At 47.3% G+C, this 288,358-nt stretch overlaps 1 long non-coding RNA gene across 2 annotated transcripts; it reads right to left on the bottom strand.

The window, feature by feature from the left end:
* Nucleotides 1-94,875: 94,875 nt before the first annotated feature.
* On the bottom strand, nt 94,876-237,623 carry LOC144826265 (uncharacterized). 2 transcript variants are annotated; one of them, XR_013609742.1, is made up of 5 exons: nt 237,493-237,623; nt 222,658-222,787; nt 198,426-198,509; nt 198,115-198,187; nt 94,876-95,565 (listed from the first exon to the last, which is right to left on the bottom strand). It is a non-coding gene; the product is annotated as an uncharacterized LOC144826265 (long non-coding RNA). The 2 variants fall into 2 exon arrangements; XR_013609743.1 differs by having other exon boundaries at nt 237,393-237,572.
* Nucleotides 237,624-288,358: the final 50,735 nt, after the last annotated feature.

Here is a 288,358-nt window from a genome sequence, read left to right as displayed (position 1 = left end):
TTGTTGCATTAATCCAGATTTTATAGCACTATTATTCACAGCCGGGTTAATACCAATTCTTATCCTAAGCACTTCCATTCTTAGCCAACGATTCACTAATGTGTCAAGGTAAGGGAAACGTATCTCTTTCTCCCAGCTACTACACATCCATTTTACAGAATCTTTTTTATTTACTTAAATATTCCTGGTTTGATGCTCTAGACAGCTCTTGTCCCTGCCTTTTAAGAACGCTCTTTGTTATTTTTAATTACAATGTCTTCGAGTCTATTTTCACATTTAGGTGGTCGCAAATGGTCTGAATTTTACTCCTTGTGGCTTTCGCCCATTTTAACTCACTAATTCGAATTTCTTTCATACACCATTGCGACACCTTTGTGACCTCCTCAAGGCCCAAACGATTCCAAAATCTGAGTAGACTTAATTGCACCTGAACATTCCAACCAGTCAGTCCTGGTTCCAATCTAATTGCCTGGACCATTGCCGAGCTAGGGAGTTTTTACCATAAATGCAAAAAATCTCTGAACCGTATAGGAGTTGCGGGGGGATCATTGCTTTATAGGCCATCAATAATGGTTTATGGGACATATCAACATAACTTTGGTTAAATCTTTTCAGCCCACATACCGCCATATGAGCTTTTATGTGCCTCCAAATGCAACCCCCACTTCAAAGAGTGTGTGAACCATATTCCAACGTATTTATATTCATTTACTATATCAAGTTTGGTTTGGCCCAAGTACCAGTTAAACTTTGTATTTCTTTTCCCGAAGTACAAGATTTTTGTTTTGTCCATGTTTACTGTTAGTCGTTTTGCTGAACAGTATGCATTAAATGTGTTCAGCTTTCTTTGAAGACCCACCTCAGTTTGATCCAGGATTACTAGGTAGTCGGCATACAGTAAACAGGACAGATGCCTTCCATTTAATTTTGGGCTTGCTCCTCTAGCGGACCCCAAAGTAAGGGGCAGATCAGCAAGGAATATTGCAAAAAGAAGCAGGGCCAGAACACACCCTTGCCTAAGTCAGTTGTTTATTGCTATTTCTGGTGTTAGGCCGCCTGATGTATCTTTGATTACCTGCACCTAATTTTGCCTGTGCAACTCCTGAATTATCATGGCACATGATTATGTGTTTTGAAATGCTAAAGTATCTACCCAACTAATTTTAATTTCTGAACAAATCTTAGCTAGCTTATTCTTTAGTGTGCTGTTCACTCTTTCCACTTTTCCTGCTGATTCAGAGTGAAATCCACAATTGAAATGCCACTGATTCCTAATAAATTACACAGTGCTTCTAATACCTATGATACAAAATGAGTGATTTTGTTTTTGGAATTCCAATACAAAATTCCAAATCGGGGAGCAAATTCTCTCACTTGTTTCTGAATTACTGTGGTTGCATCTTCCTAGGTACAAGCCAGTCATTTCGTTTATGATTAAAATCCCCCATTATCACCATTGTGTCTTTTCCGTACACTTCATTTACATTTATTATATCCTTCTTAAAGAGCCCCATTTCTATATCATATTCTTTTTGAGAATCCCATTGAATATATGCATTTATGAGAATCAGGGAATCATCATTCACCTTACTACCTGAATCGGATACCTTACAGACCAACAACCATTTACATAGTGTGCTAATTGACTTTGCCTCTTTCACCAGCCTGGTTGAGATGAGTGTCATGATCCCGCCTGACGGGCGTCACAACTTTTTCAATTTCCTAGCTGGCTTGCGGATCTCTACAAACCCTTCAACTGCTGGGGTGTTGCCGCATAGCCACGTTTCCTGTAAACAAATAATGTCAACATACTTTGCAACATGATTTAGGCTATCCACCTTTGTCTGTCCTCCCAACCCATTTATATTCCATGACATTATTCTCAGGCTATGCGGCAACTCGGTGTCCTAATAGATTGCGCTAAGGCACCTTGACTCATTCAAACCCCATGAAGAACTGCTTAAGGTACTGTTATCCGAGCTCCAATTGCCCCAGTTTTTAGTAGGCTCCAGGTTCTCCACTGCAATATTAATATTTGCCTCCCCGCGTCCACCTTCTACCAACTTCACCTGCCTTTCCCCCAGTCCTGCATGGAATCTCAGGAATTCGCCTTTCAGGAATCATTGGTCTCTACTATTTCCACGCTAGCGTTACAGTCTGCAAATTTTAGTATACTGGGGGATATGAATATCCATCTGGAGTGCTGTGATTCCCCCGTTGTACGTGATCTTTTGGGCGACCTTGAAGCTTGCCAACTTATCCAGCTAGTTAAAGGCCCATCCCACTTGGCAGGCCATCTGCTTGACCCGGTATTTTCGAACATTTCCGAAATTTCGGTCTCTATTCTCAGCCCCCTCAGCTGGTCGGACCATTTCCTGGTTCAAATTTCCATTAAGATCTCAGTTGGTCCCAGGAAACAGCTCCCCCCACCTCGTTGGAGGCGCCCATGGCACAAACTAGATAGTGCTTTGATCAAGACCAGTCTGAATGACTCCCGGCCACATTGGCCACAGGATTTGGAGGATGCGGATACAGCATATAGAGAGTGGGTCAATACGTCACTTGACTACCTCATTCCTAACAAACTGTCTAGGCCCAACCGCGAGCATTCCCACCATTGGTACTCTGTGGCACTGGCCGAACAGAAAAAGCAATGCAAGTTATTGGAGCGCATCTGGAGACGAGCGTATGATCCCCAGGCGAAAGCCAACTTCAGATCCACTACCAAAGCGTACCATAAACTTATAAAGAAAGTCAAAGCCACCTATTATACGGACCTGATTAGTGCGAGCGCAAATAGATCAAAAACCATCTTTTTTCTGGTAGAGGACATGACTAAGTCACCAGAGGATCCTAACTGCCGGATAACATCTGACTTGCAATGCAAAGAGATTGCTAGCTTTTTCGTTAATAAAGTCCAAGGGATCTATAACTCTCTTGAATCTGATGGGTCTGCTCAGACCTCCCACCTATCCCTAGACTCTATGGAACCTCCCTTTTCTCTGCATTCCCTCCCTCCTATCTCACAGGCTACTATGGTACTTCTGGCTGAGAAAGTCAAGTCCGGGTCACCGGAAGACCCCATTAAACCTGAAATGTTTAAACTATTTCAGGATTCCATTTTAGCGGAGGGTCGGGAGCTGATCAATAAATCTTTTCAGTCCTCCACCATCCCTAAATCATGGAAACACGCAAAGGTGGTTCCTTTATTAAAAAAGCCCACCTTGGACTCTTCTAGGCCTGAAAATTTTAGACCTATTTCCTTGTTGCCTTATTTGGCCAAGGTGGCAGAAACACACGTTAATGACACCCTGACCAACTACCTGGAGAGCAATGGGATTCTAGACGACTCACAAAACGGGTTCCGGCCTAACCACAGCACGGAGTCAGCCCTGTTGGCCGTTACTGAACAATTAAGGGCAACACAAGATCTGGGTGGTATTTCGGCTCTAGTCCTACTGGACTTGAGTGCGGCGTTCGACACGGTCTCCCATGGTATTCTACTCAGAAGCGTATGGGAGATCGGAGTTTGAGGTGGTGCCCTGGATTGGTTTGCGTCTTTTCTATCTTGTGGTAAATAAATAATTAATTACCGGTACTATTTTTTAATTACAGTTAATGAAACAGGTAGCTCAATAAATAAGAGTCAGGATTCGAGGTATCTTGAGTCTACAGGCTTTAATCAGGCATAAAGGACAGGAACAGGACAGCCTGCAGTAGTACGGGATGGCAGCTGCCAGGGAATGGACTTGGCATGTAACGGGGGGGGGAATAACTTTTTGTAACAGTGCACAGTATATATATTAAAACAATTGCATTACATTCAATACAGTAGGCGTAGCAGTAGGCGTAACTTGTAGCAGTCGCGAAAGATAAGGGCAAAATGATGTAACAAGAAGGCGTGTACAGGGCGTATACATAGACATGTGATGTAAACGTAACAGAAGTGTCATAAATGGGGCGGAAACATGGAGGGGGCTACCTGAGCAGCTGGGACCTCTAACCTAGTGGTGCGCGCAAACGGGCAATGACGTGTTACCAGGGAACTGGGGGCTATGACTTCTGCGCTAGAAGAGGAGACTAAAGTCTGGAGTGTCAGAGCGACTTGTACCTATATCATATCTGGTATCTGGTGTTTGGAGTACATATTGCTAGAATCCAAAAGTTATCAGGGCAAAGGCTACTAGACATTAGGACTGATGCATGCATAATTCTACATGTATTGCGTGTGCTAGGAATATTCTATGAATATTAATACAGTATTTCTCTTACATGGAGACAGTAAGGCTAGACCATGACGGAAACTATTGATGCGATTCAGTAGCTCAGGAATGCAGAGAAGGAGGGCTGGACTGATAACTAGAATCATAACATACTCTTGGCAGACTGGGAGGCAGAGCCAGGCCGGGTCGGGCACTGCGAGGCATGAAGTAAGCGAAGGGTCAGGGATGCAGGTGGGGGCTGTATCGCTCCTCGGAGAGGGTTCAGGAGACAGGAGCTGAATCTGGTGTCCGGGCCCTTTTGAGGCCTAGAAACGGGGACAATTCAATGAGTTAACGTGCACACCGTAAAATGTGGCAACGTAGGTTTACATAGGCTTAATATTCGTTGCTTTCACGAGGACTGGAAACTGGCATACTAGAGATGGACACAACTGTAATTGCGTCTTTAATCGATCAGAGGGGAATACATGCATATCGATCATGCACATATAGCATAATATGGGGAACACGTAGGCACATACAACATGGCAAAATTTACTTTTCCACATTCCCTCCTTGTGCCCTACGTTTCCATCAGGAAACATCAATATTCATGATACCATCTATCATTTCATATAGCATCATCTGCTCGTCTCGAATTGTCTTGGAACGGGATTTAGGACTAAGAATACAAGAGGTAGCGCACATGCCGCAAATCGCAGGGCCACATTGTATACAGAGGCAGCAACTGAAAATAATCATTACTGCAATACCCAGGAATGACAATACTTTCCATCTCCAGGCAGATATAATACTCCAGAGCCAACCGGACATGTCCAGGTGCCTGGATTCTGGTGTAACTGATGGGCAATTTTATGAAGTCTGGTTATAGCTGAATAAACAGACGGCGCGTTATTAGGAATGAAAATGCAGCAACTAGATCCGATGACTCTACATGCTCCTCCTCTATCGGCCAGGATGACGTCAAGAACGAGACGATTTTGGAGCACGACAAATCTCATAGCAGATTGCTCTTCAGTTAAGTTACCTAGAGCAGAAGTAGTCTCATTCACTACTGCTTCAAGGGTTCTGGTTAACCTACGTATTAACTTACTATTCTGGATAGGTCCTATAAAGAAAAAGAAACCTTTGTTGAAGTCTTGATACTGTTCTAGAGTAGTTTCAGTTTGATCGACAATTGGGGACTCGATCTCCCTTCTAGGTCTGACGTGTACTAGATGTGTGTTTCTGTGATAATCGGATGGGGCTAGAAAAACTGGTGGCAGTAGGAAGGCAATATAACATGTTCCATCCCAATCAAGGGGCAGACGAACATATGCGGTCTGACCACAAACAAAATAAGAATGACGTGAGGCTTTGAAAATACATTTCCCACTGTCACTATACTCGACAGTAGTAGTACAATCACTATGTCCTACATGTGCGGAAGCATTCTTTCTGACACATAATTCGCCTTTGACTGGTAGTACTGAAATAGCAGGCAAATCTGGAGTAGTATCAGACTGAACATTCAGGACCATGAAATTCGAAGAATAATTACCTAAATCATATACTTCATTTTCTAGATCTAACCCTATTCTATGGGAGAGACCTTGCTTGTCTGGAAAACATGTTCTATTCAGAAGTGGCATATCATTGGAAGATGACGTTAACGTGGACCATGCTCCACATGAACCATTATGTGAAAACGGATAAGGAAAGAGTGGCAGAACTCCCTTCGGTGTCTGGAAAGGAGGGAGTCGACCACACACCCAACAATTGGTGGCATTGCTGGTCTGGTGTGAATAATGCAACATTCGAATGAATGTGTTATTTCGCATAGCAAGACGATAGGATAGCTCGTGAGGAGGCAGATCACTAAATGTGTGCTCTACTGTAGCATTAGAAAACATATGTACATGTGGATTTGGAAAACATAAATATAAAGCATAACTTGTGCAGGTAACCATAAGACTCAAAAATAATAGAAAACATAGAACGATGATACATCTTTTAGAGTTTTGACTAACTCTCTCACTGTGGGGGTCTATCTCATACATGTCAGGAACCTGTCTAACCGTTTCACCCGAGAGGGACTTAGACAATTAAACTGGCTGACTTATTTTACTAGACCGGAGTTTCTCTTTATACTCCTGCTGCGGGGTTTTCTCTAACAGGGGAATTTTGAGTTCAGAGTCTGTTTTTAGGCAGTCTTTAGGAATAAGGTAGTCCTTAGCAAAAGTCTTTTCTCGTAATCCATGGACTTTTTTGATGTGGCTCAGGTGGACCCACCCCTTTCTGCCTTCAAGTTTGACGGCGGTCCTTGTTGTTAGCAACACCATGCGAGGCTCCCTCCAACGGGGCTCCAGCGGACTTGAACGATCAAAATTTCGGACAAATACGTGATCACCGGGAACGACTTCATGCAGTTTCACCTCGGTGTTGTCTGGAAATGCGGCGGCAACCTGTGAACGACAAGAGTGTAGGGCAGACATCAAGGAAGCTAGGTAATCTGTCAGCATATTACTGGAAACATCTGTAATACTGCGGGGTCTAGGTGTACCCCACATGTTTGGGGGGCGGCCGAATACGACCTCATACGGGGACAGACCTGATCTGGAATGTGCAACCATCCTCATATAGAACAGAGCAACTGGCAGAGCTACTAGCCAGTCTACACCTTTTTCTCTACATACTTTTGCAATGCGGATTTTCAACGTCTGATTATGTCTCTGCTTCAGGATGGCGCACACAATGGAACTTCCACTGGTACCCTAACAGAAGGGAAACATGTTTCATGAGCTCAGATGAGAATGGCTGGCCGTTAACTGAATACACGACCCTAGGGAGTCCATAGCGGGGAAAGAACTCACGAACCAACTGCCTGGCAGTGGTCGCGGCTGTGTAATCTGGAACTGGATATGCTTCTGTCCACCTGGACAAAGCGCATACAACTACGAGGACATACTTGAAACCTCGACATCGCTCCATCTGAATATAATCCATCTGGAGGACTTCAAAAGGGTGGTCAGGAGGTTGGAATCCGCCTTGTTCCACCGGGACACTTTTACCTGGATTGAACTGACAACATATCATACAGGTACGGACTTTCTGCTTGGCTGCAGCTCGTAAGTGCTTGTTGAAACAAAGGTTCTGAATACTGTCTAACATAGCTTTTTCTCCTAGATGTGCTGGACTATGTGCGGTATTAATAATGACTTGAACCATTGAGTCGGGGAGAAACCATGTGGCTTTTCCCTTCGTCAACCATCCTTGATCTGTCTGGACCCCTCCTTGTTCGGACCATTTCTTGATTTCTTCAGGAGTAGCATGTAACTGTATGTCTATGACATCTTGTGTAGGGTCCTTGACTATCATACAAGTAGTCTGATCTGGAGTGAGTGTCTGTGTTGTGTTAACTGGAATGTCTGGGGTCTGAGCTGTAAGCTTGGCTGTACGATCCGCTAGATCGTTACCTTGGGAAATGATGTCAGTGACTTTTGTATGTGCCTTGCACTTCATGATAGCGATAGCTGTTGGTAAATGTATTGCATCTAACAGAGCTTGAATGAGGAGACCATGCTGAATCTTGGTTCCATGAGAAGTCATGAAACCTCTCTCCTGCCAGAGCACTCCAAAGTCGTGTACAACTCCGAATGCGTAACGTGAATCTGTATATATGTTTACTTTCAGGTTCTTGGCACGTATGCAGGCCTGGGTCAGAGCTACCAGCTCTGCTGCTTGAGCAGACAGGGTGTCAATACGATGTGTCTCTATAACTTCAGTGTCAGTAGTCACTGCATACGCGGCTACTAGTTCTCCTGTACTCGTTCTCATACATGAACCATCCACATAAAGTGTCAGGTCGGGATTAGGTAATGCAATGTCTGTCAGGTCTTGTCTTGGCTTTGTCATAGTGTTAACAACTTCCACACAGTCATGTGTGGCAGGATTTGAAGTAACTGACGGTAACAGTGTAGCTGGATTTAGAATGTTGCAGCGTCTGATTTCTATGTGTGGCTGGAACAGTGTCAGTTCATAACCTGTTAAACGGGCAATTGTCAAGTGCTGAGTCTGTGTTCGGTTTAAAAGAACTTCCACGGAGTGTGGAACTTGTACTGTCAGGGAGTGTCCTAACACTATGGAATCACTTTGTCTGATAGCTAGAGCTGTGGCTGCAACTGACTTGAGGCACGCAGGCAGAGCCTGGGCTACTGGATCTAATGTGCTAGAAAAATAAGCACAGGGCTTGTATTGTCCTGCTTGATCTTGTGTGAGAACAGATAATGCAGTACCATGACGTTCTGTAACAAAAAGTGTAAAAGGCTTACTGTAGTTTGGTGTCGCTAGAACAGGTGCTTGACATAAGGCTTTCTTTAATTCATTGAATACAAGTGTATGTTCCTGGGTCCAAGGGAGGACAGTCGATACGGCTGCCTCCTGTGTCGTTAACTGTATCAGTGGCTTGGCTAGAAATGCATACTGAGGAATCCATTGTCTGCAGTAAGAAGTGAGGCCAATAAAAGCTCGTACCTCCTTCTGTGTCTTGGGCTGTGGAAGACTCGCTATTAACTGGATACGGTCTGGTGTCAACTGCCTACCCCACTTGGACAGTAAGTGTCCCAAGTAGACCACTTGCTGGACACAGAATTGTAATTTGGAAGGGGACACCTTGTGCCCCTGCTCGGCCAGGAAATACAGAACTGTGAGTGACGCTCGCTCGCAGTCACGTTCAGAACGGGCTGTGATCAGTAGATCATCGACATACTGGAGCAGGGCAGTGTCAGTTGGCATGTGAATATTGTCTAGTTGTCTCTTAAGTGCTTGACTGTAAATACTAAGACTTTCTGTGAAACCTTGAGGAGCTCGTGTGAATTTATAGCTTCTTCCATTTAAACAAAAACCAAACAGGTACTGGCTGTCTGGATGAATGGGGACACTGAAAAATGCATTCTTGAGATCGATAACTGTGAAAAACGTAGCTTCAGAATCAATGGCTGTCAAAAGGGATGAAATATCTGGGACTACTGGATACTGGGGTATGATACATTTATTAAGCTCCCGAAGGTCAATCACTAATCGATATACTGGAGGTGCATTTGGATCAGTACGTTTCAGGACTGGAATGATAGGAGAATTACATACATTGGAGTCAGTTTCTACAACCACTCCTTGAGCAATAAGTTCGTCAATAATTTTGGATAAGGCTGCTACAGCCTCAGGTGGCAATCTGTACTGTCTGATTCGTGGCAAAACTATACCTTGCTTGAGAGTCACACGATGGGGTGTGATATGCATACAACCTACATCAGTTGGACCTTGCGCCCATAAATGCTGTGGTACATTCAATAATCTTGGATCAAAATCACGTAATACATAATGACCTTTAAAGTCTCTCAGGAACAATCGGACCCCTTCTGGGGAGCAGCAAATTACTGCACCTAATTCTTTTAATGTCTTAATGCCTAACAAATTTTCTGGACATGATTTCGTGAGTAACAAATCAGTAGTTCGGGACAATGGACCAACTTCTAGAGTAACTGGTTTCGAAATTTCATTAACAATCGGCTTTCCTGAAAATCCAAGGGAAACATTTTTAGAGCCTGAGAGCGGAGCCCCTGGAACCTCGTCATGACTGATAGTAGTCCTACTTGCCCCTGTATCAATCAAAAACTTTCTGTCTTTCCCTAATACTTGACTGTGTACATAGGGACCCTCTTGATCTACAGGTATCTCGATGAGAGGCAAGCCTACCTCCCTCTCTAGGCTGTTTCATGAATACTGTTGATACTCTGGATACTCTGTCTGGGCATACTGGTACATCTGCTGTGTAACATGCTGTGCTCCAGCGATAGGCTGCGGCGCTGGAACTGTCTGTTGTGCATTCTGTGGTGGTTGAGAAGTCTGTGAAACTTGTTCTTGTCTAGGCGGACGTGGTCTCTCTTTAGTCTTACCAGTAGCTATGTTGTGTTTCAGAACTGCTCATTCGTTTATAAAATGACCTGGCTGTTTACAGTAATTGCAAGTCCCTTTAACGGGAGCTGCAGGATGACTGGCTTGATTCGGACCCCTCTTCTGACTGTCTTGTGGAACAGATTGTGCAACTAATACTTTCATTTTTGTGTCTTTCATACGTCTCCTTTCGTGTTCTTGCTCTTCCCTGATTCTATTCTGGTGATACTGGAGCATTTGTAACATTTGTGACGGAGTATTAGCTTGCCAACTACTTTCGACTTTCAATACTCGATTTTTAACTTGTGGACTTGAATTCTCGACCAGTTTGGTAACAAAAAGATGAGGGTACGATTCACTACTTGTTTTCAGACCACTGTTAATAATAAAACATTTTTCGAATCTAGAATAAAAATCACTAGTGTCTTCATCCTGTTTCTGTTTACAGGCTGAGATTGCATCCCAATCTTCCTTTTTCGTGGCTAGTAATCTGGGCAAAACCTGTATCAATAACTCGGGCAATTCTTTAACTTTACCCCCAAGACCGGTACCTGGTACTCGTGAATTATCTTCAGCTTCTAGAGCTGCCCAATCTATCTTTTTCGCTCCCACCTCCCATTCTTTTTCCTTGAGTTTTTCATATACCCCTACGGGCAACAGGACCTTTAACATTTTAATGATATCAGGATACGTGTATTCTCCCATACGGAGCATGTCTTTTAATTCTCGATGGAACCCTGCTGGATCTTTGTCGTGACAGGGAATTAACTTTTTCATCTCTAAGAGTTCCATCTTTGTAATGGGGGTGTAAACAAATACTCGTTCTAGATCACCACCCACTGTCCTAACTGGGTGTACTTCTCGTAACGGATGCTGTCTATCTATGTAAAATGATTTACTTTCTGGAGGTGAGACATGAACAAAATGCGGATTCAGAAACGTTCGATATTTGTGGCGCTGTTCTAGAATGATACTAATTAAATCAGTACCTAGACCTCTCCATCTATACTGGAGTAACTTGTTCAGAACATCATGTAACGGACCTGGATCAGAATGCTGTTCCTCATACAGTATAATGAGGTGCTGGATCATATACATACCCACCAGTCGCTGCTCGGCTGGGGGCAGTTTCAGAAACATTTGTGCCACTATTTCGTCTGGAAAAGTGGTAGAATCAGTAGTCCATCGGACTGCTGATCGGGCTAGTTCTTGTTCATGCATTGTACTAAGTTCACTATAACCGATTCGTGATTTCAGAATGTGATCGGTAACTTGAAATACTTGCTCAAGAGAACCTTGTTCTGGTGCCGGAGGAGGGAAAACTTTCTTGTGTTCTAGGCGTGAATGTCGGTCGGGAAGTCTAGTTCTACTTACATACGCTATTCTGGAGGGATTCTCGTCGTCTAGTTCTTCATTATCAGAGTCGTCTTCTTTCTCGGTTACTTGTGCTGCTTCTCGTTTCTCGTGTAACTTTATTATTTCCCTACGGATTTTCTTGTACATACTCTCTATACAGTTCTGTGTCTTGTGTCTTCCCTCGGCTATATGGTCACTCCACCTGGTCAGGACTTTCATTTCTTCTGGATCTTTATCCGGATAATCTTGTTCTCTTATTAAACAATTTATTAGAAACTTTAAAAGCATGAGCTGAGTCTCGACTTTTCTTTGAACCATGGCGTCGCCAATACTTTCTGGATCTACTCCTGTACGGATGAAACTATATATTCTGTCTAGATAACCTTTCATATTCGGTAGGGTGTCCAAATATTCGGTCACCCGTCTTACATGCAATGAATACAGGACCATATCATCATCGCCTGGGACTGGATCATAACGGCATTCGGTAAGGGCTCGCTTGATATCTGCAACTGACTGAATTTTCGGCGAACGCTGTAACGCTCGTGCATGTAGCTCGAGTAACGTTATACGTCTGGGTTGAGGCGGGGTTCCAGGAGGACTTCCCCCCGTGGCCCCTAGACTAGAATCGTCTACGGGTATCGTACGTGCTGGGAGAGTGACTGATGTAACAGGTACATGTACTGTAGGCTGGACCGGGGGTGCCGTAACAGGTGCTGTAACGGGTGCCCCGGTGGCAGGAGGAACAGGAATTACATTATTTACAGGAGCAGGCGGGACAGGATTTGCATATTCTGGGACTGTGTCGTCCAAATAGGACGAGAGAAAAATATCAGCTGCGGTCGGTTTGTGACGTAGCTTAATCGGAACTAATGGCGGCGGAAAATTACATGGTGCTTCCGGGGTTGCTTTTGGCAAGCCCTCGGCAAGAAGAGGATACAAACCCTTAATAAGGGCATTTCTCTGTCTGTCTGACTGTTCGGTTTTAACTCGTTCACCTACTTCGATCAATTCCCTTTCTTGGGCTCTTTCTGAGGATTCCTTTCTTAATTCTGTTTTTCTGATTTCTTTTTCCGTTCTTCTATGAGATTCTTTGCGCCATAACTCGATGGCATCTTTCTGGGACTGTCTGGCTTTCTTTTTCCATAATGCTTCTTCTACTCGCATGATGCACTCGGCATCCCACGTACCTGATACGGGCCATCTATATTTCTCTTCTAATTCCTTGGTGTAATCCACCCATAAGTCTAGATACAATATGGCACTTAAGCCATGCTTATGATACATAAAATAACCTGGACTGTCCCTAGGCGGGACAGGAACTGCTTCCTCTAATAACCCTTTTCTGGTTTTTAACTGACGTAGTTTCGAGAATAGAGGCATTGTCTAGGCTGGAATCTGGACACAATACAATACACGATAAACACAATAATAACTGAAAAAACAAATCACTCATACCACGACATTGAAAAACACATGGAATAACATTTAGATTAACAGTTTGGACAGAACACATGAATTTCTTGAGAACAGAACTTACTAGAATGACTAGATGCACTGCTAAAACAGCGCGAAACTTACCGGTCCCATAAAGAGACACGTCAGGACCCGCGTCCACCTAGGTGAACACTTCGTGTTGGATCTGCGTACCCAAACCCACGGACCAGAGACAAATTAATTGACCCTGTCTAGATACTACCCCAGCAACGGTACTCACCGGGCAGCAAGAACGGAAGGCCTCGGACTGGACTGGACTGTTACGACGACGGACTACGAACTTCGGACTTCAGTTACAGGTGGGCCTCCGGATACCTCGGACCTTGGACTCTCGGCTTGGGCTCTGGTCGGGACTCGCCGCGTTCCTCACCGCCTCGTCTGGATGCTGGACCGCAACCTCCGTCTCCTCCGTGGACCTGAGGGATACTTGAAGCAGAAATATCTGCACGTGCACGGTATGGTTCCGTCACGGCTGCAGAGGATCAGGGGGCCTGCATGGCTTCGCCGGCGCGTGGGGAAAGGGCAAGTCCCTATTCGGGCGCCATTATGTGGTAAATAAATAATTAATTACCAGTACTATTTTTTAATTACAGTTAATGAAACAGGTAGCTCAATAAATAAGAGTCAGGATTCGAGGTATCTTGAGTCTACAGGCTTTAATCAGGCATAAAGGACAGGAACAGGACAGCCTGCAGTAGTACGGGATGGCAGCTGCCAGGGAATGGACTTGGCATGTAACGGGGGGGGGAATAACTTTTTGTAACAGTGCACAGTATATATATTAAAACAATTGCATTACATTCAATACAGTAGGCGTAGCAGTAGGCGTAACTTGTAGCAGTCGCGAAAGATAAGGGCAAAATGATGTAACAAGAAGGCGTGTACAGGGCGTATACATAGACATGTGATGTAAACGTAACAGAAGTGTCATAAATGGGGCGGAAACATGGAGGGGGCTACCTGAGCAGCTGGGACCTCTAACCTAGTGGTACGCGCAAACGGGCAATGACGTGTTACCAGGGAACTGGGGGCTATGACTTCTGCGCTAGAAGAGGAGACTAAAGTCTGGAGTGTCAGAGCGACTTGTACCTATATCATATCTGGTATCTGGTGTTTGGAGTACATATTGCTAGAATCCAAAAGTTATCAGGGCAAAGGCTACTAGACATTAGGACTGATGCATGCATAATTCTACATGTATTGCGTGTGCTAGGAATATTCTATGAATATTAATACAGTATTTCTCTTACATGGAGACAGTAAGGCTAGACCATGACGGAAACTATTGATGCGATTCAGTAGCTCAGGAATGCAGAGAAGGAGGGCTGGACTGATAACTAGAATCATAACATACTCTTGGCAGACTGGGAGGCAGAGCCAGGCCGGGTCGGGCACTGCGAGGCATGAAGTAAGCGAAGGGTCAGGGATGCAGGTGGGGGCTGTATCGCTCCTCGGAGAGGGTTCAGGAGACAGGAGCTGAATCTGGTGTCCGGGCCCTTTTGAGGCCTAGAAACGGGGACAATTCAATGAGTTAACGTGCACACCGTAAAATGTGGCAACGTAGGTTTACATAGGCTTAATATTCGTTGCTTTCACGAGGACTGGAAACTGGCATACTAGAGATGGACACAACTGTAATTGCGTCTTTAATCGATCAGAGGGGAATACATGCATATCGATCATGCACATATAGCATAATATGGGGAACACGTAGGCACATACAACATGGCAAAATTTACTTTTCCACAATCTGACCGTTCCTTCCAGGTCCGTGCCCCTCCGTACTCCTCCAGCAGGCTCCCGCTGAGTTGCGGTGTTCCGCAAGGGTCGGCGCTCAGCCCTACGTTGTTTAATGTGTACGTCCGCCCTCTGGCAGTGTTGGCCAGAGAACGTAAGATCAAATTAATTTCATACGCGGATGACACGCAGCTTATCTTCTCCTTCTCGAAGGTTAGGGATTCGGATCTAGCCAAATTTCAAGATGATATTCTGGCCATCTCTAGATGGATGTCCACGAATTGCCTGCAGTTAAATTCATCAAAAACTGAGGTACTCTTGATTGGCAAGGAAACAAACAGGTGGAACGATCATTGGTGGCCCTCCACATTAGGTCCCCCTCCCATTCCTAAGAAGGAAGTAAAAAACTTGGGTGTGCTCATGGACGACTCGCTCTCCCTAGAGTCCCATGCAAAAAGAGTGGCTGGCGTGTGCTATGGTCGTCTACGTTCGCTCAAACCAATTTTGGGCTTTTTTGATCCACCGGTACGCCAGACAATTGTCCAAGCCCTGGTGTTATCGCATATAGACTACTGCAATGTCTTAATTCTGGGCTCTAATCGAACAGCCATCAACCGACTCCAAAGGGCACAAAATGCAGCCGCTCGTGTTTTGTCCGCCCTACCCAAGCACTGTCACACGTCCCATATTCTGCGGCGCTTACACTGGCTTCCGGTAACACAACGTATTCAATTAAGTCCCTTTGCCTAACTCAGAAAATCCTTCACTGCTCTGGTCCCCAAGTGTTGCGAGGTCTGTGTTCTCCCTATGTTCCTACACGCGCCCTCCGCTCGGCAGATCGCCATCTTGCTTGCACCATCAAAATTCAAAGGAGCAGAGCTGGTGGCCGCTCCTTCAGGTATTTGGCTCCGAAACTGTGGAATTCGATTCCCTTGGAAGTGCGTGCTACAAATAATTACCTGTCATTTAGAAAACTCATCAAAACCTGGTTGTTTCCTTCTACCTAGGGTTCCTAAATGACTCTACTCGTTCCCCCCTGGATTAGTGCGCCTTCTCTCAAACAGCCTGCAAGCGCTGGGACGCCCCGTTACTGGAGTAGCCATGTGCTCTATAAGCTTTTTAAACATAACATAACCTTCAAGTCATTTCCCTTTTTCAATTTCAACCTCCGAAATGATCCTTATACCTTCTTCCGATATCTCTTCATCCGCTTTCTGAATAGCTGCCTTGACAAGGCCTGAGTATACTTGGACCTTTGTGTATTCTGTTCATTTGTTGTTGCTACAAAACCCAACCCGTCTCAAATCCTTTGTTCCAATTTCTTTTAAGCCTGAACATTTTGCAAACGCAAATAGAAGTTGGGAGCGATTTAAAGGGACAATCTTCCTTTGTCGTTTCCTCCCCATCTCATGGTCATTTGGTTTAAAATATATCCACATGTTGTTTTTATTACTCTTTCCTGAGACCATTTTTGTTGCCAAATCTCCTCTCTCAGCCCTTCCCTCTTACTCGGTGGAGTATTCATTCTACTTTCAACAGCTGCAGATCTTCTGATGGGTTCTTTCCCTTCTAACTTATTTCTGTTAGACTTTAACCTCTTATCCGCCCCACTAAATTTGCAGCTACATTTTTGCGATATCATTTTCCCTTCTACTTCTACATCTACTCTACCAACCCTTTTATTATCATGCTGCATTCGGCTTTCATTTTGTACTCTGGGCTGCAATTAATTTCCCTTCCCTTTATTTGGCCCCTTCTTTCTTCCATGCATTTGAGATGTTCTTTTATAAGAATAACCAAGGTTCTGTCGTTTTGGCCGCGACACTTCCCCTCGCCTCCTTGCCAACATCGGCCATCTGGATATGTACACATCATGCTGAACACTACCCTCCCGGTAGCCCTTGTCACCCCTGTATTCCTTTCACTACAACCTTCAGGTATGGGGTCTAGTACTGGTCTAACCATCGTTGGCATCTGCCCCCTTATCCCCTGTAGTTCATCTAGCATTTTTTTAAATTGTATTTCATGGTTATTTCACAGGGTGTTATTCAACACAGATACTTCTAACAACTCTTGTAACATTTTCTGCAGCATCAACATAATGTCCAACATTGAAGCAGAGGACGATGACGTGATATCCAAGCCCAACGTACCATTCTGTAGCATTTAATTTTCAGAGTCCATGGGTTTAGGGCTTTGATTACATGCGTGCTCCGTACTTTATCCCAATATAAAACCTATAGCAGAGTTTGTTAAATCAATGCGAGTCCCCACCTCTTTAGACCCATTCCCTACCATTTCCTACCATTCCTCATCCTCCACCCTCAACGACGGAAAAATCCGAGGTGAAGACGAGAGTCTGGGTTCCAGACGGCCGTCAATATGACTTATATCACTTTGTGTGATGGAGGAGTCAACAGTCTCCATCACCTCCTCTGCACTAAATGGCTCATTATTACTTTCTTGGACTTGAACTTGGCCTCTTCCCGGTGTAAGTGTCCTCTTAAAGTGCTTCCCCATGAAGTCTTTTATTGACTTGGACACTAAACCTTGTGTTTTATTGACTGAGGTGGGTTTCTTTGTAACTTTCCTCACACCCCTTTTGTAAATTTTCACAGATGTTTCGTGGTCGCCCCTTCATGCCCTACATCAACCGACGCCATTTCCAACTCATCGCAATCTTTCGATCCATCTTTGCATAGTTTCCTTGACTTTGCCTTTCTTAGCACCATTCCAAAGGTCTACCTTGTATGAGCTGTACTGTTTATATATTACATCTGCTTCGTAGCACAGTGTCAGCACCAGACAAATTATTCTATCTCCTTGCACCCTACCATTCACTACCCAAACTTAGTGTAGCCTTTTACGCGCGCTTGCTTCTTGCTCTTCCTGGGCTTTCTATGCTCCCGCCCCAGTCTAAAATATCATTAAAAGCGCATTAAAACTTGTACTTATTGAGTAATTTAACAGCCACTTACCTCCCCTGTGTGCTGACTGACTGACCATGGATTTATTTCCTTCTTGGCACTGGTTATGTCACCAACTAAAATTTCTATATGCAGTAGAAGATCTTTGCTGAGAAAAAAGTATTTTAGCTCAAGAGCTTTCCCAGCCGGAACCAACCACACTGGCTCCCCTTTACACTGCTACAGTTCCTGTTCACCGGGGCCCTAATCACCCCCATCCAGGACCGCCCTGCAGCATTGACCCACACAAAGTACCGGAAGGGTGAGGGCTTACAGCTGGGTGGGAACGCTCACTTTATAGCTTGCGGGTGACTCTTCTCTCTCCTCACAGCGCCGAGCATGCCAGACGCTCCTTTCACGACCCCCAACCAGTCCCATATTACTTCACACTAAAAGTCTGTGTTTTCCGCGTTTTCCAAGGTCGTAAGCTGTCGCGGAATTCTCGGCCTCCGAGCCTTCCGCCTTCCGTCCGATTGCACACTTGCTTGCGTCCACGTCGTCACGTTGCCGCCTCACGTCGTCAGTCAATCACAGCCACAGGGGAGCTTACAGGTTTCAATTCCAATGGTGCTCTGATCAGCCAAAGTTCAGTATTAGAGCTATTAACTTTGTCTTTTGTGAAAGATGGTGCCGATGTGAATGGGCAGAGGATAAAGTCCGACGGGTAAGCAAACTTTCTTGCATTTCCTTGCTCCGAATCGACTGCACAGTTCAGAGGGGCGGCTATATAAAGTATTGCAGGCGCTTTTTGGTGATATGAGGATATAAAAAAATAAATATATATATATATATATATAACAGAAGATTAGTATTCTAACACTTATCATTACAGAGAACAAGGAACCAAAACTCATGTTCTTGCATCCCTCCTATGTGTGACGAATGGGAAAGGTTGGGATCTCTGCTTGTGAATGACGGACGGCTGCTCTCTCGCAAGGATGGAGACTCCAACACCCAAAACCATGATGCTGAAAGCTTCACTGGCCTATAACGGATAATGCCATAGACTACAATGGCAATGAAGGGCTTTCGAACAGTGTTGGGGCTCTGTATAATAAGCTAGTTGGGATAATTCTGTGGGTGGAACTTTGCTGGGAACGTTATCTGGAATGTGGTGTATAAGAATGTAATGTTTCAACAGTGGGCAGTTAGTCGGTTGTTGGCTGCCCTGCTGGTTGTACGGGACTTGCTTCAATTACATTACGCATTTGCACAATCGGTGATTCACACACCTTGTTCTTCAGTCCACTATTAAGATCAATTGATACACTCCATTGCATCGGTGATTCACACATCCGGCATGTGAATCTCCTTCTACAACTTTTTATCAACCTTTGGCGCAATCGATAATTCACACAACTTAATTGAAGGTCATTTGGTACTCTCCTGTGCAAATAGTTGCAAGAGTGTTTCATCCAGCGTATTAGTGTGAACATGCAGCAGTCAGTTATGTCACCTCTACCATTCTTGGCTTCACCAGGTGCACCCGCAGTGGAATGGGAGCAATGAAGAGAAGGTTTTGAAGCAAACATTAAAGCCATTGAAGGTGAGGTAGTCACCCAAAGTAAGGAATTTGCGTTATTACGTTATTCATTAGGTATAGAGGGTAGAAAAAAATTAAGGCATTTATCCCCATTGCCAGTTCTGGGGGAAGACGATGATGTGGATGTGGATGTGGATGTTTCAGCTATGAAAGCATTAGACGTATGTTTCAAGAAAAGGAACGTCATAATGGAACGGCATCAGTTTTACAGGAGGCAGCAATTACCTGGTGAATCGGTGGAGCTTTTAAGGCATTTGAAGAAGAAGTGATTTGCGACCAGGTTGTAGAAAAATACAGCAAGTGGAAAATCTTACTTTAGACAAAACTGTGGAAATTGCAAGTAGTATTGAGACGACTGTTAAATAATGGAACAAATGACTAAGTTTGCAGATACATACTGTGCATTGGCAAAGTAAGGCAAAAGAAAAAGAAAGAAAGCATCCGCATTTGAAGACAGGAGAAGACAACTGGAATGTTATCGTTGTGGAACTAGGAATCATTTAGGAAAGTTTCCTAAGTGTCCAGCCAGTAATAAAGTGTGTGGTATTCTTGAAAGTATGTAGAGCCAGATGGGACAATGATGCCAAGAAGGAAAAGAGTGTTAATATTGTAGAAGATACACAGGGGCAAAATGGTTCATTAGATTCAGATGAAGAGAGTGTAATGTGTGTGGTGGATGGGCAAGGTGTTGACAGCTGTAAAGTGTCATTAAAACTGGGAGTGCTGTTAGGAAACCTCACTGTGTAGTTGTGATCAATGGAATCAACTTCAACACAATGGCAGATTCAGGGTCATTATTCACATTAATAGGAGTGGACAAATGGAAAAGATTTCCCAATGTAACCGTACGGAATTCTAAGGTGCGACTGTTGGCATATGGTAGTAAGCCCATTCACGTTCTAGTAGAAATTATGCTGAATTGAGTTTTAAAGGAAAGAGTGTGGAGGGCACTGTATACGTAGCAGTAGGTTTGAACATGTTAGGATGGTTGGACCAAAGGAATCTAGGCATCATGTTAGATCCTAACAGCCATGATCAAGTGGTCCTACACAAGGATGTTGTAAGGTTGGTATCTGACACTAAATGTGCCTGGACAAAAGCTTTCCCAGAAGTCTTTGCTGCGGGATTGGGTAAAATTAAGGGATTCACTCATCAAATTCAACTAAAATAAGGGGTGAGACCTGTGGTGCACAAAGCTAGACAAGTTCCTCTAGCTATGAGGCAGGAGCTGTGTGAAGGGCTGGAGAAGTTGTGTAAGCAAAACCTATTTGACCACATTGAGAGTTCAGAGTGGCTTTCTCCAAGAGTTTTGGCAAGAAATCCTAATGGCAAATTGAGAATGTGCATTGATTTGGGAGATTTCAATGATAGGATTTGGGTTGACAGACATCCCTTGCCTAATATCACGGAAATGGTGACCATGCTCAAAGGAGGAAAAAACTTTTCAACCCTGGATATGTCATCTGCATATCATAAAATTGTATTACACAAAGACTCACTCAATTTAATATATTTTGTAACACCTATGGGGGCATTTAGATTCAATCGCATGCCCTATGGCTTGGCGTCGGTATCATCTGTATTCCAACGAGTTGTCGAGGCCATGTTCAAGGGTGATGACAAAGTGTTTCCCTCCCCCCAGAATTCCCCCCAGGAATCACCCCCAGAATTCCCCCCTGGAATTCCCCTGCTCCCGCTTCCCAGCCTCTCCTCCCTCCTACCTCCCCTACTTAATGGCGGCCACTGCGTGGTCATGCACAATGGGCGCACCGCCAGCACGCTGAAGGCTTGCCAAAGGCAAGCCCGTCTGCGGCCGTCCACAACCCGGCTGCAGCCAGCGCCAAGAACTGTGGACCTCCCACTACCCATCGCTACGACACCACCACCCTCCTCGCACTCAATCCTGGAAGACTTAGAGAATGCCACAGGCCTCGCCGAACACAACCCATGGCCAGTTCTCCTGCCTCCACTGCCACCAGACACTCACCGCCACCCCAGCCTCCAACACCGCCGACGCCAGCACCGGCGACACCCTAAAATGCATCCTTCTCAATATACACTCCGTACACAAACAAGCCATGGAAATCTGGAACTTACTCGACTCTCTCTTACCGGACATCGCCTTCTTCACAGAGACCTGGACCAACGCATCATCCGACCCCGACATCAGCACCGCCATCCCAGATGGATACAAGATCCAGAGGAAAGACTGCCCCAACCACCCAGGAGGCGGCCTTACCATCGCCCACAAGAGCACCCTCCGCATCACCATCTCTAGCAAAACCTTCCCCTCCACCGAACACCTGCACTTCCAGATCCAGACCACCACCATAGCCACACTCCGAGGAACCCTCGTCTACAGACCCCCGGCCCCAGAACACCCTTCGCCGCCACAGACTTTATCGCACCCCACGCCATTGTCTCAACAAACTACATACTAATTGGATACCTGAACTTCCACCTCGACAACCCCAGCGACCCCGACTCCACTATCCTTCATGACAACCTCACCAGCATCAGACTGACCCACAGAGCAGGACACAACCTCAACCCCAACTTCGCAGCAGGAAACAGCGTCCAATTCAGCCACACAACCCAGCCCCATGGACCGACCGCCACTGCGTACACTTTGCCATCAACAAACCCAAGGCACCCAAACCACCCCACACCCCCACGAAGGAACTGGAGCAAGGTTACTGACAAGATACTTAACTCCACCCTCACCCGAGACAACCCCACCTGGACACCCAATGCAAACAACGCAGCAGGAAAACTCCACACTTGGATCTCCAACTGCGCAGACGAGCTCGCACCGCTGCGTAACCCCGACAGACAACGCCCCAGGAAAGCCACCTGGTTTACCACCGCTCTCCAAGAAGCCAGACGCACCTGAAGACGCCTGGAGAAGAACTTGAGAAACATTAAGACAACATATATATATATTCCAGGTGTGAAAAACATTTTTGCTGATTGTTTATCTCATTTACCTATGACACTAGGAGAAGAAGACGACAAGAATGATGGTTTTAGTTTGGTGGCATATACCATGTTAGACGAGAAGGCGTGTGTGAAGGAGGAGGAGTGGACAAATGCTGTGGGGCACGATAAGGTGCTTCAGGAATTAATTTCCTGGTTGGGCAGGGGATGGCTGAAGGAGAAGGTTGATGACACTCTCAAAGTGTACAAGGATGTATTTGAGGAATTGAGTGTAGCTGATTGCATCCTGAGGTGGCCAATTTATTAGTGGTGCCTCAAGATATGAGGGAGGAAGTATTACGGTTGGCCCACGAGAGGCATGGGGATAAGACCTATGAAAAGGAAAGTAAGGGAGACTTTTTGGTGGCCTGGATTGGAGAGGGACATAGAACACTGGGTCGGAGGTTGTGTAGCGGGTGCTCTGAGTGACAAGTCACATGTGACGGTACCTAGTCCTGTGGAAGCAGTACTAGTGCCAGAAAGGCCGTGGGTCAAATTAGGTATGGACATTATAGGACCTATGAATGTGTTGAGAGAATCGTCTAAATATGGGATAGTCTTAGTGCACTATTATTCTCGTAAGCCAGAAGTGAAGTTTGTTAAGTCTGCCAATACTAGGGATATGGTGACTTTTTTGAGTGAATTGTTCATGCATGAGGGTGCTCCCTCGGAAGTGGTCATGGATAATGACGTGCAATTCACATCAGAAGAGTTTGGTAGATTTATGAGTAACTGGGGTGTGAAGCATGTGACAACTTCTTTGTATCATCCTAGGAACAATGACATGGTTGAGAGGTGCAACGGTGTAATCAAAGATAATATTCAGTTATTCATGGTGAATTGATTGGAGTGGAGAAAGGAGCTGGAAGAATTGATTTGACTTTGCGTACAACACCCTGTGTAAGCACTGGAATGACACATTTTGCTCTGCTGAATGGCAGAGAGGGTGCCAATGGACGCGGCCATGGATTGGTAGTTTGGAGGTGTCTGTTGAGAAGACGAAAGGTGTGGGGTTAAAATGGGCTGATGTCCAAAGTAAATATTTGTCCAAGGAAAGTGTGCGGAAAGTGAAGGTGAAAGAGGGGGGTTGGGTTAGAGTTAGATTGGCAGGTACAATTGCCAAGGGAAATTCGAAGTTTTCTGTTCCAAGAAAGTTGAGTGTCAAGAAAGTTGAGTGTGTAAGCAGCGTCTTGTAAAGTTAGAGGATGGTAAGTGGTGGAACAAAGAGAAGTTGGCTGTACAAAGGGATGTGGTGTGCACACACACACTTTGCATGATGTAAGGGTTGGAGAGAAACAGGCCAGAGATAATCGGTTTTGTACCAGAACTCCTTAGAAAAGGAAATCATCTGTGCTCTTATAAGATTATGTTTGATAACTGTGTCATTTCTTCTCTCTACTATTATGGTAGAATGTTATAATGATACTGTATATTCATTAATATTTCATTTATTTTTTGTTTTTTTTTTGTTTTCCCGTTATATTTATTTATTCAACGTTACCATAAGTTGTAACAGTGTTTGGTTTTGTGTCTATAGGGGAAGGATGTGGTGGGGCTTTGTCTAATAAGCTTGCGGGGATAATTCTGTGGGTGGAACTTTGCTGGGAAGGTTGTCTGGAACGTGGTGTATTAGAGTGTGATGTTTCAACGGTGGGCAGTTAGTCTGTTGCTGGCCGCCCTGCTGATTGTACGGGACATGCTTCAATTAAACCCTGCAATCATACCTCAGCTAATTTTAACCTTGATTCAGCACATCATTGCAAACAGTAAGCACTGCGTCTTGCATTACAGTTCAGAAAGTTGATTTATTACCTGGCTTCTATCTCCTGCTTTAAAGAGATGAGGGGCAGGCAGCCTGGGACACACAGCCCAGACTTAAAGACACTGATTGGTTTAGAGATATGATCGTATCTCTAAATAAATTGATCTATTTAATATTTGTACAGGAATGTGTAGGAATTTCAGGGGGGGCAGTCCCAGAGCCCTAATGGAGAAACCGCCCCTGGTATAAGCATAAGCTTCTACCAATCTAGAAAACACACCATTAGTGAGATATACATAAGCTTTTTGCACTTACAAATGGCACAAGGAGAGCACTACTGCTGGACCTCTGAAAGGAAAAATGGGGCAAACAGTGCTTATTAGTTGCACAAACCAAACTGCCTTTGCCAATATGCAAAGGTCATAGCTTCACAATGGGAAGGATCAGCAGGATGAGACCAATTGCCTAGCATTCATCAAGACTGGAAAGAGACATTTCAAACAGCTTTAATGTAGTAAGTGGTAGGGCTCAGCCTATTTGCATCTTCTAATGCTGATAAAGGAGATTGCAGGTCATATCTATGCAATACGAATGGTCAGCAGGATGTTGCCAAGTGCTCAGGAATCAATGAGGCTACACAAAGACATAGTGGCCAGCCGTAAAGTGCTAAGGGGTTGTCTAATCTCCCTGCACTGTACCTGTATGGCCCAATACCAGAACTCTTGAGTGAACAAGGCAGGCATAAGCTCTGCTTTTCCAAAGCAGACCACATCAGCAGTATACAGTAGACTAATGCATTACACTGCTAGCTGGTGCCAGCATTGAAAGTGGTTGGATTAGGAGCCGTGCAGGCGAGGAAATTACACCTAGTGACTATTACTTTTTTTATTAGAAAGCCCTCAGGCTAGAGGGGAGAGCAGAGTTAATGGGTGGGAGAAGGATGAGTGGGAATGGATCAGACAAAGGAACTGAGAAGTTAACTTTTGGAGGCATATATAAAGTGTTTGTCACAGGGAGCACCGAGCAGAGACTACTGGGCTAAGATTGAACAAATTGAGAACTACCAGATCGGTGCCATGCTGCTGTCCTTGCCAAAATATTGAAAGTAGGATAAATCTCCTTTCAATACATTGTCACTTGCTTACCCTGAAAAGTCATTCACTACTAAGAATGAAAGTGGAAGTTGTTCTGGGAGGAAATGCTAGAAGATCATGAGGATACATCATTATGTAAACGTGATAGAAGAAGGGTCTCTTGGTTCCAATCAATCAATCAATCAGGAGTTTGTGGAGCGCAGCTACTCACCTGAAAGGGTCTCAAGGAGCTGAGGGAGGGAATGGTGGCGCGCAGCTCCTGGTGATTTGACGAAGAGCCAGTCCTTGAGGTCCTTCAAGAACTTGGATAGTGTTGGTGTCTGTCGGAGGTGGAGAGGAAGAAAGGTCCATGCCTTGGCCACGAGGAGGGAGAAGGAGCGTCCTCTTGTTCTGGTCTCCTTGATGCCTGGTACAGTTCCAAGGGAGAGCTGGGCTGTGCCAAGGGAACTTTGGGGTGCATGGAAGAAGAGGCGTTGGTTCATGTAGGTGGGTCCGGTGCTGTGAAGGGCCTTGTGGGCGTGGGTGATTAGCTTGAAGGTGATTCTCTTCTCTACGGGGAGCCAGTGTAGTGTCCGTAGGTGTTGGCTGATGTGGCAGTGGGGCGGTAGGTTGAGGACTAGTCTGGCGGCGGCGTTCTGGACATTCTGGAGTTTGCAGGTGAGGTTCTTGTTGATCCCAGCATAGAGTGTGTTGCCTTAGCCAAGTCTGCTGCTGATGAGGGCGTGAGTGACAGATTTCCTGTGTTCGAGGGGGATCCAGTTGAGTGTCGTTCAGAGTAGGCAGAAGGTGTGGTAGCAGGAAGAGGAGACTGTGCTGACCTGGCTATCCATTTTGAGTTCAGAGTCCAGGATGATTCCGAGGTTTGTGGTCCTTGGGGGAGGGAGGGTTCCCGAGGGCGGGCGGCCATCAGGTGTTGTTCCAGGCGTCGGGGTGTGGGCCCATGATGAGTACTTAATTTGTCCATGCTGAGTTGAAGGCAGCTGTTCTTCCTCCACCTGGAGACTGCTTAACATTTTTTCTTGAAAGTTGTGGTTGGAGATGTTGGGTACGTTGGGTACGTTGGATAGGGAGAGGATGAGTTGGGTGTCGATACGATACGATGTTGAGTCGATATGATACGATGTTGAGTCGATATGATCTGACGATGGATTCGAGCAGGGCCATGTAGAAGTTGAACAGGGTGGGGCTGATGGAGGATCATTTTGCGACTCCGCAGGTGGTCAGTGTGGGTTCCAAAAGGAAAGGGATAGTCTGACCTGATGCATTCTGCCGGAGAGGAATGAGCGGATCCAGTCGAGGGCCTTGTTCCGGATTCCTGCATTGTGCAATCTGCGGGCTATGGCACGATCTGAGACTGTATCGAAGGCAGCGGAGAGGTCCAGGAGGATGACGGCCGCAGTTTCTCCTCTGAAGAGTAGGAAGCCGATGTCGTCTGTCACAGCGAGGAGGGTAGTTTTGGTGCTGTGGTTCTTACTGAAGCCTGATTGGGAGGAGTAAAGGATGTTGTTTTCTTCTATGAAGGAGGCGAGTTGACTGTTGACAGCTTTTTCCATGACTTTCACTGGATACGGGAGTAAGGAGATTGGGCTGAATGTTTTTGAGGTCGGTGGGGTGCGACGAGGTCCTTTTCAGGGTTGATTTTGGCATGTTTATTGTAGTCGGGGAAGGAGGCGGTCTCGAAGGAGCTGTTGATGATTTGTTGAAGCTCGGTGTGATGATGTCTGCGGCTCTGTGGTAGATGTGGTGGGGGCAGGGATCCGTGGGGCCCCTGGAGTGGGTGGACTTTATAGTCTTTAGGGTGTCTTCAATGCTGAGGGTGGTCAGTGTCGGCTGCGTGGTGCAGGGAACGGTGGGTGTGGGTTCCTCGTGAAGGTTGTTGTCGTCGAAGTAATCATAGATGGTCTTGATTTTGTGATGGAAGAAGGCGCTGAGTCTGTCGCAGAGATTCTGGGAGGGTGGGATGCAGGTAGTCTCACTGTTGGGTTGGGCGAACTCGTTGATGATACTGAAGAGTTCCTTGCTGTTGTGTGCATGGGTGGAGATTCTGTTGTAGAGTGCTTTCTTCCTTGAGTATCTGATGAGTGTGTGGTGGGTGGTGAAGGCTGCTTTGAAGTTTTCAAGTTCTGCTGGGGATTTGGAGTTCCTTCATAACGTTTCTAGGCGTCTGCAGGTTCATCTGGATTCCCGGAGTTCGTGGAGAACCAGCTGGCTTTCTTGGCATGTGGGTTGGGAGTTTTCTTGAGGGGGGTGATGGTATTGGCACAGTCGGTGATCCATTTGTGTAGGGTACGGGGATGCGGTGGTAGGGTCGTCGTCTGAGGCGGTGGGGCGGTGCTGCTGAGGGAGGCGGTGAGCTGGTCATCAGAGATCTTGTTCTAACTGCTGCGATGGAGCTTGTATGGACGTCTGCGGGAGATGTTTGCTTTGAAGGTGTAGTGAATGCAGCGGTGGTCCGTCCATGAGAGTTCAGAGGTGTGGCTGAAGGTGATTGAGTTTCCTGCTGTGAAGATGGGGTTGTGGATATGTCCTGCTGAGTACGTTGGTTTTAGAACGATCTGTTTGAGTCCGATGTTGTGGAGACTGTCCAGGAGGGAGGTGGAGTTGCTGTCTTGGTGGTTGTCGAGGTGGATGTTGAGGTCTCCCAGCAATGTGTAGTCGGTGGAGGTGATGGCATGCTGGCTGATGATGTAAGTGATGGAGTCGCAGAAAGGTACGCAGGGTCCGGGGTGTCTGTAGATGAGGGAGCCTCGGAGGGTGGTGGACGGGTTGGTCTGTATCTTGAAGTGGAGGTGTTACATCAGTTCTGTGGGCCCATCGGTGTAGGTGTAGGAGGTTGGCTTTGTAGGCGATGGCGATGCCTCCCCCGAGGCGGTCCTTCAGTGATTTTGTATCCTAAAAATGTATTGGGCATGCATGAAGGTGTGAGGACAGTAGGTTAACACAAGGCAAGCTGATTCTTCTTGTGTTTTTAGGGCAGCACCTAGCAAGCATTTTGCCTCTCATCCTGGCTTGTGCAGGGTTCCCATATAGCTGGGTTCTGAGCTTCATGCTGACTAGGGCTTGTCCTTAAAGGTTCTTGGAGATGAACCACTGCTCAATATGTTGGCTTTGTTCAGGATTGGAGTAGGCAGACTTTGGGCTTTTGTAGTTTCTGTAGTTTCTGCTCAGTTTGCCAGCCTTGATTGTTCTTCCACATCCTTCTTCCTTTGTGGAATGTATTTGTTCAGCTGCACACAGTGTTCCTGCCCTTTATAAATAGATAAATATATATAATGCACTGGTGGATGGCTACTGCTTGTGTCACCAATTTCTATTGGTCCCCTTTTGCTATCCATTTACTCATTCAATAGCATCTCTGCCTGATACATGTAACTTAATGGATAACCGGGTCTTCTCTAATTATCCCCCGTCCATTTGGTGTATTGGCACACAGCATGACGCTGCCCCTATGGCTAAGCTAGTTCGTCCTTATTATAATTAAAATGTGTGTGTCTCACCAATGTTCTGCATTCTGTCCATCAACTGTTGTTTTGCATCTCTCAAACATCACACCACCAGGCGATGCGTCAACACCTCAATAAATGCCCCACACTGATCATGCACAACATGAGAATATCCCCTATATGAGCCCAAGACAAACACAATCAGGATTACTACTCTGCCAGTGCTATCCCTCCACACCTCATTGGGATCCTAGTTACAGTTTTGTTTCATCCATGCCTGTTTCTAAACCTCTGGGACACAATTTTGCCAAATCATTGATGGTTGGTAAAGATGATAGATCAGTTTGAAAAAGATATATTGTCACACTTTCTAGCAGAAAAATCTCCAAATTCATTCCTTTAGCTACTTCATCCTGCTAAAACGGGTGTGCAATACATTTCACTATAGTAATTTTCCAGTTTTCAAAGGCAGCATAGGTGCATCAAGCAAATTCTTTATATATATATTTTTAATAAGAGTTTCTCCAGAGGTTAGTAAACCGCGCAGCATTCAAAGCAACTCCAAGAGCACATTTTGAGCCACTTAATATTGTTACAATCTTTCGCAAGGCTAGTATACAAACTCAAGTTAATGTGATCAAATCTGAAAACTGTGCTGAATGCACTTGTAGCAAATATTTGCTTCAACACCTCATACAAATTACATTTATCTTTCCAGCCACTAAAGTGCATTGATCGCTTCAAAGACATGATCTATCAAAACAGTAAGGGGGATATTTACAACAAAATATCAGAGTGCGGTGTTACATTTTTAAAACGCAAGGATGTTCCAAAAATACGGCGCACTCCTGGGTTTCCCCTAGCGCTCCCACTAATAAAGCTGCCTAGTGCCAACGCAGGCCCCCTCGTGACATGTTGCAAGAGTGCCTGCGCTACAGGGGCGATTATTTATGTGCAGGACTGGACACCTTCCTGCACATAAACAATCTTGAAAGGCAATTTGCTCTTTCTTTTTGTGTGGCAGAATGCAGCATACAATGAAATAGCAAAAAATTTGGAGAAATTAATAATTTCTCCTCGTATTGTTAGTCTAAGACCAGGTACTACCTGGTCTTAGTTTAAGGCACTGCCCCAGTCTTGTAACTATGCGGCATCATCAAAAAGTAATAGGTGTTGCGGCGTAACGCCTACCACAGCACCCACTGAATGCCCCTTTGCCACTAAGTGAAGCATAAAAAGGGGCCTTACTTACAAGGCGGGTCTTAAGCCGCGCTAAATGGCTTAATGCCGCTTTGTAAATAAGGAGAAGAGAATATTGACAACAGAACGCCGCTAAAAGTGACGTTCTGGCAGCGAGATCCCCTTGCAAATATGCTCCTTAGTTGGGTATCAGTGCATCAGAGGGACCAACAAGGGACTTAGGTTAGATGGGCTGTGATTGTGAGACCATGCTGGGGTTTCTCCGTCTTGTTCAATTGGCAAGTGAGTAGTAAGAATGCTTGTGCAGGATGTAACTTCATAATGCCGCACTCTTTAATCATGTGCAATTTGTGCATCATTGAATATTAATTAATAAAGACCTTCTAAGTAGGCCTTGGGTGAAGGATCTAAATGTTTTCCCCTTAAAATATTCCAATGCTGCCTTCGCCTTAATAATATTCCAGCCATGTCCTTCCTAGTTTGTTTCTAGTTCTGTTGAGCTTGCCAATGCTTGCTGGGAATAGTTGAAATGAACCCGCTCGAGCTCTTGCAGCAATATGACCAAGCCATGAGGCCTTTGCTTGGCTTTATTGGTCTGCTGTGTGGTGCTTCACACTCCATTCTTGGCCTTCATCTGAACCATTCCTAAAGAAGCAAGTATGCAATTCTGAAATACTTCCCTGCAACAAAGATACTGTATGCGCTACGCCTCTTGATAGGAGATTCTGAACCACATCCTTGATCCAATAACCCAAATGGAAATTCTATAAAGAAAGAAGATGAAATTAGAAAACGTTTAGTGCTTATGACCTCCACAAGAAAAAATAAGAATAAGTTAGTGTATTAACCAAACATACATGCATGTTTATTTAAGACTAACTCAGGCTGTTTTTTGGTTTAGACGATTTCCAAAGGAGCTGGCTTTTGTGTTTTAAGTCATGAAGGAAACAGTTTGATGCACCAGTAAATCCTCAAAGGCTATAAAAGACGTTTCCTTGAATATGTACAATTTCTAAAGACAGAATCTAAGAAAAGAGATTGAACACTCTGAGATACATGTATATGGTGCATAATCTTATTGTCAATAGGTGAGTCATGTTCACTAGAGAAAAATGTGATAACGTGATGGTCGATTGATATGGAGATGATACTAACGTCATTGTGAAATCTATGCAGCAACTGAGGGAACAACTGAAGCCAGGAAAAGGCAAAGGAGTCGATAATCTGAGGCAATAGCCTTCTGGTAGTTTAAAGGAAGACGTGTGGAGGTCTGAGGAGCTGAGGTGGAATCACGAATCGCCAAGAAGTTTCATCTCTCTCTTGTCCCAACCCAGTGTATCTTCTGGGTCATTTGCCAACACTTGATAATAGCTATTTGTGTTGGAAGTTGTTACGCGGAGGTTGGGGTGGGATCTCATCGCCCCGGAGGAGACCTGAGGTTCAGATGAGCGGCAAAGGCGATAGTCACAAGTTGGTGTCAGGACACCATACTAGAGTGATGGATGAAGCAGACAATAAAAGTATTTCATAACAGAGCACCTTACTGAAGTTAAGTGCTGTGTTTACGTTGTGAGTAATAATGAATGGAGGAATTCTACTATAAGTACTGCTGCAAGGACTGTATTCTCCGATTCTTTTGCTAGGTGGGTTGCTGGTGCTACAGAACATATGGATGACGCAAGACGAGTTGCAACTGAATCTAGTACTGCTGAGTAGTAAGCTACTGGTTTCTTTTTATGTCCATGATACTGCACCAATTCACCAGGTGAAAACCCATTTTTATCATGATAATAAAACCTAAAAGGGCTATTGATGGTCTGGCAGCCCCAAAGACAACAACACTCGCTGGAGCACAATGAATGCTAGCTCTGCCTTCCTAGTCCAGTCAAGAGTTCTAGAGTATCTTTGTTAGTATACTCTTGAGAACATTTTAATAGCATTTACTAGCATTCACTGACATTATACTAGCTAGTATAATCTGTAATCCACTGTCTCCAGTAACCAGTTACCCCCAACAATGACTGCACCTGGGGTGCCGCTCGTAGGCTTGGATTGTGTGCTTTCTTGACATTCCTTATCTCACGGACCTGTGGAACAAGTGAAAGAATCTTTCTTGTCATTCCTTATCTCACGGACCTGTGGAACACGTGAAAGAATCTTCGAGCACCAGAGGGGCAGTGTAATCTCTTGTGATCAGCCGGGTCGGGACTGCGAGGTCCAGCAGGCCTTGCGGTGACATCATTGGCCGCAGCTGGGGCCTCTTCCCGCACCCTCCCCCTACTGCATATTACGCCTCGCGGCCCCCGCTTCGCGGGAGCCGCTCGTAGGCTTGGATTGTGTGCTTTCTTGACATTCCTTATCTCACGGACCTGTGGAACAAGTGAAAGAATCTTTCTTGTCATTCCTTATCTCACGGACCTGTGGAACAAGTGAAAGAATCTTCGAGCGCCAGAGGGGCAGAGTAATCTCTTGTGATCAGCCGGGTCGGGACTGCGAGGTCCAGCTGGCCTTGCGGTGACAACATTGGCCACAGCTGGGGCCTCTTCCCGCACCCTCCCCCTACTGCATATTACACCTCGCGGCCCCCTCTTCGCGGGGGCCGCTCGTAGGCTTGGATTGTGTGCTTTCTTGACATTCCTTATATCACGGACCTGTGGAACAAGTGAAAGAATCTTTCTTGTCATTTCTTATCTCACGGGCCTGTGGAACACGTGAAAGAATCTTCGAGCGTCATAGGGGCAGAGTAATCTCTTGTGATCAGCCGGGTCAGGACTGCAAGGTCCAGCGGGCCTTGCGGTGACATCATTGGCCACAGCTGGGGCCTATTCCCGCATCCCTCCCACAAACTATTTTAGCCACGCCCATCGACGCGCTAGCGGGACGAAGACCGGGGCGAAGCCCGGGCAAAGGGTGGGCCGTCTAAGGCCGTCCAAGGTCGTATAAGGCCGGACTGGGCCCCCTCTCTTTCACTGGTAACTCCTCCAAGCTACGCAATTATTTGCACATTTAGCGAACTCGAGTGCAGAACTGGTACGATTGTGTTATTTGATGTATAGCATTCAGGTAGATTGTGGTTGAAATCACCATTCTTTGCGGTCCGGAAAGAATCGACATATCACACTTTCTACCTCTGGTGGGGTGGCCACAGGTACTCTGGATCACTTCTTTAAGAGAGCGACCACAATACTAGAAAGGAGATCGCTTTTGCAGAGAAGCGATTGTCTCTGGATCTGATAACGGGGAAGCGATTGTCCCTAGGTCAAATAGGGTCGGCGGTTTCCCCACTACCCACACATTAGGGGATGAAATTAGGTTGGTGGATATAGGTGAAGATCTAGACAGTTCTAGTATAATCGTGTCTCCCTCGACCCAGACTTCCAGTGGTAATACTGGTTTATACAATTCTCCGAGGATATCTACCCTATCCCCTCCTACTCAGACCCAGGGGTCATTAGCCAAGAACAAACCCAATAGTAAGAAAAGAGGGGGTAGCCCGTTGAAGGGCAGTCAAGCCAAGTTACAAAAGAAGTCCTTTAATCTGGTCCCCATAGTTACTACCCAGCCTCCCATTCCGCCTAGGGTTCCCATAGTAGTTACTCACACCCCTAATTCTCCTATTGATGAGGGTGGTTTTCTGGGAAAAATTGAAATCTTGGTGAAATCTTTGATGCTGCCTCTCTTAGAGAGAACCAGGATAATCAATTCTAAACTAGACCAGATTGAGAAACAGGTCGGAGGCAACTCATTTTTATTGGCCGACCAGGGAAAAAGTACGGCCAGCCCTAAAACTACGGATACTACCATAAAAGGTCCGGGTCCTAGTACTTATCGTTAGGGCAATCACTGAGGTATCAGGCAAAAAATCAAATGGTCTAACGACACAATCATGCCCGTAGATCCAACCAGGAGGTTCTTCTGGATATGGTGGGAGGGTGACGGAGTCGGTGCCTATACCGAAACCCGCAACTAGTGGTTTATCTGCTGGTAGAAGGCCTATTAGGCAACTACATCAGGATAAGGAAGCTTGTAAAGATCACCTCCCTAGACTAGACCTCCCTCCTGAGTCAGCTCCCTATTTGATTGTACTGGTGGGTGTACGAGCCCTAGGGGCAGGAAAAGCGGAATCTTATAGGGAGTTGAAAAAAAAGTTGATTTTTTGGTTATATAGGAATAGGACCCTTCCCCCCTCTTCGAACACTGAGATTCTGGGAGTTAGAAGGGTGTACTGGGTGGGAAAAAATCCTAAAGACCTAGAGGGGGACTGTATTGTAGTGAATTTTAGGGACCCCTGGGTGGTAGATCATATCCGGAGAGAAGCTAGGTTTTGTCGGGAAGGGGACATTCAATCTTTGGGCCTTGACTATTTTTATCCAGGTACAAATGTTGGGCAATATATTCCCCATCCTACCTCTCGTCAGAGAGGTTTAATGGGCCAAAATCTGCACCATAGGATTGTGTATCCCCTCCCAATGTTCAATAGGTTTGACCCCCTCACAGATCTGGAGGGTGAAGATTGACTCCCTAACGCAGCTGGCACTAATAAAGATGACAATGATTTGTTAGAACGTCCGGGTAGTAAACATCCAGAGATTGAAAGTCAGGGAGTGTCACTTATAGCAGGCGGTAGTAATAGAGTGTGGTCTGCTAGTGGTATGCCGAACGAGGTAGTTAGTAACAAAGATTACATTGAAGCCCCCTCCCAGTTGACCAATCAGGTCGCCCCTCTTAAAATAGTTTCATGGAATATCGCTGGGTTGAATAGTAGGTTAGATATTGCTGAGTGGGCTGACTTCGTGTATTTACACGATATTGTTTTATTTTAGGAGACCTGGGCAACAAAACCCCTATATCGCACAGGCTATCTGAACATTCATAAACCCGCTATCAGGATGAGTAAAGGAAGGGCCTCTGGAGGTCTTACTATTTGGGTAAAGCAGACAATTAGTTAAAAACCCACTGAAGTGACTACGTACAGCCCTGATAATATTGGGTTAAAACTTATTAAATCAAACCATAGAGATATTTTTATTTTTAATGTTTATGCCCGTGGGCTACCAGGGGGGCGGTGCCCGACGATTATCTTAAAGGAGCTTGATTCCTTAGTGCAATAGGGAGGGAAAAGTTCGTTATTGTGGTGGGGGGTCTTAATTGCACCTTTGAGCCATATGTGAGTGGCGGGGTTGTTTTAACTTCAGACGAAGATAAGCTCTGGAATATTCCTCCCCTAGAATTGCCACCAATCAAAAAAGGGACTGAAGCTGCCCTACATTGGTTGGGATTTTGCCTAGAATGGGGGCTGAGAGCTGTAAATGTCCGATCGCTCTCAGATAAAACCTGTAGAGTTACCTTCGACAATAATATTAGATCAAGTCGAATTGATTATATTCTACTAAAGGTTGAGTGTTGGTCATCCTTGGTGGATATGTCTGTTCATACCCGCCCGGAGAGTGACCACAACCCCCTGGTGCTTACATTGGAGCTTGAAAGCAGTCCAGTTCACACATATGACTCTGAGTGTGCTACAACGGAGACCCTTCTCACTAATGACATGAGACGGGTGAGATGGAGTAGGATACTGGAAGACCAGGCAGTTCTGGCCAAGATATCCCAGTCAGTCCTAAATACCCTGCACGTCATGCACACTTTGGTTGATTCTGGGAATAATTTAGAGCAATTAAGTACACTGCATGATCAACTTTTTAGCTCCCTGAAAGCTCTATTTACAAGAAAAGTCAAACCCATAAATACCGCAATAGTAAAATCAGGTCACAAATGGTATACGAAACAGTGCCTTCAGGCACATAGAGTCCTGATCTCAGCCTTAAAAAAACGTGTTAGCCTAGATATTAGGAAGGCAAGGACAGACTATAAAAAGTCACTGCTTGAGGCAAAGAGGGATTGGGACGATCGCCATTGGCAGGACCTATACGAGGCTAGCTTGTCTACTGACCAGATCAAGTTTTGGCAGATTGTCAAATGGGGGAGTGGTCTAGAAATTCAAACCCCTACTAACCACGTTGCTGCAGATGTATGGGTAGACCATTTTCAGTTGCAGTTCAGGGGTCCTGATATCGCTGTCACTGAAGGCCCGGATAATTTTGCCTTATTGTCTAGGGTTCAGGGCCATTCTGTTGTTGTTTTTGAGCACAAGGATATTGAGATTGCTCTGGGGCTAACTAAAGGTGGTAAAGCCCCAGGTATGGACTGTATCCCGGCTGATTTATTTAAGCACGCTCCCGGGATATGGGTGCCTTACATAACCATTCTTGCGAATGCAATAGCAGAGGGGGCCCGGATCCCGGATTCTTGGCAGGGGGCGGAAATTCTTCTTATATTTAAAAAGGGGGACCGATCAAACCCGGGGAACGATCGTCCAATTAGCTTGATAGACGCCACCTAAAAAATCATATCTAGGATGGTGTTGGCTAAAATCCAGGCCTGGATGGACAGTGAGAACATTCTATCCCCTATGCAGGCCGGTTTTAGATCCTTTGTCAGTACTATTGACCAGGTGCTAAGATTTATCCTTATCTATTGGAAGGTGGTCACCCTGGGTGGGGGAACTATTTATGCGGCGTTTGTAGACTTAAAGTCTGCATTCGACCTTGTCCCCCGCGCCAAGCTATGGGAGGCTTTGGGCAACATGGGTATGCCAAGTGATCTTTTAAATCTGGTCATAAGGTTGCATGGAGCGAACTTCGCACAAATCAGATGGGGCAGACAGGGTCAGGTTACCCAGAGATTCCCAGTGACCCGCGGTGTTCGAAAAGGGTGTGTCCTGGCACCCACTCTCTTTCTATTATTCATTAATAGAGTGGTGCAGTTTTTTGAGGACTCTCCGACGGATGCCCCGGTGCTGGGATGTACAAAGTTTCCGCTTCTGATTTTTGCCGACGACACCCTCATTTTGTCCAAAACCCAAAAGGGCTTACAACTAGCATTGAATACATTTGAGTTATTTTGCAAGAATAATGATCTTCAGATTAATGTAAGCAAAACCAAATTTATGGTGCTAACCAAAAATAGACCTAAGGGGGGTTGTGTTAGCCTGAATGGGACAGGGATCGAGCAGGTGGAATCAATGACTTATCTGGGGGTTGTTCTTGAAAACAGAGCTAGCTGGAAAGCCCAGATTGAGGTACTTTCCCTGAGGTTTGCCCACCTGACTGGCTGTCTTATCAAGGAACAGAGAGCCTCTTTAACAAAACGAATGGGTCCAGCACTTAAAATGTATAATGCGAAAATATTGTATGGTGCGGACCTTTGGGGTCACTCTGATTTGTTCGATCTAGTCAGAGTGCAAAACAAATTTCTACGTTGTTTGGTTGGTTTGCCCCAATCTACCCCTTTGAGACCTCTGTTACTAGATCTTGGTTGCAAATCAATTGAGGATGTGGCACGCTTTAGGATTGTTGCACTTTGGAGGAGGACTTGGACAACTCCAGAACTCGCTTCCTTTGCAAAGGAAATCCAGGATGTGATATCAATAGTGGGTTCTGGAAACATACCGTGGTTCAAATGTCTTAAATCTACATTGGAGTCCATGGGCCATAGTGAGCTGTGGATGGACCCCGGAACAAATGTTTTTCCTCCTAAAAAGGAATTCAAGGATCTCTACTGGGCGGCTAAAAAAAATAGCTTGTTGTTCAGTCAGATATAGTTTCACTGACTGGTCGGTTTTTATTACACAAGCTCGATCCCTGGTTTGAAAAGTATTGGGATATTATTACCAAGAGTTTAGGTAGGAAATTGTATCACCAATTTAGAGTTGGGGCATTACCTCTAAGATCATTTACATGCAAATGGGCGTTGAGTCTTGGGCCACATGTACGTGGTGTTGTGACCAGATAGAATCTACGGTCCATGTCTTTTTTGTTTGTCCAGCATATCTGGCCCCTAGGAGAAAATGGTTAAAACCGATTTGTAAGAACTTGAAAACACGGGTGGGCCAGGAAGCGTTGTGGAAGCTGAGGTCTATAATATCTACTCCGGTGGCTGTAGTGGTTGCCAAATTTTTTGGGTTGGACCTGGGTTATTAGAGCTAGGCACCACATTTTTACTTGAGAGCTAACATGCAATGTGATGTTATTAATTGCACTGTATTTTTTAGAATATCTAAATATACAAATTTAATACTGTTTTATGTATTTAAATTAATGTGTGTTTTAATCCTGTATTATTCGGATGACTATCTATTTTATGTTGTAAAGAAGGAGGTTGCATGGAGTCTTTTATGATGAATTTTATCGAAATAAAGACGTATGAAATGGAAAAATGACTGCACCTGTGAAGCAGTGGCAAGTCTTGGTAACGTACAAATAGCTCTGATTCTTTCCGCTAACTGGCAGATGCATCAACGAAAATACCTCCCGGTAAAACACCGATTCGGTAAAACAGGCCGATACCGAACGCAAAACCAGAAAATGCTATGCATCAAACAATAAATCGGAAAAAAATAAAGAATCGCTAAAATCCCCCGTGGTAAATTACCGAATCACTAAACAGACAATCGGAATTACCGAACACCAAAGCTGACTTCGGAAATACCGAATCGCTATTAAAGAACCGCAATGGTATGCATGAAAAGTCGCTAATACCGAAAATCCCTAAAATCGCTATTTAGCATGAGCAAAATAAGGGGAATCACAATCAGGAGGTAAAGTTAACTGAAGGACAGAAAAAAAAATTCTAACCCCATCAGCAGGTGCTGACAATCAGTAACCCTTCATAAATGCCCTGGGAAACCCCACATGTCAACCAAAATGGCTGCCCTCTAGGTGCTTGCTAGGAGGAGGAGGATCAACGCCCAGGCCCAGTGCAGGAGGATGATACAGGACAGGATCTTCAGGGTGCGCATCACTTTGCTGGGGCAGACCGAGGAACAGGTGTACGACAAGTATAGACTCAACCGTGCCATGATAATGCGCCTAATAGCAGACCTGGAACCATTACTGCAGCACGAGACCCGTAGGACCAACGCCATACCAGCCCATGTGCAGGTCCTATGCTGCCTGCACGTGCTTGCGTCTGGAAGCTTCCAGGGGGTATGAGACTGGAAGCGTGTCGCAAAGTGCTTTATCACGATTCTTCCACCGGTTCCTAGAGGCCATGCTGACATTAATAAATCGCCACATTACCTTCCCCACAACCCCCCAGCAGCTGACCCGCACCAAACGGGAATTCTACCAGGTGGCACAATTCCCCCATGTCATCGGGTGTGTTTACTGCACGCATGTCCCCATCTGTCCTCCATCAGCCACCGAATACATATTCCGCAACCGGAAGTCATATCATTCTATCAATGTGCAGGTGGTGTGCAATGCCAAGTACATAATTACGGACCTTGTAGCCCAATTCCCCGGGAGCACACACAACGCCTACATATTCCGTCACTGTGGCCTCCACAGGCGCCTGATCAACGGTGAATTCGGAGAGGGACACCTACTAGGTACATGTAGATGCATCATCGTACTCTCCAACCACTCCATCCCCACATGTATACTTTCATTCATGCTGATTACCATTCTCTCCCCATCCTGCAGGTGACAGCGCATATGCATTGCGTGAATATCTCCTCACTCCCTATCTCAACCCAGCTACACCGCAAGAGCAGCGCTACAACAGAGCACACATCAGCACCAGGAATGTGGTTGAGCGAACATTTGGCATCCTCAAGAGCCGCTTCCGAATACTGCACAAGACTGGAGGTGCCTTGCAGTACGACCCAGTGACCTGCTGCCAGATCATTGCTGTGTGTGCCATCCTGCACAACATCGCCACACACAGGGGGATACCCATAGAGGTGGACGGAGAGGATGAACTACGTGCACAGCAACCCCCCCCCCCAACACCGACAGGCGCATGTGCCCAACACAGCTGAAGGGCAAAGGAGGCAGACATACATCACACGGAATCATTTCTGAGACAGGTAAGAGAGTGACTTGACAACAGGATCAGTTTTGCAGGGTTTAATGGGCATGGACACCTGACTGGTGCAGAAATACGTAACACAAACATGCTGCTGCTGCAGTTAAAGTCAAACTAAAATTGTCCCTTCTCTGAATGGGTGATGCGTGCGGCACCTTAGTCTGGCCATGGTTACGTCACCAAGGACAGTGTGACTTTGCCACATGTTCACTTCCGTTTGCCGCGTACCCCCAGTCTCTTGTCCTGTGACTCCTCGGCTTCTACACGATGAGAGTCAGTGGCAGTTGCATTGCGGCCACTGCGCCTCCTCCCGCTGGACTCCGACAGGGAGACGCTGCTGACACTGGAGGCTGCCTCACTCCCCTCTTCCGCTCCCAGACTGCTGACACTGGCTGACCCAGGCTGCAGTTGCTCCACTGCAGTGGTCACCCTCTCAAGGGCCTTTGCCACATCCCCACAATAATGACCTAGGTCCACTTGCAGGGACACGGACCTGCGGGACAGCACAGCCGTGCTGTTGCACAGCTTATTAATGGCCTTGTTAGTTGTATTCACTGCCAGCATGATCTGCCTGTGACACTGGCGCTCACTCTGTTGGCCTGCGACCACGGCACGTGTCAGTTCTTGCAGGCAAAGCTTGATTTCATTGTTGCCGGCAGCTATGGCAGTGGTGTGCTCACGCACAGCGTCAGTCATGTAGCCTAGTTTGTTGCAAGGTTTGGTCATGGAGAGGTTCATGGCACCCATGTGTCTCCCCTGCAGGCGCTGGACACGCAGCATCCGGGTCTCCACAACTCCGTACCCTTCGGACAGATCGACTGGTCTTGCAGCAGCCCGACCCGGGGGCACAGCCCTCTGCCTGATGCGCTGTCGTGCTGCAGTTTGCTGGTTGGAGTGACGACAGCCTGGCGTGGAACATTTGGGTGTGCTGCACTGTGATCCGACTCCATCACGGGCAGGGAGGGAACATCTGCTATGCGGCTCTGCGGAGTGGCCCGCACTGGTGGTGGTGGTGGTGGTGGTGGTGTCTTGAACCGCGAGGATGGTGGTGGTGGTGGTGGTGTCTTGGACCGCGAGGATGATGGTGGTGGTGGTGGTGTCTTGGACCGCAGGGATGGTGGAGGTGTTGTCTGCCGTGGTGGTGAAGGGGAGGACATGGCTTCAGCTCCCTGTGAGCACTCCGCATCTGACAACACTGGCGTCTCTGAGATGACGAGGCGGGCACTGTCGTCAGAATCGATGGGGGATGCATCTGTGTGTGAAACAGTGCATAGTTATTATCATGGTATAGTATGTGACAATAGCTGTGGCATCACACAATAAATTACTTTTTCTGACTGACATTTGGCCCTTTGCTGCTGTATTCATCTCTGGGCTCTGGCATGCACCCATTCATGTATTGATTACAACTCCCATGGTGCAACACAGTGGTGAGGGTATGTGTTTAGGGCAACGCTACATGTGCACTGGGTCTGGCATGGGGGATTGGGCAGGGACTGCATTGTTACGCTGCCATGCTTCTTACCTTGTCCTCCTTCCGCAGCACCAGAGGTGTCCAGACGTGTGACCCCCACAACAGCTTCCGGTTCTATGGTGGACTGCACTAGATCCTCCAGGGCTGTGTTAGGCGTCACATTGGATGTGCCCCCTCCTGTGCCAGCAGCATCCCTGACCCTCTGCGCTATCTTCTCCTTGGCCCTGTTACGCAGGTCGTACCAGCGTTTTTTTAGGTCGTCGATGCTGCGGTGGGTGACTCCGCAGGCATTTACCTTGTCCTTGATGCGCAGCCACATCTTTCGTTTTTCTGCCTCTGGCACCTTCAGCGACAACTTCCTAAACAGTCGGTCATTGTTGCTGGTCACACACTCTATTAGGATTTCCAGCTCCTTATCAGAAAACCTGCGTTTTCGCTTTCGGGGTGTGTCCTTTCCCTGCTGGGGGGCTTCCTTCTCCATCTTGTCCTGCTTGCCTTGTCCTGGTTGCTACTGGTTCCGTTAGGGTCCTCAACTCCTGTGCTCTGCCTCCTCCTCTGTGCTACTCCGAACACTGAATGCAGCGTGGCTGTCCTATTTCCTGGTTGTGATGTCATCGGCTTGCTTCCGAGGCGTCGCGTAAATTTACCGTTTTCGCTATTACCGAATTCGCTAATACCGGATTCACTAATACCGATTCGGTATTAGCTAACTCGGTATTTGCTACTCTCGCTGTCGTACTTTCGGTATTTAATAGCGATTTTTACCGATTCGGTAATTTTTACCGAATAGTTTGATGCATCGCGGTTTGCATGTCCTTAATAGCGAATTGTTATTTTTCGCTATTACCGACATGTATTACGATTGTTGATGCATATGCCTGTAAGTGTCTTCCCCCAGCAGAAATGTTGCAACGCAGATAATGAAAAAGAGGGAGGTAAGATTTTAAATTTTCTCTGAAAGTTGTATGTCTTTTCTTAGCCAACTCAGTAAGCAAGTAAAATTAATCAATCTTGCACAGTTCCAGGGATGTGGAAGCCACCACTAACTCATCAAAAATTGAACCAGTCTAGATTCTCTAGGAAGGGTCACTCTCCTCTATTATGACCTGCATTTGTGCCCACCTTACCTTCTCCTTGCCCACCTCTTACATTATTCTCGTAAGTTCTTCCCCCTGCTCCTCTTTTACCATTTGTTAAAATGACTGCATTAGCAGAGTCATCATTTGAGATCCGTTTCACTTTGCAGTTTGTCACGGAATTGGGTAGGATTTTCTCTAATGTGGAGGAGCTATTTCTTGATGCTCATTAAATCGAAGGAATTCAGGGGACATGAGTAGTGACTATTCCTAGGAGCATGGTATCTTAAAGAAAGGGCTACCTCGAGGGTTGGTAAAGAGGACTGTTACAATCAAGGATATAGTCTTGTAGCTTACAAATTTTGTTTATTAGGTTTAGCTCAGGTTACAGGTAAATCACGTAAAATCCCACCTGGCGCAGCTCCTGCTGCTCAGCCCTTCTCAGTCCAAGCACAAACACTCTAAACATTCCAACCATCCAATCGCTTCTCTCACTGAATGAGCAGCAGGGAACATCAAGGTTGTGCCGAGAATGATTAAGATAGCATATGGCCACAACACATCTCCCTCCCATGAAACAACTGGAAATTCAGCAGGACGAAGGACGGTGAAACACCCTCCCACAAAACGTCCAACAGAACTATAAATACCACCCCTCCAAAACAAACAGAAAAGGTCAAGCAACACTCTCTGCAATAACTTTAATGCTCCAGTGGGATATAAGATGGAAAAATACACAGGCAATCAATACATCTTGCAAATTCACAATGCAAGTGTGCAGATAACCCAAAACTTAACACTACCCGTTCCACTCACAACACTTAGACTCTAACCAGACCAGCCTGTTACCCTCCATAACACAATACTGAAATGGAACCAGGACTTCTTCCACATTCTACTGCATTGGGGTGTAACCATGTACCCCCATCACCATACACTTAAACAGGACCAGGGTTTCACCTAAACTCTACTGCTTGTGGGTGTAATCGTGTAGCGCCTTAACACTGGGCTAAAAACGACCTCATCACCCTAACCCCATAGGAAGGATGGTAACTACCCACCGGGCTTTACACATTTCCCCTACATCCTAAACCCATTAGTAAGCATGGTCAAAATCACACGACACAAAAATGTCACACAACACAATCTCCTCCTCCTGCATAATAAACAGGACAAAGAAATCATACACCCGTACAACCTTAGGATAAACACATGCCCCAACACACTTATCCCCTTAGGAGGGGTGAAACCTTGGGCTTAACACATGCCTCTGCACCCTTAACCCCTTAAGAATAGTGGAATCCTGGGCTAAACACATGCCCCTATACCCTTTACCAATTAGGAATGGTGGAACTGTTATGTTTCATGTAGGTACCGCAATATAGGTCCAGGGAACATCATACCCTTTCACCTACATCACTTCCCCTACATTACACAGTAACAAGCCTTTTAAGGATTGAACGCCTTTCATGGACTGAACCTTTTACCTCGTTCTAGGCCTAGGTGCAGAACGAGGATTTTCCCCGAACAATAGTGTTCTATGACTTCATCTTTAGACCGATACTGCATGAATGAATATTCATAAGGCTACTTGGAAACCAGGCAGGGGCTATACTGCATGCAGACGCTCCAGCTGACAGCGGTCTAAACATCCCTTGTGGGGTGTCCAACTCGAGACCAGGACGGGGTCCCACACTCTCTTGCTTCGGGTAATGAAGTTAGACTAAACCTAGAGGGATTCTTGGCTTTACACCTAATCACATGCTAGGCACACTTAGGTACATCTAGATAGGCATGCTTTCTTTTATCATGCATTTTAAATCCATGTATTTGTTCATGACTATTGCAAAATAGTACAAAAGTGGGTGGTGATGGACGGAGCATCTGAACCAATCAAACACTCACACCCAGTCAAGAGATCTGGGTTTAATCCATCACCGTTCTTTAGCCCACTCTGCCACCCCAGTTCAGACATGGCCATATGCAAATCAGTCTGACCCTGTGCCTCATGGGAACAGTCCAGCCTGAACTGCCAAGCAATGCCTTCCCTGAACCGGAATCAAGCTTCCTAGGACCGGTTTCTGTAATTCCAACCGTCTTCAGCCAGGCTTGCTTGAATCCAGTGGCAAAGTGAGCAAGGGCCTCACGTCTGAGCATACCCTGCCAACTTATGGCGAACAAAGCGGTACAAAAGGGGGTGGTGATGGACGGAGCATCTGAACCAATAAAACACTCACACCTAGTCAAGAGATCTGGGTTTAATCCAACCCCGTTCTTTAGCCCACTCTGCCACCCCAGTTCAGACATGGCCATATGCAAATCAGTCTGACCCTATGCCTCATGGGAACAGTCCAGCCCGAACTGCCAAGCCATGCCTTCCCTGGACCGAAATCAAGCTTCCTAGGACCGGTTTCTGGCATTCCAACCGTCTTCAGCCAGGCTTGCTTGAATCCAGTGGCAAAGTGAGCAAGGGACTCACGTCTGAGCATACCCTGCCAACTTATGGCGAACAAAGAGGTAAAAAAGGGGGTGGTGATGGACGGAGCATCTGAACCAATCAAACACTCACACCCAGTCAAGAGATCTGGGTTTAATCCATCACCGTTATTTAGCCCACTCTGCCACCCCAGTTCAGACATGGCCATATGCAAATCAGTCTGACCCTGTGCCTCATGGGAACAGTCCAGCACGAACTGCCAAACCATGCCTTCCCTGGACCGGAATCAAGCTTCCTAGGACCGGTTTCTGGCATTCCAGCCGTCTTCAGCCAGGCTTGCTTGAATCCAGTGGCAAAGTGAGCAAGGGACTCACGTCTGAGCATACCCTGCCAACTTATGGCGAACAAAGAGGTAAAAAAGGGGGTGGTGATGGACGGAGCATCTGAACCAATCAAACACTCACACCCAGTCAAGAGATCTGGGTTTAATCCATCACCGTCCTTTAGCCCACTCTGCCACCCCAGTTCAGACATGGCCATATGCAAATCAGTCTGACCCTGTGCCTCATGGGAACAGTCCAGCACGAACTGCCAAGCCATGCCTTCCCTGGACCGGAATCAAGCTTCCTAGGACCGGTTTCTGGCATTCCAGCCGTCTTCAGCCAGGCTTGCTTGAATCCAGTGGCAAAGTGAGCAAGGGACTCACGTCTGAGCATACCCTGCCAACTTATGGCGAACAAAGCGGTACAAAAGGGGATGGTGATGGACGGAGCATCTGAACCAATCAAACACTCACAACCAGTCAAGAGATCTGGGTTTAATCCATCACCATTCTTTAGCCCACTCGGCCACCCCAGTTCAGACATGGCCATCTGCTAATCAGTCTGACCCTGTGCCTCATGGGAACAGTCCAGCCCGAACTGCCAAGCCATGCCTTCCCTGGACCAGAATCAAGCTTCCTAGGACCGGTTTCTGGCATTCCAGCCGTCTTCAGCCAGGCTTTCAAAATGGTAGCACTGTACTATCCTTTTATATTCAATGTACTGCTGATCATATATCTATGCTACTGTCTAACGTTTGTCGCAGAACATATATTTTACACTACAAGAACAACTGTACAATACTTATTGTAAACACGCCCTACTGTTTCTTCTGTGTAACTCTCTGAGACAGAAACTAAGTGAGCACGAGTGACTGAGCGAAAAGTAGTATATTGTTTCCACAATTCTGAGGGATCAGGGTTGTCATGATCTAAGGTTGCCAGAAACTTTCCTCTCCCCAATAAGAGGAGACTCTAGTGGCACTTGAGCTAGATAATGCAAAAACAGGCTAACATATTCAGTGTGGGTGCTCAGAGTTAGTCTGCTACCAATCCTACAGTTTATGTTATTTAAACGCGCAGGTCCTGTTGAGGCACAATAGGAACTCCACAACATGGCGCCCAACTTTGAGTAGTTCAGTCGTGCTTATTCTCAGAGACCCCTACTCACAAAACACCAGAGACGTCTGGAGTAGGTGGGCACAAACTCCGCCACAGCTGAGTAGGCGAAATATCCTACTTATTGGCTGCTGGTTATTCAAGCTTGACAGGACAAAGTGTTCCTAAACAAGTGTGCATAAAACCTTATCTTAGTTCCCTTGAACAAATGTTTTCTCTGTTTTAAAATGACTGAGGGAGATCCCACAGTGGTGGCTCATCGTATCTCAGTAGGAGAAGAAGATGAAATTGACAAAATTCAAATTGCACCTAAATTCAGACATACTCTCACTCTAAAAATATTGGAAAATGTTTTTTCATCAAGGGGTGGCTTAGTAGCTTTTGTGATCGAGCCACACAAATCAAACAAAATAGAGGTATTCTATATGTGGGTTACATTCCCAGAAGCAGATACAAGGACACATACATTTCACTCTTACACAGAGGGAGATGCACCTGCGGAATATTGCCCATTCGAGGAAATAGAGATTTCACTCACTTACCAGGAACACCATTACTGGTTTAAAGGCGCCCTACCCCACTTAAGAGGAGGAGTAAGGCTTTGTCCGTTAGGAAGACCAGGTGCAACATGGCCTATATTAGCGGCATACACACCTCATCCTGACATTGAAACAATACCACACACAGACTTACTCACTCAACACAAAGATTTAACAAAAATGTACAGAAACATGACACAATTCGTCTTTCATAGTCCAACCAGCAATAATTGCAACAAATGGAACTCAATCACAAGGTACAGCAACTAAAATTACTCCACAAACATTACACACAGTAATGGGCAAGACGCCCACTAAACGCGAACAAATGCCAATCTGGGTAGCTCAGAAAATAACTCGGCTTGAGGCAGTATTCCCAAATACTCCCCATTTGAAAAACACAGAATGCTAACAATCTGCTTGCCCATGGGGATAACACCACAATTAGAGAATTGTGCCACTTGGGATATAGTCTTCGCTGCCATATATACCAGAATTCATGATATTCCTCCATTAGCGGTGATACCAGACGTATTAAGACAAATACAGAACGAGTACGGAGCAGAGTCTGCTCTGAACTCAGTGATGAAGTTACTAAACACCTTTGACCAGGTATCAGCCATAATACTAGCTAATATTAAATGGGAAGCAGCATCAGTGGCTATCCGCCTACGCCTAAGGGAGTTCAGTCCTTTAGAACAGGAACACGAACTACCTAAAATAATTGAAACTGCGTGTGCAGAATTAGGCAGAGACAGTTTGGGTGAAAAAGCTTTAAAACCACACTATCACGGCTGACTCCAGATTTAATACATGGATCTCCCAATCTCTGGATGACATCCTCCCGAAATCCAGCACCCTCAAACGCACCAAGAGAGTCAACCCTTCCCCTTGGTACACCCCCGAATTAAATATATTACGAAAGGAATGCAAGAGGAACGAACGCTTATGGAGGAAAGACAAAACGGCAGACAAGAAAGACATATTCCGGGCCTCTCTAAAATCCTATAAAACGGAACTCCTCAATACCAAAAGCTCTTTCTACGAAGATAGAATCAAAAATGCCTCCTGCTCGGCACATGAAACCTTTGCCGTTCTTAAATAACTCCTCCAGGCCCCTGACCCCCCAGCAATACCTTTGGATCCCAAAGCAGCGGAAAGCAAATGTATTAAACTTGCCACCTTCTTCGACGAGAAAATTCAAAAAATTCTCGCGGCCCTTCCCCCAGACGCGGCTGACAACCTGTGCGGGGAGCCTTCTAAATCTCCCCTTCACTGCTTTCACTCCCCTAATGGCACCCCACCCTTTCTTGACACCTTCGGCCCAGTGTCTACGGAAGAGGTAGTCGCGACATTGGCCACAATTAAAAGTGGCTCTCCTCGCGATCCTGCCCCTCTCCGTTTTCTGAAAAAGGTGTCCAGCACCATCATCCCCCCCCTCACATCCCTCATCAATTCCTCCCTTTCGCAGGGTCTAGTCCCTCCTAGCTGGAAAGCAGCAGTGGTCAAAGGCCTTTTAAAGAAACCCTCCCTAGACCCCCTGGACCTAGCCAACTACAGACCCATCTCCCTCCTCCCAGGAAATAGTAAGATCACGGAGAAGCTAGTGAATAAAAAACTATCACTATTCCTTGAGAGCAACAACTTACTCGGGACCTCCCAGACAGGGTTTCGTCCAGGTCAGGGCACTGACACCGCCCTCCTGGCAGCAGTGGAGAAGGCCAGAAGCATTCTGGACACGGGAGGATCAGTGGCAGTGATCCTCCTGGACCTCAGTGCGGCCTTCGACACTGTGAGTCACCACACCCTAATCCAACGACTGGGAGACATCGGAGTTAGGGGCATGGCCTTGAAGTGGCTAAAATCCTTCCTAGATGGACGCTCCTTTCAAGTCTGGGAGAATGACAGCCACTACCCCGCAATCCCCCTCCGTTGTGGAGTACCGCAGGGCTCATCACTCAGCCCAACGTTATTCAACGTGTATATGTCTCCGCTGGAGAAACTGGTCAACCCGTTCGGCGTCTCGATTATCAACTACGCCGACGATACCCAGCTGGTGGTAACCCTCTCACACCCGCACCAATCTCCCTCTGACCTTCGTAGCTGTCTCACGGAAATCCACAACTGGATGAACTCCTCAGCACTGAAACTGAATGGGTCCAAGACCGAGATTCTGCTGCTCAGACATAAAGGGCCCTCCCTGCCACCTGACATCTGGCCCGTCTGTCTAGGTGACCCCCCTACACCAAAGGAGGAGGTCAAGAGCCTGGGCATATGGCTCGAAAAAGACCTGAGCTCAGGTCACAGGCCAAAAAAACGGCAGGAATCTGCTTCGGACTCCTCAGGGCCTGCAGAAAGGTCTTCCCTCTGCTTCCCTCCACATCCAAGAAACTCCTGATTCAGGGCCTCATTCTGGCGAGGCTTGACTACTGCAACGCAATCTACCTGGGTGCCCCCGAAGCCACACTCAATACCCTGCAGAAAATTCAAAACGCCGCAGCCCGCCTACTTACCGATACCCCCGCCAGATCCTCGGCAAAGCCAGCCTTGAAGCTCCTGCACTGGCTCCCAGTCAGGGAAAGGGTTGTGTTCAAGGCCCTTTGTCTGGCCCATAAGACTCTGCATGACAAAGGCCCACCCCTCCTCAAGGATCTCATCATCCCTTATAATGCGAATAGGGCCCTCCGTTCTAGCGGAGAGAATTTCATTACTGTTCCCAGAGTCAAAAAAGCCCGGTCCGGAGGACGTCGCTTCTCGGTCCACACGGCCAAACACTGGAACAACCTTCCCCGAAGACTGAGAACTGAACCTAACCTTCTCCAATTCAGGAAGGCACTGAACACCTTTCTCTACCCCTAAACCCATAACCCCTTCCGACTCTGCCCACTCCTGAGTTCTGGTTCTAGCGCTGGGATGCCCTAGGGTTACTACGCGCTCTACAAAACCTTAAAAAAAAAAAAAAATGATGGGCAGTCCTGAAAAGGACATCATTAAGCAGACACCTACTTCTTCTAAAAAGAAGTGAAATAATAAAAAACAACAAAAGTATACAAAAAAAATATATCAATCTCAATCTTACTGAAACGCAGGAAAAGTTGGAAATCACCACAGAAAAAGTTCCCTCAACAATACACTCTCAAAATATTCGCCTTGCAGCAACCCATACCAGCATTAAACAACACAACATGCTATGAATTTTCTGTAAACATCATACACCGACATCTTGCAGCATGGCATAGATTGGCATGGCATCAACTGAAAGAAGACAGTCAGAATGTTCATTAGAGAGCTTCAGCTCCTCGTCACATCCTGCTACTTCTCGATGCACTCGTCAGAAATTAATAGTTTCTATCTGTGTGGTTCAGCAACTCCTCATAAAAGTGGTTGTGCGCCCCTTAACCACTTTGACAGGATGTGCTGCCTACATTTTTCTTTCTTTATTCTTCCATACATCTTCACTTGGTGGCTGGCTCTTATATGTGGATGATGACACCTTTATAGATGTTGTAAGTATTGTAATTTTTGTATGTTTGCTAGAGTAGTGACTGCTAGATAAGATGCATTTTGTTTGCACAGAAATTACTTTATTGGAGGTGGCTCTCCTGAGGAAGGCACTATCGTGCCGAAACGCGCGTTGAGACATCTTGGAAACCACCCTTCAATTATTGAAATCTATGAGATTATACTGTTCTAATCAGTTATTGTATGTGCATTTTCGGCCAGACATCCAATCATTTTAGGATGCTGACAATGTATTACACATATATAAAGAATCCCTTAGTATGAAGTATGAATGCATGGATGAAAGAATGCAGTTTAGCTCCCGTTCTGTGATCTTACAAAATTTCTTTTATGACTATGAATATATATTGCAATAAATAATTTTGTATTTTTTCTATCCCTATTGTCACTACTCTTATTTTATTTAAATAATTTTGTTCAAATTGTTTGTGAAGTGGCCTTAGGAACTTTAGAGCATGTGCTGCCTACAGTATACAGCTCCCAGTCAGCGCCTGAACGATGTTGCTAACATCACCTAGCAACAAGATCCTGTGTCAGATGTCAACAATGTAGCTGTGACCAATAGGTGCCTCCATCACCACACTTGACGCATTAACGTAGCTAGCCAATCCTCACCCGCGGATGCCTTACTGAGGGGATGACACCTATGGCTATTCATCTCAAACAAATATGGCGGCTGTCCCAACTATGCGCATGACATCATCACTTTGACCTCTAGCTGCCCTCATGTTTCCTGCGCATGCTCCTGCACACTTGCTTCAATAAAGTAGCGTTCCACCTTAACCACTGCCTGGAAATCAGCTCAGCACACACCTCCGCTTATACATGGCAACATGGGCTCATAGTGTAATATATGTTTATTTATTCTATGAATTCTCAGAGCGGAATTATATAGTGTTGCCTTTCCCAATGAGCTCTAGGAATGCTACATTCATTAATTACTTCACTTAATCAATAGTATTTCTAACAAAAGCATCTAATAAACATTTCATGCTGCAGTTTTGAAACATTGCTCGCTCTTTGAAGAGCAAAAGGAAGCAAACTGGAGACAGATGGCCTTCAAAATGTTACAGGAACAAAAAGATTACAATAGTGAAACTGCAGTTTTGGATTCACACTTATTACTGCCGAAATAGGAATAAGGCTTTGCACGACCTTACAGATGATACAGAGTTGTACAATGTATGTCTAGTTAAAATGGCATCTGCAATCACAATAATATTTTATATAAGTACCACCTTTGACCAAAAATGCAGTACAACAGTGGAGCAAAATGCTGCAAGCCATTAAAAGCAGGAATTATTTAATATTCTGTAATTTATTATTTTAGATTTTCCATCTGTATTTTATCCATGTTTATGTTTTGGCCATCTTATTGGTATTTATCTATGTTTATTTTTGGTTTTGAGAATAAATGGAGTCATAAACTGGTATATTTCCACATTTATTTAACTGATAAACATTCACTCATACTGTAGCGTTTTAGTAAATTAGGAAGCCACATATAGCAAAACACTACACCAACAGGTAAATATCAGCATTTTAATACAAATATATGTTAACAAATGCCAGTTTTTAGGGAAACCTCAACCTGTTTTTTTCTTACTTCCCATGCAGTCTATCTGATCAGATGTGGTCCTGCATGGAGAGTCACCCACAAGAAGCACGATTTTACGTATAGCTCCACTTTTAAAAATAAATACAGATGGGGTATGGCCTGGCATCAGCCAAGAAGGCCGCATAGTTTGAGAGTTCTATGGCTGCCCTTTCCTATCCTCCCTTAGTCCGATGATAATCCACCCGACCCTGGTGAAAAGGACATATCGAGTTTTAGTTAGAGTCAGCCACTGAGGCCCGGCATCGGACCCGGAACAGAGATCCCGAGCAGCTGGCAGCATCAGGGTCTCCGCCCTCCAGAGACGGCCTGTGCTTTGCGGTCCTGGGCGCGGAGCCTCTAGAGCTATAAGGGCAGGCAGCGGACGTGGGTTGGGGTTTGGATTGGGTAGGGCTCGGCGGCGTTCGCTCCTTCCTGTGTTGGCCCGAACCTGAGGGCCTTCTCCTTACCCCCCACTGAGAACAATGAGAGGGGAAACGGCCCAGAGCCATCACTGGAGTTGGGGCCTCGACCTGCACCCCTAGTGGTGTGGTGCAACGGCGAGGGAGGACAGTGTTAACCTGGAGAGAGCCCCGGGGGCCCAACAGTGAAAGTGACCTGTGCATCCGCCTCCAATCACGGCGCGGGGGCTCCGGCTAGTCAAGACTGCCATAGAGGGATGTCTTGGGGCCCTTCCTCATGGTGAAGGTGAGAGGTTGGTGGAACGAAGGTCCGTAACCAAGCAAAGAGCCGAGGGAGAAACGGCCACGGGGACCGCCGTGGAGTGAGAGCCAGCGGTGCTACATAAGCCTACAGTGCAGTAAGCTAGCCTGGCAGTGGTAGGGCCTATTGCCTTGAAATTTAGTGGCAGCTCTTGTGGCAGTCGTCCGGATCCTGAAACCCTAGCCTCAGCTTTGGGGCCCGGAGGAGACGGCTGGTGGCGGACCAGTAACCATATCATCTGCAAGTCTGCCCCTCTTCCCCCTTGAACTGCTGTGTTAGTGTATACCCCGATCATCTGTGCTGGGAAGTGTGGGGAGTGAGTCAGTGAGGGAGTTGGAGCCTGGTGGAGACTGGTGGACTGTGGGGCCTTCTCCCCTTCTCTTATTGCTGTGCCTGTTAGGGCGCTCTATTGGGATCAAATATCTGAGCCTGGCATATGACTAGAGGAGGAAATTAGGGGCAAGGGAGCACTCCCCCCAGGAAAGACACATTGAGGCCTAAAGTGCACCCCTACCCCAGGCCAACAAACTGGATAAATACGCAGTGCCCAGGCAGATGAAAGAAGAGCGTGCAGAGGCATCCAGGGGTCAGGAGACGGCGGAGCCCTTGTTGGGAGCCATAATGGCAGCCATCCACCATCTGGGAATGACTCTTCAGTCCAAAATGAACAATGTGACAATAAAGGTGAACCTCCTCCTGCGGGACATTAATAAGACCTCGGAGAAGGTCGCCGTAGCGGAGACAAACATTAGTAAACTTCTATCCGCCACTCAAAACTGGAAGATCGGGTGAAGCATCTGTCTCACCGACACAAGATTATGGCCGTAAAGTTGGAGGATCAGGAATAATATCAGGGTGGTAGGCTTTCCCGAAGGGACAGAGGGACCCTGTATGGACTTTTTTCTGGAGGATCTCATCGTCTATCACCTGAAGCACAAACGCCACGCAAACTTTTTCTTCACTGAAAGGGCACACAGAGCACCAATACCACTACCAAACCCTGGGCCCCCCAGAACCATTATTGTCAGGATCCAAAATTACTGCAACAAGACACCATTTTGCAGGCATCTCGCACTTGGGAGTCCTGACATATGAAAATGCAACTAACCAGTTATTTCCAAACTTCACCCTCCTGGTGCATTGCCAACAGGGCACCTTCGATGATGTTCAGAGAGCACTGTCTGCTGAAAATCTCGAGTACATGATGTTTTCTGCGACTAAACTTCGGGAGTTGGACTACCGAAAGTTGTGGTATTTTAGAGCATCGGCGAAGGTATGGGATTGGCTTGAAGGTGGACAAGCAACCAACCAACAGAGACAACAGGAGAGTGACCGGCGGCAATGCAAGGATCAGAGTGATGACTCTTCTCATGAGTTGCACAATCACTTTTCAGGTGAAAAGCCCTCCCCGGAGGTTTGCGTACGAGCCCGCCTAAGTGAACATGCTTTGGGTGGGGGGGGCAATGAACTCCGCTCAAGGATGGTGGACGACGGAGCGGGACCAAGTTAGACACTGGGCCTTGGATGTGCATGGTGCGCAGTGGATTGGGGATTGAACTCTGGTCATCTCTCCATTTGAAGGTCATGTAAGTGATGGGACTTCTTTATGACACACGAATTGACATACATTAAACACTGGACTTGTAGGGAGGGTGGGGGGTGTCATCTGTTTAAAGGTGGCCGTACTAGCCGACCCTAGTGCACTGTGATGGTGATAGTTGGTCGACAGGCACTCTGCAAATTGGGTATGTGGGTAGTTTTAGAACTATGTTGCAGGGAGGGGGGTGTTTCTAATGGGGATTTGTTTATGTATTCCTAAACTATGCATGTTCTATGCTCTTTTTGATTCAACTTAAGGGACACCAATACATGAGGTACGTGACATTCAGACACAGAGGGGCTGCATTTTACCCCCGTTAAGATATAGAATTATAATCTGCAACTGCACAGAAGGTCCTGTTGTGGAATGTCAATGGTATAGGTCAACAAAATCAAGTGTACCATGGTCTTGCAGTACTTACGGACGAGCCTTCCGACTTGGTACTTCTGTAGGAGACGCATATGTGGAATAACCATTATCTAGCACTCTATAGGTTCGGATACACTCTCCAGTGCCCATGCAGGATTTACGTCATGCTCCAGAGGTGTGGGAGTTCTAACTTAAATATGGTACACTTTCTGCTGGGTCACATTTGACAGGATTCCTCGGGCAGATACATAGCGCCGGCTGGGACGTGTGATCTTAACCTGTGTCCTACATATATACCACTGAAGTTGCATATTGAAACCTTTCCGGAAATTAGTAAAATATTTCTTGATATGCTCTCAGGCGTTCTAATACTGGGCGGGGACATGAACACCAGAATGTCCCCAGACCTAGATAGAGCTATGGTATTTCTTCGGGCCACTTGTCCGGAGCCACTGCGTGCTTTTGCGTAAGCGATGAGGCTAACTGACCTGTGGAGAGTACATGATCCGACTGTTAGGCAGTATCCGCACATCTCGGCGGCACACAATAGTGGGTCATGACTAGACTACATTTTCAAACACTACATACATGCAGGACAGTTCTGTGAATTACGATATAGATTGAGGGGTATATCGGATCATTCCCCAGTTGAGGTATTACTCCGGGGCCCTGCCTGGAACCACACTCTCTCACCATGCATAGATCCTAGAGAGTTTAGAGATAAGTTCAGGGAACAAACAGAACAGTATTTTTACAAAAAGTCTGGTTCGGTAAGTGTGCACAGTACCCTATGGGAGGCATATAAAGTGGTGGCCAAGGACTACATCAAAGTGGGGCCACGAGGAAGAAGTGGTACTCAGTGCGATGAGCTACAACAAGAAATCACAAGCACTGAGGCGCGACAGGAGACAATTGACTCTACCCTGGGGCACAGGCTGTGCCTCAGACAGAGGGAACTCAGAGATCTGGAGGAAAATGCGGCCCTATTACATGCGATAGCCACGCAGAGACGTGTTTATGATCTGGCCGATAAGGCCAACAAACTAAGAGTGTGGCTGGAAAAAAGGGATAGAGACCAGAGTTGGGTCTTGTAGCTGCGGGTGCCCGACGGTCCTCTGTGCAGGTCCAGTGCTGCCAAAGACGAGGCCTTGGCAGCCTACTATGAAGCACTATACTAGTCGGTCTTTAGTAGAATGGGAGATGACAGTGCTGAAATGCTCCAGGATATCCCCCTGCCAGAACTTTCGGTGGAGGACAGGAAGGAAAGTGATCGAGACCTGACAACGGAGGAGATAGTGGGGGCTTTTCATGATTTACAGTCCAGAAAGGCGGCAGCCCCAAACGGGTTGCCCACGGAACTATATAAATGTGTGGCAGATAAGGTGGCACAGCCAATGCCAAATATGTTCCAAACTGCGCAGAATGTGGATGAAATACAAGAGGACTTGAGATTAGCCACCATAATTATTATTCCAATGAAGGGTAGACCCCCCTAGAGCTATGCATCTCACACATGCCCATCTCCCTACTCCATTTCAAAGCCAAGGTATTGGCTAAATGGCTACGTCCAATTATCTCCACGGTAGGGAATCTACCCAACCAGTCATGGATTATGCCACACAGGAACACCAATGCAAAATTGATGAAAAAAATGTCGCACAATGTCAAATATTCACCCCAGTACAGTGATCTGGACCTAAATCTATCAGTTTGTTTGCTCCACCTGCCATTCAAGTTCAGAACCAGCCATAAGCAAATCAGTCTTGACCCTGGTCCCCATGAGAACAGTCCAGTCCGAACTGCCAGGCCAGTTTCGAGGCATCACCCCTCATTAGCCAGACTAGCTTAACACCAGTGGCATGAAGAGCACGGGACCCAGGTCTGGGCATACCCGTTCCGGCGCGACAAATGGAAAAAGAACAATTGATGGACAGAATGCTGCACAATGTGAAACATTGGCCAAAATCCATCGTTTTTTTGCTCCTTGTGCCATTCCATTTCAGACCCAGCCATATGTAAATCAGTCTTTGGAGCTGTCCAGCCCAAACCATAAGGCCAGGTCCTCCCTGGACTGGAAACAAGCATCCTGGGACCGGTTTCGGGGCATCACCCCTCATTAGCCAGGCTAGATTGACTCCAGTGGCATGGAGAGCACGGGACCCATGTCTGGGCATACCCGTCCCGGCGTGACAAATGCAAAAAGACCGATTAATGGACAGAATGCTGCACAGTGTCAAACATTCACCCTAGTACAGAGATCTGGGCCTAAATCCATCGTTTTTTTTATCCCCATGAATTTCCAATTCAGACCCAACCATATGCTAATCAGTCTTAACCCTGTTCCCCACGGGAATAGTGCAGTCAAACCGCCAGGCCACGTCCTCCCTGGACTGGAAACAAGCATCCAGGGACTGGTTTCGGGGCATCACCCCTCATCAGCCAGGCTAGCTTGACTCCAGTAGCATGGAAAGCATGGGACCCACGTTTGGGCATACCCGTCCCACTCGGGGTGACAAATGCAAATAGAACAACTGATGGATAGAGTGCTGCACAATGTCAAACATTCACCCCGGTACAGAGATCTCGGGCTAAATCCATCGTTTTTTGCCCTCTATGAAATTCCAGCTCAGACCCAGCCATATGGAAATCAGTCTTTACCATGTTCCCCACGGGAATAGTCCAGTCTGTACTGCCAGGCCAGGTCCCCCTGGGCTGGAAACAAGCATCCTGGGACTGGTTTCAGGGCATCACCCCTTATCAGTCAGGCTACCTTGACCCCAGTGACAAGGAGAGCACGGGACCCACGTTTGGATCTCCAACGGTTATATGGAGTCATGCACGTGACAGTAACTCATAGGAGTCTATGAGGGCAGATTAGCAGTACTTGACATCCAGAGTTATTATATGGCGGGCCAGCTAATTAATATAAATGATTGGTTCTTTGCATCCCACAATGAACCAGCATATCGAGTGGAATGCCACACCATGGGAAACAGGGGATATCAGGCCGCACTATATCGCATAGGCTCCAAGAAACTTCTCGCTGTACGCGACTATGGTATAGGCATTGCGAGTGCCCACAAAATTACTGGGATGGGAGACCAAATTGACGGAACAAACCCCTCTCTGGTAATGTGACCTGTTGGGCGAGGTGGGGTGCCTGCAGGACTTCCGTATGTGGAGTCTCATCGGGATAGACTTCCTTGGGGATGTCTGGTGAAATCGGGCCATGATTAAATGTGAGGACCTGCAGAAAGAATATCGAATGGCCGATGGGGTTCAGTTCCACAAACTGCAGTTGAGACATGGTATGCAGTGTCATGTACCGGAGGGAGAATTGCTACCTGACTACTCCCTACTAGAGGACTGACTACTACTCAACCCGATGGTGGATAAGGCTGTTTCTCTCACCTATCAAAGGCTCATGAATTATTCCCCAGACCCTATGTTCCCCTTGAGGGAGGCATGGGAATTTGACTTGGGGCTACTGGAGGATGATGACTGGGTGGAGGAGATGCAGAGCCCTAGGGAGATTGCTATATGAGCACATTTGAGATTGATCCAACTCCGGATCCTACGCAGGTCGCATGCCCCCCAGGACACTCCTCATCTACTGGGTCGATGAGACTCCGATCGATGCGCCATGTTCTGCAGGGAGGTGGGTCCCATTTTCACAGTATCTGTGCCTGCCCCGAAATTCAGCGCTACTGGGCTGGGGTGGCCCGCGTTATTATGAATGTCGTGGGTCTTAAGGACCCAGTGGAGGCACAGTAGCACCTGCTGGGTATTATGGGGGAGGAAATTGTCCTTAGCACACCATAACTTGGCTCATGATGGCCTCGGGGTGGCAAAAAGGAACATTGCGAGGGCACGGGGGCGCCGATCCCCTGAGGATTGGGGACTGGAAATACGACCTAGATTGGTGCCAGCAGGTGGAGAAAGTAGTTTATCAGAGCAGGGGGTGCCCCAAAAAATGAGAAAATATCTGGACCCAATGGGAGAAATACAGAATCTAATTATGTAGTGCAGAGTATGCGTTAGAATAGCTGGGGATTGGAACCCAATGACCCAGGGGTAATCAATCAATCAATCAGGTCATTTGTAGAGCGCACTACTCACCCGTAGGGTCTCAAGGCGCTGGGAGGGGGGGGGGGTGCCGCTACTGCTCGAACAGCCAGGTCTTGAGCTTCCTCCTGAAGGAGAGGTGGTCTTGGGTCAGGCGCAGATTGGTCGGAAGTGAGTTCCAGGTCTTGGCGGCCAGGTAGGAAAAGGATCTTCCTCCTGTCGTCGCTCTTCGGATGCGGGGGACGGCGGCGAGGGCGTGGTTGGTTGATCTGAGGAGGCGCTTGGGAGTGTAGAAGTTGATCCGGTTGTTGAGGTAGCTCGGGCCTTGGTCGTGTAGGGCTTTGTGCGCGTGGGTGAGGAGCCGGAAGGTGATTCTCTTGTTGACCGGGAGCCAGTGCAGATCTCTCAGGTGTCCGGAGATGTGGCTGCGTCGGGGGATGTCGAGGATGAGTCTCGCCGAGGCGTTCTGGATCCGCTGGAGTCTCTTCTGGAGTTTGGCCGTGGTTCCGGCGTAGAGGGCGTTGCCGTAGTCCAGTCGGCTGGTGACGAGGGCTTGGGTGACCGTCTTCCTCGTCTCGGTGGGGATCCACCGGAAGATCTTACGTAGCATGCGCAGGATGTTGAAGCATGACGAGGAGACGGCGTTGACTTGTCTGGTCATGGAGAGGGAGGAGTCCAGGATGAAGCCCAGGTTGCGTGCGTGGTCCGTCGGTTTGGGTGCGGTGCCCAGGGCGGGGGGCCACCAGGAGTCGTCCCAGGCGGAGGGCGTGGAGCCCAGGATGAGGACCTCCGTCTTGTCTGAGTTCAGTTTCAGGCGGCTGGTCGTCATCCATTCGGCTACGTCTCTCATCCCTTCGTGCAGGTTGGCTCTGGCGGTGGCGGGGTCGTTGGTCAGGGAGAGGATCAGCTGGGTGTCGTCGGCGTAGGAGATGATGTTCAGGTTGTGTTGGCGTGCGATGGCCGCGAGGGGGCTCATGTAGACGTTGAAGAGGGTTGGGCTCAGCGAGGATCCTTGGGGTACGCCGCAGATGACTTTGGTGGCCTCTGACTTGTACGGTGGTAGGCGGACTCTTTGTGTTCTTCCGTCGAGGAAGGAGGTGATCCATTCCAGTGCCTTCTCCTGGATTCCGATGTTGCTGAGGCGCTGTACTAGGGTGCGGTGGCAGACAGTGTCGAAAGCCGCGGAGAGGTCCAGGAGGATGAGGGCCGCTGTTTCTCCGTTGTCCATCAGAGTTCGAAGGTCGTCGGTGGCGGCGATGAGGGCGGTCTCGGTGCTGTGGTTCGCTCGGAAGCCGGACTGTGAGGGGTCGAGGGATCCATTCGTCTCGAGGAAGGCGGCCAGCTGTTTGTTGACGGTCTTCTCGATGACTTTGGCCGGGAACGGGAGGAGCGAGATGGGACGGTAGTTCTTGAGGTCGGTGGGGTCTGCTGTGGGTTTCTTGAGGAGAGCGCTGAGTTCGGCGTGCTTCCAGCTCTCAGGGAAGGTGGCGGAGTCGAAGGAGGTGTTGATGATGTCCCGCAGGTGGGGTGCGAGGACAGCGTCGGCCTTGTTGAAGACGTGGTGAGGGCAGGGGTCAGTCGGAGATCCTGAATGGATGGAGTTCATGGTGCGGATGGTGTCTTCGGTGCTGATCGGAGTCCAGGTGCGGAGGGTGGTGGTGGGTGGCGTCGTTGCGGTTGTGGCTTGCGTTGGTTGGTTGTTGAAGCTGTTGTGTATGTCCGTGATCTTGTTGTGGAAGTAGGACGCGAGGGAGTTGCAGAGGTCTTGCGACGGTGTGATGTCGTTGTTTCCGGCGTTGGGGTTGGAGAGCTCTTTCACGATGTTGAAGAGTTCCTTGCAGTTGTGTGCGTTGTTGTCCAGCCGGTCCTTGTATTCATTTTTCTTGGTGGCGCGGATCAGTTGGTGGTGTTTCCGGGTGGCGAGCTTGAGGGTGGTCATGTTGTCCGTCGTTGGTTCCCTTCTCCAGGCTTTCTCGAGGGCTCGACAGTTCTTCTTGGAGCTCTTGAGTTCGTCGGTGAACCATGGTGTTTTTCTGCTGCAGGATCTGCTGGGCGGGGTCCTTAGAGGGGCGAGTTCGTCCGCGCAGTTGCTGATCCACTTCGTGAGGTTGTCGGCGGCCTGGCTGGGGTTCGCTGAGTTGGCGGGAGGGTGCTGGCTCAGGGAGGCGGTGAGCTGGTCGGCTGTGATCTTGTTCCAGCTTCTTCGAGCCACCTGTTGCTGGCGGTGGTGGATCGTCGTTCTTCTGAAGGTGAAGTGGACGCAGCTGTGGTCCGTCCAGTGGAGTCCTGTTGCGTGGCTGAAGGTGACGTCTTTGCTGGATGAGAAGACGGCGTCGAGTGTGTGTCCGGCGAGGTGGGTGGGGGTGGTCACCAGTTGCTTGAGTCCGAGGTTGTCGAGGTTGTCGAGCAGGGTGATGGTGTTGCGGTCGTTGTTGTTCTCCAGGTGGAAGTTGAGGTCCCCCAGGAGGATGTAGTCGGCGGAGGGGAGAGCGTGCGGGCTGACGAAGTCGGCGATGTCCTCGCTGAATCGTGTGCGCGGTCCCGGGGGTCGGTAGATCAGGGTGCCTCTGAGGGTGGTCTTCGGGTTGGTGTGGATCTGGAAGTGCAGGTGTTCAGCGGTGGTGAGGGTGTCGTCGGTGTTGGTCGTGATGCGGATGGTGTCTCTGTGGATGATGGCGATGCCTCCTCCGGTCTGGTTGTCGCGGTCCCTCCGGGTGATCTTGTATCCCTCTGGGATGGCGATGGCGATGTCTGGGGCTGAGGAGGCGTTCATCCAGGTCTCGGTGATGAAGGCAACGTCGGGGGCGGTGGTGTCGAGCAGGTTCCAGAGTTCTACGGCATGTCTGTGGACGGAGCGGGTGTTGAGTAGGATGCACTTGAGGTGGGTGCTGCTGGAGTTCGGCTTGTCGGGTGCAGGGAAGGTCCGGATGCAGGTGAACTTGCAGGCGAGGCAGCTGAAGGGTCCGTGGGTGTGCTTCGGGGCGGCTCGGTGACATCCTGGGATGTGGCCGGTGTTGAGTGCGGTGAGGTCGGCGGCGCTGTAGGTTCGTCGGGTCGGCTTCCGTCGGTGGGGGCCAGGGGTCCTGGCGCTGGTCGCGTTCCGGTCGCGGACGGGCGCAGACGGGCTTACCTTTGGCGCGCCTTCGGCGCACAATCGGCGCGCCCGCTGCGCGTCAACGCTGCGCGTTCGCACGGTCGCCATTTAAGGCGAAGTGCGCGGGTGGGCGGAGCAGCTGGGAGGCGGGAGCGGGGAGGGTTACAGAAGGCAAAAAGGGGCGTGGCTAAGCGGCGGTGGCGGGAAGGGAGGGCGGGGGGCGTCGAGGAAGGCGGTAGGCGGACAACAAGGAAGGAGGGCAACACGGAGGAGAAAACAAGTAGAAAACAGGCACAAATGCACGAAAAAGCGGGGAAAAACAAGGGAAAACAAGTTACAAGACAAGCACAAATTACTGTCAAAAATAGTACAAAAAACCACTCGCAGCGGCGGGAGCCGGCAACGAGGCGGCAGCGAGGCAGAGGCGGCTGGGGGCACACGCAGCAGCTGGTGGCCGTGCGGCGCGGGGGTGTCCCACAAGTGGGAGTCTTTCTTTTTCAGGACTGTACTACTCCTTTATGCTCACTGCCGCTAGACTGCACCCTGTCTCTGCATTATTTGTAATGGTGTACTAAGCATCTGTTTAATAAAAAGAATGTTAAAAACAACAACAAAAATTCCAGAAAGGAAACATTGTTTTCTGTATTTATCTGTAAAAATCTGTAAAAAAGGAAAACTGGGATCCTTAATTTTAGGTTGTAGCTCCAATAACCTACATGGTTCCACAGCTATGGAACAAATTGCCGGAGCCTATTCGCAGAGAAGGAAATCTTTTGTACTTCAGGAAGTCTCTAAAAACTCTTCTGTTTAGGGAAGCTTTCTGCAACATTTAAATATTGCTGCTAAACATGTTTTCTTTTTTGGCATCTACTCAGTTGTTGTTGTTTCCATCTGTCTTGAGCGCCTAAAGACCTGACGGTGATTTGGCGCTATATAAGTCCCAGTTAACAATAACAATAACAAATAACAGTCTATCAACCCCTCATAATAATAAATCTAGAGATCCTAATGGAATTTCCAGCAATATTTGAAAGCGAATGTCAACTGTTGGTGGGAGTTTCTTTCCTGAGTCTTTAATATTTGCACAACATCTTGGGAATCCCGAGAGCATGGCTTGGTACCACTTTTATGCTGATTTATAATGACGACAATATGGATGTTCCTAAATCCTTTCATTTACTTTTCTTTTAAGTACAAACGATGAGGTTTTTGCATTCCATACTAGTTTGTAGTTTTGGTTGAAGCTGAGAGAATTAAATTATTTCTGCCACCCAGTTGGCAGTAGATTCATAACCTGCTCTTGTGTCTTTGTGCATGAGGTGGAGAAATACTGTGTTAAAAGCAGCCTCTTCTGAATGCTGTAGGAGTTCCATATCAAAAGCTAGTGTGGAGCCACTACATCAGCAATGAAAGCTCTTAATACATTTGATTATTTGCTTGGCAGCCTAGCACGATTGTTCATATTAGGTTCTTACTAAAAAGGGGGTCCCTTTGCCATATTTAGAGTAGTGATATGGGGAGACTTTCTGTTGAGATGGAAAGTTCCCCTGCATGACGTGTGAGTATTCTACTCTGGTCTGCGTTACCCCTCGATGAATATCTGGTGTATTATTTTTTTTTTACGTTTATAAGCATCATCAAACATGATAATCATGAGTGCATGCTGTAAACCCCGTTTATAACTAGCAACATTGAGACCCTCGGATGGCCTCTGTGATCTGGTGGGGCGCACCAAGTGTGCCCTCCTGAGAGAGTGAGACTACCATCAGCTTGTCAGATTACTTGAGACTAGCAGTACCAAATCGGTAGTAGAGGAACAGGTTTGTTTACTTGAGCTTGTTGATGGGTAAGCAGGGTGCTATCGTTGCCATGCTAAAGTTCTGCCAGTATCATGTAATCAGATCCTTCTTTACATTCAGAATATATGCGCATTGTTATGTAGTACTGGTGTACGGTCCCATGAGCCAGGAATTTATGGGTCCTCTTTGACAGTGGGCCCAGGGGGACCCATCTTGGCCTGAAAGTAGATGGCACCTAGCAGTGCCGCCTTTTTCCTGCCATCACTCAAAGAGAAATGGAGTGTATGTCTTGGTTAAGAATAGATATACGAAATGGCTAATGTAGCTTAATCCTGTTCCAAAGTGCAGATGAGCTACACACAATCCCCATCTGGAGTACAAGTATGAGAGAACCACTGAAGTGTGCCATCATGATTCCAGGCCTTCCTTTTGACAAATGCAGGCTATGCCCCGCAGTGTGGTAAAGGAAACCCTGAAGACCAGGGTTAGAGCCCCTGACAACCGGCCCCCCTCTCAGGTGGGGGAACATCACCTTAGAAGTCTGCAACCTGCTGCTGGATAAACTGAGATCCTGAGTTAGATGAAGAATTCCCTGCTGGCAGTGTGCCCAGAGAAAATTCCTGCTGTAGTTCTGGAGGAGGGGCTGCCCAGAAGAAAGAGGACTGAACACGCCTACCAGCAACAATCACGGGGAGGATGGAGCTGCCGGCGGGGAATATATGATGTTACCACGAATACAAGTTCCACGCATGGCAATACCACGCGAATTTTAGTTCGCAAGTGGCTTTACCACGCTGGAATTTGCAACGAAGGATTATACCACGCATTTTAACCTTCGTTTAAACACAAATAATAAAGAATATTTTCTTACCTGACACCTTCCCGTCTTTCACGAGCAGCCCGTACTTCCATCCACCATCGAAACAAGCGTCAAAACACGTCTGCCAAAATTAAAAAAGGACTACTATTTTGACGTAACGGCACGTCTTTGGGGGAGGCACTTTCCTTTTACCTCGGTGGTACTGAAGTGCGTTTTTTTTAAATTTAATTAACCCGCTCTTTTGTTTATTTTTGGGGGGGAGACCCCCCCAGGCCCCCCCAGCCCCTCCCCCAGCCGACCCCCGCCAACCCCCCAATCCCACGCTGAACGACTGGAAGGAATTCCACGCCTCCCCCTAGCCAGAACGTATATGCGTGGTAAAGACTGTCGTTGAAGGCATACGCGTGGAAAAGACGTTTGCGAGGTAAGTGCCTCGTAGTAAACGTCACGCGTAGAAAAGCCTTCGTTGAAAATGATGTTTCCCGCCGGCGGGCCCTGTAGTGATTGTTGCTCCCCTAAATGTCCTGAACGGGATTAACAGGACTGCAGAATTAAACTGTGAGAGGCCACAAGTGTGCAACCCTCCTTTTATCCTTTGCAGGTCCAGTTTGAGCCCCGAGGTGTGCTGTGCCAAAGTGAGCGTGAATCATCTCCCACAGCTGTATTTCGAGACTGAACTAAGCCTGGCTCTGGCTAGTATGCCCATGACCTCTGACCCCTCGCCCACACTGGTGTGTGTGCTATTGATCCTACAACATAGGCTCTAGAACTAGTAATCATCAACTGAACTCCTATTACCTACTTCAAGAACCTGTTGACAGGACTCTTTTATTGGACATGAAAGCTTCTGGGCCTGTGAAGCTAAGATTGTGTACAGTCCCCAGTTTGACCGGGCAACTACAAGAGAAGGTTAGGTAAGCAGCAATACCCAACGGCTGCTCTGGATAGTGACACAAGGCGGAAGCAACTGCAAAAGTTGAAAGTAACACCACACCCTTGTAAGCAGGGATTGGGATAGAACATTGCCAGAGATCACGTTTAAAGGGTCAGCACCACACTGGAGTGAGACTGACCTCCAGGTCATTGAAACATAGAGGAGCTGTTTAGCATACCACAAGTGAACCCGCATGTGCCTAGAAATCTCCAAGTAGTGTTGCTCTCGTACAATTCAGCAGACGTGTTTGATGTTACTGTTGCTCTCGTACAATTCAGCAGACGTGTTTGATGTTACAGTGATTATGGTGTTATTCTGTATAGGAATAAGTGGTAGTTCCATAAAATAAATTCTCTATAAATAAAATAATAGATTGACAATCCTTTATTGAGTGTAATTATGCACACTGTGTAGTTCTCAGTAATCCTTAAATTGCACGCCTCACTATCCTGAGAGCCAAGTGCTGAAATTAAAAGCAGTAGACACCAGTTAGTCATTACTCAAGACATAGAGGCTTCATCACCTATAGTGAGGCAGGTATCGCATGAGTAACCTGTGTTCCATGACTGCCTGTTGGACATGGCCCATGGATTTCACTAAAACCTTTAGCTTTTTCTCCTCCTGTTTTTTTCTGATTCTCTTTTTCTGGCCTCAGGACACTGAGTGCTTTCCAACTGTGATGCAATGTGAAAGTGTGCTCACCCTTCTTACACATGTTAGGAAGTGGTGCTCACTTGACTGATTTAGGTGTTGTACATGTGAGTGCCCTGTAAAACAGTACACTACATACCCATTTCAGGTACTGCACTGGCTAATAGTGGGACGCAGCACTGACTGGGCAACTCGCCAGAATAGCCTTTCAAATAGGTATAAAGCCTGCCATTGCAGGTCTGTGGGTGCGCAGTTAAACCTATGTTCAAGTTGCATTTCTAACTCATTAGCCAACCCTGAGTGGGCCTTCCACTACCACTAGAGCACCCGAGGGTAAGTCCTGAGGGGTAGAGCAAGTGGTAGACGAAAAGTAGAGCAGGTGCACATGCGTGTTCCCCGACCTAGGTAGTGAAGAACCCCCATGTGGGTTTTACCCTACCTAGTAGGTTGGCTACTCCCATGGGACAACACCAGGGTTTTGCTGATTCTCTTTTAGTGGCCTTAGGGCTCTGGACACTTTCCTACTGTAAATGCAGTGTGAAAGTGTGTGCACCCTTCCTTCACACTTTAGGAAGTGGTGCCTACCTGATGTTTTTAAACATGCCTCAAGCCTGCCATTGCTGGCCTGTGGGTGCACACTTGCACCTATGAGGTCTTTAAACATGTGTCAAACTTGTCATTGCAGGCCTGTGTGTGCACAACTGCACTTATGCTCAGGTTGGTCTTTCAAAACCACTGTCCATTCCTGAGGGGACCTTTCACTACCTCTATGGCACCACTGGGGTAAGTCCTAAAGGGTGAAGCAAATGGTAGGTGAAAGGCAGGGCAGGTACACCAGGTAGTGAAGAATTCCCATGTGTGCTTTCACAACCTATCAGGTTTGCTCTTCCCATAGGTTAACATGGGAGAATGGTGTAAATTACTTCAAGCTACAATAGTGACTTACAGTGGAGTAGCCTAATAATGTTTTCTATCATTGGATTAATAATGACAAACTCTGTGGTAAAGAGGATTTTTTTATTTTGACAATGTATAAAGCACACTGGGCCAGATGTAGGAGCCTAAATACCGGTCGGTAACGGTATTTAAGAATTGGCATGTAGGTGCATTTAGTTTACAGAATCGGTAAATTTACCGAATCGGTAAATTTACCGATTCTGTAAAATACCGAATCGGTAATTTTACCGATTCGGTAAATCCAAATGTAGGTGGGACTCTTCTGAGTCCCAAAGGCCTTACCGATTCGGTATTTTACCACCCATTTCAATTGGGTGGTAAAATACCGAATCCAGGTGTGCATGCACACCTATGCCATGTGACAGACAGACATGCCCTTAGGGCATGTCTGTGTGCCACATGGCACACATGCCTGTATTCGGTGTGCTAGAGGGTGTCAAAGTGACACCCCCTGCACCCTTGCAAAAATCGGTATTTACCGAATCGGTAAATACCGATTTGGTAATGCCCATTGATTCCTATGGGCTTCAAGGCCCATAGGAATCAATGTGAAATACCGAATCGGTATTTACAGATTCTGTAAATACCGACTCTTACAGATTCGGTAATTTTTTACCTACATCTGCCTCCTTCCTATTTACCGACTCTTAAATACCGATTCGGTATGAGTCGGTATTTAGGAGTCGGTAAATAGGAATTACCTACATCTGGCCCACTGTCATTTAAAATGTATCCTGGTGCTAGAGCATCCAACCTGGAGTCAGTCAGCAGATATGAAGAGGAAAATGGCAGTAGGAGTTAGTGGGGGAAAAGCCAGGTTTTCAGTGGATTTGTCATTAGTAGCTTAGAAATTCCACTTCTAGGAAGTGGGCATTTCTCTGCTCTAAAACTCATTGTGTGCCTTTTAGTTTGACTACAGTCCAAAATAGGGGCTGGGGGAGCACATCTGTGCATTCCCCAGAGACAGATATAAACATTAGACATGCAACTGGAACAACAGACTGTTGCCATTTAAGGGCCTGGCCGGATAGATTGGAGGGAGAGGTTTTGACACTTGGCCTCTTGGGAGCCAGACCATGACCCCACTAAAGATTAAGAACTGCATTCCACGGCCCCATGGCAGACAGGACTGACTTTTAGGGGAGACATAATTGGTTCAAAGGGAAACCCTATGAACAACCCCCAACTTTAAAGGCACACCAGTATAACTACTTGTGCCATACTATATGAGGGCATAGATACGATTGGGGTGACGCTGGACCGGAGTTCCTGGAACTGCGTTGTGCACACTGCCACAGGAAATGTGTACCCTTCCTGAATAATGGCTAGCTAGGGCTGACTACCTGGTGCTGTGTGGCACCCTGAAGGGTGTCCTCCAAGGGCTTGTTGGTGTGCCCCCTTTTCTCTTGTGAAGGTCTCAGGAACATCAAAGACCTCCTGCGAGGGACCCACAACATTTACTAGTGACACCTAGAGATTGGTGCCATCTTAAGTGCTAACATCGTCTGCTGGATCCCAACTGGTCATGCGGAGTGAGAGTGGAACGACGTATTGTGCCTGGAGACTGGATTGCCTTGTGCAGAGCCCCAAACGTACTGTTCGCATCTAAGGAGTGTGGCCCCTGCATCGTGGGTCCTCAACTCGCATAAGCATCTTGCTGCTTTGAATGGCAACGCGTGCACGTTTGGTGATTCCTTTCAAACCATCTGTTAATTACTAACAGATGGATCCTGCTTCCTCCAGCAAGGGAATCATGCGCAGGCCCCCTCTTCTATTCCCACCCCTGCTTTTTTTTGCTTTCAGCACGAGGCACGCACTGATTAAATGCATTTGTAATGCTGCAGAGACCCGTCTCCCACAACCCTGACGGAGCCCCTTGGTTCAGGTCTAGCACACCACTCCTCTCCCTCCCTCCCCGGGGTCGTACAACACGGGGTAACCCCTCACTCATAACCATGTTGAGATCTCCACAGGATCAGCACACGTTTCCTCACTCTCAGTCCTGCTGCTGCACAAGCGAGTTTTCGCTCGAAAGTGACCACAAAGCCTGCAAAAGCTCGTGCATATCAAATATTCTACTGTTACATATTCATAAGTACGGAAACCATTGTGCGCATGCTTCAAAGCTGAGTCCCATGACCAGCCATGTTAGGGTTAGGTAAAATGTCAGCTCCGCCTACCTAAACCGGACAAGCACAGTACATTTAATTTTATGCATACTGTCAAAGTAGGTGATACTCAAAGTAGATACTGTTATGTCTGAAAATCAAAAGCCTGCACTTGGTCATGATCTATAAATGGGCACGATTCGAGAAGATTACAAAACTAAAATCCTACGGCCATGTCACTGACACAAAGGGTGGACTAAAACCGGTTCAGTGGAGTGCCGAGCTGCAGAGGCCTGTGAAGGTTGTACAATAGATCGCCGAGCTGTTTTGCTGCTGTTGAGCGCCAAGCTATCGAGCACCTGCTGAGCTCTGGCTGATGGTGTTGGTTTTTCCTGCTGCGGCCGCTGTGTATGGAGGGCGAAGACTGGCTGTGAGAGGGGCGCCCTGAGAGGCTCATGTACTGGATCGTAGCTGGGAGCAGGGTCGCAACTCACGCGTAAACAAGGCAGCAGCCTTACAGCTCCCTGTACTGAGGTCTGTGTACTGTCTGCACTGTTGTCTATGGCGGCATTTACATGGGTCCTTTACAAGAACCGTCACGTTGGGTTACGAGTTGGGACTGAGCAGGTCGGACCCAACGCTGCTACTTAGTCTAGCCTGCCCATCGATCAGCTCACTTTTTCGATCCTCCCAGTCAGTGGAGGATAATGGACCTCAATGCTAAACACTTATAAGGTCCCAAAGGCGAGACCTATTGGCTATGCCAATGCTTGTTATGGAAGGAGGTGGCCTGGTCTCCCGCTCACAGCTCTTACTCCGGGCCACCCCCCTGGCACTTGTCTAAACAATGCAGGTGATGTCACAGGGACGTTTTAAGCTAGAGTAATATAGTGTAAATCAGAATTGTTTGGCTGTATTACATGTAATATTTATTTTTTGTCTGATTTTTGTGTAACATTGGCAAGCAGCACACACACTCAAGGATACAGATTCATGCATAATTGATATCCTCAATGTGTGCCACAGCACTTATTGGAAATACATTAACCAGGCCGTGACATTTGTAAATAAGGGACCAACCCTCGGCAGGTCAGCAGAGATAAACAAGCATTTTCTTATTTATAAATGTTTTTATTTTTCATCAACATCAGAATTACAAATTCAAAGAACATTGCCAGAGAAACATAAAAAAAATAAAAAAAATTAATCTTACAATTCAAAAAGCATTATCATCAGGTTCAAAACAAATAAAGCAATTTTCAAAAACGCAAAGCGCTTTAGACTGAGAAGAGTGAGTTATAAAAGGGGAAAAATTCATCTCAGAAACAATAGAAAACCATCGTTATAAAATATCATATATTCTTAATTTCATTAGACTTTCCCCCCATTTCATCTTAAATCTCTCCCAGCCTCCTTTTACATTCAATTATTGGGGCCCATATCCTCCGTCCATCCTCTTTTTTTCCCTCCCTCTTTTTTCATATAGGGCCATTTCTAAGATATATATGGCCAGTACCCGAGAGATCCATTGCTGTAATGTTGGGGGGTTAGGATCCTTCCACAGTGTGGCTATGCATAGTCTACTGAGGGTCATGGCAAAATACAGAAACTCATGGTGAAGAACATCTACACCCTCCCTCACTACACCCAAAATCATAACTTCATCAGTCAAACATAGATGAATCCCCAGAGAATCGGCGAAAAATTGTTCCAAAGATTTTTTTATATATATCTAGAGAGGGGCATGATGCAAACATATGAATTGTATCTGCTTGCGTGGATTGGCACCTCGGACAGATGCCCCCGCTATTTCCCCCCCACTGCGCTATTTTGTGGGGAGTGTAATAAAGTTCAAATATAGTCTTATATTGTTGAGATTGTAAATTTGCCACTCTTAGGACCGAATTTGACAGTTTTAATGACTTCTCTGCCTCATTACCTGTTAGACCTAGTTTTACACTCCACTTCTCATACATTCTACCACAGTCATCCTTTTTATATTTACATATTTCTTCATATAATTGCGAGATAGGGGATCTCTCTTCATCCCTTACACATTCCAACAATTCGATTCTTCGGAAGTTCATGTCTCCCCCCTGTTTCTTTAACAGAACTGACCTCACTTGTAGGTACTTAAAGAAGTCTCTGCGCCCTAGATTATATAAGCGTTGTGCCTGCTCAAAAGAGATCAGACCGGTTGCCCCTATAAGGTCCCCGATAGTTTTAACCCCTAATGCATCCCAACTTCTCATAACTGGGTTGTGAAATACCCCCGGCAGCGATGGGTTCCCATACAGAGGGGTATAATAGTTCATTCTCCATAGTTTTAATTTTCTCCTTATCCCAGACCAGACTAGCCTTGCGGCCACCAAGGTCTTGAACCTTACTTTTTTATGATAACTACTCTCCTCATATGTAAGTAACCATTGATTAGAATTTTTCACTACGAGTTCATATATGTCTGGAGCACCATCTCTACCTCTCTATCTGTCTATCTGTCTATTTTCAATGCAATAAGTGTCGCTTTACTAAAAGTTTGAGCTATCGGCGTTCCAAATAATAATGCCAAGTAATTAGCTCAAACTTTAAGTAATGTGAGACCTATTGCATTGCAAATGCTTGTTAATAAATGGGAATGACTTGGGATCACAGCTAAAAATGAAACTACCATCAATGTATGAGTTAGGACTGAGGCATATTGCTAAAAATTAGACATACCTTTTCTGGACCAAGCTATTATAAGAACGCTTTTTGAAGTAAAATATTTAGTATCACATTATGCCATCATTGCATTCCCTTATGGCACTCCTTGGCCTTAACCTCAATCTTGCAGGATAAACACACTAGAATCTGGTGAAATGCTGGAATTAACTGGATCGGAAATATATGTGAAGAAAAGATGATACACCCTTTCTCTCATTTACAAAACAAGTTTACTAAACAATCATTTTTAAAATTACTGCAATTCAGAAATGTTATACAAAACATCAAACAGTCGGTTTAATATGCCCCCCGTCCTTTGTTGACATATGACCACTTCTAGAGGTATCAAGGGTAAAACTTTTAAAATAATTATACAATGTGAAACTGATTATTTAGATAATAATGCACAGAAACAGACGAATGTATTAGGTAAAAATACCTACCAAACTGATTTAAGCAATACTTTAAAGTTAGGAATTGTTTTGTTATTATCTGCCAATCTAAGACATTATTCAATTAATACTAGAAACCAGAAAAACTTTATAAATTTGGACATCAGTGCAACAATCAATGTCCACAGGGCCTAAGTTCTGGTACAGACATTGTACATACAGTTTCAGGCTGCTCAAGATTGCAGTGTTACTGGGCTCAAATCTTTGGGTTTTTGAGCCTCTTAGTTGAGAGACAGATCACTGGATCTCCAAAACTGATCATGCTTACTTGAACTTACTAAAAACATTTAGGCTCCCATATTACAAAAACAAATCCATTTTTGAACTAAGAGGCAAGTCAGTTGTCATGTGTATCTTATATTTATATGACCTATTTATTAACACTGTAGTCTAATAAGTAAAAATCAGATTTTTTTTTTTAGTGCACATCCTGAACTTACATATTTGAAGGTGCTTTCATATGTGATAATGAAAAAACATGAGGGTCAGTAAAATAAAATATATTTGACTAGCATCACACAATTTTGGTTACACACATAACCCAAGATTTACTCCCGGTTTTCTGGTTTCATCTTTTGCAAAACATTCACTATAGGACGATCTTTCACTTTTACCAACCAGATGTAGTTCAGAAACAACTGTGTGCAGGTAAAATAATGAAAAACCTTCCTTGTTGTACTATACAATTTGCAGACTACAGGTACTGTTGAACATATGTAATGCAGTAAGATGTAGGGCAGTCTTTAATGTTTTTAATTATTTCAAGACTCATTGTTCAGAACTGCTTTATAAACCTTTCTGCTTGCACACAAAATTCTTTATTAAAATGTACTTTAAAATGTTTCATTTGCCCTTCGTCTTCTCACAGTTTTCTCAGTCTGGGCCTGTCAGTCTGGGCGCTCGCAACATATAACTCAGCCCCTACTTTTACATCGACCCACTTCAAAAGGTCAACTGCACCTATTGGTAACATGACCTCTATATAACTTATTATCGTCTTGTATCCCTTAGTCATTCATATAAATACAATGTTTCTCCGTCGTCGAGCTTTGGAACCTCCTCGACACAACATCACCAGACGTCGCCTTCCTCACGGAAACCTGGATGAACGCCTCCTCAGCGCCCGACATCGCCATCGCCATCCCAGACGGTTACAAGATCCTCCGGAGGGACCGCGGCAACCAGAACGGAGGAGGCATCGCCATCATCCATAGGAACACCATCCGCATCACGAGCAACTCCGACGACACCCTCACAACCGCCGAACACCTGCACTTCCAGATCCACACCGACCCCAAGACCACCCTCAGAGGCACCCTCATCTACAGACCCCCGGGACCACGCACCCAATTCAGCGAAGACATCGCCAACTTCATCAGCCCGCACGCTCTCCCCTCCGCTGACTACATCCTCCTCGGGGACCTCAACTTCCACCTGGAGAACAACAACGACCGCAACACCACCACCCTGCTGGACAACCTCGACACCCTCAGCCTCAAGCAGCTGGTGACCACCCCCACCCACTACGCCGGACACACACTCGACCCCGTCTTCTCCTCCAGCAAGGACATCTCCTTCAGCCACGCCACCGGACTCCACTGGACGGACCACAGCTGCGTCCACTTCAGCTACAAAAAGAACATGATACACCACCACCAGCAACAGGCTGCATGCAGAAAATGGAACAAGATCACAGCCGACCAGCTCGCCGCCTCCCTGAGCCAGGACCCCCCCGCAAGCTCAGCGAACCCCAGCCAGGCCGCCAACAACCTCACAAAGTGGATCAGCAACAGCGCAGACGACCTCGCCCCACTGAGGACCCCGCCCAGCAGACCCGGCAGCTAGAAAGCACCATGGTTCACTGACGAACTCAAGAGCTCCAAGAGGAACTGCCGAGCCCTCGAGAGAGAGCCTGGCGCAGAGACCCAACACCAGACAACATGACCACCCTCAAGCTTGCCACTCGAAAACACCACCAACTGATCCACACCACCAGGAAAACCGCATTCAAGGAACGACTGGACAACAACACCCACAACAGCAAAGAACTCTTCAACATCATCAAAGAGCTCTCCAACCCAAGCGCCGGAAACAACAACATCACCCCATCACAAGACCTCTGCAACTCCCTCGCCTCCTACTTCCACAACAAGATCGCGGACATACACAACAGCTTCAGCACAGAGCCGACACACCCCACGACAGCACCTGCACCCCCCACCACCACCCTCCGCGCCTGGACCCCGATCAACACCGAGGAAACCATACGCACGATGAACTCCATCCACTCCGGATCTCCAACTGACCCCTGCCCTCACCACGTCTTCAACAAGGCCGACTCCGTCATCGCACCCCACCTGCGGGACATCATCAACACCTCCTTCGACACAGCGACCTTCCCGGAGAGCTGGAAGCATGCCGAACTCAGCGCTCTACTGAAGAAACCATCAGCGGACCCCACCGAACTCAAAAACTACCGCCCCATCTCGCTCCTCCCGTTTCCGGCCAAAGTCATCGAGAAGACCGTCAACAAGCAGCTGGCCGCCTTCCTCGAGACGAATGGATCCCTCGACCACTCGCAGCCCGGCTTCCGGGCCAACCACAGCACCGAGACCGCCCTCATCGCTGCCACTGATGACATCCGAGCCCTGCTCGACAACGGGGAAACAGCGGCCCTCATCCTCCTAGACCTTTCCGCGGCCTTCGACACTGTCTGCCACCGCACCCTAGAGCAGCGCCTCAGCTACGTCGGAATCCAAGAGAAGGCACTAGACTGGATCATCTCCTTCCTCGCCGGAAGGACTCAGAGAGTCCGCCTCCCCCGTTCAGATCCGAGGCCACCGAAGTCATCTGCGGCGTTCCACAAGGATCATGTAAATGTAAATGTAGGTGTACTTATATAGCGCAAACCTGTCACCCAAAGGGCATCCTGGCGCTTGCTTAGGGAACCCGTCCTGGTATTCCCCTGTGAGAAACCCCGGCAGGGTGTCCACAAGGTGAAAGCCAGGCATCCCGCCGCGAGGGGCCGTAGTGGAGATTAAGCAAGCTATTGCCCAGAGTTGCAGAGTGTGACCCCGTGATTCGAGTAGGCACCGGAGCGAGAATTGGCGAGTCCGTGGAATTTTTGAGCCCGAGACCCGCCGAGGCGGGGAATCGAACCCTGGTCCACGGTCGATCTCAGCTTCCGGGTCTGCCGCCTCTAACCACTGAGCCACGCTTCTCCACTCAGCCCCACGCTGTTCAACATCTACATGAGCCCCCTCGCAGCCATCGCACGCCAACACAACCTCAACATCATCTCCTACGCCGACGACACCCAGCTGATCCTCTCCCTCACCAACGACCCGACACCGCCAGAGCCAACCTATACGAAGGGATGACAGACGTAGCCGAGTGGATGAAGAACAGCCGCCTGAAACTGAACTCAGATAAGACGGAAGTCCTCATCCTGGGATCTTCGCCCTCTGCCTGGGACAACTCCTGGTGGCCCCCCGCCCTGGGCAGCGCACCCAAACCAACAGACCACGCACGCAACCTGGGCTTCATCCTGGACTCCTCCCTCTCAATGACCAGACAAGTTAACGCCGTCTCCTCGTCATGCTTCAACACCCTGCGCATGCTACGTAAGATCTTCCGGTGGGTCCCCACCGAGACCAGGAAGACGGTCACCCAGGCCCTCGTGACCAGCCGACTGGACTACGGCAACTCCCTCTACGCCGGAACCACTGCCAGACTCCAGAAGAGACTCCAGCGAATCCAGAACGCCTCAGCAAGACTCCTCCTGGACATCCCCGACACAGCCACATCTCCGGACACCTGAGAGACCTGCACTGGCTCCAGGTCAACAAGAGAATCACGTTCCGACTCCTCACCCACGCACACAAAGCCCTACACAACCAAGGCCCAAGAGACCTCAACAGCCGCCTCAACTTCTACACTCCCACACGCCAGCTTCGATCAACCAACCACGCCCTCGCCGCCGTCCCCCGCATCCGAAGAGCCACCACAGGAGGAAGATCCTTCTCCTACCTCGCCGCCAAGACGTGGAACTCCCTCCCGACCCACCTCCGCCTGACCCAAGACCACCTCGCCTTCAGGAAGCAGCTCAAGACCTGGCTGTTCGAGCAGTAGCTGACCCCCCCCCCCCAAGCGCCTTGAGACCCTCCGGGTGAGTAGCGCGCTATATAAATGCTATGATTGATTGATGGTTTCTTATCCAGCAGGACATTGTTTATCCATATTAGGAGCCTGACAAGTTATTATGAATCCCAAGAATGATGGCACTTCTATAAACATAACAGTTACAGAGCTAACACACGACAAAAGTAATATGTAATGTCTTACCTGTCACAAGAGAAAGTCACACTTAAGGTATTAAACTCAATAGTGAATTAAAGATTTTTTTCTAGGTGTCCCCGAATAGTATACTTATTGTAGGGACGTACTTAGGAAAATCTCTTACTACAAAAAAGTGAGGCTACGCCTCTGAATCTGCATACAACCGTAAGAAATGAGTGTGATAAGTATCATAGTAAGTGCGCACACACTGCCAAGTGCACTTATGCATGGGGTGTCTTAAGCATTACCGCAAGCAAGCATGAGGTATTTGGTTGGTCTACCTATTTGTCTTTTGCCTCTTCAGTCTTTATTAAACTATTTCTTCTTGTGTTCTGACATAAAATCCCCCCACACACTTTAAATAGGATTGAGAGCACATAACGGTTTGGCACATCTGATTTTTGGGAGAGGAAGCTCTCTTTTTTTTATATATCAACACCTTTCCCCTAATTTGAGTCACGGTATTACACGTGAACCCATTTGTAATATGAAGGGTGTTTTCTCTCCAGCATTATGGAGGTTACTGGTTGGTTCTGACTCCATGTATTATTTGTTTCCATTAGATTTCTTCCTCCATACCTACCTCTGGATGTGACTATAACACTGTTATGTGGTCTTGAAGAAGGTGATAGGGGGTATTACATGCCCACACCGAAATGTGTGTCAACCTATTGTTGGAAAGCGGATCCCAGCCCACAACACCACACAGGGCCGGACTGGCATTTGCGGGCACCGGGCACTTCCCCGGTGGGCTGGAGGGGTGGGGGCCAGTTTTGTGGCCGCAGAGGGCCGCTTTTCATACAGAGTGCCGGTTTTGTAGCAGCGCTGCAAAATCGGCCCTCTGTAAGAAAAGCGGTAGCAGTGCTTTGCGGGTAACAACTCCCTCCCCTCCCATTACCAGGGCTGGTGGAGAAGCAACCTGCCAGGGCTGGTTGCTGGTCTCAGTCCGGCCCTGACACCATAGCAGACAATAATTCATTCTGTATTTCTGATGAGGCCTGTTCTTATGTATGTGTAGTATGCTGGGACCTTAGTATTAATGTTCAGTATGTTAGTGTTGTAGTTTGAATGCATGTTACAGTAAGAGGATTGGCTAGGAGAGAGATGGTTTATTTTTGTGATGGTGATACTTTGCATTTATCGAAACAAAAGAAACATGTATGATTAATTCTGATATAACAGCTATGACACAATACATAGAAAGAATTGTTGAAGTTTGTCCGGCTGGACTATTTTTTTACCTCTACATCTATTCAGTCTGGAATAAATATACAGACATTTCCTAGAATATCATCGGATCATTCCCTTATTCTAATTGAATGCCCAATTGAAGCTGAGATAGCTTGTCCAAGGAGCTTTTCATTTGATAGGAAACTGTGTTTTGATGAGTCATATACAATATATATGAATAAATGGATAACAGAATTTTTTAATGTTAACTTGGGCACCACCAGTATTGTAACAGTTTGGGATACATTTAAGGCCTGTTTTAGGGGGGAAGCAGTTAGCTATGGGATATTTCATCAAAACAAAATTCGGTCACACATGAGAGACCTGTATAACCATTTAAGGGTCGCAGAAGAGGAACTGACTGTAAAAATTGGGCAAATAGACACTTCACAGACGATAGCAGAGGCAGAGGGCAGTGTAGCACGCTGTCGGGCCAGCATCACTAGTGTTTGGTCGGAAGAGATAGCAAGTAAATACCTAGTCAACAAAAGACATATTCATGAATATGGAGAGTCAATAGGCCGCTCACTTGCGCTAAGATTAAAAATGAAAGCAACGTCTTGTTTGATCCCTAGACTTCAGGATCAATCCGGGGTGATGGATGAAGAGCCGGGAGCCATCTTAAATATATTCCAACAGTTCTATATGGAACTATACACTAGGCAAGCTAACGAAGAGGTAGGACAGAATTGGAATGAGGGTTTATTTAACAAGTTGGGTGAAAGCGAAGCGGATTTTCTGGATAGTCCCTTATCGATGGAGGAATTAGAGATAGCAGTAAAAAACTTACCAAATGGAAAGGCAGCGGGCCCCGATTTTATTCAGGGGGAAGTATATAAATGTTTTTTTGAACCATTAAAACAGGTTATGTTGGATACTTTCAGAATGGCACAGAAGGGGATAGCCCGCAACATTTGGGATGACGCCGCAATTGTCGTCTTTGGTAAAAAAGGGAAACCTCCTGAGTTACCTGGCTCATATCGGCCCATATCACTGCTTAACTGTGATAGTAAGCTATATTCAAAAATGATTGCGAATCGATTGTCCAAAGTTATTACACCATTGGTATCAACTGTTCAACATGGGTTTATCCCCAAAAGGGGCACAGTTTGACATATAAATAGAGTCATCACATTACTTGATATAGCGGAAGTAGAAAAGAGGGATCTAGCATTGATATTACTTGATGCCGAGAAAGCTTTTGATCGGGTGGAGTGGGTATATTTATGGGAGGTGATGAGGAGCATGCGATTTGGTCAAGCTTTTATGACTGCCATTCAGGTACTATATAAGGCACCTAACGCAAGAATAGTTGCTATGGGTTTAAAATCTGAAAAGTTTAATATCACTTGAGGGACTCGGCAAGGGTTCCCATGCTCTCCGCTGCTTTTTGCTTTATTTATAAACCCTTTTATTATTAGTTTGCGTAATTCACCCAATATTAAACCTTTTGTAGTCAAAGAGATTTCATACTCAATATTTGCATACGCAGACGATATTGCGATCATAACTACCAAACCTGGGCAGGCATTAAGAGAGATAGAGCAACTAGCAGAAGAGTTTGGCGCCAGGTCTGGTTATAAATTAAATTCAGCAAAAACCCAAATCTTATGTACAGCGACTATACAATTTAACGATTCAAGAGTTACTTCTGAGGTCACATACTTGGGTATAAAAATTAGAGCTCAAATGCAAGGAATAGTAGATAGCAACTGGGAAGAAACAATAAACCAAACCAAGCAATCTTTGGTAAGATGGGGGCGTCTGCAAATTTCTATTATAGGAAGAGGGAATATTATCAAAATGAACATTCTACCAAAAGTACTATACTTATTTCGAAGCATTCCACTGGAATTCCCAGTAAAATACTTACATCAGCTTCAGACTGTGTGTCTGAAATTTTTCTGGTCCCCGGGTAAAACTCGACGAGCCATGCAATGGCTAACGCTTCCGGAAGAAAGGGGCGGGCGTGGCTTACCCGACTTTCTGTTTTACTATTATGCTTGCTTTTTGCAAAGGATGCGTTTATGTTGACAGGAGAACCTATAGAGGATGAAGCAGACTCACCCTCTATATTTTATCTGCTATTAGGAGAACAAGCGAAAGGGAGTTTATTAAAAGAACTGGAGGGTAACTACTACAAGCGTACTCGTTTCAAGGTTTTAGTTTCAGCCTTTAAAGTTTGGAGAAGTGTTCGGAAACTAGTTAATTTAGGAAGAATCTCCTATTATAGCCCCTTCACTGCGGACAAAATATTACCCTCTATTTTTTGGGATAATGTCACAAAGGGATGGTCAAATAAAGGGTTAAGAAAAATTGGAGATCTATATGATGAGAACTCTACATTTGCTACTTTTGGAATATTGGTAAAAAAATATGATTTGTCTCAGGCATCTTTTTTTAAATATCTACAAATCCGCGATTTTTGTTTAAAAAAACAAATTAAACCAGTACCGAACATACTAGTTGAAGGGATCCGTATCAGGAAAAAGATTGGATCATTATATTCGCTGTTGATGGAGGGCAGAGATGATGATATGCATAAATTTAATCATTATTGGCAAAATCAGTTAGCTGTCCCAGAAGTCGATATTCAGGATACTCTATGCATGGCCAAGGAGATTTGTTTGGCAGCTAACTTAAAAGCTCAAATATATAAAACGGTATTTAGGCTATATTATACCCCTAAGCGATTGGCCACCTGGGGCAGTAGATATGATGGGAAGTGTTTTCGATGTGGGGATCTCGATGCTGATATGTCACATATATTCTATTATTGCATTAAGTTGTCCCCATTTATGAATAGCTTGGAGAAATTTATTTCTACTGTATTGCACAGCCCGATTAAGATATCTTCAATGCTTATGTTATTGGGAACTGATCCAAATGTGGATGACGATTCAGCATTAGGCAAACACAAACTCTTTTTATTCTTAGCCATGACAATCGCCAGGCTATGTATCGCCACGGAATGGCTACAGCCAGAGCCTCCCACGTTCGAATTCTGGAGGGCTAAACTTTATAATATTTATGAACTAGAATGGAGTTTATATGCAGTGAAAGGGGTAAGGAAAAAGCGTATTGGTTCATCAATTTGGGGAGCTTTAACAGATTTTCTAGAGACTGGTTGAATCCTACAGCAAATATTATGAGTTAACTTAGATTATTGTGTTTTCTTTTAGCCGCTTTATATTTTTCTCTTTCCTCTTAATATTTTCTTTAGGATCTTGCTCTGTGTTGGAAGCAAATGTTTTAAAGGGGGAAGAAAAGAAAGAACGAAAGGGGAAAAATAAGAAGGCAGCAATATTGTTATTTATGTACTGATTAAGACAATTGTACAAATCTGATTTGCCGTGTCATCTGTATACAACTCTGGAAATAAAAAATTTAAATAAAAAAAAGAAAGAATTGTTGAAATGTATTTGTAGACTGCTCTAACAAGTATGAAGTTTTCCAATTAACTTATATGGATCAAGAGACAGCTTGGTAAAAAAAATGAGGAAAGAAGACATAATAAACTTGATCTTATAAAAAATCATTCATTAGTAAATACTTTGTTGTAAATGGAACAGAACCAACAGCACATATTAGCTTAGGGGAAGAATACAGGTCTAGTGGGTGCTTCTTTTTCTTCTTCATTAGTGTTTTTCCCCCTTACCTTCTTACACCTAATAATCCTATGATTGAACAACTATCGCCCTCAGCCCACTTCTGCTCTGCATACCGTGGCTGAACTTCCCGAGTTGTGATGTGTGACCAACCCCCATTTGTTAACTGCCACCTAATTGCCCCTGCTACCTACCCTCAGCTTCTTCCCTAGGACCCTGACTAAGTGAAACTCTGGATGTGATCGGCCTGGATTCAGGGTGGAAGATTTCTTTTATCTCCAACCATTGGGTGTAGGGTAGACAGGGTTAACTGGGTGGTGTGGGAGGGTCTGGGCCATGGGGGTCTGCATGTGCATTAGTGACTAACCTGTTGTATATCAGTTGCACCGCATTACGATGCTGTGTGTGTGTGCGAGCGAGTGCACTTCACTCCTGCCTGATATCCATGACACCACGTATCGGTGCTGAGTGAGGGTGTGGGAGGGACTGCCTGTTGTTAATTATCCCGTGCGTGCGGCGGTGTTGGTTTACAGGTTGATTACCTGCCTAAAGAATACTGCCTTTGACATTGGTTTTTACCCCTGCCACCATGGCCCACTGTGATCTTTAAAAGTATTATAATTATCTGTATGTACAAATTGCTGGTATGACATGGGGTACACCCTATAACTGTGTGGTATTGAATTATACTTATTGCCAGGGTGAGCCTCTTTCTGACAATATTTTGCACCGCATAAGGGTGCTGAGGGGGGTGGGGCTAAGATAGGACCTTTCGCAAGTGTGCATATTACTGATGTCATTTTAACAGGGATAGGCCTAGTGCTATTAATTGATAATTCAGAATGGCATTTATGCATATTGTGTTAGGTAATGTGTGTGTTGAATGCAAACTTTATTTACATACACCACGTGTAAAGTCTCTTTTGTGACACCCAGTATATCATTGAGCGCTGTGCCCATGCTTTACACCTTGCCTCTGTGATAAGTCTGACTGCTCAGTGTCAAGCTACTCGATAGTGAGCGCAGGTTAAACAGTGAGTGAAATCACCCACCCCTGATGGAAGAAGTAGAGCCCACAAATGTGTCAATACACTGTTGTTTACTAATTATAAACTGGCCCATGTCCTGTGTGAGATTCTGTAAACATATACTCTCACCAATGAAATAAAATTCTTGTTTTTACTCCTGCTCAATGCATTATGGCATGTAAAGTGCCCTGGTAGTCGCACCCGGTTGAGGTCATATAGAACGTACATCTACAGAGCCCCCTCACCCCACGCCCCCCTCCCCCCCACCTCCCCTCACCGCATCTGTCTGCACACTGACATTGGATAAACCCTCTTCTTCAAAGATGTTAAAAATTCAAAGTTGATCCCCAAGGACACTGAGCAATCGTTAGATTATTTGATAAATATGACTTTAATTTGTACTTGGATTTCCCTCTTGATCCTGCCAGCTGCTCTGCTTGAGTCAGAGCAGAATGTGATTTAGGAGCAGAGAACGCTTGAGTGTTGTACAACATGAAACGGTGTAGCATTCTCGGCCTCATACATCACCCTGTCAGTGCAATGTAAACAGATCAGCCAGCAGGAACATTAGCTAATTTAAACAAGCATGGCCAAGCCAAGAGGTTACACCTAGCACAGCATGCTTGATTTACATACAACTTTCAACGAGTCATTACTATGCTGTTGTCAGGGTCCCCCTGCCACAGTTCCCATCAGTGTCCGTGCTGTCACTGTGAGTGCCACGGACATTAGGCCTAATAGTGCCAGTGTCCCCAGTGCTATCAGTGGTAGTGCCTCAGTGCTTACCCGTCTCCATCAATGCCAGTAGCCACAGTCCCCTTCAGTACCAGTGCTCCAGCTACTATCAATTGCAATGTCCCTGTGCTGTCAGTGCCATTACCTCGGTGCTTACCAGTGTACTTCAATGCCAGTGACCATGGGCCACATTATCGCCAGAGCCACTAGTTGCCACAGTGCCAGTGTCCTAGTTCCCCAATGCTTACCAGTGTGTCAATACACTGCTCCTTTTCACCATCAGTGCCAGTGCTAGCGTCTCAGTACTTACCAGTCTCCATCAGTGCCATTATCCCAGTCACTAGTAGTGACGCACTGCCAGTGCCTCAGTGCTATCCAGTCACCGTTAGTGCCAGCGTCCCTATTGCTACAAGTGATCGCATCTCCGTGCTCTCACTGCCAGTGCCTCGGTGTTATCCAATCACCATCAGTGCCAGTGTCCCTAGTGCTAGCAGTAACTGCACCTCAGTCCTCTCACTGTCAGTGCCATCAGTGCCAGTGTCCCAATCGCTGGCAGTGAGCACACTTCAGTGCTCTCACTGACAGTACTCAGATATATCGAGTCACCATCAGTGCCAGTTTCCCTGGTGCTAGCAGTGACAGCACCTCAGTGCTTTCACTGGCAGTGCCTCAGCATTATGCAGTCACCATCAGTGCCAGTGCCCCTAGTACCAGCAGTAACAGCACCTCAGTGCTCTCACTGTCAGTGTCATCAGTGCCAGTGTCCCTAGTGCTAGCAGTGGCAGCACCTCAGTGCTCTCACTGCCAGTGCCTCATTGTTATCCATTCACCATCAGTGCCAGTGTCCCTAGTGCTAGCTGTGACAGCACCTCAGTGATCTCACTGGCAGCGCCACAGCATTATGCAGTCACCATCAGTGCCAGTGTCTCTAGTGCTAGCAGTGACCGCACTTCAGTGCCACTCTGGCACCGCAGAGTGCCATCGGTGCCAGAGTGGCACTGATGGCACTCTGTCAGTGCCATCGGTGCCGGTGCTCTCATTGCCAGGGCTATCAGTGCCAGTGCCGCTAGTGCTAGCAGTGACCGCACCTCAGTTCTTTGACTGACTGAGACATCACTGCCAGTGCCTCAATCACTGGCAGTGAGCACACCTCAGTGCTCTCATTGCCAGTACTCAGACTTATCAAGTCACCATCTGTGCCAGTATCCCTAATGCTAGCAGTGACTGCGCCTCAGTGCTCTCACTGTCAGTGTCATCAATACCAGTGTCCCCAGAGCTAGCAATGACCACACCTCAGTGCTCTCACTGTCAGTGCCAACAGTGCCAGTGTCCCTGGTGATAGCAATGACCGCACCTCAGTGCTCTCACTGTCAGTACCAACAGTGCCAGTATCCCTAGTTCAACAGTGGCCGCACCTCAGTGCTCTCACTGTCAAGGCCATCAGTGCCAGTGTTCCTGGTGATAGCAATGGCCACACCTTAGTGCTCTCACTGTCAGTGCCAGTGTCCCTGGTGATAGAAATGACCACAACTCAGTGCTCTCACTGTCAGTGCCATCAGTGCCAGTGTCTCTAGTTCTAGCAATGACCGCACCTCAGTGCACTCACTGTCAGTGCCATCAGTGCCAGTGTCCCTGGTGAAAGCAATGACCAAACCTCAGTGCTGTCACTGTCAATGCTATCAGTGCCTCTGTCCCTAGTGCTATCAGTGACCCCACTCCAGTGCTCTCACTGTCAGTGCCATCAGTGTCAGCGTCCCTAGTTCTAGCAGTGACCGCACCTCAGTGCTCTCACTGCCAATGCCAACAGTGCCAATGTCCCTGGTGATAGCAATGACCACACCTCAGTGCTCTCACTGTCAGTGCAATCAGTGTCAGTGTCCATGGTGACAGAAATTACCACACCTCAGTGCTCTCACTGTCAGTGCCATTGGTGCCAGTGTCCCTAGTTCTAGCAGTGACCGCACCTCAGGGCTCTCACTGTCAGTGCCAACAGTGCCAGTGTCCCTGGTGATAGAAATGGCCGCACCTCAGTGATCTCACTGTCAGTGCCAGTGTCCTTGGTGATAGCAATGACCATACCTCAGTGCTCTCACTGTCATTGCCATCAGTGCCAGTGTACCTAGTTCTAGCAGTGACCGCACCTCAGTGCTGTCACTGTCAGTGCCAGTGTCCCTACTGCTATCAGTGACCCCACTCCAGTGCTCTCACTGCCAGTGCCATCAGTGCCACTGTCCCTAGTGCTATCAGTCACCCCACTCCAGTGCTCTCACTGTCAGTGCCATCAGTGCCAGCGTCCCTAGTTCTAGCAGTGACCGCACCTCAGTGCGCTCACTGCCAATGCCAACAGTGCCAATGTCCCTGGTGATAGCAATGACCACACCTCAGTGCTCTGTCAGTGCCATCAGTGCCAGTGTCCCTGGTGACAGAAATGACCACACCTTAGTGCTCTCACTGTCAGTGCCATTGGGGCCAGTGTCCCTAGTTCTAGCAGTGACCGCACCTCAGTGCTCTCACTGTCAGTGCCAACTGTGCCAGTGTCACTGGTGATAGCAATGACCGCACCTCAGTGCTCTCACTGTCAGTACCAACAGTGTCAGTGTCCCTAGTTCTAGCAGTGACCGCAACTCAGTGCTCTCACTGTCAGTGCCAACAGTGCCAGTGTCCCTGGTGATAGAAATGGCCGCACCTCAGTGCTCTCACTGTCAGTGCCAGTGTCCTTGGAGATAGCAATGACCATACCTCAGTGCTCTCACTGTCATTGCCATCAGTGCCAGTGTACCTAGTTCTAGCAGTGACCGCACCTCAGTGCTGTCACTGTCAGTGCCATCAGTGCCAGTGTCCCTACTGCTATCAGTGACCCCACTCCAGTGCTCTCACTGCCAGTGCCAGTGTCCCTAGTGCTATCAGTGACCCCTATTCAGTGCTCTCACTGTCAGTCCCAACAGTGCCAATGCCCCTAGTGCTATCAGTGACCCAACTCCAGTGCTCTCACTGTCAGTGCCATCAGTGCCAGTGTCCCTAATTTTAGCAGTGACCGCACCTCAGTGCTCTCACTGTCAGTGCCGTCAGTGCCAGTGTCCCTAGTGCTATCAGTGAGCCCACTCCAGTGCTCTCACTGCTAGTGCCATCAGTGCCAGTGACCCTAGTGCTATCAGTGACCCAATTCAGTGCTCTCACTGTGAGTCCCAACAGTGCCCGTGCCCCTAGTGCTATCAGTGACCCCACTCCAGTGCTCTCACTGTCAGTGCCATCAGTGCCAGTGTCGCTAGTTCTAGCAGTGACCGCACTTCAGTGCTCTCACTGCCAATGCCAACAGTGCCAATGTTCCTGGTGATAGCAATGGCCACACCTCAGTGCTGTCACTGTCAGTGACATCAGTACCAGTGTCCCTAGTGCTGTTAGTGACCCCACTTCAGTGCTCTCACTGTCAGTGCCATCAGTGCCAGTGTCCCTAGTTCTAGCAGTGTCCGCACCTCAGTGCCATCAGTGCCAGTGTCCCCAGTGCTATCAGTGACCGCACCTCAGTTTTTTCACTGTCTGTGCCAACAGTGCCAATGTCCCTGGTTCTAGCAGTGACCGCACCTCTGTGCTCTCACTGTCAGTGCCATCAGTGCCATCAGTGCCAGTGTCCCTGGTTATGGCAATGACCACACCTCAGTGCTGTCACTGTCAGTGCCATCAGTGCCAGTGTCCGTACTGCTATCAGTGACCCCACTCCAGTGCTCTCACTGTCAGTGCCATCAGTGTCAGTGTCCCTGGTGCTATCAGTGACCCCACTCCAGTGCTCTCACTGCCAGTGCCATCAGTGCCAGTGTCCCAAGTGCTATCAGTGACCCCACTGAAGTGCTCCCACTGTCAGTGCCAACAGTGACAATCCCTGGTGATAGCAATGACTACACCTCAGTGCTCTCCCTGTCAGTCCCAACAGTGCCAGTGTCCCTGGTGATAGCAATGACCACACCTCAGTGCTCTCACTATCAGTGCCAAAGGTGCCAGTGTCCCTAGTTATATTATTATTATTATTATATAAAATTTATAATGCGCTCAGTTACCCAGGGGCATCCCGGCGCAGTACAGAGACAAGAAAGAAGCACCGAAACAATCACTACACTGGAAACAGATGGGTCTTCAGAAGTTTCCTAAAGAGTAGGATCTTAGGCTCTGAACGGATCTTAAAGGGAAGGGAGTTCCACAGTGCAGCCACTTGCACTGAGAAGCGCCTACCCCCAGAGCGAGCTCTCTTTACTCTAGTTGACTGCAGGAGATGTCTTTGGTCCGAACGCAGTAGGCGTGTGGGCTTATAGGGGCGTGCCATGGGGGCAAGGATCGGTGGGCCCTTACCATGCAAGATTTTGTGGGCCGTGCACAACGCTTTAAATTTCACCCGTTCCCTAACGGGGAGCCAGTGAAGCGTTTTCAGGGCTGGGGCCGCTGAATGTCTTCTGGGAACGTCCATCAATACTCTAGCGGCTGCATTTTGTACCTGTTGTTGTAGTTCTAGCAGTGACCACACTTCAATGCTCTCACTGTCAGTACCAACAATGTCAGTGTCCCTAGTTCTAGCAGTGACCGCAACTCAGTGCTCTCACTGTCAGTGCCATCAGTGCCAGTGTCCCTACTGCTATCAGTGACCCCACTCCAGTGCTCTCACTGCCAGTGCCATCAGTGCCAGTGTCCCTAGTGCTATCAGTGACCCCTATTCAGTGCTCTCACTGTCAGTCCCAACAGTGCCAGTGCCCCTAGTGCTATCAGTGACCCAACTCCAGTGCTCTCACTGTCAGTGCCATCAGTGCCAGTGTCCCTAATTTTAGCAGTGACCGCACCTCAGTGCTCTCACTGTCAGAGCCGTCAGTGCCAGTGTCCCTAGTGCTATCAGTGAGCCCACTCCAGTGCTCTCACTGCTAGTGCCATCAGTGCCAGTGACCCTAGTGCTATCAGTGACCCAATTCAGTGCTCTCACTGTGAGTCCCAACAGTGCCAGTGCCCCTAGTGCTATCAGTGACCCCACTCCAGTCCTCTCACTGTCAGTGCCATCAGTGCCAGTGTCGCTAGTTCTAGCAGTGACCGCACTTCAGTGCTCTCACTGCCAATGCCAACAGTGCCAATGTTCCTGGTGATAGCAATGGCCACACCTCAGTGCTGTCACTGTCAGTGACATCAGTACCAGTGTCCCTAGTGCTGTTAGTGACCCCACTTCAGTGCTCTCACTGTCAGTGCCATCAGTGCCAGTGTCCCTAGTTCTAGCAGTGTCCGCACCTGAGTGCCATCAGTGCCAGTGTCCCCAGTGCTATCTGTGACCGCACCTCAGTTTTTTCACTGTCTGTGCCAACAGTGCCAGTGTCCCTAGTTCTAGCAGTGACCGCACCTCTGTGCTCTCACTGTCAGTGCCATCAGTGCCATCAGTGCCAGTGTCCCTGGTTATGGCAATGACCACACCTCAGTGCTGTTACTGTCAGTGCCATCAGTGCCAGTGTCCCTACTGCTATCAGTACACCCGCTCCGTCCATAGACACGCCATCGAACTCTGGAACCTCCTAGACGCCACAGCCCCTGACGTTGCCTTCCTCACGGAGACCTGGATGAACGCCTCTTCAGCTCCCGACATCGCCATCGCTATCCCAGAGGGCTACAAGATCGTCCGGAGGGACCGCAACGCCAACCAGATGGGAGGAGGCATCGCCATCATCCACAGGAACACCATCCGTCTCACGACCAGCACCGACAACACCCTGACCAGCGCCGAACACCTGCATTTCCAGATCCACACCAACCCGAACACCACCCTCAGAGGCACCCTGATCTACCGACCCCCTGGACCACGCACACAATTCAGCGAGGACATCGCCGACTTCGTCAGCCCGCATGCCCTCCCCTCCGCTGACTACATCCTCCTGGGAGACCTCAACTTCCATCTGGAAAACAACAACGACCGCAACACCAGCACCCTGCTCGACAACCTCGCCAACCTGGGACTCAAGCAACTGGTGTCCACCCCCACCCACCGCGCCGGACACACACTCGACGCAGTCTTCTCTTCCAGCACAGACATCGGCTTCAGCCACGCCACAGAGCTTCAATGGACGGACCACAGCTGCGTCCACTTCACCTTCAAGAGAACGACGACCCACCAACACCAGCAACAGGCCGCCCGCAGAAGCTGGAACAAGATCACAGCAGACCAGCTCGCCACCTCCATGAGCCAGCACCCTCCTGCCAGCTCAGCGGACCCCAGCCAGGCCGCCGACAACCTCACGAAGTGGATCAGCATCTGCGCGGACGAGCTCGCCCCACTGAGGACCCCGCCTAGCAGACCCGGCAGCAAGAAGGCCCCATGGTTCACCGACGAACTCAAGAGCTCCAAGAGGAACTGCCGAGCCCTCGAGAAAGTCTGGAAAAGGGAACCGACACCGGACAACAGGACCTCCTTCAAACTCGCCACCCGGAAACACCACCAGCTGATCCGCGCCGCCAAGAAAACAGCATTCAAGGACCGGTTGGACAACAACGCACACAACTGCAAGGAACTCTTCAACATCGTGAAAGAGCTTTCCAACCCCAGCGCAGGAAACAACGACATCACCCCATCGCAAGACCTCTGCAACTCCCTCGCTTCATACTTCCACAACAAGATCGCGGACATACACAACAGCTTCAACAACCAACCAACGCACACCATGACCGAACAACCACCCCCCACCACCACCCTCCACGCCTGGACCCCGATCAGCACCGAAGACACCATCCGCACGATGAACTCCATCCACTCCGGATCACCGACCGACCCCTGCCCTCACCACGTCTTCAACAAGGCCGACGCTGTCATCGCACCCCACCTGCGAGACATCATCAACACATCCTTCGACACCACCATCTTCCCGGAGAGCTGGAAGCACGCCGAACTCAGCGCTCTACTCAAGAAACCAACAGCGGACCCCACCGACCTCAAGAATTACCGCCCCATCTCGCTCCTCCCGTTTCCAGCCAAAGTCATCGAGAAGACCGTCAACAAGCAGATGGCCGCCTTCCTCGAGACGAACGGATCCCTCGACCCCTCACAGTCCGGCTTCCGAGCCAATCACAGCACCGAGACCACCCTCATCGCCGCCACCGATGACATCCGAGCCCTGATGGACAATGGAGAAACAGCGGCCCTCATCCTCCTAGACCTCTCCGCGGCTTTCGACACGGTCTGCCACCGCACCCTAGTGCAGCGCCTCAACAACGCCGGAATCCAGGGGAAGGCACTGGAATGGATCATCTCCTTCCTCGACGGAAGAACACAGAGAGTCCGCCTACCACCGTACAAGTCAGAGGCCACCGAAGTCATCTGCGGCGTCCCCCAAGGATCCTCTCTGAGCCCCACCCTCTTCAACGTCTACATGAGCCCCCTCGCGGCCATCGTACGCAAACACAACCTCAGCATAATCTCCTACGCCGACGACACCCAGCTGATCCTCTCCCTGACCAACGACCCCGCCGCCGCCAGAGCCAACCTGCACGAAGGGATGAAAGAGGTAGCCGAGTGGATGACGACCAGCCGCCTGAAACTGAACTCGGACAAGACGGAGGTCCTCATCCTGGGCTCCTCACCCTCCGCCTGGGATGACTCCTGGTGGCCTCCCGCCCTGGGCACCGCACCCAAACCGACAGACCATGCACGCAACCTGGGCGTCATCCTGGACTCCTCCCTCTCCATGACCAGGCAAGTCAACAACGTCTCCTCGGCGTGCTTCAACATCCTACGCATGCTACGGAAGATCTTCTGGTGGATCCCCACCGAGACCAGGAAGACCGTCACCCAGGCCCTCGTCACCAGCCGACTGGACTACGGCAACGCCCTCTACGCCGGTACCACCGCCAAGCTCCAGAAGAGACTCCAGCGGATCCAGAACGCCTCAGCCAGACTCATCCTCGACATCCCACGAACCAGCCACATCTCCGGACATCTGAGAGACCTTCACTGGCTCCCCGTCAACAAAAGAATCACCTTCCGCCTCCTCACCCACGCACACAAAGCCCTACATGACCAAGGCCCGAGCTACCTCAACAGCCGAGTCAACTTCTACGCTCCCAAACGCCACCTCCGATCAGCCAACCACGCCCTCGCCGCCGTCCCCCGCATCCGAAGAACGACTACAGGAGGAAGGTCCTTCTCCTACCTGGCCGCCAAGACCTGGAACTCCCTCCTGACCGACCTGCGCCTGACCCAAGACCACCTCTCCTTCAGGAAGAAGCTGAAGACCTGGCTGTTCGAGCAGTAGCGGCACCCCCCCCCCACCCCCCCAGCGCCTTGAGACCCTACGAGTATGTAGCACGCTTTATAAGTGTCACTGATTGATTGACTGAGTGACCCCACTCCAGTGCTCTCACTGTCAGTGCCATCAGTGTCAGTGTCCCTGGTGCTATCAGTGACCCCACTCCAGTGCTCTCACTGCCAGTGCCATCAGTGCCAGCATCCCAAGTGCTATCAGTGACCCCACTGAAGTGCTCCCACTGTCAGTGCCAACAGTGACAATCCCTGGTGATAGCAATGACTACACCTCAGTGCTCTCCCTGTCAGTCCCAACAGTGCCAGTGTCCCTGGTGATAGCAATGACCACACCTCAGTGCTCTCACTGTCAGTGCCAAAGGTGCCAGTGTCCCTAGTTCTAGCAGTGACCACACTTCAATGCTCTCACTGTCAGTGCCAACAGTGCTAGTGTCCCTAGTTCTAGCAGTGACCGCACCTCAGTGCTCTCACTGTCAGTACCATCAGTGCCAGTGTCCCTATGTTATCAGTCACCGCAACCCAGTTCTCTCACTGTAGGTGCCATCAGTACCAGTTTCCCTGGTGATGGCAATGACCACACGTTAGTGCTCTCACTGTCAGTGCCATCAGTGCCAGTGTTCCTAGTTCTAGCAGTGTACTCACCTCAGTGCTCTCATTGTCAGTGCCACCAGTGCCACCAGTGTCCCTAGTGCTATCAGTGTCCGCACTTCAGTGCTCTCACTGTCAGTGCCATCAGTGTCAGTGTCCCTAGTGATAGCAATGACCACACCTCAGTGCTGTCACTGTCAGTGCCATCAGTGCCAGTATCCCTAGTGCTATCAGTGACCCTTCCCAGTGCTATCACTGTCAGTGCCATCAGTGCCAGTGTCCCTAGTTCTAGCAGTGTCCACACCTCAATGCCATCAGTGCCAGTGTCCCTAGTGCTATCAGTGACCGCACCTCAGTTTTCTCACTGTCAGTGCCAACAGAGCCAGTGTCCCTAGTGCTATCAGTGACAGCACCCCAGTGCTCTCACTGTAAGTGCCATCAGTGCCAGTATTCCTGGTGATAGCAATGACCACACCTCAGTGCTGTCACTGTCAGTGCCAATGGTGCCAGTGTCCCTAGTTCTAGCAGTGACCGCACCTCAGTGCTCTCACTGTCAGTGCCATCAGTGCCAGTATTCCTGGTGATAGCAATGACCACACCTCAGTGCTGTCACTGTCAGTGCCAATGGTGCCAGTGTCCCTAGTTCTAGCAATGACCACACCTCAGTGCTGTCAGTGTAAATGTAAATGTAAATGTCATGGTACTTATAGAGCGCACTGTCACCAGACGGTCACCTTGCGGTGTCGCCTATGCGGTTTCCTGGCGCTGATACTCATACCGCTGTGGAACCCCTCCTGGCTTTCCCTGTGAAGTGTCCACTCCTGGGCACCCCCAGGGTGAAGCCAGGCATCCTTAGCGCTGTTGGGGCCGGTGTGGAGGCTAAGCAAGCTATTGCCCAGAGTTGCAGCGTGGGGCCCGTGATTAGAATAGGCACCTAGGCGAGAATTAACAGGTCCGAGGAAATTGAGCCCGAGACCTCGCCGAGGCGGGAATCGAACCCTGGTCCCTGGCCAGAACTCTGCATCAGGGTCTGCCGCTCTAACCATTGAGCCACACTCCTCCACAGTCAGTGCCATCAGTGCCAGTGTCCCTAGTGCTGTTAGTGAACCCACTCCAGTGCTCTGACTGTCAGTGCCATCAGTGCCAGTGTCCCTAGTTCTAGCAGTGTCCGCACCTCAGTGCCATCAGTGCCAGTGTCCCTAGTGCTATCAGTGACCGCAGCTCTGTTTTCTCACTGTCAGTGCCAACAGTGCCAGTGTCCCTAGTTCTAGCAGTGACCGCACCTCTGTGCTCTCACTGTCAGTGCCATCAGTGCCAGTGTCCCTGGTTATGGCAATGACCACACCTCAGTGCTGTCACTGTCAGTGCCATCGGTGCCAGTGTCCCTACTGCTATCAATGACACCACTCCAGTGCTCTCACTGTCAGTGCCATCAGTGCTAGTGTCCCTAGTTTTAGCAGTGACCTCACTTCAGTGACCTCACTGTCAGTGCCATCAGGGCCAGTGTCCCTAGTGCTATCAGTGACCACACCTCAGTGCCCTCACTGTCAGTGCCAACAGGGCCAGTGTCCCTAGTGCTATCAGTGACCCCACTCCAATGCTTTCACTGCCTGTGCTATTAGTGCCAGTGTCCCTAGTGCTATCTGTGACCCAACTCCAGTGCTCTCTCTGTCAGTGCCAACAGTGCCAGTATCCCTGGTGATAACAATGACCACACCTCAGTGCTCTCACTGTCAGTGCCAATAGTGCCAGTGTCCCTAGTTCTAGCAGTGACCACTCTCCAGTGCTCTCACTTTCAGTGCCAACAGTGCCAGTGCCCCTGGTGATAGCAATGGCCACACCTCAGTGCTTTCACTGTCAGTGCCATCAGTCCCTGGTGATAGCAAGGACCACCCCTCAGTGCTCTCACTGTCAGTTCAAGATTCCCTTTCATGCACAAACATGTACAGCATGTGCAGCATGCACAGAATGTGCAGAATTTGGCAGCAGTGTAAGTTTCCCTCACACACATCACAGGAACAAGATTGCCAACAGCCGGGTCTGGTGGCTTAGTGGACTAATGCGTCCACTGTAGGGGCCTGTGTTTGACCTCAGGGTCACAGGTTCAAATCCCAACAGGTCTACTCAGCATTTCATCTTTCTGAGGACGATAAAATCAGTAACATTGAGTTGGGTAACATTAAGCATCTGTTATTCAGCACCAAGATGGCCACAGGGTTAAATACACGTTATGTTATCAACAGTGGAAGCAACGCCATCCTTATATACCAAACACACAGCAGCATCTCAGGTTCTTTCAAGCACAGAATACCTAGAGTATAGTAAGAGGAGAGTAGGGGAGAGGATGTGGCCTAATGGGCTACAGCGGTCGATCTCAATCTGGCGAACCAGGTTCGAGTCTCAGCAATGAAGCTCAACATCCTGTGTTTCTGGCCAAATCCCTTAATCTCCTCGTGCCTATCAAATAAAAAATAAAAATAAAATGTGTCCTTGTGTAACGTAACTGGTTCTCATGTAAAGTCCTCTGATACCTTCGGGTCAATATCATGCTATATAAAACTCCGGGGAAAAAAATAAGTATAGAGATGGATGAGCCACCTAAGGCTTGAGACAGATACTAGGATCTGATTCAGGTCCTCTTGAGCCCAAAATAAGCTTTCTTTCCTTGTGACTTCTGCTTGCTACCCATGCTCGCACTTCATGCAACCTGAATGAATGACAAAGCATTAAACTTTGATGTCAAACAGGAGCAAGAAAGGAATACAAATCTAGTGGCTGAATTGCACAATAAGAGACCATAAAACCTGGGATCAATCCCGACTGACCAAATTGTGTGATCCTAGGCAATTCATTAATTGTATCATGCCAACCTATTTTTCCATTACTGCGTCTGAGAATACCTTGCGATCCATGCGGATGTGTGCTGTACAAAAATCTCTCTTCTGTTTGACTTAATGGACTAGAATGTTGCTCCTTGTAAAATTAGAATACAGTCCACTTATAGGGTGCACATAACTGATTTGCCCCTTAGTTTACTACTGGTATTGTCATAGAAGTGGGAGCATGAAGTTCATGTTTAAAATCACTTTTAATAAAGTCCTCTCAATGCAGTGTTATAATTTAATGTACTAAGGTGAAACAATATCAAAGAAATTTACTTTTTTTAACTTTGACATTGTTACATAATATTTATGCACAATTTCCATGCTAAATGTTCGCCGGGCTCAGTTCATGTTTGGGCTCTTAGAGTCAAGACAGACCCTTAACTTGGCTCTCCCTGTTAATCTGTTGACTCTCCAATCTCTACTGCAGGACTGTGTATAATGGCTTAGCTGAGTTCCACCTCTTTAAATATCTCACTTTGGGGAGAAACATCTTGTTTTCCAAGAGTCTGGCCTGTTTCCCTGGGTCTCAGAAGAGTAACTATTTCTACTTCTGGTTTCAATAAGCAAAAATGTGCATTAGCTCCCCCAAAATGTTTTTTTAAATTTACCTGTGCATTTTATTTTAGCACTCAATGAAAAAAATAAAATGGGCACTGCTTGGCCATTTATTGTGTGCACGACAAGGTATTCGCAGTCACCCCACAGGTGTTTCAGTAGATTCTTCTGCTCAGAGTCTGACTTCTGCAGCTGATGAACTAACAGCAAGCTCCCAGTGCTGTAAGAGCTCCAGTGGCTCTAATAGGCAGTGGTGCTGGAACAATTTTCAGACTGGTGGTTCTGCCATCAATGTTACATCACTGAACTCATAGGGATTCTGAAAAATACAAGAATCACATATAAAACAAGCATCACAAATAAGGCATGCCCATTCAGCAGGAGAGCAGGTAAGAGTGGTAAGAGCATAGTTAGTGAGCAGCTGGTATTACATTTAAGACATACACTGTTGCAAATATATCACTAAGGCATGCAGTGGTAGGCACAAACCTAAATAGGACCCAGTGATTTGTTGTTTGACTATTGTGGTTTTTGGAATCCTAACATATGGGGACGCTCCGAATTGAGTAACCATGTGCTTTACAAGCCTTTTAACATCACAGCATAACATAACATAAAAGTCATTTGCATACAGCACATTTTCCAATGCAATGACTACTAAATTTGCACAGACATACAATTTTACTGATAAAACTATATAGCGCAAATAATAATATGTGGAAATTGGGTTTCAGCGAATATTTGTGATTTGCGCATCAAGAAAACTGTCTTGATTTGTTTTGACCTTATTAAAATCATCGTTTACATCACTCTTTAGAATTAGGGATAAAAAGCTTTATTTCTACTTTTCTGATTACTTATTGTGAAATATTCGTACAGCCCACTCATAGGTATTTACATTGTCTATGTGTAGAAGAAAACGAAGTCTACAGCCTATCTTTTCACACTAGCAGAGCTGTCACATAGTTTGCTTTACACAATCCTCACACTTTGAAAAAGAAGAGTAAACACTAGTGCCCAATTTCAAAAGAATAAGCAGCAATTTGTCAGAAGACTACACTGACATTTGACTTCTTTCTTTGAACACACAGCAAATATCACACGAAAAAATAAAAATGTAAAGTCCTCATTAATGTTCGTTCACATTAACCCCTTCGCTGCTAGGCCTTTTCCCCTCCTGTGCTGAGGCTTTTTTTGGCGTTTTGGAGTAGTGCGCGCTTAGGCCCTTGTAACTTTTTGACCACATAAGGTATCCACGCCAAATTTGCGTCCTTTTCTTCCAACATCATGTGGATTCTAAAGGCGCCCTGGGTTTGTGGATTCCCTTGGAGGGGGCCCAGAAATTTAGCAAAATATAGTGATTTTTTTGTTTTTTTCAGAAAAATGGGAAAAACGGGCTGCAAATGAAAGCCTCTGGGTGTTTCCCTGAAAATGGTATCACAAAAAGGTTTGTGGGGCTGAAATCTCCATTTTCTCAGCTTTCAGGGAATGACAGACTTTTGTCAGAGAACCGAAATTTTTCACTCAGTTTTGGCATTTTTCTGGGACATAGCCTATTTTTGCTATTTTTAGAGCTTTCCACCTCCTTCCAGTTAATGGTAGAAATGAGTTTGAAAGCAATAATGGATCCTGGAAAGCTTTACATTTTCGAAAAGTAGACAAAATTCTGAATTCATAAAGGGGTCATTTGTCTAAATCCATGAAGGTTTCGTTATAGAAACTAACAGTTAGATATTGGAATATTTGAAATTTTGTTGAAAAAAACAGCCTTTTGTCTCAACGTTTTCACCTATAACTTTTTCTAATTTTGACAGCTCTTGGAAAGCAATATACCGTTACATCCGTTAGACCTTCCTGGTTGTGGGGATATATAGGACTTGTAGTTTCACCAAGAACCCGACGAACCCAGATCCAAAAACTGAGCAGCAACTTGCAATGGTATTTTTTCATTTACTGGGTATAGTGCACTTTGTCTTGGAAAATGTATACATGGAATAATCTGTATGAAAGACACCTATGTATTTCTGAATTGGGTACAAATTATAGACTTCAGAAACAGTATATAATTGCACATTTTCAAAGTTGGGAATACTCATACTAGCATGAGAATTATTGGTCATTTTTCATAAAGATTTTTTTTTTACTCAATGTCTTTCATTCAAAGGGAGAAATGCATGAAAGCTCAATTGGTAATAACAGTTGATTTACAAATCTGAATTACCCCAAGTGTCCCGATAAAAACGGTACCTCACTTGTGTGGGTCGGCCTTGTGCCTGCGACAGGAAACGGCGGAAAATGCAACGTGGTCACACCTAAATTTAGCAGTTACAAATTGACCCTTTTTTGGCAAAGTGCCTACCTGTAGTTTTTGCACCCTAGCTCTGCCGGCACCTAGGGAAACCTTGCAAACCTATACATTTTTGAAAAGTAGACACCCAGGGGAATTCAGGATGGGGTGACTCGACTGCCTACCACCAGGTTTTGTTACCCAGAATCCCTTGCAAAGCTAAGTTTTTCACAAAATAAACACATTTTCCTCACATTTCTGTGGTGGAAAGTTCTGGAATCTGCGTGGATCAACAAATTTCCACCCACCCAACGTGCCCCCAGGTCTCCCGAAAAAAACGGTACCTCACTTGCGTGGGTAGGCATAGTGGCTGCGACATGAAACAGCGCAAAACGCAGCATGGTCGCACCTCAATTTCCCAGTGAAATTTAGCACGATTCGGACAAAAAGACTACCTTTTGTTTTTGCACCGTAGCTCTGCCAGCACCTAGGGAAACCTAGCAAACCTATACATTTTTGAAAACTAGACACCCAGGGAAATTCAGGATGGGGTGACTCGCCTGCCTATCCCCAGGTTTTGTTACCCAGAATCCCTTGCAAACATAAAAATTTGACCAAAAAAACACATTTTCCTCACATTTCTGTGGTGGTAAGTTCTGGAATCTGCGTGGATCAACAAATTTCCACCCACCCAGCGTGCCCCCAGGTCTCCCGAAAAAAACGGTACCTCACTTGCGTGGGTAGGCATAGTGGCTGCGACATGAAACAGCGCAAAACGCAGCATGGTCGCACCTCAATTTCCCAGTGAAATTTAGCACGATTCGGACAAAAAGACTACCTTTTGTTTTTGCGCCGTAGCTCTGCCAGCACCTAGGGAAACCTAGCAAACCTATACATTTTTGAAAACTAGACACCCAGGGAAATTCAGGATGGGGTGACTCGCCTGCCTACCCCCAGGTTTTGTTACCCAGAATCCCTTGCAAACATAAAAATGTGACCAAAAAAACACATTTTCCTCACATTTCTGTGGTGGAAAGTTCTGGAATCTGCGTGGATCAACAAATTTCCACCCACCCAGCGTGCCCCCAGGTCTCCCGAAAAAAACGGTACCTCACTTGCGTGGGTAGGCATAGTGGCTGCGACATGAAACAGCGCAAAACGCAGCATGGTCGCACCTCAATTTCCCAGTGAAATTTAGCACGATTCGGACAAAAAGACTACCTTTTGTTTTTGCGCCGTAGCTCTGCCAGCATCTAGGGAAACCTAGCAAACCTATACATTTTTGAAAACTAGACACCCAGGGGAATTCAGGATGGGGTGACTCGCCTGCCTACCCCCAGGTTTTGTTACCCAGAATCCCTTGCAAACATAAAAATTTGACCAAAAAAACACATTTTCCTCACATTTCTGTGGTGGAAAGTTCTGGAATCTGCGTGGATCAACAAATTTCCACTCACCCAGCGTGCCCCCAGGTCTCCCGAAAAAAACGGTACCTCACTTGCGTGGGTAGGCATAGTGGCTGCGACATGAAACAGCGCAAAACGCAGCATGGTTGCACCTCAATTTCCCAGTGAAATTTAGCACGATTCGGACAAAAAGACTACCTTTTGTTTTTGCGCCGTAGCTCTGCCAGCACCTAGGGAAACCTAGCAAACCTATACATTTTTGAAAACTAGACACCCAGGGAAATTCAGGATGGGGTGACTCGCCTGCCTACCCCCAGGTTTTGTTACCCAGAATCCCTTGCAAACATAAAAATTTGACCAAAAAAACACATTTTCCTCACATTTCTGTGGTGGAAAGTTCTGGAATCTGCGTGGATCAACAAATTTCCACCCACCCAGCGTGCCCCCAGGTCTCCCAAAAAAAACGGTACCTCACTTGCGTGGGTAGGCATAGTGGCTGCGACATGAAACAGCGCAAAACGCAGCATGGTCGCACCTCAATTTCCCAGTGAAATTTAGCACGATTCGGACAAAAAGACTACCTTTTGTTTTTGCGCCGTAGCTCTGCCAGCACCTAGGGAAACCTAGCAAACCTATACATTTTTGAAAACTAGACACCCAGGGAAATTCAGGATGGGGTGACTCGCCTGCCTACCCCCAGGTTTTGTTACCCAGAATCCCTTGCAAACATAAAAATGTGACCAAAAAAACACATTTTCCTCACATTTCTGTGGTGGAAAGTTCTGGAATCTGCGTGGATCAACAAATTTCCACCCACCCAGCGTGCCCCCAGGTCTCCCGAAAAAAACGGTACCTCACTTGCGTGGGTAGGCATAGTGGCTGCGACATGAAACAGCGCAAAACGCAGCATGGTCGCACCTCAATTTCCCAGTGAAATTTAGCACGATTCGGACAAAAAGACTACCTTTTGTTTTTGCGCCGTAGCTCTGCCAGCATCTAGGGAAACCTAGCAAACCTATACATTTTTGAAAACTAGACACCCAGGGGAATTCAGGATGGGGTGACTCGCCTGCCTACCCCCAGGTTTTGTTACCCAGAATCCCTTGCAAACATAAAAATTTGACCAAAAAAACACATTTTCCTCACATTTCTGTGGTGGAAAGTTCTGGAATCTGCGTGGATCAACAAATTTCCACTCACCCAGCGTGCCCCCAGGTCTCCCGAAAAAAACGGTACCTCACTTGCGTGGGTAGGCATAGTGGCTGCGACATGAAACAGCGCAAAACGCAGCATGGTTGCACCTCAATTTCCCAGTGAAATTTAGCACGATTCGGACAAAAAGACTACCTTTTGTTTTTGCGCCGTAGCTCTGCCAGCACCTAGGGAAACCTAGCAAACCTATACATTTTTGAAAACTAGACACCCAGGGAAATTCAGGATGGGGTGACTCGCCTGCCTACCCCCAGGTTTTGTTACCCAGAATCCCTTGCAAACATAAAAATTTGACCAAAAAAACACATTTTCCTCACATTTCTGTGGTGGAAAGTTCTGGAATCTGCGTGGATCAACAAATTTCCACCCACCCAGCGTGCCCCCAGGTCTCCCGAAAAAAACGGTACCTCACTTGCGTGGGTAGGCATAGTGGCTGCGACATGAAACAGCGCAAAACGCAGCATGGTCGCACCTCAATTTCCCAGTGAAATTTAGCACGATTCGGACAAAAAGACTACCTTTTGTTTTTGCGCCGTAGCTCTGCCAGCACCTAGGGAAACCTAGCAAACCTATACATTTTTGAAAACTAGACACCCAGGGGAATTCAGGATGGGGTGACTCGCCTGCCTACCCCCAGGTTTTGTTACCCAGAATCCCTTGCAAACATAAAAATTTGACCAAAAAAACACATTTTCCTCACATTTCTGTGGTGGAAAGTTCTGGAATCTGCGTGGATCAACAAATTTCCACCCACCCAGCGTGCCCCCAGGTCTCCCGAAAAAAACGGTACCTCACTTGCGTGGGTAGGCATAGTGGCTGCGACATGAAACAGCGCAAAACGCAGCATGGTCGCACCTCAATTTCCCAGTGAAATTTAGCACGATTCGGACAAAAAGACTACCTTTTGTTTTTGCGCCGTAGCTCTGCCAGCACCTAGGGAAACCTAGCAAACCTATACATTTTTGAAAACTAGACACCCAGGGGAATTCAGGATGGGGTGACTCGCCTGCCTACCCCCAGGTTTTGTTACCCAGAATCCCTTGCAAACATAAAAATTTGACCAAAAAAACACATTTTCCTCACATTTCTGTGGTGGAAAGTTCTGGAATCTGCGTGGATCAACAAATTTCCACCCACCCAGCGTGCCCCCAGGTCTCCCGAAAAAAACGGTACCTCACTTGCGTGGGTAGGCATAGTGGCTGCGACATGAAACAGCGCAAAACGCAGCATGGTCGCACCTCAATTTCCCAGTGAAATTTAGCACGATTCGGACAAAAAGACTACCTTTTGTTTTTGCGCCGTAGCTCTGCCAGCACCTAGGGAAACCTACCAAACCTATACATTTTTGAAAACTAGACACCCAGGGGAATTCAGGATGGGGTGACTCGCCTGCCTACCCCCAGGTTTTGTTACCCAGAATCCCTTGCAAACATAAAAATTTGACCAAAAAAACACATTTTCCTCACATTTCTGTGGTGGAAAGTTCTGGAATCTGCGTGGATCAACAAATTTCCACCCACCCAGCGTGCCCCCAGGTCTCCCGAAAAAAACGGTACCTCACTTGCGTGGGTAGGCATAGTGGCTGCGACATGAAACAGCGCAAAACGCAGCATGGTCGCACCTCAATTTCCCAGTGAAATTTAGCACGATTCGGACAAAAAGACTACCTTTTGTTTTTGCGCCGTAGCTCTGCCAGCACCTAGGGAAACCTAGCAAACCTATACATTTTTGAAAACTAGACACCCAGGGGAATTCAGGATGTGGTGACTCGCCTGCCTACCCCCAGGTTTTGTTACCCAGAATCCCTTGCAAACATAAAAATTTGACCAAAAAAACACATTTTCCTCACATTTCTGTGGTGGAAAGTTCTGGAATCTGCGTGGATCAACAAATTTCCACCCACCCAGCGTGCCCCCAGGTCTCCCGAAAAAAACGGTACCTCACTTGCGTGGGTAGGCATAGTGGCTGCGACATGAAACAGCGCAAAACGCAGCATAGTCGCACCTCAATTTCCCAGTGAAATTTAGCACGATTCGGACAAAAAGACTACCTTTTGTTTTTGCGCCGTAGCTCTGCCAGCACCTAGGGAAACCTAGCAAACCTATACATTTTTGAAAACTAGACACCCAGGGGAATTCAGGATGGGGTGACTCGCCTGCCTACCCCCAGGTTTTGTTACCCAGAATCCCTTGCAAACATAAAAATTTGACCAAAAAAACACATTTTCCTCACATTTCTGTGGTGGAAAGTTCTGGAATCTGCGTGGATCAACAAATTTCCACCCACCCAGCGTGCCTCCAGGTCTCCCGAAAAAAACGGTACCTCACTTGCGTGGGTAGGCATAGTGGCTGCGACATGAAACAGCGCAAAACGCAGCATGGTCGCACCTCAATTTCCCAGTGAAATTTAGCACGATTCGGACAAAAAGACTACCTTTTGTTTTTGCGCCGTAGCTCTGCCAGCACCTAGGGAAACCTAGCAAACCTATACATTTTTGAAAACTAGACACCCAGGGGAATTCAGGATGGGGTGACTCGCCTGCCTACCCCCAGGTTTTGTTACCCAGAATCCCTTGCAAACATAAAAATTTGACCAAAAAAACACATTTTCCTCACATTTCTGTGGTGGAAAGTTCTGGAATCTGCGTGGATCAACAAATTTCCACCCACCCAGCGTGCCCCCAGGTCTCCCGAAAAAAACGGTACCTCACTTGCGTGGGTAGGCATAGTGGCTGCGACATGAAACAGCGCAAAACGCAGCATGGTCGCACCTCAATTTCCCAGTGAAATTTAGCACGATTCGGACAAAAAGACTACCTTTTGTTTTTGCGCCGTAGCTCTGCCAGCACCTAGGGAAACCTAGCAAACCTATACATTTTTGAAAACTAGACACCCAGGGGAATTCAGGATGGGGTGACTCGCCTGCCTACCCCCAGGTTTTGTTACCCAGAATCCCTTGCAAACATAAAAATTTGACCAAAAAAACACATTTTCCTCACATTTCTGTGGTGGAAAGTTCTGGAATCTGCGTGGATCAACAAATTTCCACCCACCCAGCGTGCCCCCAGGTCTCCCGAAAAAAACGGTACCTCACTTGCGTGGGTAAACATAGTGGCTGCAACAGGAAACGGTTCAAATTGTACGGTGGTGAATTTACATTACCTTATTGCAAAACTACCTTGATTTGGGGGGGGGGGCATCTGAGTTTGTGGCCCGGGGCTCGGTGGTATTCTTTGCAAAGTAGCAAACCCAAACAGTTCTGAAAACTAGACACCCGGGGGACTCCAGGGAGGTATGGCATGCATGGGTCCCCCAATGTTTTCCTACCCAGAACTCTCTGCAAACCTTAAAATTAGGTAAAAATTGCACTTTTCCAAACTTTTTGGCGTGGGATCGCCGGGTCGGCAAAAAAGTCATACCACCCTGCATTCCCCTTGTTCTCCCGAGTAAAAGGATACCTCACTTGTGTGGGTGCCCCAAAGCAGAATACGCCAAAAATGAATTTTGAAAAAAGTAGTTTTTACTCATATTTACGTTTTACAAATTAAGCACCCCAGCCTAAGTCACATGCCTTTGGCCCACCCACACAAGTGAGGTATCATTTTACTCGGGAGAACAAGGGAAACACTGGGTGGTAGGACATTTGTTCCGGCAGCGAGATCCCACCCAAAAAAGTATGGAAAAGTGGGTTTTTTGAGCAAAATTTCAGGTTTGCAGGGGTTTCTGGGTAGGAAAACATTGGGGGACCCACGCATGCCATACCACCCTGGACTCCCCTGGGTGTCTAGTTCTCAGAACTGTTTGGGTTTGGTAGTTTCCAAAGATGCCTGCCAAGCCCCGGGCCAAAAGCTCAGGTGACCCCCTCAAAAAATAAGATTATTTGGCTAAAGGTAAAGTTTTTGTCTCCACAGTATGAATTGGGCCTTTTCCTAAAGCAGCCGCTATGCCTACCCACGCAAGTGAGGTACCATTTTTATCGGGAGACCTTGGGGAACGCTGGGTGGGAGGTAATTTGTGTGTGCCCAGTGATGCCACGCTTTCCCACACTAAAACGTGTGAAAAAACTGATTTTTTACCATGCAAAAAATGAGGTTTGCAAGGGATTCTGGGTAAAGGAACGTTGGAGGATCCACGCAAGCCATACCTCCTTGGAAGCCCCCGGTTGTCTACTTTTCAGAAATGTGTGGGATTGGTAGGTTTCCCTAGATGGCTGTCTCGCACGGGGCCAAAAACCCAGGTAACCCCTCTTGCAAAAGCTGGTGGACTTAGGGGTTACCTGGGTTTCTGGCCCCGTGCGAGACAGCCATCTATGGAAACCTACGAAACCCACACATTTCTGAAAAGTAGACACCCGGGCGCTTCCAAGGAGGTATGGCTTGCGTGGATCCGCCAACGTTCCTTTACCCAGAATCCCTTGCAAACCTCAATTTTAGCAGAAAAAAATCAATTTTTTCACACGTTGTAGTCTGGGAAAGCGTGGCATCACTGGGCTCACACAAATTACCTCCCACCCAGCATTCCCCCAGGTCTCCCGATAAAAACGGTACCTCACTTGCGTGGGTAGCCATAGTGGCTGCAACAGGAAAAGGTCCAAATCTAACAGTGGTGAATATAAAATACCCTGAAGCAATATAACTTTGATTTTTTGGGGGGGAGGCACCTGAGTTTTTGGCCCGGGATGGGTGGTATTCTTTGGAAAGTAGCAAACCCAAACAGTTCTGAAAACTAGACACCCGGGAGAGTCCAGGGAGGTATGGCATGTGTGGGTCCACCAATGTTTTCCTACCCAGAACTCCTTGCAAACCTTAAAAATAGGTAAAAATAGCACTTTTCCAAACATTTTGGCGTGGGATCGCCGTGCCGGCAAAAAAGTCCTACCACCCTGCGCTCCCCTTGTTCTCCCAAGTAAAAGGATACCACACCTTAACAGAGTTACTCAAAAGTCAAACATTCAAGCACGGCTATCTATTCCTCAAAGACACACACATACAGGTTGGATTTGGCACGAGGGCGAGTGATGGTTCAGTACATAAAATTTTATTAACAAGATATTTCAAAAAAATGAAATGCTCTGTCAATAAATAAATGCATAAAAACTGAACCAGTGACTCGCAACTCGTGAGCTGTAAAGCCACGACAAGGCACCAACCGTTTTACAGGCCATTCACGCACCTTTCATACCTGATACAAACCAGACCATTGACACCATCCGAATGGAAAAGCAACACATAACAACAATCACAATAAGGGGCAAGGTACACCCTACTGCAGAAATTAGAAAAAAAACAATTATTACTGCACACCCATCTAATCCGCAAGCACACACACATACTGGTTGGATTTGGCACGAGGGTGAGTGATGATTCAGTACATACAATTGGATACGCAAGTAATTTCATCAAAAATGAAATACACTGCGTATAATTGAAAGTATGATAAACTGAACCACTGACTCGCAGCTCGTGAGCTGTAAAGCCACGTCAAGGCACCAACCTCTTTACAGGCCATTCATACACCTTTCGTACGCGTGACACATACAAAACATTCACACCGCCAGCCGCGGACCCATCACATTTCAACACTCACACCAGCAAACAGCGCCATTCAAGGGCCCATCACTTTCACACGCCCACATTTCTGACACTGCAACTACACAAAATGATGGACTGTGTGGAGTGTCACTCAACTAGCAGTGTGTGTAGTGACCAACAGAAAGTAACTACTCACACACCGCCTGCCGAGCGCCAGTCCACCCACACCACCATCCAAGCACCAGACCATGCACACTGCCAGCCAAACACCACTCAGCGCACACCGACAGCCAACTACCACTCCACACACACCACCAGCCAAGCATCACTCCACGCACACCACCAGCCAAGCGCCACTCCACAAACACAACACCATCCAAGCACCACTCCACACACGCCGCCAGCCAAGCACCACTCCACACACACCGCCAGCCAAGCACCACTCCACTCACACCGCCAGCCAAGCACCTAACCATACACTCCGCCAGCCAAGCAAAAATCCACTAACCCCCCCAGCACAACTCCAATCCATGCACTATTCCAGCCAAGCACCAGACCACGCACACCACCAGCCAAGCGCCTGTCCACGCACACCAACAATCCAAGCACAATCCTGCACACACCACCATCAAAATTAGAATTTTTTAAAGAAATACCACAAATCAAATGTAGAAACCTACAAATCTGCTAACACAAATTCAAAACCTAAATGCTTTGCACTAATGCAAACCTAAAAGCAAACAAAAAAATATTACAGAAAACAAACCAGACAGTACACTTACAAGCTCAATGAAACTCCCAAAACTTCTTTTGTGTGTGGTACGATTTAAAACAAGCTGGCACACACAATCCAGGATTTGAAGGACAGTCAGGACAGTGCATACGAGACTCCCTCCGCACTTCTCTTCGCCAACAGACTCTACATCTTTTAGTGGGTTTGTCTTTTGCAGTTGTGGGAGGAATGTATTCTGGAAAGTGGCGATCTTTCAGTCTAGCCACTTCCTCCACCACTCCAAATCTTGGCACACTTGCCTGTTCCACTAGTACAAGGCTGCCTATTATAGTCTCCTGAAACTTAACAAAAGGCATCTTTGACTCAGGACAAGATTTCTGGAAAACAACAAAAGCATTAAAGGATGCCAAGTGGAAAAGATGGATAGCCAACTTCTTGTACCAAACGTAAGCCTTTCGAAGAGCAGCATAAGGTTCCAACCTCTGATCTACTCTGTCAACACCACCCATGTGCCTATTATAGTCTAAAATGCACACAGGTTTACGCACTTCAGCAGTCTCACCCCGAACTGGCAGAGCTTCAGTGCTTTCGTCATGGATAGTAGTCAGCATGTAAACATCTCTCCTGTCTGAAAACTTCACAGCTAGAAGCTTCCCACATCGCAATGCAGTAGACTGTCCCCGCACAAGCCTTTTGCAAACAAGTTCTATTGGAAAACCTTTCCGGTTACTGCGCATCGTGCCACATGCAACAGTGCCCACTTTGGCCAACTCCTTGAACAAACGCACACTAGTATAGAAGTTATCTACATATAAATGGTGGCCTTTGTTAAATAATCGTCTACCTAGTTCCCACACAATTTTCTCAGTCACTCCAAAAGTGGACGGACAAGCAGAAGTGTTAATGCTGGAATCCTTACCGGTGTACACCCTGAAATTATAAACATATCCAGTCTCACTGTCACACAGCATATACAGTTTGATGCCATAGCGTGCCCTCTTACTAGGAATGTATTGCCTAAAAACCAAGCGGCCCTTGAACAACACCAAAGACTCGTCCACAGCTATTTCTCTTCCAGGTGCAAACATCTCAGGAAAACGATCAACAAAGTGATCAAGGACAGGCCGAATCTTAAAAAGACGGTCACAATCAGGGTGATCGCGTGGCAACGCTAAATCATTATCAACAAAATGCATCATGCGAAGAAGAAGCATATATCGATCACGAGTCATAAGTGCTGGAAATATAGATGTTGCCATCAAGGGACTAGTGGACCAATAAGAAGACATTGATGGCTTCCTTAGCAAGCCCATCAAAAAAGTTAATCCCAAAAACTTCTTCATCTCTTCAACATATGTGGGAGACCAATGGGTAGCTCTGGAATGGGGCTTAAGGCTGGCACTGTGGTCCCTCAAATACTGCTCTGCATACAAATTAGTTTGCTCCACAATCTCCTGCAAAAACTCATCGTCAAAAAACAATTGAAAATATTGAATTGGCAAAAAATTGTCAGTATCCACTCTACACCCTGGAACACCAGTGAAGTCTGGCAATTCCGGCTGCACCATGCCAGGGGCAACCCAGACGTCATCACTAACATGAGGAGAAGAAGCCACCCTAGCCTGCAGGCCAGATGCCTCTTGCTGCACTACATCAACGGGAACACTAGCATCCCCAGATGCCTCTTGCCTCACTACACCAACAGGAATACTAGCATCCCCAGATACATTTTGCATCTCTTCACCAACAGACGAACTCACATCCCCAGCTGCCTCTTGCATCTCAACATCAACAGAAGAACTCGCATCCCCAGATGCCACTTGCTGCTCAACAACAACAGAAAGACTAGCAGCACCAGATGCCTCATGCTGCTCAACAACAGGAAGACTAGCAGCACCAGATAACCTTTGGCGCACCACAGCAATGTGAAACCTTTTGGGCGCAGCCTTTACCACACTTGCCTGTTCCTGACGAGAAAAAAAGGGAAACCTTGAGGACCTAGGCTGCCGCTCACATGGCTCTTCCCTCTCTACCGGCACATCAATGTCCCTCTCTACCACAGGCACTTCATCAGCACTAGAAGAAGAATCATCATCCGATGATACCATGCGAAGAGAAAACTCACTGCCTGAATCTTCTGCACCTAACTCAAGCTCCGAATCGGAGTCAGTGTCTGGACCATGGTCAGAGGAAGACTCAAAAAGCAAACTAACAACCTGCTTAGCAGTAATCCTGCGAGCAGCCATTATCCTTACAAATCAAGAAGACTACACACACAAGTGAACAACAACCTACACTGTGCAAAGGAAGAAGTAAACAAGGTAGAGTCTTCACACAAAAATCAATACACTCAAAAACAATTCAAATCTAACCAAATATAAGAAGACTCACCAGCACCTACTCTGCTGAAACACAGCAAAAAGAAAGGAAATCCCACTGGAAAGAAAAAAAAACAAGTATAGATTAGACAAAGTACACATCAAGCAGCAATACAAAAAAAAAGTTAACAATCAAGAAACACAAAGCCACACAAACAGCAATAACTTCACTTTTCATAACAACACATTTATCTAGGAAAAATAGTACAAAAAACATTTACTTACCAAGCACATGCAACTACACAAGCTGCAAAACCAGCATTAACCGAACCACAACCTACACCAATACAAACAGCAAAAGCCTGGATCAAAAACAAAGAAGAAAAAAAATAATTTAATACTACATTTCACAAACAACATAACAAATGAATAAACAATACACAAATGTACCCCCAAAATCACATCCACACAGATGGGCCATCAAAAAGGGCAAAACGGACAAAAGTACGGGTTGATTTGCCCACCGGGGGGGGGGGGCCAGAACATCTAAATTTAAAATCCGACCCACCTGAAAGCGACCCTTGCACAATGGGTCACTTCCTACAATCTAAAATAAAATCCCTGGTGCTAGTGAGGGCATTTCCACCGCACAATCGCAATGCTGTGCGCGACCGTGAGCCAGAAATGCCCTGCAAAGAGACATCAGAAGAGAGGAAAATCACTTACCTCTCCCCTGAAGCCTCTTTGCAAACCCCCCCAAATATCTCAAAACCAACCTAACACCTCCAGGCGCAGGAAGCAAATGGCTTCCCGACCGCCTGGGAATCCCTGAAGATGTTGGCGCGTGCTGTGCGCGCTGACATCATCAGGGATTCTCATGGGGAGGGGGACAACAGAATTACTGTGGTTAACTGCGATGCTGGACAGAGGCACTTGCATCCTTGATTTTCACAAGCGCAATCCTAAAACAGTTCCTATGACCAGGAGCTTCTTTCTCCCCATCTGCTGCTCTCAACAGTCTCTGACCATTTATACACATAAGAGGCATGTGAACTCACACAGAAGATCCCCTATTGGCAACGCCCACCAACTAGCGGAGTGCACCATCTTTCCTAAATTTACCCACTATGATGGACAGCTCACTCAAGGGACCTGTGCACACATTGGTGCGATGGCATAGTAACACACACGGACACTGGAGACAAAGCAAGCGCTCGAGTTGCAGCACAAATTCAGAAAAACATTCATCAGCCCAAAAACATTTGTGACCTTCCCACTATGATTCACAGCTCACACAAGGGACCCCTGCGCACATCTGTGCAATTGCATAGTAACGCACACATGGACACTGGAGACAAAGATGGGGCTCGAGTTGCAGCACAAACTCAGGAAAGCAATCATCAGCCCAAAAACATTTGTGAACTTCCCACTATGATGAACAAATGGTCTCTGCTTCCAGATACCTAAGAGCGTTGCTAGTTTATTCAGATAACAACCAACACACACTGGGGTCGATTGTGAAAATATGGTATTGTGTACAAAAAAGGGGAGAAATGCTCCTCTTTTAGGTGTCCCCTCACTCACCAGGGTTGCCCCACGGTGACATGCTTCATCATTGGGGCCATCCCAGTCCTCTACGGGCTGGGGCGTGCTGCGACTTGCGAAAGTTACGTAGGAGCACTTTATTAGACTATGTGTGGTGCATGTGTATTTGAGGAGTGGACTATGTGATGTGTGAAATACCTGCCCAGTAGGTTTACAATAAACTTTATTCTTGCCTCTAGGTGGTAATAAACGGGGTGGAAAGATAGGCTGCCCTAAACGTAATGTGTCCAGATGTACCTATCAACTCCTATCGTCGACATGTTTCGTGCATACCCCAAACACTATGATGGACAGCTCACACAAGGGACCCCTGCGCACATCTGTGCAATTGCATAGTAACGCACACATGGACACTGGAGACAAAGATGGCGCTCGAGTTGCGGCACAAACTCAGGAAAACAATCATCAACACAAAAAAATTTGTGAGCTTCCCACTATGATGGACAGCCCACTCAAGGGACCCCTGCGCACATTTGTGCAGTTGCATAGTAACGCACCCATGGTCAATGGAGACAAAGATGGCGCTAGAGTTGCAGCACAAATTCAGGTAACAATCAACAGCCCAAAAACATTTGTGAGCTTCCCACTATGATGGACAGCTCACTCAAGGGACCCCTTCGCACATGGCATAGTAACACACACATGGTCACTGGAGACAAAGCATGTGTTTGAAAAGCAGCACACAAAAAAAAAAACATTCATCAGGCCAAAAACACTAGTGAGCTTTGCCTAGGCAGCACAGGTGTGTTTTTTAGCCACTTCAGAAACACACATCAGTATAAGTAATGAAGGACAGAGGCACTTGCATCCTTCATTACAATGAGCACTATTATTTTACTTTATAAATGACCCCCATCGGCATTTTTGTAGAAAAAACGGCCTTTCAACAACATTGCAGCAAAGAGAAGACTTCATAGATAATGTTCCCCCAACAAGGGGAGCGACCCTTCCCCAAGGGGCCGCTCCCCGAACTACGAAATTGATCATCCATGAAAAAAAAAAAAAATCCCTAACATTCCTGCTGCACGATCGCACGATCGTGCAGCAAGAAACCTCTAAAGTGCCCTCGAGGGAAAGGAAAAGCCTTTCCTTTCCCTCGTTAGAAGTGAAAATGCAATCTCCCCCGCCCCAGCCGCAAAACAAACCTCTTTCCCATCCGACGCGCAGGAAGCAAATGGCTTCCCTGCGCGTCGGTAAACAAAAGGAGCCTCCGGTGACGTCAGCGCGCCTCGCGCGCTGACGTCATTGATGACGCGGGCGGGGAGGGCGGGGGGAGGCAGGGGAAGGTCTTCCCCTGCCATCCCCGCAGAAACTAAAAAAATCGGGCTGACTCGGGGGGAGCGCTGGCGCTTCCCCCGAGGGTGGGGCTCATGACGAGCTGGGCTCGTCATGAGCGTGCGAGGAGGCTACGCCATGACGAGCCCAGCTCGTCATCAGCCCCGAAGGGGTTAAGGACTTCAGTAAGGTTATTTAGGGTTCCCTCAGAGGGCTCGAGGGCCTGTTGCTGTTGGGCCCCTTCCCGCCTCAGGACCATTGTGCATTGCACTAGCTGCACCACTGGTGCATACGTCACTGCCCCTTGTCGGCACTGTGGAGACCCCATTGACATTGCTCTTCCCCTCCTCCTGCCCATGAACCTAGTGTTGTGAGTTAATTTCATGCCCTTCTTCTTCCTTTGCTCTTTCCTCTTGTTCAGCCTATGATGCCTATAGAATGTGATGACTGCATGGAATGTGGTGTGCAGGGAGTTAGGCAGTTGATGTCAGCAGGCTGAGCAGGAAGGTTATCCTGCTCCTGGTGGGGCATACTTTACAGCTTAATTACCATCTTGGCTCATCTATACTACCTGTAACTGAATAACAATAAAGACTTACTTGGAACCTACATCTTGACTTCATGAAGATTCATACTTTATTACATTGGCAACGATCCTGGTCTTGAACCCCTGGATACCATGATGCTATCTTCAAATCTACCTGAGCTTCAAGCAACTAATCTGAATGAATATATTCAGCAAACAAGGATTCAACCTGTGTTTCAAGGTATTTTCTGAATTATCTTATTCGGCAACTTAGGGGTCGATTACGATGGCGGACGGAAGGACGACCGGCGGCCTGGAGTATGCGGAAAATGGCTTTTTACAGTCCGCCAGCTGCGGTCAGTCTGTCCGCCATATTAGGATGGGAAACACTGTCAAATGCCCGTACGCCGCGGAAGAGCACGCACCGCCGCGGAACTACACCCGACCCCGCGGCGGACGTAACCAATCCAGAGACACCGCTGTACGGAATGACGTCTCCGACCGTCCTCTAAATCACGATGGCGGAAAACACACATCAAATCGCTGCGGAAAAACAACCTGCCTGAACACGGCGGATTCACCACAGCGGAGATACAACACATTGCAGAGATACCCACCACAAGCAGATCGCCGTCATGGACCCAGCGCTACACCCATTTCCGATACTCTTCGTGCTCCACCACCAGCAAGTCATGGACGGTCGCCGACGACGACGCAGGTACGCCAACACACCAAATGCTGTCGGAAGGGGAGTACCCTCCGGGGCCGTGACGTGGGGAGGGGGAGGGTCATGTTGTGGAAACAGCATTTACAAGATCACCAATATATCAACAATGCAAGGAGACAACCAGGAATGACAACGACAAACCACTACACATGATTGACTTGCTTTATTGCACATAATAGGGGCATATACCTAGAGTAAGCAAGAGCATGGGCACTGGGTAGAACAGAGCAGGTACATCTGAGGCAGCACGTGAGAGGGCACAATGCAGTATCATAACAGCAACAGGACAGTGTTCATAACAGAGCAGGTACATCAGAGGCAGCACATGAGAGGGCACAATGCAGTATCAGAACAGCAACAGGGCAGTGTTCATAACAAAGCGGGTACATCAAAGGCAGCACATGAGAGGGGCTAAGTGCATCAACAGTCCATGGCAAGGCACAGGCACATCTGAGGCAGCACATGAGAGGGGCAACGAGCATCAACAGTCCATGGCAAGGCACAGGTACATCAGAGGCAGCACATGAGAGGGGCTAAGTGCATCAACAGTCCATGGCACAGAGCAGGTACATCTGAGGCAGCACATGAGAGGGGCTAAGTGCATCAACAGTCCATGGCAAGGCACAGGTACATCATAGGCAGCACATGAGAGGGGCTAAGTGCATCAACAGTCCATGGCAAGGCACAGGCACATCTGAGGCAGCACATGAGAGGGGCAACGAGCATCAACAGTCCATGGCAAGGCACAGAGCAGGTACATCAGAGGCAGCACATGAGAGGGCACAATGCAGTATCATAACAGCAACAGGGCAGTGTTCATAACAGAGCAGATACATCAGAGGCAGCACATGAGAGGGGCTAAGTGCATCAACAGTCCATGGCACAGAGCAGGTACATCTGAGGCAGCACATGAGAGGGGCTAAGTGCATCAACAGTCTATGGCAAGGCACAGGTACATCAGAGGCAGCACATGAGAGGGCACAATGCAGTATCAGAACAGCAACAGGGCAGTGTTCATAACAGAGCAGGTACATCTGAGGCAACACAAGTACGTGGGTCAAGCGCACCGTCCCAAGGACATTAATAATGCAAGGGTGGTTACAATGGACAATCTAGACACCAAGTCAAATGACATGTGAGTGATGGGAGCTACACCTCACAGCACAGAATCTGGTGGACTGCTTGACCTAGTAGTCGCCTCGGACACACTGCCAGCACCAGAAACAGGAGTGTGAGACACAGCCACAGCTCTAGTGACTAACACATGAGCCATAGACCCAGACACACTGCCAGCACCAGAAACAGGAGTGTGAGACACAGCCACAGCTCTAGTGACTGACACATGAGCCATAGACCCAGACACACTGCCAGCACCAGAAACAGGAGTGTGAGACACAGCCACAGCTCTAGTGACTGACACATGAGCCATAGACCCAGACACACTGCCAGCACCAGAAACAGGAGTGTGAGACACAGCTACAGATGTAGTGACTGACACATGAGCCATAGACCCAGACACACTGCCAGCACCAGAAACAGGAGTGTGAGACACAGCCACAGCTCTAGTGACTGACACATGAGCCATAGACCCAGACACACTGCCAGCACCAGAAACAGGAGTGTGAGACACAACCACAGCTCTAGTGACTGACACATGAGCCATAGACCCAGACATACTGCCAGCACCAGAAACACAAGTGTGAGACACAGCCACACCTCTAGTGACTGACACATGAGCCATAGACCTAGACACACTGTCAGGACATGTCCCTGTACAGTGACCAACAAATACCATGCCAGCATCTGAGACATGAGAGTGGCGGACACACACAGTGCCAGTACCTGAAACAGGAGAGGGCACAACTGACACAGTGCTACTACATGAGGCATGACAGCGAACAACAGACACAGTGCCACTATCTGACACATGAGAGTGAACTGCAGCTGACCCACTAGGACCACTGAAATGATGGAGCCACAGGGCTGTATGGGCCAGGAGGCAGGGTGGCTCTGGGAGCTGGTGACAGCTGTACTGGAGCGACATTGGGGTGGTCAGGTATCACTGGTGTGTGTCTCCGTTTCTTTGGGATATGTAGGACATGACTGGACTGGTAAGTGGATTGGCCTCATCAGAAACATCACCCATCAAAGGTGGATCATGTGCTGGTGGGGGTCTGCTCTCTGGGGACGTGCTGGACCCTGCTTGACATTTGTGTGGCCCTGCCTTCTGCCCTCTGCATCATGTGTAATGGGGGATGCAACAACAGTGTACTCCTTCCTCTGCCTCGGCGGGGTGTGGATGGGAGTAGAGGTATGGGGGGACTCCACCGCTGACACATGTGTTTTACGTTCCTTCAACAACATCAGCCTCAGGGCAGCCAGGGGTGTTGTATGCCTGTCCTTGATGGAGCTCGTGTCCATGGGAGAACCCTTAGCCATGGGAGGTGCCTTGGCGGTAGGAGGTGTCCTGTCTCTGGAATGTACCTGATCCCTGGGCGGTGCCCTGTCCCTGAGAGTAGGCTTGTCCTTTGTAGTGTCCCTGTCCATTGTAGTGTACCTGCCCTTTCAAGCAACCTTGTCCCTGGGAGTGTCCCTGGCCTTGGGAACTGCCCTTTCCTTTGTAGTGTCCTTGTCCTTGTCAGTGTCCCTGGCCTTGGGAGGTGCCCGTTCCGTTTGTAGTGTCCTTGTCCTTGGGAGTGTCCCTGGCCTTGGGAGGTGCCCTTTCCTTTGTAGTGTTCTTGTCCTTGGGAGTGTCCCTGGCCTTGGGAGTGCCTTTTGAGGGGGATGCTTGTGTTACATGTGAATCCCTGTCCCCCAACACCCCTTGAGGATCCTGTGTGTCAACTCCAGGGTAGCTGATGTCGTGTTTGGTTATAGATTTCCTTGTCCTAGGGGATGGGGTCTGTGCCCTCCGTGCCCTGCCTTGCTCCCTGTGGCTGCTTCTAGTGCAATAACCCGAAAATGAGGCCTGGTCTGAAATGTCACTCTCCCCTGAGACATCAAGTGGTGTGGATGGGGGAACTGAAGTAGAACCTTGTCCATGCGACTGTAGAATGGCTGCAGACACTGTGTTTGCTAATAACTGAACTGTTCTGTGGAGACCAGCAACATCGCCATGCATCCCCTCTATGAATGCTACCACCTGCCCCAACTTTACGGCAGCCAACTCTCCTGTCTATTAAAGCGCCGGGACGCCCCTTAGCTGGGGTAGCCACGCGCTATACAAGATTTCATAACATAACATAACATGACTTCCTATCGTGGTCTTGGAATGCATTGATCATGTTGGTCTGCCCTACACACAGCTGTCGCAGCAGATCAACAGCCTCAGCACAAAGTGCACTTTGTGTCACAGGGGCAGGGGCAGCGGTGCCTGCACCAAAGGCAACTCTGCTCCCCCTACTCTGGCGAGCACGAGCAGTATTTGTTGCAGTTGGTGGCAGTGTGGGCCCTGTGTGCTGTGTACCGACTGAAGGTGTTGATTTCCCACTCCCTGTGTCTACCAACAGTGCTGACTCACCAACACTGTCTGAAGATGAGGATGATGGTGTATCCACATGTGACTCCTCAGGGAGAGTTCTGTCCCCCTCTTCGGGGATGCTCTCTTCAGTCTCAGTCTGCGTGTGTGTGATCTCGGATCCGGAAGCATTGGCACCACTCATCTCAGTCGTCTGTGGTTCAGTGCCCCCTGCCAATTCTGAAAGAGAGAGAAAAGAGGTTACCTAAGTGCCACACTCACGTACTGAAGGTTACAAAATCACAAATTTCCTCACAGTCGACTAACATGTAATACCCATCCTGCACACGAACCACCCCTAACAGACATCCTCATGTCAAAGAACCGTGGGTGCCTGTGAAACATGTACATCAAACAAACAGGGCAAGTGCATGCAGACCACCACACATGTGATGCCATGGGACTACAGACCTCAACGGCATGTCCTGGGACCCTGCACTACAATGCAACTGGTATGTCCACCTGGCGGACATGGATGCTAACGCTCACTCCGCTAATGGCACCAACATGCAATTGCAGCACAACATATACACCACAGATGTCACTACTGTGTCTGAGCAGCAATACATGCATGCACTCACAAGTCACAAACCCATTCAGTGTGCTTACCGCTAGTATGCTGTTGATCCCCTCTCAGCCGTGCGGACAGGTCAGGATACGTCACAGCCATGATACGGTGCATTAGAGGGGTCATGGTACGTCGTGCAAGCCGGGTTGATCTTGGAATCAGCCCCAGTGTCATCTCTGCCACATTCTTGCTGAGCCTGGAGATGTCGTCCCAGCGCTTGTGGCAGTGTGTGTGTCGTCTATTGCACACCCCCACTGCCCGTACATCAGGTGCTATGGTCCTCCACACGGCCTTGCGAAGGTGCAGCTTGACCTACCATGATGGGAGACAAGAGGGGAACGTCAGTGGACAGTTGGACATTAACAAACATAATAGCAACACGTATCTTTCAGCAGCCATGCACAGTACAACACATGTGAAGGTCCCACAGCACACCGCCAAGCTTGCAGAAGCCAGGAGTCAGTGACCACCTCATGCACACCAACATGCCCACACTGCACTTACCACCTGTCCGGGGGCACCGTAGAGCCGTTCATAGTGGCGGAGCACACCATCCACAAGGTCATCCAGCTTCGCTGCGGTGAAGGGACGAGACCGGATCTCTCGCAATCTCGACATGGCAAGGTCCTGGACTGTGGCACTACAGCAGCAGTTGTTGGATAGCTCAGCAGCAGCAGGTCGAGGTGATGGGTACAGGCAGCAGTTGTTGGATAGCTCAGCAGCAGCAGGTCGAGGTGATGGGTGCAGGCAGCAGTTGTTGGATAGCTCAGCAGCAGCAGGTCGAGGTGATGGGTGCAGGCAGCAGTTGTTGGATAGCTCAGCATCAGCAGGTCAAGGTGATGGGTGCAGGCAGCAGTGGCTGGAAGCAATGAATATGTGCTGTGAAATTCACACATTTATAGGGCCCTGAGCTCATATCAGTGGCACACGTCTGCAGCAATTGGTTTTCCCAGGATGCCTCATTCAAAATGAACCAATGACTAGCCCTGGTGTGGCGGTGCACGGCTTCCGCTATTTTTGAATGTGCTTACACGGCCCGCGTTACCTGCTCCCATTGGCTACATGTGCACGGACCGTCACGGTCACACACCGGCAACCGCGTGTGCGCGCTACCGCGATGGTGCATCATTTGAAATTAATCACTCACTGGCGTCGCTATGGCAGAGCACGCATTCCGCGGGGGCAGGGCAGGCTATCACATACATTTGAATATGCAATTGGAAATGGCAGTTGGTACCCCCCTTACAGTCACATTGCAGCACCCACCGCAGACCACCGGGCCTGGACGGTCACCCACCGCCGGGCCTGGCTGGTCACCCACCGTCGGGCCTGGCCGGTCACCCACCGCCGGCCCTGGCCGGTCACCCACCGCCGGGCCTGGCCGGTCACCCACCGCCGGCCCTGGCCGGTCACCCACCGCCGACCCTGGCCGGTCACCCACCGCCGGGCCTGGCCGGTCACCCACCGCCGGCCCTGGCCGGTTACCCACCGCCGGGCCTGGCCGGTCACCCACCGCCGGGCCTGGCTGGTCACCCACCGCCGGGCCTGGCCGGTCATCCACCGCCGGACCTGGCCGGTCACCCACCGCCGGCCCTGGCCGGTCACCCACCTCCGGGCCTGGCCGATCACCCCCCGCCAGCCCTGGCCGGTCACCCACTGCCGGGCCTGGCCAGTCACCCACTGCCGGCCCTGGCCGGTCACCCACCGCCGGGCCTGGCCGGTCACCCACCGCCGGCCCTGGCCGGTCACCACCGCCGGCCCTGGCCGGTCACCCACCGCCTGCGGTGGGTGACCGGCCAGGGCCGGCGGTGGGTGACCGGCCAGGGCCGGCGGTGGGTGACCGGCCAGGCCCGGCAGTGGGTGACCGGCCAGGCCCGGCGGTGGGTGACCGGCCAGGGCCAGCGGTGGGTGACCGGCCAGGGCCATCCATGCCAGGGTGACCTCATTGCACAGGGCGCTCACCCACCGCCAGCACCCGGCGGTGGGTGACCGGCCAGTGCCGGCAGTGGGTGACCGGCCAGGCCCAGCGGTCTGCGGTGGGTGCTGCAATGTGACTGTAAGGGGGGGAACCAACTGCCATTTCCACTAGCATTTTCAAATTTATGTATTAGCCTGCCCTGCCCCCACGGAATGCATGCTCTGCCATTGCGATGCCAGTGAGAGATGATTTTCAAAAGATGCACCGTCGCGGTAACGCGCACATGCGTTTTGCGGGGTGTTACTGTGATGGTCGTTGACCATGCAGCATATGTTAGGCACAATTGCAGTATCAAGGTTCATCTTCTGTGTTGTGGGTATGCGTATCCGGATGGTGTGTGTACACACACTGCATGTCTCCGCACACATGTAATGTTCATAGTTGTACATGTGTGTCAGGACATGTCCCGGATGTATCATGAATCATTATGTCAAGTTAATGGCCCGTGTCCACGTGTGTCATACATGTCCATTTGTTGCATGTGTGGTCATACTATTGACCTTGCCAGTGGTTAACAAAGGCCAATGATGTGCACCCAAGTTGCGTAAGATGTGCCGGGCGATGTGTTGCGTCTTGGTTTTGCGGACACACGTTTCTATTAGTACACATCTACACAGTACATCACGGCTGTGTACCCACATTCAGGAGCTGTTGTGAGTGTGTTGTTTGTGTGTGCAAGTAGCAATGATGGGGGTATACATGCATTCTGTGTATTCGTATGTGTGTCGCCTGTAGTGTGCCCATGCATGTCATGTGAGGATGCCCAGCATTTTAGGTGGGGTCATGGGTGCATGAAGACAAGGAGGGTGTGTTCCATGTTTGTGTTGTGTGTGCACGTCCATTAGTGTCTGTGGGGACGCTTGTCCACACTTGTGCCCTCAGTCATGTGATGTTGGCTGTTCTATCAACATGTGTGCACGTTACATGGGACATGTTTGCACACAGGATGTTGTTTGTGGGTGAACATTGTGTGTGGAGTTAGCTGAAGTGCCGTATATTTCGGTCACGTCACACATACAATCAGTGTCTTCAACATGTATCATTTGTATTTTGTTGGTCAGGATGTGATAGTGTGGCACAGATATGCGATGTTGGTCAATTGACATCTGCTCCCATCTACTCCCACACAGGAGGGCTCCAAATGTGCATCGACCCTACACTGTGCTGGAGGACATTGTTAATGAGGAGGTGATCCGCAAATTCCGGCTTGACCGACGTAGATTGCAGGAGCTTGTAGCCCAATTGGCACCTCATCTGCAGCCACGCAGAACATATCCAGTAGCTATTACACGCACAGCAAAGGTGATGGCGCCACTTCACTTCTTCACAACAGGCACTTTCCAGTACACAGTTGGTCATGCCGGGGGATGTCACAATCCATGTTCAGCATGGTACTGCGGGATGTGCTGGATGCCATGATGCATTACAAGGATGATTACATCCATTTCCCACGACCGGCAGAGTTGGCAGCAGTCAAAGGGGACTTCTATGCCCTGGCCCAAATTCCACACGTAGTGGGTGCCATTGATGGCACACATATTGGTCTCATTCCACCCCAGGCACGTGAACCCGTATATCGCAATCGGAAGCACTACCATTCGATGAACGTGCAAGTGGTGTGCCTGGCTGACAACATCATCTCCCATGTGTATGCCAGATTTCCTGGGTCCGCACATGACTCCCACATCCTGCGGAGCAGCATTGTCCCCCAACTGATGGCCAATCTGCGTCAAGAAGGGCGTGGCTTGTAGGTCAGTGTGCTGTGATGACTATTGTGTTGTATGTGTGCCATGCTGTTCCCAACAATCCTGGTAATGATGTATGTGTCTGTCATCCCTCCACCTAGGCGACTCTGCGTACCCAAACCGGCCGTGGCTGCTGAGCCCCCTACAGAATCCAACTACCCCAGGTGTTTGTCCCTAGGTCACTCACACCAAGCCAGGATTCAAAACAACATTGATCCCTGCACCTGCTGATGACAACAACTGAGACATACCTGTATATAAACATGGAGATCACACAGCATTGAGCGTTACAGTGATATTTATTTACAGGGTGTGGAAAAGTGTTTGTGAATATTTACAAGAAGGAGGGGGTGGGGAAGAGTGAGTTGAAAGTCATGTCAGATGAAGACACCAATGGGGACACCACATTATGTGATGTACACCTAGTCCAACAGACGTGTGACAATGCTTGGCAATGTGGGACAAGATAGTTTGCAGGGTCAATGCCAGGCTCAAGGAGGGTGAAGTCATTTTCGGCCCCTCTTCGGGCGGGTGGATGGGGCACTGCCACTGCTCTGTGCTGGGTCCATCCTCGGACGGCCCCTCCGTCTTGGAGCCGGAGAAGACCCAGCTGTGGGGGCAGGTTGTTCTGGGTCCACCTCCCTGTCAGTGGCCTCAGGTGATGGTGGCGGTGGTGTTGGTCACATGTCCCGCTGGGCACTTGGGGGAGGGGGAGGTGGTGTGGCGCGGGATAACCACTCCCTCCAAAGTGCCTTTTGCTGCCCCATGAGGTCCACAATTTGGCCCTTACGTGTGTCCATGGACCTCAACAGCTGGCAGGTCTGCTGCGAATACTGATGTGCCCGATCAACCTGTGCCTGCGACCGCTGGTAGGAGGCATTCACTCTGGCAATGGCTTCCAGGGTCTCGTTCCCATGATGGTCTGGGTCTTGCCCCCGACCTCCCCTACACCTCCACTCCTGTTGGTGAGCTGTGGCCTCACCTGTGTCCTCCCACGTCCACTCTCCCTGCTTGCCTGAGACGTTGATGGCCCATCATCGTCCGATGGGTCAGGCAGGGTGGCACTGGCAGGGGTGGTGGTGCTGGTGGTGCTGGTGGTGGTAGCTGCACAGCTCACAGTGGCAGTTGCTTGTGTAGTACCACTGGCCAAGTTGGTGGAGGCAGGGATGTCCTGGGAGCCTGATGGCCCTGGAAGTGTGATTGGCAAAGTATCGTCCTCTGCACCCGAGGTGTCCTGGGAATCCTCTCCGGAGAGACCTGGCTGTGAGGGGGGCGACTGGTGCTGGCGGTTGTTGTTTTGCCGTGTCAAGTCGTGATCACCTGAGGGACAAGAATGTAAGAATCAATGCTGTGGACATGACAGGTTTCTTGTAGTTACATTTCAAATCTCTATGGAATCAGGACATGGTTGTTGGTGTCATCATATTGGTGTTGCACACATGAGTGGACATTTTGGTGGTGTGGAGGTGGGGAGACAATGCTTGGCTTGACTACGTGTGGTCCTGTCCTGCTATTGGATGGTGCCCCTGTGCAGATGGCTACCTACCTGTAAGTTTGAAGGGGGAGATGCACTGATCACCAATTGGTGGGCGGACCACATCTTGCTCTGGGATGGGACATGTGGGCCTTTTGGGAGTTGTAGTGCAGGACCCCCACCACCACCCCCACCCTCCCAGGAGACATGTGGGCCTGTTGGGAGTTGTAGTGCAGGACCCCCACCCCCACCCTCCCAGGAGACATGTGGGCCTGTTGGGAGTTGTAGTGCAGCCCCCCCACAGTCCCACCCTCCCAGGAGACATGTGGGCCTGTTGGGAGTTGTAGTGCTGGACCCCCACCACCACCCCCACCCTCCCAGGAGACATGTGAGCCTGTTGGGAGTTGTAGTGCAGGACCCCCCCCCCCCCCACAGTCCCACCCTCCCAGGAGACATGTGGGCCTGTTGGGAGTTGTAGTGCAGGACCCCCACCCCCACAACCACCCTCCCAGGAGATATGTGGGCCTGTTGGGAGTTGTAGTGCTGGACCCCACCACCACCCCCACCCTCCCAGGAGACATATGGGCCTGTTGGGAGTTGTAGTGCAGGACCCCCCCCCAGACAGTCCCACCCTCCCAGGAGACATGTGGGCCTGTTGGGAGTTGTAGTGCAGGACCCCCCCCCCCCCACAGTCCCACCCTCCCAGGAGACATGTGGGCCTGTTGGGAGTTGTAGTGCAGGACCCCCCACACAGTACCACCCTCCCAGGAGACATGTGGGCCTGTTGGGAGCTGTAGTGCTGGACCCCCCCCCCACAGTCCCACCCTCCCAGGAGACATGTGGGCCTGTTGGGAGTTGTAGTGCTGGACCCCCACCGTCACCCGCAACCTCCCAGGAGACATGTGGGCCGGTTGGGAGTTGTAGTGCTGGACCCCCCCCCCCCCCACAGTCCCACCCTCCCAGGAGACATGTGGGCCGCGACCATGGCGGACGGAACCCGTTTCCGTCCACCATCCTAATAGGCCCCTTAGTTTTCATTCAATGCAACTTCAACTAAGAACCCACTTTACAGCTTAATTACCATCTTGGCTCATCTATACTACCTGTAACTGAATAACAATACAGACTTACTTGGAACCTACATCTTGACTTCATGAAGATTCATACTTTATTACACCTAGCATCTCTACATTCTTCTATCCCAAGAAGTTCCCTTATCAGTGGCCTGGAATGGTGTGGGGGCCCTACTGCACCAGCTGCACCAGCTCTTTGGATTGGGGTCTGCTTGGGATGTGCTCTTAATGACTAACCTGCCCTAGCCTGGCATCCTTCTGAGGTGACTCACTAGAGTTCCTGATGTCTCTGGGAACTGAGTCCCAGTGGAGGAATCTGTGGCTGCGTCACTCCAGTTGATCACATGGGCCCCTGGCCTGGAGAGTAGGCTGCTCTGACCTGTCTATTCCTCTCCCAGCATAAATATTCATAGTCTGGGGATTATGAACTGCAACATAATCCTCATCTTCAATCAAGTGTTATCAGTTTGCCAAGGCTTTTTACCTTGCTGTTTTCTTTTCCAACTAACCGGGACTGTGTAAAGGACACAATAGACACCTTTCATGTGAATTGGGCCGGGTGTCCCCTTAAGAGAGTAACACTGTGCGGGGTCCCACTGTAGCTCCTGTAGAAAGTTTCCTTTGTCCTCAGGTAATCACGGAGGACACTGAACAGACCTTCACTGGGTCCAGTCATTGAGAATCTAAAGACTTCTCCTCATGATAACAATAAAACACTCTGTTCACATTCTCCAATAGGCTGTCACCAACCAGTCAACTCTCAACACCAGTGCAGGAGCTGGTGCCATCTGACCAGCTGTTTTGTGGCTCACAGAGGAGCAGAGTCACCAGCCACCCACCCCTGCGCCCTTTATGTGTTCATCTATCATCATATGCCAAGACACCCACCGAAAATCCTATATGACTGCAAACCTACCATTACACGTCCATGTTACAACCAACATACACCCACACACCTTCATAAGACAATCACATAGTAACCTTTATACACCTACACACGTGTCCAGCAAATGCCCAGAGACATAATTTGACATTCAAACAGCCATTATCATACAACAACACACTTAAAATCGTACACCCAACTGCCCACAACCTTTAACAGACACATCCAGAATTGCACACAAACACAATGACCATCATGTACCCACAAACCAATATTTACAGAGTTACTCCCACAGCCCAGTCAAGCCATCGTGCCTGCTTTTACAAATGTGATAATCAATGATTCTCTGAACGAATCTTATTTTAAGTTTTCTAAAGTAGTAATTGCGGTGGGATTTTAAATTGATGTAGTACTGCTGGGTTGTGACATGAGAAAAAGGTAGCACCTGGTGCACAGAGGAGCAGAGTCACCAGCCACCCACCCCTGCGCCCTTGTGACATGTGACATGAGAAAAAGGTAGCACCTGGTGCAGAGAGGAGCAGAGTCACCAGCCACCCACCCCTGCGCCCTTTATGTGTTCATCTATCATCATATGCCAAGACACCCACCGAAAATCCTATATGACTGCAAACCTACCATTACACGTCCATGTAACGACCAATATACACCCACACACCTTCATAAGACAATCACATAGTAACCTTTATACACCTACACACGTGTCCAGCAAATGCCCAGAGACATAATTTGACATTCAAACAGCCATTATCATACAACAACACACTTAAAATCGTACACCCAACTGCCCACAACCTTTAACAGACACATCCAGAATTGCACACAAACACAATGACCATCATGCACCCACAAAACAATATTTACAGAGTTACTCCCACAGCCCAGTCAAGCCATCGTGCCTGCTTTTACAAATGTGATAATCCATGATTCTCTGAACGAATCTTATTTTAAGTTTTCTAAAGTAGTAATTGGAATGGGATTTTAAGTTGATGTAGTACTGCTGGGTTGTGACATGAGAAAAAGGTAGCACCTGGTGACTTTCATGACATTTTAGCTGTTATAACTACGTCATTATTCACATAGTAGTCAGCCTTAACTCTCTCTCACTTTTAGTTTGTAGGGATTTTCTTTGGGTTCGTCACAGTATATCTGGTTGCGTTATCATATTATGTTTGGACTTATGCTGTTGTTTGGGTTCACATAGACTAGCAGAGATCTTGGTCTATGATGTTGGCTTAGGTTGTTGGTTGTGCATACGTATGATGGTGGGTGTGTTGGCAATTGATACGGGTTACATATTTGTATGATAGTGTTTGTGTTGCATTTGCTGTCTGTACAATGGTGTGTTGACATAAGGTGTGGTTTGTTTATTTAATTTAATTTATTTATAGTATTTATAGAGCGCACTGTAACCAGACTGGTTTTCTGGAGCTAAAAGCAGTAAATTGGCTACAGGAGAGAAAAAAACAAGAATAAAACATAATCTCAAGCATCCACTATTTAGGGAATAGGCAGGTCTTCAAGGCTTTCCTGAATTTCAGCAAGCCTGTCAGCACCCTCAGATCAGACAACAGCCTGTTCCATAACTGAAAAGCTTTAACTGAGAAGGGGCGTCTACCTTGTCGAACCTTCTAGAACTTGTGTTCCAGAAGGAAATTAGCAGTATCTGGGCAAACAACCCTCCTCAGAACATATCTTTTCAGTCAGTTCAGGGCCCTTATTATGAAAGGCTTTAAACAAAATGCATATTGACTTATAAAAGATCCTCTGCTTCACAGCGAGCCAATGAAGTTCCATAAGAGCATTGGATGCCTAGAACCTCTGTGTTCTATTTATTAGCAATTTAGTTGCAGCCACCTGGAGTAATCAGGGGCCCCTAAGAGAACAGCATTACAATAACCCGGTCCACTTAGAATGACTCTGTGCAATTAAGGCTTTGGCATGAGAAGGTAAAACAGGAAACAATGTTCTAAGGCCATGAAGCAATGGAAAGCAAACACTAGCCACATCGTTAACATGCTTCTCTAAAGAAAGACGACCATCAAAGGTGATTCCAAGATTGCGTACTACTTACAAGTAGCACAGCTCAGTCTTTGTATGTAGTGCCCACAACTTATGGGGTAGTGGCATTGGGATCTTATTCACCGAGTAACAAAAACATTCTTTGTTAGCCCTTTTAAGTTTAAGGGAGTTTGCACTCCTCCATTGTACAATGTCTACTAAACAGGTCCGAAAGTTTTTTACAGCATCCGGATGATTAGTGTTAAGAGTTAAGATCAGCTGCATGTCATCCGCATAGTTAACCAAAGAAATATTGTGCATTTTTATCAAGAAAATTAATGGCTTCTGTTGGACTTGGCCCTTCTGGCAGGTTCACCCCTAGACTTTTTGCTTTTAATGGTGACCTGGTGATGGTGATTTTTGGGTTCTGTGCACTTTCACTGTGTCCCAGTGGGAAGTGCGTGCGCACTTTGAGTGCATGTGGTGAGATAGGTTTGCCCTCCCATAGGAATGAATGGGGAATGTCTGTGTCCCTGGTAGTTCCTGATGCGTGAGGTGTGCATGCTCGAGTTTGGTATGTGTGAACTCGTGTGATTAAATGCTTTGCAATGATGTATGTGGCATGATTGTGTCGTGTGCGGAAGTGCCACTTCTAGGAGTTGGCATATTAGTGTAAAATATGCCTAATGTGTGATTGGCTGGAGCTGGCTGGTGAGCCTGGCTCCAGGAAGGCTGGATGGGTCTGCCCGGTGGTGAGTGTGAGATTAGCATGCTGATGGCTGGGGAGGAGTGTACCTGTGTCCTGAATGAGGCTGGGTTTTCCCCAGACAATGCTGGCTCCGCCCCCTGTGGTGCGACTGATGACCCTAGCCCTGCCAGTGAATAGAGTGAGGTGATGAGCCCATCAAGAGTGCTCACCAACCAGCTGCGACTGGTTTCTCCCCTCACCCTGTGCCAGAACAAAGCAATGTGGTGTATAAAAATGGGGCTGTGTCCCCACAGAAGTTGTTCTCTTCTAGGATCCTGCCTGAGGGGGCTGCTGCTGTTGCTGGGCCAGAGGACCGCCACTTGGACTGTCTCCCTGCCTGGAGACACAGTGAGCTGGCTCTGGGCCCAGCCTTGCCCCCCGCCTACCTAAGAACTTTGCTGGAGCTCTGTTCTTGCCCCCTAGCGCTTTGCCTTGCCCGTGGCGCCTGGCAACGCTTTGTTTTGTTTCTAGCGCTTAAGAGCGCTTTATTTGGCTTGTAGCGCTTGGGAGCGCGTCAATTGCTGTGCAGGTGCCCACCCTGCTCGTGGTTGCCCTGGCGAGTGCCCACCTCACTTATTTTCGAGTATTTTGTCCCCTGGCAGGTGCCCACCCTGCCAGGGACCTTGCCGCCATTTTTCGGTTTACCTCGAGGGAGCCCACCACTCGGTAAATTGATCCCCAGCCTAAGAGTGCCTGAAACGGGCCGCCGCGCTGCCCGCGACGACCCGGAAGTGGTCGGCCGGCCAATCCGAGCGCGGCCCGACCGGAAGTCCCGCCCCGCAGCCGGCGTCCCTCCCCCGGGGCTCTTGAGAGCAAGGGAGAGCCCCGGGAAAAGAGACCAGTCCAGCCGCCGCCCCGGAGCACCAGAGAGAAGAGTCCCGGCAGCAGAGAGACGCCGCAGGGACCCAGCGCGACTTCGGAGCCCCCGCAGCAGAGCCCGGTGAGTGAGGTGCGGGCGTCTCAAGGCGGGGGCCCCAGTGCTCTGTAAAGGCCCGTGGGGGCCCGTGCATACTTCTGGAGCGGCCCTGGAAGGCGGCGGGCCGCTCCCCCTTTAAAGTCCTACGGCGGGGCTCATTCTTCTTGAGAGCCCACGAGGCTCTAGCATCACGGGCGCCATTTGCTTACGTAGAGCCCCGAGAGGCTCAAGACAGGCACCGCATTTGATTTGGAGCCCCGAGGCTCCTGGGGGCATATTTGATGAGCCCTGCGAGGCTCCCCGCCCATATTTGTTTTCCGAGCCCCGAGAGGCTCGTGGGGGCACATTTATTCCTGAGAGCCCAGAGAGGCTCAAGAAGGCGCCACAGTCGTTTCGTTGGAGTCCAGAGAGGCTCTAGGGGGCATTTTCGTGTCACGAGTCCCCGGAGGGGGGACTCCAACGCAAGGGGACATTGTAATTGTTTAGAGCCACGAGGGCTCTGGAGGCACCAGTTTATTTTGAGCCTGAGAGTCTCCTGAGGGGCCAGTCCTTTGTTTAGAGCCCAGAGAGGCTCCAGGGCACAGTTTGTTTGGTTCAGGGCCTGGCAGGCTCCCACGTGGCCCCCTCATTGTCTGCACCAGTTGCCCAGCACTTTGTGGGCAACTACCACGTTTAGGCCCCTGACATTTGGGACACAGGGCGTCTTAGCCCTAGAGAGGCCAGTCACAGGGACTGTCACAGGTGGTAACTTCTGTGGGTTTGGCGCAATTGTTCTTTTGCTGCACCTCTGAATGTGTTTTTATGCGTCATGTGCCTTGTTCTTACACCTCTGAATGTATTGTTGATGCATCATGTGTTTTCCTTCCTTACACCGCTGAATGTATGTTATGCATCATGTGTTATGTGCTTACACCCCTACAGGTATTGTGATACTTAGGTGGTTGTTTTTCTCCTAGTGCAGGTGGTGCTAGTGAGGTCCTAGTTACCAGTGATTACTGGTTGTGTGCTATTTTGTGCTAAAGTGATTTTACATTCTATATGCTATGTTCTAAGTGCTAATTCTACCAAGTGCTAAGTTCTAAAAGTGCTGATTCCTGACAGTGGTCCAGGTGGCCCTGTCTTGTACATATCCCCTGTAAATTCTGCCCGTGCCTCTGGCACATTGTAAAGTGTGTGTTTTCATCTAATGTGTTTTGGTGTAATACAAAGGCTATTTTTATATAACCTTGTGTGGAGTTTCCTTTGGGGTGGGCCTTTGGGTGTTGTTGCTGGGGTGCATTCGCAAATACTTAACTCACATCGCCTCCAGGTTTAGCCTTGCTGCTCGCGCCACGTTACCTAGAGGGTGAGATGGGGTTATCTTGGCGTGTAACTCCCTTGCCCTGACTTAGGAGTGGTGGTCTCTGACTGACTTTGGCGCAAGCCCTGGCCAGCCAGGGATCCCATTTCTAACAGCTTCATATTATTATTGAACAGCACCGGGCTCAGTGCCGAACCTTGTGGCACCGGTGATTGGTACATCTACAATCTGATTGATAAGGGGTAAGGCCACACCTGACAGCGATTTGCAGATAGGATTTTATCCATGGTCAGGCGGCCCCACAAACACCCAAGGCTGTCAGCCTTGTCAGCAGGGTTTGGTGGTTGATAGTATTGAAAGCGGATGATAAATCAAGCAGGACAAGAACCATAGACTGGCCACTATCTACCCTTTTAAGGATCTCATCCATAGCAATCAGTAGAGCCGTCTCTGTACCTTGGCCAGGTCTATGCCAATTTGTTCCTCATCTAACAAAGAGTGAGACTCCAAATATTTAGAAACGATCTCCACACATGAAGCTCCAGAATTTTCACTGGGAAGGGAAGGTGGGAAATGTGCCTATGATTACCCGGACCAGCTGGGCCTGCTGATGGCTTCTTCAACAGAGGCTTAACTATAGCCTTCTTCCAGCTGTGTGGTACTAGACCTGATTTTAGGGATAGATTACAGAGTAATAGCATTGGCAGCATTAACTCATCTGCCCTTTTTTCCATTGTCCTGGCAGAAGGGGTTCTAATGGGGACCCAGACCTCGTGGACAAGGCAATTGTTTGAATACTTTCCTCAGTGATTAATTAAAAAAATAAAATTCTGCAATTGATAGTCTCAAGTGGTTCTGTCTATCACCAGTCATTAGCCTAAGCATCTCTGAGGCATCTGTGTTAAGCAAGGGAACAACGTTCATTGTGCTGCATTGATAGGTGCAGAATTCACATCTGGAGAACCCCCAATATACTCTAAGATCTTGCTGATCTTCTTCTTGCATTCTCTGGACTCTTGCTGTACTGTGCCGACCTCCTGCATGCTGCTCTTTTGCCTTGGTGAGAAGGACTGGATCTGCATCTCTTGAACCCAGAACTCAGAGTGACTACAAGGCCTAGTTGGCTTGCCTCCTCATCTGAAACCTCAGGGACATAACAGGTTTCCAATAACCTTGCAACTGCACATGGACTCTGCCATTCATTAGTCTATTCTACCAAGTGGTGCCACCCTAGTCCTGGCCCCTTGGAGGTAGGCCTGAGGTACTCTACCAGCCTGTGGATCCAGCAGAACAAACGCATCTCCTCTGCTGTGCGGCGCAAACTGGAACAGAAATTACACAGTGTTGCTACTGCGTAGATTGGATTCGCCGCAAGGTCTTGCAGTGACGCCGCAGCTCGCTTTGCCTTCAGAACCGCCATTAATTGATGTATCCTCGGTGCAGGCCATCGCATCACTCAACGAGGACAGCCTCAACGACAGCTCCGGACTCCGCCAGATCATCACACAACTTCTAAGTGGGGGTAATGTCTTGTTTCCGATACAGAGTATCAAAAAATGACAGGGCAGTCAATTCAATAGCTAAACTTTCCATCTGTGTTACGCCTGAATGGTAAGTTGATGACACAACTACTATACAATTAACTTCTCTTTCTTTCAGGATTTGGCAAAAGTGCAAATCCACATTATATTCTGATTCCCTTCTTCAGGATTGTTGCCCATGAGTGCACCTCTCTGGATTGTACCATGTTCCAACCTACTGAACCTCCAGGACTCCCATCACCATTTTGTTCCCCTTCTATGACCCCTTTATGCAGTATATTTTACAGTCCTTGACGCCCCATGGACCAGGTTCCCTCACCTGTTGAGATCACTTGTCATACTTAAAAAGCAGTCTAGTAACATTCGAAATGACCAAATGTTAAGTAATAATATAGGTCGAAATTTTTCTGCCCACATAGAGATCTAAATGTATCGGGGCATTCCTCAGGACCAAAAAGATGAAAAATTCTAAGTTGCTGCAAATGACACAAATAGTGAAAAATTATATGATAAAGTGAAAATTGCCAAAAATAACAATTTTTATACTCCCCGGTAATGTCCAATCTAAGTAGTAGTAGAGGAAATTATCGGTTACCTGTGAAGACAATATTTGAATATTACAAACAATACTAAACCACACTCATAATTACACCACACCAAAAGCCATAGGTTGGTATACGGCTGGAAACCTTAACTGGTTTCACGGTAGTCTATATATTACGTATATAGTACATGCACTTACCCATAACAATTGGGTATCACCCTCACCTCAACCTGGTAGTTACTCAGGGAAGGGGGCCCCGCTCTGCAAGAAAAACAGATAGTCCATGATAGAAATAGTCATGGTTTCGTTTCCTATCACAAAGTCCTTGTTGATTCAAGCTAAAACAAAAATACTACTGCGAACTCTCATATCAAACACCAAACCTTGTTTGTAACTACTGTGTATTCATACTCAAAAAGAGAATATGTGTGTATCAGATTAGACATGTTATTGACATTGTATTGCTTTAGCTATATCTGTTGACGTCATGAGGCTAAGTACCCATTAATTCGTTTGACCAGTAGCCCGTACGGAGGACAGGGCTATATTTGAACATAACGAGACCATATTCGTCAAAGATGGAATCCTAAAAAAAGCACGAAGCTGGAGACCTCAAGGGCAAGGCTCTCGCTAACTGCTCATATGTGGTTACGCTTGTTGGTAAAGTGCGCGAATGGGTTCATGCAAGAGAATCCCAGGCAAGATCTCGAGTATGCCGAAAAATAGATGAAAGTTATGTGCAAAGGAGAGTACACCACTCCGTTCAGCCATGCGCAATAGGATTATTTCGCGACTGACAAACAGGCAGCTATCTAGACACCTAATGGCCCTAAAACTGTGATCGCCCGCGTTTGAGAATAAATGAGTCACTGGGGGCCTCCGTCGGTACCTCCGGTCTTTACTCGATGTCCGCCCGGGGTACCGACGGACAGGTAAGCCTCGAATTGCGAGCCCCATAACTTTTATCTATTTTTCGGCATACTCGATATCTTGCCTGGGACTCTCTTGCATGAACCCATTCGCGCACTTTACCAACAAGCGTAACCACATATGAGCAGTTAGCGAGAGCCTTGCCCTTGAGGTCTCCAGCTTCGTGCTTTTTTTAGGATTCAATGCATGACGAATGTGGTCTCGTTATGTTCAAATATAGCCCTGTCCTCCGTACGGGCGACTGGTCAAACGAATTAATGGGTACTTAGCCTCATGACGTCAACAGATATAGCTAAAGCAATGCAATGTCAATAACATGTCTAATCTGATACACACATATTCTCTTTTTAAGTATGAATACACAGTAGTTACAAACAAGGTTTGGTGTTTGATATGAGAGTTCGCAGTAGTATTTTTATTTTAGCTTGAATCAACAAGGACTTTGTGATAGGAAACGATGCCATGACTATTTCTATCATGGACCATCTGTTTTTCTTGCAGAGCGGGGCCCCCTTCCCTGAGTAACTACCAGGTTGAGGTGAGGGTGATACCCAATTGTTATGGGTAAGTGCATGTACTATATACGTAATATATAGACTACCGTGAAACCAGTTAAGGTTTCCAGCCGTATACCAACCTATGGCTTTTGGTGTGGTGTAATTATGAGTGTGGTTTAGTATTGTTTGTAATATTCAAATATTGTCTTCACAGGTAACCGATAATTTCCTCTACTACTACTTAGATTGGACATTACCGGAGGAGTATAAAAATTGTTATTTTTGGCAATTTTCACTTTATCATATAATTTTTCACTATTTGTGTCATTTGCAGCAACTTAGAATTTTTCATCTTTTTGGTCCTGAGGAATGCCCCGATACATTTAGATCTCTATGTGGGCAGAAACATGTCGACCTATATTATTACTTAACATTTGATCATTTCGAATGTTACTAGACTGCTTTTTAAGTATGACAAGTGATCCCTAAGAATTAAATTTGGAAAGAGTTCCCTTAGTCATTTTTAACCCACTTTTTCGTATAATTTAGCGCTGCACACATTTTTGACCCTTTTCACATAGCATGAATTTATGCCTATGGGCTTTTTGGTAAACTCTGCTGAGTCAACAGCCATCCTCTAGTCCCTCGATCTGCTTAAGACATTCCAGTTAATCATACTAGACTGGTTGTCTGAGCTAGAGGAGGTCAGTTCCAAATGATGAAATCTCACAAAATGTGAATGATGGGTACTGACAAGTACCTTCTCCTCTCTAACTGAGGTGGATGGTACCTTTACCTGTCGACATATTTTCATTCTATTCCATCTCTCATCTTTTACACCATATGTTCAGACCCAAGGTGCTTAATATCTATGACCTATACAGGGCCACTGGGATTACTAGGTTATATAGACGCTGTGGATTTTATGCAATGGCAACACAATACACTATCTCCTGTGTAAACTGGACGCAACAAATCGGTTTGTGGCTCAAGCAGATCAGACCACAGTGGGCAGAAGAAAACAAGTTACTTACCTGTAACTACGGTTATCCAGTATTGGTATCTTTCATAGATTCACATGCCTGAATCATTCCCCGTCGACGAGGCGGGAGTCCCACGGTAAATAAAAAAGCAGTGCAAAAAGCACTTTGTAGTAGTAGTAGGCCCTAGGAATAGGCCTGAGGCCTAAATTATAGTAGCCTATCTACCTCATTATGTAAAAAAGACCAAAGTCTTTGCTCCAACCAATCAGCTCACAGCACCCTCTAGAACCCTCTCTGCAGAGCCAGCTCTCCTCAGATTTTCGTAGCACAAGTGGGAACAAGTATCCCAATCTTAGAGAACTGACTCTCCGGGGAGGAGGGTGGGTGCATGTGAATCTATGAAAGATACTAATACTGGATAACCGTAGTTACAGGTAAGTAACTTGTTTTCTTATCCAGTATTGGGGTATCTTTCATAGATTCACATGCCTGAATCAGAATAGCAAGCAGTAAACCTGGCAAAGTCGGTTGCGGATGGTGGGAGACTTATTGTAGTGCACCCCCATGAATGTACCGTTAACAACCAACAATCGCCTAGAGATTGACCTATTAACAAGTCATCTTCCGAACCAACATAGAAATCATGCAATTTCCTACAGGAAAGGAACCTTAGTATCATAGAAACTCAGTATATGATAACATATGTCTGTATATCATAAACAACAACTTGAATTGTATGTACTTTTTCAGAAATAAGCCGACATTAGAACCTGAATGTACTCCTATGGAAACATGTGGCGTAAAAAACGGTTTGGCCCACTGCCGCATCATTCTGCTTTGCTGATTGTAGGCAGTAATGTTTTGTAAACGTGTGGACATTCTTCCATGTCGCAGCACGGCAAATGTTTTCAAGCGTCACACCTGCAAACAAAGCTGCAGACGCAGCCACAGCTCTTGTGGAATGAGATCGAACAGACCTTGTCACTGGTCGGTTAGCCTTAATGTGACAGAACTTCTTTGCCACTCAAATAAAAGCCGCTGGCAATTCAGCTAAGACTCTGTTTAAAATTGTCAAAGACTTTGTAAAACCTCCTGCTATGACTCCCAACAACTTAGCCAACCAGTCTCTTTGCAGCGGACTATCTGATTTTTTTCAAGAAAAAATCGAAAAAATTGCATCCTCCTTTCCTCCACCTGCCACTCCCCTTCCCTTGGCCTCTACCACCCAGGATACGGTTCCTACCCTAGACTCCTTTAAGGCTCTTACGCCGGATCTTGCACTTAAATTATTTGTACTGTGCAAATCGGGTTCCCCGGTAGATCCTGTCCCCCCAAAAATCATGAGTGAACTGTCTACCCTATTGCTAGAGCCACTCACCACCATCTGGAATGCCTCCCTTCGATTAGGACAATTCCCTTCCGCGTGGAAGGAGGCTCTCCTTGTGCCCATCCTGAAGAAGGCCGATGCTGACCCTACGCAATTCACTAACTACCGGCCCATTTCCCTTCTTCCGAAACCCTCGAAGGTTTTGGAGAAGGCAGTCCAACTACAACTGGCAGAGTACTTAGAGACCCACTCTCTGCTACATGACTCCCAGTCCGGTTTTCGTGCGGGTTTCAGTACAGAGACCGCTCTACTAGAGGTTTCGGAGACTGTGCGAGAGTGTGTGGATAAGGGCGAGGAGGCCATGTTGGTTCTCCTCGACCTATCCGCCGCTTTCGATACTGTGTCCCATCAAATTCTCCTAGGCCGACTAGAGCAGATTGGATTGAGCGGCACTGCCTTAGCATGGGTCAGTTCTTTTCTTCTGGAACGTTCACAGAGGGTTCTTCTCAGACCCTTTAAATCTGGATGCAAACCACTCGAACGCGGAGTCCCACAAGGCTCAGCGCTAAGCCCTCTGTTTTTTAATGTCTACCTAGCCCCTCTGGCCAGAGTGGTGGAGGCATGTGGAGTCAGAGTGATCTCATATGCTGATGATACTCAGCTGATATTCTCATTTAGAGATCACTCTGACTCCAGCCTCTCCAGCTTCCGCCATTGTCTGGGCGAAATTTGTGCGTGGATGTCCTCAAATCACCTACGGCTTAACACTGACAAGACTGAGGTCCTGTTTTTTAATCAAAAAATGACCATCCCACCCCCACTCTGGTGGCCTACGGTACTTAACCCCCCTCCAGTCCCGGTCCACTCTGCCCGCAATCTGGGGTTCACATTTGATGATACCCTTTCCTGTAGCCCTCAAATCAATAAGGTAACGGCGACCTGCTTTGGCAAACTAAAAATGATGAGAAAGATCTTCCCTTTTCTGCCAATGGAGGCTCGCAGAACCGTTACTCAGGCTTTAATCATTGCCCATCTGGATTACGCCAACAGTCTATATGCGGGGGCCCCTCTGTATCAAATTGAACGCCTGCAGGTGATACAGAATGCTGCGGCAAGACTGATTGGTAACATCCCATATAGACACTCTATCTCTGCGTTTCGTAAAGAACTCCACTGGCTCCCTATAGCCAGCCGTATCAAATTCAAAACGCTTGTTCTGGCCTATCGTGCTCTGAACGACGCCGGCCCAGAATACTTAAGAAAAAGATTGAGACTGTCTTACTCAGTCAGAGACCTTCGCTCTAACAATCTACGTCTCATGCTTGTGCCTAGATTCCGGCGCTCAAGAATGGGTGGCAGAGCCTTCGCTGTCTTAGCTGCCAAACACTGGAACAGCTTACCGATCGACCTGAGATTCGCTCCATCTGAAGCTCTGTTCCGTAGAGGCCTGAAAACTTGGCTATTTGCTTCTATCTAGATTGCTCCTCCCTTCTAGCAGATAATTTTAGCGCCGGGACACCCCCGTGGGGGGTAGCCGTGCGCTTTATAAAATCCATAAATAAATAAATAAATAAATAAACTGGATGGCAGAGGCTATCCAGCTAGAAAACGTAGCTTAAGTGACCACTATAACCAATGTAATCCGGCCATAAGTCGCAAACAGATGATCTGATTTTCTAAAAGTCTTGGTTCTCTGGAGTAGAAGTTCAAGCATCTTTTGATGTTTAAAGAATGCAATGTTCTGTCCGCTGGGGTTGAAGGATTTGGAAAGAAAACATGCATGTCCTTAATCTTACCGGTTCGTTAGAGTGAAATTGTGTCGGTACCCTAGAAATGAACCCAGGATTCGACCAAAGGGTGACATAGTTCCGAGGAAAATGTAAAAGTGAGGTGTTCCTTCTAGTGAAAGCTTAGATTTCACGAACCCTTTTTTCCAAAGTAAGAGCCAGTAAAAGAGCAACCTTCCAGGTGAGGAATCTGAGAGCTGGTTTATGGATCAGCTCAAATGTACACTGCATCAGCTGCACTAGCAATGCAGAGTGCTCACCCTGGGAGGGCGCTCGCACTGGAGAGAAAGGCTCGGAAAAGCCCTTTCATAAACTGTCTGACAAGCGCCGAAGAGCAGAAAAAAGAATTTTTTAAACTTTTCCTAATTCTGGAAAGAGCAGCAAGACGCATTTTGTTTGTTGAAGAAAAACTAAGCCCAGACTTGGCTAGAAGAGCAGATAATGGAGAACTTGTTCTGCAGTAACTGTAATTGAGTGAATGGCTATCACCTCACACTAACCGCAAAATCGCTTCCATTTGAGGCGAGAAGCCTTGATTGTGCCTCGGGCACGAGAATTTGCCAACATTTCACAACAGTTCTTTGAAACGTTGATGCCCTTGAACTCTAATAAATGATAAGCTGTGCGTGCAATAGTAATGACTGTGGATCCGGACGAACCACTTGATCTCCGTCCCCTGCCAATATCGTAGGCCCAAGCCGCAGCCGAATGGGCTTGTCTATAAACAATAGCAGACGTTCCGAGAACCAAAATTGGCCAACGGGGTGCAATCTGAATCAGATGGTAACCTTGCAGCTTCATCTTGGAGAACACCTTCGGAACCAATGGTATTGGGGGAAAACTCATACGCACAAACCCCTGACCCTAGCATGGACAGGGCATTCCCTCTTGATTCCTGTTAAGGAAACCTGCTGGCATAATATCGGCCGTCCTTGTTCTCTCTGAATGCAAAGGGATCCCGTGCCAGATTAACCCAAACTTGGAAAAACTGGGTTCACCTGTCCCTTTCCCGGCGTCCACTTGTGACAGTCCGACTGAGACATGCTCAGAGCATTGTAGAGAGCCCTGACATGTGCGGCTCTCAAGACATCTTGTGCAATGCAACTCCTTCGCACAAATCCTGAACCTCGTGCGAGAGCATAGCAGATTTTGTTTCTCCTTGTGTATAGATATAATACATGCGGATGGTGTTTGCGGTCTGTACTGGCACAGACGAACCCTCAATCCTCAAGAGGAATGCTAGGGGGGACAGAACAGTGTTGTGGAGCTCAAGCCTGTTGATCTGCTGTTGTCGTCTTTAAGACTATGTTCCTCGAATTCTGCAAATCCTGCTGATGACCTTCCCATCCTTCCATGGAGGCATCAATCGTTAAAATTAACCCTGGAATGGTTTACTGGAACGTGCGACCCTTGGCTATATTCTCTGTCTGCGACCAGCAATGTACAGGATTGATCATGCACGGCGTAACCTTGATGGTATCGTCGAACGAACCCATAGGTTATTGATCTTGAAACTGTAGTTCTATCTGAAAAGGTGTCATTTTGAGCCATGCTAATGAAATGAGATGTATCGCTGAAGAGCACATCTTCAGGAACGAAACAAACATTTGAACTGAAACTGACCTTATGAAGTTAACCTTGCCCATTTTTGAAAACACAACTGTTGGTCGTGTGACAAGAATGCTTTGTTGTGGATTGTGTCTAAACCTGCTCCGAGAAAATACATTTACTTGGAGAGGACCTAACTGCAATTTGCTGTCGTTGAGAATCAGCCCCAGAGAAAAAATTAGATGGGTACATCTACTGTGGCAATCCTGATTTCGTGTTCAGAAGGACCTGTAAGCAGCCAATCGCCTAGACAGGGGAACACTTGCATTCCTCAAGATCTCAATGTTGCTGCCACTAGTACCAAGTACTTCGTGAAAGGCTCCTGGTGACGATCTCAGCCCAAACGGGAGCACTACGCACCTATAATGGGCGGCAGCCGCGTGAAAGCGAAGATATTCGTGCTGTTTGGGATGGACAAGTATGTGGAAATTCGCACCCTCTCCATCCAGAGAAGCCATAAAATATCCTTTGTTTAAATAACAAGTGTTATGAAAAACGAGGGGGAGGGGGACCCCTGGGCGGAGTAGGATATGGCTGATTGATGAATTCCAGGAAGTGGCCATTGGTTACTAGGTTTAGAACACATTGGTCCGATATAGTTCCTTGTTGCTTGGAAACAAAAACCTGAAACCTTCGGGAGAAAGTAGACAGACTATCTACGGAAAGATGCCTGGCTGCAAGACTATACTGAGATTGATACTGTTCATCCGATTGGGTTTGGTATGTTTCTCTTGATGAAAACCCCTTTATTCCGCTTCTCTGAAAGATCCGCGCCCATATTGAAGGGTGCTTAATGATCGTGCATTATCAGTGCCCGGTTTTATAACTAAGGGGGCTTCATTCAAATGTTTAGCAAACCGACAACTCTTCATCATAGGCCATGCCTAGAAACTTCGCTCAGGACTGAAGGTAGCGGCTTTAAGCCATTCCTGGCGTGCACCTTCCAACAGAATCTGTCCTGCATCCCGCCTTCGGTTCTCATGAATGAGGTCATTGAAATTCGCTATGTCCAACCACATTGGACGATCATAAAAACCGATGAAGGATAAAAGATTGTCAGCTCTACTAGAGGCCACTGCCAAAGTAGAGAAATTCGGTTTTTTTTTTTTTTTTTTTTTTAATAAGGTTCAGACGACATCCTTCTTTGTAAGGCGGTGTGGAGATAGGTATTGCAGGATTTTAGATTGCTAATGAACAGTCTGTGAAGTTACTTAATCTGGTCGAACGATGGCCTATCAGATCGGAGGGGCTGCTAGTAGGTATACATAATTTCTATTCTATGCGCAGAAACACTGCTGGAATAGACTTAGTCTATTACACGTACCACTCTCGTGATGCATACCTCCTCGAAACCATGAAGGATATATTCTGTTTGCCTGTAGCTGGCAGTCATAATCTAGCTGCTGCCCACTACATTAAGAATATATATGATGCTCTTACCGCTGAAGCCATCTCAGCCAATCTCATCATAGACTTTGTCGTAGACATGGTTATGTAAGCGGGGTAATTGCAGACTAGCACAACGTCATAGATGACCGTCATGAGCAACCCTTCTAAACGAGGCTGTCAGACGACAGCCATATACAATGCCATTGAAGATTAAGCATTCATAAGTGAGGGCATCCGTAGATGAGGGTAACAAATGGGGCCATTTGCCCTTCGTAGATGAGGCCATCGGTAGATGCGGCCATCGGTAGATGCGGCCATCGGTAGATGCGGCCATCGGTAGATGAGAACATCAGGAGATGAGGCCAGTGGTAGATAAAACCACTGAGACAGAGCCATTGATAGACTAGGTCATAGGTAGACAAGGCCATTATTAGACACGGCCATTGGCATACAAGGCCATCATTCAAGCAAGCCCTTTACAGAGGAAGCCATTGGCAGACGAGGCCATTGTTAGAGAAGGATGCTGTCATAGAAGACAGTCATAGCAATACCATCATAGATGAGGTTGAAATAGGTGATATCCTCCGTAGATGAGGCACTCATAGATGAGGCAATTGAATGATGGTCAGCCATAGATGATACCATGCATAGATGGTGCCATGTGTATTGTAGACCATGCACAAATGAGGCCATATGTATATGAAGCTACCTTGATAAGGCTGTCATAGATGTCCGTCGAAGCTAGGCATTGCCATTGTAGATGACACTATCAAAGATCAGCAGTCATAGAGATGAGGCCGTCATCAATGTGCGGCCGTCGTCGACGACCATCGTAGACGAGGCCCGTCGTCGACGACCGTCGTAAACGAGGCCCGTCGTCGACTACCGTCGTAGACGAGGCCCGTCGTCGACTACCGTCGTAGACGAGGCCCGTCGTAGACGAGGACCGTCGTCGACAACCGTCGTAGACGGGGCCCGTCGTCGACGACCGCCGTAGACGAGGCCTGTCGTCGACGACCGCCGTAGACGAGGCCCGTCGTCGACGACCGCCGTAGACGATGCAGTCGTCGACGACCGTCGTAGACGAAGCCGTCGTCGCTGATCGTCGTAGACGACCGTCGTAGACGAGGCTGTCGTCGACGACCACCGTAGATGAGGCGGTCGTCAACAACCCTCGTAGAAGAGGCCATCATCGACGACCATCGAGGAAGAGGCCGTCGTCGACGATCATCGTAGATGAGGATCAGTTTGGTGAGGCAGTAATATTAGAACATGGAGATATTTGTTATATACTCCTAATGTCCGGTCAAGAGGTCGTCCCTGCTGTAGTGTCAGGGTTGAAAAAAGGGAGTTGTATCCTCAGTGAGAAATGCCTATAAAGACTCAAGGTGAATCTTATGGCTTTAATGCGCGCCCTCAGTAGGCTCCTGGCGCGACTTCTCCCTTCGACCTCACCTCATCCTCCTCAGAAGTGGCAGGTTTTTATGCGCGTCCTCAGTAGGCTCCTAGCGCGACTTCTCCCTGCGACCTTTCCTCATCCTCCTCAGAAGTGGCAGGTAAAAGTCTCTGACCCAAAACGGCCTCAACTCTCAGAACGTGAGAGTGATTGAAGAAAAGGTTAGACATAAATCATAGTCTATTACCTTGGTTACTGCCATTCTGCCATAGTACCGCCTTAATTGGGTCAGAGAAATGAAGTATGTAATCCAAAAAGAAGTAAAACTGAAGAAAAAACTGAGCAGAGCTCAGGGAGACTCCCTTCACCCACGACGTGCGGTGAAAATCTGAGGAGAGCTGGCTCTGCAGAGAGGGTTCTAGAGGGTGCTGTGAGCTGATTGGTTGGAGCAAAGACTTTGGTCTTTTTTACATAATGAGGTAGATAGGCTACTATAATTTAGGCCTCAGGCCTATTCCTAGGGCCTACTACTACTACAAAGTGCTTTTTGCACTGCTTTTTTATTTACCGTTGGACTTCCGCCTCGTCGACGGGGAATGATTCAGGCATGTGAATCTATGAAAGATACCCCAATACTGGATAACCAGTTTATACGTTAACTAGTCACACTTCAATTGCTGATTGCTTTATGCAGGCACTAACCTGTGGGTATGAAACATATGCCCAGATAGTAGTTGTGTTGCAATTGGAAAAAAGCGAAAAGCTGCTGCAGAATATGCCGTAGTACTAGTAATCTCACTCACCCCATCACTGTGTAATGACAGTGGCCCTGGTGGTAGCTTTGAAGCAGTCTTATTGGGCAGTGGCTCTTCGAGCTCCTGTGAGTTGGAACCGCACAGATTGTTAGACGGGTGAATGTTCCGTAATGGTGATTTATGTCCTCTGAAAGTCCCATGTACCAATAAGTAAATTTGGGTTTTTTAGTTCTAACTACTGCGTCAGAAGCGATTTCGAGCATACACCCAATATATAGTGTATTGATGTCAGGGTGTTTGGGCAATCCTGTTTTTAGCCTTACAGATTACATACATTTTGACTGGTATCGACAGAAAAGTGACCAAGGGAAAGGAGTCCTGGGCAAGCAAAGCCTTTACTTTACGGTCTCGGAAATGGAAGCGCTGAAACTCGTTTGCTGCTTTTCCTCAAGCCCACAATGCAACTTGTCAAGTTTGATCCGATCAGAAACTCCGTTTGAAAGATACAGTTTGTGATGATACTTTTCACTCCACGAAGGTAGCTCATGTTTCTTTAATAGGCATATTAAGTATTACTGGGGGAGGGAAGATGATGGATCCTTTAACTTGCTCTGAATTAATTAATATTTTCATACATTTTGTTAATAATTTGCTGGCTTGAATTCTTCCATATATTTTTTTTTATGTAGCTTATTTTTGGAAGAATGTATGCAGTTTTGGGGAGGGTGGGGTTTATTAAAAATGTTTTACATTTAACATATTTGAAGAAAAAGGGCTTTAAGATCACCAGCTTTATTGTGGGGTGTGCAGAAGGAATCCGAATGTAAGCTTCTGTAACAGGTACTAAGCATTAAGCAGTCCATTTCTGCGGCTATGATTTGTTCATTTCTTATATAGTATTTTAGGAACTTGAGGTTGCAGAAGTAGAATTCTCCTTTGCTTAATTTTGTGTTAATGATATTTCCTCCTTGACACTTGAAATAGGCATGTTTTATCTGAAATACATCCTAGGCGGAACTTTGAATTCGATCCTGTACTTAGCAAGGACTTGGTAATTGAGGTTGGTTGAGAGAAAGGGACATTAATGTTTCCATTTGACCCATTGATTTCCCGTTTTGTAGACAATCGTACTTGCTGAGATGAAGAACACCTGGGTTCATATAAAACCAGGTTAAAGTGCGTATGTGTTCAGTATTCATTCAGCAGATTCACTTAAAACACTGGTTTGGACTGGTGTTTCATGGTGTGCTTTTTTATTATCCAGTTAGGTACATGTATTATATGCTTTAGACTGCTCGACAACTTGAAGCTATCTTGCGTCCACCTACTGTAAAGCTAATGTTGTCCCTGGGTGATATACAGTTAAATACTAACGTTTAGGAGCCTGTGGAGTAGTTGCTGGCTCTTGTAGTATTCTAATTTAGTTTGTTCGTCATAACTGTTGAGGCAGCTGAGCTAGTAGATAAGTTCTTTCTAGTTGTCATTTTATATTGGTCTGTGCTCTAATTTTGCAACTCGAGTTTTTATTGAAGGGAACAGACACGTGCCTCCCCAGACCAGTCTCCGCCACATCTTTTGCGAGGTCCTCCGAGCCTTGCAACTTAATGGAGTTTCTGGGCGTGAAGACTTTTGTGGGCTCTGATTGGCTTGACTCTGTCCCGCACCCCTCGCATGCTTTTTTTTTAACTTGAGGCGCTCGGGCGATCTCATTTCCGCTCCTGACTCCTTTCCTTTCCCTCTCCTCCCCAGAACGGTCTCCGCTACATCTTTTGCGAGGTCCTCCGAGCCTTACCGCTTAATAGAGTTTCTAGGCAAGAAGACTGTTGTGGGCTCTGATTGGCTTGACTCTGTCCCGCACCGCACACAAACTACTTACACACACATCCATACCTGACTTCTGTACACTGACTGTCCCTACAAACTACTTACACACACACACAGACACACATCCATAACTGACTTCTGTACATTGACTGTGCCTACAAACTACTTACACACACACACATATATACCTGGTATTGGAAATGGGATCCCTGGCTGGCCAGGGCTTTCGCCAAAGTCAGTCAGAGACCACCACTCCCAAGTCAGGGCAAGGGAGTTACACGCCAAGATAACCCCTACTCACCCTCTAGGTAACGTGGCGCGAGCAGCAAGGCTAAACTTGGAGGCGATGTAGGCTAAGTATTTGCGCACGCACCCCAGCAACAACAACCAAAGGCCCACCACAAAGGAAACTCCACACAAGGTTATATAAAAATAGCCTTTGTATTACACCAAAACACATTAGATAAAACACACACTTTACAATGTGCCAGAGGCACGGGCAGAATTTACAAGGGATATGTACAAGACAGGGCCACCTGGACCACTGTCAGGAATCAGAAGTAGCACTTTCAGAAATAGCACTTAGTACATAGAATATAGCACAAAATAGCACACAACCAGTAATTACTGGTAACCAGGACCTCACTAGCACCACCTGTACTAGGGAGAAAACAACCACCTATGTATTACAATACCTGTAGGGGTGTAAGAGGAAAACACATGATGCAATGCATAACATTCATTCAGAGGTGTAAAGGCACATGACGCATAAACAATACATTCAGAGGTGCATAGAAAGTACAATTGCGCCAAACTCACGTAAGTCACCACTTGTGACTGTCCCTAGGCCCTCTGGCCTTGTTGGGGCTAGGACGCCCTGTGTCCAATGTCCAGGGTCCTAAACGTGGCAGCTGCCCACGAAGTGCTGGGCAGCTGTGTGGCAATTGATGAGGCCAACGTGGGAGCCTCTCTAGGCTCTGCCCCACTGACTGTCTCCTGAGCCTCTCTGGGCTCGTGAAATAAATGGCCCCTGAGCCTCTGTGGCTCGCAAACCAATCTGGCGCCTCGAGCCTTCTCTCCGGGCTCACAACAAGGTGGGGGCAAGGTGGGGCCTTCTGGGGCCACTCCCCCACAGACACCAAATGCCCTCTGAGCCTCTGGGGCTCGTGAATACAACTTGCCTCTGAGCCTCGCAGGCTCCACAGAAATCACTTGTGCCCCCTAAGCCCCTCCGGGCTCTGAAGCAACAATGGCCGCCTGTTGGAGTCCCCCTCCTGGGGACTCGAGCACAATTGGGGCACCTGGAGCCTCTTCTGGCTCTACATAAGCAGGATGCCCCCTGAGCCTCTCAGGGCTCACCAACAATTCCTCGCCGGAAGGGAGAAGGGGCCCAGGTCACGGGGGCGGCACCGAAAGCGTGCCCGACACACCCCCCAACCGCCTCACTCAGAGCCCCACTCACCGGTCTGGCAGGCAGCTGCGTCACGAGAGCTCCCGCTCCTCGGGGCTCGCAGCAGACTTCTTCCCTTTCTCCTGGACTGGTGGAAGGTCCGGGGCTCTCCCGACACTTGGGAGCCCCGGGCAGGATGCTGTGGCTGCTTCCGGCTTCTCTGTCCTGCTCACCGGATCCCGGGGTCGGCTCCCGGCAGCTTCTGGCTTCCTCCTTCCTGTCCCGGGCCGGCAGCCAATCAGAGCGCGGCCCGGGGAATGACGAGTGTCCCGCAGTACCGCCCCCGGCCTGCCTGACTTCCTGGTCGCGGCCGGGCGGCCACGGGGACAATCTCCGTGGTAATGCCGGGTGGGCACCGGCCTTAGAGATAAATGAAGCGCTCCCACAGCGCTAGTGGCAGAGTACAGCGCAAGATCCTTGGCAGGGTGGGCACCTGCCAGGGGACTGCAAACTCGGCGTGGGCAGCCGCAAAAAGGAAAAGTAAAGCGCTCTCAGCGCTAGGGTGAAGGCACAGCGCTCCCAAGCGCTACAAGCCAAATAAAGCGCTTTTAAGCGCTATAAGTAAAATAAAGCGCTCCCAGGTGCCCTCAGCAAGCAGGGCAGAGTCCCAGCAGTCCTTGGGCAGGCAGGGGGGGGCAAGGCTGGGCCCAGAGCCAGCTCACTGGGTCTCCAGGCAGGGAGACACCCCAAGTGGCGGTCCTCTGGCCCAGCAGCAGCAACAGCCCCCTCAGGATCCTGGAAGAGAACAACATCTGTGGGGACACAGCCCCATTTTTATACAGTGCATTCCTTTGTTCAAGGGTGCAGAGTGGGGGCGGAACCAGTCGCAGCTGGTTCTTGAGTACTCTGTTTACCTCAACCACCCTCTCTATTCACTGGCAGGGCTTGGGTCATTAGACACACCACAGAGGGGCGGAGCCAGCATTGTGTGGGGAAAACCCAGCCCATCCAGGACACAGGTACACTCCTCCCACACATCACTCATGCTAATCTCCCACTCACCACCGGGCAGACCCATCCAGACTTCCTGGAGCCTGGCATGCCAGCCAGCTCCAGCCAATCACACGCCAGCACCCTCACAGCACACGTACAGCCATGTCTAGAAATGGCGCTTCGCTACTAGACACATACATGCTGCATACACCATCTCGCAGCATTCACTCTCACGAGTTCACACATACCAGACTCAAGCCTGTACACCCCACGCATCAGGAACTACCAGGGACACATACATTCCCCATGCATTCCTATGGGCGGGCAGGCCTAGCTCAGCACATGCATTCAGAGTGCGCACGCCCTTTCCACTGGGACACAGTGAAAGTGCGCAGAATCCCAAAAATCACCATTGCCAGGTCACCATTTCACGCAAAAAGTCTAGGGGTGAACCTGCCCTAAGGGCCAAAGTCCAACATAACCCCCTTCCAGCCAAAACGCAGGGGAGACCAATCACCACCGTGATGGACTTCCCTGCTTGGGGCGATAGAACACGGACGCGGGCCCACAACTGCAGGGACACCCTCCTGTTCTACGCCATGGTGAACCCAGGGGATTCCTTCTAAACACACTGTCTGGACCAACTGGGCTACCCCACTGGTACTCCCAAGTTGTCCGCGGCCAGGACCAGGCCCTGGGCCACCCAGGTGCCACTGGTCCATGCCAATTCGCAGAGCGGGGGGTAGTAACCCCTGGCACATAGGAGCCATTTTCCACTCTTCCTGTCCGCAAGACAGGACTAGACTGCCACTGGTTCTCCAGCCTAAGGCCTACAACCTCAGGCGGACCAGGAGTCTCAGGGAAGGCTCTCCTCCCCCTACCTCTTCTCCTAGGGTTCCTCCTCCCTCTGCGAGGGGTACCCCTAGAACGCCATTCCAACCCAGGACTTATCCACTCAGGTTGCACCGGGGTCAGAGGTGGGCTCTCCCACCCTCTGCACCCCCTTCCAGAGGTCTGCCCTCTCCCACCTGGAGAAGTTCCTCTGGAAGAAGAACCGGTCAGGACACTGGTTACAGTCGTCCTACCCTTCAGGTCAGGCCGATCCTGAACCTGGCCTTCCAACCTCTGGTCTAAAACCTTCGGTGTAACAGTTGCCTGGCACTCCAGGACTTCTGGGGACTCACACACAATCCCCCTGAGGCTGACACATGGCCCATGTGTCGTGTGACTGTCTGTCTGGCGCAGATCTCCCGCTCCCTGTCCACCTGACAGTGCGCGAAGATCCCCCAGACCAGAAGTGGTGTCACCATGGTCACTACACGGGAACCTAGCCCAACTGGGTAGTCCCTGACCCACTGGTCCAGCCACTGGGGAACTCCCCCAATCACTCCTCACTCTGGACTCCTGTACCCTCCCTACCGGAGCGGTACTGCCAGACTCTAGAACCACAGGAGCTCTGTTTACAGACACTCCAGGTCCTCTACTCACTAGGAGATCCTCCTCAAGTGGACTAACAGGACAGCCTAGGTCCCCAACCTGGTGTTCCCTCAAGAAACCACCCAGGTTCTGAGACAGGGCTTCGGGCCTCTGGGGGCTCTCAGCCACCCACTGACTCCTGCTCCACTGAGCCAGGCAGTCAGCCCCTCCACCCTTCTCACTATACTGGGACCTCGCTGGGCTACACTGAGCCTCTTCCACCACGCTGGGCTGGAAGATCCCTGACCCACTACTTTTGGAGTCACTCACCAATGACTCTACAGAACCTCTGGTCCCTTCCCAGCGGTCTGCTTCCTCTGCCAGCTCACATGGTTCAGACAATCCACACCCTAACAGGTGTTGGCGCAACCCTGGTGAACAACAACTGAGCAACTGCTCTCTGAGAAACATATCGAGCAATAGGTCCCAATCACATTTCGTGGGCTCCCGTACCCAATCACACAGGGCTCTACAACAGTCATCCTCAAAGTCTTCCCAAGACTGATGAGACGGTTTCCTAAGGTTCCTAAACCTCAACCTATTCTCCTCCTCTGGGGAAACAGGAACCATACTCTGGGAACTGGGACTTTCTAGACTGAGATTTAAATAGCTGCCACCACTGGACCCAACCCTCCCTGGGGGATCCAGACACTCAACACTGCGCGCAGGGGATAGTCTACCCTCCAGAGCTACTTTGCCTCTGGTGGAGGCCCTCTCAGCCTCCTCTATCCTTTCCTGCGCTAAGACCCTCTCGGTCTCTAGCTGTTGCTTCTTAACCTCCAGCTGTTGCTTTCTAATGCCCAGCTGTGCCATAGCCTGGGCATGCTCCAACCTGAGCCTCTCTAAAGCCAGCTGGTGCTCCCTTTCTCTCCTCCTATCTTCCAGCTCCTCTGGGGACAGGGAAAGGGATGAGGCGCTGCCTCCTAAACTGGACCCAGCAAGGGACTCCCTATCTATGGGGTCCTCACTCTCTGCTGGCGTCCCTGTGCTGTCATCTTCTTCCTCCTCAGACTCTTCAGGGCTCCCCTCTGACCCACCACCCTCATGGTGTGAGACCCGGGCCCTCTCCGCACTGTGCTCACGCTCCCAGTCATCCTTCTGCCATTGGATCAGGTTACCCCTAAGTTGGGACTGGGTGTCTGACTCATTCACTGCAATGTCTCTCTCTTCGCAAAACTCTCTCAGTTCATGCAAAAACAGACCCCAAACATTAAAAGCAGACTCCATCTTGGCAAGATGCTCACAGACACGTGCAACACAGGGGACGGAACAATCTGAAGTAAGAGGACACAATTCCAAAACTTCAACAATCTCCTTATCAAAGAGAACTCATACTCATGCGTCTAGGAAAACACACCATTCATCCACACACACCCTCCCCTCGGATCGGTAAGGCAGTTTCTACCACCCCTGACTTCTCAACCTGACCAAAAGCGACACAGGTACCAAACTCTGGAAGCAGGGCGGGGGACAAATGTACTGAACACAATCAAATGACACTCTTCAGGAGAAGAATCAATGGAATTTCAAAAACAATCCCCTAAAATGTGGTCATCTAAAATGCAGAGTTTTGTGGTATGGCCAGTTACTACTAAGGTACAACGCAAACACAAATCCTTATCCCGCCGCTTGCCGCCAATGTTGGAAATGGGATCCCTGGCTGGCCAGGGCTTTCGCCAAAGTCAGTCAGAGACCACCACTCCCAAGTCAGGGCAAGGGAGTTACACGCCAAGATAACCCCTACTCACCCTCTAGGTAACGTGGCGCGAGCAGCAAGGCTAAACTTGGAGGCGATGTAGGCTAAGTATTTGCGCACGCACCCCAGCAACAACAACCAAAGGCCCACCACAAAGGAAACTCCACACAAGGTTATATAAAAATAGCCTTTGTATTACACCAAAACACATTAGATAAAACACACACTTTACAATGTGCCAGAGGCACGGGCAGAATTTACAAGGGATATGTACAAGACAGGGCCACCTGGACCACTGTCAGGAATCAGAAGTAGCACTTTCAGAAATAGCACTTAGTACATAGAATATAGCACAAAATAGCACACAACCAGTAATTACTGGTAACCAGGACCTCACTAGCACCACCTGTACTAGGGAGAAAACAACCACCTATGTATTACAATACCTGTAGGGGTGTAAGAGGAAAACACATGATGCAATGCATAACATTCATTCAGAGGTGTAAAGGCACATGACGCATAAACAATACATTCAGAGGTGCATAGAAAGTACAATTGCGCCAAACTCACGTAAGTCACCACTTGTGACTGTCCCTAGGCCCTCTGGCCTTGTTGGGGCTAGGACGCCCTGTGTCCAATGTCCAGGGTCCTAAACGTGGCAGCTGCCCACGAAGTGCTGGGCAGCTGTGTGGCAATTGATGAGGCCAACGTGGGAGCCTCTCTAGGCTCTGCCCCACTGACTGTCTCCTGAGCCTCTCTGGGCTCGTGAAATAAATGGCCCCTGAGCCTCTGTGGCTCGCAAACCAATCTGGCGCCTCGAGCCTTCTCTCCGGGCTCACAACAAGGTGGGGGCAAGGTGGGGCCTTCTGGGGCCACTCCCCCACAGACACCAAATGCCCTCTGAGCCTCTGGGGCTCGTGAATACAACTTGCCTCTGAGCCTCGCAGGCTCCACAGAAATCACTTGTGCCCCCTAAGCCCCTCCGGGCTCTGAAGCAACAATGGCCGCCTGTTGGAGTCCCCCTCCTGGGGACTCGAGCACAATTGGGGCACCTGGAGCCTCTTCTGGCTCTACATAAGCAGGATGCCCCCTGAGCCTCTCAGGGCTCACCAACAATTCCTCGCCGGAAGGGAGAAGGGGCCCAGGTCACGGGGGCGGCACCGAAAGCGTGCCCGACACACCCCCCAACCGCCTCACTCAGAGCCCCACTCACCGGTCTGGCAGGCAGCTGCGTCACGAGAGCTCCCGCTCCTCGGGGCTCGCAGCAGACTTCTTCCCTTTCTCCTGGACTGGTGGAAGGTCCGGGGCTCTCCCGACACTTGGGAGCCCCGGGCAGGATGCTGTGGCTGCTTCCGGCTTCTCTGTCCTGCTCACCGGATCCCGGGGTCGGCTCCCGGCAGCTTCTGGCTTCCTCCTTCCTGTCCCGGGCCGGCAGCCAATCAGAGCGCGGCCCGGGGAATGACGAGTGTCCCGCAGTACCGCCCCCGGCCTGCCTGACTTCCTGGTCGCGGCCGGGCGGCCACGGGGACAATCTCCGCGGTAATGCCGGGTGGGCACCGGCCTTAGAGATAAATGAAGCGCTCCCACAGCGCTAGTGGCAGAGTACAGCGCAAGATCCTTGGCAGGGTGGGCACCTGCCAGGGGACTGCAAACTCGGCGTGGGCAGCCGCAAAAAGGAAAAGTAAAGCGCTCTCAGCGCTAGGGTGAAGGCACAGCGCTCCCAAGCGCTACAAGCCAAATAAAGCGCTTTTAAGCGCTATAAGTAAAATAAAGCGCTCCCAGGTGCCCTCAGCAAGCAGGGCAGAGTCCCAGCAGTCCTTGGGCAGGCAGGGGGGGGCAAGGCTGGGCCCAGAGCCAGCTCACTGGGTCTCCAGGCAGGGAGACACCCCAAGTGGCGGTCCTCTGGCCCAGCAGCAGCAACAGCCCCCTCAGGATCCTGGAAGAGAACAACATCTGTGGGGACACAGCCCCATTTTTATACAGTGCATTCCTTTGTTCAAGGGTGCAGAGTGGGGGCGGAACCAGTCGCAGCTGGTTCTTGAGTACTCTGTTTACCTCAACCACCCTCTCTATTCACTGGCAGGGCTTGGGTCATTAGACACACCACAGAGGGGCGGAGCCAGCATTGTGTGGGGAAAACCCAGCCCATCCAGGACACAGGTACACTCCTCCCACACATCACTCATGCTAATCTCCCACTCACCACCGGGCAGACCCATCCAGACTTCCTGGAGCCTGGCATGCCAGCCAGCTCCAGCCAATCACACGCCAGCACCCTCACAGCACACGTACAGCCATGTCTAGAAATGGCGCTTCGCTACTAGACACATACATGCTGCATACACCATCTCGCAGCATTCACTCTCACGAGTTCACACATACCAGACTCAAGCCTGTACACCCCACGCATCAGGAACTACCAGGGACACATACATTCCCCATGCATTCCTATGGGCGGGCAGGCCTAGCTCAGCACATGCATTCAGAGTGCGCACGCCCTTTCCACTGGGACACAGTGAAAGTGCGCAGAATCCCAAAAATCACCATTGCCAGGTCACCATTTCACGCAAAAAGTCTAGGGGTGAACCTGCCCTAAGGGCCAAAGTCCAACATAACCCCCTTCCAGCCAAAACGCAGGGGAGACCAATCACCACCGTGATGGACTTCCCTGCTTGGGGCGATAGAACACGGACGCGGGCCCACAACTGCAGGGACACCCTCCTGTTCTACGCCATGGTGAACCCAGGGGATTCCTTCTAAACACACTGTCTGGACCAACTGGGCTACCCCACTGGTACTCCCAAGTTGTCCGCGGCCAGGACCAGGCCCTGGGCCACCCAGGTGCCACTGGTCCATGCCAATTCGCAGAGCGGGGGGTAGTAACCCCTGGCACATAGGAGCCATTTTCCACTCTTCCTGTCCGCAAGACAGGACTAGACTGCCACTGGTTCTCCAGCCTAAGGCCTACAACCTCAGGCGGACCAGGAGTCTCAGGGAAGGCTCTCCTCCCCCTACCTCTTCTCCTAGGGTTCCTCCTCCCTCTGCGAGGGGTACCCCTAGAACGCCATTCCAACCCAGGACTTATCCACTCAGGTTGCACCGGGGTCAGAGGTGGGCTCTCCCACCCTCTGCACCCCCTTCCAGAGGTCTGCCCTCTCCCACCTGGAGAAGTTCCTCTGGAAGAAGAACCGGTCAGGACACTGGTTACAGTCGTCCTACCCTTCAGGTCAGGCCGATCCTGAACCTGGCCTTCCAACCTCTGGTCTAAAACCTTCGGTGTAACAGTTGCCTGGCACTCCAGGACTTCTGGGGACTCACACACAATCCCCCTGAGGCTGACACATGGCCCATGTGTCGTGTGACTGTCTGTCTGGCGCAGATCTCCCGCTCCCTGTCCACCTGACAGTGCGCGAAGATCCCCCAGACCAGAAGTGGTGTCACCATGGTCACTACACGGGAACCTAGCCCAACTGGGTAGTCCCTGACCCACTGGTCCAGCCACTGGGGAACTCCCCCAATCACTCCTCACTCTGGACTCCTGTACCCTCCCTACCGGAGCGGTACTGCCAGACTCTAGAACCACAGGAGCTCTGTTTACAGACACTCCAGGTCCTCTACTCACTAGGAGATCCTCCTCAAGTGGACTAACAGGACAGCCTAGGTCCCCAACCTGGTGTTCCCTCAAGAAACCACCCAGGTTCTGAGACAGGGCTTCGGGCCTCTGGGGGCTCTCAGCCACCCACTGACTCCTGCTCCACTGAGCCAGGCAGTCAGCCCCTCCACCCTTCTCACTATACTGGGACCTCGCTGGGCTACACTGAGCCTCTTCCACCACGCTGGGCTGGAAGATCCCTGACCCACTACTTTTGGAGTCACTCACCAATGACTCTACAGAACCTCTGGTCCCTTCCCAGCGGTCTGCTTCCTCTGCCAGCTCACATGGTTCAGACAATCCACACCCTAACAGGTGTTGGCGCAACCCTGGTGAACAACAACTGAGCAACTGCTCTCTGAGAAACATATCGAGCAATAGGTCCCAATCACATTTCGTGGGCTCCCGTACCCAATCACACAGGGCTCTACAACAGTCATCCTCAAAGTCTTCCCAAGACTGATGAGACGGTTTCCTAAGGTTCCTAAACCTCAACCTATTCTCCTCCTCTGGGGAAACAGGAACCATACTCTGGGAACTGGGACTTTCTAGACTGAGATTTAAATAGCTGCCACCACTGGACCCAACCCTCCCTGGGGGATCCAGACACTCAACACTGCGCGCAGGGGATAGTCTACCCTCCAGAGCTACTTTGCCTCTGGTGGAGGCCCTCTCAGCCTCCTCTATCCTTTCCTGCGCTAAGACCCTCTCGGTCTCTAGCTGTTGCTTCTTAACCTCCAGCTGTTGCTTTCTAATGCCCAGCTGTGCCATAGCCTGGGCATGCTCCAACCTGAGCCTCTCTAAAGCCAGCTGGTGCTCCCTTTCTCTCCTCCTATCTTCCAGCTCCTCTGGGGACAGGGAAAGGGATGAGGCGCTGCCTCCTAAACTGGACCCAGCAAGGGACTCCCTATCTATGGGGTCCTCACTCTCTGCTGGCGTCCCTGTGCTGTCATCTTCTTCCTCCTCAGACTCTTCAGGGCTCCCCTCTGACCCACCACCCTCATGGTGTGAGACCCGGGCCCTCTCCGCACTGTGCTCACGCTCCCAGTCATCCTTCTGCCATTGGATCAGGTTACCCCTAAGTTGGGACTGGGTGTCTGACTCATTCACTGCAATGTCTCTCTCTTCGCAAAACTCTCTCAGTTCATGCAAAAACAGACCCCAGACATTAAAAGCAGACTCCATCTTGGCAAGATGCTCACAGACACGTGCAACACAGGGGACGGAACAATCTGAAGTAAGAGGACACAATTCCAAAACTTCAACAATCTCCTTATCAAAGAGAACTCATACTCATGCGTCCAGGAAAACACACCATTCATCCACACACACCCTCCCCTCGGATCGGTAAGGCAGTTTCTACCACCCCTGACTTCTCAACCTGACCAAAAGCGACACAGGTACCAAACTCTGGAAGCAGGGCGGGGGACAAATGTACTGAACACAATCAAATGACACTCTTCAGGAGAAGAAACAATGGAATTTCAAAAACAATCCCCTAAAATGTGGTCATCTAAAATGCAGAGTTTTGTGGTATGGCCAGTTACTACTAAGGTACAACGCAAACACAAATCCTTATCCCGCCGCTTGCCGCCAATGTTGGAAATGGGATCCCTGGCTGGCCAGGGCTTTCGCCAAAGTCAGTCAGAGACCACCACTCCCAAGTCAGGGCAAGGGAGTTACACGCCAAGATAACCCCTACTCACCCTCTAGGTAACGTGGCGCGAGCAGCAAGGCTAAACTTGGAGGCGATGTAGGCTAAGTATTTGCGCACGCACCCCAGCAACAACAACCAAAGGCCCACCACAAAGGAAACTCCACACAAGGTTATATAAAAATAGCCTTTGTATTACACCAAAACACATTAGATAAAACACACACTTTACAATGTGCCAGAGGCACGGGCAGAATTTACAAGGGATATGTACAAGACAGGGCCACCTGGACCACTGTCAGGAATCAGAAGTAGCACTTTCAGAAATAGCACTTAGTACATAGAATATAGCACAAAATAGCACACAACCAGTAATTACTGGTAACCAGGACCTCACTAGCACCACCTGTACTAGGGAGAAAACAACCACCTATGTATTACAATACCTGTAGGGGTGTAAGAGGAAAACACATGATGCAATGCATAACATTCATTCAGAGGTGTAAAGGCACATGACGCATAAACAATACATTCAGAGGTGCATAGAAAGTACAATTGCGCCAAACTCACGTAAGTCACCACTTGTGACTGTCCCTAGGCCCTCTGGCCTTGTTGGGGCTAGGACGCCCTGTGTCCAATGTCCAGGGTCCTAAACGTGGCAGCTGCCCACGAAGTGCTGGGCAGCTGTGTGGCAATTGATGAGGCCAACGTGGGAGCCTCTCTAGGCTCTGCCCCACTGACTGTCTCCTGAGCCTCTCTGGGCTCGTGAAATAAATGGCCCCTGAGCCTCTGTGGCTCGCAAACCAATCTGGCGCCTCGAGCCTTCTCTCCGGGCTCACAACAAGGTGGGGGCAAGGTGGGGCCTTCTGGGGCCACTCCCCCACAGACACCAAATGCCCTCTGAGCCTCTGGGGCTCGTGAATACAACTTGCCTCTGAGCCTCGCAGGCTCCACAGAAATCACTTGTGCCCCCTAAGCCCCTCCGGGCTCTGAAGCAACAATGGCCGCCTGTTGGAGTCCCCCTCCTGGGGACTCGAGCACAATTGGGGCACCTGGAGCCTCTTCTGGCTCTACATAAGCAGGATGCCCCCTGAGCCTCTCAGGGCTCACCAACAATTCCTCGCCGGAAGGGAGAAGGGGCCCAGGTCACGGGGGCGGCACCGAAAGCGTGCCCGACACACCCCCCAACCGCCTCACTCAGAGCCCCACTCACCGGTCTGGCAGGCAGCTGCGTCACGAGAGCTCCCGCTCCTCGGGGCTCGCAGCAGACTTCTTCCCTTTCTCCTGGACTGGTGGAAGGTCCGGGGCTCTCCCGACACTTGGGAGCCCCGGGCAGGATGCTGTGGCTGCTTCCGGCTTCTCTGTCCTGCTCACCGGATCCCGGGGTCGGCTCCCGGCAGCTTCTGGCTTCCTCCTTCCTGTCCCGGGCCGGCAGCCAATCAGAGCGCAGCCCGGGGAATGACGAGTGTCCCGCAGTACCGCCCCCGGCCTGCCTGACTTCCTGGTCGCGGCCGGGCGGCCACGGGGACAATCTCCGCGGTAATGCCGGGTGGGCACCGGCCTTAGAGATAAATGAAGCGCTCCCACAGCGCTAGTGGCAGAGTACAGCGCAAGATCCTTGGCAGGGTGGGCACCTGCCAGGGGACTGCAAACTCGGCGTGGGCAGCCGCAAAAAGGAAAAGTAAAGCGCTCTCAGCGCTAGGGTGAAGGCACAGCGCTCCCAAGCGCTACAAGCCAAATAAAGCGCTTTTAAGCGCTATAAGTAAAATAAAGCGCTCCCAGGTGCCCTCAGCAAGCAGGGCAGAGTCCCAGCAGTCCTTGGGCAGGCAGGGGGGGGCAAGGCTGGGCCCAGAGCCAGCTCACTGGGTCTCCAGGCAGGGAGACACCCCAAGTGGCGGTCCTCTGGCCCAGCAGCAGCAACAGCCCCCTCAGGATCCTGGAAGAGAACAACATCTGTGGGGACACAGCCCCATTTTTATACAGTGCATTCCTTTGTTCAAGGGTGCAGAGTGGGGGCGGAACCAGTCGCAGCTGGTTCTTGAGTACTCTGTTTACCTCAACCACCCTCTCTATTCACTGGCAGGGCTTGGGTCATTAGACACACCACAGAGGGGCGGAGCCAGCATTGTGTGGGGAAAACCCAGCCCATCCAGGACACAGGTACACTCCTCCCACACATCACTCATGCTAATCTCCCACTCACCACCGGGCAGACCCATCCAGACTTCCTGGAGCCTGGCATGCCAGCCAGCTCCAGCCAATCACACGCCAGCACCCTCACAGCACACGTACAGCCATGTCTAGAAATGGTGCTTCGCTACTAGACACATACATGCTGCATACACCATCTCGCAGCATTCACTCTCACGAGTTCACACATACCAGACTCAAGCCTGTACACCCCACGCATCAGGAACTACCAGGGACACATACATTCCCCATGCATTCCTATGGGCGGGCAGGCCTAGCTCAGCACATGCATTCAGAGTGCGCACGCCCTTTCCACTGGGACACAGTGAAAGTGCGCAGAATCCCAAAAATCACCATTGCCAGGTCACCATTTCACGCAAAAAGTCTAGGGGTGAACCTGCCCTAAGGGCCAAAGTCCAACACCTGGCACACAGCGCTCTTTGCCTACCTGGAACACGCCTGCACGCCAGCACGCCAGCACTCTGCCATAGTCCCTGGGTTGCCTACGCTGTGAGTCTCGCCGCCATCAACATCCAGGAGCGGCTAGAGACTACAGCTCCCAGTGGGCTTAGCGCGGACTTCCTGCCACCGCTGTTCTCGCGCCCGGAGGCGCTACAAAGCGGAGCCTCGACCTCGGTGGAGCGGGGGTCACGAGCAGCGCACACAGCGCTCTTTGCCTACCTGGAACACGCCTGCACGCCAGCACGCCAGCACTCTGCCATAGTCCCTGGGTTGCCTACGCTGTGAGTCTCGCCGCCATCAACATCCAGGAGCGGCTAGAGACTACAGCTCCCAGTGGGCTTAGCGCGGACTTCCTGCCACCGCTGTTCTCGCGCCCGGAGGCGCTACAAAGCGGAGCCTCGACCTCGGTGGAGCGGGGGTCACGAGCAGCGCACACAGCGCTCTTTGCCTACCTGGAACACGCCTGCACGCCAGCACGCCAGCACTCTGCCATAGTCCCTGGGTTGCCTACGCTGTGAGTCTCGCCGCCATCAACATCCAGGAGCGGCTAGAGACTACAGCTCCCAGTGGGCTTAGCGCGGACTTCCTGCCACCGCTGTTCTCGCGCCCGGAGGCGCTACAAAGCGGAGCCTCGACCTCGGTGGAGCGGGGGTCACGAGCAGCGCACACAGCGCTCTTTGCCTACCTGGAACACGCCTGCACGCCAGCACGCCAGCACTCTGCCATAGTCCCTGGGTTGCCTACGCTGTGAGTCTCGCCGCCATCAACATCCAGGAGCGGCTAGAGACTACAGCTCCCAGTGGGCTTAGCGCGGACTTCCTGCCACCGCTGTTCTCGCGCCCGGAGGCGCTACAAAGCGAAGCCTCGACCTCCGCGTCGCGGACGCGCGCGGGCGACGCCGGGCGGAGCCCGGGCAGAGGGCGGGCCGTCTAAGGCCGTCCGAGGACGACCAGGGACGGGACGGGCCACGTCCTTAACATCTTCTACAATGGGTAAGCGTAAATTGCCAACATCATCGGCGGATGAAGCTAAGGCGAAGGTGCCTAAGTATACTACAAGTATACTTACATATTTAACTACCAAGGTGGGGGAACTATCATCTAAGATTGCTGAGTCCGAGCGTGAACTGGGCCTTGCTTCTAGTCCCGGGACTGCTGATACTTCATATGCCTCATCCTTAAATTGTATACCTTTGGAGCCTCGGGTTATAATTGAGGCTTGTAGACCCACCTTGTCACTTCCTGCTACAGTTCTTCCATGCCCGGCCATACCTGAAATTGTGATACCTAACCCCCCTTTGAGTCCCGGGGTTGCTGGAAGGTCGGTGTCAATTATGGCTGGCTCTACCCAGCCAGCCCTTCTGACGGAGGAAGTCATTATGGCCTTATTGGAAAAACTGTTTACAGATAGACTTGAGACTGCTTTAATCCAGATTGCTTCGGATATTAATGAAACTCTGAAGGACTGTGTTAAGAACCTTATATCAAAATGTGATCGTATAAATGATGTTCTTAATGCTCGGGCCCCTGCATTTTCTATGCCTTTGGCGCCATGTCCTTCAGTTGTAAAGGTCACTATCCCTAAAGTTGGTGACCCACCTGTAACTAGACCAGTTAATATCCCTCTTTTACCTGTGCCACCAAAAGGGAAAGTAGACAATGGAATATACATCCCCACGACAGAGGTTGCCCTTGGTTCAAATTGTTCCACAAGGCCTAGAGGCCAGTGGGGGGCCCCGGAAAAAAGGGTACCACCAATAAATTTACCACCGGATTCAACACCCTTTGTCGCAATTCTGGTTAACGTGCCTAAACTCGAAGATGGAGCGATAGAACAACATGAGTCTCTGCTCAGGCACGTTAAAAAATGGTGTAATGCCAACTGCACGGGTGAAAGTAACATCGCGGATAATATTGTAACAAGTAGACGGGTAAACTGGGTGGGTAAAAGCAAGAAAGAGGTTGCAGGAGACTGCGTCATTGTAAATTTTAAATCTAAGAATGTCGCGAGTCGACTTTTCTGGGATGACTCCCCTTTGGATCCCGTAAGTAAAGGGGTGCGGGCGATGCCTCTGGGTTTCTTTTATCCCCGTCCACATAGGTTAGTTGTAAATGAGAATATTAAGTTACAGTCTATTGATAACACTTGGGCAGAGGACAACCTTTTCTCACCTATGCCTTTTAATGTCTGGATGACTAAGCCAACTAAAGCTAATGGTGCAGTAAATGTTACAAGGAATACACTCTCTAATAATCTACCATTGTCAAATATGTTTTCAGCATTAGCTGATAGAGTAGACATTGAATGACTAGCACCTGTACCCGACCAGGATAACTTGATTTGCCCAGTCAATACTGATGTGGCCCTACCTGTTGTTAGAGTCGAATCTGTTATTAATGACCCATTACAGTTAGGGGGAGTGCACATACGGTTATTATCATGGAACATCGCAGGCCTACGGGCAAAACAAGATGACTTTATTTGGTTACAATTAGTGAAGAACCATGATATTGTCGCATTACAAGAAACTTGGTCGAAAGATAAAGGTTTCTGGGTAGAAGGATATATTTCTTTCTTTGTTGATGCTCTGAGTTCCACATCGGGTAGGGACAGAGGGGGTTTGTTATTCCTTGTTTCAGTTAAAATTGCTGGTAATGTTAGAGAAATCCCTAGTTTTTCTCACTATTTCCAAATGGTGGAAATTAGTTTGGCTGACAAGAATAAGATTGTATTAATAAACTGTTATAACTCCATGCAGGGGGGACCCCCAAATTTTGTTTTAGATGGTCTATCAGACTTTTTAACCAAATATATGTCAAAACAAACCACTTTTGTCCAGTGTATAATGATGGGCGATTTTAATGTTCATTTGTGTGAGTCCCATTGCCAGATTATTGATGAAAATGGTCCTGATCATACTTTATCGCCACACTTTGAACATAGTCCAAAGGGTGTGGCAATGGAAAACATGCTCTCATCAAATGATCTATATGAACCAGGGATCGCAGATACATCAAACCGTGTGGTCACATATAACGCTAGGGGCAGTGAATCAATTATAGACTATTTTTTTATGTCTTCAGGGCTCCTTCGTTATGTATTATTTTATAATGCAATTGTTAGTGGATTTAGTGACCACAACCCTGTGTTATTGGTTTTAGATACTCTCTCTGGTTTGCATAAAGGAGTAGCTAGGACTACCTCTATAAGGGATGTGAGGAGCAAAGACCAAGGCAGACGCCTCAAATGGTGCAAAGTCTGCCCAGAGGATTTTCATGGTCGTATTGTGCAGGATATGGGAGCTGAATTTGGGATATGTTTGAATAGAGAGATGAGGGGAGGGGAAGTTGTGAGTGCCTTTGAAGCTATTTGTGCTAGAGTGGATAAAGATCTCAGAGTCAAACCAGGGAAAGGTTCGGTCCCAGTGTGTAGATGGTTTGACCATTCCTGCTCACAGGCACACGCAGCTCTGCGGAAAGGTCTTAAACAATCGCCTAGAGATAGAACTTTGGTGGCAGATCTAAGAAGACAATACGCTTTGGCAGTCAAACTTCGAAAAAAAGCCATCAAAGATGAAGCCTGGGACTCTTTGATGGACCCCATTACCCTTAAACATAGCTCCAAATTTTGGGCTATAATTAATAATCCCTTGTTTTCTCACACATCTAATCAGGACCTTGAAATTAATATATCTGAAGCCGATTGGATTAATCATTTTTCCAACATATATGGTTCAAACGAAATTGCTGAGGTGTTTAAAATACCTTACTCCTCGGCTTCTCATATTAAGTTAGATTTCACCAAATCAGAAGTAGAGTTGGCAATTTTAGGCTCAGCTGCAAATAAAGCCCCGGGCCCGGATGGGGTTCCCCCGGACTTATACAAACTTAATTCAGAGTTGTGGGCTGAGATTTTAGCTAATGTTTTTAATTGTGTGTATGAGGGGGGGTTGCCAAAATCATGGTCATGTGCCATTATAGTTCCTATTTTTAAAAAGGGCCTAAGAAGCGACCCAAAGTGTTTTCGGCCAATTTCGCTATTGGATTCCTCAATGAAGATTTTGGGCAAAGTCCTGCTTGCTAGAATTAACACCTGGTCCACAGTTAACAATATTCTAGTTGATGCCCAATACGGGTTTCGTGCTGGGAGGGGGACTGAGGACCAATGCCTAAATCTTCATTTGTTAATCTCGAAATACACAACTGTCAAAAAAGGGTCAATTTATGTTGCATTCATGGACCTATCCACAGCTTTCGATTTGGTGAATAGAGCTCGATTATGGACTATGTTGCTAAAGCTGGGTTTGGACCCCCCCATTGTATATTTTCTGGCAGAATTACATAAAGATCTGAAAGCCTCAATCAGAATGGACCAGGAAGGTAATCGTACCGCTTGGTTCAAATCAAGCAGGGGAGTGCGGCAGGGCTGCATTCTTGCGCCCATGCTATTCACCTTGTATATAAATTCACTTGAGGAAACTCTTTTATCGGCGACCTTGGATACTCCGCGTGCAGGGGAAACTCGTATTCCGGTTCTCCTGTACGCGGATGATGCCGCTTTAATAGCTCGGACTCCTATAGGTCTACAAAAACTTTTAAATGCTTTTAATGATTTTATGCTATCATTAGACTTAGTGATAAACAACTCCAAATCACACGTCATGGCTTTTGGGGCTGGTAAAAACAACTCCAGACAGTTTTATTGTAATGGCGACGTGATCACCAATGTTAAAGTTTTTACATACCTGGGTGTAATTTTTGATAATAAGGGGAGTTGGGCTCCGCAAATTGTAGCTAAAACTAAGGCGGTTAGAAGCTCAGCCACTGCTATTTTAAGTTTTGCTAGGAGACTGGGCGGGAAGCCAACAGGTGCCTTACTTAACTTGTACAGGGCAAAATCAGTGGCAATAGCCAGGTATGGCTCTGGTCTGTGGGGCTATGTAAATAGTGAATCAATTCAAAGGGAAGAAAATAAATTCCTGCGTTCTACCTTAGGGCTCCCCCAATCTACAGCCACGTTTTCAGTCCACCAGGAAGTTGGGTTTGGTTATATATCGGACACCCTTCTTATGGCCCCTATCCTGTTATGGATAAGGCTTTGGACAAATAAAAACTTGGGCCTAAATCATAAAATACTGGCGGACTGTTTAAATCTGGATAATTACAAAAGTATAGATTGGCTTTCACATATAAAGAAGTGCTCCTTGGATCTGGGCCGCCCTGATATTTTTCTTATTCCTCAGGGTCTTAAGAAATCAGATTTAGCCTGGGTGAAGGCCAACTTTATAACTAGGAAAAACGTGGAGAGGGAAGAATGCCAACTACTCAAGCCCACGGTCAGAGCCCACTATCTGACTATTACGCGTCTTACCATCCAACCGTACCTTACTATTGTCACTATCCCCTTTCATAGGTGGCTTCTGGTTAAACTTCGGTTTAACCAGATTTATACGGTTTTGTGTGACAGTCACGGTTGGTTTAAGGAGGAAGATGCCCCTGTCTGTAAGTGTGATAGTTTTTCTGCTCAAAATAATATGCACTTTATGCTATTTTGTAATTTTTTCATTGAGCCCAGACAGAAATACCTTGTACCATTATTGAAGGAAAAAGCTTTTCTTCAGGCAAAACCTGCCCTCCTGTACCTCCAATTAATGGATTCTACGTTGGCCATGTTTAGCGTGGCCAACTATCTTGTTGCTGCGGTTAGGATCAGGAGGAAAAGACTTAAAGATGTAAATATTGGTGCCTTGTGAAGATAAATGAAATGGATGTTGTTTTCATTTTAAAATGTCTATTTTATTGAGTATTCTCTCTTTTATGATGTATTTTTATAATGTATATTAATTAATTATTATTGTTGTTTCCTCATATCATGTATTTTTTATGAAATTATCACTGACTGATGCTTTTGTATATGTTTATGAATTTGTTCTGCCTTTTTGTGATGTGATTGTAGAATGCTTTTATGATTTTTAAACTAAATCGAATAAAGTGGTTTTGACTTGACTTGGCTTCTGTACATTGACTGTGCCTACAAACTACTTACAAACACATATCCATACCTGACTTCTGTACATTGACTGTGCCTACAAACTACTTACACACACACATCCATACCTGACTTCTGTACATTGACTGTGCCTACAAACGTCTTAGGTTAAAGCGACAGGAGTATAACCCATAGACCAAGTTGAGATCTGGGTGTACATGTGTTTTCAACAACAATATCTCAATCGGATTTAGTACGAGGGGCAAGTAACAATATATGTACAAGACATTATGAGAACGTGGAAAAAAGGAAGAGAGACTCTTATATATATATATACATACATATATCAACATATAATGTTCGAGATCTCAACATTGACCTTTTATGATGATGTATCTGAATTGTTATATGAGTTGTTTTTCTTGTTCAGTCTAATACACATAGGAGCCATGCCTTATGCGTATCCCACCGGGTACTGTTGATGCCTGGGGAATCAACTGAATAGGGTGAGTTTACTGCAATGCATTTCTGCTGCATAATGGTTTTCCTAAGGGACTGACAGCCTGATTCATGAAAACCGGAATCTGCGATTTCCCAATTGCGATTAATTGCGAATCGCATTTTAGAAATCGCAGATCGGCATTCATGATTGTTTGCGATTAAAAAAAGCGATTCGCACGCGGCCGCAAAAAGCGTTAGCGAGTGTCGAAAATCGCTGATTAATCGCTATTTTCGGCAACATCCGTGTAGGATTAGCGATATCGCTAATTGCGAAATCGCTAATACACGTGATCGGGAAAACGGGAAGTCGCTTTTCGAGCACAGTGATGACATCACAACCAGGAAGCAGCCAGTTCCCACCCCCATTCACCACAGTGAGGCAGACCTCGAGGCAGCAACTGAGTGAGCTCCTGCAAGGACACCTGCCAACTTTGAATACCACACCCAATCTCACTGCAGCAATGGCAGAGGAGGCTGTGCAAGGGCCCAGCAACACCGGGCGCAAGAGAAAACTGAAGTTCTCCGAACAGGAGTTGGAGCACCTCATCGAAGGGGTGGTAGAGAACCACTCCAAACTGTTTGGAAAAGAGTCAAGGAGGGTGCCAGAGCAGGAGAAGCAGAGAATATGGGTCGGGATAGCGGCCACAGTGAACTCTGTGGGCGTGGCAGACAGGTCACTGGATGAACTAAAGAAGAGGTGGTACGACCTCCGAGGTCGTGCCAAGGAGAGGGTTGCCGAAAGGCTGGGAGAGTCCCTAGCCACTGGAGGGGGAGGACCTACAGTCCCTCCAAACACCGCCATGGAGGACCGCGTCGAGGACACGTTGGAGTCCGAGGCGTGCATTGGGGTCATCAGATTGGACTCATCCCGCCCCACCCAAGAGAGCCAAGGTAAGTGGCATGCGACTGCGACCCTGTCCCCTATGAATGGCCATTACCCTATAGCCTCCCATAATGTTCCAAAGTCATGCCATCGGTGCACATTAGGTAATGCCCTAAAGCATTGTGGGACATGTAGTGTGGCCACAATGTACAAGTACCCCAATGCAGCCAGACAGGTTCCAAAGTACGCAATGCCACAGCCAGTCAGGGAATGTCATCCAGCATGCATGTAGCAACTGCACGTATGACAGATACATGCAACTAATGGACGTCCACTTCCCCTCACAGGTGGCGCAGACAGCAGCGACAGTGACAGGCTGTTCATCGATGAGCAACCACAGGATGCGGAGGAGGTGCCGTCACAAACACATCCAGCACCAACAGGCGCAGCACCTACCCCTGCAGCCAGGCCCACAGCATCAGCGCCAGCACCAACAGGCGCTGCACCAACCCCTGCAGCCAGGCCCACAGCATCAGCGCCAGCACCAACAGGCGCCGCACCAACCCCTGCAGCCAGGCCCGCAGCAGCTGGAGCCTCCACATCTGCTCCAGCGACAGCGGTGACACAGCGCCCACCCACTGTGGGCAGCCAGCAGAGCAGGCATGGCAGGGCTCGCCTGCAGAACAATGCACGCAGCGGCAGGAGGGGGATGGAAGTGCGATTGCCTAGCATGAGCATAGAGCGTAGAATGCTACGCATTCACCAGATGTAGGCACGCCGGCAAGGGGCCATACAGATGCAGCTGCATAATATTGGCCGCAATGTGGCAGGTGTGGGGGAGAGGATGGACCGCATGACGGCAGCCATGGCAGGTGTGGGGGAGAGGATGGACCGCATGACGGCAGCCATGGAGGCCAACACTGCTGCGCTAATATCACAGCGCAACACCGGGCGCCGCCACCACCGGCAGCTACTGACGCGGCTGGCGTCATACACCAGGTCTAACTATGTGATCGGCAATGCGACATCCCAGCTATCGCGTCGGTCCCTGGCGCAGCAGCAGCAGCTAATCAAATGCTGCGAGGATGTGGCCAGAGTATTAGAACACCTCACCACTGCCGTTATTGCACTCCACCCCCCAGTACCTGGCACTGTCGGGGGGGACGAAGCCAGCGAGGGCACCTCAAGTGTGAGCAGCCAGTCTGCCTCACAGGTAGCGGTGTTACGACGTAGCACCAGGCCCACTGCAGGGTCACGTGCGGTGGCAGAGGAGGAGCCGGAGAGGCGCTTGGGTGATTCGCGCCGGAGGCGCAACTGACTAACATGTACTTTTACAGGCACAGGCTGACACTATAAGCCTGCCCTGTGTTTTGGACGCAGCAGTATGGGGAAATACTGATTGCATAGGAAGGATGGCAACTTGCACTATTATTGTGAATCAAACAATAATATTTAATCTTGCATCATACATTGGCGTCATGTCATTATTTCCATTTGCATGCAATTGTGATTTGTTGGGTGAGGGGAGTGGGTGGACTAGAAACTGTTCATTGTGATGTGGTTGCGGCGTCTGTGGCCTTCAGCTGGGTTCTCCCCGCGTGCATGACGCCCATGTGCAGGTGGCCCGTCGTCCCCTTCCGACTTACTGCCAGAGATGTCTACAGGTATCCTGCGCTTGGTAGCAATGTTGTGTAGTATTGCGCAGACAGCCACAATGCGGCAGCACACATCAGGGCTGTAGTACATGGCCCCACCTGTCTTGTGCAGTATGCGGAATCTGCTCTTCAGCAGCCCAAAAGTCCTTTCAAAGCAATTCCTTGTCCGTATGTGCGCAACATTGTAACGCTGTTGCTGTGGTGTAGCAGAGTTGAGGTATGGGGTGAGGAGGTATTCACAGAGGGCGTAGCCACTGTCACCTGAATGAGAGGAGCAGAGGGTGAGTGCCTGTGCAGCGCAGCTACTTCATCGCAATGTGACATTGTGGACAAAGTGTACTTACCAAGTAGGTGTCCTTCCCCAAAGTCTCCCCTGGCCAGTCGTGTGTGGAGGCCGCTGTGCCGGAATATGAATGATTCATGGGTACTCCCTGGGTACTGTGCCACTATGTCCGTGATGTATGTCTTAGCATTGCAGACCATCTGGATGTTGAGGGAGTGGTAGGACTTGCGATTGCGGTACATGTACTCCGTTGCAGCTGGTGGGCAGATGGCGATGTGGGTACAGTCAATGCATCCTATCACATGTGGGAAATGGGCAACATTGTAGAATTGCAGCTTGGTCAAATGCAACTCCTGTTGGCTGGTGGGAAATTTGATGTGTTGGTGTAGCTGGGTCAGCATTGCGTCAAGGAAACTCCTTAGGCAGCGGGACATGGTGGGCTGGGATATCCCCCCAGCAACCGCTACTATCCCCTGGAAGCTCCCAGAGGCCAGGAGGTGCAGGCTACACAATACCTGGACATGTGTAGGCACGGCATTGGTCCGCCTTGTTGGGTGCTGCATCAGGGGGTCAAGGTCCTGTATTAGCTGGATAATCATTTCCCCATTCAGGCGGTACTTTGCATAAATTTGCTCTCTGGTTTGGCCCAGCAGGGTGACCCGCTGGCGGAATATCCTGTCCTGGATTCTGCGTCTCCTCCGTGCTGCTCGCTGTAGCCTTCGCCGCCTAACCACCATGTACATTCCTGGCTTTGTGAGACGCCAAATGCTGCTGCTGATTCTCCTTATGTGTGTTTGGTCAGGCCTGCAACTGTTACTGATTGGCCAATGGTTATTCAAAAAAAAAAATTCAATGGCTTTTATGGTTACCACCTGCTTTGGGTTGTCCTTAATTTGCGCCTCGCAAACAGCGATTTTGTTTTTTTTCGCTATTTGCGATTTTTCATGAATAGCGATTGCGATTGTATAGCGAATTTGCTATTATTTTCGCAGTATCCATGGTTTGTCGCATTTTCCGATTCGCTATTGCTCTCCTGCCAGGATTCTGCTAATCTATTTGCGGATTCGCTATTATGTGTTTGCGACTTCGCTATTGTCGTGATGAATGCCGATTGGGGAAATTGCGCCCGCAATAGCATTTTCGCAGCTATTGCGAGCGCAATTTAGCTTGATGAATCAGGCTGTTAGTACCACAATAGCTCACTATGGAGATCCACCACCTATTGTTTTTAATGCGGGTTTTAATATCCTCTGACGCAGCTGCGTTCACTTCACGTGTGCCTAAGATAGGATCAGAGTCACTGTAAAAGACCATGTCTATGTTTATGATGTACTACATCAACTTGAATGAGGCCTGTAAACCTTTTTTGTCTCCCTCAACAGGTAGATCTAGATTGCAACAGTTACATACATTGAGTATTAGATTGAGCCTACCGTGAGTAGAAAGCATACCACATAGCTTAGGTGTAGATAGTCATTGAATTTAGGTCCTGAAGAATCGCGTGGATATTGATCCTAGAGCAAGAAACATAGTGTCCGACACATCCTAGACAAGGATACCACTACACGAGACATTACACTCGGGCTAGTGCTTTGTTTTCTGTTTTTACTTAGGATAGAAGACCACCGGAATAAAGTCTGTTCACCTCGGTACTCCCAATCCTATTTTAACCCACCTCACTACGTCTACACAGTACTGGCCCCATACCCGCACTTCATCACGCGGCTGTTGGATAAAAAGATCTCCGATGAAGAGCCCCTACTATAGGGAGCCATTTGGAAATTGCACCACTGTCCCATCGAGGAGCAGCCCAGATGATAAAGCATGACACCTGCAAGGGTGTGTGAGGGCATTACTATCCAACATATGGATTACCTGTATTGAACCCAATTGGGACACTTGGGATCCTGGTCTTCTCCGGTCTCTGAACTTTCTTAATCGAGAGGAACTGCATAAAACCCCCTTCCTTGCTTAATGTTTACTACTCACTCCCTACTACTCTCTACTACTCACTCTCTACTACTCACTCTCTACTACTCTCTACTCACGCTCTACTACTCTCTAATACTCACTCTCTACTACTATCTACAGCACACTCTCTACTACTCACTCTACTACTCTTTACTACTCACTCTCTACTCACTCTCTACCTCCCTCTATCTCTACGCGCACACATATGCACATAAATATATATATTACCTACTGGCGATAGCCAGTAGGTATATATAGTTAGGATTGTTTTCCATAGGGAAATCGCAACATTCTATTGGGAATAACTTTGGCGCCAGTTGAGGAATCTTCCTGAAATTTTCCTTAACTTTGCCTCGCGGCGCTCCGGTCCTTCCCTGAAAGTTTGGGGGGGATTCGTCAAGCGGGGGCCGAGATAAAAGGGGGGTCCCAAAACATGTTTTCCCCATGTTAATTTCCATAGGGCGGTTGGACTCACTTTTAGCCCGAACGGCTGAATGGTTTTCCACCAAACTTGGCAAAATAGTAGGGACTGGTAGCCCGATGTGCCTTTGCTATGTCTCAAGATATGTGCTCCAGTGGTTTTTATGAAAATTAACTTTGAAAAAATATATATTGGGCTACATTGGGCTATATATATGTTAGAGCCCAAATGTAGCCCAATGTAGCCCAATGTAGCCCAATGTAGCCTAAAGATAGCCACCAGAGACAAAAAAATCAAATGAAGCCCAAATATCAGCCAGATGTAGCCCAACTATAGCCCAATGACAGAATGTCCCAGAGTGTTCTAAAGAACAAGTAGAGCGCTAACAGTCTTACTTATGACAAAAGTATGGCACACCTGAAGTCATCTTGATTGGAATAAAGTGTTAACACTTAAAACATTTAATTTGCAAAGGAACAAAATGGGGGGGTTCATTTTGCCATAGAAATTATGATTAGTGCTGAAGAAAGAAAAATTAGGGCACATTTTGAGTGACTTCTCAAATCCTCTTATATTTCATTAAAAAAATTCTGATATGCAGTCTCCCATGATGGCCACCAGAGACAAAAGAGCCTGTGCTTAAAAACTCTGTTAGCAAAGCAGGCATTTGAGATATAAAAAACGTTTTAATATATAAAAACGTTATCCGCTAATAGAATTAGCATTTAAAAAACCTTGCGAATTCAATGAAAAAAACATAGGTTTCAGGCCTTATATAGTTAGGAATTAGCATTTAAAAAACCTTGCGAATTCACTGGAAAAACCATAGGTTTCAGGCCTTATATAGTTAGGAATTAGCATTTAAAAAACCTTTGAAATTCTCTGAAAAAAACATAGGTTTCAGGCCTTATATAGTTAGGAATTAGCATTTAAAAAAACCTTGCAAATTCACTGAAAAAACCATAGGTTTCAGGCCTTATATAGTTAGGAATTAGCATTTAAAAAACCTTTGAAATTCACTGAAAAAACCATAGGTATCAGGCCTTATATAGTTAGGAATTAGCATTTACAAAACCTTGCAAATTCACTTAAAAAAACCATAGGTTTCAGGCCTTATATAGTTAGGAATTAGCATTTAAAAAACCTTTGAAATTCACTGAAAAAAAACATAGGTTTCAGGAGTTATATAGTTAGGAATTAGCTTTTAAAAAACCTTTGAAATTCACTCAAAAAACTATAAGTTTTAGTGGTGTTATAGTTAGCTGGACATTTTACTCATACAAAACCATTGAAATTACTCCTATATAGTTAGTTGTACTAACTATATTTCGCGCACCCGCAATCCACTGCTGATGATGTCACATATTAGATCATTCATGACATGGTCAGTGACATCACTGATGACATCTCAAATGACATCACTGATGACATCACTGATGACATCATCCACGTGACAATCACATACACCTTTTCATACACTATTACAATTTTTCATCACTCTTTGTAAAATACTGAGTATCATATTTAAATCCATTGTCACAGCAATACAAGTATCTAAAAATCCACTCAGTGATTCATAGATGTATACACACATCTAATCACTTACCTATGGATTCACTCATACATGCTGTCAATGAACAATAGAACACCATCAAAAATACTTATAGATCTATATCGACATTAAACAACAGCACGCATCCTATTCACATATGAAGTCATCCTACTCACTTATGCAAACAATGGATCATACTTACATATTTACTTAGCAAAACACTTATACAAACACCACTTCTTCTATTCATTTAGATAGTAAGTCATACTTAGTGAATTATAAAATCATTATTACAAGTATACAGTTATCCATAATGTCACTCACACAATCATTGTGTCTTATGTATACTTATTTATATACAACAACTGACACATACACTGCCTTTTATTTTTCTAGTTTGTTGGACCTGTACCATTGAGAAATATATTTTCTCATCACCACACCCATAAAGATATTCACTCACCCAAACAACTGTTAGAACATGTAGTTTTATTATTATTATTATTATTATTGAATTTTGTACCGCGCACGGTTACCCTAGGGCATCCCAGCGCTTAAAGAAACCAAGAGCAGGCTTACTAATAGGAAACAGAGGAGCTGCAGTTATTCTGGGAAAAGATACGTTTTCAGATGTTTCCGGAATCTGAGAAGGTTTGGTTCGGACCGCAGCGAGAATGGGAGGGAGTTCCAGGCGAGCGCTGTATGGATAGAAAAACTCCTGCCCCCTGAGCGGGCTCTCCTGATTCTCTTAGTCTGAAGGAAATGTTTATTGTCAGAGCGTAAGGCTCATGTGGGCTTATAGGGGCGAATCATGTCCTTCAGAATAGCTGGTCCTTTCCCCTGTATGCTCTTGTGGGCGATGCACAGGGCCTTGAAGGTAACTCTCTCTTTGACAGGGAGCCAATGGAGTGCTTTTAAAGCCGGCCTGGCTGACTGCCTGGCCGGAACATTCCGCAGCAGCCTTGCTGCTGCGTTCTGCACTTGTTGCAGGATCTTAAACGTTGACTCTGGCGCTCCAAGAAAGAGCGCGTTACTGTAGTCCAGGCGTGAGATGATTAAGCCTTGGACTAACAGCTTCCGGGAGAGTTCTGGTAACAGGGGGAGAACCTTACGGGCCGACCGGAGCATTCCATAACAAACGCCCGCGATCTTCTTGGCGTGTGTCCTAAAGGACAAGTCTGGCTCCAGCCAGACCCCCAGGCTCTTAATCTCCTTTTTTGGGTCGGGCGGGGTGCCCATGCAGTTGGGCCAGCTGCTTGGCGAGAGGGCAAAACTTGACTGGCCCAAGATCATCAGCTCAGTTTTTGACCCGTTCAGTTTGAGCGATGACCTGGACATCCAATCAAACACATCTCTCAAGCATGCATGGAGTGTCTCAGGCTGTTTCTCCAGCTGTGTAAGACTCACCACTAGCTGGGTGTCATCCGCATAGCTTATGGTCTTAAAGCCAAACGGAGACACCACACCCTCCAGGGGTGCCATATACACGTTAAATAACGTGGGGCTAAGGGATGAGCCCTGTGGCACCCCGCAGTGGAGTGGGAGGGGAGGGGATTTAGCATTTCCTTCCCAAACCTCGAAGGTACGCCCCTCCAAAAAGGAGGCCAACCATTCCAGGGCCACTCCTGTGACACCCGACTCCGCTAGACGTTGTATCAGGACCCCATGGTTGACGGTATCGAAGGCCGCACTGAGGTCCAGGAGGATCACTGCCACTGATCCCCCTGCATCCAAAGTGCTTCTGGCCTCCTCTACCACTGCTAGCAGAGCCGTGTCCGTTCCATGGCCTGGTCGAAATCCCGTCTGGGAGTCCCTCAACCGGCCATTCTCCTCAAGAAAGTTTGATAACCGCTGGTTCGCCAGCCTCTCGGCCATCTTACTAACTCCTGGTAATAAGGAGATGGGCCTGAAATTGGCCAAGTTCTGCGGGTCCAAGCCCGGCTTCTTCAGAAGCGCTTTGACAACCGCACCTTTCCAGTCAGGTGGCACTGTCCCCTGAGTGAACGAGAGATTGATCAGATCGGTCAAGGGCTCTCCTATCGCCAGGGCGGCCTGCTTTAGGTACCGCATCGGGACTGGGTCCCGAGGTGAGCCGCTTTTCATGCTCCCGAGGACCTTCAGTACTTCACCTGTAGATACAGGGCCAAATGCCGTCAGTTGATTCTCCGACATGCTGAAGTCCTCAGAAGGGGGCGATGTTCCCAAGACCGAGGGGAGAGAACTAATAATAATGTCAATTTTGTTTTTGAAGTAGGTGGCTAATTCCAGACATTTTTCCTGTGGTCTATCATAGACAGGAGTAGGCTCAGGTGGTTTAAGAAGCTCCTTCATCACTAGGAAGGCTTCCCTGGATGAGGACGCAGCGTGATTTACTCTCTCCCCATAGAAGGAGGCCTTAGCAGTACGTATAGCACGTTTGTATGTTCTAAGTTCCATGCGATATTTTTCCCTGCTATCTATCTCCGGGCACCTTCTCCATAATCTCTCCGCGCGTTTGCAGTTCTGTCTCAGGGTTCTGAGCTCTGGGGTATACCAAGGGGCAGACCCCATTCTCTTGTCCCTAATAAGCATCTTCTTGAGGGGAAGCACATGGTCCAGTGCATTGGTCAGCCAGTTCCTCACTATAGCATCTGCAGTCACCGGATCACAGCCCTTCTCAGGCTGAGTGTCCTCCAGGCGGGCATTCCAAGTTTCTACCGGGAGCCTTGACCATGCCCTATCAATTCTAAATTCCCTGAGTGGGAGCGTGTCATCAGACTTAACCTCCCAGTTAGCCATGATCAGTGAGTGGTCAGACCAAGGAAGAGCGAGGGGAGGCATAGCGGATATACCCGTCATGTTCGAAAAGATGGGGTCAAGAAGATGACCTTTGACATGGGTGGCCCCAGTATTTATCAGTTTCATCTGCAGGGCGCTCAGCTCACTCACTAAATTAGTAGCCCTAGGGTCAATTTCTTCATCGAAATGGCAATTGAGATCTCCTAGCAAGATGAAATTAGATGCGGCCGCGGCCAACAGAGTAGTAGTTTCCATTAGTGACGATGTAAAATCACCCATGTTTCCAGGGGGCCGGTAGACAAGGAGGCCTGTCAACGTGAAGGTAGGGGAAAATTGAAGTGAGAATTGGCAGCTCTCACAGTCCTTGACCCCTGCCTCACGTGCCTTACAACTCAGTGACTCCCTGTATAAAATGGCCAGACCTCCCCCTCTCCCTGTGCCTCTGTCAAGATGGTAGATCAGATACCCCGGCGCCAGCGCTATCACCACATCCGGACCCGAGGTGTCAGATAGCCAAGTCTCAGTGAGAAACAAGGCATCAACCTTGTGGTCCAGTAGTAGGGAGTTGATCTCTGTAGCGTGGCAGGGGAGTGATCTGCAGTTGAGCAGGGCAAGCCGACACAAGGTAGTGGGGATGGCTTCTTCTACATCCAATTGGCAAACTCTACATCCCCTAAAGCGCTTTCCATCTTTGGCAACATAGCAGCATTTATCGTATTTCGGTATTCGGTAGGATAGGAGCTCGTCCTTCGTATACCTGATCTTGATGGACTGCTGGGGACTCGCCTCGGGCATAGCTACTGGCCCTGGGCCCGTCTGGGCCCAGACGGGCCCAGACGGGCTTAACTCTGGTGAAACTCCGGCGCTAGTCCGGTGCGTCCGCTGCTCGCGTCCGCTGCGCGGAGCCATAAGGGACTATTTATATAGGGCGACTAGACCGCTCGGGGAATGTGGCCCCACCTAAGATGGCCGCCAAAACCAGATCGAGCCCGGGACCGGTCTAAACCCAGCACCCAGGGATCGGGGACAGAGGGAAATGAATTCTCTGCCTAGCGAGGGTAGGAGCGTTCAGAAAAACAATTTTAAAAACGATTTTAAAACTCCGTTTTTTTCGTCCTAAAATGTACTTCTAAATGCAGGGGGGATCGGACACAAGGGGTAAATCAAGTAAAATTCTTTATCAGGTAAAAGCAGCAACTGAGCGCTCGACTAGCAGCCTCTCAGTAGTTCTTAACTTCATATATCTACTGAATCAACTATTCACACATCTTTGGAAAGTCACACACCCCCCACCGAACCACACACACATTCACACTCCCATACAAATACTCAGTTAACTAATCAGTAACTAATATAGACTTTCACATAGCTAGTAACCAACTGTAGAATCAGTTTACACAACGACTGACAAAGTGATACAGATATTCACACAGTTTAGTCACTATCTACTATATTTAGTGAGACATTATAAATTGGTCAAGTAAACAGTCAATTACACTGCTACTAAATCCTCCATCCAAATATTTATTTATATATATCCACTTATTCTTCAATGCAAATTGCTATATATATATAATGCATATTTAAATAACGAAGCAAACCACATGCACTGGATGATGTCATCAGTGATGTCATCAGTGATGTCATTTGAGATGTCATCAGTGATGTCACTGACCATGTCATGAATGATCTAATATGTGACATCATCAGCAGTGGATTGCGGGTGCACGAAATATAGTTAGTACAACTAACTATATAGGAGCAATTTCAATGGTTTTGTATGAGTAAAATGTTCAGCTAACTATAACACCACTAAAACGTATAGTTTTTTGAGTGAATTTCAAAGGTTTTTTTAAAGCTAATTCCTAACTATATAACGCCTGAAACCTATGGTTTTTCAGTGATATATATATATATATATATATATATATATATATATAGGTTTTTTAAAAGCTAATTCCTAACTATATAACTCCTGAAACCTATGGTTTTTTCAGTGATATATATATATATTCACTGAAAAAACCATAGGTTATAGACCATATATAGTTAGGAATTAGCATTTACAAAACCTTGAAAATTCACTGAAAAAACCATAGGTTATAGACCATATATAGTTAGGAATTAGCATTTAAAAAACCTTATTTTACTCACACAAAACCATTGAAATTCCATATATAGTTAGTTGCACTAACTATATATCGCGCACCCGCAATCCACTGCTGATCATGTCACATATTACATCATTCATGACATGGTCAGTGACATCACTGATGACATCACTGATGACATCTCAAATGACATCACTGATGACATCACTGATGACAACATCCAGTGACTGTATTTTTCTGTAAAGTTAAAATATGTCTTGAGTGGATGTATAAGTGTCTGGATGAAGGATTTAGTAGGTGCATGACTGACTGTATGAGTGAGTGATTAAATGTGTCTCACTGAATGCATGGGTTAGTGACTAAACTGTCTTAATTTGTGCATCATTATGTCTGTTGTTCTGTAAACTGCTGCATGTGTTGATCATTAGCTATACGAGAGGCTATATGTGTTATTAATTGGTTGCCCAAGTATTTCTATGGGAGATTGAGTTTGTGTGGGGGTGGCTGGAAGGTGTGAGACTCTATGCATAGATGTGTGAGCAGTTTATTCACTAGGTGTATGAGTTCAAGAGTGCATGTGGAAACAGCTACATGGGCAGTTGACTGTGTGCATGAGTGTATTGATGAGTGAATGGATATCTCAATGCTACATGTCATAGTAAGTACATATGTAAAACACAGTACATGTGAGAGTTGGCATATATAAATAACTGTGCATGAGAGCTACTGAATGAGTGAGTGGTTGTATCGATCATTGTGAACTTGTATCAGGGATTGTATAAGAGAGTAAATATGTGTTAGTATATGTTTCAATAAGTAAGGTGTGTTTAACTGTATAGTTGAAGAAATGGAGGTGAGATTGTTTCTTTGCATGACTGACTGGGTGTGTGAGTAACTCCATGGATGAGTGGCAGTGTGTGAGTGTCTGTATACACTGAGTGTATCTAAGGTTATATTAGAGTCTGAAGAGGTTTATCGTATTAGCACAAGAATGATGTCAAATGAGATGTCATCAGTGATGTCATCAGTGATGTCATTTGAGATGTCATCAGTGATGTCATCAGTGATGTCACTGACCATGTCATGAATGATGTAATATGTGACATGATCAGCAGTGGATTGCGGGTGCGCGATATATAGTTAGTGCAACTAACTATATATGGAATTTCAATGGTTTTGTGTGAGTAAAATAAGGTTTTTTAAATGCTAATTCCTAACTATATATGGTCTATAACCTATGGTTTTTTCAGTGAATTTTCAAGGTTTTGTAAATGCTAATTCCTAACTATATATGGTCTATAACCTATGGTTTTTTCAATGAATTTTCAAGGTTTTGTAAATGCTAATTCCTAACTATATATGGTCCATAACCTATGGTTTTTTCTGTGAATTTCATTGGTTTTTTAACAGCTAATATCTGTAGCTGTAAAATGTATTCTTCTTTAAATCCAAAAATATATTTTATATGTTTATGAATAATTTTTTTTTTAAAATATATTTTTTTCTTCGTTCCCGCTTCGCAAATCGGGAAGCTTCCCGTTAGCTGACCTTGATGCCGCGAAATAGACCGCGAGCCGGTAAACGTTTCTTTACCGCAAGTGCCGCGTTACAAAACAACATCGTGACGCCTCCCGTCCGCATGACGTTTCACGTTGTCGTGTGATACGTCATATGACGTACTACGTTAGCGAACTGGTACGCGAAGCGAGTCGCAAAGCGCAGGTTTCTGGAAGCAAACCGGGAGGCCCTGCAAAGCGCTTAACGTAAACACAGCAAGTCATGTGACTTGGTAATAACACTTTTCATTGGTTCATTTCACTTTTGGTTTCCTAATGATGTAAGACTAGGTCATATAATCTAAAATGAACACTTTTGATTGGTTGAGAACTCTTGTTTTTCCCAAATGATGAAAATCCCTCCTTCTTTCCTCACTCTGACTTTCATCATTGTGAGAGAAAGACCCTTTGTGATCACTGAGCAATGGCTTCTTTAGTAGCTTCAGCTGGTGCTTCCCCACCACCTCCACCACATCCAAGGAAGAGTGGACCACCTGCTCAAGTTATAATTCAACAAGAAGAAGAAGAAGAGGAACAGGAGGACGAGCACGAAGAGAGGCAGTTTTTGCCTGAGCAGCCCAGGACGTCTCACCGGAAAGAAAACTTCATTTGGCAATTTTTTAAAATTCCCAAAGGTCAGAAAAAAGTAAATGCAAGATACGTAACTTGCCTTATATGTCAAGATAGACTGTCCAGAGGGACCGACAAAAAATACAGTTTCGGAAACTACACAATGCATCGCCATATGACTAGGTGGCATCCTAACAACTACAGTGCTGCACAGTTTCGGAACGACCTAGATAATCTCCCTATTATGGCCAGAAGATCTGTTGTACCGGAAGTAACGGGACCAGAGGGCAGGGAGATGGTGCCAAATATACAAATAAGATTTGGTGAAGTAAAACACACCTGCGTATTTTGCGATGGATTCATTTCCTACGGAGAAAGAAGCATCACTCTGATCAACAGAGCTATTGACTATCATATGCAAGTTTGTCCGAAACGCCCAAAATAATAAATACTTCTTTTTTTTGTTTTGTTGCTCCTGTTGAGCCCTTTACAATGAATCGTTTTCATTGCCCCCTCCAAGAAAAACCCAAAAAAATATAAAACTGTTCCGAAAAACTCAAAAACAGTAAAAAAATGTTCAGAAAAATAAAAAAAAAAGTTCTTTTCAGAACTACCTCCCCGTTATTAAAAAATTGGTACAATATTTGGAACTGTGCCAACCTCTATTTCTCTTAGTTCGCTTCCTAGTTCGCTCGCCGGTACGCGAACTGGAAGCGAACCAAAAACAGTAAGTATAAGGGAGGGAAACACACACTTATGTTAAAATAAAGACAGCTATAGGGGAGTAAACTAGAGATACTATTACCCGTAATCCACTGCTGATGATGTCACATATTACATCATTCATGACATGCTCAGTGACATCATCAGCAGAGGATTGCGGGTTTTTTGACAACATGCCTTATCCACGGTTTAATAACGCTGCCTTTTGCTTTATATAAGTTTTCAAATTGTATGAAATATATACCAATAGGTCGTTATGAACCTTTAGGTAGTGCTTTTCTTCATGAGGTCTGGTCGCTTCCATACACATACAGATGTTTCAAAGATGATCAAGAAGTTTATCTGAATGGAGAGGAATGCACTGAGACGCCAGATCATTCACTAATGTGTAGGCACATACAGTTACACGGTTCATGCAACAAACACCGACCAAATATGGCTTGCGTGTTGCAAGGCACGCCAGTTCCTGCTATCATCCCCACGTTCAAGTTGTTGGAAAATGGTAGTTATTTGATGCTCAATAATGAAGATTGTTCTGAGTTAATTAAAAGTATTCCTTTTATCGTAACAGTAAGTGAACGGGTTATTTGCTGCAGAAATGTTCTATTTCCTCCCACACATGAACATAGGGAGTTTTCAATCTGGCCACAAATACCAACCTTGGGACACGTTTCAACGGCATGGCAAGAATAAGAGCTCTTTTGTCTCAGAGACAGGTGGCCTTGAGTTCGGCCCGTGAAACTTTCGTACTTCACATAGCGAACACCCGTACAGAGGTGCACACCCTTTTCAATTAAGATTTGCCTTTCAATTTCAGCAACATGTTTCCGACTATCTTTAACGCATCCTCCACAAAGTCCCTGGCGCACTTTTTTAAAGTTGTTACCAGTGGTCTCGTGACTTCATTTGAGAAAATCTTTGGAGTCATCCCTGCTTCCTTTCATTGTATTTTCTGCACTCTGGTTCGTGGATTGGCATTTTTACTTGCATTACCAGCGGACGCTCTTGTGCTTTTTTACATTTTTAAATATGGATGTCCCTCCTATGCAACCTCCGACCCTGCAGCTGCTGACACTGTTCCGCAATCGCATGCTAGAATATTATGGCACAATGCCGTTGGCGATATTAAGCACGGCATATGGATTATCTTTTCGGTTCTCCTACTTCACCTGTGTCCAGCCTGTATTTCACTGCCTGACCTGTGATTTCGATTGGGCCATTGATTTGTGTCTCTGCGGACCGGTTTCTCCTGACGTCGACTTTAATCAGCTGATGACTCCTATCATTACTCACGAGTTGGTTTGTCCTGGCGAAAGGATTATGGCTGTGGCATTGATGCATGGACTACTTGGTCCCTGGAATTTACTGGCGGCAGCACAGTCTTTCTTGGAACAGAGCTTTCTTGAAAACCCACCGAGCTGTCCTCTGATGGTGATAGAGGATCCGGTGCTGGGAGAGCACGTATGTTCTTTTCCGCTTTTAAATTGGATGGCTGAACTGTTTTCGGATGAAGACGGTGACTTCCTATTGGAGGCTGTTGCAGCTTATTTTGCATACACAGTTATGTCATAGACCTTTTTCATGTTTGATATGCTGAGTACTAGCATTTCATTGACAATTCATTGACTTATTTGTCAAGTTTTTATTATTTACCTTGCCTATTGGCTTAAGACTCGATAAAGTACTTGGCTGTTTTATTTTTCTTTAGCATTAAATTTTCCTAGTTTTTAATGCTTTACCTTGCGGACCGTCCACATATAAACTTGCAATCTGCTCTCATGAGATGGCACTTCTATTATCTTATTCAGTTCGTTTCCGGATCATGAGGAGGTGTCATCTAGGTCCTGGATATCTTTACACCGTGTTAAGTTAGCATGGGCTCATTACCGGTTTAAACGCCATTTTTCCTTTTTTGCAACTTCTGCACACGACACTTAGTTGTTGCTTTAGCTTTCCACCTAGTAGTTCATCGTGGTTTACATGAGAATAATATGTTATTGGTCTACTATCTGCTTTACTTGTTAAACTATATCTGTACAGCGAGTGCTAAAGTTTCAAGAACAACACGATACAGAATTGTTATGAGGTCTGATCTCCACGACTTCATACTCATAACATAAGTGCAACTTCTGCCAATTCTGGGCATGAGGCGGGTTTTATATTGCTTTGCCGAACACACATACACAACAGTTGATGCGGTTCACATGAAGAGAGAGCTGGTGTATGCTGATGTGATTCCTTCAAATCTAAGACACTAAAGTATGGGCACGCCCTAAACCAACACAAAGAGACCTTCTTAGCAAATAATATAATATGTGTATTAGGGAGGGTGAGATATAAGCAGCCGCGGGCCGTGGAGGGAGTTACGATGGGGCAGGGAGGCGGGGAGGGGGAGAAGCAGGGTGGAGCCCTCTCTACCTTGCCCCTCCCCCTCCCCGCCTCCCTGCCCCACCGTAACTCCCTCCACGGCCCGCGGCTGCTTATAAGTGTTGCTAACTCTTATTCATTTACAGCATGTTAACATACTGTCACCATTCGCTTTTTATGTACTAGTAACTATGCTGGTAATTTTGCTACTGATAATATGTGTACTTGTATTCTCCACCCTGCTTCTCCCCCTCCCCGCCTCCCTGCCTCACCGTAACTCCCTCCACGGCCCGCGGCTGCTTATAAGTGTTGCTAACTCTTATTCATTTACAGCATGTTAACATACTATCACCATTCACTTTTTATGTACTAGTAACTATGCTGGTAATTTTGCTACTGATAATATGTGTACTTTTATTATCTAAGGTACTACGCCTGAGAAGACGGCATTAGTAAATAAACATTTCAAATACACATCTGTTCTTCTTAACTCCATGTTCTGGTTTCTAAGAAATCTATAACGACCGACTGTTCATGAGTTCCACGTATCCTGAGGTACTATAAGTTCATATTCTGGATTGTCTAAACATTGAGAGTTTGTTATATCCAATGTGACACTGTACCTAGCTTGCTAAGGAGTTTTTGATTACTAACGTGAGTTTTGGGACACCCTAATTCGCCGAGGTTCCAATCCTCTGTCCACAGTTCTGTGTGAGAACAGAAACCCTGCGACAGGGGCACCCCCGACCCTTGCTGGAGCTTCATCACACTTGCGATACAACTCCAGCAATGCATTCGCCGAGGTTCCAATCCTCTGTCCACAGTTCTGTGTGAGAACAGAAACCCTGCGACAGGGGCACCCCCGACCCTTGCTGGAGCTTCATCACACTTGCGATACAACTCCAGCAATGCGCCACCTTTACGGCACAGATACATCACGCATCTGTGCTGTTTTTGCCCCATGATGCGCCGCATTGTAAATGCAGCACACCATAGGTGACGGAACAGCGGCACAGAATGACTAACACATCCCTGGTGATGCGCCAGTCATCATAAATGTATCCCTATGCTTCTTATCTTGTTAGAGATGAACCGCCATATATATCATCAAAGTTTTTTGCATTTCCTAAATAGCGAACTTTAAGGAATAAATAGCGATTCTTTACCATTCCTAGTTTGCGATGAGCTATTTGCTAATTAGCCGAATGTAGCCCAATGAAGCCCAATGTAGCCCAATGTAGCCCAAAGATGGCCGCCAGACACACAAAAAAACAAATGTAGCCCAAATATCAGCCAGATGTAGCCCAACTATAGCCCAGTGACAGAATGACCAATCAGCTTCGCAAACCTCCGTTACGCGAAGCGGAGCGCTGTTACAGATATATATCTTTTTTTGAACGTTAATTTCTCAAAATCCACTGGAGCACATATATTGAGACCTAGCAAAGGCACATCGGGCTACCAGTCCCTAATATTTTGCCAAGTTTCGTGCAAATCCATTCAGCCGTTCAATTATTATTATTATTATTTTTTTTTGCCCCGCGGGGCCCTTTTAAAACCTCCACATCAAACCTAGGGGGTCAGCGAGGATCTACTATGCCCCCTTATAGTTATTTCCCCCTTTGTTTTGACCTCCTCTTGTCTCTCGATCCTACCGAGAGACAAGATGGCGGCCGCTACGGACTGTTTGGAATGTTGACAGACGCCGGAGAACCAATCAGCTTCGCTTCACAAAGCTCCGTTGCGCGAAAAGTCCGCGAACCAGAGCGCTGCCCGGTCCGCTGTTACAGATATATATCTTTTTTTAAACGTTAATTTCTCAAAATCCACTGGAGCACATATATTGAGACCTACAAAAGGCACATCGGGCTACCAGTCCCTACAATTTTGCCAAGTTTCGTGCAAATCCATTCAGCCGTTCGGGCTAAAAGTGAGGCCAACCGCCCTATGGAAAACTCAATGTTAAAAACACGTTTTGGGACCCCCCTTTTTTCTCGGCCCCCACTGGACGAACCCCCCCCAAATTTTCAAGGGCTGCTCAGAAACAAAATGTGCCATTTTCCTGAAAATTTCAGCCAATTCCGTCCACAAACGCCAAAGTTATTAGACATAGAATTTTCAAAAAACCCATAGAGAAAAAATCCTAACTATATATACCTACTGGCGACCGCCAGTAGGTAATATATATATATATATATATATATATATATATTGAGTGAATATATTGAGTGAATTTCAAAGGTTTTTTAAAAGCTAATTCCTAACTATATAACTCCTGAAACCTATGGTTTTTCAGTGATATATATATATATATATATATATATGGGTTTTTTAAAAGCTAATTCCTAACTATATAACTCCTGAAACCTATGGTTTTTTCAGTGATATATATATATATATATATATATATATATATATATATATATATATATATATATATATAGTGAATACATTCAGAACAGTGTATAAATTCTAGAAGGATAAAGAGGAAGGGAATCAAAGGAAGGGCTAGGACAAGAAAGCCACATTAAGTTATAAACATTTACAACATAAGTCTTCCTCAAATCATCAGGGCCAGATTAATTTTGTGATATATATATATATATATATATATATATATATATATATCACTGAAAAACCATAGGTTTCAGGAGTTATATAGTTAGGAATTAGCTTTTAAAAAACCTATATATGTATATATATATATATATATATATATATATATATCACTGAAAAACCATAGGTTTCAGGAGTTATATAGTTAGGAATTAGCTTTTAAAAAACCTTTGAAATTCACTCAAAAAACTATAAGTTTTAGTGGTGTTATAGTTAGCTTATATATATATATATATATATATATATATATATTACCTACTGGCGGTCGCCAGTAGGTATATATAGTTAGGATTTTTTCTCTATGGGATTTTTGAAAATTCTATGTCTAATAACTTTGGCGTTTGTGGACGGAATTGCCTGAAATTTTCAGGAAAATGGAACATTTTGTTTCTGAGCAGCCCCTGAAAATTTGGGGGGGTTTCGTCAAGGGGGGGCCGAGAAAAAAGGGGGGTCCCAAAACATGTTTTTAACATTGAGTTTTCCATAGGGCGGTTGGCCTCACTTTTAGCCCGAACGGCTGAATGGATTTGCACGAAACTTGGCAAAATTGTAGGGACTGGTAGCCCGATGTGCCTTTGCTAGATATCAATATATGTGCTCCAGTGGATTTTGAGAAATTAACGTTCAAAAAAAGATATATATCTGTACTAGCGCTCCGGGCAGCGCTCCACTTCGCGTACTTTTCACGTTACGGAGCTTTGTGAAGCGAAGCTGATTGGTTCTCCGGCGTCTGTAAACATTCCAAACAGTCCGTAGCAGCCGCCATCTTGTCTCTCGGTAGGATCGAGAGACAAGAGGAGGCCAAAGCGAAGGGGCAAATGGCCATAAGGGGGCATAGTAGATCCTCCCTGACCCCATAGGTTTGATGTGGAGGCTTTAAAAGGGCTCCGCGGGGCAAAAAAAAAAAAAAAAAACGTTTTTTTGGTGGGGTGCGCCCGGTTAGCGTAATGGGAAGCGAACTGGGGAGCGTACTACAAGGAATGAAGAATGATTGACTTTTAGCTTATTGTATGTTTATAGACTTTTTTTTAACTTTTTTTTCTGCTGAGTGACGTCTCGGCCTATCTTCACGGGATGCAGTCCCTACCATCTCGGCGTTTAAGCCCAGGGGGACCGGTAGTGTGGGAGAGATAACGGGGCATATTATCAAGGGGGTTTATCTCCGCTTTTTTGGCTTTAAAAGCCAAGAAAGCGGAGATAAAATTATCTCCGTATTACCTAGCTGTCGCTAACACCAGTTAGCGACCGCTAGTAGGAGATAGCGACCATCTTGGGCCCCACTTTGCATGTCAGTGATATTTATCACTAATGACATGCAAAGTGGGCATGCCAAGATGTTAGCGACTGGAAACAGTCGCTAACATCGCTATCTCCTATTACCAACTTTTGGAGATATTCGCGCTAAGCGCGAATATCTCCAAAAAGTAACACCTGCCCTGAGCAGTTCTTAGCCATGTTATCCAATGGGAGGTGGATAACATGGCTAAGAGCATTAGCTCGGTAATGCATGAATATCGCTGACTTTTGCGGCCGTTTTTTATCGCATTTGCGATAAACCTTGATAATAGCAAGGTTTATCTGCGATAATTTCTGACGATGCTTAGCGGTAAAAAATTAGTTGCTAAGCATCGTTAGGGATAAATATCGCTTAACTTTGGTAATATGCCCCAACGTCTGTTAACGTTCGATTCGAAGGAAATCAGGAAGTGTTGAAAAACATTGTCTGCGCCATCTTGCCTTTTTTCAAATGCCACACTTTTGTCGTGCACGGCAGCCATTTTAGATGACTTGACCAGACCCACTCTCTGCACGCTGTCGATCCTTAGCATGGCTCCCCACCCTCGCAAGCATCTCCCCCAGGCACTGGTCACCCCCTCTCTCTGTCTTATGCATGGGCAATAAACCTCCCCCCATCTGCGCTGCTCTTCCCTGAGAATCACACCCTGTGCCCGCCCGACACCTCCCTTTCGCCCTATTCACTACCGCACCCTCTGACACTCCTCTTCCTCTGTGTCCGATTGTCCAGGCCGGTCCCAGGCTATCAGCTAGCCTTGCAGATGTAGTTTATGGCCCCAGCTGTAAAGAATCACCCCTCTTCAAAGGAGTTATAGTAGATCAAGGCCCACACCCGATGAGATCCGTCACACCACACGCGTTCCTACTATCTGAAAACCATCCTGTATTGTGATTGGGGAGGGGACCGAGCCTGAAGCGGAAGATTCCAGGGATGACTCTTTGTACATCAAAGTTTTTACAATTATGTGTCACATGAAAAATATATAGCACTCCAACAAAGTAGTAGGATTATAAAACTTTAATAACTTATAAATATATACAACAAAACAAAAACAGTAAAAACATTTAAACATTTTTAGGGAAAAAGAAGGAACAATGGTCAGTAGCGGTCGGTTGTGCGAATAGTCCCAAGGCAGCACAACGTCCAGATTTCTGGACGGCACCCAGGTGATGTTGCCTGGGTGCCGCACTGATTTGGGTATCCGGCGTGGGGCGTCCCGGGGGGTGGGTCGTCAGTAGCGGTCTGTTGTGCGAATAGTTCCAAGGCAGCAGAACGCGCTGAAATGTGGATGGCACCAAGGTGATGTCCAGTAAGTTGCCGCCCTCCGAATAACGGCGTGGGGCGCCCCGGGGGGGGGGGAGGCGGCGAGAACGGGCCTCCCCAGGTGGAGTCTCGTCTGCTGTAGTGGGGCGCCCCTTTACCGTTTCAGTTGCCATTCCGTCCGCTTTTGGTCCACTGTGTCAAAATCCGCAATTCAGCTGAGTTGCGCCCACTCTTGCGGTGCAGCGATAGGCGGCTGTCACAGGACTCTCAAAATGGCGGCAGGCTCTTTCCTTTTTGGGCCTGGTCCACTGAAATGGCCCTGGGACACCTTGGAAATCGGACGCTTGTTTGCTAGGTCTTGGACCCCATTCTCGAAAGCGTCCCCTCCGCCTTGAGGATTCTACAAAAGTCTTGGGGGACCCGACTCCTGCAGGCTTCCGGTGGGGAGCGGCTGCCATGATTGCTCGCAGAATGACCACGACGGAGCCACGAGATGGTGGTGCTTTCATGCTGACGCCAGCTTCAGTCTGAAACATCCAGAAACAAGGTGGGGCTTTCATCGTTTGGGAAAAAAATAAAGTTTTCATCCAATGAAAAGTGTTATTTTTAGGTCATATGATCAAGCCTTCCATCATTAGGAAACCAAAAGTAAAATGAACCAATGAAAAGTTTTATAAACAAGTCACATGACCTGTTATGCGGCATAGGGTATAAAAAGCGTAGAAAATCCGTTGGCACGTGAGGCGGCGTCAGTAGCGGACCGATGTGCGAATAGGCCGAAGGCAGCACAACGCGCCAAGATCCGGATGGCACCGAGGTGGTGTCCAGCAAGTTGTCGCACTGGTGTGGCCATCCTACAATGCTGAAAGTCGGCGTGGGGCGCCCCGTTGGCCTGTGAGATGGCGGCAGCAGCAGACCGATGTGCGAATGGGGCCAAAGGCAGCGCAACAATATTTTCTGAATAGAAGACACCACAAGGCGCTGAGATGCCAAGATCCGGATGGCACCGAGGTGGTGTCTAGCAAGTTATCGCACTGGTGTGGCCATCCTACAATGCTGAAAGTCGGCGTGGGGCGCCCCGTTGGCCTGTGAGATGGCGGCAGTAGCGGACCGATGTGCGAATGGGGCCAAAGGCAGCGCAACAATATTTTCTGAATAGAAGACACCACAAGGCGCTGAGATGCCAAGATCCGGATGGCACCGAGGTGGTGTCTAGCAAGTTGCCGCACTGGTGTGGCCATCCTACAATGCTGAAAGTCGTCGTGGGGCGCCCCGTTGGCCTGTGAGATGGCGTCAGTAGCGGACCGATGTGCGAATGGGGCCGAAGGCAGCACAACAATGTTTTCTGAATAGAAGACACCACAAGGAGCTGAGATTCGGTAGGCACCGAGGTGGTGTCTAGCAAGTTGCCGTACTGGTGTGGCCATCCTACAATCCTGCTCCGAATAACGGCGTGGGATGCCCGAAGGGAGGGGGGGGGAGGCGGCGTGAACGGGCCTTCCTAGGTGGAGGCTCGTCTGCTGTAGTGGGGCGCCCCTTTACCGTTTCAGTTGCCATTCAGCTGAGTTTCGGCCGCTCTTGATGCTACAGCGACAGGCGGCTGCAACAGGACTCTCAAAATGGCGGCCTGTTCTTTGGATTTGGGCCTGGTCCACTAAAATGGCCCTGGGACACCTTAGAACTCGGACGCTCGAATTTTTTTTCCTTTCCTCTACATGCAAAAAAAGGTAAATGCCCGGTACGTTACACGCTTCATCTGCCACGATGTACTCTCCAGAGGAACCGAAAAAAAATATAGTTATGGTAACTATACCATGCATCGTCATATGGAGAGGTGGCACCGATTAATTATAGTGCTGCATAAAAGAGAGATTTGGAGGAGAACCCCCGACCTGCCAGTACATTCATCAAAGAAGTGGCACTGACAGCATCAGAGGCAAGGGAAACGGTCCCAAATATTTAGAAGAACTTTGGAAAGATTAAAATGACATGTTTAGATTGTGGCAAATTAATTTCATGTGGACAGATGAGTGTTACTCTAATAAATACAGCATATGAACATCATCATAGTCGATGGTTGGTAGAGACATTTTGACTATATCCTGGACCTGCCCGTCCTCGCCCAAAATGGCGCCGGAATAAATGGGAATCGTAACTCCTTGTTGTGTACTGGTTGCACAACCTTGATATCACGAGATACGTATGCAGTTTTGAAGCACATGGCGGGCGGGGACGAGAATAGATTGAATATTTCGATATCCCTATTGATATTAAGTTCTGATGTGTTATTGATTACTGTACTATTGAAAGTTCGAATTAACGTCACCCATGGTACTTGCCCGCAAATGTATATCTAGATAATTTTATTGTAACTGGCCCTGTCGTATTTTAATTATAAAATGTACGTCCACCGATTCCGCAACTGTTAGACACTTTAGTTCTTGCAACCTAATGGCCCGCCCGTTACGTTCCTCTACAGTGTAAATGTCTACTCATCATATACGATTACAGTTTGCTCCGTGGCTGGCCCACGTGGTTATAGGCCCGTATTTGTATAATGACATTTTCACAATAAAGGTTTTTAAAAGAAAACATGGTAGTAGAATATACATTGGTAAAGTTTTTAATAATAGTCACTGTTTTAGAATCAGTAAAAGGCAAGTGAAATAAAGCAGACCAATTACATGAAGGGTAAAAGGTATAATACGCAGGAACGCAGTAAAGATAAATGGTCAAGGGCTGTTGTGTTTTCTACTCCTGCAACATAAAGTGATCGATAAGAATCTCATATTCAGGCGTATCGGCGACTAAGACAGCAGGCCGACCCTCTTTTGCTCAACGGCTCCGTCATGGGACGAAGAAACGCCCTTTTTCTCGAAAAAGGAATATATTTTACTTGCAGGACAGTTGTAAATTTTCCGGGAAAGTACATTAGCCTGGAACATTACAACATACATTTAAGAAAAAATAATGTTCGAAAGTAATAAAAAGCGTAATTTTTAGGTCATATGACCAAGCCTTTCATCATTAGAATAAGAAAAGTAAAATGAACCAATGAAAAGTTTTATTAACAAGTCACATGACCTGTTATGCTTACGTTACGCGCTGCGCGTCGCGCCCCGGATCACTTCCGGATGCGCTAACGCGGCGCGTCATATGACGCATTACGCGACAACGCAGGTCCAGAATATAGTCAAAATGTCTCCACCAACCAGCGGTCGGAACACAACCCCTTTCAGCAGGCTAAATAGTTCTGTTAAATGACAACAGAAGGGACAGGCAACAAGAACCATCAGTCAAAGAGGGGAGGGCTAGTTCTTCTCTACCGGGTCACGTTGGGGCGCTACCGGAACTGATCGAATTGGTAGTCTACAGTGTTTCTGGATGTTTCAGACTGAAGCTGGCGTTAGCATGAGAGCACCACCATTTCGTAGCTCCGTCGTGGCCATTCCACGAGCAATAATGCTAGCCGCTCCCCACCAGAAGCCTGCGGGAGTCGGGGGCCCCCAAGACTTTTGTAGAATCTTCAAGGCTGAGGGGACGCTTTCGAGAATGGAGCCCAATCTCTAGCAGACAAGCGTCCGAGTTCCAAGGTGTCGCAGGGCAATTTTAGTGGACCACGCCCAAATCTGAAGAGCCGGCCGCCATTTTGAGAGTACTGTGGCAGCCGGCTATCGCTGCACCGCAAGAGCGGGAGCAACTCAGCTGAATTGCGGCTTGGTGAGCGAGACGCTGTAGTCGAAAGAGCGGGCGGTAAACAGCTGAATAGCGGAAGAGGCACAGTGTAGCAAAAGCGGGCGGAATGGCAACTGAAATGGTAAAGGGGCGCCCCACTACAGCGTGTCTTTAGGTGAAACGGATTGTGGGACAAGGTCAAGAATGGAAGAGTTACCAAAAGGCAAAAAGTTCCGCTTGATCCCGGGAGCCGGCCACCTATGTCGGGGGCGATCTCAGGCTACACCAGGAGAACACGACTTGGGGAGGGAGCCGGAGCCAAGCGCCCCCTCCGAGTCCGTGCCATCACACCGTCCCTCGGGGGCCTCCATCAAGCGGTTCAGGGTGGCACCGCATTACATTGTTCACAAATGCAGTCACGTCCTCAAACAGCCCCCACTTTACTTTGAGAATAGTGAAGCTGAAGCAAGTGCAAATAGGCTTCAGACAGTGTTACAAGCACTCCTCAAAACTTTGAACCATCAGAGTGCATGAGTTTCATGCTCGATCGATTGAGCTAGCCGGATCGGGCAACAAAAAGTATAAAATAGTTATGTAAATAGTTGTTTAATAAAATGTTTTACCCTGTTACTTTGCTGGTGTGTTGTATATATTTGTAATATTTGCATAGAGTTTATCGTTATTTTGGGCGGGGTGGGTGGCGGAGCCGAGCTGTATTGCAGCCATCATGGTGTGGAGTTCAGTTCATCTCAATAGTTTCGTGTTTGTCATGAGGGGTTGTTCCTAATGTTTCTATTTTAGCGAGGTCAAAAAGAGATCCCATTAGTGGCCTACTGATTTTGCTCGATTCCTTTTGTTTTTTTACACGATTTTTCGCTATCTGCAAAGACTAAACAGAGTATTGCGACTCTGTGCTTGTTTGTAAATAGAGAATGAACCAAAGAGAACCAATTCTAAAACAGTAAATGCTTGGATAACAATCAATCAAATGGAGAGAGAAGCAGGCACGACGGATTACAACGGGGGCAAAGGCCTGCGTTAACTACCCTTCACTATCTGCAAAGAGAGAGTACTCCTAATAGAAATGAGGGGGAGGGGGGGCAGCATTCAAAGCAGATCAGTGTGCATAAAGACGAAAATGTTTTTACTTACCACGTACTTGACATTCGACAGCTTATGATATTTGCTATTAAAAAACCATTGAAATTCACTGAAAAAACCATAGGTTAGAGACCATATATAGTTAGGAATTAGCATTTAAAAAACCTTGAAAATTCACTGAAAAAACCATAGGTTATAGACCATATATAGTTAGGGATTAGCATTTAAAAAACCTTATTTTACTCACACAAAACCATTGAAATTCCATATATAGTTAGTTGCACTAACTATATATCGCGCACCCGCAATCCACTGCTGATGATGTCACATATTACATCATTCATGATATGGTCAGTGACATCACTGATGACATCACTGATGACATCTCAAATGACATCACTGATGACATCACTGATGACACCTCAAATGACATCACTGATAACATCTCAAATGACATCACTGATGATATCTCAAATGACATCACTGATGACATCTCATTTGACATCAATGACCACATCACTGATGATATCATTCATGTGACAATACAATGCATCTCCTCACACTTTAATATAACCTCTGTTACACCCAGTGTTAAATACAGAGTATAATTTTTGAAACCATTGACACACCAATACTAGTTACTACATACGCACTCAGTGATTCCTATGTTTACACACACATTCACTCATTTACCCATACAATCATTCATACATACAATCACTCATCTTTACAACACTATCATATGCACTCATACACCTATACAGACTCTCACACTCTGTCACTCATCCATGGAGTTACTCACACACCTAGTCAGTCCTGTAAATAATCAATCACACTTCCATTTTCTAATCTATACAGTTAAACATAGAGCACCTTACATTTTGAAACATATACTAACACATACTTACTCTCTTATACAATCATTGATACAAGTACACATTGATCTGCACAGAGTCACACACCTCCCAGCCAGCCACACACACACTCAGTCTCCCATACAAATACTTGGGCAATCAATCAATAACCCATATAGTTACTCATATAGCTACTGACCAACACATGCAGCAGTTTACAGAACAACAGACATAATGATGCACAAATTAAGACAGTTTAGTCACTAACCCATGCACTCAGTGAGACACATTTAATCACTCACTCATACAGTCAGTCACGCACCTACTAAATCCTTCATCCAGACACTTCTACATATACTCATTCTTCAATATGTAAAACATATTTAAACTTTACAGAAACACACAGTCACTGGATGATGTCATCAGTGATGTCATTTGAGATGTCATCAGTGATGTCATCAGTGATGTCACTGACCATGTCATGAATGATGTAATATGTGACATCATCAGCAGTGGATTGCGGGTGCGCGATATATAGTTAGTGCAACTAACTATATATGGAATTTCAATGGTTTTGTGTGAGTAAAATAAGGTTTTTTAAATGCTAATCCCTAACTATATATGGTCTATAACCTATGGTTTTTTCAGTGAATATATATATATATATATATATATATATATATATATATATATATATATATCACTGAAAAAACCATAGGTTTCAGGAGTTATATAGTTAGGAATTAGCTTTTAAAAAACCTTTGAAATTCATATATATATATATATATATATATATGCATATATATGTATGTAGTTGAGCTTATATAGCGCACAGCTACCCGCAGTGGGTTTCCCGGCGCTTGCTTAGGGAACCCTTCCTGGTATTCCCCTGTGAGATAGCAGGGTATCCACAAGGTGAAAGTCAGGCATCCCGCCGCGAGGGGCCGTTGTGGAGATTAAGCAAGCTATTGCCCAGAGTCGCAGAGTGTGAACCCGTGAGTCGAGGAGGCACCGGGGCGAGCATTATCGAGTCAGTGGAATTTTTAGCCCAAGACCCACCGAGGCGGGGAATTGAACCCTGGTCCAGGACCGATCTCAGCTTCCGGGTCTGCTGCCTCTAACCCCTGAGACACACTTCTCCACAATGCATATGCATATGCATTTATATATATGTATGTGTATAAATATATATACATACATATATAAACATATATATACATCTGCATATCTATATAAATACAAATATAAATGCATGCATTAATATACATATATGCACATGAACATTTGAAAAACACTAATAAAAGCAAAGCTAAAAAGCCACCTAATTACAAACAGAATTGCTTTAACTTAAACGAGGGCGAGACCTATTGCATTTTAAATGCTGGTATTTTTATTAACTTGTTTTTATTGCTTTCATTGCACAGTTGTTACAGTACAAGCCTGTCTAAAGACTTATGACACTGGTTGAATACACAAGTACAGGGCCACTTGCACATGTTACAGGAGGCTTGCTCCTCCTTGACATACCTTTGCGGCAATTCTTTTTTTTAATAAACTTGAAAAACCATGAAGTATGTGAACCAGTTGAACTGTGGCGGCAATGGTGGCTGTAACTCCGCTCTCTAGGAGCCATGTGGAAAAGTCTGGTATGGGATTTTTCATCGTTTAGTAGTGAGAGTCGTGCCTGAGGCCTAAAGTGAATGGGTTGTGCTAGTCTATGGTGTGCTCCTTGACTGTAAGTGAGAGGGGGGGTGGTTCTATCAGTCTCCTGGATTGGTGTGATGCTAGTACTGCTTTGTGTCTGCTCTGTGTACCCATCATTATTGCCTAGGTTCTCAGTCGTATGCATTCTCTCAAGCACGTAGCCCCACTCATCAAGGTCTCGCTCTGTATTTTCATCTGTGGACACTGCTCGAAGGTGACATTCCTCAGCTACTCTCCATTCCCTTACGTCCACCCTCCATCTGCTGGGTTTGGGGGGGTGGCTGTGTGCCCAACGTATTGTGATGAGGTGTTTGGCAAGAACGAGGCCAAAGAGGGCAAACTTGTGTCTTATGCGCGTCCTCTTTTTCGGCATCGGGAGCACCTCCAGAAGGCATTGTTTGATCGACTCCTCAATGGGAACACCCATGGCTGCCTGAAATCCCTGTATCACCAGTCTGGCACATTTCCATGTCATATGGCCCTTCAGAGTGGGCATGTGGTGGAGCGATTAATGTTGAATCGTGCCAGTATTTGTGGCGTTAAGTAAGTACAATGCAAGTAGTAAAACTGGGTACGTTTGAACTGGGCGTTGATGGATAGTTTGCTTACTTGCGCAAATGCTCTATTCCGTTCGCCGTCGGTAAGGGGAGAGGGTAGGTTTGTCTCCCATTTGTGTTTGATTGGGGCGACCACAACAGTGCTGTATTCTTTTAGGTCTTTGTATATCCAGGAAATCAGTCCTCTGGTGGACCCGGGTTCTAATAGTAGCGATAACGTTTAAGACTCTTCTGGCTCATCCGGGTAGTGAGGCCAAATCTCACGAACTGTGTGTGCTATTTTGGCGTGCTGTGGAAATTTCCTGTCGGCACTTGAAACCACTCCCTTGCCTCCTCAAGGGTTATCAAGGTTCCGTTCGTGAACAGATATCCTGCCGTCAAGCATCCCCATTCATACCATTTGGTGATATCCATATCCAATTGAATTCGGAGGAATCCCTGCAACCACTGAAGTGGGAGTGCAGTGGCATATGGGGCTCTGCGGATAAGTCGTCTAACTGCCTGCTCCCAAGCTTCTGCTACCAGTCTAACTATGTGCGGGCATTCTCTCGAATTTCTAGAGCCCATCATGAGCCATCTCAGTGAGTCCTCGCCCCTGCTCAGGTTGCCCAGCAGTGCCTGTTCCGAGTTATGACCGTCTGTGCACCACTGCACAGCATACAGCAGCAGCCCGCATAGTAATAGAGTCTGAGGTCCAGGAGTCTCAGCTCTCCCATCTCTGTGTCCAGCTTCAACGGCTCAAGTCTTACCGTATTTCATCCCCGGCCCAGACTAACAAGACTAGGAGAGTATTCAGAGAAGCGAAGGTGGATGCCGGGATCCAGCAAAAAGAGTTCTGCATGATGTATAAGCATCGGGGGGACATCACCATCTGGGCCAGGTCCACCCCACCGATGACTGAAATGGGGAGCTTATTCAAGAACCGGACTGATTCCTTCAGCCCCGCAATCACCGCCTATGTGTTCATGGCATATTAGACTTCTGGTGTGTGTGCCACATAGTGTGCCCAGGTAGCGAAAACCATCCCGCTTCCAGGTGAGTTCCACATCAGGAAGGTCTGTGGTGTTTCCCACTGCCTATGCGGCCAGTGAGAATATGATAGATTTTTGGCGGTTTATGTGCAGGCCTGGCACAGTCCCGAAGACAACCAGCACCTCGAGAAGCACAGGTATTGCCTCCTCCGGTTGCTGGATATACAGGAGTGTGTCATCGGCATAGAGGGAGATGACGTGTGTGCGTCTGTCTACCGTGATACCTCATCTATTCATGTCATGCCTAAGCTGAATCGCTAATGGCTCCACTGCCAGGGCAAAGAGGAGCGGGGATAGAGGGCAGCCCTGTCCCGTGCCCCTTGCAATGGGTATGGTTTCCGATGCTAGGCCATCGTTGCGGACCCAGGTGGTGGGCTGGTACTAGAGAAGCTTGACCCATTTTATGTATTCTCCCCCGAATCCCATTTTCTTTAAAACCTCCCACAGGTATTCCCATCTCAGGGTGTCAAGCGCCTTTTCGATGTCCAGGGCAAACACTCTCGCCCTGATGTTGTTGCCTGCCAATGAGTGCATCACATGCGAAAGGCGACAAAAGTTCATGTGTGTGCCACTTCTCGGCATAAAGCTGCATTGGTCTTCGTGTACTATGTTGAGACCTGTCACTAGGACCTAAGCCAGCATTTTTTAATCAAATCCCAGCATTAAGGGGGGTCTGTAGGCCCCCAGACTCCTTGCGTCTCTGCCCTGTTTTGGGAGCTTGACAATCTGTGCCTCTCTCATGGACTGCAGTAGGACCCCAAGTCTTTTGGCCTCCTGCAGAGCGTCCAGCAACCGGCGGAGAAGCACATCTGGGTATGTCGGATGGAATTCCACATGCAAGCCATCGGGCCCGGGTATTTACAAGCCATGCCCTTCAGTGCTTCTCGAGGCTCCTCTAGTTGAATTGGGGCCTCCAGTTCTGCAATCTGTTCCCTCGTGAGGGCCGAAGAGGAACCTTGGTCAGGAACTCTGAGCCTTGCCTGTACACCGTGACCAAGTGGGTGCAAAGCAGGGAATTAATGCCTTCTTGCATGATAGCCGAGGTTTCATCCCGGGACCAAAGCTTCAGTAAAAGTGGGGGAGGGTGCTCCTAGCATAGGAGCTAGGCCAACAGCCTACTCAATTTGTCACCCCCTCTGTGGAGCAGCTGACAATATTTGCGCCCAGCGAAACAGTCTATCCAACACCTCTCCTATGCAGCTCCTGGTTTAGTTCCCTGTGTTGTAGTCTGGTCAACTCACCTTCCACTTCAGTGAGCTCCTGTTCCAACCATCTCCTGGTGCCTCCTATTCTGGACAGGCATTCTCTGCGGGCGACCACTTTTAGTGTGTCCCATCCTACCCACCTGTTGGCTGCAGATAACCAGTTGGTGGCGAAAAAGCCTGTTAGAAACTCTCTGATTTCTTCCCTAAATACCACATCCCAGAGGGCCTCCAGTCTCAGCCGTCACAGAGGCACCCTCGATCTGCAGTAGTCCACCCCCTAATCCAGCAACACTGAGGCATGATCTGACAGGAAGTGGCCCAGCATGCTGATCTGAGCCACCACCGGGGAAGCCTCCTCAGAGATCAGAAATCTATCGAGTCTACTAGAGACAGTCCTTGGCGGCGTGTAGCAGCTGTAGCCATGTGAGGTTGGGTGTAGTTCACGCCAGATATCCACACAGTTTAGGCGTGCCATTACGTCATTCAGAGCTGCTGAAATGTTTGGTTTGGTGTGTAGTTTCAAGGGATTTCTATCTAGGGTGCCATCCAGCACACCGTTGAAGTCTCCTTCCCATATTAGTGGCTTTCTCATGGAGGGAATTAGCAGTCTTTCTAGTTCTAAATACAAATTGTCATTATCTACATTTGGGGCATAGACATTCATCAAGCATACTTCTATGCCATCCAACACACCATGCACTACAGTGTATCGTCCCTCTATGTTTGCTTTGTAGTCGTGAACCGGGAATGGGACTTGTGTGGACAACCAAATCGCTATGCCTCTTGCATATGTGGAGTAAGTGGAGGAGAACACCTGCCCCCTCCATTTCTTGTGTAACTTCTGTGACTCTGCAGATGTGTCTCCTGCAGGAAAACTACTTGCACTCGCTGGCGTCGCAAATAAGCCTGCACTCCATAACGCTTTACAAATTAATTTAAGACCGGCACATTCCATGGTACCATTTTGAAACGTCCCATTGCTTTTCCCCCATTGGGTTTCCCCCTTCAGTTATCTGATTCTTGCCACCATTGCCCCCTGTGATACATGCAAATTCAATATTAGAAGCTCCCCACCCCCCGGGTACACCCTGCAAAAACAATGTGTGCATTCACACATGTGTCCAACTCCCATTAATCCCATCCCCCGCCCTCCTTTCCCTTTAAGTAAGTCAAGGGTAAATCTAACGAACGGGCAGTGACAGCATGAAAGCACTGATTCATAGATGTGAATAAGAAAATGTTTCTCTAATTGTCATCCAATTATACAAGTCTGGCTGACTATGCCTGCCATCCGGTCGTCAGTCGCATTGCACAATTGAAAGAGAAAATGCGGCCGACCAAAAGCTCGGCACCTCAGTTCCTTTAATAAACCAATTAGTATAATGTCCGTGCAAACACATCCGGAGTATGCCACACTTTTACTCCACTGGAAACCAGATAGCTGTATTGAAAGAATGTGGACGGTGCACCAGGATGAAGTCAAAGGATTCCGTATATATTCCAATATAAATTCTTTATTTAGTGGCAATTAAAAACATGGACATCAGCCAACGCGTTTAGTTCCAGACGGAACTTCGTCAGGGCTGAAAGAATACATAAATAAAAGACAAACTAAGTATAACTGCCAAATAATACAAAAAATCAAATAATATCACCAACATATATATATAAAATAGACAACATCGAATAAACAAATATACATTACATTGAAAGAACGGCAAAGACTGTGATACACAAAAGGAAAAATAGATATACAACATTCAAAGAATGTTAAAATTCATAAACACCGCTGGAGATAAGCTCCAGTCAGTGGTAAAGACAAGACATATGCGTAAGAATATAAATGTGTGCTCTATTTACAATAAAGGACGGTTATAGCAATCACTAAATTTAAAAAAGTAACAATAGATTACAAGAGAAGAAGAAAAATGTAACAAAAGAAAGAAAAAAGTAACAAAAACTATGAAACAAAGGAAGGAGAACCAACTCATAAATAAAGTCAAAGTATATAGTGAAAGAAAAGAAAAGAGAAGAAAAAGGGGATCATTCCAAAAATGAAGCTACCCACAGAATTAAATGCCCACAAAGTCCAACATATAGTCTCACCTATTGTGTCTTCCAAGTAGTCCAATAATCCAATAGATACAAGTTTGAAAAATATTTTGTGAACGCCAAAGTAAGAAACTGAAGCAGGAAAGCAAGGTTTTAATTAAGGGGACCCAACAAGTGAATACCACCAAGTTTATCAGTTTAAATACAGATTGACTAAGCCTACATCGAGGCTATCAAATGTTAGGATTACAAGCAAACCACCGAATTATGTGCCACTTACCAAAGATAATCAGCACATTCGTAATCCCAGTTTTCCAGATAAAAGGTTAGTCTGTACAGGACCCAAAAGTGTCCTAGTCACAAAGAAAACAACAGTTGTAAAGTGATACCACCAAGTCCTCTCACAGACACAGTCTATGGTATGAGTACAATTATGCTACAACTATTACAGCATTTATCATCGTCAAGTCAGTTAAAGGATCCTAACTGGTACAGATTACAATCAGTGTGGCCTTTATCATAAGCAGGTCATTTGAAACGTCCTAACCGGTACACAGAAGGCAAAGGCAAGTTAATTGAAAAGCCTCTTACCTTCCAATAAATTCGACGTCTATAATGCATGTAGTTAAGATATGTAAAGATGAAATCCAAACTTCCAAATCACAGCCAATGTTCCTAAGGGAAGAAGGTATAAAGATGCATACATAAGGATTGCCTTATCTATCCTGGTCAGTAAGGTTACCAGGAAAACATAATCGTGATAAAGGTACAAATTAGAAACACAGTTTTTAAATGCAAAATCAAATGAGGCAGAGTACATTGTAGAAATATTCACCCGAAAAAACATGTTCACACGTTAAAAAACGTTACCTGCAAGCATCATGACCAACCAATGCTCAAGACACAATAGAGCATCGCCTCATGTTAAAGGTATGGTAATAAGACCTTCGATGTTAGTGTGTCCAGCAGGCATCCCCCGCAGGACACATGCACCCAAATATGTCGAAACGCTGCGCAAGACATGATAGAGCATCGCCTAATGTCAAGGGTATGGTCATAAGACCCTTGATGTTAATTTGTCCAGCATCCATCCCTCACAAAACACATGCGCACAAATACCAAAACGCTGCCCACACACAACACGGCCAGCCAACGCTTCAGACATACGTATATGCTCATTATGTATCTTAGGGTCCTTAAACCATCGCCGTGTGGAGAAGTGTGGCTCAATGGTTAGAGCGGCAGACCCTGATGCAGAGGTCTAGCCCGGGACCAGGGTACAATTCCCCACCTCGGCGGGTCTTGGGCTCAAAAATTCCACGGACCTGATAATTCTCGCCTCGGTGCCTATTCCAATCATGGAGTCCCACTCTGCAACTCTGGGCAATAGCTTGCTTAATCTCCACAACGGCCCCCACAACGCTAAGGATGCCTGGCCTCCACCTTGGGGGTGCCCAGGAGTGGACACCTCACAGGGAAAGCCAGGATGGGTTCCACAGCGGTATTCGTACAAGCGCCTTGAGACCCTTGCGGGTGAGTAGTGAGCTATACAAGTATCAATTTTACATGTCCAGTAGGCAAACACGCCAGATAGCCCTAGGATAAAACGAGAGCCATCTGCCCGCTATATCGACAGCCATTCCATGCTATGGAGACCCCCCACTATCTCGTGGTCTTACCTTGTGTATCTCAAACCGCGCGTTCTCCACTGCAGTCCCTCATTCGGACTTCCTGCTAGCTGCGCCATTTTCCCGCTGGATATAAATACGGAAAAGACGTAACTCATTCCGACCCACGTGATATGATCAAGGGTCTCATGATTGAGCTCCACAACGATGGGCGCCATATTTAAATATAGTAATATACTAACAAATGCCCAAAGAAATGTCCCTAAAACTGTTGAATATATCGAGGCGAAACCAGAATGCACATGATAAATAAATTAGAATTGCTGATATAAATTCCTGCAAGTGAACCTCCACCCAGCGTTCCGAACACGTTAAAAAATATAATAATCAATATAATCCAATCAGTCTGCCCTAATAAACGACTGATATTGTGGATTTGCAAGCCATAAGCGTACGCATAAAGGGCTGTCATTTGGACCAAAGCAGAGCGTAAGGTCCACGAGAAAACACCATTCAGGGGTCACATGGGCAGCCATAATCTCCAAACAAAGTAGTCTTATACAGCGGCCATCTTTGACATGAGTTGTCATAGTATGTCGATAGCCTAAATAGGTAGTAATCATGCTGCACTGTTTCAACGAATAATACAAGAAATATCAAATTTCATTTATCTGAATCCACTATCATAGTATCCAGAATTCGGCAGCAAAGGAAAAATAAATATCAAAAAAGATTTAAGGATCCAATTCTCATCAAAAGGTTACAGGATCCAAGTCACAGTCAACAGAACAGTCCAGGAAATGCAAAATTCCATTTATCTGAATAAATTCTCATAGTATCCCGAATTCTGCATCAAAAAGATGACCATCAAAGAAGGTTTGAAGATCCAATTCACATAAAAGGTTTAAAAGATCCAAGTTACATGACAGCAGAGAGAAAAGGTCAGAATCAATAAAGTTCACAAAGGCATAGAAATGTAACACATCAATTCAACCAATGACGTAATATCTTAAGATTTTTCTATAATATGTATACGCAGAATATTCAATGTCTAATGGCTTGACATTCAAAGGTTACATCAATTCCACCCTCTATGCATTTTTCTCATCATTTCTTTTTCCAGTTACCTATTCCAATTTTGTCTCTTGAAAGTTTAAACATCCACATTAAAAGGAAATAATGCATTTCCCCATCAGTGGTATGCCCCAACCGGGTTGCTTTCAGGCGACAAATCCAGAGTGCCTCCAGTTGTCTGAGTAACAGATCCCTGTTACCACCTTTTATCTGAACTGGCACATGGTTGATTGCATGAACCCAAAAGGATAAATCATCTGGATGTTCACTAGAAAAATGATTTGTAATAGGATATCTATCATCTTTTGACTTGATGGCACGTCGGTGTTCCTGAATCCTTAATTTGAGGCAGCGAATAGTGCTGCCAACATAAATGATGTTACATCTACATCCCAAGATGTAGACCACATGTGTGGTGTTGCAGTTCAGGAAATAACCTATTCTGAATCTCTTTGGTGTATTATAACTGAAAGCAAGAGTGTTATTTCTTCCCAGTGGGCATACATTGCATGTCCCACATATATAAAAACCCTTTGGTTTGGGTGGGAGCCAAGTCTGAGTTGTTTTCGGTGTTGTGAAATAGCTTGGACATAAGGAATTCCTTAACGATACACCTCTCCTGTACGTGACAGACGGTCTAGTCTCAATCGAGTCCTTAAGTCACAATATTTCTGTCAATAGGTGCGAGTGTTTAAGCAAGGTATTAAAAATGGCACCACTATGTGTTGTGTACTTGGTTATAAATCTTGCTTTTCAGTTTGTTCTCTCAGTAGGCGGTTTGTCTCTAAGGGTATCATTCCTATTCAAGTTGAGTGCCCTTGCTTCCGCTTTGCCGAGGACTCCCTGTGTGTATCCTCTCTTAACAAATCTGTTTTTTACCTCGCTAATGTTACTTTGAAACGTTTCCTCCTCACTACAAGTTTGTCGTACTCTAGTCATCTCGCCAAATGGTATGTTGTTCTTCACTGAGCTGGGGTGTGCACTTGAAGCGTGTAAGACAGAGTTACACAAAGTCTCTTTCGTAAAAAGTGTGCTGTGAATCTGACCCTGTTGTATGTAAAACTGTATATCAAGGAAATCAATCCGATCCCTGCTATACTTCATTGTAAATTTGACATTGTAGATGTTGTCATTCAGAAATGTCACATATTGTTGTAGATCTTCCACTGAGCCAGACCACAAACATATCACATCACTGATGTACCTCCCCAGTATACGATTTAATTGGTCCAGGGGGAGGCACATCTGCCCCAAGCATGCTCCCTCTCAAACCACCCCATGAAGAGGCAGGCGTAGGAGGGAGCAAACTTGGAGCCCATTGCTTTACCATGTACTTGTTGAAACCAACGGTTATCAAAAAGAAAGAAATTATTGGATAGTATGATGTCAATCATAGAGACAATCATTGTGTTGTAATCAAACAAACCTGCCTCTTCCCTGTCCAGAAACGATTGAATCGCTTTAATCCCAAACTTCTTATCGATGCACGTGTAGAGACTCTCTACATCAAAGGTGACAACTAACAAATCGTCGGACCAGTCAAAGTCTTTGAGTTTCATAAGGCTGTCTTTGCTGTCCCTAATGTAAGAAGCCAGATAAGGGACATGTTTCTGCAGTCTTATGTCCACATATTGGGACAGTTTCTCCCTTGGTGATCCCACACCGGAAATGATCGGCCTACCTGGGGGAAATTGTCCGCCCTTGTGTATCTTTGGTAAGATATAAATACAAGGAAAGGTCGGACAATCAACCCACAGGTATCTGTATTCATCCGATGTCAAGAGGCCTACTTCTTTCCACTCAGTGAGTTTAGCATTAATCATGGAGGTAGTGGTCAAGATGGGATTACCCTGTGTTTCCTGATAATACCTGGTGTCATTAAGCTGCCTGGAGATTTCATACATGTAGTCTGAGTGGTTCATGACGACCACGTTTCCCCCTTATCAGCTTCTCTGATAACAATATTGGGGTCCTTATTGAGTCTTTTTAGTGCCATCTTTTCGGAGGCTGTGACATTATGTGGGACCTTGGGGACATATTTTTTAGGAACTTCTAGGTCGTATAGGTCTTCAGTTACCCTTCCATGAAACACATCGATGTTATGTTGGTAAGAGTGCATGGGTGTAAACTTAGATTTGGGATATAGTCCACTATCGGCACCTACATTAAGAGGGATGTTAAGATCACTAGGGATGGAGGTAAAGTCTTGATCCTCATCATTTTTCTAGCATAATTAAGAAATGTATGTCCCTGATATCACAAATAGTATGCGGCCCATGTGAATCAACATTGGGTGCCACCCTTGGTTCGTGTGGTCTGTTTGAAAAGTAGTCTTTGAGCTTCAGGACCCTGATAAACTTATACAGATCAACACGTATATCTGCCAAATCTCCCTCCTGTGTAGGACAAAAATTGAGGCCCTTACTCAAAATGCTGACTTCATCATTATCCAAGACTTTATTCGATAAGTTCACAATTTTCAGTGTTCAAGTTCGAACATACATTAGGGTCAGATACAGCACATACATTTTCCACATTTATTTTCTCGATTTCGTGCCCACGTTCGTTTTGTTCTCCGGACCCCCTCTTGGATCTCCCCTTTGACCTCCTCCCTACCCTCCTTGTTTTGAAAGGTCTCTTTTTTGTTGTAGGCGGTTGCTTATTCTTAATTTCGCCAATTCCTTTTGAAAGGAAGAGGTCACTTCCCCTGAAGGGACCTCAGGCATTGTTGTATTGGATGTTGAGCTACTTAATGATGAGACGGATACGTTGCTATTTGATCCTGTTTCATTGCTATCCCCTCTCTCTTCCCTGGTTCTTTTCTTATTTGTATCCTCAAGTCCCTGAACTCCATCAAATTTCTTAGCAAAGGTGTATACCCCGCCGTCTTTGTAATCCCTATTGTCTCTTTTGATTTTTCGTAGTTTCTTGTCCTTCAGTTATAACTGATGGCTTTCCATCACCTGTTTTAGAATAGCATAGTTCTTTTCAATTACATCTTTTTGTGACATGCTATTAATTTCCTTCTCCAGTGTCTCAATTTCCGTCTGTAACTTCTCCCCTTTTTCCGCAGCATGCCTCACTAGTATCCGCATCATAACTACTGATGCCCCTTCCACATTACTTTCCCATTCTTTCAACAGGTCATTGTTTAAATCTTCGAAGGTGGGAAAGATCAGTATTCGCAGTCCTCTCTGGATTTTGCCATATTTCAGTCGCATTGCACTCAGTCGTCCAAGGTACACCTTGTGCTGGGTGGGTACAGCGCATGGCCCGGCCCTGGTTGTGCCCACCAGTACACCCTCCTCAATCCCAGTCACGACACACACTCAGGTTTACTGTCAGTCACCCAGACATTCGTACCTCGGTCACACAAAAGGCTAATCCGGAAAAAGAGAGAAAAAAGAAAAAAGAAAGGGATGAAGAAAGAGGAACGTGTACCCGCCCGCCATACACTGGATCCCCACCCAGTCTTGCTATCGCTCGACTTGTGTCCTCAGGCCTCCATTGCAAGGCCCTTATGTACTGGGTATGCCCTTCCCTTGCTCAACCATCTCCAAAGCAGACCCCCAGTCTACCAATGTGTCAGGAGTTCTCTGGCTGTGGAGTGCCCTCCACCACATCTCCAATGCTGGCATCCGAGTTCAAGGCTGTGATTTCCTCCACAAGCGCCCTTGCGGCATCATGCTCAGCTAGGTGGAGTGGTAGGTCCACCCTAGGCGACCCTCTGTCATCAGCTCTGGAGTCATGTTCTATGTCTAAGGATCCATGGCGAAGGGCTACGCTGAGAACGGTTGGTACGGAGGCACACCGGAGGGCGGTGCGCCAGAATAGGTCCACTCACCTTCAGATGCCGCACGGCTGGGTGAGATGGCCTAAGGGCAGCGGCTCTGGGATGCCTCACGGCTGGGTGACATGGCTACAAAGGAAAGGGGTAATATGCAGAGACGGCGCTCGCAGCCCAGCTCCCGCCGGATGGCAGGGCACAGCAAGGTCGGAAAGGTAGCGAGGCACCCTAACTCTGGGACAACGGATATCCCCTTCCCGCGCAGAGGAAGCGCAAGGAAATCCAACCTACAGAAGAACTGGCCCAGAGGGGCCAAGAGACAATGGCAAGGAAATGTATGATGACATAACATACAAATGCAAGATTTACCTGTTTCCTTATAACCCTAATAAACTGCGGCCAACAAATGACCACCTCAAAGAAAAGAAGTGTAGTGGCTTTCTTGGCGGGAGGGGAATTACAAAGAAAAGGTATTGGGGATCACTGCAGGAGTGGGGCAGAGTGCGGGGGTTATCGCAGAGGTGGGCCACCGTAGGGGGCTGAGGAGCCTTCGCCATAACCCGGAGGCGAGCCCCCAGTGCAGCAAGGTGGGGGCAGGAGACGGCCCAAGAGACGCCAGTTTGGTGCGAAAACGGGGTCGCCCCAGCGAGCAGGGGAAACCCCGAAAGGTGTCTGGCTCATCCCCCCTCCCCCTTCCCGCACCACGGCCAATGGCGGGGGCCGGGCAACATTCGAACCCCCCAATGAGAAGGTGTCCCTGAGCCCAAGTACGGCCTGGGGGGGCATATAAGCGCCGCTCCCCAAGGTATGCTCCTATCTACAGGAGCGGGGGAAGCAGCACGGCGCACGAAGAATCTTGTCCCACCCACCCACACCTAAGGATCAGCATTGTCGCAGGGCTGAGATAGGGAAAGCGCGGGGAGAAGGGCTACGCTGAGAACGGTTTGGACGGAGGCACACCGGAGGGCGGTGCGCCAGAATAGGTCCACTCACCTTCAGATGCCGCACGGCTGGGTGAGATGGCCTAAGGACAGCGGCTCTGGGATGCCTCACGGCTGGGTGACATGGCTATGAAAGGAAGGGGTAATATGCAGAGACGGCGCTCGCAGCCCAGCCCCCGCCGTACGGCAGGGCACAACAAGGTCGGAAAGGTAGCGAGGCAGCCTAACTCTGGGACAACGGATATCCCCTTCCCGCGCAGAGGAAGCGCAAGGAAATCCAACCTACAGAAGAACCGTCCCAGAGGGGCCAAGAGACAATGGCAAGGAAATGTATGATGACATAACATGCAAATGTAAGATATACCTGTTTCCTTGTAACCCTAATAAACTGCGGCCAACAAATGACCACCACAAAGACAAGAAGTGTAGTGGCTTTCTTGGCGGGAGGGGAATTACAAAGAAAAGGTATTGGGTATCACTGCAGGAGTGGGGCAGAGTGCGGGCGTTATGTTTTGTCTCTGTTACTGTATTTAAAATCACTGGGCATTGCTACAAAGGCCTGCATGACTCCTGTGATATAAGAGGTGCAGAAAAACGGGAGTTTGCAACAAACGAAACGGAGTTGCAAAATAGGATTTATTACACGATAAGGTGCCATAAAAGAGGCCTGAATCAAACAAATACTGACTGATCTCGTGTAACCCAGGTTCACCTCTCTCTGGCATGTGCAATGTGCTTCGTCGCTCGTTGGCAGCAATCTGCTAATCGCTTGAGTTTTCCTGCGTTGATTGTAGAGCTCCATCAACAGGCCAGTGATTCCATTGGACATGTCCATTAAGCAGCGATTCAGGGAGCATGTGTGGTGTTATCCGCTAGCGGTGCAGGTGCACTGCTCGCTTCTTATATGTAAACATTGTGCAGTACTGTAAAGAGCTCTCATTTACCACTAGCGGTGCACTGCACACGGTTCTCGTGCACAAGAACAGTGGCTACCATACACAACCTACGTACACAGCCAAGCGGGTGCATTAATACTATTACTGGTGCACTACACGTCGAGAGAAAGATCCAGCAGTCTACACTATCTCATTAACTTATGGATGCATTACAAACAAATGCTTTTTATAACCCCGGTGACTTCATACACATTTAATTTACATAAGTGGAGTCCGTTGCTCACAGGCCAGATTTCTAAGGAAGACGGGCCCTTTGCTCGCCCTGGGCTGGTATTCAAATAGATTTGGGGATGGACATACTCATATGCCCTGCTGTCACTGTACCTGCTGCACATCTTACAGATGTCCATGTTCCTCCTTTCACCTATGTTTCCTTCTCCATGCCTCCAACCTCTTGTCTTCTTCTTCCCTTTCACTTTCTCCTTCTTAGCCCCTTTCTCATTCTCTCTCCTTTCCTCATTTGCTCTCACTTCCCCTCATCAATCAATCAATCAATCAAAGCATTTATATAGCGCACTACTCACCCGGAGGGTCTCAAGGCGCTGGGGGGAGGGGGTCCGCTAGTGCTCGAACAGCCAGGTCTTGAGCTGCTTCCTGAAGGCGAGGTGGTCTTGGGTCAGGCGGAGGTGGGTCGGAAGGGAGTTCCAAGTCTTGGCTGCCAGGTAGGAGAAGGACCTTCCTCCCGTGGTGGCTCTTCGGATGCGGGGGACGGCGGCGAGGGCGTGGCTGGTCGATCGAAGCTGGCGATTGGGAGCGTAGAAGTTGAGGCGGCTGTTGAGGTATCCTGGGCCTTGGTTGTGTAGGGCTTTGTGTGCGTGGGTGAGGAGCCGGAAGGTGATTCTCTTGTTGACCGGGAGCCAGTGCAGGTCTTTCAGGTGTCCGGAGATGTGGCTGCGGCGGGGGATGTCCAGGATGAGTCGTGCTGAGGTGTTCTGGATCCGCTGGAGTCTCTTCTGGAGTTTGGCGGTGGTTCCGGCGTAGAGGGAGTTGCCGTAGTCCAGACGGATGGTGACGAGGGCCTGGGTGACCGTCTTCCTGGTCTCGGTGGGGATCCATCGGAAGATCTTACGTAGCATGCGCAGGATGTTGAAGCACGACGAGGAGACGGCGTTGACTTGTCTGGTCATGGAGAGGGAGGAGTCCAGGATGAAGCCCAGGTTGCGTGCGTGGTCCGTGGGTTTGGGTGCGCTGCCCAGGGCGGGGGGCCACCAGGAGTTGTCCCAGGCGGAGGGTGATGATCCCAGGATGAGGACTTCCGTCTTGTCCGAGTTCAGTTTCAGGCGGCTGTTCGACATCCATTTGGCTACGTCTGTCATCCCTTCGTGCAGGTTGGCTCTGGCGGTGGCGGGGTCGTTGGTGAGGGAGAGGATCAGCTGGGTGTCGTCGGCGTAGGAGATGATGTTGAGGTTGTGCTGGCGTGCGATGGCTGCGAGGGGGCTCATGTAGACGTTGAAGAGTGTTGGGCTGAGCGAGGAGCCTTGAGGAACGCCGCAGATGACTTCGGTGGCCTCCGATCTGAACGGGGGGAGGCGGACTCTCTGTGTCCTTCCGGCGAGGAAGGAGATGATCCACTCCAGTGCCTTCTCCTGGATTCCGACGTTGCTCAGGCGCTGTACTAGGGTACGGTGGCAGACAGTGTCGAAGGCCGCGGAGAGGTCCAGGAGGATGAGGGCCGCTGTTTCTCCGTTGTCGAGCAGGGCTCGGATGTCGTCGGTGGCTGCGATCAGGGCGGTCTCGGTGCTGTGGTTGGCCCGGAAGCCAGACTGCGAGAGGTCGAGGGAACCGTTCGTCTCGAGGAAGGCGGCCAGTTGCTTGTTGACGGTCTTCTCGATGACTTTTGCCGGAAACGGGAGCAGCGAGATGGGGCGGTAGTTCTTGAGGTCGGTGGGGTCGGCTGAAGGTTTCTTAAGTAGAGCGCTGAGTTCGGCGTGCTTCCAGCTCTCCGGGAAGGTGACGGTGTCGAAGGAGGTGTTGATGATGTCCCGCAGGTGGGGTGCGATGACAGCGTCGGCCTTGTTGAAGACGTGGTGAGGGCAGGGGTCTGTCGGAGATCCGGAGTGGATGGAGTTCATCGTGCGGACGGTATCTTTGGTGCTGATCGGGGTCCAAGCGCGGAGTGTGCTTGTGGGGGGCGGTGGTTCGGTCGTGGCGTGCGTCGGTTGAGTGCTGAAGCTGTTGTGTATGTCCGCGATCTTGTTGTGGAAGTAGGAGGCGAGGGAGTTGCAGAGGTCTTGCGAAGGAGTGATGTTGTTGTTTCCGGCGTTGGGGTTGGAGAGCTCTTTCACGATGTTGAAGAGTTCCTTGCTGTTGTGTGCGTTGTTGTCCAGTCGTTCCTTGAATGCGGTTTTCTTGGTGGCGTGGATCAGTTGGTGGTGTTTTCGGGTGGCGAGCTTGAGGGCAGTCATGTTGTCCGGTGTTGGGTCTCTGCGCCAGGTTTTCTCGAGTGCTCTGCAGTTCTTCTTGGAGCTCTTGAGTTCGTCGTTAAACCATGGGGCTTTCTTGCTGCCGGGTCTGCTCGGCGGGGTCTTCAGAGGGGCGAGGTCGTCTGCGCAGTCGCTGATCCATTTCGTGAGGTTGGTGGCCGCTTGGCTGGGGTTCGTTGTGCTGGTGGGAGGGTTCTTGCTCAGGGAAGAGGCGAGCTGGTCTGCAGTGATCTTGTTCCAGCTTCTGCGCGGAACCTGTAGCTGGTGGTGGTGGATCGTGTTCTTTCTGTAGCTGAAGTGGACGCAGCTGTGGTCCGTCCAGTGGAGTCCCGTGGCGTGGCTGAAGGCGATGTCTTTGCTGGAAGAGAAGACCGGGTCGAGTGTGTGTCCGGCGCAGTGGGTGGGGGTGGTCACCAGTTGCTTGAGTCTGAGGTTGTCGAGGTTGTCCAGCAGGGTGGTGGTGTTGCGGTCGTTGTTGTTCTCCAGGTGGAAGTTGAGGTCCCCGAGGAGGATGTAGTCGGCGGAGGGGAGGGCGTGTGGGCTGATGAAGTCGGCGATGTCTTCACTGAATTGTGTGCGTGGTCCCGGGGGTCTGTAGATAAGGGTGCCTCTGAGGGTGGTCTTGGGGTTGACCTGGATCTGGAAGTGCAGGTGTTCGGTGGGTGCGAGGGTATCGTTGGTGTTGGTCGTGATGCGGATGGTGTCCCTGTGGATGATGGCGATGCCTCCTCCGGTCTGGTTGACGCGGTCCCTCTGGATGATCTTGTAGCCGTCCGGGATGGCGATGGCGATGTCGGGCGCTGAGGAGTCGTTCATCCAGGTTTCTGTGAGGAAGGCGATGTCTGGGGCTGTGGTGTCGAGCAGGTTCCAGAGCTCGACAGCGTGTCTGTGGACGGAGCGGGTGTTGAGCAGGATGCACTTCAGGTGGGTGCTGCTGGGGTTCGGCTTGGTGGGTGCTGGTGTGGTGTGGGTCCGGTTGCAGGTGAACTTGCAGGAGTGGCAGCTGAAGGGTCCGTGGGTGCGTCTCGGTGTGGATCGGTAGCAACCCGGGGTTCGGCCGGTGTTGAGAGCGTTGAGTTCGGTGGCGTCGTAGGTCCGTCGGGTCAGCTTCCGTCGGTGGGGGCCAGGGGTCCTGGCACTGGGCGCGGTCCAGGCTCGGACGGGCGCAGACGGGCTTACCTTTGGCGCGCCTTTGGCGCACAATCGGCGCGCCCGCTGCGCGTTTGCCACTCTGCCATATGAGGAGAGTGGGGGGGTGGAGCGAGGGAGGGGCAGCTGGGAGGCGGGAGCAGGGCGGCGAATGGGAAGGGTTCAGGAGGAAGGGGGCGGGGCCGCAGGGGATCAGCGGCGGGGAGCGGGGAGGTGGCGGGAAACGCGGCGGGGGCACAGCGGGTCAAAAATGGCGGACAAATAAACTAAAACTAAAAGAGAAAGGCTGGGCACAGAAGGGCAGCAGGGGAGACAGCACCAACACAGGGGATACAAACGTGCAACAGGGGAGAAGTCGAGCAGTCGGCAAGAAGCGGCGCTGCGCTACAGAGGCAGAGACCACGCCTATTGGTCAGGAGCACAGCTGCGGCCAGCGGCGGGAATGGGGCAGCCTGGGCACACCCACGGGGAGTGTGCGCGGTGCGTGGTGGTGTGACCGGCCCAGAGGGCCTCATCTGTCTCTCTCTAGCCATTATAAACGTTCTCCCTGACGTCCTTATTTCTGTCCCTTTTCTCTCCTTTCATTGGCATTTTTGCTCGTCCTTCTCGCATTTCTCTTTCCCGTTCATAATTATTCCCTTCAATTCTGTTACTTATTCCTCTCCTGCTCTCTCCTTTCTGCCTTTCGCCTCTCCTTTTATTTCGTCCCTTTCGCCTTTCTTCTCCATGAAGCTCTTTTCCTCCACTTTCTCTCTGCATGAGGTGTAAACACAGAGGTAGGCCCCAGGCAGACCCTGGTCTAATACAATCTGAGCGAGCATCCTATAAATCAACCGTAGAAGGTACAGGGCAGGATGGGCCTCCTCCCTCCACGGGACCCTGGTGCCACTGCACCAGCTGCATCACAGATAACTACGTCCCTGGGGTATGGCAAGCTTTACAGTGCACGTGGATCTTTTTTCATTACACTACCAAATAGAGAGCACACATCAGCATGATTTGATTTGATAAATAAGGGTTAGTGTTAGAAGGATACAAAGGCCGAGATGCATGAAAGGAAAATCTGGTCGCAAAGGGGCAGATTCTCAGAATTTGCCCCTTTGCGACCGGTATTTTTGCATTTGGGATGCATCATCCCAAATGCAAAAATCGCAATTTAAGGAATCTCTAAATTGAGATTCCTTAAATTGCGATTGCATTTAAGGAATCCCAAATTGAGATTCCTTAAATGCAATCCAACAAAGTAAAAAAAATTGCGATTTCGCTAATAAGGGGAGCAAATTACCATGAAGTTGAACTTCATAGTAATTTGCAAAAACTTTGAAAAATGCACTTTTGTGCATTTTTCAAACTTTCATGTTGCGCACACTCATGCCCTTAGGGCATGTGTGTGCGCAACATATGTGCACAGATTAATTTCAGGGGTGCAACAGGGTGTCCTTAGGACACCCCTGTACCCTTGAAATTGCATTCTCAATTTGCGATTCGCTAATTGCTAATCGCAAATTGAGAATGTCTTCCCATTCATTCCTGAATGGGGAGGTATTCCTTAATTGCGACTATTGCGAGTCGCAATTAAGGAATATTAAGAAATCGGAATTTTTTTTGCAATTTCTTCATGCATAGCATTTTGCTATTCCTTATTAGCGAATCCTTATTTTTCGCTAATAAGGAATCGCAAAATGGATGCATCCAGGGGACAGGGATTAAGTATCATGCATATAGATGCGGAATGTAAAGACCTCCGTTTATTTTCCTCTCACATTGCCTTCACTTGTCTTGTGATCGTTAAATGCGTATTATTAAGAGACGTGTGGTTCTAATTATATGAAAACTGTACTGCTTAAAAGTGGTTTGTCAGCATACGAGCATCCAAAATGTTAGAGCGGCACTGCAGTGATCTATCAAAGATACACATCAGTTAGTTTAAAATGCATCATTACCAATCTACGTAATTTTTAACTAAAAGGGTAGCATAACTATGAACTAGCTTAAGCCACGAAAAGTCCTCATTAAATGAACTTTGGCGCCCAGAGTGTGAACATTGTCCAGTAAATGGCTGCTGAACAGCACCTACGGTTATGCGCCTTCTTCCAAGAATAAAGGTTGATGATTAATGATTCTTCACTGGCTCTGAGGGTCATTGCGGGTGTTCTTTTTATAATTTTTTGACAAATTAATCGTCCAGTGTCTGTTTTTCTCATTTTTGCAGCAGGTGGCAATGTTGCAGTGGCATTCTGGTTCAAGCCTGCTTCACTGGAGAGACCACCTTTTGTAACGTGATGTGTGCATTGCAGTCAAGCTATAGGGATCTCGGCTAAATTGGGGAATCAGGAAAATCATTTATGAAAAATAGTTACACACAATACAGTGTGCTTTGTATGTCACCCTGGCAGTAAGTTACTATGGGGTAACCCAGTATCCCTCAGAACCTGAGCAATGCGTTTTAACATAAACAATAGTTCTGTCGGATAAAAACGAGTAATTCAAGCTTTCAAAAAATTAATTCATACAACGATTTGTCAAGTTGCAGTATTACTTGCTCTGTAAAGAAGAAATCAAAATCCAAGACAACAGATAGGGTATAAATAAATTATTTTATGAATTTAGTAGCATTCACAATTACACTATATTCAATATGTACATTAGACATTAGGCATATCTTACAAAACGGCGCATCAGACTAAGGTGATCGTGATATTGATTGCAGTAATCTTTCGTGCAGTGGTGATATAAAACCAGTGACTTATGTACAAGTGAATGTCACCCTGGGCTTCAGATTGCCTGAACTAGTCCCTAATAATTACAACTTAGGACAAAATAAATAGTTATAGTTTAAATATTAAGATCATTATAGTTTCCTTTTTATATAGGACTTGTAACCACCATTTTGTTGTTTCCTTGTGATTTTTTAAATGACAACTTGACAGGCATTATTTTTGCTCATCTGTATTGCATTCTTTATTCTACCAGCCTCAAAATAACGTAGAGTGTACACAAAAATGAAAGTGTTTGACGTTTTGATTTAAAGGTCTTGGCAGCAGCATGATTGCAGAAAATTCACATATTGTGCACCACAATCCTTGCTTAGTGCATGAGCTTTGCTACCACAAGCAGTCCTTAATTTGTGCAGGTGGTGGGCCCTGGCTACGTTTAAGAGTTTGGGACTTTTTTATCAGACTTTGACTCAGAGCAAAATAAAGAAAAGCAGTAAGAAGGGTGAGAAAGGTAGAAAAACAGTCACAAGGAGAAAGGTGTGATGAAAGAGAACCTGCAATAATGAGGTAAATGAACTGAAAGCGTATGGTGGTGGAAGAAAGAGGAATGAGGTGGAATCAAGATTAGCCAGCCCTGGTATTCAGCAATACGCCATTCTACAGCCCTGGCAGTAGGCTCCTAAGAAGCCTTTTGCCCTCTACAGTTTTTTCTTTCTTTTCTCTTCTTCTTCTTTTTTTATTTTAATTTTATAAAAGAATCATTGGTAGCAAGCAGATAAAAGCATTACTCGATGTTCCATGAAAATTTGTAGAAAGGAAAGATTTCTTGAATGTTTCTTCATTTGTAAAAAATAAAAGTTAACTGAGTACTTTATATTGAGAAATTATGAAATATTGAGAATTATTTTAACGACGAGGCTTTATATGCATCCTATCATGTTCAGCGAATGAACTTGCAATGGTTGTAAAGGCTATTCTTAACAACTAACACCATTTTTTCACCTTCTTTATAGTGACTTCCCAGCCAAGTTATTTAATAGTCAACAAAATGTAATAGTCCATACACTATCAATGGCAGAGTAGAGTTTTGCGTACCCATCAGCAACCGGTGTGTTTACCAACACTAAGGTTTACATATTTTCTTTCAGTATGGACACTTTCTTGTGACACTTATGTCTTTGCACCTTATGGAAATGTAACAAAAATGTTAAACTTAAAAAAAGAGACAATGGAGGTAAGCAATGATAAGCACTGGCAAGCACAGCACATTTTATCTTTCAAAGTTATATATTATTGCAGGAAAACCAATCAGTGGAACATATAGCATTTTATGACCCTCTTCTTTTCTAAGGTCTTATTCTCATTAAAAGTTGGCTATGTTTGTTCTCGCAAGGAAGCATTTGCCAAACAAAGCAGTGTAACGTCCAAGACTAACAAACCCTGCCCACCTCAAACCATGAGCAGACTTTCGTTTTGTTTCTACCATGCCGCCCTCCATATACAATAGAAACACACACACACTTCTATGTGTGCAGGGCTTTAACTGGGATGAAAAAACTGGGGGGGTGGAGGGGGGATCTCTCGTAGGGGCAGCCGATGTAATTATGAGCGTGGCTGAAAACTGTTAAGCTCTGTACTGGGGTGAATGTATGACAATGTTCTGCATTCTATCCATCAACTGTTGTTTTGCATTTGTCACCCCGAGTGGGATGGGTATGCTCAGACGTGAGTCCCATGCTCTCCACCCCACTGGAGTCAAGCTATCCTGGCTGAAGACGGCTGATATCCAGAAACCGGTCCTAGGATGCTTGATTCCGGTCCAGGAAAGACATGGCTTGGCAGTTCGGGCTGGACTGTTCCCATGAGGCACAGGGTCAAGGCTGATTTGCATATGGCCATGTCTGACCTGGGGTGGTGTGGAGTGGAAAAAAACTATGGATTTAGGCCCAGATCTCTGTACTGGGGTGAATGTATGACAATGTTCTGCATTCTGTCCATCAACTGTTGTTTTGCATTTGTCACCTCAAACCATGAGCAGACTTTCGTTTTGTTTCTACCATGCCGCCCTCCATATACAAAAGAAACACACACACCGTCCTGAGTTCCTCAGAAGCGGTCGCTCCTCACGCTGCTCCCTGCTCAGAATTGGGTATCATAGCGCTATACTGCCAGACTGCTCTTTGCCATTGAAATCAATTGCGCATTGCTCGCATTGCTCCTGCAATTATTTGTGCCTGATTCATGATTATATTTATATCGTAGCGCTATACTGCTCAACTGCGCATTAATCATTATTCAATTGTGCATTGCTGCCTTTGCCTGCTTAATTTATTTGTGCCTGATTGTGCCGGTGCCACTGCCCACTTCATAGCCATTATTAAGGTTGTGCCCCAATCTCGTCCTGTTTGGCTTTTGGCTTGCTGCCATTTTGTTGTTTGTTGTTGTGCCTCCCAGCCCGGCTCTCCACCCCGCTCCTGCCTCCCAGCTGCTCCTCCCTCGCTCCGCCCCCCTCCACTATCCACATATGACAGGCGCATTTGCGCCCAGCGTTCACGCGCAGCGAACGCGCCCTATACGCGCCGAAGGTGCGCCATAGGTAAGCTTGTCTACGCCCGTCCGCGCCTGGACCGCGCCCAGCGCCATACCCCCTGGCCACCGCAAAATCCACTCCACCCGCATAACGTACGACGCCACAACCCTCTCAGCACTTAACACCGGCCGACTCCCACACTGCTACCAATCCGCCCCAGGACACACCCATGGACCCTTCACCTGCCACTCCTGCAAGTTTGACTGCATCAGGACCCACACCAAATCCACAAACTCCAAACAGAGCTCCGACACTAACCACCTGAAGTGCATCCTGCTCAACACCCGCTCTGTCCACAGACACGCCATTGTACTTTGGAACCTACTCAACACCACATCGCCAGACGTCGCCTTTCTTACAGAAACCTGGATGAACGCCTCATCAACACCCGTCATCGCCATAGCCATCCCGGACGACTACAAGATCATCCGAAAGGACCGCATCAACCAAACAGAAGGAGGCATCGCCATCGTCCATAAGAACACCATCCGCATCACAACCAGTTCCGACGATAACCTCACAGCCGCCGAACACCTTCACTTCCAGATCCACACCGACCCCAAAACCACACTCAGAGGCACCCTCATCTACAGGCCACCAGGTCCCTGCACACAATATAGCGAAGACAGTACTGACTTCATCAGCCCACACGCCCTCCCCTCCGAGGACTACATTCTACTGGGAGACCTCAACTTCCACCTGGAAAAGAACAACGATAGAAACACCACCACCCTTCTGGACAACCTCGCCAATATCGGACTCAAACAACTTGTTGACACCCCACCCACTATGCCGGGCACACGCTCGACCCAATCTTCACCTCCAGCAAGCACATCTCCTTTAATCACACCACAGCTCTCCATTGGACGGACCACAGCTGCGTTCACTTCAACTACAAAAAGACTACGACCCACAATCACCCACAACCAATTCCCCGCAGAAACTGGAACAAAATTACCACCGACCAGCTCTTCACATCGCTTCACCAAAACCCTCCTGCCAAACCATCAGACCCAAACCAAGCAGCTACCAACCTCACACAATGGATCACCCACAGCGCTGATGAATTATCACCCTTGAAAAACCATCAAATCAAGCAAGGCAGCAAAAAAGCCCCCTGCTTCAATGATGACCTTAAGAAATCCAAGAAGATCTGTCGCACCCTCGAGAAAGCCTGGCAAAAAAACCCTACCACTGACAACCTGACCACCTTCAAGAACGCCACCCGCAAACACCACCAACTGATCCGATCCACCAAGAAATCTGCATTCAAGGATCGACTCGACAACAACGCCCACAACAGCAAGGAACTATTCAACATCGTCAAAGAGTTTACCAACCCCACCGCCGGCACCAACGACATCACTCCCTCCCAAGACCTCTGCGACTCTCTAGCCTCGTTCTTCCACAACAAAATCGCTGACATACATAACAGCTTTGGAGACCAGTCCACCCCACCCACCTCCGAATTTAAACCCCCCTCCATCAACCTTTGCGCCTGGAACCCAATCACCACTGAGGACACCATCCGCCTGATGAACACCATCCACTCAGGATCGCCAACCGACCCATGTCCCCACCACATTTTCAACAAAGCAGACTCCATTATCGCACCCCATCTCCGAAACATCATCAACTGCTCCCTCAACTCCGCTACCTTCCCGGAAAGCTGGAAACATGCCGAACTCAGCGCCCTCTTGAAGAAACCCACAGCAGACCCCACTGAACTTAAGAACTACCGCCCCATTTCGCTCCTCCCATTCTCTGCCAAAGTCATTGAGAAAGCCGTCAACAGTCAGCTCGCCGCCTTCCTCGAATCCAACAAATCCCTCGACCCTTCACAGTCCGGCTTCCGAGCCAAACACAGCACCGAGACCGCCCTCATCGCAGCAACAGACGACATTCGAACTCTACTGGACAACGGAGAAACAGCTGCCCTCATCCTACTTGACCTCTCCGCAGCCTTCGACACAGTCTGTCATAGCACCCTTATACAACGCCTCAGCAACGTCGGAATACAAGGAAAAGCATTGGACTGGATCATCTTGTTCCTCACCGGAAGAACCCAGAGAGTCCGCCTCCCCCCTTTTAGATCAGAGGCCACCGAAGTCATCTGCCGCATACCACAAGGATCATCACTCAGTCCCACCCTCTTCAACGTATACATGAGTCCCCTCGCATCCATCGCGCGCCAACACAACCTCAACATCATCTCCTACGCTGATGACACCCAGCTGATCCTCTCCCTCACTAAAGCCCCAAACACCGCCAAAACCAACCTACACGAAGGGATGAAAGAAGTAGCCGAGTGGATGAAGAACAGCCGTTTAAAACTGAACTCGGACAAAACGGAAGTCAATCAATCAATCAATCAATCAGGAGTTTGTTAAAGTGCGACTACTCACCCGTAAGGGTCTCAAGGCGCTAGGGGTGGGGGGGGTTGGGGGGGTGCAGGTTCCATTCCATCAAGGAGGGGGTCTGTCGAAGAGCCAGGTTTTGAGGTTTCTTGCGAAGATGGGGAGCGATGTTGTCTGTCTGAGGTGGAGCGGAAGGGCGTTCCATGCTTTGGCCGCGAGGAAGAAGAAGGAGCGGCCTCCCGATCTGGTCTTTCTGGTGCGGGGGACCACAGCGTAGGAAAGCTGGGCTGATCGTAGGGTCCTTTGGGGTGCGTGGAATTTGAGTCGGCTGTTCAGGTATGCTGGTCCGGTGCCGTGGAGGGCCTTGTGTGCGTGGGTGAGCATCTTAAAGGTGATTCTCGCCTCGACGGGGAGCCAGTGGAGTGTGCGCAGGTGCTGGGAGATGTGGCAGTGTTTTGGCAGGTTGAGGACCAGTCTTGCGGCGGCGTTCTGGATGTTCTGTAGCTTGCGGATGAGGTTTTTGTTTATTCCGGCGTAGAGTGCGTTGCCGTAGTCGAGTCTGCTGGTGACCAGGGCGTGAGTGACTGTCTTTCGGTGTTCGAGGGGGATCCATTTGAAGGTCTTACGAAGGAGGCGGAGGGTGTGGAAGCAGGAAGATGAGACAGAGTTGATCTGGCGGTCCATTTTGAGCTCGGAGTCCAGGATGATTCCCAGGTTGCGTGCGTGGTCTGTGGGGGTTGGCGGGTTTCCGAGGGCGGTGGGCCACCAGGTGTCACTCCAGGCGTCGGGGTTTGGGCCCATGATGAGTACTTCTGTTTTGTTGGTGTTTAGTTGTAGGCAGCTGTTTTTCATCCATTTGGCGACGGCTTCCATGCCTTCTCGAAAGTTGCGTCTGGCGGTGTTGGGCTCGTTGGATAGGGAGAGGATGAGCTGGGTGTCGTCTGCATATGACACGATGTTGAGTCCGTAGGTTCTGACGATGGGGGCAAGTGGAGCCATGTAGACGTTGAAGAGCGTCGGGCTGATGGAGGAGCCCTGGGGGACTCCGCAGGTGATAGGTGTGGGGTCCAAGAGGAAAGGGGGGAGTCTGACCCGCTGCGTCCTGCTGGAGAGGAAGGAGCAGATCCAGTCGAGGGCCTTGTCCTGGATTCCTGCATCGTAGAGTCTGCGTATTAGGGTGCGGTGGGAGACTGTGTCGAACGCCGCTGATAGGTCGAGGAGGATGAGGGCTACTGTTTCTCCTTTGTCCAGTAAGGTGCGGATGTCGTCTGTTGCGGCGAGGAGGGCGGTTTCCGTACTGTGGTTTTTTCTGAAGCCGGATTGGGAGGAGTCGAGGATGTTGTGTTCTTCAATGAATGTGGCGAGTTGGCTGTTGATGGCTTTCTCGATGACTTTCGCTGGGAACGGGAGCAGGGAGATGGGTCTGTAGTTTTTGAGGTCGGTGGGGTCCGCTGAGGGTTTCTTTAGGAGGGGGTTGACCTCGGCGTGTTTTCCAGTCCTCATCTTAGGATCATCCCCCTCCGCCTGGGACGACTCATGGTGTCCACCGGCCCTGGGAACCGCACCCATACCAACAGACCACGCACGTAACCTGGGCTTCATCTTGGACTCCTCCCTCTCGATGACCAGAAAAGTCAACGCCGTCTCATCATCATGCTTCAACATCCTACGTATCCTCAAAAAAATCTTCCGTTGGATCCCCACCGAAACAAGAAAGACGGTCACCCATGCACTGGTCACAAGTCGACTGGATTACGGAAACACCCTTTACGCCGGAACCACAGCCAAACTACAGAAAAAACTCCAACGCATCCAAAACGCCTCAACCAGACTCATCCTAGACATCCCCCGCCAAGCTTACATTTCCGGTCACCTGAAAGAGCTTCACTGGCTCCCCAAGAGAATAACGTTTCGTCTCCTCACCCACGCACACAAAGCCCTCTACGACCAAGGACCCGAATACCTCAACACACGTCTGTCCTTTTACACCCCCACCCGCCAACTACGATCGTCCAATCAAGCCCTCGCCGCAATTCCACGCATCCAAAGATCCACCATGGGGGGAAGATCCTTTTCCTACTTAGCGGCCAAAACCTGGAATTCTCTCCCCACCCACCTCCGCCTTACACAGAACCACCTCTCCTTCAGAAAACAACTAAAAACTTGGATATTCGATAAGTAAAGTACCCCCCTCCCTCAAGCGCCTTGAGACCCTCTGGGTGAGTAGTGCGCTATACAAATTTCAAACTTGAACTTGAACTTGAACACTTCTGTGTGTGCAGGGCTTTAACTGGGATGAAAAACTGGGGTGGGGGAGCGGGATCTCTCGTAGGGGCAGCCGATGTAATTATGAGCGTGGCTGAAAACTGTTAAGCTAAAAATCTGTACTTAGCATAGTGTGCTGCCCCACTGGTATTGTGCTTCTTCTGTCATTGCCTCCAGATATATAATACGAGTGACATTAAACCTACAACCAGCCAGGACTAGAGGCTTTGTCAATGGTGTTAAGTTGCATAAAATACATAAGAAGAAACTGCAGTTTTTCATTATTATGTACAATGAAAGCATAGGTGATTCAGATATGTGTTACAGGTGGGAAACACTTAGAGGGCCTGTTTCTGTTGGTTGTTATTCCTTGGCTTGGGGGTCATTTTGCAAGTAGACCAGTTTGCGGATTGGGCACATTTTTTGATTTGATTCTAATGTTTTCTTCACACTTGTGCTTCAAAATGCTATATTTGGATACCCCTTTTTTCAACAATTTGCAGTAAATATGTGGTGTAAAACCCACCATTCAAATCCATTTTTTTCAAAATGTTCTTGCAGGGGGAAACCGCCGCACCCTTCTTTTACAGTTCGGGCTCGCTCGCTTCGCGTGCTCGCTTATTACATTAGGGTACAACATCTTTCGCCCACCACTTTCAAAATCCACCAGCCGCTACTGCATTCAAGTATCTGGAAATTTGGGTGGCCCTCCTACCTGAGCTCGCTTGGTCACTCAACGTCACCCCATTGGTGAAGAAAGCCCGGGCTGACCTCCTCAAATGGCAAACTTTACCCCTGAACCCTATGGGCAGAATAGCTCTATACAAAATGATGGTCTTGCCCAGGTTCCTTTAGATGCTTCAGAATACCCACCTCTCTTTCTCTCTGTAGTGGTTCCGTGAACAGGACAGCATGGCCACCAAGTTCTTGTGGGGGGGCCCGAAGGCCTTGTCTGGCCTTCGCCCAGTGCCAGATTCCACCATTTGACGGCGGTCTGGGGATGACGAATCTCTACCTTTATTATCTAGAGACTCGGCTCCTCACCATACATGACTGGTTTAACTGTGGCTAGTCCGACCCAGCATACCACTTGGAACTACATATCCTAGGCCTATCTAACATCTATGGGATGCTGAATAGGAGCACTAGCCCCAAAACTTTACCCAAGTCAACCCGTGGGGTGCTTTTGGCCTGGCGAGCTTCTTTACATCATACCCAGTGGTCAGATAAACTGACCCAACACACCCCATTGTGATGCCGCACTTGGCTCCGGGAGGTCGCCAACCTTTCAGGCTTTAGAGCATGGGACATCATTGGTATCTCTCTATTGGGCGATGTCTGGGGTGGAAGTCACATACGCACCTTTCAAGACTTGCAAACGTGTTACTCCCTTCACGCCTCTTAGTTCTACCGCTACTTGCAAATACGACATGCCCTCCACTCTCACATTTCAGATGGTCCCTTCCTACCCAAATATAGCCCGCCCGGGCCCAGACCATGACCGGTAATCTAGGTAAGGGGGGAATCTCCTGTATCTATTGTTCCCTTATCAATAACACACCTAATACACTGTCACACCTCAGGGATAGATGGAGGGTTGGCTTGGGTCCCTGGTTGACGCCGATTGGAGGAAACATTATTGGCTCCCAAAACAGTTACGACCTCAGCAAGACTACGCCTGGTTCAAGTATACTACCCTCACTCTGCCTATCTTATGCTGCTGCGTTTCCATCGCGCTGGGCTCCGACCTGATGCATCATACCCCCGCTGCAGCCATATACCGGCTGATATGTATCACATGGTATGGTGTTGCTCCGCTATCACATGCTCAGTAACTGGGGAACTCACCGAGGTTCTAGGCTGGGAGGTTCCTATTACCCATTGAATGTTCGGCTAGGTATCACTGAGGAGTTGGACGGATCCAGAGCTGAAAAATTCTTTCTCAACATGGCACTGATGGTGGCCAAAAGAGACATTGCGGCCAACTGTCTGTGCTCAGCTGCCCCCACCATGGCGCGATGGCATAGAAGGGTGGACTGGTGCGCCGTCCAGGAGAGACCCTTGTATGAGGCAAGAGGCTGCCTGAAGAAATTCCATAAAATGTGGGGCAAATGGGTTGGAGTGGTGGAGGACTTGTGCTCACTTAGTCTCAGAGAGATACACAGAATAAACAATGGGGACGTTTTCAATAAGCATTTATTGAACCAGCATTATCCTAATTTAAAACATGTTTGCTGCGACAATCATTAGACAAAACAGATGTATAGGATTACAAGCCAGACAGAGTCAATCAAAGGTAGAATTCTACCATGGTGCTAAAACAGTGAATATATGCAGGCATATAGATACATGGCGGTAATCAAGCGTATTCCTATGATGCAAACCCTAACTAAGTGTACCTAGCATGTATGTGGATGTAAAGCCAAGAATCCCCTGATGGGAGAGAATGAAGGACCCCATCTTGGTGTTGAGATGGACACCCCACAAGCTGTAGCTTCTGCAGGCCGGGACCTCAGCGTCTAGTGTCAACGTGAAGCTTTTCCTCTGCCTATGTAGAGTGTGTATGGTTCTCTTATACCATAAAGATAGCCTTGGGGTTCCTTACACAGACGAAATGCTGTAAGCACAAGTATGCTAATTAGCCTAGACTAACACCTGCGATTATGCAAACCAGTTCTTTCACCCTAGGATGAAGATAACCATGACTTTTACACAGATAATGTTCATGTTATTATGTATTTCATGTGCAGGGACTTTTCTAAGAATCCTCATGCATAATTAATTAGGCTAATTTCCAGGAAACTGATCAATATTTATTCAGCACATTACTGGGTAGTGTTAGAACTGTTATGCAGAGCACGGTGAAACAAATGTAGGTAAACGTTTGAGTAGCTACCTAGGCCTAGATTGGGGTACATTGGGGTCCATAACATTACCTGAAGACGAACATGGATGCTGCAACTCACTTGATCAATCCTGGTGCTGCTCTAACCAGCATGAGAGCAGCGCCCTGATTGGAGGGAGCGGCCTCACTCTGCACTCCACAGCACGGCACTTTGTGGAAACCTGCGCATGGGGAGGAGGTGAGGACGGGTTAGTTAAATAGCATAATATTAAATCACAGAAATTCACTTAAAGAAACACACTTAGAAACTGTATTAGGGTTCTGGCTTCAGTATGCAAAAACACTGAAATGTGCCAGTTATGGTATGCAATGCATACAACACGTGCCATAAGTCATGTACCCCACCATACAAAAAACCCCAAACAAAACACTAGTTTTAAAATGGCACAAGAAAAACATTACCTCAAGAGCAAAACACAGTAGCTAACATGAGTTACAGTGTGCATTAAATACCATAACTGTTTTATTTTGATGGTTTTTCATGCTTGCAAAGAACTACATTTTTTCACTATTAAAAAAAATATATATATATGAGAGAGCACAAGTCTGAAAAAAATGTATAAGTGCACCATATTTACAAGTACGTAGTTAGTTTAAACATGTGCTGAACACGAGTGTTTTATATTTAGAAGTGAAATACACAGAGTGTCTTATATTCAGTAGTGAAGTGTATAGAATGTTTAAGTAGAGTGACAATAATCGTAATAGTGTGAGATTAATGTAGAAGTGTTGGAATGAATATGAAAACCTCATGTTCTCATGTTAAAGGAAACATGTTAGAGTTGAACAAAACTCTGAAAACCAGTATATTGTGTAGGCCTTAGGGCAATTCACAGCAAATCTAAACGTGCTGCTAAAATAATGTGAGATGGGGTTAACATGGTTCTTCCAAAAATGTATTATCGAATTAAGTTTGAAATATATGCTTTATAGATGTGTTGTTTTAGAAACGTATGTTAGTTAAGAATGCTGTTTAAATCAAGTTAAATGTTTTAGAGTGCAGGGACCCGCTTCGTGTAAATCAAGTAGGCCTGAACTGATAATGTCATCTCCTTTTGATGTGCCATGTGCTCGTTAGAAGAGAAGTCGAGAGGTGTCTAGCACAGAGCTTCGAGTGTGCTTTACGACCTATAGATATGGTGGAGTCTGGAATTTGAGGCCCACTGCAGGACGGACTGTATGCAGGTGCGAGGGTCCTAATCAGCTAGAATGAAAGGGGCTTTGTTCAGTGGCGCTTGGCGCAGGCCTGTAGGAGTTTCCAGGAATTTCAGGGGGTATCGGCGCACTGGAGAAGAAGCCTGGGAACCAAGGTCAACTTTAACGAGGGTCTTGAAGAGTACCATCATGGAGTTTACCGCGCAGAGATGTACCACGTGAGGGGCGTCCCAAGGGGCGTTTCTATTGGAAATGTGATTTGGTATTAGGGAAAGCGACCCGGGAGGAGGGTAGAGCAGATGATTTTGGGAGCCTAAGGAAGCGGATGGGTAGGCAGATAGGCTGATCAGGAGAGACCCATTATCAGAGAAGAGACAAAGAGAAGTGCGTGATCTTCTTAGGAAGTCACCACGGCTGACACCTAGAGGGGTAAAGATCTTGTTAAGTAGGGATGACACTTAGTATAGTGTAGGGACAGACTAACCTGAATTTTCTTTTCTGTAATGACTTTGAGGTTGCAACTTGTATCCATTTTGGCAACGCTCATGTTATTTGAATTTGTACTCATTATTCTGTTTTTCAGACTCAGACTATTCAAAAAGTTCATGTTCATAGTGATACCAATTTATCTTCTGAATCTCATTTTGAGAAGTTTGTATCTTCAGTTATCTTTGACTTTATATTAAATCTTTGAAACTTAATCCTGGTCAGTGGTCATTTAGAGTGGTGTAAGTTCTTAATGGATTGACTTATTGTTAGATTACCTTTTACTCAATGACAGGTACCAACGATCCAGTCGACTTGGTTTGGGATCTGGTAAGGTAACTAGTAACCAGTAATCCCGCGTTAGCAGTTGGTAGCAGAGTGAGGATGGTTATCTTCTTGAGGAAGGTAATCTAGAGAGGTTAGTTTACCCCAAGGCCCCTAGACGTCGAGAAACGAGCAGCGGAAGAATCGTGTGCCGAAAGGTGCAGACGGTGCGAGAAAAGCAGCAGTATCGGAGGAGAGTGAGTATAAAAAGGGTCATGCGTGAACAGATTGCGGTGTTTTGTGTTGTATTTGTATTGTAATGTCTTGCGGAGTTGAATGCCTGTAGTGTGAATGAGAGAAGGTTGTGAGCGCTCGCAACCTGGTAAACTGGTTACCTGGTAAACGGGTGAACTGGTGAAATCTTAAGTTCAGGCCAGAGCTTAAGTGGTTTTGGGTGTATCGAACATCCAGGGTAGTTGTCGACCATAGTACGGAGGTCATGAGGTACCATTGACCGCCGTGGATCCAAGATAGGGGGAGTGTAAGAGTGAGTGTATGAGTAACGGACGCTGGTCGAAAGTTACTGCGTGTGAGTAACCTATCGGAGAAGGCGATTGTCTGGAAGTAAACGGAAAGACATTTCGCCAAGTTAAGGTGACAACTACAGAAAGACTGTGGGCGTACAGTCAAGAAAGGTGATCGCTTGGACGGAAGTAATCATTTTTTCAGAGTATGAATGGGACGCGTGCATGACCGAGGAGACGAGCTGAGAAAGGAGGGGAACTGCTGCGAAGGGGGACGGGTGACGTCGGCTAGAGCCGCGCTGTGATTGAGCGGTTGGTGTGACGTTAGCTAGAGCCGCGCTCTGGTTGGGCGGCTAGAGTGACGTCGGAGGAAAGTCGCGTACGGATAGGCCAGTTAGTGAGAACGGGGCTGAGATTGGTGGAATATCATCAGGAAGTAAACGAACGCGGAGAAAGAGCGAAATCATGAAGTGTTTTAAGTGTTTAAAAGGGATTTTTAAACGAAAACGAAGTGAACATTATTATGGGGAAGAGGCTCCGCCGGAGGGTACACCAGCTCATTATATGGCAACGAATGTGGGGTTGCATACCATATTATGGATTGGGGCTTGGAATAAGCTTACGGAAGGGAATGAGGAAATGCAGTTCCCGAAGTACGGGACGTTTAAGTTAGAGGTGTTACATCGGCTAAAAGCAACCATGTCCTCATTGAAACCCTCGCCCAGACCAACACAGTTTGAGGCCCTTAATGCATGGATTAGGGCTGCACACGACAGAAATTTGAACAGGCGTCAACAAAGACTGACGCGATCGGTAAGAGCAGTGCGAGATTCTAAATGGGATGAGGAAGCAAAGCGGTGGAGGGTACAGGCTATTGAGGTGGAAAAAATGTATCCGATGAGGGAGGTGGCAGGAGGAGGAAACCTCATGGAGGAAGACGAGGAAAGCGAGTCGGAAGACAATCTGATAAACAGATTGTTAATGGATAGACCACCTCCGAGAGTGGGGGTGATAGAAGATAGGGGGCTCGCAAGGGAAGATGGGAACGCCATAGAGGGGTATACACCACTCCCTATATCGGAATGGACACCTACCAAAGGTGGGGAGACACCTCAACCTAGCACAGTACAGAGTGTAGTGGGAAGGTTTGTGGTGCAGAAAACGCCAGCCACCGAAAGGGTTGAGTCCTTTGGATTGCCAGACGCTCTTCAAGTGCCTGTTACCATAGGACCTATAGTATCGATCTATAACCCAGAGAGAGATAGAGAGGAAGAACAGAGGCAATTGGATAGAGAAAGGATCGAGATGGAAAGGAGGAATAACGTGACAAATGCATGGAAGCAATTGCCAGGTTCGGTAACGTGGAACACCCCATTAGATACATCTGTAGGTCCCAACACAGGACAGGGAGGGCAGAGAGGACCGATGGACCTACGGGGACCGCGGCCAAAGTCCTATACAGAATTAAGAGCTGATTTGAGGGAATGGGATGGGTCCGCAGTAACCCCGAGTAACAGGTCAAGGACAGAACCAGAATGGGAAAGCAGAGGTAACGGGACTGTATCTCATTGTGGGGCCAGCGAAAGCAGTCAGGGGCGGGAAGGCCAAAGTCAAGAGAATAGAGGAGTTACACGTCCTACGGATGAGAGGGAGCAGCAGGAACAAAATAGTAGGAGTGTAGAGTGTGAAGAGATGTCCCGTCTCTGGGAGAAAGGAGGAGACCAAATGGTACAGGCTTTTCAGAATAGGTTTAGGTGCCTTCATCATGTACTCGGAGAAGACGTTCAACATTGGAGAAAGGAGAACAGTGATAGGTCCCGCCACGCCTCGAATAATCAGGAATCACAGGGAAGTAGTGAAGAAAGAGGGAGTAATGGAATATCTTACCATGCATCCCGTGAAACTAGCCAGGATGGGGAGAGAGGGGCTATGAGGCGTGAAGGAGTGTTTCACCACCCACCTCGAGAAGATGGAAAGGCATGGGACCTAGAGAGATGGGAACAGGGGAGGACTCCCTATAACTCACCAGTACCTAAACGTAGATCTCGGAGCTGGGATGGGAGAGATGCGGATGGAGGAGCTAAATTTAGTGTGTTGAAAACTGAAATTAAGGCAAAGAGACTCGATGTTACTAGTTTAAAATCAGATGTTGATGAGATAATAGATGGAACATTGCCTTTGGAAAGGATAGAATTGTATGAACAGGATGAGTTATTGTTCATGGCAAAGGATATTACTAGGAAAGCTAGAGCGTTTCATGAGAAACTGACTGATTTGGCAGACAGGTATGCCGTGGATTTATCTAGGACAAGGGCGTTGCAGAGTAACCACAGATTACAGTACGCAGACCAGGACCTAGATGAGAAGAGAACTACTGGATTAAAAACACACATAAGAGAGCTGGTATCAGGGATAAGAGTGTGGAGAGAATTGGACAAATGGGAAGAAAGGTGGTCGAAAAAGGGCACAGTTAGACGAAGTGCAAATGTGATGACCCCCGAGGGAAGGGTAATGCATATGGAGGCATTCCCTTTGCGAGAAATATCAAACGGAAATTATGTACATGTGCCCTGGAGTAGAGGAGATTTAGCTGCATTTACCAACTCATTTCCGAAGTTAAGGGACAATCCAGTTGAGTGGTATAAGCAGGTAGAAAGGTTTGTCAAGATCTCGAAAGTATTGTGGATCGATTTGAACACGTTGTTTGACATCGTGGTCCCATCTGATTTGTGGACCCCGTGCAAGACTAGTGTTGAATGGCCAAATACTGAACCAGTGAGGGATGCTCGGACTAATGGACCGTCCGAGATTGTCATGAGAAAGTATGAAAGGGTAATAGCATGGCTGAAAGATAAGGTACCACCGCAGGATATAGATTGGGTGAAAATAGACCGAACGAGGCAGGAACCCAAGGAGACAGTTCACGAGTTTTATGAAAGATTATTGAAAACATTCAAGCAATACAGTGGACTAGATGTAATGGATCCCAAAGATATAGGGCAGTTTGTGTCAAAGTTTGTCTTGGGGTTGAGACCTGATATTTGTTTGATGATACAGCAACATTTAATCTGTTGGCAGAACAAACCACTAGATGAGATTTTACGTTATGCAAGATACTGTAGTGACGAGATAGATTCTAAAGCCAAGAATCTAAAGGAGAAATTGATGGTGGTGCAAATGCAGTCCGCTGGGAAGGGTGGCCAGCAGAAGCAGGGGATGGGACGAAAACCAAACGGTCAGAACAAAGATAATGAAGAAGGGCAGAGACCTAGGCTAGACTTTGCCACTTTAAAGAAAACGACAAAGTGCCATCAGTGTCACCAGGTGGGGCATTGGCGACGCGAGTGTCCCTTTAACCCTGAAAATGGAGAGCTAGAAGTAGAAGAGCAGGTTCAAGAAGTCCCAACTCCAAAGGTGACAGTTCCAGGAAGCAAGGTGGCCAAAGGGGGGACTTCGGCTCCACGGGCCCAGTTCCCACAGCCACCGAAGGTAGCGACAGGGGGAAAGGTCTTTAAACAAATGCCTCTATTCATCGAGGAAGAAAAGTGTTATTACATTGATCCATTGACAGGACAACGTGTGAGTAGTGAAGAGGACTGTACCCTCGGGGCAGTCCTAGAGGTCGATCAAAGAGGGCCATTTGTTGAGGCAGAAGTGGCAGGGTGTCCCACAACGTTCTTGGTGGATACTGGGGCTACCCGATCAACTCTGAGATCGGCGGTGGTTCCAGACTTGCCGATGTCGGGGGAAACAATTCAGGTGGTAGGAGTCGCAAATAAAAGGCTGACTAGTCCATTGACGGAACCAGTGTCTGTGAAGATAGGAAACCATATGAACGAACATCAGTTTGTGGTTTGTGACTCGAGTCCGGTATGTCTGTTAGGAAGGGATTTGTTGTGCAAATTGAACTGCACCATATACTGCACCCCGCAAGGAGTGGAGGTACAGACTACCGACGATGATTCTACCTTTAAGGTGGCCAATTCAAAATCCTGTGTAGAACTATATCCTACTCTGACAGTAGAAGATCTGCCCCAAGACTTACGAGATGCAGTGGCGTCAGAGGTATGGGATTTCACAGGAGAAGAAATAGGATTGATTAAAGGGGTAGAACCGGTAAAAATACTAGTAAAACCAAATGCCGAGTTTCCAAGAACGCCTCAATACAAATTGTCACAGGAAACGATTGCAGGGATAAAACCTGTGATCGAGTCAATGATACAACAGGGAATACTGAAAGAAATTGTGGGTAGTCCTTGTAACTCCCCGATTATGGGTTTGCAGAAACCTAGCGGGAAATTCAGGATAGTGCAGGATTTACGAAAAATTAACAACATAGTCGTTTCATGTTGTCCCGTGGTACCGAATCCTTCAGTGATACTGTTTCAAATACCATGTCAAGCAGAATGGTTCACAGTGATAGATCTTTGCCAGGCTTTCTTTTCCATCCCATTGGATGAAGAGAGCAGATATCTTTTTGCTTTTAAAATGGAAGATCGCGTTTTAACATGGTGTCGAATCCCACAAGGATTCACAGACAGTCCATCCTTCTTCAACCAGTTGTTGAAGAAGAATCTCGAAAATCTAGTACTGCCGCAGAATTCGGTTCTGGTCCAGTACATAGATGACCTACTTGTGGCGTCAGAGACAGAGGAAGCCTGTAAAGTAGACTCAATTGCCTTACTGAACCATTTAGCCGAAAATGGACATAAGGTATCTCCGAGCAAGTTGCAGTATTGTCTGACAGAAGTACAGTATTTGGGACACCGGTTAGAGAAAGGAAAACGTAAGGTGTCACCAGAGAGGATTGAGGCGATAATGAAGATGAATGCGCCTACAACACAGAGGGAAGTTAGAATGTTCCTAGGAATGGTGGGTTACTGCCGACAGTGGATAGTTAACTTTTCACTGAAAGCAAAGCCCTTACAGAAACTGACGCACAAGGAGGTGAGTGATCCGGTACCATGGGACGAAGAATGCTTGGTGGCGTTCTTGCAGTTGAGAGACGATTTGTGTCGTGCTCCGGCTCTGGGAATGCCTGATTACGAGAAATCATTCTCACTCTATTGTTGTGAGAGAGAGGGATGTGCTTTGTCAGTCTTGGCACAGACCCACGGAAATGCCCGTAGACCAGTTGCATATTTTTCGGCTACATTAGATCCAGTAGCCGCAGCGTTGCCCGGATGTCTCAAATCCGTTGCTGCAACGGGTGTCAGCATTGAAAGGAGCGAGAGTATTGTGATGGGACATCCAGTGGTGGTGTATGTACCACATTCAGTTGAATTGCTAATGACCAGGACGAAGACGCAGCATCTGACCAATAGTAGGCTCACGCGCTACGAGCAAGTTATTCTTGCTGCGGAGAACGTGACCCTCAGGAGATGCTCTGTCTTGAATCCTGCTACTTTAATGCCATTACCTACTGTAATAGAAGGCGAAGGATGTGAAGACCACGATTGCCTTGATGTGACTGAACTATGCACGAAACCCAGACCAGATATTGTGGATGAGCCGTTGTCTGACCCCGATGAAATTTATTTTGTTGATGGCTCATGTTTAAGAGACGATACTGGTCGGTTGAGAGCAGCTTATGCTGTTTGTACCATTACTGGAGTTGTGGAAGCCGCTTTCCTGGAAGGAGTACATTCCGCACAGGTAGCAGAAATTATTGCCCTAACTCGTGCCTGCATAGCAGGAAACGGAAAGAGAGTCACCATATACACTGACAGCCAATATGGTTTCGGTGTGGTTCATGATTTCGGGCAGTTGTGGTCTCAGAGAGGTTACATGACCTCCTCTGGTTCGCCCATTCGAAATGGAGAATTTGTGCGACTGTTGTTAGAAGCATTACAAGGTCCAGTTGACATCGCAATAGTAAAGTGTGTAGCACATACTAAGAATACAGATTTTGTGTCACAAGGCAACAGATACGCTGATGAAGTCGCACGTTATTGTGCAGAACAAAATTATTCCTTCTCAAAAGTGGAAATAGATGGTGCTGAAGAAAAGACTGAATTAAGTATGATGTTAGAAACTGTAGACACTTGGGAGGATTTAAGAATGATGCAGGAGAACGCACCTGAAACAGAGAAAAAGGCATGGGAAATAGCAGGTTGCGTGCGAAGTGAAATGGATTTTTGGGTTTCAGCAGATGGGAGGGCTGTGTTACCTGAAGAATTAGCAAATCCCATGGCGAGAGAAATACATGGTCCAGTACATCTAGGAAGGGATGCTATGATGAGAGTGTTTAGGCAAACTTGGTATTTTCCTAAATTTAGAATAGCAGCAGAATCAGTATGTAAGCGATGTGTTACCTGCCAACAACTGAACGTAGGCAAGCGAACACCAGTCACCCTGAGTCACATTGGGAGGTCGGGGGGGCCTTTCAATAGAATGCAACTAGATTTCATCGAAATGCCAAGAGTTAATCGCCTTCGGTATGTGTTGGTGATTGTATGCGTATTTTCCAGATGGGTTGAAGCGTACCCTACACGTAGGTGCGATACACTCACAGTGGCAAAATTGTTGCTCAGGGAGTTGATACCGCGCTTCGGGGTGCCTGCCTCTCTGGAATCGGACAGAGGAAAACATTTTAACAGCGAAATAGTGAAGATGGTGTGCTCTACACTGAATATCGATCAAAAACTGCATTGTAGTTATCGACCAGAAGCTTCAGGAATTGTGGCACAAGTGAACGGCACTCTGAAGAATAGATTGGCTAAAGTAGTGGCATCCACATCTTTGAGTTGGCCAGATGCTCTTCCTTTAGTGCTTATGAGCATGCGCAGCACCCCTGACAGGAGGACAGGTCTCTCTCCACACGAGATTCTGATGGGGAGGGCCATGAGACTTCCCACAGTTCCAACTGCTGCCCTATTGAATATTACAGATGATCTGATCTTGGATTATTGTAAAGGATTGTCTGACGCCATCCATTCTGTGTCCCTTCAGGTGCATGCGGCTGAAGTTCCAGCATCGAGGAACCTGTGTCATGACCTGAACCCAGGGGACTGGGTGTTGGTCAAAAAGCACGTCCGGAAGAACTGCCTAGATGTTCGCTGGCGTGGGCCCTTTCAGGTAATCCTGATCACGAACACCGCGGTGAAGTGCGAGGGGCTGCCAAATTGGATCCATGCATCCCATACTCGAAGAGTTCCAGCACCTCTAGAAGAAACAGCTCCTATCCCAGACGAAAGCCCGGAAGTGGAAGAAGAGTCGCAAGAAGGGATTGAAGCAGCTGAGGGGGTGTCGGAAGAAGTTGGGAACGCATCGGATTCAGAAGAAGAGCGAAGGCAGGACGGCAGCGAGACTGAAGACGCAACTGAAGGAGAGAGCAGCAGTGAATACGAAACAGACACAGATCAGTACCAGAGTGATCAAGAACCGAGTGTGAGGACGAGATATAGGAGAACAAGGTGTGAGGCTGCCACTTGGCCGGGAAGAAACAGGAGGCTAAGTTTGAGGTCGGCCCAGGAAGAAACACTTGTTCCTATATCCGAAGACTCGGATCAGGAAGAAGATACCCAGGAGGGAACAGAGGAGGGCCCTAGAAGATCAAGGAGGGTGCGAGTGCCTAGTAGAAGATACTCTACTCCTGATTGGACCTACCTCGTTGCAGATGTCGGTGGGGCACAGAACCGGGAGGGTCAGGGAAGTGAACCTGATCAGAACTGACCCAATCATCACTGTACAAATACTGTTCCTGCTACCGGGGACGGAGACTGAAAGGTTGCTGACACTCAACATCGTCTATCCTCCTCTCCTAAGCGGAATAAGAAAATTGATTTTAGAAACAGTTGAATTTCCAGTTTGCTGTTCACGATATCCAGTGTTGGAGGGAACTCTCCTTCGGTTAGAAATGCTTGAGCGAGTAGTGGAAGTTCTTGGAATGCTCATTGTTTTGGACTAACACTTTGTTGCAAAAAGACTTTTTGAAAGGACTTTGAAAATTACTGCAAGATAACCTAGCGCCGAGTGGAAGAAGAAAAATGGTAGGGGTTTCCTTTTAGCGGATGGAGAAGGGCTAGGGTTGTCTGTTTCTACCGGACTTTAAATTGTTTTGCGGAGTAAATTGTCGGCTTCCAAGTGTTCCAAAGAGAGACATTATGTAAAAGAAAGACTTTGTTCAGAGAGAAGAAGAAGCGAATGCTGGAAGAACGTCAAGAGCTACACTGTTTGAGAACATGGAGGCTGGCAACCCGAACCGCAGGGCAAAATGTATAGTTGGCACAATGTTGGGAGTGGTGATTTCCCTGATAGTTTTAGTGGTTACTGTCTCATACATAGTGGGACACGAGAGAGATGCAACAGCAGTCAAGGAGGTCAAGGGAGTGTCAACACCGAGAACCACTATTGTTAATGATAAGGGAAACATCAATGATAAAGACAAAGCGTTGTTAGATGCAGAAATAAAAAGGTTACACACAGATGAGTCACAGGGAAATTTCAGGTCAAATGCTTATGCTAAATTGCTTTATGAGTACATTGATGTCATGGAGGCGAAGAATTGCTACGTTTGTATGCAATTACCAGCTTCGGTAGAGGAGGGTATCAGATACCATCATCTTCCATTGACATATGGAATCACATGCAGTTTGTTGTTGAGCATATTTTATGGACGAGAAGGATTTGAGTATTATTTCTCGAATTTCGACTCGACATTGCCAGAGGTCCCAAATTACAAGCATTTGAACAAGTGGGACTATTACAAGAGCGAAGACAGATTACACAAATGGTTTATTCCATGGAAAACGTTAGATACTTCACATGCTCGAAGAAATAATCTGACTTGTCAAGTGTCAGAAATTGAGAAAAAGTTTATAGGGCAGGTAGATACTAGGTACAGGAGGCAGAAGATTCTAAAGGCCTCAGGACAATGGGAAACAGATTGGACCAAGGAGGAAAGGATACATCAAAGAAAGGGTAGCTTTGGTCCAATTGCTTTAGACAAGGAGAAATGGGGGAAACTGTGCATTCACAGGAGTTACTCCTATTATGAGAATCTGTATGTAGGTCAAGTCAGTTGTGAACATGCTTTTCAATTGGAGTATTACTCTAAGGATTTCCTGAAAGAGATGCAGGCAATTCCAAATGTATATTTTGTATGTGGAAGAAATGCCTATGTAAAGCTACCAGATAATTGGTACGGATCATGCTATCTGGCTATTGTCTTCCCTAAAATATATCATGTTGAGAATTTAGAAACGACGAAGAAAGAAATACCAACTAGAGGGAAGAGAGGGCTGGGTGCAGCAGAAGTAATTGGGGATGTATTCGGTGCTGCATTCCCTATCCTAGGAGTGATATTGAATGACATTAAGATTAGGAGGTTAGCTACAGTCGTAGATAGGCTATCTGCCAGTACTGCTAGATCATTGATGCTGGTGGAAGGTGAGATGCAATCGATTAGGGCAATGGTTCTTCAGAACCGACTTGCTTTAGACGTTCTGTTAGCTAAAGAGGGAGGAGTCTGTAAGGCTTTGAAGGTCCAGGAATGTTGCACTTACATTCCAGACAATTCAAAACCTCTAGAGAAGTATATACGAAACATCACTGCCATACACTACGAAATTGAGGATCTGATAAAGATAAACGTGTGGGAAAAAGTAGGTCATGGAATGGGTAAAGTTGGAGGTTGGTTTGCCAACTTAGGAAAGGGTATCGTTTGGTACATACTGAAACCCATCATCATAATTGTGATTTGTGTAATCACTTTGTGGGGATTGGAGCGTTTGTATCAGTGGTATAGAGCAAATAGGTTGCAGAGATCTATGAGGAAACAAGAGGAAAAGTTGACAGCGATGCAGGACACTCAATACAGAAGTCTGAAAGCATTGGAGACAATGAAAAGAGGTGGCACTGCCACGACTTCACTTTGAAGGGTTCTACATTTTGTGATGGTGTCTTGATGGTGATGACCCCTGAAGGTCATCAAAGGGGGGATTGAGAGAGCACAAGTCTGAAAAAAATGTATAAGTGCACCATATTTACAAGTACGTAGTTAGTTTAAACATGTGCTGAACACGAGTGTTTTATATTTAGAAGTGAAATACACAGAGTGTCTTATATTCAGTAGTGAAGTGTATAGAATGTTTAAGTAGAGTGACAATAATCGTAATAGTGTGAGATTAATGTAGAAGTGTTGGAATGAATATGAAAACCTCATGTTCTCATGTTAAAGGAAACATGTTAGAGTTGAACAAAACTCTGAAAACCAGTATATTGTGTAGGCCTTAGGGCAATTCACAGCAAATCTAAACGTGCTGCTAAAATAATGTGAGATGGGGTTAACATGGTTCTTCCAAAAATGTATTATCGAATTAAGTTTGAAATATATGCTTTATAGATGTGTTGTTTTAGAAACGTATGTTAGTTAAGAATGCTGTTTAAATCAAGTTAAATGTTTTAGAGTGCCGGGACCCGCTTCGTGTAAATCAAGTAGGCCTGAACTGATAATGTCATCTCCTTTTGATGTGCCATGTGCTCGTTAGAAGAGAAGTCGAGAGGTGTCTAGCACAGAGCTTCGAGTGTGCTTTACGACCTATAGATATGGTGGAGTCTGGAATTTGAGGCCCACTGCAGGACGGACTGTATGCAGGTGCGAGGGTCCTAATCAGCTAGAATGAAAGGGGCTTTGTTCAGTGGCGCTTGGCGCAGGCCTGTAGGAGTTTCCAGGAATTTCAGGGGGTATCGGCGCACTGGAGAAGAAGCCTGGGAACCAAGGTCAACTTTAACGAGGGTCTTGAAGAGTACCATCATGGAGTTTACCGCGCAAAGATGTACCACGTGAGGGGCGTCCCAAGGGGCGTTTCTATTGGAAATGTGATTTGGTATTAGGGAAAGCGACCCGGGAGGAGGGTAGAGCAGATGATTTTGGGAGCCTAAGGAAGCGGATGGGTAGGCAGATAGGCTGATCAGGAGAGACCCATTATCAGAGAAGAGACAAAGAGAAGTGCGTGATCTTCTTAGGAAGTCACCACGGCTGACACCTAGAGGGGTAAAGATCTTGTTAAGTAGGGATGACACTTAGTATAGTGTAGGGACAGACTAACCTGAATTTTCTTTTCTGTAATGACTTTGAGGTTGCAACTTGTATCCATTTTGGCAACGCTCATGTTATTTGAATTTGTACTCATTATTCTGTTTTTCAGACTCAGACTATTCAAAAAGTTCATGTTCATAGTGATACCAATTTATCTTCTGAATCTCATTTTGAGAAGTTTGTATCTTCAGTTATCTTTGACTTTATATTAAATCTTTGAAACTTAATCCTGGTCAGTGGTCATTTAGAGTGGTGTAAGTTCTTAATGGATTGACTTATTGTTAGATTACCTTTTACTCAATGACAGGTACCAACGATCCAGTCGACTTGGTTTGGGATCTGGTAAGGTAACTAGTAACCAGTAATCCCGCGTTAGCATATATATATATATATATATATAGGCATACATATATATATTTCATGATTGATAGATAGATAGATAGATAGATAGATAGATAGATAGATAGATAGATAGATAGATAGATAGATAGATAGATAGATGCTCCTCAATACCACACTGTAGGTTCAGTATTTGACCACTAATTCTTAGACCACTCTCACCGAAAAATAGGTAAACCACTTAATCTGACCATGCCTAACAAAAAAAGAATGTCTCCTTGTGTAATGTAATGTGTGCTCATGTAAAGCACTTGATTACCGTTGGGTCGAGTTCGTGCTATATAAAAGTGCAAAAAAATAATAATAATAAGCTCCCTCTTTTACTAGGTTATTTTTATTACGTAACGTGAATGTGGCGCCCTGTGCTTTTTTTCCTCCAATCTGTACGTCAGTAAGTCCCCATGCTCTCCTTGGAGACTTGTGGTTTAACCACAACTGAAATATCTTAGTTAGAGATGGACACAGGAGCACTGTGGGAAACTTGCGTTATCACTGCAGCGTCTTATAACAGAAATTATTATGGGTAGTGACATGCTGAGCTCGTGGAAAGTTATTCCTATCAGGGGATGGCAGAGTTCTGTGTCAGGTTTTACGACTGAATAGAAATGACTGCTGCGCACTGAGCGGGCGCTTGGAACATGAATCTATCCGTGTCTTATCCATTAAAATGTGCATGTGATGTGGATCTCAGAGAGTTTTTCTCAGTCTTCACTCTCAGCGCTGCCGTAGATATGCCCCTGCTACTCCTTGTCTGACATACCCTAATGAGCAGCCGTCATCATAGCTCCCCAGTTCCGTAAATCAGACGTGTCAACCTCGTCATGCTAGCATGGACTGAGGCAGGAAGAGTGATGTCGGTGAGGGAAGAAATCGTACTCGACCGAACCGTCCACTGACCTATGCTTATTCAAGTGATCCATTTCCGGTTTCTTTATACTCATTAGGTTACGTTCACTGCAGCCGGTGTTCCGTCGCAGGAAACCAGCCCTTCGTTTACCTGTTCTTTGCGGCTATGAGGACGATGCTCCGGCAAGGTCAAAACAATCTAAACAGGATTGAGGCAGAATTCGTGGCTTGTTTTCACAACAGTTAGACGAGGAGTTATTGCTCGGAGTCTGATGATTCATTTTCCGCCTGCGTCAACGGGCGCGCGGAATGCTGCTGACACAGCACAAGGTTCGGCTTCCGGGACGGCGGCACGCTCGCGATAGACTTTTTCGAATGAAATAAGGAGGCTCTTAAATCTTCGAAAGTGGAGTCCTTTATTGCTGATACATATTGTGTCCATGAACTAGACGACAGGCACTGAAGGTCAAGAGGTTTATTCTCGATAATTCTAACCCCATGCACCCTCAACATTTACAGCGGGTGCCTTCTTATCTGTCGTGATAATGCCCTTTGTAGGAAGCACTCAGAAGGCAGAAGTGCGGTTGTTAGAGAGCAAGCTAGTGGCAACCACTTGACCCCTATCTCTGTCAACTGTTATCTCCCAGCTCCCTTCCAGAATCTGTGGCATCCAGTTCCCTAGAAACAGATAACCATGATGATACCATATCTCCCTTTGTAACATAACCAACAAAGCTTATAACATAGCATAAAGTATACTCAACATAGCATGGCACTAAATAATAACAACGGTACAAAAGGGGGTGGTGATGGACGGAGCATCTGAACCAATCAAACACTCACACCCAGTCAAAAGATCTGGGTTTAATCCATCACCGTTCTTTAGCCCACTCTGCCACCCCAGTTCAGACATGGCTATATGCAAATCAGTCTGACCCTGTGCCTCATGGGAACAGTCCAGCCCGAACCTGCCAAGCCATGCCTTCCCTGGACCGGAAACAAGCTTCCGAGGACCGGTTTCTGGCATTACAGCCTTCTTCAGCCCGGCTTGCTTGAATCCAGTGGCAAAGTGAGCAAGGGACTCACGCATGAGCATACCCTGCCACACTTATGGCGGCCAAAAGCGGTACAAAAGGGGGTGGTGATGGACGGAGCATCTGAACCAATTAAACACTCACACCCAGTCAAAAGATCTGGGTTTAATCCATCACCGTTCTTTAGCCCACTCTGCCACCCCAGTTCCGACATGGCTATATGCAAATCAGTCTGACCCTGTGCCTCATGGGAACAGTCCAGCCCGAACCTGCCAAGCCATGCCTTCCCTGGACCGGAAATAAGCTTCCGAGGACCGGTTTCTGGCATTACAGCCTTCTTCAGCCCGGCTTGCTTGAATCCAGTGGCAAAGTGAACAAGGGACTCACGTCTGAGCATAACCTGCCACACTTATGGCGGCCAAAAGCGGTACAAAAGGGGGTGGTGATGGACGGAGCATCTGAACCAATCAAACACTCACACCCAGTCAAAAGATCTGGGTTTAATCCATCACCGTTCTTTAGCCCACTCTGCCACCCCAGTTCCGACATGGCTATATGCAAATCAGTCTGACCCTGTGCCTCATGGGAACAGTCCAGCCCGAACCTGCCAAGCCATGCCTTCCCTGGACCGGAAACATGTTTCCGGTCCAGGGAAGACATGACTTGGCAGTTCGGGCTGTACAAAATCCAGTGGCAAAGTGAGCAAGGGACTCACATCTGAGCATACCCTGCCACACTTATGGCGGCCAAAAGCGGTACAAAAGGGGGTGGTGATGGACGGAGTATCCGAATCAATCAAACACTCACACCCAGTCAAAAGATCTGGGTTTAATCCATCACCGTTCTTTAGCCCACTCTGCCACCCCAGTTCAGACAGGGCTATATGCAAATCAGTCTGACCCTGTGCCTCATGGGAACAGTACAGCCCGAACTGCCAAGTCATGTCTTCCCTGGACCGGAAACATGTTTCCCATGAGGCACAGGGTCAGACTGATTTGCATATAGCCATGTCTGAACTGGGGTGGCAGAGTGGGCTAAAGAATGGTGATGGATTAAACCCAGATCTTTTGACTGGGTGTGAGTGTTTGATTGATTCGGATACTCCGTCCATCACCACCCCCTTTTGTATCGCTTTTGGCCGCCATAAGTGTGGCAGGGTATGCTCAAACGTGAGTCCCTTGCTCACTTTGCCACTGGATTCAAGCAAGCCGGGCTGTAGACGGCTGGAATGCCAGAAACCGGTCCTCGGAAGCTTGTTTCCGGTCCAGGGAAGACATGACTTGGCAGTTCCCTGTACTGGGCTAAAGAACGGTGATGGATTAAACCCAGATCTTTTGACTGGGTGTGAGTGTTTGATTGATTCGGATACTCCGTCCATCACCACCCCCTTTTGTACCGCTTTTGGCCGCCATAAGTGTGGCAGGGTATGCTCAGACGTGAGTCCCTTGCTCACTTTGCCACTGGATTCAAGCAAGCCGGGCTGAAGACAGCTGGAATGCCAGAAACCGGTCCTCGGAAGACATGACTTGGCAGTTCGGGCTGTACTGTTCCCATGAGGCACAGGGTCAGACTGATTTGCATATAGCCATGTCTGAACTGGGGTGGCAGAGTGGGCTAAAGAACGGTGATGGATTAAACCCAAACACTTCATCCAACACAGGTATTGTGCTGGACGCTTTTGTTGATGTCACAAGTTGTGCGATAGAAAAGCGTGAGTACTCATCCATAATGACCAGGATATATTGTCCAGATTTGAATGGCCCAAAGAAGTCTACGGCAACATGCTGCCAAACACCCTCTGGCAGCTGGGATACTTGCAGTGGTGCAGGAGGATCATGTCGACTGACCAGTTGGCATTGGGGACAGTCCTTCAATGTGAGCTCTACCATTTGGTCTAGCACTGGAAACCATACCCGCTCCCTCAGTGCTCTCTTGGTGGCCACAATGCCTCTGTGGCCTTCATGTGCCAGATTAATAATGCCTTGCCGTAAATGTTTCGGGATGACTATTCGATTGTCTCGTAAGAGCAGGCCATTTGTGACTACTGACAGTTCCTCCTTCACGTGCTTGAAAGCGGCAAGTTCATGTCTGTCAACTAAGCTGTTAGGAGTTTTGACATCTAAGTGTCTCCACTCATTGTTTTGTATACAGCGCTTTATGTCTTGCAGAGTGACATCTTCAAGAGTGGTATCTAAGATGGCTTCCAGCGGGACTGCTGCTGATCGGGCCTGATCTACCACAAAGCATACGTATTCCTCGGCTACAGACGGTCTGCACTTGGTTGTCTCTTTGGGGTGCCTTGACATGTAGTCAGCAGGTTTTTCTGCTTTTCCGGGCTTGTGCACAATTGTGTAAGTGTATTCTTGGAGGCGAAGGCCCCAACGTTCTATTCTCGGTGGCATCTTAGCTCGCGGATTGCCAAAGATAGTGATGAGGGCCTGACGATCGGTGATTAGTATGAAATGTTTTCCGTATATGAAAATGTGAAAATGCTCACAGGCCCAAACGACAGCCAAGCTTTCTTTTTCGGGCTGTGAGTATGCTTTCTCCGTCTCAGTCAGGCTTCGGCTGGCATTGGCAATTATGTATCGTTGGTCACTTTTGGAGTCATATTGAGCTAGAAGGGCTCCCAGCCCCACGGGACTGGCGTCTACGGTGATTTCTGTCTTTTTCTTCGGATCAAAATAAGCCATGTTGTCGGCTGACTCCACAGTTGCTTTAATTTAGTTGAATGCTTGCTTACATCCCACCGACCACTGGAACGGGTGACCTTGTTTTGTGAGTTGTCTCAGCTGATGGTTGCATAATCCTGGATATACCGGGCACAGTAGCTGGCCATCCCTAAGAAGGAGCGAACATCTCCTGCATCCCGAGGGCTGGGGGTGTCATTCAAAGCAGTCACTTTGTCTGGATCTGGCCTCATTCCCGCCTGGGAGAAGATATGGCCAAAGAACTTCAGCATGGACTTATGGAACTCACACTTTGCTTTATTTAACGTGAGGTTGGCTTCCATTAGTGCATGACAGTCTCGTTCTAGGACGGTGTCGTGTTCTTGTGTCGTGAACCCATAAACCAGGATGCCATCACTGTAGTTTAGGACATTGGGGATGTGATGAATCATTTTTCTATTGGCTTCTTGAAAAATTTCAGCAGCAGAAGACACTCCAAAACTGAGTCTCTTGTACCTGAAGAGACCAATGTGGGTTGAGAAAGTTGTAATGTAACGCGACTGCTCATGTAACTCCAGTTGGTGGTAACCTTTATTAAGATCCCGTTTGGAGAATATCTTTGCTCCGTTGAGTGAAGCAATCATGTCACTGATATGTGGACCCGGGGTGTCTTTCTCTTTCAATGGCGGTGTTGGGCGCCCTCATATCAACACACAGACGGACTTTGTCAGGTTCACCTTCCTTTGGCACGACGACTACCGGAGAAACCCAGGGCGTAGGTCCATCTGTCTTTTCAATGATGTCAGCTTTGAGCAGATCCTGTAGCTCCTGTTCGACTGCTTGTTGGAGATGAAAGGGGATCCGTCGATGGTGTTGAGCTACTGGAGTTATTTGTTCGTTAATGTGTAATCGAATTTGACAATGAGCCATCTTTCCCAGGCCAGAAATTTCTGAACCACATCAAGTTTGTCATCAACCTTGTACAAAATGTCCACTGGTCTCAGCCGCTCAGCAGTCGGAAGACTCAGAAGGCAATCAGCCTCTGGACCTTTAATGACATGGATGTAGGCAGGAATTGTGCGATCTTGATACATGAGATGCGTTGAGAATTTTCCCAAGCAAAGGAGTGGCTTTTTGGACATCCAGGTGTAAACTCTCACATGAGCAGGGCTTAGTTGCGGTGGTGACTTCATCCTCTGATATTCCGCCACTGGTATATAATTGAGAGAGGCTCCGCTGTCCATCACGAATTTGGTCCAGTGCGTGCCGATTTGGATGCTGAGCAGAGGATATTTCTTCAGTCTGTCGGGGTCAGCAATCATACATACGTATTTATCACTGTCCTGCGAGATGGGAGACAGTGACCTCGATTCTTGAGAAGACGCACGTCGGGATCGATAACTTCGGCGAGACTGGCAGCTGGAGCGGGACAATCCCGTTGACGAGTCTCTGTGATCACGTACTGCTTTGGCATGGTGACGCGTGCTCGAAGGTCGGGGCGACCTTTCCTGCTCTCTCTGTTTGTCTTTTCTGTAGGATCCACATACGTTCTCGAAGTGATTCTCCCCCCCCACAATTCCTGCATTTTTGACCCATAGCGGGGCACCCATCCGTGTGGGGAAAATCATAGTCACACCGATAACATTTGAGATGACGCTCCCGCCGTCTGTTGTTTCGACTGGAGCTACAACGTCGTTGTTTCACAGGTTGCTGCTGCATCTTGGACCGGGAGGACCTCAGCCTCGCCAGAGAATTACTGCGCATGTTGCGAGATTGAAGCCTGAAAGCTTGTTCACGCTTTTCACTTCTCCCTGCTTCCATCTTTTTGGCATGTTCTTCAGCCTGATCATGCCCCCGTGTCATCTCCTCAATTTCGTCCAGCGAGTAGCTTTTCTTTAACAGTTTCCGTCTTAGTGATTCGGACTGACAGCCTTCAATAACCCTCAGACGAAGGGCATCTTCGCTCGAGAAAGAGTCAAACTCACAATAGCGTGCCAGACGTCTAAGGCATGTGATGAAAGCGCACATGGGCTCTCTTTTTCTTGAGCCGCCAGGTTAAACATGTATCTCTCATAATCAATGTTCTCTTTGTGCAGGAATTTCCGGTTCAAGGCTTCACAAACATCAGCGTAAGATGCCACATCGGCTGCAGGTAGTTCCTTTATGATTTGGCCGATGTCTTTTCCTATTAAATTACGTAGTGCTATCAGCTGTTGACCGGCTTCCGTCACGTGCAAGCGCTTCATGAAGTCTTCAAATTCCTCAAGCCACTCCTTCCAACGAAGACCGATACCTCCTCCTGTTTCGAGGACCAAAGGTTCAGGTGGACGCAGAAACGACACTCCAAGCATCCCAATATGTCCAACATTGGCTTGCGCTGGACCTGCTTGAGAAGGTGGTGTAGTCGACATGGTGATGAAGCTGCCTTCTCTCAAGTCTGACCACCGACTGAGACGACAGCCCCTTTTTTTTTTTTTTGTAAAATAATTTTTATTGCAGAGGTAATTCGGGTCACATCACACATATACCAGTTTGGTCTCAGGGTTGTAATCCACTTTCGTATCTCCACCCACTATTTACACTGCCTTACAACCCACATCCCGGAGGCTGGGCGGCGTAGAGACATGTATCATGGTGTCCAACCTCTAGTCACAGATGTCACAGTGATCCAACCCCCTCCGCTTTTGTGTGTATCGCTCCCACTGCATCCGTGGTGGTGTAGTAGTTCCCTTCGTAGGAATGATTAATTTAACTGTTTTCTCCCACCCCCCTCCCCGTGTCCCTGGTGTTTGAGCTAACGTGTCATGTTCGTCAGCGCAGTCGAGTTGGAATAAGTAGGATCATGGAAACAGTGCTTAGGTGTGTGTGTCCGGTGTTTGCGCGGCGTCCAACCCTGTCTCTTCTGGGGGTTCCCTGTGCAGCATTTCGTCTTCATCGTCACTTGTGCCTGCGCTGTCCCTCAGCGCTTGGACTAGGGTCTCCCACGCTAACGCCGCTTCCTGCGCCTTTTCATCCGCCGTGCGCCGGGCTAGTTGGTACCTAAGTGTGCTCTCTGCTGCCGCCCATTTCAGAAATTCGTGTAACCATTTTTGATGTGTTGGCGCTGTCTTAGATTTCCAACCCCTGGTGAGCTCCCTTTTTGCAATCAGTAGCCCCATGTCTATAAATGTGCTCGATATTTTGGTTTTGCGTGTGTTTGGAAACCAGTGTAGGAGGGAGGGTGACCGCGCTATCGTAGTGCAGGGCTCTATCCGTGACCTCATTCAAGGTGTCCCCAATTCCCATCCAATACTCCTGTAATCGCGGACAGTCCCTGAGCATATGTAGCAGGTCCGCACCTATTAGCGCGCATCTGGGGCATGCTGCGTCCTGCGCGCCAAAGTACTGTATTATTTTACTCGGGGTGAGGTAGGCCCTATGCAGGATGTAAAGGTGTATTAGTTGGAAACGGGCGTTTCTAGTGCTTTTCCTGGCTCGCTGAAGTAGTTGGGACCACGTCGCATTCGGGATTTCTTTTTGCAGGTCTGTCTCCCAGTGCGTCTTGAGGCGCGTTAACGGTGGAATGTTTTCCGTGCTCATTCGGGAGTAAAGACAGGTCACCGCCTTGAACGTGTCTGCTGTCATCATCGTGTATTGACACGCCAAGGACAATTTAGGTTCAAGCAGTCCTTCCCCCCAATGTTTCTGAATTGCCCTCACCACAGCTGCATGCAATAAATAGTCTCCTCGAGGGAGGTCATATTGTTCTTGCAGAGTTTGGAAGTCCATCAGCACCCCGTCGGTGTATAAGTCTCCGATCATTTGAAGGCCCGCTTCCTCCCACAATTGGAGGTTCGACCAATCCCCTCCGTGCGGAAGGGCCGTCAACATCCCTAAAGGAATCTCAGGTGCGTAAGGGTGGCCTGGACCCGCACGCCGTTGCATGCGGTTCCAGCATAGCCGCAGTGTCCTTTCTTCCTGGGTCAACCCTTTCAAGAATAATTTCTGTTGTAGGGCCACGTATGCCAGCACGTGGCGGGGGGTGCCCGTGTCCCTCTCGTGGTCAGGTCCCCGATATACCCTTGCCACCTCCTGTGTGAAGAATTGAAGTTGCGCTGCCAGATAATAGAGCTCGAAGTCTGGGACTGCAAGCCCTCCCTGGTCTTTAGGGCGCATGAGAGTCGCCAACGCTATTCGCCGCCTGCCTTCCCCCCATAGGAATGACACCACGTCCGATTTTAAGCGCCTGAAGACTTCTTCCGGTATCCATACCGGAAGGGTCCTAAAAAGGTACAACAAGCGTGGAAGTGCGATCATTTTGAGGAGGGATACCCGTCCCGTCATGGATATGGGAAGGGTAGCCCAAAAGGACATGTTGCCCTTCAACGCTCGAATACAGCGACCAATGTTCCCGTCCAACAAGTTGGTGGGGTCGTGATAGATGTAAACCCCAAGATAGTGCAGGCAATCTGGTTCCCAGCGCATGGTAATGTTTGCCGGTGGCCGTCTCTCCTCCTTCCGGAATGGGAAAAGGCAAGTCTTCGCCCAGTTCACCTTCAAGCCCGATAGTGCCCCGAATCTCTTTAGCAGGCCCTCCGCGCCCCTAACCGCTTCTTCGGTGTTATCTAAGAATAGCAAGAGATCATCCGCGTATAGCGATATATGGTGGTGTTCCCCTCTTGCTTCGAGACCACGTTATGCCTCCCCTCTCCTAGCCAGCATTGCAAACGGCTCCATAGCCAGAGCGAACAGCAGAGGCGACAGTGCACAGCCCTGTCTCGTTCCTCTGCTCACCTCGTAGCGGTCCGATATTAACGCTCCCACTCTTACTCTCGCTCCGGCCCGCGCATACAGCACCTTGGTCCATTTTATATAGTCGTCCCCGAGGCCAAAACTCCGCATCACAGCGTAAAGGTAGTCCCATTCCAGGCTGTCGAACGCTTTTTCTATGTCGACTGACAACACTACTGGGCTTTCCGCTGCTTGTGGCGGGTCTGCCAGCAGCCTGAGCAGCCGTCGTATGTTGTGGGACGTGCTCCTGGTGGGGATAAAGCCCGACTGGTCCTCGTGGATCAAACCCCTCATATGTGCTATCAGTCTCCCTGCCAGAATCGTACTCAGGATTTTGTAATCTGTCGTCAGCATCGATAACGGTCGGTATGATGCTGGATCTGTGCCATCCCTGCGCGGTTTTAGCAACGGAATCATGATCGCCTCGCGCATTGACTGGGGTAACTCTCCCTTCTCTTTGGCTTCATTATACACCGTTCTAAGTTTTGGGGCTAGTATCTCCATATACTTCATATAGAACTCAATGGGTAGCCCATCCGTCCCCGGCGTTTTGTTTCGCGCCATTTTCATAATGGCTCCTCTAATTTCGGCAAGGTCGATCGGGCCACCAATTGCTGTGGCGTGGTCCGGGTCAAGTCGGGGTAGTCGTGACTCTATCAATAGGGCTTCCGTTGCTTCAGGTCGGGCCCCTGCTCCCCTAGTATATAAAGCGCCATAGTAGTTTGTGAAGCATTGCACTATACCTGGTTGGGTGTTGTGCACTTCCCCGCTCATATCTGTTAGGGTCAGTATCGGGGAGGAACCTTTATGGGGGTTGGCCAGCCAGGCTAGGAGCGTCCCCGTCTTGTCCCCTTCAGCAAGAGTCTTAGTTAAATAAGATTTATAATCGAAGCTGCGTAGGCTCTCCATTGCAGCCGCAACTGCCTCTCGCGCTGCTCCAACCCTGCCCTGCAACTCAGGATGGCCAGGCCGTGATTTCTCTGCTTCCCGTAACGTTCGTTCTGCCCTGTCTAAGTCCTCTACCAGTGTTCGATGAGCGCCTGCAAACCTCCCAATACAGTGCCCCCTCACCACTACCTTGAATGCGTCCCATTCGACTGCTCTGGAGGCGGTGGTCTCCTCGTTTTCAACAAAGTATTGGGTGACCCTAAGTTCCAGGTCCGCCCTGAATGGCGGGTCATCCAGCGTGTCCGGACGGAGCCGCCACGTTGGAATTGGCGTACTACCGTTCATCCAGGCTAGGGTGAGTAGCAGGGGATTATGGTCTGAGATCGTGCGTGTCAGATATTCCGCCCGGGTTACCAAGGGTAATACTTGTTGGGAGCATAGGAACGCATCTATACGGACATGGAGGTCATGCATGCAGGAATAAAAGGAATAGTCCCGTACACCAGGGTGCTGTGCGCGCCATACATCAGTGAGGTCCCATTGCCCTTGCCATTGCAGTCTGTGTTTCGCCAGTCTGTGCACCGGGGACGCGTGCAGCGGTGGGTGCGACCTATCCAATGTGGTGTCCTCAATAGAATTGAAGTCCCCCCCCATCAACAGCGGGCCCGCAAAGTAGGTTGCTAAATGTTTGGATAGTTTAGTGAAGTAGGGTGCCTGCTCAGTGTTCGGTGCATAAACGCTGCAGAGCGCTATATGACGACCCCTCAGTAACCCCTCGACAGCTACAAATCGGCCCTCCAGATCCACTGTCTGCCTAGTGACCTTAAAGGGGATCCCCGCCCGGATCCAAAGTAGCACCCCCCTAGCAAATGCAGAATATGTGGTGTAGAACAGGTGACCCCTCCACCTCCTTTGAAACGCGGCCCCTTCCTTTTTAGTTAGATGGGTTTCCTGCAGGAAGGCAATGTGGACCCCCCTGCGGACCAGGTAAGAATGAACCTTGTGCCTTTTAGTCATTGAGTTCAAACCCCGCACGTTCCAGGACACACATTTTAACGAACCCACACTATCCATCATCTCGATTTTGTTTGCTAAGGACTCTGTCCCACAGTCGCCAGACACCAGTAAGCCCTCCCCGTCCCCCATCCCCAACTGCTCTGCCTCAGTTCCCCATCGCCCTCCAATCCTACTCTGCCCCATCCCCCTCCCCTTGCCCCCCACCCAGTCCTGAGTTACCCCAACATCTCTAGACATCCACCCCCCCTAGAACAGGACCCAACCACAAAGAGTCGCCCCCGTCCAAACAATAGAGCAAAGTGCTCTCAAAACTGTCTACTCCGCAGTCTGTACTGCGGCGGCCTTAGGGGCCTCTGGGCACGTGAACTAGCTACTTCAGCAAGATTTGCCTCCCACGTCCCTTTCCGCCCCACAATAGCCATCCAAACTCACGATTGACCAGTCTCACATCTTCCTGCTCCAGTGTTCGGGTTCGCCAGTCCATCCAGGCTGTCGCCACCAGCCCCCCCCAGACACGAGCTTCAGCTGCCAAATACTTCCTCCGCTGTTTGAGGCGTCACAGTCGGGCCCATCGCGCTGTCCACCTCCGATAATTCAGTCTCCGACCCCGTCTGTTTGTCCTCTGAGAGCGATTCCCCTCGCCGCTGCGGGGTCACCACCCCAGAGACTTCTTTCACCGCTTGCAATGCCGCCTTCCGCTCCACTGCCGTCTGTGATTCCGTCGGTCGCTTCTTGTGCTGGCCACATTTCCGAAGCCTCTTGGATCGTCGTACTGATCTCTGTTGGAAATCCTCCGCCGTTCTGTGGTGGGCCCCATCCGTTCCGGCCTTATAAGAGTCCCACCAAGTCCAGGCATCAGCCGATGATGTGAAGAACAGTGCTTTCCCATCCAACGAGATTCGAAGCCTTGCTGGGAACAACAGCGAGTATTGCAGGCCCTCAGTACGCAGTTCTTTTTTAATGGAGAGGAAAGAGGCTCGTTGCTTTTGAGTTTCGAAAGTATAGTCCGGGAACAGCGTCACTTTGCTATTTTCAACCTGGAAGGGTCCCGCTTCTCTCACTCGTTGTAGGAGCCAGTCTCTGTCCCTGTAGTGGAGTACTTTAATCACCACCGGTCGCGGGGGGAGTCCCGGCTTCGGGGGTCGAGCAGGCACGCGATGTGCTCGCTCCAACGTGAAGAACGGGGATAGACCCTCCGGCGCCACGACTGTCCGCAGCCAGTTGTCCACGTAGCCCAGTATGTCTGCCCCTTCACTTTTCTCCGGAAGGCCCACCAGGCGTATGTTGTTCCTCCGGCTTCGGTTTTCCGCATCCTCCGCCCTCCTCTCCAGCGTCTGGATGCGCTCCAGGGCGTCCGTTAGTTTACTTTCTAAAGCTTTTTGGCCCGGCACAACATCTTTCAGAGTGACTTCAGTTTCTGTGACCCTGTCGGCCAGCTTTCCATGATCAGCCCGCAAGAGCCCCAGGCCCGTCGACACCTGAGCAATGTCGTCTTGTAGAGCGGTCCTCGTGGCCGCTATGGCTTCCAGGATTTTGTCTTGCATCGTCAGCAAGTCTGACTGGGGTTGTTGCAAGTTGTCCGGGGCCTCCGCAGCCGTTCCTGCCTCACCTTTTCGGCCCTTTTGGTTTCCCCATGCTTCCCCCGGCAACCGCTGGGCCGGGCAGGGTCGGTCGTGGATGATAGGAGTTGCAGTAGGATGACCGGTCGCTGCTTCTAGGCCAAGCCGGTACTCGCGAGATTGTAGGCCGCGGGGTGAGCGGACAGGAGTCGTCCGTCTGCAGCAGCAGTCGTGTTCCAGGGGTCCCGTCGCCGCACTCAGGTGTCCCCCCCTCCACTACGTCGGGGGAAGGGCGGGAGCCCCCGGCCAGCCTCTACCGCAGTGTGGCCCCACAGCGGTCCGCTTGTTCCCGTCGGTCAGGACCGGTTCCCGCTCTGCACCGCTGCGTCGACCCACCACGTTCCTCCGCTCACCATGGGTCGCCAAGAGACCGGGCTGTGTGCTGGGCGTCCGTGCACACGGTCCCGCACTCCCATCAATGCCGGTCCACCAGTGGAGGGCTGAGCCGCCGATTCGTTGGAGGGGCAGCTAGTCTCAGCCGCCAGCCACTAACCAGACCACATATCCGCCCAGCCACAGATCGCCGGCCAGTCGTCGTCTTCTTTCGTTTGGGTGGATTCAGAACCTACTGCCTGGGTCTGAACTGCTCTCAGCTTTAAGGCTCGTATGCACTGTCCCTTCTCTTCGAAGGCACACCCCCACGCCGGTCAGCGCTGCGCCCCGTGTGCCTCAGGGTGCGCGCAGGGTGCTGGTCACTCCCGCCGAGGCCCCCAGGAGTAGGGCAATGGAGTGAGGCTGTAGGACGGGTGGGCCGAGGCGTCAAGGCAGGGGCGCCCCCCTCAGTTCTGTCCACAGGGAGAGGCGGGTCGGTCCCCCGGCTGGGCTCGCGCACAGCACTGCGCCGTCGGGCTCACTCTCTTAGGGTCTCCCGCCCTCCACCGCCGGTGTGGTCACTGTACCTCCGGCTGTCCGCTGTAGCGCGCCACCTGTGTTTCGGGCTCAGCCACACTCCCGAGATCCACGCAGGGGTCCGCCCGTCCGCCTCCTGTGCGCGCTGAAGGGTGCCCCGACGTCAGAGGGGAGGAGGCCCAGAAGCCGGGACGTCGATTTTCAGGCTCCCTAGGGTCCCGGTCCGCACTCCGCTGCACAGCGCCGCTGTCGCCTCACCGCAGTTCACAGACACCAGGTCGCCTCAGGAGGTCAGTCCTCTCCTATCGACGGTGTCGGAGTCCGACCGCCGAGCTCCGGGTCCCCTCACCGACAGGTGCGAGGCTCGCCGCGTCCTCACTCCGCCATTTTGTCGTCGGTCGTCCCTGGGTTCGGAGGTTTCCCAGCGCTGAGTGCGGGCGGTCTTCAGGCCCGTTACAAACCCTGGGCAGGCTGCGATGAGTAGCGCAGAATTAACCCGACTTCCACGGGGATTCTGCGCCGAATTACGGATATTTTGGCGGATTACTGGGGCAAAGGACGGGAGCCTCGTTAGGCTGCGTCCGCTTGCATCGGCTGCTAGCCACGCCCCCCTGAGACGACAGCCCCTTCTGTTGATCGGGACGAGGCGCACACCAAATCACTACCAGACGTAACTGACTTGAACTTGCTAGGTCTTGATTTAATTAATGCACAAGAGGACACACTCCAACATCAGTAGGAACATTTTTCAGTTGACTTTACCAATGCTTGATGATTTTCAGGCTTTCCAGTTGAATTTACCAATGCTAGATGCGTTTCAGGCTTTACCAGTTGCCTTTACCAATGCATGATGATTTTCAGACTTTTCTGTTGAATTTATCAATGCTTGATGAATTTCAAGTTTTACCAGTTGAATTTACAGATGCTTGATGTATTTCAGATTCTTCGGTTACATTTACCAATGCTTGATGAATTTCAGGTTATTCGGTTACATTTACCACTGCTTGATGAATTTCAGATTATTCAGTTACATTAACCAATGCTTGATGTCTTTTAGGCTTTTTCCAGTTGAATTTACCAGTGCTTGATGCTTATTATGAACTTCGCCTGACTTCAAAATGACCGCCAGGACTTCCTCACAGTGGATTGGTGCAGGCGCCTGACTTAAAGATGGCCGCTGCGAACTCTCGCGTCCCATGAGATTTGGTCTCTCACACAGCAGCCAGGTAAACGAAGGAAGACACTCACCCACAGGTACTGGGGGCTCATTACCACGCGACTGGGGTGGGCACCCAGATCGCCATTATACACGGCCAACGTGGGACCTCCACAGTGCTCCGGCATCGTGGGGGAGGGCTCCCAGGCACTCCTCACTCCTTCCACGAGGCAGACGGCCGCGGCCGGGGTAGGCACCCGGACCGCGAAGTGCTACGATGAACACGGTCGGGGTAGGCTCCCGAACCGCGAGGTGCCAAGATGAACGCGGTCGGGGTAGGCTCCCGAACCGCGCCAAACAAATCTTTTTTAGGCGCTCCACGCGCTCACACAGCACCTCCTGGCAGCAGGATACACAGGACGCACACCCACAACGCATGGGTCATCCCCACCAATCGTCGCCTGTTGTAGTGTCCTGTGGGTCACAGAGGACACAGACTCAGTAGGGGAGTTCACCTTTCTTTATTGCACTTCCTTTCACTTCAGTCAATAATCACACGTACATACAGTTTACTAGAGTCCCAGTTCAATAGCAGAGGTAATGAGTACTTAACAGTCTTACTTGATTTCCATGTCAAAGTCCTCAAACCTCATGGGCACTTTAACCACTCTGCCTGACCTTGTTCTCACTTGCATCGGGCTGAAGTCTGCACTTTGGTCACCTTCTGTAGGGCCTGCTCCTACCTTCACCTTCGCCCTCAGCCCTCTTTCCGGTCCTTCACTGCCCGGGCTCCGTGGTGTGGGCTGGTTGGTAATTTCCACACCTTCGTCTTTCTCAGGAGTGTACTGGTGCTCCCCACTCCATTTCCTTCGCCATTTCGGGTTCTTCACTTCCCTCGGGGGTAAGCGAACTCCACTCTTTCGGAACTTCCCACTTCATGATTTTGTTGCATCTTGCCATCCTGTCTTGTGACCATACCTTCCCATCACTCAGTAAGGCTGACCTGGAATACGGCTCCACCACTTGCAAAGGTGGGCTAAACTTGCTGTCTCCCTTCTTCTTCAACACAGCCTGTTTTACTCTCACCCACTCGCCCTTTTCCAAGGTTACTTCCTTGACGTTTCGACTTTTGTTGTAGTGTTCTGTGTATAAGGCTTGTGCCTTGTCGATATTTCGACGCACAACTGCTGGGGACCACTTGCTTTGGACAATGAGGTGTTTCCACGCCAGATTGTCCCTCGTAAAGGGGTCTCGTCCCCTAAGTATTTTGAACGGGCTATATCCAGTGTTGGCTGGGGTGATGCGATATGCCCATAGCATCCATTGTAGTTCCTTTTTCCAGTCTTGCCCCGCACTTATCGCTGCTTGCACTGACCCCATTATTACTCTATTGAACCTCTCAGCCGGTCCGTTTCCCGCTGGATGGTACACGGGGGTGTGTTTGACCTCTATTCCGTTGCGGTCCATGAAGGCACTCCACTTTGCTGAAACGAACTGCGGCCCATTGTCAAAGGTAATCACCTCTGGGATCCCTTCTCTCAAGAATGTGGAGGTGAGAATAGAAAGCACTGCTTCTTTGTCGGCAACCTCACAGACTTCCACTTCCGGCCACTTGGAGTATCTGTCAACCAGCACTATGTTGTATTTGGGCACGCCATTGGTGTCCAGAATGGGGCCTAATAAGTCTACAGACACCATATCCCACGGACTGGAGGGACAGGAGAACTTCCCTAGTGGTGGCCGTAGTAGGACTTGTGCTTTGTCTGCCCTGCTGCAAGGTTCGCACATTCTGACATGTCTTTCTACTTGACTGTCCATGGCTGGCCACCAATTCGTCTGCTTTGCCCTGGCTTTGGTCTTCATTATTCCCAGGTGTCCTTCGTGTAACTTGGTTAAGAGATGATCTATTAAGGTCTGTGGGGGCACTACTTTGTCTCCTCTAAGGAGAAGCACTGGATTGTCCCCAATAGATATTTCCTCCCGGACTTCCCAGAATTTCCTCAACTGGCTGTCTAGGTGCCTCTTGTCTGGCCACCCTTACGTTATATATGACCCATTTGACACTGACCCATTGCAGTGCCAAAAGCATGCAGATAACCCACACACCCTTTTATTCCAACCCATTTATATTAAGAAATTATCAACTTTCTTGGTAACTCACTGTACCTAGGGCCCCCCAAATACGTAGTCAACAGGTTATAAGTGGTCCAAAACCTTGGCGGCCAGGATGCTACTGAAGATACCCAATCAGGAGTCAGCGAGATCATCATTGAGCAAACTCCACTGGCTACCTATTCAATCCAGGGTTAAGTATAAGGCCATTTGCCTATCCCACAAAGCCATGCACGGCAGGGTACCAGCCCTGCTACAGTCCCTCATCTCCCCATATATCTCCAACAGGTCCCTCAGGTCCTCATCTGACTTCCTTATAAACACAAGATAAAAAGAGCCAGATGGGGAGGTGATCCTTTTCTCATTTGGTCTCAAAACTCTGGAACTCAATTACCATGGAATTGAGACTTCTAAAGGACGAATGTAGTTTCAGGAAGAAACTCAAAACCTGGCTCTTTCCATGATTGCTCCTCCATACCTCTCTGCCTCCCTCTCTGCAGCAGTGGAAAGCCCTTCTGCAGCTATGCGCTCTACAAATCCGCTAAACATAAACATAGTACTACATGTCTACTCACATGTGTCTCATTTGCACCCGTACTACAGACCATGGACTCATACACAAAATCATAGGCTACACCTTTGTAACTTCCACTTTTTTCCCCCAACGCGGAAGCTGTTACCTCACCCTTTGCATTTGTCAGCCTCCCCCACAACCAATCCATGGATGAAGGTGTGCTGTCTTCTCCAGCAACAATCAAGAATCCTGTTACATCTGGCCATCCCCCTAAAATGCCACACTTTCTTGTCACTCAACCAGGCAGATTTTGCATAGACTTCATCTATTTGCAAAGGTTCCGAAAACCTGCTGTCTCCTGTCTTAGACTTGTAGCCCAATTTCACTCTTACCCAGTAGCCATGCACCAAATATACATATTTCACACCATGTTTCTTGTAATAATTAATTTTGTACAGTTTTTGCATCCATTTTAAATTGGATTTCACTACTGCAGGGGACCACTTACTGCAATTTCTCCTATTACTCCAAGCCACATTGTCCTAAATGAAAGGTTCCTTTCTTCTCGTAATTGTAAATGTTCTGTATCCTACCCCAGTGGGTGTTATCGTGAAAACCCAAATGGCATTGTACAACTCCTACCCCAATCCTTACCAGCGTTAACAGATGGTTGAGCAGTTCCACAACACCATCCCCAGCTGGTTGGTACACTGGGATTTTCTTCCCAAGGATACCAATCCTACTCTCTTTAATATTTCTCCGAGATAAACTGTGAACCATTATCAATCAATATAGACTTTGGAATGCCCTTTATTAAAACATTTTTCCCAGAAAGACAATTATGGTTTTGGTGTCAACAGTTCCGGCTACTTCGATCTCCAGCCATTTGGTCTAATGATTAATTGGAAAAATGACATACTTGCACTCCCCCCAATCACCTAGAATGGGACCAAATATATATATAGTGTGGTCCTCCCATGGATGTTCCGGACACCTCCTGTTTCCTAGTGACGGTCTTAACACAGACTGAGCTTTGTCAGAATTGGTGCAAATTTGGTAATTCTTATGAACCCTTCTATGTCCCTGCCTATGCCTGGCCACCAATATCCGATTTCCCTCTTTTCTTTAATTTTACAATACCCAGATGTCCTTCGTGGTTTATGTCCAAAATTCTAAGTCTTAATGTATCCGGTGGTACCATTCTGTGTCCTTTAAAAAAAAACCCTTCTTCACTAAGAGATAGCTAATCTTTGATCTCGCACAAACTTCTGCATTCCTCTTGCAAATCTTTCTTGTTTGCCCAACCATTGGTGATGACATTTTTCACCCTACATATTATTTCACTCTTCCCATATTCTACCTACCATTCTTCCTTCATTATGGCATCCCTGCTATCCCTGATTACAGCTATACTGTAATCCTCCAAAACATCTCTGGTGTCTACTTGCAAAGGCAAAGGAGAACGACTCAAATAATCTGCCACGTTATTTCTTTTCACCAGCAAAAACTCCAAATTGTACATAAAATCGAACAATCTCAAGGTCATTCTCGCTATCCTTGGTGTAACTTTGATAATGCCATTAGAAGTTAACACCTTCACTAAAGGTATATGATCAGTACGTAATGTGAACCGGGACCCCCACATATATTGTCTGAATCTTTCCATGGCCCAGACTTCAGCCAAAATATCCTTTTTGGTAACCAATTATTTTTCCTCTGGAAGTGACAAGCAGCGCAAAGCAAATTTTACTGTGAATTCTTTTCCAACCACTCCCACTTGTGTAAAACTGCTTTCAACCCCGTCCCACTGGCATTCGTAGTTACGATGCCGTGTGCTCCTGCCTCAAAACCCTACAAAGGAAGTGCTGTGCTTAACTCTCACTCTTTCTTTTCAAGTACCCTTGCAGTTCCCTATTCCATAAAAATGCTTGCTTCACTTTCAACAACTGCCTTAGGCCATGTGTTTTCATCGCAAAATTCTGCACAAACTTAAAGTAGAATTCTGCTAGGAAGGACTTAACTTCTGGGCCGGAGTGTCTGCCTTACTGACTGCCTCAATTAACTCACTATTAGGTGATATACCATCACCACCCACCCTGTGACCTAAGTATGTAACTGATTTCACAACAAATCTGCACTATTTCAATTCTGCATTCAAACCATTCTCTTCTAACTAAGTAGCATCACCTGGTCCCTCCTTGTCGTGATCTCATGCAGGTTTCCACTAATCTGTTCAGCCGGGTACAGTGGGAGCGATGAATGTAGCTAATTCTCTCTATCCCCTCGTAATGGTACACCCTGTGAGTACGTAGCAAACTCCACAGAGAGTATCACCACCGGGGAAGGGGAAAAAAGGGACAAAGGAAAGAAAAACGTTGCCGCAGGCTCAAATAAACTGGTAGGTAGATTCAGGTATATGTATGAAGTATAAACCTCCCTGGTATCTGGCGGTGGACCCTGCAGAAGGAGAAACAAGGAATCATACATACATTCAAAAGCTTCTAGTGATATAGATCAATGCACTATGTGTGTCAGTAACTTACAGTATTAAATAGCTGCAAGAGGTCCATAGAAAACATTAAAAAAGAGAAAAATAAAGCATAAAAGAAAAGTAGCACAATTCCTGTAGTTAGCAAGGCACTCAGGAATCTAGAAGTTAAGTCATCATCAGTAGAGATATAAGTACGTAATTATCAGCATAATATCCTCTGAAGATAGCGTGAGAATTCTCCTTGATAACTCAACATATTGTTAATGAAGTTTAGCACATAGCAAAAAGTCTTATGCTGATCTCTCCATTCTCCAAACGTACACAAAGTACTGCAATCAATTATTCACTTGCCTCAATGCTGTTTTGGCATCATACAGGTGAACACGAGTAAATGGGAATTAATGCTGGATTCTCAAGAGCTGAAGAAAATAGAGCGTTGCAGGCAAGTTTGTAGTACCACGAAAGGAACACAAAAAACAAACACCAGGAAATCTTTTCTTTCCGATATTTCGGTAGAGCCTCCGCTCTCATAACGATTTCCAGTGCGTGGTGGTAAGCGTTAAGGCTGCGCACCATGCGCCTTACCTAGATGCTGACGATATGCTTGCTGGATATTCGGCTTCAACAATAAAAAGCCGGGCCGCGCCTACCTCGGATCCCAGCGCGTTCAATGCGCGATCAAGGAAGGTATTATTAAGAACAACAACGGTCCCATGCATACAAGATACTGCGAAATAATAAATATAGACAGAATCAATTCTATATTTGGAGCGACATGTCCAGCCGGACAGAGGTCTTCAAGTTTACTCAATACGTAATGGATTACAACCAGAAGGAATACCTTCAACATTCACCAGTGTCGGGCACAAGCCTGTACCCAGACACTCCTAGATTCCACACAGAGAGGAAAAAGGCTTTGTAAGGCAAAAGTAACGTTTTCTGTTTCAGAAGTTCATATGTACAGAAATATCAAAGGGCACCATTTACATATACATTACATATAAATTAAATTATGTATAAGGTGCGAGGCAGGTCGACGGCGTTTCGGTCCCACTACTTAGATCATGGGGACCATCATCAGGACATTAATTAATGCCTTAACGTTTTTTAAGCCTCTAAATGCCGCGTTCAGATTAAAAAGCGATGGGTGCGGCGGCGGGAAAGTCCCCGTTTTTGAGCAAGGAGCCCAGGGATTGGGCTTGATGATATGAACCGTATTACAATGATGTAATCGAGCGGTACCAGGGGTTTACCGGTTTAGTTGGTAGTTCGGTCTGCACGGTATCAGGAGGCGCCAAATGCGCGCGAATCCAAGAAAACGGGGAAAAGGATCCAAAACAGGAAACACTGAATAAACCTCGGCATCTTGGAGCTGCAACCTCACGGCTTACTCCTCAAGTCAGATGACAAGCCCCGGACTGTAGGTTGGGAGGAGTTTAAGAGTAGGAGAGAGGAAAGAGAGAAAGTACATCACCCCTAAGCATTCTGGGCGATGTAGTGTTTCATTCACACTCAGTCATTCCTCGTGTGTCTAGTTAACCCAGGGAGAAACGTGACACTCCTGTTGGGATCAGGGGGGATACACAATGCCCCTGATCAACCCACCTGAGTACAGACAGTCCTTTCTCCACTAAGTACAACTTCCTCAAAGCTGACCTGTTATTAAATTCAAATTGTACCTCAACAAACCCAACCATTGGAATTTCCTCTCCAGTGAATGTGACTGGGTGGACATCGGTATGCTTCAAACAGTTACCTAATACTCTCACAAATTTCTCCTCCCACACAGCGCGTTGTACTATGGTATAATGTAAGCCAGAATCAGGAACAATCTTTAAAAGTACCTCGCCCATGGTTATATCACACAAGGGTGTTTTTTTCTTTACGGCAGCCCCTCCATTCGAGTTGGCCTCTCCAAAGCAATCAGTATCTTCAATGCATAAACCCCCTCATCACTCAAGGATTCGTTCTCACCATCCCCTTCATCCTCATTCTCCATTACACATTTTACTGTCTTCTTATCCCCCCTACTCAACTTCTTCCTGCAAACCTTGGCAAAATGGCCCATGATTCCACAGAATGCACTCTTTGGGGCCCATTAGGATGGCAGGCGGATTGCCCCCACCAGGCTGGCGGTAGCCACCGCCGGCCTGGCAGGGGCAATCCGCCCGCCATCCTCACCTAAATGACCCCCCACCATATTAGTATCGCGGGGGGAACGCGGCGCACGGTGGCGGTGTCTAAAAGACAGCGCCAGCCATATTAGCATGGGCTTGTTTAGGTGCATTCCGCCACGGAAAGGCATGCGGTCTTCACTTTGGGGGCCCCTTGCGGGCCCCCAGAGTGAAGGAGAGGTGTGGGGTGCACACGGGGGGGTACCTGTGGTACCCGCCTGCATTTGCATAAACAAAGCGGCAGGCACCGCGCGGTGCCTGCCGCTTTGTTTATGCAAATGCATACCTGCATTTTTAGCATTGTGGCGGGCGCTGCTGAGAGCACCGCCCGCCACAATGCTAAAAATGCAGGATGTGCCCGCCACAGTGGCGGGTGCATCCTAATACCCCCCCAAGGAACCCCCGCCCTTATGGCGGGGGGTCCCAATAACCGATAGGATGGTCCGCCCGCCATCCTAATGACCTCCTTTGACCTCATTGCTATGCAACATCTATCTCTGGCCAGGTTTCAAAATAATGGCAAGGTGAGGGTGTAACACTTGAGTGCACAGCGAGATATAACCAATAGTATCAACAATTAAAGTCATAAATCACTTCCCTGGCCCTCAACTTCTGGTGGCCCACCGCCAAAGCCACTAAGACAGAAATTGAAATACAATTAGAAGGAGCGTCTAAGTATACAGTGTATATCAACCAAAATAAATTCATGCAGTCAAAAAAAGAAGCATCAAAAGAGTTCAATGCAAGCTTCCATCATATTAGTAATCAGTTCTTTTATTGTAGTATTTAATTTCAAATGAAGTCTTCTTTGATGAAAACATCCACCACGCAAATGTTCAAATCATTGTACAAACATCTATTGCCCAGCCAATAATTATTCCAAAGCCTACGCGTTTCGTCCCATCCGGGACATCATCAGGGCTGTAAATAAGAAAGAAAAGGCAATATTACAAGCAAAAATCTAACTGAAAAGTTAAATCTCCACACAACCTGTACTCTTCCACTAGGAAGCCTGCCTATATTCCATTCTATACATGAAATATAGTACACCATAATCCTGCCTATGTAACAGTCTATGTTTTCAAATTCCATTTGTTACATATTCAATGGTGGTTCCGGAATAATCAGACATTAAAAAACATGTATTGTATTCACACGGAGTATCCTATTAACAGTTTGAACATTAACATTCCACGTAGAAAGAAAAAAGGAAGGCGAGCACCAAAGAACCCCATCATTCCTACTATTTAATCCTACATTAACCTTCTCACCTCTATTTACAGTTCAGGTGATACTTGATAATCCCTTCTTATTCTCCTTTCCATCCAGCAAGTCAAAGATACCTATTGTATATAAGATAAAACCTGCGTTTATTACTCATGTCCCTTACTAAATGAGCAAAACTTCATGTCATATTACTTCCATTAACTCAACTCATCTTAATGTTAACAGTCTTATTCATTTATCTTGCTCTGGATAGCTTCAACTTGTTATAAGTTATTCTCGTTATTTCTTAAAGATATAATTGATGGATTTCTCCTGATATTTAAAAGAGAAAGATACCCCATGTTAATTCATCCTATATTTAAAAAGTTAAACATACTCCATAATGTAGTACTATTTTCTCACCCCATTCAACGTCTTCTATTTCTCAACGAATCCCAAGTCAGTCATCCTCCTTCCTCCTACAATTGTCGCTGTTAGCCTACATTTTTTTTCAAAAAATGATATACGTTCAGCTTCTCTTCTTCATCTCCATTGGTCTTCCAAGTCTACTACAGTAAAACAACCCCCAACCAACATAAGTTGGTACCTATTCCACATTCATGTGTATTATCACATCTCACCTTAATGTTCACTCCTATAAAATGTGTTTAATTCTGCACCCACAAAAGACCCACTACGTCCCTCTCCTCCGTTACTTCAACCATCCATGCACAAAATTACCTGCAGTAGTAGCCTGAAATATAACCAAAAAGAAACGCTCATTTTAAAATTCCCTCTATCTGAATTCCTTACACTCCTCTTCCTTTCATTACCTGATAAGAAACCCAAACGCACTGCTCATTAAAATCTCATATTATCTAACCCCTTAAATCTCTTCCTACATTCTACATCTACGAAATCTTACCCGATTTTCTTAAATATGCTTGTTCCATGTTCTCACTCCATGTCAGCCGGGTGTGATAAATCCCGCTGTAACACGCCCTTCTTCAACCCCGCTATTTGAACCTCGAGGCGACCAATCACCTAACGGCAATTCACTAACAACATTGTACCAATTGCTCCTCCCAGGTTTCCTTTCTGGTCTGTACCCTTATCCCGGTATGTGAAGCAAGTCTGCAGTATCCCAAAAACCGGAAACACTTCATTTGTTTCTTATTTACAAAAATATCCAATCACACCACGTCCTGCCACGTCGTGTCATTACATCAAAACTAACAAGCATTTGCAATGCAATAGGTCTCGCATTAGGAAAGTTTGAGCTATTGGTCTTGTAAATGACACATTTATTATTTATGTGTTGTTTTTGAAAATAGCGAAATTAATAGCTTTGTCATTCACAATGCCAATACTTTTATCTTTTGCAAATGAACACCTATAGCATTGTAATGCAACATGTTTTGTATTTACGTGACTTAGATGTACTGATATTACAAATAACAATGGCTTTTAATTGTTTTAAATAATTAATACTTAAATAAAAGTTATTGTAATTTATCATGGCAATCGTTTAAACCTTTGTAAATAACTTTTGTGAAGATCATGTTCAGTGTATTTTATTGTGACGAAAATTCAAGAACGGAAGTGAAATATTAACATCTTTTTGTGAGATTTGTAATAAAGCTCAAAACATTGGGAGAACGTATTTGAACCAGTTGTTGTTGAATGGTTGCACAGATTCATACTGTGGTGGCGCTGAGTGATGTTGTGGTGGCGACGAGTGATGCTGTGGCGTTCAGTGATGCTGTGGTAGCGCATAGTGATGTTGTGGTGCTCCTGAGTGATGCTGTGGTGCCCCTGAGTGATGCTGTGGTGGTGCGATAGAGAGATAGATAGAATGAGGGTGATAGATAGCTAGAGGGAGGGCAAAAGACAGATAGAGTGTGGGCGATAGATAGAGTGAGGCGATAGAGTGAGGGCGAAAGATAGAGTGAGGGCGATAGCTAGATAGAGTGAGGGCGATAGATAGAGTGAGGGCGATAGATAGATAGAGTGAGGGCAATAGATAGATGTGTGTGGTTGTGCTTAGACAACACTAGGAACCTCCTTAAAGGTAGCTAGTTTTGTGTTACAGTTTTCAATAGCCTGATCCAGACCAGCGAGTTGTCTGGCCTGTACTTGCCTAATTAGTGAATCACCTATGGTTTTCCTCCGTGCGTCTCTACCACTGATCCTGAACACTGAAGGTCTATGCAGGCTCAGGCCGACTTCCGCGGCTCTCATCTGTATCGTCCCACTCATGTTTCACCATAGCCAACACTTCACCGCCACCAGAGCTGCTGTAAATGAGAAGGTTCCCACTCGTGAAATACTTGTTCTCTGTGTGCTTTGGAAGCTCAGACCACGGATGCTGTGTGTGGGTGTGCCATTGCATTAACTGTACTGTGTATTTTATTATATTTATCACATGCTAATTCACTGAGGTATATTGGCGCTAGAACAGACAAGGCAAGTAATCAGTGCAATATATAACACCAACACAAAATGTCACTAAACCCAAAAAGTCACAAAATCATAATATATACCAATCTATGAGCTTTAAGTAATTGTGGCTCATCCACTTCAGAAAGTCCACGAGTCATTGTTTTAGCCTTCCAATGTAGTCTTCTAAATTCTGGTCAAATTAAAAAAACAGTTTTGTATCATAAGCATACAAAAAAGTAATGAAGGCGCGGGACTTGATCAAATTGTTCAATGATTATGCATTTAGATTAGAAAGTACTGCATAGCCACTGACTGAGAGCTGTCTCTAAGAAGCAGAGCACAGTAGGGCCTGGCTCTTACACCCAACTGAATTAAGATGATATAACAGCTGTGCATGGTTAAATGGATCAAAGGAGTTGAAATATCTGCACACTGTAGCTCTTGAGATCTCATGTATTTACTCCAGTTTTATGATGGACGTAGATTAAAAGAAGTAAAAAGGAAGAGATGTAACATGTGAGTCATTAGTGGGAACCTGTGGCCATGTTAGATGAATGAGCAGATAAAGAGAGGTTTGAACGTAATCATGTGAGTCCATTGAAGTTTGAAAGGTTTGGGATGAGTAAACTAGTGGAAAAGAGTGAGATTTGGTCGACAAGAATCTGAGTGCTTGCAGAGGGTGGGCGAGAATGGAAAAGCACCACAGCTGCTGACTTTGGAAGTGGGGAACCTGGTTCGAGCTCCAGATCGGCTCAACCGCCTGTGTTCATTGCAAAATCACTTAATCTTTGCATGCCTTAAGTAATGTAACTGGTGTTCATGTAAAGCGGTCCAATGTTCCTGGTCGAGTTTGAGCTATATAAAACTGCAACAAAAAAAACACAGAACATATTTCCCATTTATGCTTCAGGAAAGTTGTAGAATAAATAAGAGGTGTCTCTTAACAACAATCTCCCCTGACGTCTAGGTCCCAGACCGAATTTCATGTCCTAAACCTATGTCTGCAGAGTGCCCCACGTTGTCAAAACTCCTAGAAAGCCCACCGTCCTATTTATTGACCATTAGTTCATCCTAATATAGCTGCAGAAAGCAGCACATGCCGTCATCCGCGCGGACGTGTGCAGTGAGCTCGGCTTTAGCGCGCCTCCCAGCTAGGTAAGGGCAGGATGCTAACTAGAGAGAGCTCCACTCTGAAAACTGCCTTCACAAAGCTCCATACCATGGGCATATCTCCACACAGTAAGGCTGCAATGTTACAATGTTTCACTATACAGCCTCTCGCATAGGCTGTTTAACCTGATGTGTTGATCCCCCCTCCACAAACACCGATGTGCGCAAACCAGGGATGCTGCTATTCCGTAGCTAATGTCTCCTCACTACCAACACAGTTAAGACCCTTGAGAACAAGAGACAAAACGGGCCACCAGTTCTGCCCAGTGAAATCAATATTGTACTTAAAAAGAGCAACGAAAGTGCGTACTGTGCACAGATACTATAATTAACAAGAATCCACGGACCCTGCGACTTCACAGCCGCAGCTCTGTTGCCGTGCGAGACACAGGAAGCCAGGCGGGACTGCCTGCTTGAGGGCGGGGTCACCAGCCCAGACAGGAAGCAGACGGGAGCCTACCCCGCGCTCCTGCAAAGAGAAGGGAGCAAGCGTGTGACCCAGCGGGGCTCCCGTGCTAAGGGAGAGCCCCGCCTGCTGCTGGGCCTGGACCGCTGCCGCGACAAGTCTGGGGAGAGAAGCGGAGGGGGCTCGAGGCACATTGCCCGTGCCTGCCCCCGCCGCCTACTAACTCGTGCAGCCGCCACCACCGCGGGACGAGAGGAGTCTGACAGACCTGGTGAGTGGGGTGGGGGGTGCGTGTGTGTGTGTCTGTGTGTGTGCGCGCGTGTGTGTCTGTGTGTGTGCGCGCGTGTGTGTCTGTGCGCGCCTGTGTGTCTGTGTCTGTGTGTTATTCACTTGCTCGGAATCTGGGACAGGAGATGTGCACGGTGTGTGGGTGAACGTGCGCGCACACATGGGGAAATCGCCTGCGCGTGCCCATCCTCTGTCTCACATTCCCAGGAAGTGGATAACAAAAGAGGCTTCGCTGGATGCAGCTCTTCGCGCTGCTTACACCAGCTCGACCTAAAAAGTCTGCAGTATCACTCAGATTGGAAACACTTTATTAGTTTCCTGTTAGCAGGAATATCCAATCACAACAGATCCCGTTCTGTCGTGTCAGTACTTCAAACACAGAAAGACTTTAAACATTTCCTTGGATTGGTTTGTAACCAATCATATAACATCTTATCCCGTAACAATATGAAGCCTGCCACCGCGGTCCCATTGGGTAAACCTATTACTGCTCAAAAAATCTTATTCGTACAATAATTACTACCCACACCTCAAAACAACATTACATCACAACGAAAACAACTGAAAGCATCTCCTGTTTGTGGTTCGTTACCCATCTTATAACGTCTTCTCCTGTAACAATATGCAGTCCCAAAACTATCAGAAGAGCAAAAACATGTTTGACCATCTAAAACCTTTATATCTGAAACGACTACGCAATCCTAACCTGCTTCACTCCGTACGATATTGTATAAATTTCCAGCTCCTCAACAATTTTGGGCTAAGCAACGTATTTTCGGTCATTTCCCAATGTAAAAATGATCCATATCAATAACCAAATATAAGCCACATAATGCAATAACCAACCAGTCTACACTTCATTCAAGTTAGAAATTCACTTAAGGTGTCTTCATCGGCCCTGAATATGTTCACATTTAACCAACTACCATTCAAAAGAAAAGACACCTATATTTGTGTACCTATTTTGAGCAATCGCTCAACACCTCTACTTATACAGCTATTTGATTCAACCACTCAAGCCATCTCTTTCATTTCCATATTGATATTGATCTACTCCAGAAAAAAACTAAATTCCGGAAAAAACTAAATTCCTAGCCCCTGTGCGCCGCATAGTGCATCCCAATAAGTAATCAGTAACTTCCTCATGTCCCACTATAACACCATCCACAAGTGAATAAAAGTATGAGGTGACATGCCGCCTCCACCAATTCTTAATGTTGGTGATTTTATAGAGGATAAAAATTTACTCTCACACTGAAAATCGCAAAATCTATGAATGAGTAATCATTAGGTGAATAACTCACACTAACCACTTACAAATAATCTTCTATTCCCTTCTAGATGCGCTCGATCCATGACCAACATCCAAATTTCTACATTTGTGTTACCATTTAAATTTCACTAGACCAGTCCCCTGAATCCTACTGTAATAATCAATATGGGCTTTACTGATATCACTACAGTTTTGATAGTTCCCCCTTATCAAATATCTGATTATAAAGAATACTATTTTTACTGCAAAAAGTAATGTAACTCAGAATCGCTGTTCAAACCCATCCTCACCGCTCTACACCGGCTAATCCATCGTGCTTCCTGCTGTCCTATTTGTAACTCCCAATCTCCCCCCCCAACTCTGTGTTCTATTTTCTGTATCCCATGGAACTTGAAATCCTTCAATGTGCCATGGTTATCTCTAATATTTTGGAAAATGGGTGATTTGGGATCTTGGTTCATTACAGCTCGTTTTTGTTCTTGTATCCTGATTTTGACAATTCTCTTAGTACTTCCAATATATATCTTGTTACACGCACAAATTATTGCGTAAATCACCCCGTGCTGTTACAATTGATACATTTATTTATCTGATAACTTCTATCTGTGTTGTAACAGAATTCCTTAATTATGTTTATGCCTAAATTACAAATTCTGCAGGACACACAAACAAAAAAGCCCTTTGGCGGTGTGGGCATCCAACCGATCCTTGTACTTTTCGGTGGCTCAATATAATTCCTCATTATCATATTGCCTATTGTAGGGCTCCTTTTATGGACCACTTTCGGTTTATCTCCAATCATATTAAGTAAACCTGGAACCCCTCTAAGCAAGTGCCAATTTTTGGTTAGACCTTTATAAATTTTGGCCCTCTGAATATTGTAGGTTGTCACAAAAGCCAGTGGTCACCTAGTGTCTATCCTAATCTTCGGTATTAACGTGGGCTCCCTTTTAATCTGGGTAACTCTATTTGAGGCCTTCCCCAAAGTCGTTTTTTGGTGGCCCCTATTTGATAGTCTTCATTTTAATTTGTCCAGTTCTTCCTTGAAAAAACTTTCTGTGCTACAATTCCTACGAATCCTAATCATTTCTCCGTACGGTATCCCATTAATCACCGAAATCGGATTTGCACTATCCGCTCTCAAGATTGAATTCGTCGCCGTGCTCTTTCTGTACAGTTTACTTTTGATAGATTCACCCTCCACAAATAATTCCACATCAAGAAATTCTATTTTCCTCACTTGATGATTCATGGTCAAGGTCAAATTAAAATCATAATGATTCAAAAAATCAAAATACTCCGTTAGATCATTCTGGGTACCTCTCCATAGTAGTAGAATGTCATCAATAAAACGACCCCAGACAAAAATAAAATCTGTCCACTTTGCAGCTTGTTGGCTCCAGGCATGCTCTTTCTCAAACCAACCCATAAAGAGGTTGGCGTAAGAAGGAGCAAACCTGGAGCCCATCGCTGTCCCCCTAATCTGATGATACCACTCATTCTGAAACAGAAAAAAATTTTTTTCAAAATAATGGAGCTCATCTCTACAAGCATTTCTGAATGTCCAATTAAACTTGCACTTCGACTCCCTAAAAAGTGCCTGAGTGCTTGTTCTCCTTCGTCATTATGTATACATGTATATAGTCCGACCACATCCAGTGTGACAAACCTCATTCCATCTTCCCATTTTACATTTTCTAGTTTATTGAGAACATCCATGGTATCCCTCACAAATGATGGCAAATTAATCACTAAGGGTTTAAGGAACAAGTCCACATACTCTGATAAATGTTCAGTCATACTGCCAATGCTAGAAACAATAGGTCTGCCAGGGGGATTAGTCCTGGACTTGTGCACTTTCGATAGTGTATATATGAAAGGATACGCTGGATGAGTCACTTTGAGGTATTTAAATTCCGCATCATCTAGCAAACCTGTCTCCTTCCAAGAAAACAAACGTTCTGAGATCATTCTAAGGGCATCTGCTGTAGGATTCATACTCAATTTAAGATAGCAGTTCCGATCACTTAACTGTCTTTTGATTTCCTGACAGTAGTCCTCTTTGTCCTGAACCACAATGTTTCGCCCTTTATCCGCTTCTCGAATAACTATACTATCATCATTTCTCAAGCTTTTGAGGGTGCATCGTTCATTACGTGTTAAATTATCTTTCCTGTTTTTGTTCATATTATCTTTCAGTTCTAATTTCTCCACTCTGTGAAACTCCTCCAGGGTTTTCTGGACAAACACATCTATAGCTGTAAATTGTGGTCCCTGGGGTGTGAAATTGGAGGCAGGGTGTAATCCACTGGTGCAACTATAATCAGTTTCTATGCCCAACAAACTGGCAACATCGTCCACCCCACACAATTCCCCCTCAGTTAATGACATTAATAATTGGACTTCACGTACATGCGAAATAGTTAGCCCAGAACTTTTAATGATAGACTTTACATTAGTGTTTTTGTCCAGCACAAAAAAAACTTTTCAATTTCAATAGTTTTGAAAATCTAAATAAATCAATCTCCAAATCTGTATAATCACATCCATATTGCTTACAAAATGATAGACCCTCTGTAAGTACAGAAATGTCATTTTCATCTAAAGTTCTGTGTGAAAGATTAATTACTTCTAATTCTTTCTCACGACTTTCCTCCTCTGTACTTACATTTTCTGCATTCCTGTCTATTTCCTGAATTTGTCTTGACTCCTCGTTCCCATCCTTACATTTTTGGTGTTTCCTCCTCCCCCTTCTTGTGCTCCCAGCACCTTTCTCTTGCCTCTCTTTATTCTTGAGATTTCCTCCAAAAAAGACGAGTTGATGACAGGCGTAGTTGTTCTAGCCCCCGCTCCAGGTTCATCAGTAGATGAGATGCTGGAACTGTTGTTATGTTATGTTATGTTAAAACCACACTTTTTGAGCGCACGGCTACCCAAAGGGGGTGTCCCGGCGCTTTAGCAAAGAGGCCTGCACATAACCAAGAAAACCCAGAAGCGGAGCACTATAGACGCACCGATTGTGCAGAGAAAAGGACGGTCTTCAGTTCCTTCCTAAAGGCCAGAAGGTTGTTGGCCTTGCGAAGTGAAAGAGGGAGCTCATTCCAAAAACGAGCTGCCATGAACTGAAAAGATCGCCCACCCATCCGCACTCGTTTGATCGCTGGCACCTCCACCTTAGCCAAATCCGCAGATCTCAGCTTCCTCCGAGGAACATAGAAAGCAATGCGCTTCCTGAGGTAGGCTGGGCCCGTAAGATGGAGGGCTTTAAACGCCAACGTAAGGATTTTAAACCTAATTCTGCACAGCAGTGGTAGCCAGTGCAACCTGCCACGCAACATGGAGGCGCTGACTCTCCGCGGAAGGCCAAAGATTGCCCTGGCCGCTGAATTTTGGACCAGCTGCAATCTGGACACGAGGTATTTAGGCAGTCCAGCAAAAAGTGCGTTAGCATAGTCTAAGCGCGATCCCACAAGTGCTTGAACAATGTTCTTGCGGTACTGTAGGGAGAGCAATGGGAGAAATTTCCTCACCATCCTGAGGATGCCGAAGCATTTCCCTGCTAAACTCGTGATATGTGGGCGAAAAACTGCTGTAGTTCACTGAACTTAACTCACTTTACACATCAATAACCACTGTTTTTTTAGGTTTCATAACCTCATCAAAACCCCTCGCAAAGGTGAAGATCCTACCTTGCTTATAGTCTCTTTCATCGCTTGGGATTATGCTAAATTTTTTGTCTTTAATTTGTATTTGATGTCGATGTATGACATCTATCTCTGGCCATGTGACCCTTATTCCCGCAACTAAAACATGTTATTGTCCTCAACCTCCGTTTTATTTTTTTGACACCCCTTTCCAACCTGGACCTTTGCTGTTGTGTTTCTCACTTTTTTCTCATCTTCTTTTGAGTTAGAAACCTTTCCTCTCACTTCCCGTTCATTATTGCTCTTCAAGGCTGCTAACGCACCATTTTTAGACATTTCTGCTTTCTTAATGATTGCTACTATTTCCTTCAAAGGGGAATTACCACACACCCACAATTCTTCCTGAATCCCCGTATTGTGTGTTGGCGTGCATTACAAGCTGATCCCTAATGAGGTCATCATGCAAGGAACTAAATTTACAAGGGACTGCCAGTTTCTTTAATGCTGCAACATAATCCTCCACTGACACAGTCTTCATTTGTTTCCTCTGAGAAAAAGGGGTACCTATGGATTGCTGCACAAACAGTAGGGTGGTAGTGTATGTCTAAATCTTGTAATGCATCCTTGAAAACATCTGCACCTTACTTTCTTTTCCTTCTGACTTTTAACATGCAAACCCTCAGGCCCCAAGCTATGTAAAATGATCTTTTCCTTCCTGGAAGATGTGAAATCCTCATAATTCTCCTCCTTTAAAGCTGACACAGTTTAAAAGGTAGGCCTGGGTGTAGGACTACGCTGCGCTTGCGTAGTTTGCGCAACTATACGCTACGCGAATTGCACGTAGCACAGTGCAAAACCACATAGTGTAGCGTAGCGGGCATTTTTTGCTTGCTCGCGGTCCTCAACGGCAAGTTGCCAATCGCGAGCATGGAAAATAAACCTCTGGGCGAGTTTCTCAACGCGGGAAGGTCAGGTTTCTCATTGCGAGTGGTCACGTATGCTTGCGGTTTACACTGATTGCACAGTGCGGAAAAGCATCCGGCACTGTGCCATCAGTGCAAACAGCATTTTGCACAGTGCACTACGCAGTTCGTGTAGCTGCGCGTAGCTTGAATAGTGCGAAGTGCACTTCACGTAGCTACGCGTAGCGCTACTACGCAAACTACGCCCAGGATTATTAAAAATCATTCCTTCCACTCAGGCTACTCTAATAAAGGGTCGCCCGGATGTGGTAGAAATGGAACTGGTAGTGTAAGTCCACAATTTAGCATGCTCATAGTGAAAGAGAAAAAAAAGAAAACAATAAAAGAAATGACCAATATAGCTAACTCATCAAAGAATACCATTCATTGAGACAGAGGCTTCCAATGATACTCAGTAGCACTGTAAGTATTTGATCAGTTCAACCAACCAAAAGCTGTGCATATCACTATCACTGTGATATGCACCAATAGCAAATTACCCCACCAAGATGTAAAAGTACAAGCTAAATGAAAAACTTCCCAATAGTGTTTATCTCACAAGTATATCAAAAGGTGTGCAGATCACTATGACACGCACACAAGTTAATGTGAACTAGAACTTTAGGTGTGTGTATCACCGGATCAGCACACCAGCATTAATACCATGTGCTAACTTTAAGCAGACTTCACCTTGATGAGGCGTGCATATTACTAGTGTGTGCACAGCACAACGAGACACCACAAGGCTCCTGCTGCCAGACTAGGGTGTCCGTATCGCCGAAATGCGCACTGCTGAAACGTAATGCCCGGAGCCTGGACTGCATACCCGAGACAGATTTCATGCCAAATATGCACACAGAAGCTGGCACCAATGTGCGTAACGTGGTAACGTTGTTCACGTTGCCAGGAAGACGCGTCCTCTTTTGTTTAAGTTACCAAGCATAGACGCGTTCTCCTGCTTGTAGAATGCTCATCGCAGGAAATACCACAGCAATGCTTGCACTGTTATGTAAGCCTCTCTGCCACGTGTATCCTAATTTCCAAAAATTCAGTTTCTTTATAAATTACCAGGGCATCTCCAATCTGGCACAGTCGCACGTCAAGGATGTCAGCTCCATTGGAAATTAAGATTCTCTACTCGTCCCCACAAAATTCTTTTTGCTGGTTGTATGACAGAGACACTCATGGCTAAACCACGCGTGCCTCTACAATGCTGCCCAAGCAACAAATACATCTTTTATCATGGATGCTGTAGTGTAGTTCCTATATTCCTAATAGGCTCTCCGTATTGGAATGGTATATCCTGTAGTTTAGACGTAGGACTGAGGTCGACTAGGTCTCTACTGAATATATTAAACTTAATTGTGAGTGCCAGCTAGCTCAGAGGTCACTAGAACTTTCTCGAATTCACAAGAAGGGATTAGTTTCTGACAACCGCATAAACATGACAACTTTGTTTCCAAAGAATAAGAAATCAATCTCTAGAGTCGCGGAAACAATAGATAGCTATTTTACTCAGTCAATCGTGCATGCTTCGTTTCACCAGAGGTGCTGAGAAATAGAGAGACGGGCGTTTTCAATAAAAAAGTATTTATTAAACAGTCTTCTTACTCAAGCATAAGAAATGTACTGCTACAATCGTAATACTGGTTATAAAGTATAATGCATATAATACGAAAAGTATTATAAAGTAGTACTGTAAAAGCATAGTATGGTTTCTAAGCCATATAAAATAACATATAATACATAAAATACATACAGTGATAAAGAATGACTAAAAGTACTCAACTGGTGCTTCTAAAATATGCCTACCCCGGTGTACCTAACCTAAGTCTAGTACAAGGTAAGAAGTAAGTGAGGTGTAGCTTAAGTTTTAGTAGTCTTTGCCAAGAATCTATTCCAAGAATTCTCTAAGGGTCTAATCAGCTCCGTACCTTGGTTTTAGAATGGAGGTCTTGTATCTCTCTCTTAGGACTCGATTTCCCAGCAACCTGCAAGGGTAGGCTGGAAACACTGGAGCTGGATTTCTCGGCAATAAAAAAGACAGCGTCTCTCAGTGCGTCAGCTGGAGGGTTTGGCTTCCTTCAGCACTTGCTGCTGCAGGGCCCGTCGGGCAAGTAGATAGTCGAACTGCCCCACACCACCGTGTGTTTGTCTGGGAAAATGTAGGCATATTTATACCTTGAAGGTGACAAGTTTGACGTATGATTGGACATAACAACGTCATCAAAGACTCAGTTCTTTGAAAACTCCATGATTTCCTAGATAAATTAGTATTCAGGCAAGGGGAAGTCCCTAGCTGCTGAAGGCGGGTTTTTCTAAGAAATCGTTGTTGATTCTCGGAACTTAGTGGAAGTAGCCATGCCGTATTTAGGCTCCATTGGCTCAGTCTAAATATGGTAATGATTTCTATGCCTATATAAGGATCGGGTAATTTATACCTATATATGGGCATGAATCGGGAAAATTACACTAGGGTCCTAGATTCCTACACAACACCCACTCCATGATATTAAGTTCAATACAACTTAATGTATAAGCACTGAACATATCTAAGGCAAGTGTTTACAATCCCACCCAAAATACAAATTGCATTTAGAAAGGTTTGTTCACATGAAACAGTATAAACTGTATGAAAAAATAGGTCTCAACCGATATGAAGCATAGTAAGAGAGCATACATTCTAACATTCATGAAAGACGAAATAACATTCATGAAATGTCTCTTTAAGGTACAGAAAAAAAGTCGAGACTATCCCATAATATTTAAACTGTTTCGTATTTTAGTACAAGGCCAAATATTGTCATTAGGAAATTTTCAAAAGAAATCTTGTTCTCTAAGAATAGTTCTACTTTAAGCAGATGACTCTGTGCCAACAAGTTCTATTTTGGAAAAAGTTCAAATTTGTTAGACGGTTTGTTTTGAAAAAACGAAGGTAGAATTTGAGAGTTCAGTGAACGCTGTGTGAATTAGTCAAAAGTTATTCTCGGTGTCAGGAGAAAACATCAGATCGTCTAGGCTGGCAAAGAAACCGTCTACCATAGAAGGCGAAAGTGAAACCACTTCAGTTAGCAGGTCAAATGTGCATAGATGAGGATCATCGCCATCAGCGTTTGATGCATTAGCAATGTCCACAGTAGGTGGTACCTGTGTGCCTGTAGTATCACGTATCTCACCCTCAGTTAGACTTGCCGGTGAGACCTTAATGAATTCCGTCATCCCAATGGGCAGCCGTTAGGGGCAACACGATGCATGAGTCGTTACCGAACCTAGCAAAGCGTCAACATCTGATGGCAGGACTGATGGGAGTGCAAGACAAACGTCCAACACGCATTCTTCTCCGCAAAGCAGGCGTCGCAGAACAGGTAAGGTGCAATCTTGCCAGATTGGTCTGAACGAAAGGAACCAAGTTGTGTTCAGATCCCTTAAACGAGCCAAGCCAAGAATCTGTGTAATTCTCTCACGATACCTCATGGCAAGGAGGGCTTCTTCCATGGTAGTCTGGGTATTGCTGGTCACTGGACTTGCCATATCGGAGCAGAAAGAATAAAAACAGAATTCCTATTACTAGTCTCAAGATGAGAGGCAGGCTGCTGAACACAGAGTGCACGAAAATGAGGAGGAAAAATGCAGAGGACTGCTTCAAATGGTGCTAACAGTCCCAAAAAAAGTGTCTTAAATACATGTGCGATGCCACTGGTATCAGACATATTTAAGATTTGACTTAGCATTTCTGCGAAATGTACTGGGCAGTTTGTTGATAATAATGCATGTATCTCTGCAAGAAGTCATTGCAACTTGCAGATCATACGTTTCTCTAGACGAGGTCAGTGGCACATTTTTTTGTAAAAGAATGACTTTCATTCTGCTCTAAGTATCAATTCGTATAGAAGACATATTCAGTGAAGGCCAAACCGCTGTCTCCCTTTCTGTCTTACTTTTTGGATACAATACTTGCATACAACAAGTGACCCTGGATGACACACTTAACTAGATACGCTCTTCCTGGCAACATGCCACAACAGCTGTGGTCATTGAGCATAACGTAGCTGCCATTGGATAGCTGCCTGAAAATTGGTTCTATCATTGTGAAGGGTGAACCGTGCATGTGGCAAGAGAGGTTATTTGCAGAACCTTCCCAGGCTCCGTGTAAATTAATACCTTGGCACAAAAGTGTACCACTTAGTGAGTTCTTACAATTTTTACCACTAAGGAATACCTCCTTTCCCCCATTGCAACATTTGTGTGTGTAGGGTAAATTCCAGGTCGACTTAATGTATTCTTTACCGAACCTTTCATACAGGCCCGCTGGTATATGCTGTAGACAAAACTGAAATTGGAAAATCGTCACTGGTATCGTGATAGTGCCATGTATTATCCATTCAATGACAGGCTTCTCAGAAACTGTCAATGGTAATCTTTCCAGTTTCTCAATGCTCAGCACCGTATATTCTGCTCCTCTTTGTGCCAAAGAGATTTGTTTATCTGTAAGGTTAAACACAGCAAATAATGACGTGGTGTTGATTTGACGCCATGGCACATAGCCTGAAGGGAGATTTTGGAACGTCCAGCCTAGCAGCATTATAGAACGTAATTGAGACTGGCCGTGTTGTAACATTAGCAAGTCTTGCTCTATTATGTCAATTGCAGATGATACGATGCTGTCCAAAGATTAAATTCTGGAGGACAGAGTCGTTAACCCATTGTCCAATACAGAGAGGCTTTTCTCTAAATTAATACAATCAATTTCTCGTATTCTTTCAGCAGTTTCCATTTGCGTTATTTTCCATGCTTCATTGTAAGCAGCGTGTATGAAATGTTTTTGACGTGGTTTGCGAGACCCCATTAAGAAATCTTGCAAATCATTGCCTTCTTTAAGTAAAGATAAGTGTTGTTTGATTTCTGGAAGTGTAGATTTATGTAGCCACTCAAGGCATAGCTTTCCTACACTGTAAGTAGTTACTATCCCTGGATGTTGTCTCTGGGAATATCTTGGATCTGGCCTATTCACTGTGAATCCCTGTGGTTTGTTCAGGAATCTATCTTGATAGTTATTTGTGTCTGTGGGGCAGATTAACCATTGTTTCCAATCAGGATTAGTTCTGTTTTGTTTAAAAATATAGGGTACGTCTACCTCCTCTTCTGTAGTGTCAGCACTGTCAGATGTGGGCTTAGGTATAGACGGTTTGTTTAAATCTTTTATCTTAGCCAGGCCAAGACAAGACGTTTGTTGAACAGTGTCATTTAAAAATATTATTTGTTCTGGGATAATGCAGGCTCTGAATAAGGCTTCTAAACCTTGCACCTGCCAATCTTTTGTGCCCCAGACAGTTTTTGTCTCAATGTTGTCTTTCCAAAAGTCAAACCCTAATGTAGACAGTTGAGCATAAAAGTTTGCAGAATAAATTTGTTTAGTATTGGTCAACATTGTTTTCATTCCTGTCTTATTTATATTTTTAAAATAAAACGTTTCTGGATTTGTAACATTAAACCCTGAGAAGTACGGACATTTTTCATTAAATATTTTTGACCTACCCCTTGGTGGCGTTGGACAATGTTCCCATTGATTATAAGTGAAAACATTTCTAGGGTTTGCAGATTTGTGCAAATAATGATGACCATAATGATTAAAACAACACATTTGTTCATAACCTTCTAGGTATTCATGTTCTGTCAATTTAGCTGACATTTCTAAATCATGTTAACAGTTTCAAAGTCCCAATCTTCAGAAAATGTGCTGGGTGCCACAAAGTCACTTAATAAGACCTTAATCTGGTGTGAAATCTTCAGCAGTTCCACCGGGCCACAAATGTCATAATCAGTTCTGTCCCATGCTATACCACCAGGTATAGGAACGGCTCTGATGTTTACTGATGACGGGTCTCTTCTTTCACGATGAGATGATTTGTGAGGTTTCAGGACCAAGTTGATTTTCTTACTTGCTGTGTCTATTGTACTGTATTTTCCATCTATCATCCTTCCCAAAACTTAACACCAGTACGAGCCAGAGCAGGAGGAAAAGTATACCTAACACAATCCAAAATTCAACCCATGGTGAAACCAGATATGTTTTTTCAAGTTGATGAAAGAGTTCTGTTATTTTTTCTTTGAAAGTTTTATTTGCTAGCGTATTTTCAGGTTCACTGGGATCCTCAGAAAATGTATCAAAGTTGATAAAATAGCCAGAGGCAGTTCTGTCAATTGTTGGAATTGCATCCGGATTACTTGAAATCGCTGGAGCTGTTTCTTCTTCTGCCATGTTGGTATAGTCAGATGCTATATCTTTGTAGACAGGAGTTTCTTGACAAACTGTTATTTGGGTATCCAGAGGCACAAGTTCCATGGCTTTGTTGCATAGTCCTTCATTTCTTACTGCAGGTTTATCAAAGGTGATAAGTCTTTCCGTTTGAACCTCTTGGATTGTAGCAAGATTTGGTCGTCTGCTACTTCTTGGGAGTCCACTGGGCCTCTGGGCCTACTACTTATTATCGGCCACATGATGTGGTTTGACCAGGTCGATGGACACAACTCTGTTCTCCCTTTTACCAGCAGGGGCGGTAGTAATACTGATCTTGTTCCGTGGATAGCTAAGACAGGTATTGCTTTTCTGTAAGAAGGCCGAAATTCCTTCTTTACCGCAATCTTTTCCCTGACTAGATCCCCAATCTTTGGAATCCAGACAGGTCTTGCTGGGACAGGTGGTTTTTCTTCAGTGGGCGTTTGCTTCTGTATTGTGTTACTCAGACTTCTTCTTGTTCCATTTAAGTCCTGTAAAACAGCCAAACAATCTTTGACATCAAAAGGTTTTTGTTCCACCACTGAAGTTTGACAATCGAGGTCTTCGATTATCATTCTAGTACCAAACAGTAATTCATATGGAGTGATTCCACCCAGAGAATTTCTTGGCAGATTATTAAGACTACGTTGGACACTTATTAGATGTTTGACCCACCCATCACCGAACCTAATACCTTAGCTGTTATGGATTGCTTTATGTCGCGATTTTTTCTTTCCACTACCGCATTACCCTCAGGATGGAAGGGACTATAATACCGCAATGCAACGCCCAAGCTAGTCATGGCCTCTTTGTAAGCTCGAGAGCTAAACGCAGGACCCTGGTCAGAATATAGCATGCCGATTGCGTATGTGCCGATAAAGACTCACAGATCCTTTGTTACAGTTCTGGCGTCAGCCGAGCGCTGGGGCCACATCCAAATAAATCTTGTCCTAGTAGTTGTGGGACCGCATCTGTCCATGTTGACGTCTGCGTGTAGATAGTCTAATGCTGTCTAACAATGGTGTCTGAACTGGGCTGGCTATACTGTAGTCAGGTACCTGGTGGTTTTCGCAGCTATGATCTTTGTAGCAGGTGTCACAGTTAATTCTGAATTTGTAAACTTCTATGCTCATTCCCTGCCACCAGTACATCTCTTTTAATTCTATTAGAGATTCTAAGATCCCTTGGTGTCTCAGACCCTCTCCCATATGTGCTTTTTGAACCAAAGCACCTCTCCTGTTCCTGTTTGGAATTACTCTGTCCCCCACTCCAGGGATTCGAGCAAAAGGAACAGAGTTTGCATCAATCATGTATGTATACGTGAGTGGATAGTTTAGAGGTAACGCTGCATAGCTGCCTTGCATTGAGGCTTTTACTGCTAGTAACGTTTCACCGTCTATTACTTTTTTTGAGCGAGCGATTGTAGCTACGGAAGCCGTTTGCACAGCTGCCTTCGTGGCTTCATCAGCCTATGAATTCCCTGCAACGTGAACGCCATCACGCTGATGACTCAGTGTATGTATCACATGAGTCTTTTGTAGTTCTTTCTGCAAAAGAACTACTTGTTCCCAAAGCGTTTTATGCTTAATTGTGCCACCTTTTGCATTTTTTAAACCGTTTCGAACCCAGTTCTGCGAGTGCTCGTTGTAAGATTCAACGCAAAAGTACGAATCGCACACTACGAGTGTGGGGAATTCGCGATCGGTATTTTCAAGCGCCATCTTGAAAGCCTGTAGTTCAGCTCGCTGAGCTGTATAGTCTCCGAGTGATTGAGTTTTAGAGACCATAGGTCGAAATTTACCTTCGCGCCAGCGACCTTAAACAATCGCGCACGCAGCACTCTAGGCTTTTTTACTCCCAATTGCGGGCTGTGCTGATCCGTCTGTATAGATTATACATCCGTAATGTTCTAGGGGCAGAATTTCGGTCGGCAGAGGACATTCGTGTTCGTATTGTAAGAATTCTTGTGTCTTCAAGTAGGGGTCAAAAACGTATTCAACGTCTGTTGCAGCAAGAGAATTAACCCATTGTATCCATCTCGGATGTAAAGCCTTAGCATTGGGAATGCTTGCTTTCGTTACTGCCTCTAAGGCAGGTACAGGTGTAACAATCATTATGCGTTTACCCTGCGCGAGAGCTCTCTCTTTTGCTACTGCAGTTTGAACCGCTGTCAGAACTTTTCCTGTAGAAGTGAATTTTATTTCCGCTCGTGTGTACAAGTGTGATTTGTATGCTATTGGTACCTTTTTACCTTCATTAAAGGTCAGGTATATGAATCCGCATCTCCCTGGGATAATTCGGATCACAAGATTGCGCGCATTATCGCGTGTTTCTAACTGTGTTTTTACTAACATGTCTGTTTGCACTGAACGCAAAATTTCTGTAAGGTTTTGAGTCCAATTGTTTGATTTGAAATCAGGTTTGGTTAGTTCGTAGAGAGGTTTAACCCTTCCTGCGTAATTTAGAACATAAGTTCTTCCGTAATTCAGGAAACCTAGAATTGATTGTAAGTTTTTCAGCGTTTTCGGAGGTTGGAGCATTGCACATTTCTCTAGGAAGTTTGCTGCCAGGCTCTTGCCTTCACTTGATAACTCGTATCCTAAGAATAGGACGTTGAGGTGGGCAATTCGTGATTTCTTAAAATTGAATATATACCCTTCAGAAGCGAACCCAAGTATTATGGTGTTCACTCTTTTCAAGTGCATGTCCAAATCATCATCTGTAAGATAAATGTCATCGACATAAGATAATGCCTCATCATCGTACATTTGTAGTAACTCAGTAACTCTGGCTGAAAATAATCCTGGACTATTCTTGAATCCCTGGGGGAGACGGCAAAATTGTCCCCCTGATTGAGAAAGCGGTCAAGTGCCTGCTTTCAGGTGCAATGTTTTGACAGAAAAACCCATTTGAAATATAAAGTATTGTCTGTAGTCCAAAACTAGACGATATGTATTGTCTGGTTTGGAGACAGGAAACAAAGGATTGTTCATTGATGAGTTGCATGTTTCAATCACCCCTTAGTATTCAAGTTGATTTAAATTCTCCCCGACCTGTTTTTTAGCTTCCTGTTTTACAGGATATTGCCTTTGCATTGTTGGTTGATTTTTTAACTGGATTTTATGGTGAGGAGAATCCTCATCCCTTCCTACGTTATTTTTATATAATGCTGGAGCCTGAGCTATTGCCCATTTCCTGGCATACGTGTATTTTTATGAATTGAAATGTGAGTTGAGAAGGCTGGCATAATTATCTCTTTGCCATATGGGCACTCCCTGACAAATTCAGGTGGCCAGTCTTGTTCAGCTAGAAGAATGTCATAACTCTTGGAAAGCCTATCCCAAAAGAGAGCTTTTATTTTCCTAGTTATGTCCCCCTCCATCCGGAGTGTTACTTCATATAACTTGTGGGGTACACTAACCCTGGTGTCGGCAGTTTCAACTTGAATGCATTCATTCAAGTCCACTGTCTCCAGAAGATCCTTCATGATCTTGCGAACTATGGTTACTTCTGCTGCGCTGTCTAGCATTGTCTGGGCCCATTCCCCGTTCTTGAGTTGTGTCCTCAAGATCCTCGGCATGTCTGATCTTTACACTTGCTACCTTCTTCTTGGTGAATTGAGTTTTCTTATTTTTTGGAACGTGCTGTTCGTCTTTGGACTTCACGCGTTCTTCATTTTGTTCTGATCGTCCTCTTCTTTCTGATTTCAGCGAGGAAGTCTGAAAGGTTCGAGAGGAACGTGTATCAGTATCTTGATATCTATCAGGATTTCTTAAGTTATCCCTATTTCTGAGGTTGTACCTCTTTTAAGAGGGCTCCCGTTGGGGAGACCTACCTCCCCGTTGGGGAGATCTTCCTCTGGACTGGGAATGCTACTCTTTAGGAAGTGTTTGTTTAGTGTTTTCCCACTTCTTTTTAGGAGTAGTGAGATTATTTTTAATAAAAACTTTTTCAGTATTTTCTGTTAGTTGTGGTTTTAATGGTTTCCCAACCAAACTGTCCCTACCTAGTTCTTCATAGGATGTTTCAATTATTCTGGCAAGCTCATGCGGTTCCCCAGTAATATCTGTTTCTTTTAGCTTCTGGAGGATTGCCACTGATGCTGCTTCACCTTTAATGTTGGCTAATAATATAGCCAAGACCTGTTTGAAAAGTTTTAGTAATTTCATACGAAGATTTAAGGCAGGTTCTGGTCCGTATTCATTTTGAATCTGTCTTAGGACGTCTGGTATTACCGCCATAGACGGAAACCATGTGTTTTTGTGTAGATTGAAGCAAAGACTGTGCCCCAAGTGTCACAGTCCTCCACGTGTGGTGCTATCCCCATTGGTAAACAGATTGTCAGAATTCGGTGTTTCTCATTAGGTGTACTATCAGGGAATACTGCCTCAATTAGACTAATTTTTGAGCTAACCAGAACGCAATTGGTTCCCTTTTTGCTGGTAATTTTGACAGTCTGTGGTGTGATTTTGTTTGTGTTCCCCTTGTGAGGGGTGTGCTGTGGAATCCTCACAGTAGGTTGGACTGTTAAGGTCCGCATGATATATATATAAGCAATTGTCTATGTATTTTAATTAATTGTTTCAGCTGTACTAACAGTTCTGGACCTGTCATGTTTTCAATGTCAGGATGTGGTGTTTAGCTGGCTAGTACCAGCCATGTTGCTCCTGGTCTACCTAGTGGACCGAGCCTGGTTATGTGATTTTCATGTTGTTGGGCACCTTTAAACCAGAGCTGAAGCTCTTGGTAAGTTAATGGAATTTCAACATCCTCGTAAGTAACGTATTCCGTTGGAGGTTCCTCTACTTTGTAGTAGTGAAACTCGTGTGTGCCTGCATCCGCTGCAGGGAACTGAATCCATGAATAGAATACCTCTGTCTGCCGATATGGTGTACAACCTTTACAACGCAACTTTTACAACGTAGTGCCTTTACAATGCGGTATTTACAACGCAAACCATTACAACGCATTGCGCTGGGGGGCGCTCGAGTATAGGGAATAGATTTAATTTACTATCCAACACCTTCCCTACTATTCACGGGGACTGGAGATTTAATAGTAAATTAAACTATTCACTATCCAGCACCCCAAAGCGCTATGCGTTGTAAAGGCATGCGTTGTAAATACCGCGTTGTAAAGGCATGCGTAGTAAAAGCATGCATTGTAATGTCATACATCCGCCGATATTCATGTGCCTCTATAACAAAGATTACTTTACCACCTCTCGATGATACTCCATTGTTTATGAGTTTGTAAGTTATAGTTTTTCTTACATTTACCGGGATGATTATAACATCCGGGTCATTCTGTAGGAGATTTCTATCATCTAAAACTGCTTGAGCTGCAGCTGCAGCTAATTCTTCGTCACTATTCATTATTTTGTTGACTGAAAAGTTTGCAGAACAAGTTTCAAGGAAACAAAGATTAGGTGCACAATATTTTGGAACACTGTATCCTTCAACGTTGAACAAACCAAAAACTAATACATAGGATTTTTCCTCCTACTCAGTTTTGGCGGATATTATCCTTTAACCCACTCCAGACGTCTTTTGGATTTTTTACAGGAAAAAGGGGTCTGTGTGAAAAGCATGATTGAGTTACTCTAGTATGTAGCGTTAAATTATCGCCGTACCAAACGTTGGGCGCCATGTAGTGTAGTTCCTATATTCCCAATAGGCTCTGCGCATTGGAATAATATATCCTGTAGTTTAGACGTAGGACTGAGGTCGACTAGGTCTCTACCGAATATATTAAACTTAATTGTGAGTGCCAGCTAGCTCAGAGGTCACTAGAAACTTTCTCGAATTCACAAGAGGGGATTAGTTTCTGACAACCGCATAAACATGACAACTTTGTTTCCCAAGAATAAGAAATCAATCTCTAGAGTCGCGGAAACAATAGATAGCTATTTTACTTAGTCAATTGTGCATGCTTTGTTTCACCAGAGTACTGAGAAATAGAGAGTCGGGCGTTTTCAATAAAAAGTATTTATTGAACAGTCTTCTTTCTCAAGTATAAGAAATGTACTGCTACAATCGTAATACTGGTTATAAAGTACAATGCATATAATACGAAAAGTATTATAAAGTAGTACTATAAAAGCATGGTATGGTTTCTGAGCCATATATAATAATATATAATACATAAAATACATACAGTGATAAAGAATGACTAAAAGTACTCAACTGGTGCTTCTAAAATACCCCTACCCCGGTGTACCTAACCTAAGTCTAGTACAAGGGAAGAAGTAAGTGAGGTGTAGTTTAAGTTTTAGTATTCTTTGCCAAGAATCTATTCCAAGAATTCTCTAAGGGTTTAATCAGCTCCGTACCTTGGTTTTAGAATGAAGGAGGTCTTATAGCTCTCTCTTAGGACTCGATTTCCCAGCAACCCTCAAGGGTAGGCTGGAAACACTGGAGCTGGATTTCTCGGCAAGAGATAAGACAGCGTCCCTCAATGCGTCAGCTGGAGGGTCGGCTTCCTTTGGCACTTGCTGCTGCAGGGCGCGTAGGGTAAGTAGATAGTCGAACTGCTCCAAACCATTGTCTGGGCAAATGTAGGCATATTTATACCTTGAAGGTTCCGAGTTTGACATATGATTGGACATAATATCGTCATCAAAGACTCAGTTCTTTGAAAACTCCATTATTTCCTAGATAAATTAGTATTCAGGCAAGGGGAAGTCCCTAGCTGCTGAAGGTGGGTTTTTCTAAGAAATTGTTGTTGATTCTCAGAACTTAGTGGAAGTAGCCATGCCGTATTTGGGCTGCATAGGCTCAGTCTAAATATGGTAATGATTTCTATGCCTATATAAGGTTCGGGTAATTTATACCTGTACATAGGCATGAATCGGAAAAATTATCCTAGGGTCCTAGATTCCTACACAACAAGGCTTTTACGACACAATTTCGTGGTAAAGGGATACGAGTGGTAAAGATCACATCCCCCTCCTCCCTGAGCCGTAAAACCACCTGACCCCCCTGAGCCCTACAAACTAACCCTGACATCCCCATGAGCCCTAAAAACAACGCTGACCCCCTGAGCCTTAAAAAAAAACCATGCCTCCCTTGAGCCCTAAAAACAACACAACCCGCTGAGCTCCAAAACCAACCTGACCCCTCAGCCCTAAAAACAACCCAGACTCCTAAAATCAACTCTGACCCCCCGAGCCCTTAAAACAACCGAGACTCGCGACCCTAAATTAACTTTGACCCCCCCCCCCAGCACTAAAAACAACCCCAACTCTTATGAGCCCAAAAATCAACCCTGACCCACCCGGAGCCCAAAAACAACCATGACTCCCCCGAGCCATGAAAACAACCCCAATCCCCGAGCCCGAAAATCTGCCCCCGTCTTATAAACTACCCACTAGCCCAAAAGACAAAAACAAAAAAAGAAAAAACTTACGAGACCACATCCATGTCTCCTGATCCTCTTCCTGTGCCCACCCGTCCACGCATCTAGACCACACACTGCCTAAACCATGCATATGTGTGCTTAAGGCATATGCATGGTTAAGGCAGACGTGGTTCAGCTTGCGGGGAAAGGGCACACATAACAGCCCGAGTTGTAAAGGCCGGTTCCCCTTTCCGCCTGCTCTCCACCACGGGGACACTTCACTCGGCTGACAAAGCACACGCAAACATGGTTCTCCGCATAGATGGTTCTCCTGGATTCCACCAAGACCTGTTTGTCACCAATTTGTAGGAACCACGCAGATGACAGAAGTGCAGTAAGTCTTTTATTAGAGAGCAACTGGTGGCAACCACTTGCCACCGGAATCTCTGTCAACTGTCACTCCTGCTCCCTTCCAATCCCCACGTTTCAAAATCCGTGGCATCCTGTTACCTAGACACAGGTAGCCAAGATACAACACTCTAACAGCAATCTCCCTGTAAGCTCTCCATGAGCTCACAACATTCTATGGTCACAAGCTAACCTAATAACATGCCATAGTAAAGCATATCACAGCACATCCTCCCCCTAAAATATAATAGACAATTAAAACTCCTAGAAATTTAACAAACAGTTGCTGTACAAAAAAAAGAAATACAGGAATTTTAAATAGCTACAACCCTCAGATGTGCTTGATTGAGATACATAGAACCAACATATCATACAAGTTCATGCTTCTAGTTGCACTTAATAAGCATGCTAAAAAGAAATTTAAAAACAGTTAAAATAAACAACTAAAATGAAACTGGCACAGAGTATCACCTTCCGTCTTACAACAGGAAAAATATATAAAATTATACATCTGTATCCACCATCATGACAAAGTCATTAAAGCGGTTGGGCTTCACACTTATCCTTCCTGACTTGGATGTTTTTCGAGAACAACTCCCAATTTTAGGTAACACCTGCATAGGCAAAAAGACCTTTTGCAATGGCTTCGACTTTTCAGCCAAAAACGTGCGCGCGTTCCATTGCCTTCAATGGCAATGCATGCACGTGTGGCGATTCACTTGCGCCAGCGAGCGCCGCCATATGGTACCAATTATCGCTCCTGCAAGTGAATCGCGCAGGCCCCCCTCCTCCCCCCTGCTGCCGCGCGATGCGTGTGCGCCTCCCCCTGCTGCCGCCCGTGCTCGTGCTTGTTCTCTTCGTATGAAGTCCGTCAGGTTTGTTCTTTTCATTGTATGCTGTGCACATTGGAAGGAGGCAAAGTAAGGAGGGGAGGGGAAGCAATCCCTCAAGTGAGGTGAGGAAAGCATGCTGTTTACCCTAAAGAGCTAATAGTTTTACCCGTATTTCCATTCACCGTCCTCTCTCGCCTTCAGGGTCCTCTCTAACTCTTTCCTCTCTCGTGGTGTGCTCTCTCTCACCACTGTGTGCGCTTCATCTGCCTACCTGGGTGGGGGCTTCATTTTATGTTATGCCACTGCTGGCCTTTTGAACTTTTTGTCCCTTAATTCCTTAGTTTCTCTCAGGATTGCATCTGATTTTGTACGATTGTTTCGAATTCTCTTTTGTTGTAGTTTTAAATCGCGTGTACAGGTGTTAGAGCGCTTTGCATAACCATAAGGAAAGAACAGTACACATTAAAATGGTAAAAGGGAATCAACAGAAACTGTCAGTCTTGGACAGACATGTTTCTTATGATGCTAACATCATTGCGATAGCAATTTTTTAAATTTTTTTTTTTGTTTTGTTTTTTGAAAACCTTTATTGTGCAGAAATTGCTCACAAATACGGGCCTACAACCCATCGGGCCGGCCACCACAATTATAGAAGCACAATGGTCAGGACAGAAGCTCCAGCAGGGTACCACAGTAATCCAAACGGGAATCAAAGGCGAAAAGCCACAGAGCAACCACCACGAGCAGGATGAGAGAAGGTTGATTTTATAATAGAAGAAGGGGTATAGCAGAATGATGGCAATCATTAAGGTCCAGAGGGCCGTGGCGGGCCGCGAGCAAGCAGTAATACAGAATACAGGAAAATTCAAAAAGAACAGTTACATTTTAACAAAGGCAGAACGTGAGTCCCACATTAGTAAGCAATTGCAACCGCTGGCCAGCGCCCACCCACCACTACGAGAACACACAATGATACAGAGAACGGAAAATAGGCTTACAAAACAAAGAGCCCTCTGCTACAACAACCCAGGGGAGGGAAGAAAGAAAGAAAAAAAAGGGGGGAAGGGAAAAAGGAAAAGGACATCGGGAAAAAGGGGGGAAGAAAGAACGCGGCATCACAGCATGCGCCCCATGGCTAACAAAGCACTCAAAAATAGACCGGCACAGGGAACCAGTGGTAACAGGAGTAATAGATGCGTAGTAAACCGTGACGGCAGGGAGACCAGAAGGCCCATGCTAGCAAAAACACCCCAGGGGGCCCACATGCAGACACCGCGTCCCGAAAAAAGGGATACATAAGAGCCATAGAACCAAAAAAGGAAAAGAGGGGGAAAAAACAAAATGACAGACCCCCCCCCACCCCGCACACCCCACCCTGCACCCCTGCAGAAGGCTATGGCCTACCCCCCAGCAGCGTGCCTGTCGCCCTAACTAGAAACCCGAAATATAGAAGAGTTAAAAGTAAAGAAAGAACCACAAAGACAAAAAGAAGAAGGGGAAATAGGGAGACAACGACGGGAGAGGAGCCACATAATCAAAACCATCAGCTCCCACCCCCCCGTCCGAACACACTCAGTGCCCACGGGAAGATAGTAATTACGAGGATAAGCTCCAGGAACATGAAGGAGAATCGAACATAGTCATACCGTCACAAACGGATCATCCGACCATACCGCAAAATAATAGTCCACCGAGGCAAGTTCATCTCAACCCTGTCCTCGTCTATCCAAAGCCGTAGGCATCCAACGCACCAGGAACCAGATCATGAGGAACCAGAGGCGAATAGCAGGGAGTCCAATCGTCAATCCACACAAGTCATATCGATTTCGACCCAGATGAACAGGAAAAGACGGTAACCACCGCAGGTAATGCAGGCACTGTTCCGCCGACAATAGGAGGAAAGCCGTTTCGGCGGAGCAACCACAGGATCTTCGTTCGGCCATTCGAGGCAAAAAAGGAATGGGAGATCCAACGAGACCGGTCCGGACGGGACCCGGCCGGCGAACCCTCAGCACAGGAGAAATCACATGATGATTGAGAGCAGCGGGTATCCGTATACCCAAACAAGCGGCAGCCGCCGGGTCCACGACCTCCAGGAAAGTCCCAGCAGCACACAGCAGCGATGAAGCCGCACACATCGGGGGGGGCCCAGCAGGCCCGGCAAAATGATCATCATCCAGTCCAGCGATAGGTGCGGTCACGGAAGCACTCCAGGAGCGCAAGGCGGCGAGGATGTCGCCAAGCGTAGGCTCACTTTTACGGTATTCAGCAAACGAGCCATGCGGCGGACCAGCTTCGCCAGTCTCGGCCAGGCTGAGAGACAGGGAGCCGGCCGCCATCTTGAAAGCCCGGCGGGGCCGCAGCAATCTCCGACCCCCGTCCGGCCACAAGCGGGGTCACACAGGATACAGCCGACCACAAGCAGAGGCACCCCCAGGGCAGAAAGGCGGGCCACCAGGATAAGGAGGGTCGCCGGCTCCCCCACGCCACCGGCTCCGTTCTCCGAGTCCGGGCGGAGGGACTCAAGATGGCCGGACAGGAGAACAAAGGGGAGACGAGTCACATACACGGTCAACCCCCGTCCATGGAAGGCAGCGCCTCAACACCAGGCCGCAGGATCGCCGGTCCAGGCCCGGAGAGCCGTCACCGGTCTAATTGCACATCGGCCTCTCCGACCGAGCCCACACCTCCACCAAGGGCCGGCTACAGCGCTCCGCCCCGCCCGGACGCCGCCGAGGAGTTTCAGGCCCGCCCGCTCCGGAGGCCCCGAAGCGAACAAGGGCGCAGCTCAGGATCCGCGGCACCTAGGAACAGACGGATCAGACGGTAAGTGCCAGCGAAATGTCTTAGTTCCATAGTCTACCAAAGAATACTTCCCGGGGCAGGATAAGACACAGGATAGACGTTCCAGGCAGGAAAGCGAACGGAGCCGAGCTAAAACGAGGCCATCGCGGACGCGAGCTTGGCTCCTCCCCCTGCGGTAGCAATTTTAAAATGCTCTTGACAACATCACAAACCTAAAATGACCAATATACCCAAAAAGAAAATGCACCTGTTTACAATATGGGAACTAGTATAATAATACTTTATATTTTGGAAAGGAAACTTGTATGGCTTGCTACAAAGTCTCCTTTAGAGATATTGTTGAAACAGTGGATTCACAACATTTCATCCTCGCAAGTAAATGAAATGAGTACCGACACAGCTCTTTTTGTAGCAAAGACTATTTCCACACAACCCTTTCCTCCTCTACCTCTGTCCGACTTTCTCATGTCTCCACTGTTGCAATGGGGAGCGGGGCTGTATGTGATCTATATTTCTTGTGAAGCCTTAGAACAGCATTTCTATAAAATATATAAAAAAACATTGATTTTGCCAAAGTTCAGTTGTCGGACATCCACCTAAAAAAAATGGTCATTCTGTAAACTCAAGCAGGCACTTCGTCATTAGTGGAAGAATTCATGGAACCACGCCCCT

This window comes from Lissotriton helveticus, chromosome 3_2 (genome assembly GCF_964261635.1).
Source record: "Lissotriton helveticus chromosome 3_2, aLisHel1.1, whole genome shotgun sequence".
Lineage (NCBI taxonomy): Eukaryota > Metazoa > Chordata > Amphibia > Caudata > Salamandridae > Lissotriton > Lissotriton helveticus.
This window is presented reverse-complemented; position numbering and strand designations above follow the sequence as displayed.